The 256,386-nt window shown below is 41.3% G+C and overlaps 2 protein-coding genes across 6 annotated transcripts; one reads left to right on the forward strand and one right to left on the reverse strand.

Moving 5' to 3' along the window:
• The first annotated feature begins 107,538 nt into the window (after window positions 1–107,538).
• ANKH (ANKH inorganic pyrophosphate transport regulator) lies at window positions 107,539–211,006 on the forward strand. The gene is made up of 12 exons (XM_075084256.1): window positions 107,539–107,927; window positions 167,979–168,195; window positions 176,548–176,666; window positions 177,799–177,882; window positions 180,418–180,588; window positions 181,206–181,340; window positions 183,934–184,026; window positions 187,839–187,934; window positions 206,216–206,345; window positions 207,356–207,479; window positions 208,066–208,165; window positions 210,337–211,006. Exons 1-12 carry the CDS (start codon window positions 107,832–107,834, stop codon window positions 210,451–210,453), a joined length of 1,482 nt encoding a protein of 493 aa, XP_074940357.1. The 5' UTR covers window positions 107,539–107,831; the 3' UTR covers window positions 210,454–211,006.
• Window positions 211,007–228,355: 17,349 nt separating this feature from the next.
• On the reverse strand, window positions 228,356–242,899 carry OTULIN (OTU deubiquitinase with linear linkage specificity). 5 transcript variants are annotated; one of them, XM_075084254.1, is made up of 8 exons: window positions 242,812–242,899; window positions 241,150–241,472; window positions 237,310–237,383; window positions 236,406–236,500; window positions 234,984–235,127; window positions 232,641–232,766; window positions 231,326–231,595; window positions 228,356–230,029 (listed from the first exon to the last, which is right to left on the reverse strand). In XM_075084254.1, exons 2-8 carry the CDS (start codon window positions 241,452–241,454, stop codon window positions 229,835–229,837), a joined length of 1,209 nt encoding a protein of 402 aa, XP_074940355.1. In that variant the 5' UTR covers window positions 241,455–241,472; window positions 242,812–242,899; the 3' UTR covers window positions 228,356–229,834. The 5 variants fall into 5 exon arrangements, with proteins under 5 accessions (XP_074940355.1, XP_074940356.1, XP_074940351.1 ...); XM_075084255.1 differs by lacking the exon at window positions 242,812–242,899 and adding an exon at window positions 242,432–242,790 and having other exon boundaries at window positions 241,150–241,476; XM_075084250.1 differs by lacking the exon at window positions 242,812–242,899 and adding an exon at window positions 242,721–242,782.
• Between the last annotated feature and the right edge of the window lie 13,487 nt (window positions 242,900–256,386).

The raw sequence follows: 256,386 nt of genomic DNA on the forward strand, positions 1-256,386 counted from the left end.
GGAAAGAAATTCACAGCAAAAAGCACATGGCAAGAGAAGTCAGGGGATTGCTCAGCCTGCTTCATATTTTTAATTGGCTGCTTTAGCTGCAAAATCTCTCGTAACCCCAAGTCATGTGCTCATGTACGTTCACACACCCAAAACCCCTTCTGTGCCCAAGACCTGCAGCAACAGGTTATCTCCCTTCCCTTGCAACATGGGTCCAGAGGCAGACACCTCTTACAAAAATGACATGGGGCATAGGGCACCCACCAGCAGATGAAGGACTGAGCTCAGTTCCTCAAAATAGGGAAACTCAACACTTGTATTTGCAAAAAGAAGGCTCAGACCACTGGGTCACAGATAAAACTTGATATATCCTCTTGTGACAGTGCCACCAGATGTTAGAAAATCCAAGACACTCAGAATCAGGGTGACTGCAAGTGAGAAGGAGCTTGAATCTGAAAGCTCAGAGGTCAGGATAGGTTGAGGACATAGCCAGCGGGAGGCATAATTCAGGCCTCTCTGTAGAGAATGAACATCCTCACTGTCTTATGCTTACCCAGAGGAGTTTGCACCCTGTCCGCACCCTATCTTCTTTTGGGATGCAGGTGTTTTTAAAAGTTGAAACAAAAGCAATCACTGCTCTTGGGTAAGACTTTTGTTGCATACATCCCTCAGTGTTAAGCTGGGAATGCAACACAGTCTATCTGCCAAGAAGGGCAGGCTTGCCATGCTGGCCTTTTGCCAAGGATGCATTGTCACAGAGTCAGACAGCTTTAAGAGAAAAGTAATAATAATAGTAAAAAGAAGACAGATGGAAACTTGCTTGATCCGATCTTTACACTGTTGAGGTAATCCCTTCTCAAAACACAGATGCAACCAGGTATGCAGCTCACAATCTCAGTTTTCTTTTGTAGGTACCTAGATTTAGTGAGACCTGCTGCAGGCTTGAAAGGCACTTTTCATCCGGGCTGTGAAGCTGCTTTATGCAGCTACTGAAATAATCAGGGTGCAGTTCATCAAGCAAGTCTGGACTCTTTTTAAAAGCACACTAGTGTTTCAGGGCAGGAGCACAAAACAATGAAATGGAACTTCATAATGAATAAAGTCAATTTGTAACTTTAAGTCTAGACCGGCTACCAATCTCTATAGTATGATATACTCTAAAATAATTAAAAAACATTGCAATGCATTAAATCTTGCATTTGAGAGGTGACAAGCTGCTACATATAAGATGTCATCTGCTAAATTCTGTTGAAGGAAATAAAATCTATTCTATCAAATTTTTGATAGAGAAAGTGTTTTGGATATAGTAGAAAGCAAGAGAACCCCCATCTCAGGCCTGTGGAAGAAGTATGAAACCCTGACTTTAGACTTCATTACCAATAACTTATATTCCCAGTGTTCTGCAGGACACTGGAGGTGGATATAGATCTGTCATCAGTACCAGACTTAATGTTCAAAACCTTAAGAGTGAACACAAAAGCGTTTGGTATTGGTGACATAGTCCCTACTCTGAGTCGCACAATGAGGTGTCACCACAGAGCAGTGAGGAGCCCTCTAACCTCCCATGTTGTGGCTGCATCAGGATGTAGGCATCTTAACCTGCTGGCAAGCATCAACTAACTATCAGTGAATTTTAAAAAGTATTAATAAATGCCTTCTGACAACAGTCATTAAATCAAAACTGGGGCATTCACCATGAGCATGCTGCTCCCCAGTAACTGCCAAGTAGGCAGCTTTTCACAGTGTGTCACACTGAGGGTATCTAATGCAAGAGGGTGGAGTAGTTGACCTGAATCATTTACAATGGCTCAGCTGAGTTTATGGAGTAGGAGATGTAAGCACACATAAAACGAAGACCATACGCTTAAACAAAAAAATCCCTTCCGTTCTTTATTTTACAATCGCGTTGTATTTTACAGCCTTATTTAGATTTATGGATAGTCAATTCTATATTTATAACTATCATAAAAACTGAGAAGCTTATTGTTTTTGTAAACCTAACCTCAAATCTAAGCCAAGAAAAGTAAAACTAAAAGCTTTCTAAGAAAAGGAACGTTGTTCTTACACCAACAGAACAGATAGAAAAGTTAAATGTCTAAAATGAAATGGGCTTTGCTGGTGAAGGGAAAGTAGCATCATGCAAAGAGAAAACATGGTTCATAGTCAATTTTGCCACCTGACCTTCTGAGAGGCTTCTAAGCCCTTGGGCCCTTCCTTCAGCTCAGCCCGTTCTAAGGATACTAACCAAGGGACACAAGTAATTATGCTGACCTCCTTTCTCTCTCTTTATAGGAAAGACAATTTATCACTAGTAGCTATGACAACTTCAAGAACTTACACTCTTGGAAAACAGTCTGTTCTGTGGTTAAGCTGCGAGGCTTGGAAAAAGGGAAAGTGGATACTCTTGGTAATGCAAGTGCTGGACTGAATGGGAGGGCTTGGTTGAAAGGTAACAAACCACTTAGTAAACTTTCAGGTTATTTAGTGCAGCACATACGTCATGTTCAAGACAAAAAGAAAATTATGTTCCTTTTCCACTAGCTAGTACAGTGAGGCCATCCCAATAAACACTCCCTATATTTAACTTGACAAAAAGCTACATCAACTATCTCTTCTAGTATTCAATAGCTTAAAAAAAAAAAAAAAAAAAGAGTGTTAAAGCTATGTCAGTCCCACAATTAGAGTAGGATCCTGTTATGCGGGAAACAGCACTAATAGCCTCTCCCATAGATCATAAAGTTACTGCACTGAAGCCTACTCAGAATCCTTTGAAAGTCATAAGAAAACCCAGCAGAAAAGTCTGGGACAGACAGCAATTATTTACAGTAGCACAGAGACAGAAAGATTCCCTGAACAAGCAGCAAAGCAGATTTCTCAGTAAAACACAGCTACCAAAACAATCTATACTATGCAAACTGTAACTAAAATGTTAAATCTCTGAATTTTAGGGAAGGAATTTATAAACTTTTCTAAAGCCCTGAAATTCAAAACTTAGCTTGAAAGGTTTCCAAGAACTCTTTCTGTTTAGGCTATCTCTCTCTACTAAAACCATACATCATATATTCTAAACACTGTTACTGCATTGCAATGAAGCTGCTGCACGTTAGTGGCTTGGAAGGAGGTGACCACATCTCAGTCATTCTACTTTTCCCAAGAGAGACGGGGCTCATTTACCTTTATTACAGTCACACCACTTCCCAGATCCCAGAGCTAACACCACCTGGACTCTTCTTCTGACAGTATCCAGAGGGCTGACGATAGGGAGAACTGCCAGGACGTAGGGACTGTTAAAACTAGGAGATGCTGGAGTTTGAAACTGGAAGTTAAATGTTCAGGCAGGGCAGGAGTCTAAGCAAAGAGGTAGGATTTGGGGGAGAAAAGGAGGCAGGAAGAAAAACAATCAAACCAGCAGGTACAGGCAAAAGAGAAGGCAAGAGGAAGGAAGAAATGAAGATTCTGGGAAATTTTGACTACTGGTGACCATTTTAGTGGAGGAGGGCAATAAGACATCATCCCTTTCTGCTTCCAAGTTCTCCTCCATGTGTTGGCTGAAGGACATATTTAGGAAAATGCAAAGAAGGTTGCAGTGTACATGCCACTCCTGAGAACTTTTAGAACCCAAACCTAACCAAAATTGGAACAGCAGATCATCAGCCTAGACCTTTCCAAGAGTCAGAAGTCACTCAAGCTTTTTGTTTAAAGCTACACTAGTTTTCTTACAGCAACAGAGAAGAATTTACAGTGTAGAGTAACAGCAAAGGCCTCATACTAGCCAGACAGCTCACCAGGATGTTTCCATCTCCCACTATAGTTCATGTCAGAGCCCTGCAATATCTCTGGCTACAGACTGTAATAGTGATGGATGAGTTATGCAGCCAATACAGAAAATCAAAGTGCTCAGCTTGCCTTACTTCATCATTCCTGAGATATTTAGCATAGCTTTCCCCTCCTTCTCTTACAATTCACAGAAAGGCAGATGGCTACATTTTTCCATGCTTTGATGGAAGAAAAGGACCGTCAGCTGTTTGCCTTTATTTAATAGTCATTTCAAGAGTTTTTCAGCAAAGAGGGGAAAAAAAAAAGGACAAAAAGGCAAAGGAAAAAATCCCCCAACAAGTAAAACACTGCAATATTTCCAAGCCAGAAGGCACAATCTGATTAGGCCACTGAAATGATGGCATGGATTTCACTCTTACGAGTGGATCCTTTGACATATAAAGTTAGGTCAACCTTTCAGTAATTAGGTGACTGATAGTAGTGTTTATGCATCAAAGTTTGGATGCTAACCTCTCAACACTAGCGGGTTTTCTTGTGTTTTTGCTATGTAAGGAAGATCACTTCACTGCTTCTTTTGGCATTACTAAATGTGGTTTTGGGATGAGGAATGCAAAATGGACATTTTTTTAATCAGAAACATACTGCAGTAACTACATTACTATTTGGTATTTTTAAGCATTCTACTTAGTGACAAAGCAATCACCTATCAGTTGCCCATCTGCCTTGGAGCTCAGCAGAGCTCTGGTGTGAGTGTCATCCCATATTCCAGAAAGCTGTACGCAGCAGGAGCGGAAAGGCCAGAGGATTCACATCTCCAGTAAGCCAAGTCCCCAGTGGATCAAGGCCTATTCTTCTCCTTAAAGGATGAATGTACATATAAATCCCAGTGTTTCCATAAAACATTTATAGCTTTAGAACAGCAGAGCAAACATGGGCCAATTGCAGGGATTATTTTTGTGTTTGCCTTCTGCAGAAACATGAAATCTCAATCATTCTTCTTTTAGAAGAGCTTTTGCAGCATGCACATGTGCCTTGCCGAATTAGCAGTGGTACTGTCTGGAAAACATATGTAATTAAATTGATGTAGGGAAAGAAAAAAGACAGCCCATTGTCTGTTGCTCCCAAAAAACAACTCATGTATCTGAGAAACAGGAGCCAATGGATTCAGCCTTACTAAACGGAAGACAGAAAAAATAAAGATTAGCATAGGTTTGCACTGAATTTTCTGCCTTCCAAGGAGAAAATGCTGAGGGATTGTAAAGCCATAGAATGTTGTAACTCTTCCTGCTTTAAGGTAAACCATCACTTTAAAGCAGTGTGGAAATGCGTTGGGCTGTTTTATTTAACTTTGATATGGTTTTAAACTCCAAGAATAAAAGAATTGATGAAGCAAAACCAAAACAAGCATTCAATTAGTGGCATGAAGTAGCTAACTAGATTTGTCTCCTGGCTCTCTTTATAATTAATAGAGCAACAACCGAGACATGAGAATTTCAGATAGCATAGATCAACATCCATAGCTTCACTGAAGTCAGAGCTGTGCCAGCGTACACCAACTGGCTTAGACGGACAAAATGATTCATCAACTAAGTCTGTGCACTTCTTGCTCACAATTGTTTACTTATTACATCTTTCCCAGAATTACAGCTCATAGAAAACATGCTCCCTGGTAAGAACTAAGCAAAATAAACATGTACATTTACTGGTATTTTACAAGCATTTTGCCAAAAAGGTTAAGACGTTAGAATGGACTTTGCACCTGAATGGAATCTGAACAGCTTAACTAGGCACAATGAACAGAAAAACAATAATTTTCTTAGGCTTGAAACATTAAAGAAATGGGATGCTTAAGAAAGAACATCCTTCCCCAAAGCTTCATACACAAACCAGTTTCCTCATCTGTAGGGTTTAGAGTGAAAAAGTGGGACCTAAAATGGAACAGCCATCTTCCACTACTGCCTCTCAGGAAAATGGAGTTCTGTAAAATGTCTCAAGTTTTGGTAAATGTAATTTTATGGCATGTTTTGATGATAAGATTATTTTGCAGCTTCAAGAATTGAACACAGGCATCTCTGTCATGACTGACACACTTTGGAGGACTAATGCAGGAATTAACTTATGCCACCCAAAGGTCTACCATTAGAAAAATTATGCTTAAAAGACAGAAAATGAGTATTCAAAGGAGCAAAAGCAAACATTCCTTTATCCCTAAGCATGACAAGCTTACCTCCAAAGCATATTGGCCCCCACACAAAGCTTGTGCTTTTTACACAGCCTTTCACAAAAAGCACCCCATGAACCGAAACCCTGAAGAAGAGTGTTCTAAAGCTGATCTTTAAGAGAAGAAAGCACAAGCAAAAGGCTTATCATGTCTCAGCACTGGTTTAAGGATCAAGATCAATTTTTTCTTGCAAGAAATAGGATAACTAGCCATAAGATATGCACTTTAAAACCACACTTAGAATACCATGCATGGCCTTCCTGTTAAAAATATGAAAAAAAAAAATTAGTCTTCTATTCAAGGTTCAGTTTCTTACTAAAAGAAGAAAATTCCTCTACAACGAACTGTTCTCATTGAATATAGCATTGTATCTAATTAAAATTAGTATTTTTTTCACAGGATCGTAAAGAAATATTAACAGTCTAAAGTTTGCAGCAGCAGATTTGATGAGAAGAGGGGAAAATGTCTTTCAGCTTTATCATCTCTTTCTGCAAGTTTGATTTTACATTTAAAATTCTCCAAACTCTATCTTCTGTAGTTATCTAAACAGAACAACAAAATCCTGAGGCCAGTAAGTCCAGAAAAGAAGAAACAAGTATTTGGTGGACAAACATTTCCCCCCCCACCCCGAATAGGATTGTTATCACAGTATACCTCTTACTACTCTGAAGTGATTGACACATCAGGGGTTGAAATGGTACTTCTGAGAAAGAAAGGAGGAGTGTGGTCCATTCTACAAACACACCCAAGTTCTCTAGTATATATGTTTGATAGATTCATTTTATCTGAGAATTAATCATAAAACAATTTAACATACCTGTTCACCTGGTTTGTTTAAAACTGTTCTCTCCCAAATATACAGCCCACTTCATTTCCTTAAGCTGAAAAGAACAAAATAGCATTTAAGTGTAAACAAAGCTAAGTGTTTCTACTGAAATGCAATAAAATTTAGCCGTAATTTTTGAAAGGGAAGGTGCTTTAAACAAAAAGAGGGTAGTAACTCAAATCTCTAAAGGAAAACCAAGCTTTTCAGCTGACTGCAGTGAAAATTTAAACTAACTCCACAAGATGCCTGTTTTATTTTACTGCACAGGTGAAACAAAACCTAGACCATCTGTGCTAGAAAAGGATGAACAGGATTGAAAGCTGTGCTGGTTGAGATTTTAATTACTACAGATGGCCAAGAAAACAATACTTACATACAGTAGTTCTACAGAAACATGGAAAAGGGAAGTTTAGTGAGGGGGAAAAAAACCAAAAACAAACAAACCCTGTTTCATTTCTTCATACTTTCTTTGCTTCACTGGAGGTCACTGAATGGCCTTTTCTGAGCATTATGAGATCTGTATTTCTAGCAATTTTAAAGTCATAATTGGCATAATTTACACATCGTCAGTCAGCGTCCAAGGTATATTGGGCTCTTTTCTATACAGAGATTTTTCTCCCTGCCCTGCTTTTATGCTTGTACTTCATTGCTCTTCCACCCCCTCACTGCAGCTTTTCCCACTCTGCAAGTCCGGGACCCTGCACCCACGAGATCAGGGCACCTACCCACCGACAGGCATTGTGGATTCCCTGCAGGACCTGCAAGGAAAGGAAAGAGAGCAGCATTGTACTTTCATTTCCTCCTCAGTGGAACAGGAGCTGCTGGCCCAGCTCTCCTTGTTCTTTTTCACCACGGGCAAACCTAGTACCATGTTCATACATGTCTTTAGGCCAAACACCATGATCAGGAAATCACCTGATGTCAGTACCCAATCACATTTTTTTTTCCATTCCCCACTACCGGCCACTGCTGAAGGTTTTACTGGTGGTCAAACACTGGACATGATAACTGTGCATCACGCCTTGCTGGCTGTTGGTGTGGGCCCACTGCTGAGGCATCCATCACATGCAGAGTAGAGAGTGTCACCTTGAGAGGGAATTTCCCACTTGCAGTCTGTGAGGGGCTAAAGATAAAAGGGAACTAGAAACTTCCTTATTCTTAGAGAAGGCAACAAATTGACCTGCAGATATAATAGCTGCTTAGGACACACACACCAAAAAAAAAACAACCAACCAAAAGAAAACCCCAAATGAAATAGGAAGATTTTACTGGGATATCGGGGCTGCATTTGTATCCCAGGCACCAGTTTGTGAAACTGATACTGTATTTCAGACTCCACTTTGCATATAATTGTAAATATTTATCTTGCTATAATTAAAAAAAAAAAGTACTTTTTTTTTCCCCTGCTTGCTGCACAAGCAAACACACACCCATACTTCGAGTGACAGAACTGGCTATGCATACAGTGAGACAATGCGTGGATCTTTTATGCCTACCAGTATATCACAGCCTCATGAAGATCGGAAACAGCTCCCACTCAGCAATTTCCCTGCATGGTCCAGCGGCAACCCGCTCATCCTCACCTTCTTACCATGTTTATCAGAGCAAACAGCTAACTTTGTAATGGTAAAGCTGTTCTCCTGGAGAAAAAAAATTAACAAACCCAAATCCAAAACAAACAAACAAAAAAAACAAACCACCACCTTTTTCTCTCACATCTCTGCAAGATTTGAAAAAAAAAAAAAAATCCCAGCTCCTTCATTCCCTCCAGAAGATCATCAGAGGGGTCCAGAGAAAAAGCATACATTTCCGCACAAAGCTTAACTCACTCTCAGCCCAGTCCTCCCGTTCCTCCGCAGAGTGACTCCGACTTCTCCCTTTGCTCTCGGCTCTGCCACTGAGAGCCCTGCCCCATACCCAGTGTTGCCTATCCCTCCTTTTCACGTGGTCCATCTTGCCAGACACGCTGTGGGCAACAGCTGTTTGAGCGCTGCAAATGTGGTTCCCAGCTGTATCATATGTAGGCATGTGTTTCCCTTCACCCTGATCTGCCAAAATAGGGAGCAGGATGAGGACATTGGTGCTCTTTGTGTTTTTGCCTGTCTGTGCTGATCTGTGCAGCCAGCCATGTGCATGTGTACGTATGTGTGGCATATGGATATTTGTCTGTGTGTATGTGCCCACTGGGAATACATGCTCAGCCTCACTACTGAGCGGACCTGGGGGCTTGGAGCTGCAGCAGCCTCACCTCTATCAAGCTGCCACATTCAGAGTCCCCATAACAGTGCCCTCTCCTTTGCTTTTCAGAAGGTGTCAAAAGGCATTCCTGTGTTTCTTCCTTTTGGTAATTTGTATATGACCAATAGCAACAATACTCTGGAAAGCAGCTCCCATTGACTTGTCTTGAAGGGTTTCACAGCAGGTCATTGGGGCTGACACTCTTGTGGGACAGCCCTAGGAGGGTCCTCTACAGGGTGTCACCTTCCACTGGAGGGGTGCTTCCTCCAAGTCCTTAGTAGGGGTTCCAGCCTGCCTTTGGCCCCCGTGCTCCGGTAAGCTTGTGAAGCCTTTGATAGGTTGACAGGTCCTGGGATGGGCCTGGGAGTAGCTGGGGCAGGGTATTATTTGGGGTCCCCCACTGCCATTGTCTCTCTGTGCTCCTCTGTGTGCAGGCAGATGAGCTTTGTATCACAAAAACTAACAGTGATACCTATGAATTCCAGTCCTTGGAGGTGGTAGACAAAATGTCTTCAAGTCTTTCGAAGTGTGGCAGAACTTCTCGATCTCTCTGATGCTTAGAGGGTCATATATGGAAGTCTCTGCATCCTGAGTTTCAAAAGAGTAAATCTTACCTTTTATTATCCAAGCAAAGTTTTCATCGTTTGTTTTGTTACTGTCTGGGTTTGTTCCGACTGATGCCAAAACTAGTTTTTAGCTAAAGTAGTGCTCAGCACTGCTAAAGAATCCTGATGCTGAACAGCAACGTCTGCTCAGAGTCTCAGGCCTCTGAGGAAATTCTTGCAAAGGGAAAAAAAAAAAACAAACAACCCAGGTACACAGCCTAGCAGAGCCTTTAGTTTCTGTGAGATAGCTGTAGGGACCTGGGGCATATTTAAAGGGTTTCTGCTTTTTGGGAGCTTTAGCAGAGATGGATGGATTAGCTCTTGACTGCTCCTTCAGAAAAGTATTCTTTTTTTTTGTCTGTTGCCAGACAAGAAGAGAATTATTTGAACAGAAATTGTTTGAAAAAGAAAAATATACAGCAGGAACTAAAAGACTGCATGTTGTTTAAAGTCATATTTCTTTCTGTTATTTAGTTTTGTCTCCATCTTAAATGACAGTAGGAAAAAATTAAGTAAGAATGTCTCTATTCTCCAGGGCATTCTGTGCACTTCACAGATTTTTAACTGCTCTGCTTCCTAAAGTATTTCTGAAAATAAATAATTAAATAAATAAATCACACACGGTAAGGGAATCTTCTAAAACTTTTAAATAAAACTTATTTTGAAAGCAAATGGGTAAAAATGCCACAAATTTTGGACATATGCATTGGCTAGAATATTCTCCTTGCCCCACATTCATGCAGGTTAGGAAACAATCTCAATTATAAATGGTTTCAGAAAGTCATTATATTGCTTTTACAAAAGAACTCATGCTTCTGAACATCAGGGACAACAACAACAAAAAACAACCAGGCTGGCATTTCTGCTGGGCTTTCACCTCTTCCCCTCTCAGGACTTCCTTTGCACAAGCTCCAGGAGGTCAGCGCCTCTCCAAATCCAGAGACCCCTTTTCTGCATTTGGCTCCGTCTTTTGCCTAGACTGCAGAGATCCGTGTTTCTCTCTCCTTTTGCCTGTGCATTTTAATTCTCACACCCTCAATTTTGTTTTTCTTGCAAAACATGAGAAAAAACTTGCCTACCTACTTTGCTTTGCTCTTTAGGTCTTCCTTGAAACAGGAACTGAAGATCACAAAATGTTCCAGTGACTATTTCTCAGCCAGAAGCAAGGGATCCCAAGCTTTCATGAGAGGACATTACAGTTATGAACCATTCATGGTTCAAACTACAGGCTGCTCAAGCTCCCTGCACCACGTGTGGAAAACATGCTGCTCATCAAACCCTGTCCCCAGAGCCCTCCTGCTGCTTTGCCCCAAGCAGGACTCTGCCTGCACCGCTCCTGGCTCCAGCAAACTCTGGGCCCAGCTTCTTGCCGTGAGCAGGAGCCAGTCACCACAGCCCAACTGGTGGGAACTTGTGGCTTCTACTCCCAGGGCTGCAGTTAAGAACGAGGCGGGATCACACCCAGGAGGCTGCCTTCAGCTGCACCGTCTCTAAGCTGGCCATGAACCTTGGCAGCCACACCTCCCAGAGGGGGAAGGCCCTTACAACCCCTCACAGTGAGTGAGTTATAATGAGCACTACACATTAAGACTACCAGCGACAGAAGTCAGAGTACCTGGCTAAGGAACAGAACGATGGTTTTGGTCTCTGAGTATGAGCCATCCAGTTACTTCAACCTCCAAATCCCTGCCAGCATTCTGTGATCCAAAGACAGGCAACTAAGCAGCAAAGTAATCCTAATTAAAGTTAGGCTAGTGCCTCACAAGCTTCTTTTTATAACCCTTCCTTCAAAAGACAACAACAAATGGATCCTGCTGTTAAACAGCCTCTCACTTCCCCTACAACAGAAGGATCTTACAGAAACTTCGTTTGTACATTTCTCCATATCAGGTACTACAACTTCAAAGAAGTGAGTTTCCTCTCCCGTGGTACTAAAACCAGCTACTTCCAGGTTAACGTTATCTCTAAGGCATACTTGAAGGGAAAAGCAGTTACCTTTTCTAGTGACAAAGTAAAAGCATGGCAAGGCTAAGGCTGAATAATGAAGCCACCATGGTTTCCATTTCGTTCATTGATTACTTACCCAGAGGCTGCTTCTCTGGGATGTAATGATCTTTCATGCTAGCTCCAGCACATGAGATGGCATGTTGGACCGACATGAAACAGAGGAAGCATATTTTCCCACTCAAGTGTTTCAATATGGCAGTTAGGTTTGCCAAATCCAGTGCCTCCTTGTTGAAGGAACGTATAGCATGGGGTGGACAGTGGTGTGCTCCTTTGAGTATTCTGCACACTAATCTCTGTGGCAATAGCGACCAAGCTGGCGACTTAGTAATTTCTGAGCCTTCACCAGAACAAGGCATCTCTTAAAAAAACCAAACCAACCAACCAACACAACACAACACACAATGCAAACCCTCATTTCAGCCTCTGAAAGCCATTAGAAGATTAGAAGCATCTTCTTGACAAATATAACACTAATAGGGCGGTGAATAAACTTATCTCTCTACTGCATCTTCAAGTATGAACTCCTAGGCATAAGACAGTGGCTTCTGTCCTTCAAATTCAGAAGTCCTACATATCCTGGAATTCTGCCCACAAGTACAGGATTTTTAAAATTGCCACAGAAGTTACAGATTTGTTCTGTCAGTATCAGGATTTTCAGTCCTGAGTTAGCAAAGAAAGTTTCCTTCTGCAAGCTATTTCAAAGTAGAAAAGGCCAGCAGCAGAACAGATTAATGACAGTTTGAAAAGGGCCAACTGCAATGATGATGTTATTTTCATTAGAAAGTATGCTGCTATGGATGATTCTAAATCTAATGTACTTTAATACAGGTCAAATATAAATCAACAACACATCTGTACTCAGCCTCTCAAGACAATAAAATTAAGTGTATGTTTCACTCTAGCACTTTACCCTTTATCCCAGTTTAGAAAACAAGTGATAAAATACTTCTGACGTTGGAGCAGCCATTGCAATACTAGTCACAAAAATAAGCTTTCCACTACCAGTTTCTGCAGAGCAATACTGGCATCCAGTGGCCAGTTACGTAAATCCTTAGTGGCTGCATCCTGCAGAGATGGTTTATCTTTATGTGTGACATGAGAAGATGCATCTACAGTCTCAAATCAAATACAGTAGGACCATTTAGTTTCTCATAACTGCCTATCGACTCCAGTCTTCGATGATCAAAGATGGCTATCAAAAAGTTTTAAGAAAATCATTACATTAAGCCATACATTTTGTGCATGTTGTACAATCACAGGAGAAAATTTCCAGTGTTTCAAACACCAACGGGATTAGTTTGTGCTTTTGAGCTTTTTTTTGTTTTTTTGTCTTCACCTTTATCACTCCATCCAACAGTGGCTCTTTCCACAATTGCAACAACCAGCATTACACGTTCAACACTTTTTGCACCCTCCAGCTTAGATAAAATGAAGATGTACCCAAACAGAATTGTATTGTGTGGCACGTACATCACCTCATTTTTCATTAACAATCATGAGACTGAAAGAAGCAACAGAATGTTCTAGCTGCATGATTTAAGTACTCAAAAATTAGAAACCACAAGTTAGCCAAGCATCAACTGTTCCCTGAGGGAACACCATGGAAACAGAAGTTCAGTGACCAGACATTCCTTGTCAACTCTCTGTAAGCTACCCAGTCAAAACCAGTGCTCTGCAAAGCCAAGTGCCTGCATACTCATCAGCTGAATAACAGCACAACGTGTGAGCAACTACCGACATCCAAAGGTCAGCTCATAACTGATTTCTATAGCCAAAACAATATAAACTTATTTTGGTAGCTGAGGTCCCACTAGACCTGAGGAGGCTTTCTAGGATGACAACTTTAACTTCCCTGCTGTGAAAGCATGAAGGAGTGTAATACAAGAATAATATGAGTGGAGTTGGGCCTTAGATAAGCTGATGATACCAGATGGCCCAGCCCCTCCAAAAACATGTAGGTGACTTTATCCCATCCTAGGGCTCTAGGAGTGCACATTTTATTGTATCAGTACCTACACCCGCCTTTTAGTTAACGCTACATTCCACCTGTGAGGTAACCCAGCATCCCCAAGACTGAGAAGCCGTCACCTTCAGCTAGTTTTGAAGAGCTCAGAATGGATGCATCAGTGCCCGTCAGCACCCTGCCAACACGTACCCTCTTGTACTGCAACACCTGGGTTACCTGGGCTTTCCCTCCCTAGGGGATTTCTCATCACCACACAATCTTTGGCAACCAAGAGTCAATTATAATAATAAAAATAAAAGCAGCTTGACTGTATGAAAGCAGTACCAAGTTAAGAAATAAACACAGACAGGCCAAGCATTACGGGGCTACAGCAGAAATCAAACGCAGGGAGAAATCCCTGCCAAACTCCAGGCTAGGGCATACCCAGGGAACACAGACTTCTGGATTTAACAAAGGTGACAGGAATGCCCACAGAACGTAGGCGTGGTGAGCCACGTCTCCATCACAGGGACAGCTTCCCTTGGCAGCTCCCACCTATAAAAATCTTCTATAGAAGCTTTTTTAAATGAAAGCTTGCAAAAGCTGAACAAACAAGCAAATATTCATTTTTCTGTTTGTTAACACTTGCAGAATTTCAGTTTCACACTTCTCCCCCACACCCCACCAAAATTTAAAGACAAACACCCAACACAGAAGGAGTTTCAAAATATGTTAAGGAAAAAACTGTTACAAGAGTTTTGGCAATGTTTTCCCACATGTAATTGCTATATAGAGTACAGTGCATTTAAGGATTGATCTACTTTTCTGACCCAGAAACCAGTCACTGATGTGTATCTCTACATAAGGTGCAAGCACCAAAACAACACTGGTGACAGCAAAACTAAGTATCCTTGATGAATTCAACAGAATCATAGAATCATAGAATACCTCAGGTTGGAAGGACCTCATCAAGTCCAACAACCTGCTCCTCACAGGACTACCTAAAATTAAAGCACATGACTAAGAGCATCGTCCATCTTATTTGATGATATCAGTGCAAGTCAGGAGGACTCACAACAGAAGTCATGCTTTCTCAAACACGAGTGTGGGAGCTCAGCCAACAAGGCTGAGCAGTTTCTCAGAAAGCACAGAATACGTTTTTGTCGCAGGAGTCACAGCACAGTAACTGAAGTATTCCTGACATGTCTCAAAGGAAAATAGAAATACCTTAAAGCTTCCCAAGGAAGAGAAATAAAAACATTAGAAATACATGCTATACATAATGGTTAGACAAACAGCTTCTGACTATTATGGTCCTAAGCCGGCTCCTCTTGTCTTGGAATAAATACTTAATATAGCTCTGTGTTATTTGCATTGACTGCCTGACCCACAACCTCTGCTGTTAATTAAGCCAAGGAAACACACACCAGAAGAACAAAAGACAGAAGATTGTGTATGTTGCTGTTACCTGCCTTACAGAGGAACAGAGACACAGGCTCAGGTAGTTTTTCTGATAGCAGTGACAAGTACCATGCCAGATCTCACTACAAGCATGCAGCCAGTTGACTCCATTCAAGACAAGCACATCTCCTACCTTTTTTGCCCTAGCCTTGAAGAGTGTAAGCACATCATTACATACTTAATGCTTTCAGAAAGCCTTCCCAGCATGTGCTTTGGTAGCAGTAGTTTTGTAGCTTTGCTTCCCTGAAAACTTTACTTTTGGTGCAGAACACCTAAATCACATGCTGTAACATGATATACACCCTGCCTAAATTATCTTATTATTTGTCAATGAGCCACGCACAGCTCCTGCTGTCCTGAATTTACAAGCAGACTGACGTCACATTTTCAACTCATTATAATGTCATGGTACATTGATTCAGCCTGCTCCATGACACACTCTTAGCTTATCTTTGTTCACAGAAGTTAGAAATCGAAGAGATGAACTGGATCACTTGGCCCAGTTCAGGGCAGAATTACATTCTACAGTCACATATTCAGGAACAGGTTATTTTGGTTGTTCTTAAACAAAAACAAAAAAAAAAAAACACACAAAAACAAAAGCAAACCCAAACAACCAAAAAACAAACCCACCCCAGAACACTTTAAGCTGATCAGTAAAGTGCCTATAAACTTGTTATTTCTCCTAAATCAATATATCTTCTTAGCATAGTCACAAGGCTGACGAATACCAGCGTAATGGTCAGCTAGTGTGGCCACTTCCTTTCCAAGGAAGGACTTTAGTAAGCTGCAGTGACATAGCCTACAGCAACAAGTTGCTTGTGTTTTTCCTTCAATTGTTGGATCCCCCAACGTTTTATTAGTACGTTGCAGAAGCAAATCTGTCTGGAAGCCTTTCCAGTTCTCAAACTTTAATGCAAACATGATATGGCAGCCTCTATTAAAATCAGCTAGAGTTAAATGCAATTAGCCATCAACAAAGACTTGTTCAGTCCTCATGGCCGCTCTGTAGCATGCTTCAAGCATAATTTCCAAAATCACAGCTTTAAAACTTAACTTGACAACAACTACAGGGTCTCTTTGATCCTGTTCTGAATCCAAAGGCAGAGATAAATACAACTAGTATATGCTACTGAAATTTTATGGGATATCAAGTTGCAACAGTCACCCTTCTAAGCCAAACCAAGCTAAGCCACACTGTAACACTTTGGAACCGTGCTGCTCCTACTGCAACTGAAAATCTCCCTACATACGCTTATTCCAGGCAGGACAGTGCATGACATTTCCCCAGTGCACATTCTGCAGATACCACCCAGAACACCTCCGCTTTGACACTCAAGCCATACCACGCAGAAGAACACAGAGAAGTGTCTTATACATTCTTTGTCTGTTTCACACTTGCAATTGCAAAGGACCAAAACAGCTTTTAAGTGCTTGGTCAATTATTTAAATACTCTGTGCAACTACTGAGCAGTTTAAAAACAAACAAAACACACAAAGTGTTTGTAACTACTCATGTTGCCAGAGATCTGCTTTTCTGCTTTAATATTTTCACCCAGAAAGCCCTTCAGAGTTCGCCTTTTCTACTTTTGCAACACATCTCTTCCTTACAGGAATTGCAGTAATAGTTGCTCCATCTGCTGCCGTCCTTCAGCAGTGTAATGCTGGCAGAAGCTGACATAAATTTGTGCCAACAAGGAGGATCCTAAAACTTCTGAATTGGCACAATCATACTTTATGGTGACTCAATGAAAGGTCATAGTGATTGGAGGAAGAGGAATACTGTAAAAAGCTCAATGTCATACCTGTCTTAAAGAAGGGTATCAAAAGACTCTTGGGAGCCATAGGCCAGTCAAACCTCAGTCCCAAGAGGGTTATTGAATAAATCTTCCTGGAAGCCATTTCCAAGCACATGGAGAATAAAAAGATTATGAGGAAAAGCCAACATGGATCTAACAGGGGTAAATCATGCCTGACCAACCTGTTTGCCTTTCAGTAGGCAGCAACTGACTCCATGGACAAGGGGAGAGCAGTGAATGTCATGTAACTTGACTTTAGTATTGTCTTTAGTGTGGTCTGCCGCAGTAACCCTGGAGCTAGTTTGAGGAGATACGGACTCCATCAGCTAGCATCAGGGTGGTAGCTGGAAACCTGTGTGGACCACCCAGCTCAAAGGGTGAAAACTGGCAGCCATGTGGCAAGGACATCCCTTAAAGAATGATGGCCAGTAGTGCTTGATGTCATTATTAATGTCCTGGATGGAGGGAGGCAGAGTGCACTCTCAGCAAATAGGTGTAAGATACCAAACTGGGAGCAGTGAATACACTGGAGGAGGTTGCTCTTCAGAGGAACACGTACAACCTTGAAAACTGGGCTAGCAAGGAAGCTTGAGAAGCTCAACAACTGCAGGTGTCAAGCCCTGCACATGGGATGTAATAACCCCACACAGCAGTACAGACCAGGGGCTTATATGCTAGAAAGTAGCTCTGCAGAGAAAATCCGGGTGCACTGGTGGACAGCAAGTTAAAAAGGTTGCAGCAGAGGAAACCAACTACATAGTGTGATGTAGGACAGCAGGCTAATAGAATTAGATATTTCCTTCTATTTGCTAATTTTAAGGCCACATCTAGTGTAGCGTACCTAGTTTTGTCTTAAAAAAAAGAATTTGTGCATCCAGTTATGAAGAATTTAGACTGGTGCGCTGTCCATTTCTCCTTTTCAGATTTCATTTTCTTACTTTATTGTACTTAAAGAGATTAATCAAAGGGAAAGTAAACTCTTTCTATTCCCTAGAGTATACAAGAAATGAGGGAGAAAAAAAAAAAAGATACCTTTATTTCCTGGAATGTCATACCTGCCATGGTAGTTGGGGATCTTTTAAACAGCCATTATGAATTAGGAGCTTCCATCCCCCAGATACGTCAGCACAGATTTGTCACAAGTGTAGATAACAAAACATACTTTTAAAACCTGAGAAATATTTTTCACTTCATACAAATCTTTCCATTCCGCCTGGATAACGGTCCATATATACTCCCCCCTGCTTTCCAGCTGTGCTTCTACGGTTGCATTTTACTACAGGAAAATCAATCCTCATACAGCAATGTTTAAATAAGATAATTTGAACTTTTACTCATGCAAGGGTGGGTAGTTTCAAGGCTTGTTCCTTCAAGTCACTGCTTTTAGTTAGTCTAATGTTTTTCCTTTTACTAAAATATGTTTTTCAACAATCATTAACAGCCCATCTCAGTTCCATTTTGCAGAAGGAAGCCATTTGTTGAATTATTTATGATGAAAGTGAATGGCAATAAGTACTTTAAAAATAAAAATATGAAGGGCTGAAGAACCCTTCTCTAACAAAACCATAGAATTCCAATTTCCCTCCTCACTTCCCACAATAATTTTAAAGCAACTGCACAAGAGAACAAACAGTAAGCAACTTTTAAAATTAGTTTTTCGTATTACTGTCTATTGCTTTATGCAAGAACATTGTCCAACATTCACAATAAAGACATAAAATTAATATATCGCTTTCTATAGATTTTTCCCCTGCCTCCCAGGAACAGATTGGGCGAAACAAACACTATGGAGTTGCATTAGGTTCTTTTTTTGTTCAGCCTCCTCACTCCAATCACATGAGGTGGTTCAGTGATACAGATGTTAAAACTCTGGGAATAATTTAAACAGTTCTACACTGAGATGTCAAACTTCTTTAACAGAGAAGAAGGAGGAAGTGCAGAAAGGAAAACAAACGTTCCTGTGCTGGCCTTCACCTTCTCCTCAATAAGCTCTATTCCAACAGATGAATGGATTTAACCAAGCGCAGTAATCATTTGCTCCAGATGTTGTAAGTAGCAGTTTTGGTTTCTTGCGCTCTTCCAAAAAATGTAAATTAACATTTGAATTTCATGTAAGTCAGCTAATGGAATATGATCTCATTCCTAAAAGGTTTACAGTGATAGACCAATCAGTTTCTGCCATTGCACGATCAAAAAAGAACACTGTGAGCAAATTGCTACTAAAACAAATATACCTTTGAGCTGCTGAGATGTCAGAACCTCTTCATATATTCTCCAAAATGACACAAAAGATAAAAATTGAATTTTATTACTGTAAGCAACTTCCCTATTTCAAAATTCACCTTGCAGAATAAGAGATAAGAAACTTAAAAACAAGCCTGAAATACGTAGCAACCTCACATCACATCCCTAAACGCTCATTTAAGGTCTACCTTTTAAGTGATATCCAACTTTGCAGGATCCTTCTTTTCTTTCTCACCTTCAATGAAGATTTTATGACAGGCACATACACTAGCCCTATACAAAGCCATGAACATCTTTTCTCGACTGTGAGCTCATTGACTTCAGACAGGAAGCTGTGACAGTGGACAGGATACTCCTGCCCTGTTCTTGGTATCTTTCCATGGACTTTCCCCAAAAAGTCCTGCCAGTTCCACAGCTGCAGCAGTTGAGATCACAGTAATGAATAACTCATGTGCCACACACTGTAGCTAATGCACCACCATCTAATTTTTGTTGTTGTTAAAAAAATCATTTTTCTATATTGCTCAATACAAGATCTTTAGTCATCCAGATACTTCTGTACTCATAATACTAACTTTTTCAGCTACCTTCCTTACACTTGTAATACCTCTGCAGCAGAATTCACAGTAATGGGTATAGTAATTTTGCTTGGGAGTCTCAGTTGGTGCTGAATCAAGCTAGTTGTGCCAGAACAGATCATATAGTTCTATACATCTGCCCTTGTATCAAAGAGAGATAGATAAAGAATGTAAGAACAGATTTCCTACAGACATTGCTACCTGTCACCAGCAAGACAGCTGGTGCTTTCTTGCAGCACTTGTGTATTTCCTCTGTAGGCTTCCCAGCTTCCTGCTATGCGTATTCTTTTTTTTTCCAGCCAAGTTCTATATCATTTGATCATTTTCCACATGAAAACTGATTCTCAAAGGTTTTTTTCTGTTATGCCATGTGTTCAGGAGGCAGATTTGTCAGACGGACCTTCCTATTCTTAGCATTCTAAAAAGCTTTGATTCTGTGTTTATATGCAGTATGACATAGCCCTTTATTATGGCATCCCAACCAGACTGCCTTTTGAGACAAATCAGAGCTATGTGAAGACTTTCATGATGTTTTACATACTCAGTCTTCACAGAATTTAAAAGTTGAGTAGCAAGAGAGACCAGACACTGCAGAAAGCCAGAATATCTGAAAAGCCCAGGCACCTTTACTTCTGTCCCAGGCTCCAGGGCACTGGACTCCAGGTTCAGAATGCTTTACCTGTTTCAGTCCTCTGTCTGTTGGAGCAGGTTTTTAATCCTAGCTCAATTATCCTCAATCAGTGCCAGCCTACAAATGCACACACTTCTGCTTATGGTTCTTAGGTACGTGCAGATGCTCATAAATCATTAGACCGTGTTCCTGATATGAATGGTATCCTCTGCCTAGCCTGGAAAAACTGCTTCAGAGCAGAGAAGCACATGATCTTTCATGAACAGATAACACTGGACTTGGATGGACTTAAAAGCCCAAGAGAACATTCATTCCCTAGCATGCTACCTCTTCAAGATGGGAAACTATTTGCCTCTATTCATGAGGCAAATATTTCAAACCTATTTTGAAACCGGTAAAGTTATGAAAGCTCAATAAGGGTCTTAGAAATGATATGCAGCAAACCCAGCCTGTTCTGTAATCAAGACAGCATACATGAATGTATCCTTTCCTCCACCTTGAAATGTCAGGTTTTATTTAGATGGAATGTTTTCCAGGCTGTTCATTCCTAAACTCTATCCCAACTAAAACCATGACAGCAACTTACCAGTGCTATCAAATTAAAAGAGAATTAGTACAATAACATCTTTTTTAAAATACTGCCCATGCCTCCTTGAAAATGAACAGCAGACACTCCCAGGTGAAATCAAGTGGAAGTGGAGACGGAGGTGCTGGTCTCTTCTCCCTGGTGTCCTGTGACAGGACACAAGGGAATGGTTCAAAGCTGCACCAGGGAAGGTTCAGGCTTGATAGGAGGAAATATTTCTTTACTGAAGACGGTGGTCAAACACTGGAACGGGCTTCCTGGAAAGGTGGTTGCTGCCTCAAGCCTGTCAGTGTTTAGGAAACAGTTGGACAATGCCCTTAATGTGCTTTAACTTTCAGTCTGCCCTGAAGTGGTCAGGTGATTGTTGTATGTCTTCCAACTGAAATATTTTAAGTCATAAAAAAGTTCCTTAACAAAACCTTAATTTCCTATTATCTACTTTATCCTAGAAACATCCAATTAATGAATAATCACATTGGACTTTGATTAGACTATTCAAAGCATTATTCAAAGCAGTGACAGTTCTGGAATTAAGAGTATTTAACTGCCACAGTTGCTGCAACTGGGGTAGAGAAGCAGCTTTCCATGGAAAGCTTGATGGTGGAAGAGTAGGGCCCAGACTTTCAGATCTGCCTATAGTATTTCAAGATGTCAAATTAGGAATAAAAAGTTATGGCAAAAAGCTTTGCTATGCTTTAAAAAAATTTTAAATATATATCCATTATGTGAAGCATGCTGACCACACAGATTTGGATCAATATTACAGATGTATAACATGGTCTCAAGAACATACAGTCCTTGGCAGATACTGCAAAGGTTTATGCTTGGAGCTTAGGAAGCAAGTGGAGATCATGGCTTTTCAGGTACCCACTGCAGCACAGCCGCACATCTCCAGCTGTAGGGCAACGCTATGGCCTTCCTTCTCATACACTACTCTCGAAAGCTGTCAGGAGAGAAAAGAACTTGTCCTTCCTCCACATAAAACAGTTCTTAATTAGCATAAGAAGCTTTCAGATTTTTGCAAGTAACACTAGTAGTACAACAGCCTGAGCACAGGAAAATCAGGTATACAGTGAATTTGAGATTAGCATTTACTTCAGAGCAGGGGATTGTAGAAAAGTCCTAGAGAACCCTCATTTTTTATTTATGATTTTCAATTTGCATTTCAAAGGGATGGGTTTGGGTTTTTTTTTATTTCCAAAAAGGCTTTGATTACTAAACTTAATACTTGCACCATTTTAAACCTACCCATAAAGAAAGACTATGGATGTGGAATTCAAAACATTTCTGCATGATACTATACTGTAACAAACACAAAGTCAGTAGTTGCTACTTGCAGTTCAACTTTGATAACCTACAATCCTCACACATTCATCTTTCCAGTAAAATTGGTAAGTTTGAAATAGTTCCTTCCATCAGTACTTCTCACACCAGCACACCAAAAAGCAATTTTCACTCTATTCCAAAAATTTTGCACCAGCTTACTTAAACTGATGGTGCAGCCTAAGCCATACAGTTGCAGAACATACAAGCAAAAACAAATGGTAGGCCTCAGAAAAGCTGCTTCCTTTACTAAAGGTCAATGTAACTATGGCTGGTTGCTTTATCTGTCTTGTAATTCAACCCAGACTGAGAGACCTAAATGAGAAAAGAATAGCCAAGATCACTAGCCAACAGATAAGGGCAGGTTCACTCTCTACTTACTGTTGTTACAGGAATTTTTGTGCAATGCTGGCAAATAAGAGCAGCTCAAGATTTTGTCTCTGTCCGTCCCATTCCACAAGTTACGGCACTTCTAGCAAACCACATTTTGTTCTGCCTTTCACATTATTAGACCAAAACAGGAACTAATATGCAACACCCATATTATTGAGCTGAACAGCTTTCAAAATGCCACCAGGATGCACAGCAGCAAAAGAAATCAGGCTATTTGCTTTCAGTGAAGAGTGCCACCACCTCCCACAAGAGAATTTTAATTTTACCTCTTTGGAGTATGGTTTCCTTTTAAGAACATAATAATGTTATGCATAAAAGTAAATATCACATTACAAGTCCAGCTATGTAAAGCATACCCAGTCATATAAATTATGAAGCACCATAGCACTAAGTGTTTCCCTTTAAATAAATGACCTCAACTTGCGACTGGGACTGTAATTAATTTTTTCTCTTCCAACAGTTTGAAAAATTTATCCAGTGTCAGTCTCCCTCTGTGTAGCCTCAAACATAATTAGTGGAGCTCTTACTTTAATTAAAGTCTTTCCTAAGCCTTTTTTATTAGTATTTACCACACCCTGCCAGCTACTTGAATGTTGTGGAAAGCAGCTTTACATAGACTGGCAGGGTCTCCCCTCTTTTAGACCAGCAGAGTCAGTGGCAGATGCATGCCTTTCAGAACTCACAAGAAGTTCTCATACCCAAGATGTGGAAAAAAAGCTTTCCAGCATAAGGCTTGCAATTTTTTCCATATGCTGGCTTCAGAAAGAGCTTGCAAATAGTTCATCAGATTCAATAGGGGCACAGTTTTTGTCCAAGAAGGCTCTGCCAGTTAGGGGCACCACACGCTGCTACACTTACACAGCACTACTTGTACCCGTATATTGTCCCACCTCAGAGAAAGCATGTACTCAAAGAACCAAAGCCAAGCTATTTTTCAAGGCTTTTGTTGGCTTGTTTGTTTTTAAATGATAGCTGCAACTTTGTAAAGCTGCTACAGCAGCTGTTTGCCACATGGTGACTAATCGAGCACACCGTCATTAAAGCAGATCAGAGCTGGTAACTCAGAACAACCTTAACAACCGCTTATGGGTGCAACAGGCCTGATTACACACTTCTTTTCACAGAAAAGTTAAATAACAACTTTTCATTCTACATTATGTGCTGGTAGCCTGATCTCAGTTCACCATGCTCTAGGCAGAGGGTTGGACCAGGTGACCTCCAGAGATCCTTTTTAAGGCAAATAATTCTGTGTGGGAGAGAGAAGCTAAACCTATAATTTTATTATAAATTTTGTAACAAATTGTAAAACATTTGCCACAGGGGTGCTAACACATGGGCGAGAAAGCAATTGCCTGCTTTCAAACTCTTCTGGCATAGTATCTGCTGTAGGCTGAAGCTTTCAGGAGCACAGTTCAGGTCGATATACACAGCAGCAGGTGCATCTTGTGAGATAGACTTGAGAGATTTTTAACATGGTTACTTACACTAGAGTTTATAAGTTAGTTGCAGTCATACTGAGTTCAGTGTGGACTACATCAGCTCTTGTCGGATGACAGACTACAACAATGAACAGGAGCAAAGAGAACCCACTGTCTGCTAATGAAATCTAGTGAGCTTTTGTAGAGAGCAAGTAGATCATATTTCTGTTTAAAGACAGTCAGGTTTTAATATTCTGGGTTTACTTTTCACAGCATAGCATATCCCATCGGTTCTTCCACACAAATACAGAGAGGGATTTCTCTACACAGAATATCCTGGTTGCCAGCTTTCCTGCCCACAGAGTTGCACACTGCTGCTGGAGGCATGTTTGTAGGTAAACCGCTAAACTGGAAAAGAATTACAGGAAGAAGTTGTGGGAACACAGAAAGCTTACAGTTCCAAGTGGTTTCAGTGTTTTACGATGCAAGTTAGTATGTCTGCTCTCCCTCACTACTTTTTTTCTATTATCCAAACAGAGGAAGGCAAAAAAAGGTTTATGATTTTTCGTACTGATTACTTGATCAAAACAATGTTCTAGCAATGAAAAGCTGTCAAGATGTCAAACGCCTGCTTTTTATTAAGCAAACTATGATACAGAAAATAAGTAATTTCCTTTTCATTGGTTCTTGTCACAGACTAGAGGAAATTCTGTTCCACTGCTCAGCAGTCCTGAAGCATCTTCTATAGTTGGCTCAGCGGCTAAGAAATGCTTCAGGAAAGCCTTGATCAGGAGAGGCTGTCCTCCTAGACACGGTGTCAGCAGAGGCTCCTCCTGCAGCAATCCAATACCCCTACAGGTAGGACCCACTAGAGGATAACTGAGAGCAGGAACCTCTCATTATCCTGTCTAGATTTCTTCTGTAGTTACGTTTTTAAGCCTAATTTAACTCTAGGTCGTAACCCTTGTCCTACTGTCCTCCCACAACTTACACTCATGTTGTAGCACTAACACAACTCCATTTGCAGCAATGCTGACTTTAATTCCTATTTAAAAAAAAATAATATTCTTAAAGACAGTAATAATAAAATGGACCCACACAAAGCTCTTTTTACCACCTCAGGTCCCACATTTGGAAATCTATTGCAGCCTATAGATGTTTGCCTTCTACCTGGAAAGCTCAGATGCCTATTTTGAAGGCACTGAAGCATGGGTTTCAATGTAGGCTACCTACATTATCTTACACTACCAGTTTATTGCTATTGCACCTGAGCCAGCATAACTATGCTAAGATATCTCAATCATTGCACTGACAGAGCTTCAGTCCCTCTATCCCGTTAGTGCTCGGATATCTACTGATGGAAGTCCAGTGGGTGAGCAAATACGGAAAAAATGTAGCCAAAGTTGCGAGCAACAAATATCCTCAAGCTTTACAAATCATAATAGACAGAGATCAATAATCTTTTCCATTTTATGTCCTTGCAGCTGGCCAGCTGTCCCACAGATAATTTTTCACTTCTCAGAACAGGTGTAATTACTTGCTGCTGAAATGGTAACAGTGGGACAGGTGGCCTACTTGGTACTGCAAGTCAGCAGATGAGGAATTTTTTATTAACGTGCACCCTGTTTCGTTGTGAAACAAGAGACAACATTTCCTCTTCTGCTCTAATTCAGCTGCAGTCACAAGTGACTTGGCAGTAACAAGAACAAGCCATTGACCCTCCAGTTATCTTGACAAGCACTCAAAACAGCACCCTTGATACTGTAAAAGTTACTTCTGAAATGCAAATATGACATAAAAATTTGTCCTGACAGCAGAAGTTCAGTTTAGAGCATCTAACAAACTCTAATCTGGGAAGTTTATTTCTATGAAGGTTTCTTCCCTTCAGACACAAGGTTTTCAGAAATAGTTAAGATGACAGCTCTAAGACTCATCAAATATAGCAAAGTTTCTAAAAATAGGAAACAACACCTTCCTAAGAGCTAGAAATATGGTAGAATTTATTAAAAGACCAAAGTAAAGTGAGATTCCTGAATTACATGAGCACTTCAGATTCTTCTATTGGGAAAAGCTGACGTAGTATAGAAGAGTATAATAAATACAAAATGCATATGAGGAACATTTAGATACTACAGAAGTAGCATATTACCAGGTGAACAAAGGGACATAGAAAGGAAGAGAATCATGTTTGAAGAGGAGATAACATTAAATTTCAGATATATTTAGGCGCTGCTTGCTGGAACATCTCAAGTACTCACAGAATGCTGTAATAGCACTAGAACATTTAATTAGCTCTCTTCAAATCATTATAGTTCTGAAAAAGTAGAGAAAGTATAGAAATGACAATACTAGAAGAGAGATAAATTACAGATAGATCTTAACTCTGAGGTTTCCATTTAAATTTCAGTGAGCTCAGTCACTAAGCAATACAGAAGAAGACAGCCTGAATCCATTCCTTAGACTTGTGTCTATCCAAGGCACTTACTATCGTATTAACCTCACTCAGACGTGCTTATTAATCGGATGCCCTAGGTAAACAGCATCTGATCAGATAGAGCGTTTGAACCACCCACATGGAGCCTTCCACAGGAGACTGAGTCACAAAAATGATATAAGCAGAACAAAAGCTTCTTTGGATGAAAAGCAAAGAGCTGAACAAGACATTAGAGTCTTGCCACACCAATATTCAGCTTATGTTACTGTAGGAAGACTACGATGAAGGCAAAGCAGGGAAAAAATTTAAACATTCCTACATGGCAGGAAGACACTTGTCTACCATCAAATTCAGGAGAAGCAAGTTCATCAGCCAATTTCAGCTGTCAATAATATAAAACCAGACTGTGTGGTCTAACTCTGCAAATAGGAATTAAAAAAAAAAAAAAATCCCTTTTTAGGGAACTGGATCTATTTATTTGGCAAGAAAAACTACCTTTTCCTAGAGGTCCTGTGTTACAGCTGCACTTCCCAAGCCACCTCCACAGTGAGAAATCAAATCCTATATTAAGAAACATATATATACACTTGAATAATTAAAAAGTATACCACACCACGTGGAAGAGATTTTACCAGTTTAACAGGGCTGAGATTATTAGGGCAATTAATTACATGATGCTCCTGAGAGCAAAGAGATAAGACCTCAGCCTGCTAACCCATATATTTATTGTATAGATTCATTTTTCAGTATTGTAACACACCCCATCTGCAATATAACTCTACAGACAAAATTATTTTAGAACAATCAGTTGACTGATATGTGAGATGGTGCTTTAGCCTTAACAAGAATCTTAGCTCCTTAGCTCCTTTAAAGAGTTTGTCCCAAAAATATTTTCTCATGAGCAAATTAACTCTTTATTGGCTGTGCTTTATTTTCTCTTATTTTTAAGGTAGGGCTAGATCCTTGGACAGCAGTAGTCTTTAATCATTGGCAAGGAAAAGATTGTTAACAAGATTCAGAGGTATGCATCTGCAGCATAAAACAAACTAAGAATTGTGGCCAGGAACGCTTGGCAGCAAAACTGCTGAGACTATTAATTATAACTTTTGTTTTCATTGGCAGAAGCTACTAAAAAGTTAAAATATATGGTGCACTTTGATATCATGGGGAGCACAAGGAATGATGCCAACTTCAACTCAGTCCAGTCTAAAGTTATGCTTCAGAAGAAAGAAAAGCACTTACCCACAGATAATGCAGGGACTCCTTTTAGTTTAAGACTGATCATTGAAAAATTCAGTAGTATTACAAATTTAGGCTATCCAAACTGGAAGGTTAATATTGGTTTCCATCGGTTCTCCTTTCAAGTTTTAGTATTTTTCAAGGTTAAACCACTTCTAGATTTTCAGCCAAAAGTATCAAAACCCAGTGGCTTCAAGATGACTGCTTCTACTTTTCTACTGTATACTTTCTGAGGAATACTGGGGGCTAGAGGGGGCAATTGTTGTCACTTGTACATAATAAATACCTATTTTTTAAATATAACTTCTCAACTGTTCCCACCCATCATTATCACTACAGGGGTGTCTGTTGGAATAGAGAAAGGCTGAAAACAGAGGCTTTAACATTGCACAGGAAATTACCAGTATCTTCAGCCACTTTATGCAAGAAGTGCTTGTGTGCAGTATTATACAAACTGGCTACTGGATAAATGCCAGAAAACTAAGAAAAGGTGTGTGTGAATTGGAAGAGTGGGAGGGAAATGGAAAAGAAGGTGAGGTCTCCAACAGAGACAAAGAAGCCATCCTGTCAGCTGTGAAAACCCAATGCTAACCCCTCATGAAGATTTTTTTCCAGAGGCAGTTTGTTTTAAGTCACTGGCATTGCTAGAAAATTTCTTTCACTGTCCAAGCCTTTTCTATTTGGACCATTTTTACCATTTCACTCATTAGAGACCTTTAAAAAAAAAAACGTATGATATCCTGACTCCAACCCATATGACTGTCATCTATTTCCTCATCAAAAACACAAGGAAGCATTGGCTTCAGTAATTTGCCTCCAGTTATGTTTGAAGCCAACAAATATAGAATCTATGTTACAGAGAAAAGCACACCTCTCCTAATTTCACTTTGGGAATGTCAAATGCCAGTTCAAAATTCAACCAGTACCGTAAATTTTGGAAATGGCAGGTCAATTTTCTCCATCAGCACTGTGCCTAGGGGCCATGAGCAATATTAACAGAATCAAAAGCTGACTGAAGCTGATGCACTGAGCAGACACTTCTCTTGAGTCATGAGTGTTCATACACTAAGGCCAGAAAAGGCTGGCCCAATAAAATGCCAAACTATGGGACATAACGCTTACTCTAGAAAAATCCTGTCTTTCAGACAGACATCCAGTCTTGAATGGACAGGTCTGTCAGTATGGAAGTTACCACTACCCTTTCGTCGCTTTTTCCAAAGGTTAATTTCTTCCACTATTAAAGTCTTTTCAGTCTGCAGTAGTGTGGCTTTAGTTTCCAGTTGCTGCATCCTACCATATCTTTTTATACTATGAAAAGCAATTTATCAAGTACATGTATTTACTTTTTAGCTAGTAAGTCACCTTTAATTCCTTGTGGGAGCCTAAAAGCAACTGAAGCCTCCCAGGACTTCCACTGAATCGCGACGTCTGTTCAGACTGCCTCCACAGCACAGTAGGATGCAGCATCCCACCAGGCATTGTACATGTGGCAGCCAGAACATTGTGCAACCCCCTGCTCTCAGTTCCCTTCTTAAACATTCACGGGCTTTTACCAGATCCTCAGCATTCACCTGCTGATGATTGTCAGGATCAGACTCATTCCCCCCCACCCCCCAAAAAAACCCCAAACCCCACAAAAAAAGCCCAAACCAAACAAACAAAAAAAACCCTGAACAACAACAAAAAAACCCCAAACAAACAAAACCCTTCATGAAGGGCTGGAACTGACTGCAACTGCCACAATGCTGATATTCTGCTCTAAGAGGTATATGATGATCAGGAACTGCAGTACAAAAGAAAAATCCATAACCTCAATGTTATCACAGGTCAGAGGGCCAACCATAAGTTGCAATTACAGCAAGACAAGCCAGAAGTAAACCTCTAAGTGGATTTAAATGCAGCTGATTTTCTGTCATTTAAATTACTTTAGGAGGAAGTGTTACACCAAACCAAGAAGTTAGAGAAAATCACTACTTTCAAATGATTATGTTTTATCAGATTACCAAGATTTATCTTCACATTCCTGACAGTCTCTCTTCTATTGACTTCTTTTAACTCACATCAGATGCTACTGTTCTATCAAACTCTTGTTAAAGGTCACTGCCAGCCACCTTGCTGCTTTAAACACAACTGGTTACAGGCTATTTTCTTAATCCAGGAGTTGCATATGAGAATTCTATGGTGCAGCTGAGCAAGCCTGGATGAGGGGTGTTTCCAGACTGCTCGGGGGGGTGGGGGGTAATAGGGAGAAGAAAACCAGAAGGTGGGACTTCACTAACAAAGGGGCCTGTGGTACAGCTAAAAGGCAAGAAGCAAACAACCGAGAGGTGCCAAAAGACTTCTATGGACCTGGACAGAATTATGTAAAGTTTGCTGTAGCCCAGAAGGCACGGCAGCACTGCTGTCCCCAAACCAACAAGCAGGTGTCTAAGCAAGGAGCTATGCTCACAGCAGTGTCTATCACACTGAGGCATTTGGCTTTTTTTAAAGCATTAGGGCAAAATGCTCCATTTCCAACTCACACCAACAAGCTGTCTGCACCAGCCTACTGTGTGCCTCACTTTTTCCATTTCAACAGAAAAACGGGAGGTTGCCAGTTACCACAGAATATCCTTCTGTTCTCCCCTTCCCAAATACAAAATCAAAAGTCACCACTGAGCACTTCTGCTGTTTTTCTGCTGTATTAGCAACCCTACTGCTTTACCACTGCTGGTTTCTTCACTTTCAGATCGGTTAAAGAACTTTTTTCACAAAGCCAATAACTGTGCCTTTCTCCCTGCATGCTTTCTTTCCTCAGCTTTTCTATGACGGGACTTGGCAGATATCTTTGGAGATACCATACCAGTTTCTCTTTGCTGCAACATACTGGCCTCAATTTTTAGGCAAGCAAAATTCTTTCTTCCCAATAAAAAGGCCATCAGATACTCATAATAATCTCAGCATAGTGCATCCGTTATTCCTTTTTCTCCAGCTCCTGCACTGGATAAAGCATAGCTGTAAAACAATAGAAGAGCAGGATCTACAAATAGCATCCCTCAAATCTGATTGCAAACTGCTGTCATAACAGCTTTTCTCTTATTTTCAAGGAGAAATTGGAAGTCGTAAAGAGAGCAAGAAGGAGTGAGAGAATTGTACTAGTCTAAGTTCTGCACACCAAACAGTTTCCTATATACCATACTTTCATTCCCAGATTCACCAGTAATGCTCTCACTGACTGAAAGATTGCCCTATTTAGCTCTACGCACCGTACACACAACACTCCAGAGTGAATACACTGAGGAAAGTACACTTGCTAAGGGCAGAGTATACTAAATAGACACAGAGTATGGATAGAAAAAAAAAATCAGTTAAAATGTTATTTTATTTAAAAGAACGCATGAAACCATTTATAATATACCTTCTAGAGTGACTCTGGGGAATGCTCTGTGAGGGTGCAAGAAGGACTACAAATAAGCCTGAACTTCTCCAATCTGGTGGATGAAACTGATGCTTTGGAATGGTCATAGGTGGCACATTAAGAGAAGAGACAAAGATACCTAAAGCCAGGCTGAAACTGGGGGGGAGGCAGGGAAAGCTGCTGCTTTTCAATTTGACAATTAAGGGAAGGAGCATAAAAGGATTTCTTTTCATTGCCAACAGCAAAATAAAACAAAGGCAAGTCACACACTTGATAGAATCTCCAACATGTTGTTTACAGATTAAGCTACATCATTGCCCTGGTGACATCCTGGTTACTCATTTGTTTACCATCTAAGGCACTAGAAAGGTAACAAAGCAACTAAGGAACTTGCATCATGCCAAAAGCATGTCATAGACCTAAGAAGAGACATCAGAAGTAGAATCTGCATTAATCAGCTAAGCTGTGGGATACTTTGAAGCAATTAAAATGCATGCATGCAGACAATAGAATAAGCATGTAAACATTTGTTTCACCTTCTACCTAGATAAATTTTTGTGGAAGAAGCTCTTTTTGAAGCACATAACATTGCCAGACCTAAGTAGTGTCCTGCCTTATCAAAACTTCATCTTGCAAATGTTTAGAAGGCAAGACAGATTCACAACTGAGAACTATTATGTAATTTCCATTTCCATTTGCCAATGTAAAAACTCCACACTCTTTGGGGTATCAAACATCTTTGCTTAGCCATTGCAGAAGGAAAAAAAAACAGAAAGGGACAGACTTAGATGCTGTTACTATCAGCAAAATAGCGAACAAGTAGAGAATTTGGTCCCCTTTCCCTTCTAATTTTCCTTCTGAAATAACAATTTTAGAGATACTGTTATTTGTTACAGACCAGTGAAAACAAGTTTTCATCAAGCTAAGTAGCTGACAAAATCGCACTGACACAAAGATGAAGACAGCAGAAAGTTGTCAGAAACAGCAAGAGTGGAGCTACTCCATGAGGCAAACGAGTAGGGAGCACAGGCAGGGCAGCTTCATCAGTTAGGGCACAATCCTGGAGAGCCTGAGCTGGTGGAGCAAAGCCAGGGGCTGATAGCAAGTTCTACTCAAAGTTCCAGATGTGCTGAGGTGATGAACTAGGTTCAGGGTGTATCCAGGCAGTCTAGTCAGGGGTAGCAAGAGACAGGTTCTGAGACAAAGCTACAATGTAGGTCTGAGACCCATCCAGGAGACAAAGCTGGAGACAGTCTTGAGAACAGGCTTATAGGTACACCTACAACTCCTGGACCCATGGGCAGAGGGTGCACCTCTTGGTGCTCTCAGGGTCAAGACAGTAAGCACCTGCTGGCCACTGCGAAACACAACTAATCAATAATTTGTTCCTCTTTCTACTTTCATATGCGACACTGACATTCTTTATATGAGACCTCCTAGTGCCGGTAGCTACTGATGAACAACACACATGCTGATACACGACACCGAATATCCTGGAATAAACCAGCTATTCTTAAATGAGAAAATAACAAAGTTAATTACAAAGTGTTCATCCATTTGAGCAAGAATGTACTGCACTTGTAGTAAGAGTTGAAAATCCACTTGCCCAAGGCAATCTTTCACACATTTTTGTTCCGACTTCAAATTTTTGACACTGGAGCTTTAAAGAGAGGCCCTGACAAAGAAACCATGCAGCAAAACTGGCTTAAGTAGGGATTTATGTGGTGATGAGACCACACTTGCTGGGTTTCCTTGAGTATTTGACAATAATTCTCCTCCCCTTCTGGGCTTGGCACTCATGGGGTCCCTGCGGTGGGTCCAAAGAAACGGTCTCACACTGAGACCTCTAGTAGTTTACAATGAAAAAATGTCTTCAGCCTGGAGCCTGTCCAAAGATAACTGCATAGCCAGTAATATTTTATTTCCTTTATTCACTCTTGGAACTTCTGCATTAGGCTTTGGCAAGGTGACACCACAGTTAATTCTGCAAAATGCAGTCAAAAACTGCACTATTAAAAAAATTATGAACAGTTCACAGGTTGTGACTCTTGCACCCTGCAGTCATTAAAATACTTCGAAGTCACACCCCAGCACTGAGTGCCAACCGACCGAGATAACTATACAAACCCTTAGACTGAGGGCAGAAGAAAGGGATATTTAATTCAAAACTGAAGTCTAGTCACATTTATGAAATATGGACTGAACTGGATAAACAGAGTAGTTTGGTTTTTCATTTACTGGGCACATGCCTTATATTATGCTATTATAAAGGTACAATGTTATTTCTATAGAAAGGATACCAAATGAACCCAAACTGAGCACAGTATCACCTGACAACCATGTATTTGATTGCAAGTCAGTTAAAACATAACTTCTAGGCTATTTAAATTTTACTTGATCTAATAAGAGGTCTGAGCCTAACACATACCAGCGTTCACCAAGAAAGAAGTCATCTCCATTAGTCTTTCCCTTTAATACAAGGCTGATAGTTTGCGAAAAATCAACTCCTGTCTCATTAAGCACAGAAATAATATTGCCATCTTGTGGTAGTCGGTAGGCAACACAAAACTTGGCAGCTTTCCACCACATAAATTTCAAAAGTAGCATTTCAGTGAGGACAAAAAAACCCAACAGAAAAGCCCCAAACCAAACCCAAAAGGAGTTTGGACAGCAATTTTATTTCAGGGATACACTGAGGCAGACTTCAATGGATACCATAGGTATTCCTGGATATCAGAAATCTCAGTTTTATTGAACACATTAGAAGATACTTGAAAGGCATCTTAATTCTACATTCATGAGATTCCTTTCTCTCATTCCCCCAGACAGAAGACCAGGAAGGCTGTAAAATCTGACTCCACCTTAGTCGTTGCTGTTATCCACCTCAATTGTTTATTATTTAAGTCTGTGTCCTTAAAAGCAGCATCCTGAATTCCCTCTATGTGTTCCTTCCTGGGGTGATAATTGGACATGCTGGTACACCCTTCTCAGAGAAGGCACTTCAACAGCCCCATTTCTCAGTTCACAGGACAAAAAAAAAAAAATCAGCTCCCCTGGCTCGACTCTTTACCACCCCCCAGGAAGAATCTGTTGGTCTTATCAGATTGTCATAATTACAAAGAAACAAAATTATATGGTGGATATTTGGATTCCTATGGCCCTCAATGTCTGGGTAAGCAAGTTTCCTACAAGTGCAGCTCTAAACAAGCATTCATGAAAACAGACTGAACAGTACATCAACATTACTGAGTGGTCTGGATTATCAACTACACTCATATACAGCAATACATATGCTTACAATTACACATATAAAATCAACTATACATATTTATGACCAATATTCGTACCCTCTAAAATAAAAGGCAAACTCCAGTTGTGGTGATAATGGAAGTTATATAAATATGCAGTATATAATGTTAATTACAGAGTTGCCAAGTATGTGTACAATCAATGGTGAAGACTTGTTTATAGCTTGCTAAAGTTCTGTTTAAGGCAAGTTATGGACAGCAGTCATATGGCAACAATTGTGGTATCCAATTTTTAGATCACGTTATCGTTACTCTAAGGAAACAGTCTTCATTTTTACACTGCTTTTACCTCTTCACTATTGGGCTATTAAAACGTCAGCATTATTTCTTAGCAGTCTTTTCTCGCATCTTTTTTGGGAGATCTTTCTTAGGATATACTTGGAAGCATATTTGTGCCTCTTAAAAGAGACAGGCTTACGAGGTCTGTGACTTACAGAGAAACTAAACTTCCTGGGTTTGCATTCATACTAAAATGTTTCAGTAAAGAAGAAGCCACTTAAACACTTAAAAAGTCTTCTTGCAAGTCTTCCACTGTTAAAAACTATTTCTATGAAAGTCATGAATAAAAAAAACAAACCACAAAAACACCCCCATGAAACACCAATAACAACAAAAAAGACAAAAAGTAGTTAATTTGTTTTCTAAAATGAGTTGTAAGTCTTGCCTAAACTTCCTTGACCATTTGCTTTGTAGAATAAAGAAGTCCCTGCACTGATAGCTTTTCCAACATAGTAACACAAGTATTAAGACAACAGTTTCTATTCCAGTGCAAATTTGCAAAGAAAACCATCCTTCCACCTTTCAGATTTAAGGAGACTGCAGTTCTTACTCCTTAAGAAGAAATATTAGAGACACAGAAAAAAAATTACTGGTTTGGATACTTTAAAAAATAGACTTAATTAGCAGGCCACGTTCTTACTAATGACGTAGACTTCCAAGCCCTCATTGACTGGTAAAATTCTTGCTATTTCCTTTCATTTAGAAGGTGATTCAGAATGTCTTTTATTTTTACAACATGTTTTGTTAACAGGATATGAAATATGAGCACAATTCCAAAGTTAAATAGGCATAAACAGGTTGGAAGCGTACATCAGCAGGTCAGGAAGCAAAGGGTTCTTCAAAAGTCTTAGCCACAGTAGCTGTAGACACCAATTTAAGTCATAGACTACTACAGCTTTTTTTATTGAAGATTCATTTTCTTTGAATACCAAGTACTCCAAAGGCAAAACTAACATACAAAGCAATCTATAAAAGCAGGAAAGCTCACAACTAAATAGCACAGTAAAAGTTGATGTTTTTCTCATGTTTTTACTCTTTATAAAACTTAATAATTTTCCAGTCTAGCCAATCAGGCAAATAAATGTATTCAGAGATCTTTCCACCTCAACTTTGGTGGCACGACTATAACAAATTGGTTTTTTTTAAAAAAATTCCTTGGAAAAGTCTTCAACATCCTGTATCAGAATCCTCTATTACTAGTTTTTCCCAGAAGAATACATTCTAGTGCTTTGCTTTTCCTACCTATAGTAGTAAGCTGCGGTCCCTTAAAAGCAAGTGAGATTGAAGTAAGACTGAATGGTAGGTCCCATTTCTGCAACAAACCTCAGCTCTGAGACAGACATGAAAATTACATCTTGTCCTAATAAGGCATTCTCATTCCAGCTGTCAGAGATTTGAGCAAGTGTTAAGTAAACTGAAATATATATTTACTAGTTACTAGAGCTTTTCTTTACATTTTACCTTTTGATTTAATGTCTGCACCTGCTAGACACATTTGTTATAATATTCCAGAAAGGAATGTATAGAATAAACTACAAAACATTCTGAAAATATCCCCTTTGCTTGGAAATTTCCTCCTTTTTCCAGAGAGAGTGGGGGAAAAACCTAATGTGAAGCAGGATGGCTTTTTGGCACTATGAATTCTATTCATTATGAGCCAGCTGTACTTTACCAGCACCAGCTCACAAAGCAGATTCACCTACACTAACTCTGTAGGAATGAAAAGAAGGGAAGTAACCAAGAGACTTCTGATGCCATTTCAACATTGCCTTGGCAAGAGGACTCTGCTGGGCTAACATCTTCTGCTTCACAAATAGACTTAACCAAGAAAGTGTGAAATAAGGATGTCGCTGTTTTAGATAACCCACGAGAGGCGTTGCTGTCAACAGCACTTCACTCCCAACCTAACAGCTGGATTCTCCTCTCGGCACTGCAGACAGCCAGCTCTAAAAGGCAACATGACCAAGATGTAGGTGGAAAGTACATGAGTTAAGAACCTGAATGTGGCACCTGAGGCACATCAGGTTCTGTGCTTTCATAAGCAACTATGTTTTTGTTACAGCCTAAGAGTCTTATTGACATTATTACACTTTTCAGTTAAAGCATCTAGTTATTAGCAAAGGGCAAAAACTGGTCTGGTTTCCATTCTGAAGGGCCAGTACCCAATGCCAGTTAGATACAAGCCTGTGTCCCAAACTGCCTCATAGTTCACATCAGGATCTCAGATGGTTTTGGAGCACTCCTTCATTTAAAGCAACTGCCGCTCCTCCTCTTCTCAAACATCCTTACCAAAGGCCTGTACAGTCATGAGATCTGTTCCACAGTGTCTCAGTTATGCCAGTGATGTCCCAGTCTTGCATCCACATATAGAGCTCCTGCACCTCCTGCTGGTTTTCCCAGTTTGCTTGCACTCATGCAAATGCTTGGGGTTGGCCCCTTTTGACCATTTTTACTTTTTCGGGGGGCTTTCTCCTGCCAGCTTGCTCCGTGTACTTGCCACCCCGGGCTCTGTTCCTTCACTTATGTGCAAGCTGTTATCACCCCATATCTAGTTTAAAGTCCTTTTCACCAGGTTGTCAAAGCTGTAGGCAAAGGCAGTTTTATCTCATTTTTTTCAGATGGATCCCATCTGTCATTCCTGGAAAAAAAGACATACAGTCAAAAAAGCCAAAGCACCTTCTGCAACACAGGCCATACAGCCACTTCTTGATTTGCAAGAGGCATCCATTCCTGCCTGAGTCTTTCCCCTTCACCACTGGGACTGAGAACGATACAAACTGAGCTCTCACATCCTTCACTTTTACCTTTACCTCCAGAGCTCTATAGTCCCTCTTGATTTGTTCTAGGTCTCACTTGGTGGTGTCTTTGGTACCTTGCAGGCAGTCAATGAAGGGTAACAGTCTGAAGACCAGATGAAACTTAGCAGTCTTCTAAAACACCCTGGATCTGGGCCCCAGCAAGCTACAAACCTCCTGTGAGAGCCTGCCTGACTGGCAGTTGTGTTTTACTATCTCATGTAAGAATGAATCTCCAACCACTAATTCCCACTGCTTCCTCTTGGTAACAATGCTGTGCTTAGGCCCAGCTGGCTCTGACGTCTCCCTTAATGGTTTGTTCTCCTGCATTGGCTATTAGGGCACAGTACCAATTTTGTACATTCAGATCAAGAGAGAAGAATGAGCCTTTTTCCTGCTGCTAAAGCCAGAAGCTTCCAGCTTCCCCCTTCTCTGGAGTCTACGCACCACTCATTCAAGCAAAGTGCCTATCTGTACCTCCTTCCTTGTATTGTGTGGCTTGGGCGCTCACCTCTGCAAACCCTCCATGAAGACCCTGTCAGTCTCCTGTTTATCCTCCTTGATGGTGTGTGATTGGTTTATCTCCTCCCTCAGCTGTCAGCTAGCAACTCAGTGCCTCAAACACAGCACCTGTCCCACATTTCCCACAGGTTGAACAACCATCACCAGCAGCCCTGGCCCCAGCAAAGGGCCCCAGGAACTCCCTCCAGTCCCAGACCTGGAGACTGGCATCCTCCCGCTGGAGTCCCACCTGGTCAGGGCTGAGGGATTACAGGAATATATAAAATGATCCTATGGGAGAGAAACTGCCTAAGCGGAACCCCACAAATATTGAAATATCCTTTCTAGTGGTGTAGAAGGGATGAGAGAGCTCATATGGGTCTGCTCCTACTCCTGTTGAAAAGGAGTAGAAAAAGTTTTAACTATTTGACTTCTAAAAACAGTAGCCCTGGGCTGAATTTGAGCTCATCTGCATTACATAGGAGAGTACACAGAGACTTAAGTATTTCTGGCAGGATACCAGGTCAAGTGTTGTAAGAGTCAAAAGGAGACCTCAAAGGAACAAGCAGATTTTGATAAAAGAGCACAGGTGGAAATATGGTTTACAAAACTGAGATGCTGGTGGGTATTGGGATATCCTTAATACCAGAGTGTAAGGTTATCTACTATACTGTGGACTGATATACTTTAACTCTCTAAATTGAGCTATATTCTCACTTTTTCCCCAAGTGTAGAAGCCTACAGATACTTGTTCCTTCCTAATATACTCACTAGGAAGAGATGCCATCTCTCTCAGTGGGAATCTTGGAGTGCACAAGAAAGCAATTTTATACCGTCTGAAGCTGCTGCCTTTGCCAATGGCATTGTAGTATATGTGCCCAGATACCTTCGTCACCACTGCATCAATGAATCCTGCTCCACATTTACAGAGATAAATGTTTCTTTATATGTTTTGGTAGCTACAAAGAAGATGGAGACGCCCTTTTTACACAGAGTGCCATGGAGAGGACAAGGGGGAACGGACACAAGTTGCTCTTGGGGAAATTCCAATTGGACATGAGAGGGAAATTTTTCACAGTGAGGACAGTCAATCATTGGAATAATCTCCCCAGGGCAGTGGTTGACTCGGCCACGTTGGACACCTTTAAGAGTTGTCTGGACAGGGTGCTGGGCCATCTTGTCTAGGCTGTGCTCTTCCTAGAAAGGTTGGACTAGATCATCTCTGAGGTCTTTTCCAACGTGCGATTCTGTGATATATATACACACAGACAAACACAGAGTGTCTGAGACTGATTTTTCTTAATGTCACAAAGCACCTTCTTGCTCCTGAAACACAGGAGGGTTGTCTTCCTCACAAGACAAAAAAAAAAAAAAAAGAGAACTTAGAAAACATATAGCAACAAAAGTTGGATTTGTGATCTCATCTATACTGTACTGAAACCCAAAACTGGATGTTCCAACTCCATATCCCAGTCAAAGCCCTAGACCTGATCCCATTTTATGTGTCAGAAGCAGTTTAAGGTCATTAAGAACCCATTAACACTTCGGAAGTGAAGACAGCTTTGTGATTTAGTCTGTTCTGGTAACTGCATACATCTTTTCCTCCAAAAGATGAGTCATTGACCTGAGAGATGTAATACTTACAAAGATTAGACTATTTTACAGAACAACTACTGGATTAAGATTAACCCAATTTCAGCCACTAAACTACTTGATCAACAACAAAAAAAAGCTGTAGTCCTTAGTATCAGACTAACAAAAGAAACCCCACCGACATAAAAGGAAAAATTTGCATGCTTCAATAACAGATATATGTAGCTGTTTAAAGAAAAAACCCAAACCCTTGCTATCTTTTCCAGCCTAAATGATTCTATTTCTTCATATTGCAAACAAAAACCAAATATTAAGATGTCACTCATATATCCAGAGATGCTTTCATCAGTTTTCTCAAAAGGATTATAGACATGTAGAATTTTTTTCTTCCTATAAGGCAGTCTATTTCTGGTTTAGAGTGTTCCAAAAAGACATTAAGAACTTCATCAGCAAAACCAGCCATTTTGCCAAGAGGATGGCATGTACACAGAACTCTAGAGTTTTAAATCCCACCATGTGCCCACAAAAGAGGTTTCTTCATTATTCTGTCCACTCCTGTAGCATCTGCTAATACTTAACATAGTATTTCATTTCACTTCCAGTCTCAAAAAAAGCAGCAGCCAAGACACAAATCAAGAAAATATTCAACATTGTTAACTTCCCATTTAGTCAAGAGGGGTCCCCCTTAAAAAAAAAATAATCTCAGTAATTACTCTTGATAGGTAGAATTGTGAGTGCCCAAGTGGAATCATCATCCTCTGTGCTTGATGCCGCACCAGCAGAGTAAGGGCTCCTGCAGTACTCTGGCTTCCAAGGACCTAACTTTTAAATCTGCATGCCAAGCCAACAGTGGGGAAATAAACAGAGCAAATTATGTGAATACTAACTTAATTGCTGAGAGGTCCCAGAGATCTAAGCAGATGGAGAATAACAGCTCACAGGGGATAATTCATTCTGAACTGCACCGTAAGATTTGAAAAGGTTGTTTTTAATCGAACTTCATGGTTTATGCCCTAAAAAAATTGAAGGGTTGAAAATTAAAGAACTGTGGATGCTGCGGAGGCAGAAGCAACAGGGTAATTGTGGACAGAACAGGGAATTGTAAAGATTTCTCTGAAGTTCTCACTTATTGCCAAGCCTTACTGGTACAGCCCTAGCTTCTTTTCAGGAACACGATCATCACTGGAAGTGGTAACAAAGTTGTACTCTTCACAACTCCAATTACTCTCCTCTATTCAGTATCTAATTCAAAAACCAGATATCTTCTTCTATCCCAGTAGGAACTGTAAGTTCTTCTCCAAACCACATCTTCAACAAGAAGACACTCAAGCCAAAACCTTCTGTCCAGAACCATAGAAATTCCCTCCATTTAATTAAATTCCAACTCAGGAGATTCCAGTAGGATGTCTAGACAACCACTAGCAATTTAACTAAACAGCTTTCTCATAATTGCATTAGGAAAGTGCATGGCTTGCCGAGATGGCCTAATTATGTGTTAGAAGAGCTTTAAAATAAACTTTCCTAGAGGAAACATTTGGCATGGTTTGGTTTCACCTACCGGTCTGGTTACACATTCTGTCATTTTGCCACAAGTACCACAACAGAATGCACAGCTCCCCACAGTTAACTGCATTCAGGGTACAGATTTTTGTCTAGATGGTTTATACATAGGGCACTGGGGCTTAAAGACATAACAAGAAACAGGATGTTCAAAAAGCTAAAGAATCTATGATTCACAAGGAAATCTAACACACCAGAGAAGTTGCAAGTGCCAGGCAGCAGCATGTACTAATAAAAATTATTTGTTAGGGTTACCTTCTTTGTATATAGCTACTCAAAGTAGGTCAGGAAATAAGATTCATTTTTTTTATCAAATGAATTTGCCTAAAAAAAAATTTTAGTCCTTTAAATCTTCCCTCATTCAAAATATTTTTGTGGAAAGAGTGGAGCAAGTTGTTTCCAGTAACTGAAACCCAGAGTGTTTTCCAGTTGATAAAAATAAATAAATAGACACCCCAGCTGCCAATAACAAAGGAGAGAAACCAACCTCTGGCTTAAGTTCTGAGTTTTCATGGAAGCTTCTGTGGAGTTAGGAAACTTTTTCCATCCCCATCACCTCCCCTGTAATCAAACTGTGTGGAAAGTACACAGATAAAACACTTGCTTTCACATATAAAGCAAGTGTGCACGGTACACAGCAAGTAGTCACAGTTCATGTTTAAGTAAGGAACAAAAGTTTTCTCTGAATACTCCTGTATTTTGTCCAAATTTCTTGTAATTACTTTTGAACTCCCATACCACTCTGTTTACAGGTTTGATTTCCCAGTTCTTTCCTCATAGAGCAGAAGGTCTACATGAGCTCCTGCTGTCCTTTACACATTGAATTATCCTAACAGAGGAATATATTACAAGTATTCTAACACAGGAGCATTACCCTAATAAAGGAATACTATAGCAACCTCTCAGGTCTAGGACACCGTGCTTAGATTCCTCCCAAAGACCCTCTCAAAGTCGCTCACAGTGATGAGCACATGCTCCTTGCAGCCCCAATACTACAAAAAAATAGTTTCCTGGTCCAGACATACAAGCACTTGTAAACTTCTGTGGTCTGAACAATACTCAGTACATATTCCGCAATACCAGACAACTGGAGTTCCTTACTATGCTATAATCCACAGACTGCAGAGGTAAAGACAGAAAGCGTCTGGAAAAAAAGTTTAAAAAACTAAACACCACCACCCCACCAAAAAAGCCCCAAACAAACAGAAAACCTGTGATGTGATATACCAATATCCCATGTTTTTCTGATATTTACCTTTCCCATCAGGCAGGGCTTACAACCCTGAAATATCCAACAGACTCAACACTGACCATCATTTGGGCTTCCTTTACGTATGTAGTTCAACAAGCAGCAAAACTCTTCAATACTGATAAATTGCCAGCAAATAAATAAACAATCACCCTTAATATCCAGTAGCTTTAAAGCCGGTATCACTGGCTAAAGACAATGAGACAGTGTGTTAGTGCACACGGGGAGTACAGTAGTTTGGAGCACACTAAAACAGAACAGAATTTTATCTGTGCATTCAGCATGTAAAAGGTTGCCATCTCTAGAGTCACCTGTGAGCAGGTAAGTGTGTACATTTATACAAATATCTCCAAATCCAAACTGAAGTAGCTGAGCTCTGAAGCAAGTTTCAATATTGCAAACATACATATTTATGAAGATACAGAATAAATTTTCATCACATTTTTAAGTCTTAAGCCTACAGGGAATATTAGTGTCCGAAAGTCATCAGGTTATCACATAAACCAAAAGGGCACTAATTCAGCTGCAATTAGCTTTTTAACTCTACCTCCTTAAGATTACCATTCAGATAGTTAGCTAGCCAAAGTCACTTAAACCACTAATCATATAGAGGAACAGCCTGTGCACTTCTCTTTTCCAAACATCTGCTTTATGCCTGGCAGATGAAATATCTACACATATGTAAACTTTCAGACGTGGGGTCACCATGTAGGCCAAGATCATGAACTTAATTTTGTAGAAATAGATAATTGCAAGAATCTACTTCCCCATTCTGACAAACCTTAGCCAAGAGATATTCCTAAGCTATGTACTTCATAACCTCATTATTACCAGTTTTAATAGACAACATGCCTGTCAATCACAGCAAAAAGTCCTGTTGCCTAAATAATGACTCCCATCACTTGTCATATCCTTACTGCTGCTTAGTCTGACATAGGAATTTTATTGTCAGCAGTTTATCTAACACTACAAGTTTCTGTAGGTTTTGTTTTAGTACCACCTGCAATGTTCAGGAGGCTTGCAAAGGTTGGGCTCTATCCCTAGATGGGTTTCCTTTGTGATCTCTTTTGTCTTCTTTGAAAATTAAAATAATCCTTTCTCAACTCAACACCAAAGCAAAACAGCAGGAATATTTAAATCATTCTGTCACAGAGTTTGTAAATACAAAAGGTTGTACAAGGCACCAAGTACATAACCATTCTTTTTGCAGCTTTCATTAGGAGCAGCAATGATAGAGTATGAAAGTCAGTCATAGACTTAGTCATATGGTTCCCCCACAGTTCATGAGATAAAGGACAAAACCTAGTCAGGTTTTGTAAGACTAGGAACTGGGGTGGTGGTGGGGGGGGTGGGTTTGCAGACTAGGAACACTGTGAAGTTGGTTATCAGAAAACCCAAGCTAGTTCCCAGAAAACACTGATGTATCTAGAATTTTAAAGTAGGATCTGTGGAAAACCCAAACCCCAAAAAAAGCAATCCTGCAAACAAAATCTCAGACCTTAATTTTCCTTTGTGCCCCATGTATTGAAACTATGTTTCATTTCTTATGAAGACACAGCTGGGTAAATATTTTCTCTCTCTTCCTCTAAAAGTATACAGGGTTTGTATTCAGAAAGTGAAAAATAAAAATGCAATCTTGTCTGCGTAGAAAGTAATCATTTGTGAAAGTCAGCTTCCAGCTAGTCAGCTCCTTTCTGTACTCTGCAAATCAGAATGGAAAGGGAGAGGGATATTATGACATACACTAAAGGGAAATTGTGTAAGAAAAACCAAATGACCAGTAAAAGGTTATAAGGTAACAACAGGATAGGAGACAGGGTCAGGATTCTTCTCTCTAAACTCTTCTGTGGGCTATAAACCAGAGAAAAAGAAGAGGATGACTTCTACTGCTGCGCTCAACATACAACTGAACTCTTTTTCCTTCTTTTGTTAAAAAATACAGGAGAGAAAAAAAAAATCAGTGCCACAAGAAATGGTCCAGAGAACAATATTCAACAAGCATTTTTTTAGTTAGCCTTTGGATAACTTCAAGAAACAATTTATAAAATTATTAATGAGCCTCTGCCAGGGCTATGCAGTAATATAAAAAAAAAAAAATCAGATTGTGCTTCAAGTATTTTCTAACAATTATATGGACAAAGCCATGGGCAGAATGCTATGGCAGAGATTTTGAAGAGCAAAGGCAGAAGAACAGACCAGTAACGATGGCAGTAGGAAGTATTCTAAGCACAGAAAACTCGTACTTTGCCACATGCAACCATGGTGACCAGCAAGGGGTTAAAAATACTTGACAACCTAGCTATGAGATTCAAACAGTTGAAGGTTCCCACACAAAATAAATTCCTGGGAACTGCCTAGACGTCAGGTAACAAGATGAGTCCCAGTCACCTCTTGTGAGTGAATGTAAGGAATTCCTCTTAGCATAAAGGAAAGCCACTGGGGTTTTCTGCAATTGGTAACACAACGGCAATATTGCATTAATGCCCTTTTTCCTCTGAACCATGTGTTCAGATGCAAAAATCTTGCAATCGGTCTTCTCTTGGTTGCACACTGAAGTCAAACCCTGTGTCTGTTTATGAGGCACGAATATATATATAAGGCAGCGAGACGTGCCACTTATGTGACTTATCCAAAGTACTGCAAAATCTCTCAGGTTAACAAGTTTCAACTACAGAATGGAAAGAGCTAAAAAAAAAAAGGCACTTTTGAACTCTGTGCTGTCACCTCCTGATTAAAGTCAGATTTTACTGGCTACGAAAGGTTTGAACCATCTTCCATCTGAAGACAGAACTATCATTACACAGCTTGTGCTGAATACACAAGTAGACACTAATTTCTAATCTCAAGTCAGATTTGAGACCAAGAAAAACCCAAAACTGTTTGACTACACTGACAAATTCAGTAAAAACACAGTCTGAAATGACAGCCAACCAAAAATACACTGCAAGACCAAGTGCAGAAGTTCTCCATAGTCTGGTAGAAGTTTATACATGTTTTATGCATAGACCAGAGACAACCTACAACTCCTTACAAGCCATTGCTCCCTCCCTGGACACAGAAAGATTGTTCTTAGGAGGTTCCAATCCACAGAGTTTCTCCAGGGAGGAAAAGTTTGTGATCAACAAGTTACCAACACACTTCTTGTAACCAGTGAATGCAAGTTTCATTTGTATTGGGTTTGGGTTTTTTTTTTTTTGCCTAGCCATCTGTTGCCATGTTTATCACAAAAAACAGTAGTTTGACTTCAGTTCTGGAATGCCAAAGGCCAAGCTGGACATTGCTCAGTGTCATGGAAGATGCTTCACTGCTGCCAAGTAATTGTTCACAGCATCTGTCTCTGCAAGGCAACTACTACCCCTGCAAGTGGGCTAAGCCCTGCTGCTACAATCACGTTTAAAGCTAGCAAGTTATATCTTGCTTCAGCCTCTTTCCAGCCTCTGTATCTTAACCGTGAATTGGTGCGTCACATCCTGAAGTGGGGTTATGAAATCCATACAGGAGTCAACATCGACAGCAGGCTGCTCTCTCAAACCAGCCAGGTTTACACAGCACCACTGCCACGTATTCCCAAACTTGCATTTATAATGTTTCTACTTCGGTTAATTTTTTTAACCTTTGTCATAGCTTCTCCTGCTAGCCAGGATGAGTGCACAGGTCTGTCAGTCAGCCAAACTACTGTTCCCTTTGCTGGACTACTACTTGATATACACAACAACATCTTGCAGTACCTAAACTCTTTAAAATGGCATTGGGGGCACATGATATTCTAAAACACCCACCAGCATAGAAAAGATAGCCTGGTGGGATGTTCAGTTCTGTCCAGGATTCCCGCACCCACCCACACCATTACCAGCTGCAGCATTACCTTATAGTAGCCACAACATGAAGAGGCAGCCTGCACCTCCCCTTCCAAACATTACTGTAATTTTCCACAGTTTAAATTATTCTCAAGCAAATAAAAGAAAATGTCTCTGAAGTAAGGTCCCCTTTTTTTTTCAGGTGGTGGGGGAAGGCTTCCTCATCTGCATGAGGCAGCTCTGCTCATGAGGAGTCCTCTGGGGCTGCTCTAACCATCTGAGGACATCACCCTCAGGGCTTCCAACCCTCAGCAGCTCATGGAAGGTAGGCATGAACATCACACCAAGTCAAAAAGCTATACCAACAATCAGGGTCACTAAAGCACGATCCTGAAAGTCTCAAAACAATTGCAAGGTAAATCAAGATTCATACACAGTCCCATAATAGCATTAGACTTATGACAGCTTGTCATGGTTTCACCCCAGCCAGCAACTGAGCACCACACAGCTGCTCAATCACTCCTCCCCGGTGAGAGGGGGGAGAGAATCAAAAGGGTGAGGAAACTTGTGGGTTGAGATAAAGACAGTTTAATACGCAAAGCAAAAGCCACACATGCAAGCAAAGCAAAACAAGGAATTCATTCACTCCTTCCCATGGGCAGGCAGGTGTTCAGCCATCTCCAGGAAAGCAGGGCTCCATCACGCGTAACGGTTACTTGGGAAGGCAAACGCCGTAACTCTGAACGTCCCCCCCTTCCTTCTTCTTCCCCCAGCTGTATAGGCTGAACATGTGGTCATACGATGTGGGATATCCCTTTGGTCAGTTGAGGTCAGCTGTCACAGCTGTGTCCCCTCCCAGCTTCTTGTGCACCCCCAGCCTGCTCGCTGGTGGGGTGGGGTGAGGAGCAGGAAAGGCCTTGACTCTGTGTGAGCCCTGCTCAGCAATAATGAAAACATCCCTGTGTTATCAACACTTTCCAGCACAAATCCAAAACAGCCTCATACTACGGAAAATATTAAGTCTATCCCAGACAAAATCAGCACACAGATTTAACTTCTTAAGGGAACTTACATTATACCGTGGCCAATAAGAAGGGGGGGGAGGTTAGACCCTGTTTTGTTTCTTTAGGTTTTCCCATGGAAATCAGTTTCACCCTCCCTCCTGCCAAAATTGTGCGTACTTCCCCTGTAAGAAGGACTGCAGGCAAACGGCTTTACCAGAGCTCCTTCTGCAGTTTCTGTACTTGAGACAACATGGGTAACCATTATTCACGAAACCTACACAACTCATAGCACAGTCCCACTCTGTGCTGAGCACAAGCCACGTTCTGTCTCTTGTAGCAAAGAGAGGGGTTTTCTCTTGACCTCTCAAAACATGGTTCAAGTTATTGACAGACTGTTTATTTCTTTTGGAGAGGAAAAGCAGGATAAGGGGCTTGTTTAGCATGTCAGGAAGATTTAGTTTGGGGAGAATTACCAACAACATTGATATTTCTGCATTCAGTCGTTTCTCTAGACCTGTCTCTGGAAGAGCTGCAGCGCTATGCAAAAGCACCAGTCCAAGAGTTGACTAATTATCCCTTAAAAAGAAAAAAGAAATCCTTATATTAAAAAGAACAGCTGCAGGGTGACCCACTGGACACATCCTTCTCTCACAAAAACTGAACAAATAAATTCTCCCTTACTCTCATGGGGTTCCTACACCCAGACCTTCACTGAAGAGCCAAGAGGCAGAATTCAGCCACCTGTGCAAGGCTGCTGCAGGAAACACCGAACATGAGGAATGCAGACAGCAGTTTTATTAACATTTAGGTGACACCTAGTACGTGACACCACCCCCAACCCCACTTCTGCAATGGATTATATTCCAAGTAATAACCTACAGCTTGGCTCTTCCTGCATTCGTAACCTGTTGAAAACAGGACTTGCTCTGGTGAAGTACGTGTTCATCTGAACCACAGTCCTTGTGGGTCTCACTTATGTCACTTCAGCCTCAGTTCAACTGTGCCAGCCCACAGCTGTGTGCATGACAGTCCAGACTTTTTTCTCTCATTCTTCCTAATGTAAGATGCCCAGTTGCATAAACCAGGCAATATACCAAGCACTCCAGCTAAACCCTTTCATTACATTACTTGCCTGTGTCAGCCTCTGTGTAACAAAGCAACTCAGCCGGTTGCCAGGAACTAGACCTTAGGCACCTCAGTGTTTTCAAAATGGTAAAATGGGGCATATGTTCATAATTCTTACTACCAAAATAGCAACAAGTTGTACCACTGGAGACAACATCAGGTGGAAGGGAGGGAAATTATTGTTGTTTTCCTTGGAAAGCAAAAGGCACTAGCACTGCAACAGACATCTACATCTTCTCCCATCATTTTATCTGAAAAACCTTTAGCCACCTCCTGTGGTCTCTGTTGTTATCATTACACTCACTTTAATAGCACAGCCATAAATTTAAAGCAATCATCTGCATGACATCAGCACAGCTGTGCAGCTAGTCTAATTGCTCTGAGTGAAGTCATTCATCAGTTCCAAACCTGTCCTACAAGACACCATTTTCCCCTATAAGGTAACCCATCCAGTACTGAATTTATCTCCAGACTACAGCGTGTACCAGAGAAAATATAAAATTATTCCACTAAAACCATGCATCGGGCTGTTGTTAAAGACTGGGAAAGAAATAGGGCATTTTAGCTTATTCACATGGATAATAGCTCTTATTTGTGTGAGCCACAGGATGAACATTGACAAGAGCCAGGCATTGTGCCTTGTGTACGTGGAAACACCAGCTTTACTCCCTACCTGCAACTCCTTTGTCCGTGCTTTGTTCCTACTCCCTCTCAAGTGCTTTCACACAGCTCCCACCTACTTGCACAGCTGCCTATTGAGAAAACTTACACATTTCTATAAACATTGCTTATGCCTGTGATAGCTCATTACTCTGAACATACCTACTGAAGTGCATTTCAGACCTTTTTAAATAAAAAAGGAGGCTATAGCTACAGTGTCTTGAACTCATTATTGCCTCTTAAAATGACACACTGCTTTTATTTGCTTTACACTTGTTAAAATGCCTGAAGCAAAACTATCAATTCATGTTTTAACAAAAATTCCCTAATCTAAAGCAATTATGTACATGTATTTCAAAGCAAAAACTGAAATAATGAGATCAGAACAAAGGATTACTTCAGTTGTACTTACTTGGCATCATCTATGATTTATTCACATAACTAAGTTTTCGGTTCACATTATACTGAGGCTGGCAAAAAAGTACTGTTACATAAAATAAAAGCCTCATTATTTCAATGTAATGCATTACTGAGCAACTACTTTACTACATTAAGTAGCATTCCAATTACTGATTCTCTGTCCCTAAATAAATTCTACAGATTTTACAAGTGGCTCCAATGCAACTAAAGGCAAAATTACAGAGTAGATTAAGGTAAATCAGTATGTCAGCTGGTACAATGATCTTGTAATTTTTATGTTTAAACCGACAACCTTTTTGCTTTATCAGGAGACACTACACCACTGCAGAAGGAAATGCAACCACAGAAGAATCAGGTGGCTAAGTCCCTATTTAAAAAAAACAAAACAAAACAAAACACCAACACACAAAGCAACTGTTTTTAGAAATTCGACACATCTACTTGAATTGTTCTCCCAAGGCTCTGCAGCTCAGACATTTCTGAAAGAAAAATCTCCAACAAAAACAAAACTGTCAGTATAAAAAGAGCTTAGTTTGTAAAGTTTATGTCTAGACAGCCTTTTTCTGTAAAATATATTCTAAAAATAACTCTTGGATTTTAATGTATGAATGGCTGAATATAAACTATTACTGCTATCGGCACTGTCTTCCCACCCAAGCACAGCTTGTTCTACGTGCGCTTAGGGAACAATAGACTGAACGGACAGCTATAGCTCCTCCGCAAGTTGGCAAGCAGCCAGGATGTCTCCAGAAAGTCTAAAATAACTTTGCAAACCTGCGTTAGAAAAGATAGTGCTTCTGAGGAAAGCAACGATAATTCACATGCAGTCCATGCAAGAGCTCATAGCCATGTAAGTCTCCACACTACCAAATGCAAGCAGCAAGCAAGGCAGAGCAGCACAGCAGACAGACATGTTTTGTAATCCTTACTACATGGTTAATTTCCCCCTCTGTGCAATATTTTGCTCAGTCACCATGTCTGGGCTAAGAATAAAATGCCACCTAAAACGGGAAGGGTAGCATGCTGTCAGCAGACCCTTGTATCCCAAAGTTCCTCTTGAGGAGATGAGCTGCCTTGAAAATATCCCTTCCCCACCCCCGAAGGCATCTTGATCTAACAGGCAGTTGTCGGACATTTTTCATTAACATGAAACATACGCCAGTGTCCACACATGCAGTTTGCAATCCTTACTTTTGCAATGGAGTGAGCTACCTTTTATCTTTGACTATAAGCCAAAAGCATTTTGGTGTCCAAACCTGTCTTCAGGAAGAGGATTTCAGAAATGCTGGGATTAGAACTGAACCACAGGTCATACTTGGACAAGTAAAAGCATGAGTAGTTTCTCAGTGTTTGCTCATGAATAACCTTTACTAATGAGAGCAGTCCTACTGAACTGTGATGAACTAGTTATTGCAAATATGCATTGTATGGACCGAGAATTTGGTATCTCTATTTAGTAATCAAGAATTTACTTATATTTTCCTTACTTGAAAGAGTTTTCTTGTTGGTTGACTCAATAGCTCTAAAGATGTCAGGGCAGGACAAGGGAAAAAAAATCTAAATAAAAAACCAAAACACTACCAAAAAAAACACCACTCAAGAAATTCAGGCCTTGGAAAACACCTGGGTTGGCTTTCATTAAAAGTATTTTTTCACCTAGAAGAAAATTCCATCTTGGTAGGGTCCAAGCAGAATTTATACCCTTTTTTCTTTCTTTCTTTAATGTATGAGTTGGTACCCTAAGTAGTCTTGGGATAACACACTAAAGATTTATTAAAGTTCGCTGTCATTCTAAGGCAGAGAAAAAACAGTCTGACTTGAAACTTGAGATGCAAGTCAAATGTAACTCTTCGTTTAACATAATTCCATATGAAGGACTGCTATGGTACTGGTTTAGGTACGAACAGAGATTTCTAAAGAATCATGTATGAAGTACTTACCTACTGCTTATGCAGAGAGAGAGATCATCTGCAACAAACACTAATCTACAACTCCAGAACAACAAGATTTTGGAAGATAAGCTAAACCTTTAGCAGAAAAGTTAATATGAATAATTTGAATTTTTTTTAAAAAAAGCATTGAAGTCAATGCAACAGAATCTCTTGTCTTGAAGTTATTCTCCTTTTGCAGATTGCTGCCTAAGGAATACCTGGGGGCAGGATCAGCCATTGCCATAATTCCCTGCATGTTTATCACATGCATTCATCACCACCCTGGCTCTTTCACCGTTGTAAGAGGAGCAGTTGGGAGTTTAACTGGTGTCCAGATAGGTAGGCAGATAGTAATTACCTTTTAAAATGAGGGCTTTGGCAGTGTTGCACTGTGTAAACACTCCACATATTTCATTACCCTTGTGAACTGTTAAGCCAACTCCAGAATACTTTAGCTTCCCTAAAATTAGTTCTTGATATTTGATTGCTTTATTAGGTGTCTATTCTGCAGACACTCTGGACATTAATCTCCTGTAGTCAATGAATAACTGAAGTAATTTCAGGACTATTTTATACTTTGAGTTGAGGATGCAGTGTCTACACCTCTCTCAAGTGGTGACAAAAGACTGCCTCTAGGACACAAATTCACTTCTTTCAAGGGTTCTTCCTCACAAAAATACACTAAAAACGAAGAATATTTGCATGTTTCTTCCACTAATATCTTCCCCAGCCTTTCATCTAAAATTTTCTATATTAGCAACTTGATTGCCCACTACAGAAGCAGCAGATGCAGTCCACGTTCAGTTACTCATCTGATCCATGAAGATAAATTGCAGAAAGAGCTAGAAAATAAAGGTCTTCCAATACAGCATGAAGCATTCAGGAAGGAACAGCCATTATGTTTGAGGAAATGTCCATTTCAGCTTCTGAATTTGATATTCTGCTCACATCGGCATCTGCAAGTCTTCCAGTTTACCAGAATGGTTCTGTGCACATTGCCCTAAAATTATAAACCAACTTTGCATCCTGAACTCCAGACCTGATCACACATAAGACCCCTGCATCACCACTTTGCATCTGTTATATATTCAATAAAGAGCAAACTTATAAGCTATAGCAGCACTGGTAAAGCTCTTAGGCACATAACAACACCTCTGCGGTCATGAAACGCAGCCCGTCCTCACACCTACCATTCTCTCCACTACTTCAAAAAGGTCATTACACGCTTAGTAACAATCTGCCCAGCTGCCCAAGAGCTATGCTCCCCACAGGAGCTACAGCTAAGTGTCCTTGAGGTCACTACTGAACACCATTGCTATGAGTGTTGCTGCTTCCTCACCAGCACAGTCACTGAAACAGCAATAGCTCAGGGACTGTCTAGACTGATTGTCACAGATTCCCATCACATCTCTTTGATGAGCACATTTTCTCTAGGGCACAAGAATCTTTGCCATCTTAAAGTCTTTGAAGCCAGTTTAACATCCACTTAGAGAAATGAAAAGACTTATTTTAAACATTATGAATAGTAACTCTAGCCCACAGGTAGAACTTTGCACTACAATTAAAGATTTTATTTTTTTTAACTCTCCTCTTCAACAGAAAGAATAGCTCAGGAGGACAGTATATACCAAGACCATAATTTAAAAGCATATGAGAGAGGTGACATGCAATGGACCAATTTTGTTTTCTTTTTCTAAGTGAATTTTGATCATAACCCAGTAAGTATCTGAATTTTATGCACCTGGCAGCTCTTAAAGCTCCAGCTTGTGTTAAACCATCACCGTGCACATATCATAGTGATCTCTACCCGCTGCCCTCAACCACAAGACAAAAAAAACCTAGTCTTTTTCTGATCACAAAGTGTACAAAATTTGATCTGCATCCATGCAACAGAGCATTTGGAGTCAAAACACATATCAGCAGACAAATACAGCTTGTCCAGCAGAGCACGCCACAAGTCCCCTTGTAACTATCCTGGCTACTGGTGCATGAATGGGGTAGAAAAGAAACAGGACACAGCTCCTTGCCTGAATAAGACATCTGTGAGTGCAGAACAGCATCTTAAGCGGCAGTTCACAACAAAGCCTATTACATACGTGCACACACACATGCAGATTTTTTCAAGATTATGAATAAGCAAGATTTCTTAGAGGAATACTTGACTGTGAGTGGCAGAAAAGCACATGCTGTACACCACATTAGGATTTCTGCTAGCACCCTAAAAAACTTCACACGTTATCAGTCCTCAGCTGTGACCTGGGCCTAGCCTCATCATCCACTTCAGTAACTCAGATCTCTTCTGAATTCTGTGCGTAGAGGATATTTCAGAGTTCATATATCAGTATTCCAGCCCTGTAAGAAGTTTTTGTAAATCTGTTTGCACGCCATCTCCTCCCTTTGAAGGGAGACCACAGGAGCCAAGGAAAACACAGAAGAAATCACTCAGCTGCATACTGCAAAGCTTTGGTTCAAGTGTCTTAAACTGAACCTGTCCTGCAGAATGAAAGGTTTTATAACACCCCCCAGTTTCCAGTCACTGTAAAAGTTTCAATGAAATCAAAACAGCTGTCTGGTTTACCTTGGCTTTTGATGCCAGCTAGAGCCAAATTAAATCAGGCATATATTTAGTAAACTTTCCCACATAGTTTTGCTATGCATTTCAGTACATACTCAGCTGTTGCTGTAAGAAGGATTATATTTAAGAGCTTGCACTCACTTGGCTGCTACAAGTTTACGTAAGCCTGTTACAGCATCTGGGCAATTTCTTACAGCAAGCATGGCACACCATGTAGTTGTCTTTATGCTCAGTTTCTGCTCACATAATGACATCCATGATAACATATGAAGAAGAGTAATGCAAACAAGTTATTGCCTTCGTCCAGTATACACCTGATGCCACTGAATGCTCCAGCTACAAGCACATCAGGATACATTCCCCTCTGTAGTTAATGAGGCACTCACATCACACTCCTGAGTGGAAGTAGATGTGCAGGGTTAAACACTAGAGGGCAACAGATGCCCTTTAATAAGCTTAAGGGAGCCCTAAGATGGGTTTAACACTTAGTCCCTTCTTTTGGCAGCAATGTTATCCTTCCTTGATTGCAAGCCCTAGTTCAAATCTTGTGCAAAGGAGATGCATATTGTATCTGTAAACCAGGCTACATGAGTGCATATACATTCAATGAGTGCCAGCTGCTTTCCTTCCCGTTAACCTTTCTCCTACCACCATTCCTCCTTCCCATTAAAGGGTCATCCACATCTTTCAAAGACATAAATTTAATCTTTTCCATGTGGTGTGTAGTTGTTTATTGCTTTGCCATTATTTTGGAAAAGAAAGCTTCTGCAGCAGCTACTACCAACTTTAAAACGAAACACAACTGCTTGTATCAAACTGGACTTACTCTTCTGACCGAGTCTTAGGACTGCTTTCTAACACCTTACAATGGGCAGTCAACATGCCCATGTCTTACCACCAGACATCTCATCTACTGATAAAGTGACCCATCTTATCTTGCCCTGATCATAGAAGATCTCTGTTACCACATCAGTCACTTCATTAATTAAAGCAGCAGTGATTTATTTTTTGGTAGATACTGCAATTTACGATATTCATGTGGACATCGGAGTGCTACTATACGACGACATTTACTTTTCCTTTAAGAAGTCAGAAAATTTGCCCACTAATTCTACAAAAATAATTGCATAAAAGTCCAAAGACCTGTTTTCATGAGCCAGAAAATGTAATAAGCAAAGAGAAAGGGGGAAGGAAAATCATCATCTTTAACTACCCTATAGCATCCTTCTTGTATCTTCCCCCTTCTAACCCAGAATACTCTTAGTCAAAGTACAGGAAGACTTGCCCTTGAGATTAATCAGGGCTATGTAACTGAAGGCAGCTGTTTTCTACAGGTGCCCTTCCTTTTCTGGTGAAGTAAGAGGAGGGACGTGATGAAAAGGCAGTCTGCTGATCAAAGCACTTCAGTTTTGTGAAACAAAACCAAACCCACTGCTTCTGCTACCTGAGTTCCTGGTTAAATGTGGATGAGTAACAGCCAAGATTTTCAAAGACAATTGCTAATTGAATACATCAGATTTTCTCAAGTGGTTGGAGTCATTAAAAAGCTGATTGCCTACAATTGTGAGGAGAGATGACAGATCCTCTTTAAACATGGATATTTATAGCACTTCATGTACTCTTAAAAAAGAAAACCAAAAGAAATACGAAACAACCAAACAAAAAAAAAACCCTAGCCCCCTCACCTCCCAAAAACATTTAAAAAACCCAAACCCAAAACATACACCACCAAAAAAAAACCCAACCCCAACCGAATAACAAAAAAACAAACCAACCCCAAACAGGTTCTACTTGTTTTTTCCCCTACCAGAAAAAAAAATTAAATTGTGAGCACGTGTTTTGCCTCTCCTCTTGGCCTCATTGCCCACCTCCATTTGCCACCCAGCTTATCTACCTCAGAAGTGCTACAAAAAACCTATTTTAAAAACATGCAACAATCTGCTAAACTTCTAAAGAGCCATGGAAAAATTTAATTGGTTTAGACTAAGAAGATGGGTCATTTCAAACAAAATACAAAGTATTAGAGACTGTTCATTTAATGAACATTTGCCATTCAGTGAAGGGATGGAAGCAAGCATCTCAAGGAGGGTGGAGAACCATGCTATGATCTTATCAGCAAAGACTGCACATGACAGTGAGCAAAATTTTAAATTTGGTTGGTCTCAACTGCCTTATTATTTTGCCCTACAAATTCATTAAGGGTTTTTAGTGGTAATATGTATTTGCTGCTAAACATTATAGGAAAGGATGAAGCATTCATGAGGATCTTAATTCTAACAAAGTGTGCTCCATGATATAGCGAGGCTTGATACTAGCCCAGAAAAACACTTATAAGAGAAGCTAACTTCCTGTATTTTGGCATGACAGGCTTATACAACAGCAGTGACAGTCCTATTCTTGCTGGGATTCAGTCCCTACACAAAGAGCAGAGAGAAAGGCGCAGACTATGAGCAGTGCATAGGAGCAGCCAGCTACCAAAAAAGCTCTAGGATGTGGACCAGCTTGGTCCTTGAATGGTTCTCCTGGCACTGCAGATCAGCCCAGGTTGTAGTGCTTTATGTTACATCTGTTGCGTACAGGCTCCCTCACATACCACCCACCTCCCCCACACCACTCCCAACCCCTTTTTTCCTTCACCTCCTCTCAGGCTCGGGATAGAGGCCCGAGAGGGATATTTTGTAATTTCATTTTCCTCCTCCAGCTTCCCTAAGCCCTCTCACCCTTGTAGATCTTGAATGCAAGAGTTATTCTTAATTAACCTGATTGCACTAGAAGCCTCATGACAGAAGCAAAGATAACATAGCTATTCATGGAAAACTGTTGCTGTCCTGACCCAGCAGGCCAGGAGTTCTGCATGTTTTACACACGGCTTTAAGTTTTGTGATAAAGCTCATCCACACTCATAGGGGGGAGTGCAAAGAGACAATGGCAGTGGGGGACCCAAGATAATCTCCTGCCCCAGCTACCCCCAGGCTCATCCCAAGAGGGGACCATCAGCCCACCAAAGGCCTATCTCTGCAAGTCCCAGGAGATCCTCAGCCCCACTGCCCGGGCATTGACCCATCAAGAAGGGACAACAGGAGCACCTCTCCAGAGCATCTTTTGGACTCTGCCTAGGGGTATTGGGCACATTATGGGATACAAGGGAAGAGCATTCTGGGATTGTACAGGACTTACAGTAAGTTTTGTGTTTGGTTGGTTGGGGTTGGTTGTTGGTTTTTGTTTGGGGTTTTTTTGGGGGGGGGGGGATGAGGGGGTAGGCAGGGCAGGGGGAGAACAAGCCTAGAAAAATGGAGGGATAAGGGAACCAAAAGGGCCAATCACATGTCAGCTGGTGGCTTGTCAGGACACTTGTCTGGCCCTGTCCTGTACCTGACCAGCAGAGTCTGTCCTGTCTTCTCATTAAACTCTGTTTTCCTGAGGTGGGGCACTCTCTATTCTGGGTGTGTAGACATTTGGGGCTCCAGCTACCAACAACTGGCAGGAGTGTAGGTCTGCAAGTGAGCACGTGATAACTAGCAAATATCAAGCAGGACTTGCTGGTAAGTGAGCAAAGCACCCTGGAAGCCAATGTGCTGCCTGTCTCCAAGAGTGAGACCACTGGAGGAGCTGGCTACGGAAGGATCAGTGGGGTCCTAGCCAGCTGTTCACAAGCCTGTAGGTCCTGGTGGTCGATCAGAGAACTCCCTCATGTGCCTGCGTCTCTCTAATGACAAGACCATCGGGGCATAGCTGTCAGAAGGACCCAGGAGTCCTGGCAAGCTGTGCATGTGCAGAGGACTGGACCAGCAGCTGAACTGGGGCTGTGGGCTCATATGCCCAGGTGCCAGAAACCGGGGAGGCTGGGGTCCAGGGGCAGCTACCTGGTAATCCACATACCTAAGCCCAGCTGCTGGAGAGATCCACACTGTACATATGTATGTGCATATATAATTATATATATAATTATAATTAGTAATAATTAATGGTCATTATTGGCAGTAATTCTATACTTACTAGTAATTAGTATGTATTAATTTTATTGATATATCATATAATTAATTGTATATTACCATCAATATATTAATGGTGTGTGTATATATGTCGAGAGAGACAGACACATATAATTATGTACGTTTCACACTCTGACACCTTCATCTTGTCCAGCCAGAGAGAACAGGATGAGGCCATTGGTGGCATTTGTGTGCCTGCCCGCGCTGATCTGTGTGGTCAGCCAGGAATGCGTGTATTGTATACGTGCAGTGTGGTACATGTAGGGCATGTATGTGCATGTACACGCACCTACTGGGAATACACACTCAGCCCTACCACTGGTTGGAACCAGGAGCATGGACCTGCAGCAGCCTCCCCTCTGTTGGGCTACTGGACCCAACCCCCTGGCATACAGAATATATCTAGAATTCTCTATATATTCTAGATGTTCTTATAACCATCCACTCTGTAAAAATAGAGAGCCATGACATTACCTACAAGAGGTGCTTCTACTCCTGAAGTCACTGACCATTAGATAAATCCTAGCCTTTTCAGTGACTACACTAGACTAGACCCTCTTCTCTGTACCAACACCCACTATAGCTCACGTGTTCCATGAGGCTTGCTGGAAGACAACTGCTACAACCTAAGTTACTGGTATCTGTTGGAAAAAAAACCCCATTGATATCTGAAACTTGTGAAGTAACACACTTCTGATTAGCAACTAACCATATAGTCTATTTTGAAGGCTTTAGTCTCAACCACAAAGCATTGAAAATAAATACAGCCCTGCATTTTGTTACACAGGAGAGGAAGAAGCAGAAGCAATACTATACCTAAAAAAGTTTTGATTTTGATTAACTGTATCTCAGGCAAACCGATCAGCTAAGGTAAGTTATTAGAGAAACACATGTGCACACGCTTCCCAGAGAGCCTAACCCACATGGATGGCCACTATCAACAGCCTTATCAAGAAGGCTGCCTGAATGCATTGACTTCACTCTCAGCCGAGTGACCAACTACTGCTTGCTTAACCAACAGCAGCTTCTGCCTCCCACAGGAGCCCTGTGTCTGGGCTTCCCAGGAGGGTTTAAGATTCTGTATAGGACCATATTTCTTCCTGCACCCTTGCCAAGAGTGAAGACAGCCCTCAAAACTGTTTGACCAAAAGCAGAACAAAGTCTCATTAAGTTTTCAGACAAGCTTTCACACACACTACATTGCTTTTTCGTTAACATGAAAGCAGAAAAAGAATTTCTAACCTGCATGCCAGGAAACTAATAAAACTCCTCAGTTCCTTACCAATAATTACAGTAATACAAAACAACACACCAGCTACCCTAAAGACAGAGGTGAATTCTGACTGAGAAGCTTTTCAATATTTAAGAGAAGAAAATATTCCCTACTGATAAATTCTTACTTCCTAGGTGGCACATAGTGACCAAGGTAAGTACCAAAATTCACCAGCAAGATAGTAAAGAACCTCAAATCCAGTTTTCTTCCTTCCTATAATGTGGAAGAAACTAAGCAGCGGCAGCTCTGCTCATGCTTTGCTATTGTCACCTCCTCTCCAAGTGATGCAACTAGTTAAGCGTTTTCCAAGTCAGACACTACTTTACTTGTATCAAGATCCTGACAAATTAAAATACTCAGTAGCTTCTCAGAAATCCAATGAAAAATCAAGATACTTGATTGCCATTTTTTACTTTTCCACTCAGGGCCATAGTGAGAATACGTGCACTACAGCCACCTAATGGGTACCAGTCAGTCACCTGCATTTAATGGCTTCTCTTTCAAGAGACCTTTTGACCTGAACGCAGAGTCCCTTGCTGCTCAAGACAAACTCTGCCCTTACACACTACAGACAGTAGCCAGTTAAATTCACCAGTTGCCTTCTCTGGTAAGAAATATTCACTCTCCTGGATCTTTCATCCACTGGTCAGATTTCCTCTTACCTTTCATCAGGCTCAAGAAACAGAGATTAAAGTAAACTTTCTGCAACTATTGAAAGGCTTAATGAGGAGCAACAGAATGGAAAATTCTGTCACATGGAAAAAAAGAACAGCCCATAAAAAAAAACAACAACAAACCCCACCTTTAAACAGAAGAAAGTGTGATATTGTTTTTGCAGCAAAGAGATTTGGTTGTACTACAGACACTACGACCATTAGCTAGAGCTAGATCTCCTAGATACAGCTCCAAGACTCAAAAAAAGAACAAAAAGGATACTGTGAAACTGCCCCAGCCCAACTGATTCTCCAGAGGCGCAGGAAGAGAGTGTCAAGTGGCTGGTCTTGGTTTGTGTATTTTACATGTTAAATATTAGTTTTAACGAGTTCCTTTCCATCTCCATTCTCCTGTTAGCAGTTTCCCAAAGAGAGCTTTGAGGCCCATATGGATCAAATATGAGAAAATTAAGTTATAAGGCATTCAGAGGCAACCCTGCTCTTCCCAGGAGAGAGAAAGCAGTTGCAGGTCTGTGCTCTCAGGAAGAAATGTTATACAGGATGACAAAAATGAAACCCCCAATCTAAACCTGTGTGAAGCATCCAGCTGGAGTACAAAACAGGTTGCTTGCTTGAAGAAATCTACGTCTCTAAGGAATGTGAAAGACACTAAAGCCATGGTATAGACCTGTCTGAGTAAGAGTCATATGCCAAGTCAAGACTGTGTTTTGACTTGGAGGAAAAAAAGACAAAGCAGAAGAGCAGTGTGCCATGGAAGGCACCAATCAGCAGAGAGATCACTGCACCTCAGGCCAACACAGCCAAGCATTTTTTTTCTTGGGGGGGGGGGGGCACAGGGTGGGAGTGGGGGGTGGGGGAGCAGGTGGGTGGCAGGGGAAAGATGAGAGGAAAAACCTCACTTGGCTGATGAGGTGTCATCTCTCATCTCTGACTCAAGCTTCTCAGACCTAAGCTCACATAGACAAGTGACAGGCCCCTCTCCTCACTTTGCCATATCAGACCACCAGTACTATCCAGAATAAAAAGTATTAGGACAGTAGTAAGGAGCTAAATTTGATACATAACTCACGCCTTCAGTGCACAAGAAGAGAAAAATTACACACCTACCCTTCAAAACATTTACATATGCACATATTCAAGTCATATACCTATACATACATGTGTGCTTGTACATATGAATAGAACTACATGCAGACTCACCATCACATTATAGTGAATTTAATGAGAAGGCAGACAAACAAGTGGCCTTACCTTAAAAATGGAGATTGCCTCAGAAGTACTTAATTTAAGCCTGAGGACTTGCAATAGAGACCACTAACACCCAGTCAAGAGCACTGGCTACGTTAAAGTTTTGAGCCACTGGAAGAGCAGGTTTTAGCTCCTGGGAACACGCCAGGAAAAGATACGGCATGATACATTGCAAAAAGCATCGCACGTGACTGAACAGCTGCATTTTCCAGAAGTCACAGGATCTGTCCTTATCAAAATCCACAGGATCTGACTAGATGAGGTTTAGATCTCCCACATTTGAAATAGACAAATCCCAAAGGAGTTGAAGTTGTTGTAGCAAGTAGTTCGACTCTGGGTGTGCCTAGCGCTGGCTGCATTGCCCAAGATCTGTCCCTTGGGTTTCATTCCCAGAATGACTGCTTCAGTGCAGAGGCCCACCTCCTTCAACTTCTTACCTCCTTTCTCTTGCTCAGCTGAAAAGCACAATTACCTAGCCAGAAGGTAATTTTCTGAGCCCAGAAAAATCTATTTCCTCTGAACTCACCCAGAGTTTCATTCAGAGAGTGCAACACCATGGAGCAACATGCTCACACCTATGCAGGCTTAATCTGAGCACAGAATACAGTTGATGTAGACTGATTATTTTATGTAACTTCCCCCCCACACTTCATGATCTGTCACAAGGGTATCATTGTGCTTTGGTTAAAAGGGAAAACAATGCATGCTGATGGGAAGACTTTAAGGCTTAAAGGAACCAGACCAGGTAAATTTAGCCACCAGGCTGCTACCAAAGTAGCAACATTTTCACAGAAGTGGAAGAAAAGTGCAAGGTACTAGTGAAGAGGAACCAGGAATGATTAGCAGACCATTTTTGAAGTCACCTTCCTTCAGTTTTGGCAGGCTCTAATAGTTACAGGTCACCTTACCAGGAAGCACAGGCTACTCTGGCTTTTCTGGAGAAGGATCCTTTTTCTGACTGAAGGGGCACAGCTCCAGACTGAACGTATCCTAGGATAACAGTGGAAAAACTGAGGCAGGTGCTGGGCACAATAACTTCTTGCCCCTTTCTTGCACAATAACTTCTTACCCCTTTCTTGAACAGCTTAAACTAAAGTTATTTGGAAAAAAACCCCACAAAACTCAAAAAACCCAACCCCCCTCTTGCAGCCTATAACTTGCTATGGGAAATAAAAACCTCTCTTTGTAAGACTGGAGCTTTCCCAGCATGCATTTAAATCTTGAGGAACAGGGCCTAAACCCTTGAGTTGCAGAGACCCAGACAGGTATGCTGAGTCTGAACAGAGACCCAGCCCAAAGCCAAAACCCTCTAGGGCCCATACCATACCTAGCACCTAGTAGCAGGTGACAGACATACCTGCACTAGTGACAACTACATTATTTGTACAATGTTCCAGTACCCTATACCAATCCTTAAAGAGTTTCTATTAAAAATAGTAACAAAGTTTAAGTGTATTAGAGTCAGCCTATTGGCTTGCAAAACCTCTCCAGAAGCTTGGAAACCCCTCCGGAAAAATCAGTCATTTCACAACTGCAGCTTTGTATGTTCTCTAGTTTTTCAAAGATACTCAGAGGAGTATCAGGGTATTAGCTTAGAGTTTAATTAAGTTAATTCCATAAATAACAGTGAAGGATGCTTGTGTCTTAGAATAAAAGTGCTCATTTCTAAACTTTCTTTTCAGATAGGAAAGACAAAAGACAACGCCTGCCTAGGTGGCCAAGTAAGTTCTGTGGGTAGCACATCCTAATTCAACTCTGCAATGAAAAGAAAGAGGAGGTTAACACACATTTAGCTATATCTGTATTTCTGACAATAACAACCCTTCATTAGGGCTCAAAGATACTGACTCTTAAGTTAATTTCAAAGCCTGGCAGACAGAGAAATAAGATGCTAACTTCAGTCCTCCATGCCTTCCAAGCACAACAAATACACACAGCAAACAAACAAAAAACACAAATGTTATTCCACTGAATAGCCATATCATCCATTTTCATGGCAGAAATAAGTTTTAACTTGTATTATGTGTTTTGAAGTATGTGACATGCAAAATGCAAACAAAGTGTGGTGCTTATTTTGAAATTTTACATCTTAAAAGGTTGGTTATGACAGCAAAACTTTTCACCACTAACTCCATCATTCATTATGTGCAGTCACCGCAATCATAATTGCTGGGAGTTGTTTTTTAGGACTAACTAGCAGGCAAGCATATTTATTGGTGAAAAATAAGCTATTTCTGATACACAGTTATGACCAGAAAAACTCCAAATGGAAGATGAGCATCACCAGGTGGGAGGCTAGGGATACAGAATAGAAACAAGAAAACCAGCATTAAATTTATTCTTTTCGTTAACTACCAATACAAACTGTTTACAAGAAAACCTCATCATCTTTCTGTGTCTTTCCTCACTGTCACTGAATGTTGACCCGTATGCGCCCTCTCTTTCTTCCTCCATTCAGCTCCTACACTGCCAGCTTTATATCAGGCTGTCCAAGCGGCAGTATCAACAAGAAAAATACAGCAGCAGGGGTATTTTTCCACAAGAAGGACACAGGCAGTACCGAGGATGTACTGTTAGTCCTAACTCACAGTGGAGTAATGCTGCTTGTTAGCCAAGATCTCCTGGGGCCTGAGTACAACAGGTCTTCAAGATACACCAACGTATTCTTGCTTAATGGATGCTAGTGTACTCCAAAACGTATTTAACATCACAATTATTACCAGGATTTGCTAGACAGATGTAAAACTGGGACTGAATATCTGAGTCACCATAGCGGCTTACACCACAGTGTAAGTTCTTCCAGTGCACTAGGTTCAAAACAGTCTGAAAATGATGATGCCTTTGGTACATGTATCTCCCTTATGGCAGACAAACCGTATATTTGCTCCCACACATGTATACAGACAGGAAACTAAATATGCAATTACCCAATTTGCAAGTGTGACACATGTGCACACATCTTTGAGGACACACCCTTTCAAGCTCCATCCTGTATTTCCCCAAATTTAATTCAGTGCCTTTCCTCCCACAGACACCTATCCTGCTTGCCAAATAAAATTCTGGAAAAAAACAAGAAATGAGTAGCATTGGTCAGTCTAGCTGTTTATGAACCAAAATGTTTTTTACTCAATTAGTGCCTTATGTAGGTTCATTAAAAAAAATAAAAAGATGGCAACAGGAAGAGAAAATAAGTCAACCATTTTCTGGAAGTCAATTACTCAGAGAAGAAGAAAAAACCTGGAAAAGAGTATTTAAGGAGTGGAAAACAAATCCAGGGAAGCAGCCCATTCAACAATGCTGCTTTGCTTCTGCTTATTTTAGGCCATGTCAGTACTGCTGGAAGGTAGTAGAGTATGTTGTTTCCTAAGTCTTATCACTAATAAATGATAAAAAAATTAAAAACCAATACAAACAAGCTTCTCTTGATCATCTTCCAATCTATACAGCAAGACTAAAGGAGGAGGGAAGCTACCTGCAGACTAAAATTGCAGTATTAGTGACTACTATACCAGACTAGCAGATGCTTTAGCTTTAAGCTACTCTAGTGGCTGTCAGAGATAACAACTGAAAGAAATACCAGTATCAGGCATACAGAATAATATAACAGTTGCTGAAGTAACATCAAATTGAAAGAAGGGGTCTTCAATAAAGTGGCCAAGGGCTGGGGACCGAATGCAGACAATTAAAAGAAGGGAAGAAAAAGGCTAGGACTAAAGATAAACCAGTTAACTTTCAGAGGAGTATTAGTACAATATTAGGAAAAAAAAAATTTAAATTATCACCAATGCAAGATAATGAGAATTTAAGCTTTTTTTTTTCCTAAATAGGGATCATTACAAAGAGTAACTCTTTTCTTCCCACCACCTTGCCTAATATTGAGCTTTAAGAGACTTACATAGAACACTTCTGTGTAACCATCCCCTCTGAAAGCATGCAACAAGGCCAAGCCACAAGCACCCTTAGGCCAAGGTTACACAAGCCTGGATGTAGCTGGAGTCCACTCCCACCTCCCTGGGACTTTTACCTACAGGCAAGGACTAAATTACAGGGCTAGCTGCTGAAGTGCCCAGCTCTTACAAAACCTGGACCTCAGTGACACACATGTGCTGGTTCAAATAAGTATAAACAAAGGCTGAGGTCATGAGGGAGGGGACAAACGACACCGGGCTGAGTTTCTGCCCCAGCCAGGTTGCTGTACCCCTGCCTGGCTCCACACCGCGTGCCACAAGCACCTCCAGCAGGCAGGCACGCCCTGATCATCCCCTTACAGGAAATTCAGCAGCACTGAAGTGTTTTATTTCACTTGTATTTAGGAAGGGCATGCTAGGCCACTTCAGCTGAACAAGAAAGCTGAAATAGAGTATCCAGTAATTAATTAACCCTAACTTTACCTACAGAGGACTCATACCAAGACAAAAATGCTACTAAGAGAAAAATCAATCAAAAAGATCAAGCAAGTCTAAGCTAGCTCACAAGCCACCATGGACATTATTCTCTGCTGCTATAAGGGAACAATTCACAGTGCAAGAGCTAGACATTTATGTACGCATGCACCATGGGTTTAGGAATACAGAGGTGCTGTCCCAAGGTACCAGCTTACATCTTGAAGTGATCCTGCCAATGTCCAGCCTCAAACTCTACCTTCAGCCATCAAGCAACATGTTCTTTTTCAGATTATTATTATTATTATTCAGTTTTTGATACAGTCTTGGGAACAAAGACTGTAGAGTTGACAACTGCCTTCTAAAGGGAGACTAGACTACAGTGCAAGAGTAGGCTCTCTTTCGGAATGAAGGATCCCTTGCACTAGCACACCTTAGCAAGCAATGGCAATACAACACTAGATTCTGGCCTGCAGAGACAATTTCTGGAATATGAGAAAAACAGACATCAAACTTCCAGGACCTGCCTTCTAAAGAAGGCTCTAGGCTCCAGGACCTATGGGGTGCAGGTGCTTTAACCCCCAGACAGACCTCCCTGATGCTGAAACTCCAGAGAAAGGCAGGCATAACCCCCAGTGCAGCATTTCCTGCCACCTGCATCCTGGATATCACATGATCTTTAAAATCAGCTATCGAACCAACAACCTAAAGAATCCTCCGCCCCAAATAGCTATGATCACCTGTTGGAACCTGATAACTTTCTCTCAAGTTTTTGGATCTTCATATACACGTATGTAAGTAAACACAGTGAACATGAACTATGTAATTAACTTGTATTCTGTGCAGCTTTTATTTTTTTAATTTTACTGCTTATTATTCACCATGCAGACATCAATACAAATGAAGCAATAACTTCACCTGCGGAAGAGGAAGTGGGTTGTGATTTGCTACCAATACACATCCCTGCTATCAGACTACTAACAGGCACAAATATTTTTGCTGCTTACCCACAAAACAGGATTTTGGAGCATGTTGAGGACTAGCTGCTGCCTCAGAACCATGGCACCACAGGCTCCCCAGGGCCATCCCACAGCCCCAGCCATGGAGCAGGGCAGGCTGGGGGGCAGCCCTAGCTCTAGGCTTTAGGCACCTCCCTAGGGATGGGCCAAGGTTAGGCTGAGACACCCATCCACAGGTCAGGAACAACAGTGTCTATAGTCAGGCAGGAGTGTAACAGGCTCCTGCAGAGCAGCTCAGGCAGGACTGAGGGCTCAGGGCTGAACTGAAAAGGAGCTCCTGGGCCATGGGCAGAGGGTGGCCCCAGGTGAAGCTAGTCAAGTCCATTAGGATCTATTAGTGCCCCCAGGGACCCAGTAAGAACTGTTTGTATGAGGCAAAACAAGGCTTATGAATAGGGGAACCATAATGCTGCAGCCTGGGGCCTCTTTCAGAGGTTAAAAGCATGTAAAAGCACCTGACATAAATGCCATTTTTAAAGCTTCTTTTGAGCTTCTGGGAAAAAGTTAGTAAGAGTCTTTTCGTTGTCCTCTTCATGTGTTTTTCTCTCAAAGAAAAGGCCAAGCAGGTAACATTAAACTAATATGGAAATTTCTGTAGGAGGAGGATACATTTGTAACTAAATATGACCCTGGCTGGATACATTTCAAACACCTTGGTTTTCACTAGGTGGCATAAAGACTGGACAAGCACCTACTTTGCTTGTAGTTCTCATCAGCAACCTGTCTGTTCCTGAGAATTAACGCCTTTATGCTGAGCTTCAGGGCTTTACTGGGGAGGCTACAGAAGCCTCCTCCCAATTTCAGTAGTCTAAGCATACTTAGTAGTTCTCTTTCATCAAGATACTAAACCAAATCACTGGTTCTCCTTTTTGTCTATCAAATATATATTTAGCACCAGGTTTTTTTCAGCTATAAGAGGTTGACTAGCCTATACTTATCTTTTCAAAGAAAAGCCTCCTTCAGGCGGCTCAAAACCTGGAAGTTTAGGATATGCCAGAGGAAGACAGAAATCATAGCTTCTAAGTATTATGCCATGTTAGCCGTAAGGAGAAGAGAATCATTACAGTTATTTTGTACAGACCAGCTGGAAAGGCAGCAGCCACAGCACTTGCTACCACATGGTTATTTCAGGACTGCAGGTGCTTGGCTCTACCACCCTCAAGAAGCAGCTGCAAAAAAGAAGGGTCCCTAAGAAAGCATTTTCTTTCTCTTCCCAGGGAGAAAAACCTGTAATAGAGACTTAGGAGCAACCAGAAAGTTAGCTGTCACATTCTACAGAAAGATACTGTTTTCCCTAAACTTCAAAGGACTCTGGGTTTGTACTACACCAGAAACTGGACAGTACAGAGTCTGGCATTTTACACAGAAAGTGGTGAGGCAGGTTTTCTCTTAGAAAGGGTTAAAAAGCACTGACCCAGCCTAAAGACAGTGCACTAAAAGGCCCAGGTGATGTGAGGCTGGGGCTATAAAAAGCTGCAACCACGTGGTAGAAGGGTAAAGGAAAAATGTTTAAAAGCTTGTTTTTTCCTTTCCTGACTGCCACGGGTGATGGGAAGGGCAGTAAAGAAGTCTTCCCTGGGTTATAAAAGACTACTGTCTCACTTTGTTATGCAGAAAACAAAGGTATGGAGATACTGTGAGAAAACTTGAAACCAACTGTCTTATTAAAATGATGGGTTTGGTGGGTTATGGTGGTTCTAATGCTCCAGTGGAGTGGGAAAATGAAGGAAATAAAAGTAAAAAAAAAGGTAGCAATGGGTGTGTACTTCAGGTGCCCAAAAAGTGGGGAAGAGAGGAAGGGAGAGAAACCACTGGCAGCTTGACTAGAAGGCAATTCCCACCATATACCCCTCCTTGAAGGATGGTGCCACTACCCTAGCAGGATTAACTCTGTGATTAATCAACCTCCTCTTTGCTCTATGGTACTTTTTACTGAGACCAACAGAAAATTTGCCCTTCAAAGCTTAGGCCATGTTTGTGACAGCTCATTTGCACAAAAATGCAACCTCTACACTGGTTATTTCATTCACTGGATCACGTGAGGGTACAACAATGTTACTTACTGGGTTTGAAAATGACAATCCAGCTAGCAATCTAAATGTAAATAACAGTGGTTTATGACTTTGTTTTACCTGTGCTGGAATTTAGGTAGTTTTGCATAATAATATATAATATTGCAAAACTTGATTTTGTTAATTATAAAACGTTTTTCATACTCAGAGCTCATAAAAAATAACATGTTTCTATGACACAGTGTTTTCCACTTGCTCAAAATGGCAATGAAAAATGAGTTAAGCATTTTTTAAAGGGGAAAAAAAGAATAAAATACTAGCTCTATATTTATGGTACTTAACTGTGTGACCCAGATTCATTTCAACAGCAATTTAATTTATTTACTTTGATCTCACATGTCCCACACGCTATATAAGTACTCTGTGTCTCCTCTGTGACAGGACTGGAGTGTCTAATATCTTATCCTTTACTGAGGACGTGAAAATCTTCACTGAGTGTATTTGTGAAATATCTCCTTTACAGATATAACAGGTTCCTCTGGAAACAAAAATAATCTGACAAATTCCTTGACCATCTGATGAATACTGAGCCATACTTTATGTGCATTGGTTTTATCTTAATGCCAAGCTAAAAAGATTAGTTTGCCCTTGCGTTGCTGAGCCAGTGGGCTGTAGACTACATCTACTGCTGCAGTCTCTGAGAAAGAGTGCTTACACCAGTGTGCTGAGCTATGAAGCCAAATACCCACTGACATTTAAAATCACAGCTACTACTGAACATACCTAAGCTGCTGGGTAGAAGTCCAGTCTTCATATGTGTATGCCCTCGTACAGCAGGTTGTGTAAATCTAACTTAGAACCTCACCAAAAGCTTTTATTTCTTAGCGAGCCTGGCTACGCCTGTGAGACAAACAGGCTGCAGTCAAATATTTGAAGGTATTTTCTTGGCACATGAAAAAATGTGAGGTTTTTGAAGAACTTCTTAATTGAGACTCTCTGACTGTGTGGTTCTATGGGGTTCTGGTAAAGAAGTTGTGTGTATATATATATTTATGTCTAGATATACACACTCATACACAGAAGGGGGTGTACAGAAAAAGCAGAGACAGGCTATCTAGGTAATCCTAGGGGCACACTTGCATGCTTTGGCTGCTGCAAAGCAGCAGGTATTGCTTGGATCACTCAAAGAACAAAATAATGATCTGTACATCTGCTGTAATGACTTGGTTTGAAGGCTGCATTCCAAATAAAAAGGGAGCTGGCAGGGACAGATTACAGTGGATTATACCACTTGTTGCTTCTCCAGCAGGAAGCCAACTCAAAATACCTTGTACATCTGCTAACTCAACAGCAGATGTGCCAATCATTGGTTAGGTTTACTGGTGATTGCTCTTACCTGGGGTCTCTAATACATGTCACCTGCTTTAGGAAAGACCACCTGACAACACAAGGTTGAGGTGAAGAGGCCTCTCAGAAGGCAAGGACAGGCATATTGGCTAAACCTGGACCTGCCCCAGTGTCTGCTACTGACAGTGGTCAAAAGGCATGCACCTAGGGAAAAGTGTACAATGAGAGCGGGCAGGGAGCGATCCTTAACTGTAACGTGTGCTGTCTCCAGTGACTCTCAGCTCAGACACAACTCCTGAGCAACAGATTAATATTTAATAACAAAGGATAGAGTTTTCTTCCACACATTTTTCCAGTTTCCCCTTGAACCTATGCAAAATATCTAGGACAAATAACACCCCGTGGCAGGGATTTCTACTGCTTCACAAGCAGTTTTGAACCTGACTGCTGCCAGTTTCATCTAATGTCCTCTGTTTCTGCATCAGAGGGGCCACTAAGCAATCAAACCTCACTCACATTGTCCGCAACACTTGAAATATTACATGAGGTCTACTTCTCATAAGCTCTCTCCCTTCCAGCCTGAAGAGTTGAAGTCTATCAGATGACTTCTCGTACAGACGTTATTACATACCTCTGACCCTTTTTCCTTCAGTTTTATTATCTCTTTTGAGGTAGGCTTGGGGGTGGAGTAAGTGGAAAAGAGGAGTACAGGAGAAGAAATACCATAATGGTACACAATGTGCCAGATAGAGGTGTACTATGGATTTATGCAGTGGTCCAGTGCTGTCTGTCCTGGACTCTGACCATTACTGTACACTGAGCTGACAATAATACAGGTGACTATAACAAAGTCTATGTGCCGTCCCTCAGAACTATGGGAAGACAAACAGTGCTGTGTGTGCAGGATGGGAGTTGTTCCCTCCACCCACCCCTTGAGCACCACTTCATACCTGTCTACACAGAATTTCAACAGCTGTTCAGTGCCTTGAAGTTCTTCTGCAATTCTTTACAGTCTACTTCTGTTATTATGCCTTCAACACCATGGTATCAGCAGCAACACAGTTAAAAGGGTAGCTTTCCTGTAATGCTCGTACTGGCCAATAGTCTGGGTGTCAAACTACTTACTGTCAAGTATGCTCAACTCCAGGTATACACAAAAAGCCTAATTAAACAGTTCTGGTCTCCTGACCACTTCTAAGTTTTTAAGTACATTGAAGGACATGAAATGCTGCGCCCATTTCTGTTCAGGATGGAAATTGAGTGTTCCTACATAAATACAGCAACAAAGAGGCTTTGACTCAAGGGTTTCATTCCCTCTTCTTTCAGTAAAAAAGTAGACAACACTTTAGATGCTGACTAATTTTTGTCCCATCAAAACATCCCCTCTTGTATATGTCACAGAGATATGAATAGAGGCATACAAACAGTGATTGTTAATACATTAACTTCTCCAAGCTGAGTTTGTAAGCTTGGTGGTTTATGGTTATCAAATCACCACACAGTTGGTAAGTCCTGGTCCCGTCTGTCTTAGAAAGCCATGGAGCCAAGAAAACTGGATTTTTAAATCTCTATTTTCAACCAGTAATAAAAGATTATTAGTTTAAGATCCTAATGAATGTATGTATCCCCTGCAAATGCAAAGCTAACTTCCTACACAGTGGAGTCCTGCTGGGACAGAACCAGCCCTGGAAAGCACTTGAAACACATGCTGTGAAAACTCAAGAATTTTGACTTTCCATCACAGGGAGAAATTATATATAGTAGACATTCACTGTGAGTTAATGAACTGATTCAAGCTATCTAACCCTCACACAGGAAACATTTAGTTCTTGTATCTCAGTCTGACGTTAGCCTTCAGTTATGTCACAAGCCTTAAATCTGCAGGCAGTATTTTGACCTCTAGATAGTGATACCTCAACGACAGAAGTTTTAATTTTCACACACTGATTGTCTTGAAAACATTTTCTTAAGAAACTTGATGGTAATAGTCTCATGGACACTTCTTCTTCAGGTGTAAGACAGATGTATATCAACATCTCTAGATGTACTCCAGAGGGAATGACCTAATCTGTTGCAGTTAAGTAACAACAAATGTTATGACAATGGCACTGTCTTCCCATGTATTTTCTGAAAAGCATAGTATCATATAGTATCAAAGGCATCTTCATGCATACACTGACTATGCTTTTGACTCCTGCAAAAGTGCAACTGAAGTTGAGCACAGTATTAATGCTCTAGCATGGTCCATATTAAAAGGTGTTTGTAAAAATGGGGTATAATCAGTTGGGAAAGTCAACAATCACATTGTCGTTGCATCACTTATTAGCCAGTATGCTGTGGCTTTTACACCCTTGTTTTTTCCATTCTGCTGTAGGTTTGATCTTATTTCTCTGCATCACTGCAAAAACAAATGTCCAGCAAAGTTTCATTCAGATCTTGCTGAAAAAATACAACTGTTCTTTGTATGCAGGAAATAGGAGAAAATGGTGCTACCTACCTGAATCTAAACAACTGTAGCCATAGGTGACTGAGGTGACTTTATGGCCATGTGGCACACACTGGAGATGGTTATACAAGTGACTGTTAAATAAATTAACAGTGAGTCCTGGGGGTTTCAAACAGCAAATTTCCCAGCCTAAGGAAACAACACAAAACAGTATCTGAATGCCTGCGGACACCACACCAAGAACCATTGGAAAAATTTAACTCTTCTTCATATTACTTCTTTAAGATGTCAGATGTGAGGGAGTCAAAGTTACTCCCTTTGTCAGACATAAGGGAATAACCCAAAATCAGAACAGAAGGCAATAGCTTTCAACTGTATAACTGCATGATTTAAGTGGCAGTGCAGAAACCCCCGTTTCTTAGATCCTACCTGCACTGTCAGCCTCAGATATATTGAACTAAAGCAATTTCTCAGCATCATTATTCTGGCTAACCTAGAGAAGATCCTGCAATAGAAATATTGGCAGTAGTAACTGCTGTATAGTGATGACAGCTGACCTCACAGGACGAATCACTTCTGTCTTCCCAAGTGAGAGCGGCAGAGACGACACTTAGAATTTAATTCCACAGTACATGTTACTTCTAATATGCACGTCAAAGGTCACCTTGCCTAGAGAAATGTGGTGAAAATATGCATTCTCCTCTCTGCAACAGGACCAGTGCACATCACCTGTCCTCCAAATCAAAAGACAGATAAGCCAAGCACTGCCTTTCCTATTGCAGTCACCTTCAGAGATTCCTCCTCTCATGTCACAGTTATGCAGGCAGCTGCCTAAAGGATAAATCACTGCAGTCTGTTTGAGGACTGAGGGAAAAAGCACTGCTTCCTTATTTCCCTCAGTCTCAGCAACAAAAGGGCTGCTGCTGAGACTTTATCAATTATTTATGCAGCTGACATTTCTTCTGCTGCTCTTTATTCCCCAGATTCAAATACCCCTCTCTCTGGATGAAAATTCATCTTCAATTATTCATTCAACTGGGCAAAATTTTTCCCTTGCTCATTTAAGTTCTTTCTTTGTTGGACCTGAGCTGTTGGAACAGCTGCGATTTGTAGATTAGGTAATACTGAGTTTGGAAGTTAGCCAAGAGCTATAGGATGACGTGCAAAGTAAATCATCTAGACTTGGCAAGGAGGATGGAGTAAAGAATATTGCAATGACTGTCATGGGCTTTGCATCATATCATAATCATGCTGGCCTGATCCATGTGAATAGTGGCACTCACGACAACTGGATAAGTAGCACAGCTGAAGTACCTGTGCAGTTTGCAGATTCATAACATGCAGTGACCTCTGTATATCCATTGCAGCATATAAATCCCTGATAACCACACAAGCAACAAGTAAAACACCCAAATACCAGTCCGTTCCCTGTGCTGTCATCCCAGGCAACACATTTCGCTTGAATTCACTTTTTCATCTTCAGAAGAAATTTCTTATTTTGCTAAGAAATATAATTAAAACAAAATCAGCTTTTTTAGAACTAGCTCTACAAGCATGACCCCATTACATATGCAGGGTACTCTAAAGTACCACAGAAGCTAAAGAAAAGGAGGGAGAAGGTTTTTAGGTTAATTTTAAGCCCACAAAACTTCCACATCATCTCTGGAAATTTCTCTCTTTGAGTCTTTGAATTTTATACTGAGCCTTTTAAGGTGTTAAGGACTCAGAAACAGCATTTGTCCATCTTTTTAGAGGTTGTGCATGACATCTTTAATATAACAAAAGCACACATTTTTAAAAAATACTCAGAAAATAACTTCTCACTCTTCCTTTCTCATTCTTTGCAGCTTGAAAAATCTCGTTATTCATATAGAATCATTTTGTCTCCTATTGCCACTAGATAACACATTAAGACAACTAACCGTAGAACCTGAAAGTTCTAAAATGAGAGCGAAAAGCACAGAGAAGGCTAATTACTGTCATTATACAGACAGTTGTTGTGCAATGGCTAATTACGGAGATAACCATTGTGGCACCATGCCTAAGGCCGAATCAAGAATTTGGCTCCAAAAGTGTGGATTTTTTACATACAGTTTCTGAAATCTTAACATATAATATACAAGCAAGCCTTGTTTACATTGAAAACATAAAATGGAATCAATGTGGAAGTCTCACCATCTTTCTCAGAGTTTTTTTTAGTGGTAACTTCTCTCCTTAGTGGATAGAGAACAAAGCATATTTTTCTGTCTTCTGGTCCTCTCTGCATCATCATACTCTACTAAGAAGAAGTTGTTTTCCCATCAGACAACAACAGGATCCTATGGTAATGTACTAGAAGGACCTAAACCCTTGCTTATGATGATGAACTGTACCTCTACCTTAGATCCACTGCACTCTGTGAACAAGCATTTTCCAATGCTAAACACTTAGATAAATTGGCCAGATAACACATACTTGCTAGCAATACTCCGATGACACGCAGCTGTCTGTTGACAGAGCATTGCTACTACACCCAGTGATTCAGTATTTGGAGAAGACCAATTACAAGATGAGGGAAGGCTGGTTGAAACCAAAGCTGAGGTAGGTAAAAGTGTAGTCACTCCACAGCTCAGCAGCCTTATTTTAAAAGACCATCTGCAACTTCTGGCTGACAGTTGGAGCAGATCACTCTTCCTTTCTGACTTTGGGGGTATCTCCTGGGGAGAGGAAGGAGGGGGCCCGGGAGGAAGAAATGCTGGTTGTGTAGGAGACAAAAAGTCTCACATTCAGTCCTTTAAATAAATATCCGATGCAAACCTCATCCCCACTTCTTTGCTTTGTCTCTTCTAGAAGACTGCATGTAATAATTACAAATAAAGTAAAAAAAAACACCCACAGGGCAATGCACTGCACTTTCCGCCTCCACAAGGTGGGAGGAAAAAACATGACAGATGTTAGGTGGCCTTGTAGAAGGTGATGAACAGACTGTAGCAATGTTGAGAGGCATGCAATGGCACAGAATACAGGAGAACAAGGCAAATGAATTCTAATGCTCACTGAGTGGTGCAGATTCAAATAAAACTATTTCAATCATTAATTTTACAGCAAAGCAACATTAGCCAGAGATTAAACACAGAGGGACTTTCAGGTCAGTATCAATCTGTTGCAAAGAATGAATAAAGCCAAAACAGACATGTGTTTTAAATTTACATCTGTTAAATTACTTCTACTTCACGCAGGTTTGGTTCAAATAGACTTGTCTCTAGCCTGTATTCCAGAGAGTTTTTTAAGTTTCAAGGTATTATTAATATGGCTATACTTTAAAGTTACTTTTGTCATTAATATCCCATGTAACTAAAACTAGAAAAAGCCAATGCTTCTACAAAAGATTCAGTTGGAGCATGAGTACACATCAAATGCCACAGACTAAGTGTACAACTATTAGCCTTCATCCTCACATAGCTTAAAGAAGTACTAAAAACACTCCAAATGAAAGCAGACTCACTTCAAACACCAAAGCACAGCAAGCCTCTGTACATCTTGACAAGACTGATGCATTTTGCATCACTCTTTGAGTATAGATTAGACACTAGATTAGTCACTACTACTTGGAAATTTTTATAAAAGAGCTTTAAAGGCCTCGTTTATGTAACCAGTGTCTTTCACCCTCAGGCACTTTACCCAGTGGCACAGGTAAAACATCAGCAAAGCACAGTCCAACCTTATTTGATTACAGCAGCACTCAGCTTTTATAAATAAGGAAAGAGAAAAGACAGAAATAACTTACTCTAAACACTCAGTAAAACAGTGGGCATTCCTGAAATTGCCAGTGAAGGTGAAGGGCAGTGCATCTATTTAGTTTCCCTTGGTTTGCGATTCTGTCCTGTCTTCTTGCACAGAGGAAGCAGGAGCTCATGGACTAACTTCTTGGAGTTGCTGAGCCCAAGGCAGGCAAGAATAACAGCTCTGGGTGCTCAGTGTCTCGAGGAAACCATCCATTGAATTTTGAGACTTCCTCCACAGGCAGTCTCAAAGCATGTTGTACAACTGTTAGTACATCTTCCCCTCCCCATAGAGTCAGAGCCATGCCAGTCCTATTAGAGCTCAAGAGTAGCTACTTATTTCAAGCCTGCTACTTATGACAACTTCACAAGACCACGGTGATGTGAATTAGGAAGGTTCTCCCCCTTCTCCACTTTCCCTCTCCCAGTAATTCTTTCCTACAGAGAGAGAAGGGTGTTGGATGGAGCTAGCATGCCCATGAACTCTCACTGCAAGCGACACTTTAACTTCTGCATGCTCCAAAGATTACCAATGGACCTTTGGCATTCCATGTTGAGAAGAGAACACTTTGTATTAATTATATTGCCATCAATTAGCCATTGCTACGACTTCAGTGGATTTATGCTCAGGACCAATTTGTCTGTGAGGCCTTTCAGTGCTGTGGCTTCAGCTGCCCGTTAGAACAGCAGTCCCTTGGGAAAACCTCAAAAGACAGCCTCTTCTTCCTCTTTTAATTTCATTCTGCAAATTTAATTCCAGTTATTATGTGCATTGACAATAGCCTTTCTATGCTGTTTGTTTATAGAAAGTGACATCACTCCCTTTGAAAATACAGGAGGAGGAATCTGCGGAAATAAATGCACCATGGCAGGGGACCACTTTGGAGTAAGGCCCCTTCACACAGGGTGAGCAGCTGTACAGGGAGCTCGCTAAGGGACCGAGTCCTTTGCAACTGCAAACCACCAGCAGGAAGCAGCCTCTGTGTAAGGAAGTGATTAGGTATTTATATCCTTCACTGTGGCCTGTAAACAGAATTAGTGTGACTTGGACCAAGTTTTAATTACACAGGAGCTTAACGATCTAATCTGTTGTGGGAGGAGAGTGTGGGGAAAAAGAATGAAGGGTCAACAAAGTGCATCTGTCTGTTTTCTCTCCTCTCTTCAGAAATGGCATTCACAGATCTATTTTTATTGGGTTTTTCAAGGTGTTTTTTTCCCCCCTTAGCCTAAGGAATATTAGATTCATGACTGACTCTTGAAGCAGTGAAAAGCAAGGAGATGCCGGGTCACGCTTGTAAGTACAATGCCTTACCAGCATGTAGGTCACTAAGCTTAAAACACCAGCAACCTAATTTCTCAGCATCCATCCTCAAGCCTGCTAGGCAGGTCAGAAAATCCTCTCTGAATGGCACCTGCCTATGCTCTCTGAGCTGACAAAGTTACTCTGCTGCCTTGAACAACAGCACAACTTGAGGGTCTCAGTGAAGAATCAGCACTGATTCCATAACTGGCTGCTCTAATTAGAAATCTCGGTGAGAGTGGGTCAGTTCCTACCCGTCTGAAAGGAAACTAATCTCCTTCATGCTTAACTTCAGGATCTGTAATCAGATTTGCATTTGACTCCTTATTTTTCCCACAATCTCCCAAATTAGAATCTACTCTTGGCAAATTGTATTGAATATTACTGTTTCATTCCAGCTACCAAAAAAGCTCTCAAAACTATGCATGTTCAGTCTGTTGTTTTGTACCTTTTGATCCTTTCTGATTTTGCTTTGCATAAAAGGAGCACTCCTTGAAAATGTCCAACACTTAGCTTGCCTAGGAAGGCTCCTCAGCTCAGCTGTCGCAGCTAGAATGGCAGGGAAAGAAGAATGCTTGCACTATAGAACTCATGTTTTGCATTTCTAAATTCACTTACAGTCATAGATAAGGCCTTGGATGGTCTTCCTAGGCAAATGGAGGGTCAGTACAGGTTCAGATCTTACTAAAGCCTACTTGCAGGGATTTCATTAACCCCTGCCATTCATTTTTAGGCTGGAAATAAGTATAGAGAAGTGGCATGCATGCTATAGTAGGTAAACTCAGAGACTTCTGGTTTTAGTCACAAATACTTGTATTTCCCTTTTTTGTCTTTCAAGTGCTAATTGCTACACCAGCCTCCCAACATGACTCCAAACTGACAGAATACACATCACTATCATAAACAAAAAATAGGGCCACCAAATTAAAAAATGAGGGCCCTGGCATATACTACTTCCACCAATCCAGAAATGTTCTTATGCAAGTAGTTTGCAATCCCCTGGAAAAAAGGCAAAGGTGATCAACATCATTATTCCTCTAGTGATGCTGAAAAGCACCTTAACACTAAAGGTAGCCTGAAATGTGACTTTCAGACATTTCTTTTACATGTGGACCTAGTATTCAGTATATGCCTTCCGACAGAAAAGTACAGCACAGGAAATTGTGATTTACTGCTACCCTCTCCCTTCAGTGAAGCTCATTATGATTTTGTCTAACAAGACTCCCTACCAGCAGGAGTAAACCACTGCTTTGTCAGCTCAATTACCACTCACCTAACCAGAGCCCAATCCTAAAATCAATCAACTCTGTCCGCACAGAGACACCAAGATGGAGTCGTATTAATTTGCCCCACGGATGCTCAATCAGAGAAATCTCAAATTGGAACTGACTGACAGGCTCCTGCACTTGTCACCTGTGCTTGTGCTGAGCAGACACACAGTTAAGTATTTGCAAGCAATATGCAGAGCGCAGGTATGTAGGAGAGGCATTGATGCATAGTTTAGGTAAAGGTTACACAGATTTGAACAGCTGCAGATTACAAAGCAGCTATTTAAGCAATTAAGTGCTCCTCACCCTGTGCTGAGACTGCAGAACACAGCGTTGTGGTTCCTACACTGCTATTGAAATCCATTAACCAAAGGTTTGGTGTTCTTTTCAGAATGGCTGCTTCTAGTTTTCAGCTTAACCAGTAGTATCAGCCTATGTGGTTAAAGCAACCTCAAAACTGAAGTTACCTTTTTTAGTGTAAAAAGGTTGATAGAAGGCAGAATAAACCATTGACACTATCAAGCAGATAGTATTAAGTGGATAATTCTGTACTCTTGTTTAAGGGATGATCAGCTGGATTCAAGTGTCAAGTGAAGAAAAAACCGGGTTACCACACTTGAAATCCCAATCCAATACATCATCATCTGTGAGTCAGCTACCATAGAACCCATGTCTTGTTCAGTGTGATAAAGTTTGGTGCAGCAAAAAACGGTTTCTCTATGCCCAAAGATAAAACCACAAAATATCTAAAATGAATCAGAGAGGTTTATTCTGCAAGAAGCTATCTATCATTTTGAGCCAATCTTCTGCAGTTTGTCATTCTGACATAGACATCTACTGCAATTAAATTGGCTTTTCTTTAGGCTGTGCTGTTGATAAATATAATTTGTGAATATGCCAAGTACTGTTTCTGGAGATTCCAACCTCTTTACAAACAGTGACAGCAACTGAAGGGATCATCATCACTTATTCACTTAGAATAAATGCCACAGCAAGAAGTAAGTCATCCTTCTGTTTTTCAAGGAAAAGAAAGTCTTTAAAAAACACACGATTTATATGTTACATCCTTTTGTAAAGCAGAGACATACCTTCTTAAAGATGTTGTTATATATGTTTTCAAAGAAGCCACACAACAAACAGTGTTGTCAATTCCAAATGTCAAATGTTCTATTAACACCACAGCAAAAAAAAAAAGAATCCAAAACTGAAATTCTTCACTTCCTGACGAGCTCATGTAAGACCATGCATTGGCATATGTGTAGGGGTTATGCACTTTCTAACCCTGTTGTGCCTATCAATCACATGCATCAAGGACAGGGTTTTCAGAGTTTTCATTCTTACATGTAAAACTGCTAGTTCAAATCTGGAGGGCAATGCTTCAACACAAAGCAGTCAGCCATGTGTACATCTGGGATTTACTTTATTTCATGACTCCCATTCAACTTCAGTGAATGACGGTTTAAAATGTTGTAGTCATATGGTAAAACACTATGATGAGACAGCTGGAGAGCGACAAAATTGATTGCTTCATAACATGGACAGACTTTTTAAAACAGAAAATCCCAAGCTGAGTTATTTAACTCTGCAATAGTAAGCAGCTGTTGACCAATATTTCCAAACTATCAGTAAGGAGTCAGAATGAAGACTTGAACTAAGACATTTGTAAGGTTCTAGTCCTTCTTTCAAATGCAAACAACATGCATTGAAAATGTGTAAAACAAAACATATTTGTGTGTTCTGTGGCTTCTGGCTACAATACTTCTACATGCACCCACTTCACAGAACAGTGGTGTGGCTGGAACACAGTTTTACTTATTTAAATTAAATTTCAAATAGGAGGAGGGGAGAAAGGGTTTACTGAGCAGAAAACAGCATTTACGTACAAATAACTTTCTAAACATGCAAAGCTGTTCAAGAAGTTTAAAAAAATAGCAAAGTGATTCACTCAACCCCGAATGCTGAATAAGGAAGAAAAACCAAAGGCCACTTGAAGTGAGCATCTCTGTCATTTCCTGCTACAATTATGCTGTTTGCAAAGAAGTGGAAAACTCTGCAGTACATAATAAGAAGGGAGACTTAGAAACTGTGGCTATGCTTTCAGAATCCCCATCAGAATGATTTTAGGCAGCATTTTTAAAACAATAGAGATTAAATGTAGGCCAATGTAAAGATTAAATGTAGGCCAATGTAAAGATTACTTTTTTTTTTTTACTTCTTATCCTATGTAGGTGTTTTTCAGAATGAAATAATTTCTCTAGTTTCAAGAGTCTTGTCATGATACTTCAACAAAAAAACAATCATTGCTTTTCAGCAGAATGGGTCTGAGAACTTCAAGTACTTGACTTCTTTCCTTTACAGAAATATTCAACAAACTGAAACCTCACTCTCCTAAACTGTTTGCTCCAAACAACATGAAAGAAGTTACTTTATCTCTCTACTGAGCCCACCTGACGTGCTGGGCCAGGTGCCCAGACCCGACAGGAACAAAGGAAGGTGGCACAGAGTAAACACAAATCAGAGAAAGAGGGTAGCGCAAGAAGCAGGGCATCACCAGGAGCAGGACTCGATTCTGGAGAAGGAGCACTCAGTCAGATCATTCCAAGATAAAAGCCAGTAAAACATTAAGACACAAGCTACCATTAATCTATGCACTGTCAGTGCCACTGCACGATTCATCACATTGCATGGGATTCACAGGATCAGGGATGTTGCCCTGGACATGAAGTCTTTTATGCTGCAGGTTTTTTCCATTGCTTTTCCATTAAGTTGAGGGAGTTTTGGAAACTACAAGAGTCAAGTCAGGAGGACAGAAATCACCATGAGTACTACCCCTATAGCGTGGGTCTTTTGATGTCAACGGAACGGAACAGTATTTTCCAGGGAAGGAGTTCCAGACAGTTAGTCATTGGTGATAGTGCAGAATAACAGGCTAATTACAGCACTATTTCTGGACAGCAACTTTCCAGCTCCTTGTAGAACACTGTAATGAGAGAGCTGGCATCATTTTTAAGGTGCCCAAGGTGACAGAAGATAGCTGTTATGTGCTATCCCTACAAGCACAACAAATATAACACGGGCCTTGGAAATCTCAGTCAAGAAAGGAACAGAGTAAATTTCTGTTCAGAGGATAAATGGCAATATTATAATATTTTAAAGAGAGTTTAATGATTGTCAATCCATGTTCCCAGCATGAATCCCTGCATTTGACAACTATGCTTTTGAGAACTGCACAATATAAGGGAGAAAAAACAGTGAAGTTGGAAAAAAAATTAACGCAATATGCTTTGCAACTCATTGCCAAGTCCTCATCCAACTTGTAGTCAACTCGCTAAAAGTAATAAACCAGCAAAACTTCACAAATAAAAAAATAAATCATTGTATTTTAACACTTAGCAGCATGGAAAAGAGACCATTTTGACTTTCATTCAGTTAAAGAATTCAGGGACTTGTGCAGGTTCTCCATTAACCCCAAGGACATAAACTATCATACAAGATATGTACTAATGTACCTCATTGAATCAGAAACCTAACCCCTGAGAGGTTGTTAAGATTTGTTTCGCTCCGCAGGACTTGCCCAGCACCTCTTGCAAACCACTTTTTCCCACTCCACACTGCTTTTTTGTACTACTTTTCCACTGAGTGCTTACTCACAGGTTTCTATCAGTTCATGACTGTACGGCACGCTGAAGGTAGGGTGTAAATTGAAGTACGTGTGTATCAGTCAAACACCAATGTTATTTTGAACTCATTGTACAGCTATTACCACACAGGGATAAGCAGGCCAGCCAGCAAAAGATAAGAAAATGTCATGTGGGGTTTCATATAAAGCTTCAATTTCAAGCACAAAAAATCCATAAAACTGCTTGGCTCACATCTACAGAAATGTGAACCTGTTTACAGGAGGCTTTGACCTGACTCATGGAGATCATTTATCTACCAGTAAGCTCAGGTTTTTCCATTTCAGCTGCTCACAACTCAACTTGAAGCTTCTTATCAAGAGAAATAGGAGTTTCTCCCATTCCCTCTGTGACACATTTCAGCAGCAGCACAAAGCCACAGTTAATGTCTCAGTTTTAGAGAATAAAACACTCTCCCGTTCAGTCTTGCCAGGATATCTTCAGATATAGGAGTCAAGACTCTTCCTATCCTTCTTCCCACCAGCCCACTGTAAGGTGACAGCAATTCTTTTTCTTCTGCACACACCCCTCCTTCATGAATTTTAAGAGGTTCTTAAGAAACAAGAAGCATCCAAACTAAATACAAAGTTTACTCTTTGCTCTGCTGATGCTCTGCAGACTGTAGAATATGGCTTTCATAAATCACTTTCAACTCATAATGAAACATCTATACCTGTTTTTAATACTTGTGATGTTTCAGGATTTTGTTAGCAGCATGGCACAAAGAGACTTTAATGAAAATGCAGCACAAAGATCTGTAAAATTAAGCAGTTACTTGGTTTTGGAAGGAGGGGCTTTATTAAGAATTCAGTATACTAAAAGAAGAACAGTCTCTTATCTGTGCTATTTTTCATACACTGGTGGTGCCATTATGGAGGAAGGGACACCCAGGATAACAAAGGAAAAATGCAAAGCAATTCCCTTTAAATATTCTGGAGTGCATTACAGAATAGCCCCAGTCTGTCAGGGCCCTGAGTGCGCTAATACACCTTAAATAGCTGTGACCAGCCTCACCTGAGACTGCCTCCATACCCTTGGGCCCAGAAGCTCTATTTAAGCTCAGTCCTGGGCCTTCACTCTTTGCCTGGGCTATGGTAGAGGTGTGCTAGTCTCCATGGCTGAAACTTAATCTAAGCCCTCACCCACAGACCAGCTTCCTGGCTTGACCTCAGCGTAGCCTTATTGTTCTGGACCTTCTGGGTGATCACTGGACCTAATCCTAACCTTGACTTATGGATTGACTTCCTGGCTTGACCTTCAAACTGCCTCGACCTTCAAACTGCCTCATGGCCATGATACTCTCTTATGATCTGAACTCTTGGTAGGACTTAGTCACCATCTCCAGAGCTGTTCTGCTTGGCTGATGTGGGTACTGGAGGAAGGGCCCTGGCCAGTAAGGCCCCTGTCCTGCTAGTCCAGGGATCCCCCTTGGCTTCCAGCTCCCCATCCTTCAGAAAGCAGCCCTGATCTTAATGCAGTCTGTACAACATAGGATGATCAGTAGGTGCAAAGCTTACTTTTAGAAAGGCAATCAAAAGATCATTTCCTGCCAGAATACCCTCTTTTGGGAGACAAAAAGACAGGGGCTGGGAGGCCTTTGCCCACATATTTCCATTGTTTCTTCTGTTTTCTTCCCATGCCTAGACAGAATATTGTCAAGTTTAGCATTCCCCTGATTCATCACATGTCTAATCTTTGTGCATATTAAACATGTTTGTCTTGATTTTTTTTGAAGACAGCAACCATCTGAAATACTAAGTAAAATGAACTTTAGAAGCTGAAGCAGAAGATGCTGAAAGTCGCACTTATTCATGCTCAAATGCTGCTCATGAGAGTCATCCTGTTCATGCTCATAAATTCAACGCTCAAATCCTGGTTTAGTCAAAGACCATTTCCCACAGTACAATAAAGGTAACTTTCTATAGATTGCCTAGCACATCATTGGCTGACCCAGTCCCAGGATTAGATCTTTCTGCCCTGCACAAGGATTAAAACATATTCTTTTTACTAATCATTCTACGGGGAAAAAAGTCAACAGATGAGAATGACCCAGAATTTAACTTAGTTTGGAGAAGCTGAAGAAAACCAATAGGTATGCAGCTGTTTTTAGATGAAGCTATGGTAGTAGTTGCTTTTCACTTCTGTTCTTGTAAATTAGGGAGAGACGTCTCCCTCATGAGTGAAGAGGATAGCATCTTGAGAATGGAAATAAATGGAACTGGTATGCAAATAACAGTTTTTTCACTCTAAAGGAGAATTAGTGAACGATTCCATCCAAAACACTGAAGGAAGAGTTACTTCTACACCACTTCAAGGATCACTTGTTATAACCAGAAATAAGATTTTCATAATATGTCAGATCATCAGTCACTGTCTTACTAATACAACTATCAAAAGACCTTGACTTGTACAAAATGTCACTGTGGGAGTTTTATGTGAAGGACATAAATCTGAAAACTAGTTTAACCCTAAATTAAGGAAAACATATTTGTAAATTTAGAGTTATAATGGATTCCTGAAAAAGGAAACAATTATAATTTTTGGAAGTGCATTTCAGATTGCATTCAGGAAGTGGGCTGACTTGTGATGCAATCACATGAAAGTAACTCAGATTTTTTTAAATTGGTTTATGCCTTCCTAAGAGCAGATTGCAATGCCTACCTGTTTAGGGAGCTTATAGTGGGCCTTGTTAGACCACTTAAGGAAGTGCTTTCTCATTTGTGCATGGGATTTGGGCAAATGCAATTTATTGTTCACTGCAACTTTAAAACAAAGGCCTTCCTTTTTTTTTTTTTTTTTTTTTTTTGGGGGTGGGAACCACAAAAAAGCCAAAACCAAACAAAAACTTCTACCCAGATGACGTATGCTAAGACAGATCAGTTCACAACATACTTTAAACAACACTGCAATATAATGAACATTAATTTGCCCCAAAAAATGCTATTTGCAGCCAATCTACATACCAAACTATTAATTTTAAGGTAAAGAGACTTCATTTTTTAAAGCAGTTATGTAGATTGTTTTGCAAATATATTGCTTTTTAGATCTATGACCTCTATTTCTTTTTACCCTCAGGTTATGAAGCTTATTTCAGAAATAAAAAATGTTATTTTGTACAATCTTTCCTGCACTAATTTAAACTTTATTACACAATCTGATGAAGTCACAGTTCTGTTTTCCAAAAGGAGGCAGGAAAGACCTGACCACAGGAGAAAGAATCTTGGGATGTAAGGGGTACAGGGGCAACATAATTACCCATTACTTAAATACTGCAAGAAAAACAGGGGTAGCGAAGAGCATGATGAGTGAAAGAAACAAGGCTTCTGTTTACCGATGAAGGGGAGAGTCATCTTCTGTTTCTTGTGTAATCTGTCAAGTAAGAAATGTTTGATTTGGGCAAGAACCAACAGTAGAAGAAAAAATACCACTACTGATCAGTGTTAAATCACCTTTGAGACCTAGAATAAATTTAGAATGAGACTTCTTGCACAAAAATATCTGAAAACAAAGGACCATATGTCTCTAAACATCAAAACCCTGATGTTTTGTTCATCATACTGCCAAAGGAACTTAAAGTAATTAATCTGCAAGAAGCATATCTTTAGTACACATTTCTTAATCCAACTTATCCCTACTATAAACCTTGAGCTCCTGTTCAGGCTCTACTTTGATACCTGTAAGTTTTCTGCCTCCTTCCATTCTCCTATCACTTGATCCTGTTTTTTCATCCTGCTGCTGAAGTATCCTTTGATTTTCCTGGCTTGAAGCCACCATTTTCTAGATTCTAAACAGAGGCAAGTTTTGTCTAGTACTGTACAGCAAATAGCCATGCTACATAGCTAGTATGTTAGCCAACATATCTCCCTTTTAACGCTCTTTCCTCAGTTGCCAAAAGACTTAAGCTGCATCTGCTATATTGGGTTCTTCCTCAACCTGCATACTTTTGCAGTTTAGATTTAATCAGAATCAATTCTATCATTTCTGAGCAGCAGGAAGAGTATTTCATCCTGATTTAACAAGAAAAATAAAACTATTCCATTTTGAAAATCATACTCAGTGCTTTCCAGAAAAATTTTAGGTCTGCTGGGATGGTACTACAGTCAAAGGGGTAAAGGGAATGTACCTTTTACAGTCACTGTGAAATCCAGACAAAATGCAAGCCTTTGTGCTAGTCATAATCTATGTATTCAGAGCAGACTGCCTAACTGTAAAACTCCTATCTCCCCAAAGATTTTATCTGTACTATGTACAATGAACCTTTCACAGACATATCTAGTGATTCTACTTGTTCCCTGGAAATGGGAATGATGAGCAGTCAGAAGATGCAGTTGCAGGAAAAATCACGCTGAGGTTGAGTGTTCTTGCTTCAGGCAACTGAATGCTGGTGCTGGAAAAGGAAACAATGTGCCCTTCTCTGACACAGCCCCCATGGGATGCAGGACATTCATCCAAGATAGAAATTTCAAAAGTGTTAATTCCAGGCACTCACAGGAGACCCTGCAGTCTGGCTTAAAAATTCTCAGCATACACAGACAAATGGTGTAGAGAGGGACCCATGCTTTGAACATATCATATAGTATATATGGGCTCTTCAACTTTCAGGTTTTAGACATCTTAGACCAGGTATTCCATGTTAGTTACCAAAGAGCTTTGACTTTAATTTCTCTGTGTTTTGATTATCACCTTTAAATTTAGGGCATTGCCCTTTGCACATCTCATACAAGTATCTGTGAGAATTAGTGTTTGTGGAAGAGACACTGTTCAGAGTACACAATAGAGAAGCTCACAAAGATCCTGCCAACAGGTGTGGCACAGTCTGCTGTAAACAGGGTCTAGCATTATGAAGGGAATGGGAATAAGAGAACTTCAGGCAGCTATGCAACAGCTTCCCATGAGCCCTGAATTGCCCAGACACACCTCAACATCTCACTGTACACCCAAGACCCTCCTGTCTGCTAGTGGCCACTGGGAGACATAGCTGTCTCCCCTCGCCCCACCATGCCAGCTCTTCACTCAGGCCCCAGAGGAGCATGGGAGAGGCGATTGCAAAGTCTGCCAATGCACTCAGATATCGTGCAGGGTCATGACCCATAATTTGTCTGGCTATTGAAGAACTCCTTGCCTCAGCAAAGGATTTTTTTTGTTTTTTTTGGTGACTCACAGACTTTTTTCTGTGTGAAAAGTGTTTTATGGTGGACATAATGTATCAATGTTTATGAACAAAATATGTGATTCAGTCAATAATACAGGATAAATACACGTAATTTTCATTACTGCCTCAGACACAACAGTATTCAACCACTTTTGGGATCATAGCAGTCTTGGGAGGGCTGATCCTCAGTCTCACCTCAGAATGAAAAATAGGATGTAGTCATCTAATTTAAGACTGCATCGATGCACACAATCAAGAAACCAAACTAGAACTGTAGACAGAAATGCAAAAAGGCTGAACAGTCCCTACACCTCTATTCCTACCCCAATGACTTAAGTTACTGTAATGTTTCAACCAGTTTAACTGCCATACACTTTCACACAAAAAGTCACAGGGATCAGAGGAACCAAAAGTTACAAATAATAGATTGTGCTGGATGTTTTGACTTTATCATCACATAGACTCAAGACTATGAGGCTTCTCTTACTGATAAATCCCTCCTTTAATCCATGGGGCTCAATTTGATCAAATACAAAGCACTGCATTTTCAGTTTTAAACTCATGCTAGGCTGCGTTAACTTTCTCTGTCAGTGCTTGCCCCGGATAGGGACTCTCAAAGGAGCAGGACCCTGTCATTTCTCCTTTCCAGAACCGGCATGCCATAAGACCAACCAGAGGGAAACTCCTCAGTGTCAGGTCTATGGCCAGTGTAAGTCACAGAAAGAGCTCAGTCACTGCAAACTGCTCTGGGTGAATACCTTCCCAAGGGATGAAACTCTGGCCCAGAAAAGATAACAGGGGGGAACTTTATGAAGTGAAGCTCCAGATTCAATCATCTCAGTCTCCCCTTCAAGTAAGGAATCAGTTTCCTTTTGACAGAAGTCTCCAGCTTTGAGGACTGTCAGGTTGCTACCACAACCCAATCATCAGGTTAAAACCCAAACACACACCCTGTCCAGGTGGAATCACAAGAAAAAACTTTTCCCAGTGAACAACTTTCTCTAGCCAATGTTTTGGTGTACTTTTAGATAGAGTTAATATAAATTCTTTAGTACAGTTGCAAATGCAACACAACAAAATTCTCCAAGTAAAGAAAATAATAAACCAGCGCATGTTTCTAAAGCACAAAGAGACCAGTGTATTATGTTTCCACAGACTTTATGTGTATTAGTTTTAAAATTTTCCCTTCATACAGGAGATTCCAGTCCCACAGTCTTACCACTGCTGTTTGAACGGAAGCCCCAGTCTTACTCAGCATGAGCTGTTTTGTTGTGTTCAGAGGAATAAATCTAACAGGATAACATGCTCCTTGTAGAATCTAGTGACATTACTGTATATTAACATCCAGATTTACTTTATATTTTCAGTAAAATTACACATTTTCTTTCTGATTCATTAGACAATAAAATACAATGAAAATAGAGCTCCAGAATTAAGTAGCTTTTGTTGTATTTTTAAAATTATTATTCTAATATGAAATATACCACTTCTCTCTTCCTTTCCTACCAACTGCTTTGTTGTAGTTGTCATTTCTACAATGAAAAATCAAAGAATTTAAATTTTTTTTCATTATAAAGGACTATCAGACTTACAAGGTTTAAGACTGAAGGCCTTTCTTTTTAAGCCACTGGAAGGGTTCTGTCATGTTAGCCACATGCCTCAAGTCAGCAGTAGGGGGTTTGTAACATCTCCTCTTGCTGCTCTGTAAGCAAATATGGTTTCACTGCAGGCTAATGTAAAGAAGATAAAATAAGCTGTTGAGGGCTTAAGTCACCTTAAACCATAAAACTCAGGGTCTGATAGGGACTAGCCAGATAACAATATGCAAGGAAGAAACTATAGAACTACGGAATTAACTGTGGACCAGTTTTGGAAGCAAACGATAAATGATGGTACAGTCTACTCTTCAGCCTTTCTGCTGTGCCACGTGAAACGTTAGGTTTATATTTAAGCTACCTATCCATCTGCAAGGCAACCAAGAACAGCAGCCTAGAAACCAGCCTAGAATCCATCCTACTTCTAAATTACTTGTAAAGATGGCTATTTTGTGAAATTCTGTACCCAGAGGTACTCTGCTGTCCAGAAATCTCCACAGGGCCTAAGAGCAGTGTTTCTGGACAGCGTTTGCAAGGCATTCGAGCACACTGTTCCCTGTCTTGGGTAATAAAAGCCTTTCAATTTGATCAAGTTAGTTCTCTTACAGATGGAGACATTTATAATTTGTTATTGTTATTGTTAAAACAACTGAGGTTTTGAAGGCAGGAAAAACCCTTACGGAATGAGGTTTCTGAAACATGACCAAGCCAAAGCCACCAAAAATAAGTCTGGCCTGTCTGCAAAACAAAACTCTTTGTCTGTCTCAGTCCATTCCCTGTGTTGAAGCTATGCTTCTGGCAAGACAAACTCACCTTGCCACTTAATCACCAGAGGAAAAACAACCTAGCCAACCTCAGGTTGGTAGTTGAACCCCAAGTCTTAATATTCACACAACGGACTGGAAAACCTTAGAAGAATAAGGTTTCATTTCATTGTATTCCTCTTCAAAGAAATATACACAGAAGAAAGGATTTAGAAACAAGCTAAACAGCACAAACATGCACTGACTTCAGTGACTGTACTCCAGGTTTACGTCAGCAGAAGTGGAGGATATCATGTGACTGACTGACACTCTCCAGATGTCCTCAGGGGACCAGAATGCAAGAGAGCTTACTGAGATGGCTGTTCAAAAATTAGTGAAGGTTCAGACTGTTGTAGTTTCCTTCAAATAGTTAACAGCAACCTTTCTTGGAAATCTCTTTCCTCGGTAACTTCTGGCTAGAATCTCATCAACAAACTAATCTAACTGTATAATACAAAAATAATTATGTTAGGGGACCTCAGAGCAGCACCTGAAAGAAACTCTGAACACAAAACACTATTCCCTTTTTGTCTTACATCAAAACCATACAAAACAATGATTATAGGGAAACCATGATAAAGAGAAAAGGAAGAGATCTTGAGTTTTTCTGTGAAGGATCCCACACAGGATATTTACTCGGCCAGTTGATGACTATGGAGAGAGAATTCCAGACATGTGGGTCTCAGCTAGGAAAGCCTTCTCCTCCCCTACACACCCACACACATCCACTTTGTGCTACTCTTAAGCAAGCTCCAGGATGAAACAATAAGAATTATGGGTGAAATATTTGACATGAACATACACTCCTTGGCTTACACAGTGCTCTTGATGGGTTGTCTTGAGAGTAAATGTGTACCGTACAATTTTCCTTGAATAGAAGGAAATGCCAGACGTTTACACAGTCACCAAGTTACCACTGAGCTTTGGTGCCTCTGCTAAAGAGAGCTGTATATTTGATTCTCTTTGAAGAGGTTTCATTGTCAGAGGTCACAGGTTTTGAGCTTAAGGACACTGTGCATTAGTAACCATTAAGAACGTAACAGTTATCTAGCAGATGTTCTCAGATATACTGCCCTTATTTCTTCATCCAAGTGTTGGGAAGTACTGATATACTGTCATATATGAAGACTCCTTCATGGCCGTTTCATACTGATATACCAGCGTTGACTATGACTTTCTTGTACCCTTCATGGATACCAAATCTTCATATCAGGCTTCCTCCATTTTCTTCAAGCTAGCAACTTTGTTTGAACCAAAAAAATTAATCAGAACATAACTAAAGGCACTAAAACATTATAATGTCTATACTAATAAGAGAAAAGTAAGTATCTCCATGCTAGTCACAGCTGATAAAATCTATTTGCGTTCAAAGCATTAAGAAACCATGTGAGGTATACAGTTGTGGAAAAAGACATGACTGCAATAGTTTTTACTCTGTATTGAGCTTAAGCATCTTGTGAACCTAGTGGCCTTTCAGTTGAAAACATTCTGTTTATTCTTTCTGGTGTGAGAAGCCAACATACATAGCAATTCTCAAGTCATATGACCTTCAGGAGAATAAAGAGCTGATATTTGCACTTCATCATAAGTCAGGAAGGATGACTCCACTTCCTGATTGCTAAGTTTACTGTAAATCCCAAAAACTGACTTTCAAAAACGAAGTTCCAGGAGCCCAGGTCTTCCCGAAAATTTATCACAACGGAAAAACAAAGTACCTTACCCTTCTTCCACGCCTACATCGCAAAGGAAAATAATATTCTACCTACTGATCACAGAGCTCTACCAACTGCTCCAGCCACTCTATTGTTTTGGCCTGGATTGCTTTCCTTGCTGGCTTTTAGTCTTGGAGAAAATTCATCACTGAAAAAAATACCAAAAAAATATCTTTCACTGATTTTCAGAGAACATATTGCTTAGACCAATAGTAAGTTTAGACCCACTATTATAATTAAAAAGGGAAAAAAAACCCTTCTCAAATGCCAAGCTCAGGAAAGACTACTCTGACCCACCTGGTCCCCTGGTTATGCACCTTGTACAATTCTCCTTTCATTACTATTGCAAGCTATGGATCTCTTAGGTATGGAGCATGCATCCACAGGTACCAAGTGGCTGATTTTCTCACAGACTTGATAGGATGGATAGCATTCCTAACTATTTTTCATTTTTAAAAAAACGTTAAAGTAGAGCAACAAGAAAAAAATCACTTCCTCTGTTAGAAAATAATAAATTTAAAATACATGTTTTGCTTTTTCAGCTTAAACACTCCAATACTTTAAGGTCAATGTCTTCCAAAATTGCTGTTTCTAGCCACTGTGGGACAGAAAGTGAAGCACACGTGCTCAGTGCTTGCCTGTTTAATCTGCCCTAAGATTTCTGCACTCACATGCATCTTGTAATAGCCACGTATCAATCCAGAATTTGTCCCCAGTTGCAAGGCTGATGCTTCCTGAAGCTTGGCTGAAGCCACCCATCAATTCTGACTAAATAAGCAGCTAATTATAGCCATATGTTGATGAGTGACAGACCTGTAAAGGAAGATTTTTGTAAAACAATAAAATAAAATTAGTGGAGAAATAAATGCTTAACTTCACTGAGAAAGCTTTCACTTTAACTGAAAGCTGTTGACTCCGTATTTCAGTGCTGAACGTTAATGGCATGTGTAGATAGCAATCATAACCAAAGAAATTGACCTGCTAGGATCTACAAATGCATTTTTTTTAAAATAGTGAAACTACAAAACAAAATTTGCAGCTTGTTTTGGAAGAGCCCCGTTACTTCTTACTGAATCTTGATCTTCATGACGGTTACCTCACTGTCTCAGGAGAGGCAGGAGGACACAGTTGTACTGCATTTTGAAATTTACTGGTACAGAAACCACACTTGTCAAGACGGTAGCATCAGTCACCTAGATTTTAACCCCTGTCTGTCTGTTTCCTTCCTAAAGACTGTAGTTAGGCAGCAACACAAGGATTTCCTGTGTTTTAAAATTAGTATTTGCACAGTCTGATGGAAACGTAATGATGGGTCTTTGCTTCTGGTAATTGTGGGTTACACTGTCACAGCAGTTTTGCAAGGGACGAAGGCGGTGGGGGGTAAATGGGGAGGATGTGGCCGCCCCATTAAAAAACAAAGCGGTGGGAAGCTGTCCACTTGGCTGAGGATGCTTCCCAGAAGCAGTAACATGCTACTGACATTCACCATAGAGCCCAGTTTATTTCCCTCATGGAATTAACAGGTGTGCAGTGCCTTCCTCACCATCTCTCCCTTACAGTAAAGTAAGAACTTGCTGATTAAGAATAGAAATAGAATAAGAAATAGATTAAGAAATAGAAATAGAAACAAACAGAAAGGTGTGACTGCATCCTTAATGATTAACACAACTAGGCTCCCTTTTCTCCAGACAATCATCAGAGTGAAGCACGAACATCAAAAAGGTGATTCAGCCCCTCTCAGCCATATCTTGGAACTGCCTATTTCTCTCCATCATCTGAGGAGAAGGACAGAACCATTTTCATCTGAACACAGGCCTCTCAGTTAGAAGGACAGCAGCTGATCTACCGTGTTGACGCCACAGCCAGGACCTGGCTAGATTCTCTTCCCAATTGCTCTTAAACGTGAGTGCCAACGTGAGATATTTTGGCACAGATGCCTCCTGGAGCAGTGCTGTTTCAAAAACACTTCAATAATGCTGAAGTTTTCTGACCAGAATATTTGAAGGATCCTGAGAGAGCTAAGGACCTAACATTCAATGAATCCTCCTATTATGTTAGCATGGCACTTAGCTGCCTAGGTGTTTCCTGCCACCGGAATAAAGGGAAAGAATCTAAAACATACAAGACACCCATTTGACATTACCTGCTTCAACTTGATAGTATTTTGTCAAGGAATAACCTTTTTGGCTTGCAGTATCAAAGAGCCTTTGTTGGCAGCATACATAAAATCCAGATTTCACAACAGTAAAATGGCACATCTGATTTTAGCTGCAGATCAAAGCATAATACAAGTCTTCCACAACTCAGCTGATGATGATTAGTATAAGCTACTTTTCAGACTTCTAAAGAAAATGAACCAATTATCCTGTCCAAGCAGATTTGTACTCTACCCTCCATCTGTAAAGAAGGCACTTCTATATTTATTTTTATTTTGCTGAGAGATTAGTAACATACAGTGAAAACTTTATAATGCTACAACTCTTTTTATAATTACTGCCATGTATTTGCCACCTCTCACATTGTTGTCAAGAATTTCAATGAATGCTGTCTTTAGCCAGTATCTGGGGCAGAAAGTGAAAAATCACGGCTTCATTGGTGAGAATTTTCCTACAGACATTATTTATCTATCTATCTATCTATCTATCTATCTATCTATCTATCTATCTATCTATCTCGTTCCTTGAGCCAACAGCGTCTCTAGAAAGACGGCCCAAAGCACTGTGAATATGCAGGTGTTTGTCTTGAACCCCTTGTCAAACAGTTTGGCAGTTATGAAATGGATGGTAATCACATTGGTTTTGCTAGAAATTATATCTGGCAGATGGATAAGCGCCTTAACATCATTCACTGGTGTTGCTTCAGCCCAAATTTTACATGCAATTTCATAGGATTAGAGATAAGCACACTTCACTGACTGTTCTGAAGAACAGTTTTCCTCTGTACCATCACAAGTGACACATGAAATGATGGTCACTCTTGTGACGATCACAGTTCACAGTTCAGAGGTTTCCATTTGTTTGTGGCTTCACTACAAGAGCAGGAGACATTATTAAGTGAAGACAGCTGATAGACTCCTGAAACTTGCCAGCTTTGTCAAAATCTCCAAAAGCTTTAAATAGCACTTCTATTGTCAGCACTAACCAATAAAGCAAAATCAACCATAAAGCCTTAATATTCCTTTCCAAGAGTTCATTCCCATGTCTTCATAAAATCCACCAGCCAGAGCACAAATGATCTTTTTTTGAACACTTTTCACTTCCGGCAGGATATCACCATGGAGGTGAATTGCAAAATAAAATGTAACTAATTAACTTTGACAGAGCATTTATTTGATGAAGTATCATCTTGCAAAGCATGGAGTCAGTTACAGACACATGCTGCCAGACTGAAGAAAAGAAATCACTGTTATTCTGCTTAACTGCAAGGCTTCTCTAGCTCCCAGACACCTTCCGACGCAGTCTTATGGGATCCCAGCAGTGGTATCCCTATGCTCAAAGCATGCAGGCAGCAAATTCTTGTATCCTTCCTGCAGGCAGCAAATTCTTGTATCCTTCCTAGGTAAACCAGAAAATTGGTGTATTGATTAATAAGAACTGTTTCTGCTTAGAGTGTGGAAGTGTAAACAGGTTGGGTTAATCTGCAAAAGATTAAAAATAAGCATCACATTTAGATCTCTATTCAATTAATTGATATTCACAAAACATGTCCAGTGACTAGAAAATCTCAGATTATTTACCTTTGATAAAGTGGTGTCAAGGGGAGAGTCCTGTGCCAGGGCCCCTCCTGCAGGGTTGGCTCCCCAGACTCAGGGCCAGTGCAGCCGTGGGCTGTCCATCACTAATGAATGCATTACATTTCACACTGCTCCCAGAAAAATTAATATTTTCACTTATTCTGAGATGTGAAATAAGTAAATGACTCTCAATAGATGCCACGTTGTAACAAGGGATTTGCCAGATTACAACCCGGTGCCCATGCGCACAGTGGGCGACTCAGGGAAGGCTGCCCAGCCACCCGCTCCCACAGGGGTGGCCCCCCTGAAAAAGTTCTCAGGCAACCTAATATCCTTATGGGCAAATAAGAAACCTAAAATGCTGCTGCACAAACTGCAGCCAGCAGAGAAACATTATTTCTGACCAGCTGAAGCTCCCTGCGTGCAGGATGGACTGCGGGCTGAAATAAAACCGGAGGTGAAGTATGCGGCTGCACTCATCCACTCACCACCTGAATTTAGCTGCTTCAGTCCCTTCGCCATGTATCTGAGGTTATATTGCACATATCTGCGTTAAACCAGAGATGGGTATTGCATATTCTTCCCCAAATCCTGTACCTGTTTGCTCTGGAAGCATGACAGGCTTGCCCTGAGAAACAGCAGGTAACTGAACAGATGTATCCTCTTTGTACAGTACAAAATGGTTACAGACCTCACTCGGACCAAGTTTCCACTAACTCAGCAGTTTCAGGGGCCACGTTTGTGACCGTGAAGAAGGACTTCCATTCGCAGAAGCTAGGGAGGATTCTGCCTTGGGGGAACACCTCTGTGCCCTATCCACTGGACTCCTCTACCTTTAAACTAAAAATATTGCCTGCTTTACCAGAAAAGTGGCCAAAAAATGCAGTGCTTTCTGACACTTTGCCAGCAACAACGAGATGGAAGAAAAATTTGGAACAGCTTCAGCACTTGAAGGACAACTCCAGGTCAAATGTCCTCACGGCAGTTTTAACAGCCCATGGTGTTTTCCTGGTTGAATGAACAATCTCATGGACTAGAAGAACCACACCTCTTACGTTCACCCATATCCTGGAAAGATTACCATCTTTGGTCCAGACAGCCACAAGAGGTCTAGCCTCCAGTCATAGCAGGGGTTGCAACCAAAATTGGAAAATTACTACCAAGTGAAGCGGGAGAACAGCTATCACAGAATTTCCCATATGCTACATTAACAAGCTGAATTACAAACGTATTTATCCTTCAACAAAAGTTTGTCCTAGATGTGACACAAATTTAATAATGAAAAGAGAAGTTCATTTTAAAATAGTTTGTACCCGGTTATGCTGTAAAAACACTGACACAATCAAGGTAACTGCTGATCACAGCAGACTCAAACCTTAACTTAATGTTAATAAAGCAAAAGCATCCTTCAGGGGAAAACATGTAAATATCTTCACCTGTATTTTATCATTTAACAATTGAACAGAAACCAAAGTTAATCTGTGCTATTGCTTAAGTATCAACAGTACCAGAAGGATTCAATGTTATTCATATGCAATAATAAAAATCAAGTATCCTGGGTTTTATCTGTTTACTCATGCATTCCAGAGATGTCTAGGTGTAAATGAGAGATAATGAAATGTTAGGGACACATGCCAAGATTTGTTCAATAAATTGTGATAGGACTAGAACTGTCAGACCTATTGAAAAATACACAGAAAGATGTAGTCAAGTTTCACATGGATCATTAATAAAGACTCATGAAATCTGGCATCCCTGAATGACCTAACCAGTTCTGGATCCACATCTGGAAGAAGTGGGAATCTCATCATGTGGAGTGGTTTGGTACATGTTAGTAAACACTTCTATAAAAGCAAAACCAAGAATTTGCAGTCAGTTAATGGAAAAGTGGTTATCAGCTTCAACTGATTTGGTCTTGAAAAGGAAATCTTAAATACATGTTAGTTTTTTACAAAAATACTGCTTGATAGAATGACAAAATAAAGATCCATTTCTGAAGAATGATGCAGTTAGGGTGGTAAGGGGGCCTGTAAGAAGCAAAAACTCAGAAAATATATCTTGACTCTGTCTCTTCAGAGCACTTGTATACCTGTATCTCCAATTACCTCAGTGATAATGTGTTCTGTACATAAACAGTTCAGGATCAATCATCTTAAAAGTTTAATATTTGATCTGTCCTCAAAGGCAAGTTCCGCAATCAAGCAGCAAGTCTGTCTGAGAATTACCTATATATACACAAACACCAAAGCTTCATAATTATGGATTTTCCTCACAATAGCTAAACTAGCCTGCACTGAACCATATCATCAGCCAGAATCTGAAAGCAGATTCTGGACGTCAGACCACTATGAGCAAGAGATGAGCCCCAAATTTAACATTGCACATAGCTGCTTCTCATCAACCTAAAAGCTCAGCACAAGGCTACCGGAGGGATTTTCCTGTTACACTAGAGTTATCAAACATAGCAAGGAACTGCTGTTTCATAGTGCAGAACACCCCTTGCCCAATTTAGTCCTTATTTTTCATGCCCAGAAGAAATGCTCAAAGCCTAGAAAATCTATGCAAAAAGCACCAGAAGAAACACTCTGCTCAGCCTGCCTCCCACTGACGCCACAGAACCCACCAGCAGCAGGACACCAACACATGGTGATAGAGGAATCCCACAGCACTGCATTGCTAATTCACACACAGAGAAGCAACTGGACCATGGTAACTACTGAGTGAAAAATTAAAATGTTGCATGCATTATAAAAATGCATAATGAAATAAGATAAAAAGAGTGATTTTTCTATGCTAAAACTTACGAGTATAAAAACTAAGATACCCCCCAGTGGAAGCGAGCAGCAATTGCTGGCTTGTTGGTGACAAGTCTTAATTTGTCACAGAGACTTACTAGCAGCCGCACAATGATGTGATTGCTCTCATGCTACAAAAGCAATTATTTTTGCAAAAGACCAAATCACTTTACACTATGGAGCTGTATAAATAATTAAGATTCAACTAAATTTGTCAAAATATATAAGCACAGCACTCTACCATGTTAAAGACTGTGCTTTATTCACGCAGTTCCAGTTCAGTGCACGTAACAGAACCTCGTCACTTTGCCCAAAGGATACGTGAGCCCCCAGGAGCTCAACCCAGAGCTGGAAGACCACGTGGCAGGAACCTGGGGATGGCAAATTAGCTCACCGTATTTGTAACATCTTCCACAACCAAAGCCCTGAATTAAAAGAAATTGTTTGGGCAATTGGCATGCTGTGAATGAAACAATGCTTAACCTTAACAGGGAGATTAATCTTTAGGCAAACAGCACTGATTCTAACTTTGTATTCCCAGGGATTCATGTCAGCCAAACAATGCTCATGGGACTCCAGGTCTCCTCCTTCTTCCTCCCTCACACAGGCAAGACTAGGACAACTTGAACCACCCTCTTCTAGACTAGGCCTTGACAGCTCAAACTTTTTAATTCTGGTTGGAGGAGCTCTGATTCACAAAGTTGATGTCATATTGTGGCACTTTAAACAGCGACTGTGATGTGTTTTGGATGTGAGGGAGATTTGATTACCACTTTGGGATTTTATACATCAAATCAGTCTGTTCAAGACTGCCCCAAGCCTGAAGCAGTTCTTCTCCAAGTATTTATTTATTACTAGAAGGCTCTTTTCCAGAAAGGAAAGGAGAATTCGGTGATCAGCTGCTGAATATATTGGTGAATCTGGAGCTTGCCTACACCAAATTCCTGGTGGTTCATCACCAACTGAGACAACACACTTGTTGTTAGACAGTTTTAGTAAGGAATCAACCCAGCACATGATTTTTACTTTCAATAGTAACTGCTTTATTCCATTTTATTCCATTGGATATGACAAATCTTTCTTGTAATTTAATATAATAACAAGTTAATCTGAATTCCCATAGGCAGAAAAGACTGCCATAGCATTCTTTTTTCAGGCTTATCTTAGCACAATGTGGTTGAGCTAATAGAGCCTCATTCCACCTGCATGCAAGAAAGAATTCTTTGGCTACATCCAGATACAAATACACCTGGTTTAGACAATAAGTAGAAAACTGGAGTCTGAGGAGATTAGCAAACTGGTTGCACTGCACCCAAAAAATAAGCAAGCAACTGAAAAGTCTGATAACTTAACTCAAAATGTTCAGTTTTCCATGTCCTAGAAAGGATGTGAATTCTGTTAATGAAATCTCTGGAAGGGAAAGCAGGGGGATTTTGAGAGAATCCCACTCAAAATATTTCATGTCCACATAAAAATGACAGCCAGTACTGTGCCTAGCCTCTTCTGTCCCTTCATAATACTGTTTTGAAACTAGAGAAAAAATGACAGCAAAAATTTTGGGAGAAGGAAAAATGCCAATAGTTGTGTTATTCAGCATCCTTAGTGAAATAAAAGATTACTACACTCCTTTAACAGGCTTACAGGTGCTCTTCTGGATTTGAATGTAAGTGCAAGAAAGTACTTGCGATTTTTTCTAAACCTCGAACTCATCTTTATATGTGGGAATGCATTTGATCAAAATCACAAACCTTATCACTGAGAGATCTTCTGCTGAAATTTATTGGCTACAAGGCAATTCCAATATTAAAGGGTCATGCAAATTGAATTCTTTCATCTTTCCATCACTGCTTCCTTTTTGAGAGGACCTGACCATGCTGCCTTTTTGCATAGCTATAAATAGCATCAGAAGAGGAATTTTTGTATTGCTGGAGCTGAATTGCTTTTAGATTTTTACAATTTATTTTTCATCAATCCAACAACTGCCTTCATTTGGGTAGGCCAATATTGACTTTGTTTCTTTAACCAGGGAATGAAAATCGAACAGACTTCCTTCAATTATCCGGTGTCTACCCTTCCCTTATTATAAGAGACAAGCATCTTGCAGGGACAGAGAGAGATGATTTTTTTCAGGGGTTAGCATTTTGAAAAGTCATGTAAGATACTAATTAGGTTGTGAGAGCAGCTTACATTTTTCTGCCAATTACACAGGCTGGGGTTTTTTTTTTTCAAGAATCCAAAATATCCAGGCCTTGGAGGAAATATTTTCAACTTTCAGATCAAGCTCATCCTTCTCCTTTTAGTTCCTTGTAAGAGAAGACAATGATACAAGTTTATCTGTAAATAAAAAAAACAATAAAAGTCTGAGACCTTGGATAAGGACATAATCCACATGCAAATAACAGACTATACTTGGCTTTAAAGTTCTGCGTGTTCTCTAAATAGTTATGAAGTAACTAGGCAGATTACACTATCTGTCTGTTAACCAATTCTTCTTCTTTTCTTCTTCATTTAGGTTCAGCAGAAAAACTGGAATAAATCAGAAGGTGCAAAAGGGCCAGTTACAAATCTGGGATACACGTCCCCCCTGCCCAACCTGCACAAGTCATTCGTTTCTCTCTGTTTTGCCCATCTGTGAAATAGGGGCATATCTTGCCCTTGGTACTTCTGGTATTACAGCATACATCACGAGGACAGCTCAGATTTCTAAAGCACTTTGGGTCTGGAAGGCAGCAAGGGCAATCAAAGTATTCAGAAGTGTTTTTGTATAGTTTCATAAACTGGCTTCCCTGACATCTTAACATTTCCTTGTACCCTCTTGAAAAACTTCCTTACCATAAAAGTATGGAATGCTTATTCCTAAAAGCAAGTATTTCTTAAAAGCTCCCAGTGGGCATGAAGTAGTTAGGAACAAAATCTTATTTCTCTAAAATAAGCAAATTTCATCAAGTATTATAGTTAGATGGCCACACCGTAGCAATGCCTTAAGACATCAAAGAGCAGTACTGTATATTGTAAAGATAAAACCTACTACTACTTTTAAGTTCTAGAGTACTCAGGGAATACTGGCTTTAGGCATGCATATACTATAGTATTTTCAGTCATACAATACAAGCACTAATAAATAATGCTTATGCATTTGCATATTACTGTCTTTTCACAAGTACATTAGATTACTCATTACTTTACTATAGGTGCTCTACAGAGGCTATTTTTATGATTGCTGCAATAACACAGAAGCCCTATTTGGCAGGACACATATTTAAGATAGACTGACCCCCTTCTGAAGAAAACTGGAGAGGATGAAGTATTGCAAGCTCATAAATGCACATACCTGAAACATTTAAACGTAGTCTCAACAATTAACCTAATTACTGAGCTCAACATCATCAAAGGACATAGAATATGGGAGTTTGGAACACAAATTTACCACCACCTCCTACAAGTTTTAGTTAAATGGTGTTCAACTACACCAATAATCTCTGCAGACAGCTAAAGTCTAATATTGATTACTGTTTTAATGATACACAAAGCCATAAAGATCGACCTTTGCAACCTTACATTATTGGCAAGGTTGTGTGCTTATCACATTTCATGTATAGCACAGCAAGTGATATTACATGTAGATGTTTTAGTGGGAAGCAAACGGGCTGCAGAAAGTCCTAGTATGTCCTAATGCTTGGAGCAAATATGCCAAATGTACATTAAAAAAATGGACTCTGAATTCCAGGCAAATCAAAGTGTATTAAGCATATAAATGTATTTTAATTTATTAACTAGAATTAAGTTCTGGAAAGCATTTTAAATTGTTACTTGCATTTCTTTCAAGATGTTTGAATGCATATGTTATTAAATAAACTGCAATTTAGAACTGGGGATGGGGGGCAGATAATACCCTACACACAACACAAAAAAACCCCCTACCTTTAAAGACTTGATTTCTCCCTTGCTCAGGAAACACAACATTTGTGTATATTCGCTTTGATGATGAGAAAGCTTCTCTCCCTCTGATCATAAAACAATGCCGGAACCTCAGGCCTGATATGAGGACAATGCAACCTCCTCTGTAGTACACAAGGTTCATAAGCAGCGAAGTCCCTCAGGATTGCAGACACCACACTACAAGCACTTAAAAGACAGAAGTCTCCAGCTCGGGCAGAGCCTGGTCCAGTTGGCCTCCCGCAAAGCAGGAATCACATTTATGCAACTGAAAAAGGAGCTGTTGGGATTAAACTGCTAAGAAATGGCAACGTGTCGCCTTAGTGAGTGGGGCTGCAGTCGCGCATCACCACGCGTCCCCGCCAGCAGCCTGCAGCTTGAGACCAGCTGCTCCCTCCAGCTCCCTTGTTTCAGAGCTGCGGCAGTCACACGCCTCATCTCATCTCAGAAGAAGACACAGTTCAGAACTCGGAACACAAGCCCAAAAGACAAGTCACATTATTAATTCCAGGACCACAAATCATGCATACAGCTGGGATTACCCCAGGCCGTGTGCTTGAGTGAGAGGTGGAGCAGATGCCATTGTGAAGACAGGGAGGGTGAAGAGCCAACACTGCCGGATGCCCGGTGGCAGAAGGCATTTTCTGGACTGGTCCCCTACTGCAGGTGACCAGAGACAGCATTTTGTTCTCACCTGAAAAATGAGTCAGGCACTTTTGAATGACCCAGGTCTCGTCGTGCTGATGAAAACCAGCATCCTTTTTATCTTGGTCTATTAAGCATTAATAGGAAGCTTCTCCTGCTTCATCAGCTGGGAAAGAGTTTTGCCTGAAGCTGCCAGAGCAGTTGTGACAGCCAAAAAAGAAAGACGTGGCCGTCCTGCAGGGGCACCATCCTAATCGTCTAACTTGACAAGCCAGCTGCGGACAGAGCAGACTGGCCTTAGGCAGGGGACATAGGATGATTGTAAAGACCATTTTTATTCTTCACACAGAGCTAGAGCTAAATTGGAATTGGATTAGTTGGGCATTTATGTGACTGACAACCCCAATTACTTTAGCTATTTTCTGATCTTTCAGTTCATCTCTACCCATTCACAGAATAAAACATTATATAGATACAGACTTTTCCTGCAGCATTTCTATAGTCTTTCCAGTTATAGGCCGTAATAGCCTATAACACAGCCAAAGAACATAGTGCCCCCGATCATGAGGAGTAAGACAAGGAGAGTCCTACCGGCCCTTTGAGATGAAGGCTTTCTGCACAACTCAGTGATTGCAGTGACACAGGCTTAGTTTAAACCTAGGAAGATAAAATGTTGTGCATACAGCTCTCCTTTGCCTTGCAGAAGAAGAGGAGGCTGAATGCATGTTTTTCCTAGATACAGGCTTTCTGCAGAACTGGGGTCCCAAGGTAAGAAGGGAACCTTCAGGTTCAAGGACCGTCAACATTCCTAAAAACCAAGCTTTGTGCCTGGCCAGTCCCCTAAAAAAATTAGTGGGCAGATGACTTTTGCTTTTTATTCCTCAGTGCTAAATAGGAATGAGTATTTTTCCACTAAGTGCACAAGACCCACATTCTGAGCATTCCTGCAGTACGATTCAGTCATAGTTTGACAACATTTTCAAATGACAACCTTATTGTTTTAATTATTGTTGTATGAAGAGCTGGAAGTAGGCATCAGACTCAGTTCCAACTTAAAAAGTTATGTCTGCAAGAGGCGACTGTTGCAGGGGGAGGAGTAACTCAAGATAGAAGCAGAATATGACCGTGGAGGTGTGCTTCCAACTTTGCCAGATAACAGACAGGAAAAGGCAGTCGTCATTTGCTCTCTCCCAGCCCAAGGCCATTCAGAGACCAGAATTATTGGCCATCCTGTAGGCTTGGAAATGGAGTTTACCTGTCCTGTTATGGAATGACTGGCTCACAAATTTTGTTATCTACTAGCTGGAATTCCTTATACAATGACTGCTTCCCAATTCCTGACTATAAGAAAAAAAAATCTGGGTAGAAGATAAGGTTTGGAAGACAGCCAGTAGCTCACAAAAGCAGGGGTGACAGCTAAAGAGCCAGCTGGGAATGGAAAAACGAAGCACAGTGATTTAAAAAAAAACCAAAACAAGACCCATTTTCTTTAGTAGGTAATTAGCAGTAGCCTCAACAAGGAAATAGAGGTTATCTCTCTGAAGCAAAACAATACCACAGCAGGGTCCTCTCATGATTCCCATCGTGTAGTTGTGGTGAGGGGCCTGCTTTAAGTTCAGGAAAGGACTGGGGCTCTAGCACATGTTAAAGCTCAGGTGCTGATCTGCATGTTAGATTGCTGACTGCATGAGTAAAGCTAAAGTGCACTGCCCTGATACGATCTGCTACTGGGGACACCTTCAGACTTTGGCCCTGTTGCTTAAGCAGCAATTACAAGCACATTTTGCTACCAGGCACAAGGGAGTTTTCTGATACGTTTCATCATTTATACTGTAATATTCTGCAGAGGAACACATTACAGCACCGTACGTGACCCACATGGACTTCCATCTCCGGTGAGATGCCTCCATCCAAGGCACTCCTGGACCACATAATTTTTTCTATCAAAAGCAGAGAGATTATGTCTAATTATTTCCTGCTGTCCTCTCTGTGTCTTTTTACTTCCATTAAACAAACAGACAGTGTTTGGCATATGAGTAAGAAATGTAGTGTAACAGAAAATCTGCTAGAAAGGAAATTATTACTAATCACTGTTTTTTGCCCAAGACAGCTAAAATGACCTATTTCCTCAGCTCATCAGCTGAGCAAACTACTGACTTCAAGATGTGAGAAACCATTCTCGTTCTTTGGTTCCAAACACAATTTTGTTTCTGTAATGAATTCGAGGAGCAAATATGACCTGGCCTGAAAGAGAAGCACACAAGAACTACATTCATCCCAAAAAAGAAGACATGAATGGGAAGCAGACAGACAAACCTCAAACACAGCCTAACGGTTTATTAAATAAGTTTAACAATTTTAATATACGAGACTCAAGAGAGCATCGGTTAGATTAACAATTTCCCAGGATGTTCCAGGACACGTTATGAAGTAAAATTTAAACTACACTTAAAATAATACCGTACTATTTCTTTGGGCAGCAGGTAGATTAGAAGCTAATCAGAGCTCTCAAGCAACTGATCAGATGGAAATTAATTACATATGTAAGGGGTCTGATTCATTATCTGCCGGAGTTTAAAAGTATCAACTATGGTATGAACACCTAACAAACCCTCAAAAGGATATGCTCCTCCTATATTCCATTAAGCTACTCAGGTGTCTCAGTGTTTCCAGGACTGAACATAATCTTGTGACAAAGTAATTAATCATTTTGTATGCTTTTGATTTAGCACGGTGAGCCACACGCTCAGTGTCCAAATGTTTTGACTGAGGAAGCTTTAGTTTTGTGGTGGCTTGTTTTTGCCAGGAATGAGAGGAGGTAGTCCTCAAACATCAGCTCATCTGAAAATTTCAAACGGCGAGTTAAAATCATACATTTACAAGGGGCTTCGGGGCCTCCTTTTTACTTTTCTCTGACCCAAGAACAGCACTAAAGGTTTCTTTCCCCTGAAAAAAAAAAACAAACCAACCTCTAAACTGAAACAAAATAGGGACGTTTTACCAAGAAAATACATAAAAATACAGAGCTGTAAACAACATTCTTCCATAATTTCAGCTCTACATTGTTATCAGACCCATGCCAAGGAGGAATGACCTCACTCCCAATAAAATCTAGTCCTATCAGGAAGAAATTAGTTACTGGCAATACAGTTATTCGAAACCAAATACAGTCTCAGGAAGACAGAATTTAATACTGAATTAAAGCTTTTATATCTCCAGCCTTGTCTTCAAAAGTCAGGAGACTTGCTTGAAAGAAAGGGACCTACTACGCAGACCTACTACAACTTACACATAAGCATACACACAGGCTATGGGTAAATTGTCAGGTAATCCAGCTCGGTGCATGCGAACGAGTAAAGCAAGGCAGCGGGCGTAAGGCCCCTGAACTACAGAAGAGTTTACTTCATCCCAGCCTTAGTCTGGTTGGTCGGAGACCAAATGTTCCCCATCGCGGAGGCGATGGGAAGCTGTGCGATGCACCAACCACTGGTCCATCCGGAGACCAATCGATCTTCCTTAGGATGCTGAAGATTTGGTGCTGTTAATTCTGAGACACACTTAGGCCATCATGAACAGCTCCTGCTTCCCTCTTCTCAGTTTATTGTCCTCTCCTGCTTTGCACTGCTCCACACCATCATCCCCAGGACACCACCACGCCTGTGACATTTTAAGTGATCTGCAGGACGAAGGCAGGTTTGCACTCTCACAAGCGTTGGTGTTTGCCTCTGTGTGCTCACAAGGAAGGCTGTGCCAGACTGAGGGCTGCTGGTCATGGTGACAAAGGTGGCAAGGTGATGGTGACAAAGGTGGCAAGGTGATGGTGACACCACAAACTCCAGCCGCAGGAGGGAAAAAACCCTCAGGCGACAGCGGAGACCAACTTTGGCACCTCACCCCGGGAACCAGGGGCCGCCCCACTCCAACCCACCCCACAGCCTTCCATCTGCCTGGCAAGGATCCTCAGAGCTCACCTCCTGTCGACTCTCCCAAAATATGTGGAATGGCTCTTGGTTACAGGAACGTTTTAGCATAGGACACTCCGGGTGATGAAGGCTCTGCACTGCTCCTCCGCCGCCCACTGCTCCTCTGAGGATCGGACAGAGACATCCGACTCCTCACAGGGCTTCCACCTTCCCGAAATATCTGCCAACCCTCCTTGCAGGTGGCGAGGTGATGGTGACACCACAAACCTACACAGACGGGGGGGGGGGGGTGTGTGACACGGGACGGGACAGGGGACACGGGACCCCCACTGCGCCCCAGCGGCACCCAGCGGGGCGGGGGGTTCGGAGAGGCGCCCGGCCCGGCCGCTGCCCCTCGGCCCGGCCGCTGCCCCTCGCTCGGCCCCGCCGCCCCGGCCTCAGGAGGAGCCGCTCGGTGCCGCTCTTTCCCCCCCGGCCGCCGCCGCCGCCGCCGCCTCCGGCCCCTCTGCCGTGCCGAGCGTGTGTCAAACCCACGTGCTCCGGCAGCCCGCGCCGGGGAGCGGCGCCCAGCGGCCTGGCCCCGCACCGCCGCCCCTCGCCGAGCCGTGCAGGGACCTCCGCCGGCGGTGGTGGCGGTGGCCGGCCCCGCACGGCGGCCCCGCGGCCTGCGCCGGCCCCGCGGCGGCGGGGAGGAGGGCGGCGTTTCCCTGCGCGGCGCCGCAGCCGTCGCCCCGCCGCCGGCGAGCGTCAGGCGGGGGGGAGGCCCCGGCCCGGCCCTTCCCCTGGCCCCCGCGCCCCGAGGATGGCAGCGCTACCCGCACGAGTGGCTGGCGGCGGTGTCCCTCCTCTTTTTTTTTCCGGCGGCGGCGGCGGATCATTGTTGTGTGGGAGGAGGGCGGCGGGGATGGACTTGATCTCCCGGGTCTCCTGCTAAGGCGGCAGCACAGCGCGCCCCGCCGCCCAGCCAGCACCGCCGGGGCCGAGCCGCGCCGCGCCGGGCAGGGAGGGACCGGCCGCCCGCCCGCCCGCTCCCCCGGCTGCTTTATTTTTAGGGGGCTCTGCTGCTCCTCTCCCTCGCCCTTATTCCCCCCTCCCGCCCCCCCGCTCGCACACACGCACAGGGACACGCACGCACCCTCCTCCTTTGCCCTTTCATCCTTCCCCTCCGCCGCCCTCCCGCGCCGTCTCCTGCCGCGGCAGATGCGCCGGGGGTCACCGCGCAGCTGGGACTATGGTGAAATTTCCAGCGCTCACTAACTACTGGCCCCTGATCCGGTTCCTGGTCCCTCTCGGCATCACCAACATCGCCATCGACTTCGGGGAGCAGGTAAGGCAGCGCCTCCCCCGGGGGCGACCCTCGCCCTCCCCGCAGGGCCGTAGCGGCGGGGCTCGGCGCCGCCGCGGGGAAGGGAAGGAGAGGCGGGCCCTGCCCTGCCCTGCCGTGCCGGGCCGTGCCGGGCCGTCTTCCCCCGGCGCATCGCGGCGGGCGGGGACGGCGCCCCTGCGGCGTTGGGGCGGCCGGTGCCGCCGTGCGTGCCCCGGGAGCACGGGCTGCTCCGCACCCCGCTGGATGCGCGGGGAAGGACGGCGCCGTTTGGGTTAGGTTTTGTGTTTCTTCCCCCCACACACGCACCTCCCGCCGCCCCCCGCTTGTATTTTAGGATTATATAATCTGAAATTACACAACGCGTTTGCCAGGGGTTGGTTTGGGTTTATTCCCCCCGCTGACACGGCTGCTCAGGTGCAGCAGCCCCTAGCGCAGTGCAGCGCAGCTCGGCGGAGGAGCCAGCACGCCCGGAGGCGGCGGCGGCGGCGGCTCATCCCGGCGACCCGGCGGGCCGGAGCGAGGAGCGGGGAAGGGAGGCCGGGCTGCCGCCGCCCGCCCCCGCCGGCCGCGGCTCCCCGCCCCGCCGCCCTGCCGCAGCGGCGCCCCCCCACCCCGCCGCCGGCAGCCCCCGCCGCGGCATCCCGGGAGGAGGGCGGCAGCCCGGCGGGGGAGCCGCGCCGCATCCCCTCGGTGAGGGGGCGGCTGCCCGGCGGGGCTCCGTGCAGGTGAGCCTCCGGCTGCGCCCCCGTCCTCCGCCGGTGCTCTGTGAGGGGGGAGTCCGCGGTGATGGGCGCAGGGCAGGAGCCTGGGAAGATCGGGACACAGCAGGAGGAGCTGCTGCCACCGCGCTTCGGCCGTGACCGGAGCTGTGCGGTGCAGCCCAGCTGAAACTCCCTAGCGGTGTTGGTGACCTAAGGCTGTCCCCTCTCCTGGGCACTAAGAAGACGCCCCGGTGTCCCCCGACTTGCCATCAGGCTCCCTTACAGGCGCCCCGGCTGCTTCGTCCTCCTGATCCCTGCTTGCTGCCTTTACACTAAAAAACACGTTTTGTGCCTGACGTACCCGCTCCTCCTTTGCCCCAGCTTTGTGCGCAGGGTGCTTGCTTGCCACACCACTGTGGAGCCGGGAAATCTCTTCTCACTTGTTTTGGTATTTATGACAGGTGAGGCCCCGGTCTTGTGTCATGCTGCACTATATAGGGCCTATCATTACATTTTTGTGGGTCGTGTAGGACAGTATACATTAATAGCTACTCACGAGTGTCAGGCTGGGCAGCCACAGTAAGTATTGCATCTCAAATAGCTTTTATCCATGTCCTAAGTCACTCGGTTTTGCTGAGAAGCTCTTGTTTTCTAAGCAGAATAGGCACTTGCTCCCATGCTCCTTGAGCAAAGATACCAGAAAACTAGTGGGTACTTTCACTCACTTGTAAAGAAGAAAGTGAAAGGAAAAATATTTTGGTGGGAAAAAATAGCTAACATTAATCATATGTTTGTCATGGCTGTGTTAATTGCATTTTGCTTCCTAGTCCTTTAAATAAGCCGCGATGCTAAAAAATGCAATTCCATCCTTGTCTAACAACTACATACTTTCCTACTAAGCCAGTCTTCTATAAATCATACTCAGGAAGGAGAAAAAGGGAAAATGAAAGATAGAAATGACAAGGGAAGAGGTGATTTAAGTGCTAATAACTGTGCCACGTTATTAACATACAGCTAAGTTAAACTGAAAGCAGTTCACTCAGCAAACCGAGTATGACAGGTGCGTGTATACAGTTTGCTTCATACAAGGTCAGCTTGATTCAAAATCCATGTCAGCCCATAAAGAACATTCCCTTGACTTCAGTGTGCTTGGGACCAGGATTTTAAAAATAAGCAGGCAAGAGGTTACAATTTTGTAAGTGAGGGGTCTTCTGTCTGTCTGGGTACCAGTGATGCGGCAGGGATATTAACATGTGGCTGATACATGGAAGCACTTATCTAACCAACTTTGGCAGTGTTATGGACAAAATATCTCAGAAAATGTGTTTTATTTGATAGCCAAGTCATAGGATTGGCCCTCCAGGAGAGCTGGGGTTATCCTCTGTCTCAGATGGCAGCCCGGGGAGGTGCTTAATTGAAAAGGGAGAAATCTAGCGAGCAGGGAGACTCCTGCAGAAAACCCCAGCTCAGGAGCGGGAGCTCAAAAGGTGCTTTTTGTACCAGCCTAGTGGGAGACTTACCTACATGGAAATCAGGAAACTGAGGCCAGGAAACTCCAGGTCTGAAGAGATCCTCATACAAACAAAAGGACAGGGGTTTTATTTTCCTGTATACAATACATGAAGTTATTTATTATACTTGTAGGACATTACTGTTAGACTTGTGTGGCTGAAAATATACTGACTTGCTGAGCCCGTCACCTCTCCGCTTTCCAAAATTGTAATAATTTTAATGACAGGGCTGAATGGAAACAACATAGAAGAATGGGTGTGCTAACAGATAGCTCTGAAAAGGCTGCTGTACCTCCTTCTGTGAATGTATGCTGCAGATAAAAAAGTTTTTTAAGAATGATAGGGGAAGTAAAATTTGCATGAAGTAATGTTACCCGCTCTAGAAAATACTGTGAAAGAGACAGGAGAACTATAGGTCAGAAGTGAGAGGTGACTGTAAAAATTAGGGAGAGAATGGACCTTGCCTGATGAGGGAAGAAGAGGTGTTTAAGAAATGTTACAAGTCATAAACCCTTTGCATGTGCTGCATTCATACATTGCTCTCTCAAGTGTGGAGATATTGGGAAGCAGAATGTTCAAAGCCCTTCTTAAATAAAACCTAGTACTATTAAGTGCCTGAGGTTGAAAAGGGAGAAACAAAGAGATTCTCACTTTTGGGTTGTTTTTTTTTTTTTTTTTTGCCTTGAGAGGCTTTTCTGGTATTCAACAGCAGACATCACTGGGAAATTGCCAGATCCTCGGTGTGTGGCTGTCTGTATATTTCTTGCTACTTTAAGGGAAATGTACAGTAAGGCTAGAGGATATTTGCAGAACATAGGTTATGACTGTCACCCTTGCCCCATATGAGATGTTTTCTATGGCAAGTCTGTTTGGTTTGTAGGATGTCAAAAATGCTGGAGCAATGCTCACAAGAGCTAACCAGCTCATCTGCTGCAGTCACCTCCAGAACCACTACAGCCCATCAAGAGCCCCATGTTGACCTTTGGACCCTAATCTAATAACGCTTTAGGACAAGGCTATATTACAGAGTTACTCCAGTCTAGTGAGCTAACCTCATCTGTTCACCTCATAAAATCTTCTTAGACAAATATCTGATTGTTTTTTTCCCCCTACTAAAAAAGATAGTCCTGATGCATGACCGGGTAAATTAGCAGAAGTTTAGAGACATAAACCATTTCTAACCTACTTCAGTTATTTCCTTCTGCAACCTTGTGCAGGAATTGGAAAAACCAATTTCCCTTACAATTTATTTACAGTACCACATAGCTTTTATGAAATAAAATACTACATACCTTTCTTCTTAGAGTAAGGCCTTCAGGAAAATAGTCCCAAATATTTTGGCTGAATGTTCCTTCCCCACACAAATATGTGTGAGAGTGTGTGTGTGCGCGTGGGCATTTGTTTTCTCTAGGTATATGCACGCACACACGAATATATGCAACGGAGCATTTTCATCCCAAGAGCTTAACACTTACCACCAGAATAGAGATCCTCCCTTTCAGTCTGCTGGTGAGAACATTCAACCCTCAGCATCGTATCCTGAGATTCACAATAATGAGTGTTTTATTTAGAACTCAGCTGTTGGAGAGCAGCGTTTGCAGTAAAAACCCTGGCTCCTGTGAAAAAATGTTGCTGGATGTAGGTGCTTGGAAATAAATAAATAAGCTGCTCCTGTGTGATGGAGCACAACACAGCCTCAAACAGCTCACCCAGCAAATAATACCACTGTTACCCCGTGCGCTCAGAAATCCGTCGCTACCCACATCAATTTTCCATTTAACACAAGTTTCAGAGCTGCTCCACATGTATTGTGGTGGCCTGACTGGTAATGTACGGGCATCTTTGCATTAGCATTATTATAAAGGGGGGGAAGACTGAGGTGTGCATTAGTTCACTAACTCTCTCAGAAGTGCCGAATCAGCTCCAGGCAGCGTTAAATACAACTTGCAAATGTGGCTGGTAACTCTCTCTGCTGGGTGGCAAGGGCCAGGGAGAGAGCAACAGTTTGAACTCAGGGCCTGTCCACTGTAGTCCCTTAATTATCAAAGGGAGGACTAGGGTGGTTTTTTTTCTCCCCTTTCTAGCTATCATGTGGCCAGCCCCTGAATCATTAGTTTCAATTGCTGTCACTGGTTGTTGGTTGGGCAGTTTTATTTGCCGACATAACTGCTAGGTGTGCAGGCATAATGTTGTTCAGTGGCTTGCAGGTCCCTGGAAACTAAAACAGAGGAGGCAGAGCCCTGCTGCCCATTTCTCCTGGGGTCACTCGGGTGCTCCGGCCCTGCAGAGGTATTGCCATACATTGCGCACAGTGTAGTGGTTGGGGTCAAACAGGCGAGCCGTAAAGCAAGTGCTAAATGTTTTGGATTCCAAATTATTTTGCAATAATTGCTTGAAAAACAAACTGGTTTCTTCCTGTATTTGAATTTTGGTTTTGGTTAGGTTTTTTTTCTTTCCTTTCTTTAAAAAAAAAAAAGCATTGCCAGAAAAGGAGAACAAGTCATGAATAACGTTTCAAAAAGAATTAGTGAGCTTATCGTCTGTCCATGCCATTTGCAGACTTAGTAGGGGGTTAAACATTTTGATTAATGCTTTATGAAGCTGATTTTTGGGGTAAGTGTTATTGTCTGGACGTTCAGAACAAGCAATCGGAGAGTTCATATTCCCAGCTGTTCCCTGGGGATTTGGGCCAAGTTGCGTAACCTTTCCGTGGCACAGTTCCCTTGCCTTTGAAGTGTGCCTAGACGCCTACCTGTGTGTCACAGGGATATAATGAAAATTCATGTGTCAGAAGCACTCCGAGATGAAAGGTACTTGTACGAGTGCAAAGTACTCCTGTTATTGCTTTTGTGAGAGGTCAGGGATTTGTTTAAATCATGTAGGACTTTTGTACCATATATACAAGAAAACTAGCAAGGCCTTATAATTAGTGCAGACCATGACTGTATGTTATTACACAACCTCATTATTAGGTACACTGATGGAAGTGCCCTATTTGTTTTCAAGTAATGTGAACTATACAGCATTTTAAATTAAATTTAGTTGAAATTGTGTTAAAGAAGCAAACATCTACAGAGTATGCTATCAACGGATTTTGGGGTTTTTTGAGTTTCAGTGGTAATATTTTGAAGGAATTAATTTCTCCTGCAGGATTCACAAACCAAATAGTCAGGGAAGCGGCTAGGCAATATCAGTGAAATACATCTAACTTCCCTGTTCGGAGTGCGAAAATCCAAATGAGACCTAATACGAAGGATTGAAAACCGAACTGTATACACCCAAAGTAGTAGTTTTCAGGATTTGTACCTCAGTACTGACTCTAGAGACCTCCTTCTTCTGAGGAATGCAGCTTTACTTCCTTTTGCATGACAGCCTGAGCCTTAACTCCTGCATAGTCGCCTGCCAAGCACTGGGGCGTTTCAAGCCAGTGCTAAGGACTACACAGACAATTCTTGAGACTGCAGAAGTTATCAGTTAGGCTTATATGTCTACGTTAGTTGCAGTGGGCATTAGATACCAGGCATTACATTCACCAGGCATGCAGAGCATTTGCTGGAGTTTCACAGCTAGTAATGCATGCTGAGATCTGGGAAGCAGTCAAAGATCTCATAAAACATTTGCAGATAAAAGCCAAGTCTCAGCACTGTGTTAATGTTCTTAAAGGTAACAAAGACACATACCCCCAGCAGCTAAACCAATATATTTTTGCATTTTATAGCACATAAGGTACAAAATAAACAGGTTATGAAGAGCTGTGGGGCTATCACTACTGAAGATTTCAGATGATGCTAGAAATTATGAGAATGAACCTATGAAATTAGGAGTCCATCCCCGGCAGTGCTCCATGTTGCCATAATGTAAAATATATCATCTACAGCTAGGATCTGTGCTATGCCTAGTTTGTCAGTACCTCCACTGTTCTCATCCAACCCTCTCCTTCCTTCACAAACTCCTCCAGTTCCCTGCTTCCCACTCCCATTGCCTCCTACCCCCCATGGCTGTGTCAGCACGGTTGTACGGACTTCTCTGGACTTTCTTACACTTCACTGTTAAGAACTGGCAGGTTTTGTACTTGATGGTACCCATTAAGCATGTCTGAAGTAGTTGGCTAGCTATATAACTGCAGGGATAGCCTATTTCCAGGAAGGGGTGGAAGGAGGGAGGGAGAAGCAACCCCACGCAGCACCGATCAGCCACCTGTTTTTTTTATGAAGTGGTTTAATTCATCTCAGAACTGTGAGTTCAGGTGATATTTGTCCAGCAGATTGTTAGAAAAAAGAACTTTTCCGCCTCTGGGGTAGAAGCAATTCTCCCTACCAGAAGAGTAACCGATATGGTGGGAGACCAGGTTTTATTTACCACTTTGCTGAGCAGTCCTGAGTCCCTATGTCTATGGTGGAGGGCTCTCTCTGGAGGTACTCCAGTCATAACATCACTGGATATTCACTGCAAAAGGGTCACGTGGTAGCCAAGTACTTATGGTACTTATTTCGGACACAATGGTACGGGGTTCTTCTCCCTGTGCCGGTGGAAATCTAGTAGACTAAGACAGCATCAGGAAGGACAGATGAAAATACCCCTAGATTAATTTTAAAACATGGGTTCAAACCTGGAATTTTGAAAGGGGTTTGAACCACTGTATTCTGTGTCCTGGAGAGAAACTTGCAGAGTAAAACTTTGGGGTCTGAGCTGAACTGACCATTTGGTTTGTTTCAGGGGTTTTCCTTCTGTTGGTTGCATTTTCATGAAACCAGGAAACCTGATTTCTCTTTGTATTTGATTTGGTCTGAACTGATTTCTTGTTAATCCTCACTTATTTTGGTGCTGCATGGAGAACTTGGTTGTATACAAAGGCTTATATGACATGACCGATCCTAATGACTGTTTGAAGATAAGTGTCTTTTTATATCAAGATTCTAGCTATTAATTGACTTCCTATCTTGATCCTAGACAAGACATTTATCTCTCTCGTTGTGTGGATTTTGTCAGTTCTAAAATAGTGATTTGTTTCACAAGGCAGTTACAAAGTTTATTCCTTCATGTTTGTAAAACATGGATGTAAGTTGCTGTATAAATAGAAAATTTAAATATATCTGCCAGCTCATGCAGAAACCTCCGTGCATAAAACTGAGCAATTCCAAACAGATTTTGCTTTGTAGCTACTCTCAGAAATCTGCAATGTTTTTAAATAACATATAGATTACTGCTGAGCTCACTTCCAGTTTAAATGGCATATCAGAACATGTGTTTCTTTAAAAAAAAATTACGGAGAATTTGTAATGACCTTAGATTTTAACAAGCTATTGTAGCTTGTAACTAGCTGTTGGTACCTCATCCTATTTGTACTTGGAAACCTGTGGATTTTGGGGGAGAGGGAAACGGGAGTGTTAGCATGCAATTACATCACCAGATTATGCTTCCTTCTGCTTGCTTGATTTTCTACTGACATGATATTGCTGTAGCTATGGTTTTAGACACTGCCGCTGCCTTTTCAGATAACCATTAGCCAGAGAATTAAAAAAGAACCACTGTAAGAACAAGAGGCCTAAATGACCCATGAACTTCAGTGTCTGAAACTGCAAAGCTCTGCAGTTCTCCAACTTCTCTTTCCTCTGTGGAATTATTGCTTCTCTTTCAGATTTTCTGCAGAACTTTGCTACCCTGCTTTAGAGTTTGTCTGCATGTGCAGTTTTTCTTGAATAGTTCCTTTCTGATGTAGTGCAGAATAAAGTGCCTTCATGACTTCCATACTCTTTTCAAGAGCATTCTAGAAAAGGACAAAGGAAAAGTACTGGTGAGTTAAGAGCAGTTTGTTAAAAAATAAGTGCTGAAATGACATGAAATCTCAAGTGCCAATTTAATTATTTTCCCCAAGATGATGCAAAAAATTCACTGTTTCTGATGTGGCAGGAGAGTTACTGTCGAAGAAAGGGTAGTCATTGTTGCCCACCATGCTCGGTTTGCTTTACTGATGTAGTGGTCCAGCAAGAGTTCAGCTTTTAGCATGGGAAGTGAATAAACTGCAAGATGCAACTTACTTTCAAATGATTTGCTTCCCATAGCTTTTTTGCATCGCTGTTGGATCGCTAAGGCGATTGTTTCCAATCTTTTTCAATTTTCAGAGCCCGGAAAATTTTCTTGGGGAAATGCAGAAAAAATTGACATCCATACAAGCTGAAGAGCGTATCTGTGTTTACATTTATTGTTTGTTCCCTCTCTCCAACTCCCTGTAAATATTCCCTAAGGTACAGGGTTCTGTGGGGCTGAAAGCTCACCGTACCAAAGCACATGCTAGTACGTTTGCTGACAAATACGTATGAAAGACTTCTGGCAAGCAGACGGTCTGTCTTCTTGGCTTCTTACCTCTGCTTTGTCCTTAAATTAGTGAATGAAGTCAGATGCAGGCCATACCTGAGCTTTTGTGCGCTGGCTTTAGATCATTTTGGCTGCATGGCTTTGACCTACTCTGGCCGAAGAAAGTGTTGACACGTGCCAGCTGGGACTGGTGTTTTCCTTCATTGAGCCAGATGGCCAATGTGTGTAGGTATAAGGGGTGCAACCACACTGCACCCACTGTTCTTGCTGTGTTTTTTTTTAATGACGGTATTTGACATTTACTTCCCTAAAAGTGCAGGATTTATATATAGATATTATTAGACCCTTTTCCCTCTGCGCTTCCTGCTCACACTGTGTTACCCCTCTCTCATTCTGCTGCATATCGGTGACCTATATCTTACTCGTATAACCTCTCTGTCAGTGAGCAGCAGCTGCTGCTCCTGCAGCCGTGGCCAGCTGCGATCCACCTCCACCAGCTCCCTCCTCGCTGCGAAGACCTTCCTCGCTGCAGCATATCAACGGTGCTCCAAGAACTTGGCAGCCTTTGATCTCAAATCTGCCATCCTGCAGATGAAAGACACGCTCTTGCACAAGTCCTTCGTTACCACTTCCTCTGTCAGCGTCTTACCAGTTAAAAAGCGTTTAGCCCATTTGAGAACAAAACAAATAGCAGCATTACTGGCCAGGAAGACACTCCACATTTTCGGTTCTGGTGAGAGGGGAAAAAAAGTCAGTTACGTAAGAGGAAAGATTATAGAAATGAAGCATTTATACCTTGAGCAAAAAACGGAATTTGATAACTGTCTGCAGCTATATGAACTGGAGTGTTGTTGTGAAGGAGAGGAAACAATGTTAGCTAGATCACTGCCGTGGAGGAGAACGTGGCCAGGAGCAATGAGAGAGATTGGGGTGGTTAAACACAATTTATACTGGAAAGGTTTTCGGATGATTTTCCAAGTAAAAAGCAGGAATTGTTCCCTCTCACACATTACTTCCTTCTAAAATGTGTTGGCATGAAGAGTGCTGTGCTTTGGATGGCGTTAGGTGGTGGTAGCACTTTTCGTAGGCTCAAATTCAGTGAGTCACCAAAAGCAGACAGTGTTGTGATCAGTGTAGGGTGCTGTACGTGGTGGGTCAGACCTGAAGTCCATATCTTCTGGTGAGGTAGACAAGCAGCTTGGGAACTCTGTACTCCTCAAAAACAGTGCAGTCTCGAAGGGTAATATAGTTATGGGCCGTTAGCATGGCCTCTTCCAATTAAATTGTATGAACTAATGTAAAATATAAAAAAACGCAAGAGGTGCAGAATTGCTAGTATTAAACAGTTGTCTTATAGCCATCTGTTTTCCACATGACACCTACCAGGTTCAGTGTACAGAGAGCACTTGCTAGGAAGAGAAACCAGAGTTACCTAGCTAATAAAAGTATTGACTGTGAAACCTGTCTTGTTCATTTTAGAAGCGTAGGCTGTGGTCTCCCCAGCAGAGCTGAGCAGGAAAAGCCCAAATGATATGAGCTTATCGAAATATGAGGACCTTTCCAGTATGAGAGAAGTGGAGTGTTGAGATGTCCTCCGCATGGAAGTAAGGGGGATCTTAACTCTGCTTTTAAACTGGAGGCTTGCTGAGTTTTTTAAAAGGCTTAAAGGCATAGCTGCTGTGAGACAAGACCTGGCAAGCTCAGGGAGCATTTCAGGTCCTGCAGTGCCATAAAGTGCACACCCAGCCGTGCACCCTTACTGTCTTTACAGTTCTGTTCTGCAGATCCTTTGTTTTGCTTGGTTATCCCGTGGGTGCTGGAGGGGTTTAGTTATGCAGACATCCATGTATCTTTGCCACCAGGCAGGAGCCTGCAGAGCAGCTCCTCACCCTGATTGCTACCAGGATGCCTGTCCATTTCACCCTTGTCCTGTTACTAGTTTTTGTAACTTACTCCATCAGTTCATCTCACTTCCTCCCCAGCTGTAGCATTTTGGAGATGACTTTGAACACTAGGATTATTTGCAACCCCCAGTGAACGTGCCAGGCGACGTGCTTGGAAGGGCAGCTGGTTTCCCCCATTTGCACAGCCTATGGGCTGCCTCTCAGGCAATGGAGAATAAATCTTCCAATCTGAGTATCTGTATCATCCTCTCAATTACATTTTAATTTTTGCCCTCTCTTGCTCATAGTTTTTTGAAGCCCATCAAAATAACCCCAGTTGTCCTTGGTTTTGTACAGTCAGAGGGACATCTCTGGTCATTTTTGTCTGCACTTCAGTAGCACAAAACAACTGGTAATGTGGGGCTCCAAATTTAGTATGACAGCATTGTCAGCTTCCCCTGTGTTTATATGGGGGCATAACGATTTTGCAATCTTAAGCATTGGCTTTAAAAGGGAAAGGAAGTCTAAACTGCAAAACATTTTTCAGATCCTTAAGACGCCGAAGATAGTCATCCACAGAAAGCTTTCTGTTTGCCACAGGTAAATACAATTTTCAAGTACTTCTCTAATACAAAAGGTGCACAGATACACAAGCACATGTACATAGTGTGTTGTGAGCAGGAGTCTGCCTTTGTAGGAGAATTATACACTGAGTAGTGCTAAAGTACTGTCTTGATTACTTACTGGCGTATACACAAGGCAAAACGGTTAAGGAAATAAGGACAAGAGCTGTGCCTGGGACTACTTAAGTAATTGCACATGCACCTGATGTGTCCCTTATAGTTTGAGCTGTCTCTGGTGACATGCTGTTATGGTGGTTGCATGTGCAAATGCTAATTTATTTTTGAATCAATGATTTTTGTACATGGATCTCATCTTTTCAAAATACGACCTTGAGGGCACTCCTGATTACTGCACCACTGGTCTTTATATACTTGTGGGCAGTCATTTTGCTTCAGAGCTTTCTATTTCAAAGCATGAAAGCATGACGACCTTTCAGCATTCACCGTCTTGTTCTTATATGAGCTTTCTGAGATGCAGTCAACGGTCTACTGGTTAGGACATGCTCCAGCATTGTAATAGTCTTGAGAAGAGCTTTCTTCAGCAATGCCTTCTGGATCTAATATATAAGTACTGTGGGTTTTTTCTGCTAATACTGTGCAGAGGCCAATGTTTCTCTCTTTAATAAATTTATGAGAAATCACAGCAGGTAGCCTGCTTGACATTTTCTTATTGTAGGCTTGACCTGTTGGTGAGCTTTGTATCGCTGTCTGGAAAAGGCTTGTATAGTTGTGGGCTAGCTTTTCCAAATCACGGCATGCCTTTTTTGTCAGCTGCAAGCTCCTACCGCATTGTGGGTGGTTGCATCACTAAGGAGAAAATAGCTAGCAAAGGCACAATCATTGCCTCGGGACTTCGTCAAGGAAACCTCATGTTAAGTTGCATATTTGTGACTTGAGCTCCAGGGGTTTGGTCGTGCTTGCAGTAATCTGCAGATGTGGAGCCTGTTGTTATTCTGTGTGTATCTACTGATTTGAAAGGGGAAATGGGTAGTAAGAGAGAGAGGTTTAGATCAAGGGGGAAGCCGCCTGCAAGGAAAAAGCCTGACAATTTTGGCTTTGGAAGTACCAGCTCATCCCAGAAGTCCCAACATCCAGCAAATGCCTGTCTCAGGTCAGGAAAGCTTTTCACCGCACTGGAGAGGCTGAGATGCTTACAGACGAAGCAGCTGTGGGGCTGTAATTTCAACACTGAAATCTTGCTGAATAATGAACTAGATATTTTGTCCTCCCTCGTCCCACTGGAAGTCTAAAGTAGACAAAGGAGGCATGCCAGTGTAAATTTAGCTTAACGAAAAGGCAATCAGGTTCTGTATGACCAGCACTGAGAAGAATGTTAAAGCAATACTTGTCCAGCTGGTGATAAAGGACAACCTGTGCTGAACTGTAGAAATAAATGGAGGAACAAAAGTGACTCACTAATATCCTTGACCTTTTTTGAAGAGCAGATAAGAATAGTAGCAGCACCTGAAACCATTAGATATGAATACAGTGATTTCTAGATGAGTTTGCCTTGTCTCTTGAGAACACTGAGTATGGAGTGCTGTGGCAAGAAATAAGCAAATTGGCCGGACAGGGACGTGGTTATGTCTACGGTTGGGAGAGCAACGGGTATTTGACTTATTTATTTTCTACTCTTAACATGCATATAGCATTAGGGACCCTAAGCGGTTTCACTTTGCTGTTGACATGGTGTAGGGATGAGGGATGCACAGACAGCTTGGAACGGTTACAAAAAAGGATTAGTAGCTGTTTTGCAAGAGGTTATTATTGCAACTTCTGGGAGTTGGTTTCAAAGGCAGCTGCAAGCATGAGGATCTCTCATTTGCTCTCCGTAAAGAATAGCGCCTCTATAGTCTCATGACATTTAGCATCAAATGCCTCTACACTTTTCTTCTTTCTGTTTTGGCCAGATAAGATTCTATAACCTCAAATCTTCTGTGTATATCCCTTTGTTTTGTGACTCCTTTGTGAAAGAAAGAAAACACCCCATTGAGAAAGAGAGAAACAGGATATAAAAATAAGGATCTGCTCACAATTCAATCCTTTTTATTTTCCCTTCCACTGAATCCCTGCATGGCAGCGCACTGGTGCAGCACCGTAACCAACAGTCTGGTGTCTGCAGCCTCCCACACCAAACCCAAAAGGATTGGAAGTCATCAGTCTCACCTTTTTTGGCTCTTTGTTTATACCTTGTTACTTAAAACTGGGGATTTCTTGGTTTCAGGCCTGGGTTGGGGCCTCCAGCACGCTGCTGTGGTTTGTGCCCCTGGACAGCTCCTGACCCTCCTCCTTGCATCCTCCTTGTTATCCTGCCACCCATTTGCTGCTCTGTTTTTTCTCTGGAGTAGTCTGTAACCTTCAGATATCTGCTTCCCCTCTGTCCTGTCTACTTTTCCTTTTCTGTGTCTGTCCAGGGGCTGCCTCCAGAGCACATCCCGTTGCCGTTTGCAGGCAAGCAGCGCGCCGTAATCATGACAGCAAGGTTCCCACCGCCCACCTCCAGCAGATTCCTCTCTTGCAAGAGAATTGCTTAACTTGAAATCTTTTTCATGTTTGTGGGCTTTAAATTTAGGCCTGAGTTAAGCTCATGCACAGGTATTTATCTCATATGAGGCAGCCAGGCTTCAAGTGAAGAATGTGAGCTTTGTAAAGCTGCAAAACTTTATCTAGCTAGCAAAGGGTCCATGCTCTCCTCTTCGTGTTCCTCCAGACATGCAGTTGCAGTACCAGGGAATGAGCTGCCCAGCTATTTGTACTCCTCCTTTCACCTTCCACTGTGTCAGGGCCAGCTCTGGGTCAGTCTGGTTCACATAGTTTTTCTCTAGGAGCAGGCCTGTCACAGTGCTGGCGAGACATGCTGTGACTGCTCTGCTGCTGCAGATGACCTGTGGCTCCCTATCGTCCTCACTCCAGTGGCTTGTTTTGAATTTCTGCTCATGATGATGCTGTGGAAGAGAAACAGTGAAATTTTTCTTCCTGCGTATTGGTGTCTGATGGCACATGGTAAATGCCTGCTGTCCTCGCTGGTGGCTCATTTTAAGATGTTGCAAACGAAGGTCAGGGTGATTATTCTCTCACTAAGTCTTAAAGCCAATTTCTGGATCACAGACAAGAATAACATTGCCTGCATTCCTAACATGCCTGTTCATCCTGCCACAGAAGGCTTGTTGCTGTAGCTGACCAGTGATGTTTTCTTACCTGCAAGGTCAGAGATAAAGATGTTGGGACTGCTGAGAGAATCTAATCTCAGCAAAGCCTCTCTTGGATCAGAGAGTACTTCTGCTTTTTGGTGTATTCTTTCAAAGGCAGTCCTTTGAGGAAACTTGGGAGAAGCATGTCAAGCTCAGTCACTTTACATGGGTATGAATGCATTATGTGGAGCGGTTCAGGTGTTGTGAAGTAGGTGTTCAGCGTAGGCTTCAGACCGAAATGTAGCCATTGTGAATCTGTGCATCACTTGAGGGACTTTGGAGGTGTTTATAATCGTTCTTAACATTATAAATGTTTTTAAATGCTATGTATAATTTAGCTTCAGACATTTTCAGGTCATAACTAAACTACTAGGCTTGTTCCAAATCAGGGATGGATGGCATGAATAGCACTGTGTGAGTCAGACCCATCACACGTTCTAAATTAAACTTGTGCTGAGCCGATGCTGATCTTAAGACTTTTCGAAAATCTCCCCACCTTACAGAGGTTGATGATGATGAAAAAAATAAAGCAGAAGAGTGGAAGAGAGTAAGGAAGCAACAAGCCAACTGGTATAATGGAAAGAATCAAAACATGCAACTAGGAGAAAGAGTTTAGAATAAACAAGTTAGTGAAATAACAGCTTCAGTAGCTCTCAAGAGTTCAGACTGCAAATCCCTAAGTTTACCAAAGCAAGGCTGTCTCCTAATGAATACAAATGGGTGTTGTCCTACCTAGGCACTGCAAGCTGCCTGAAGGATTTCCACAAAGGGCTCTTGTTCTCTGGGGAAGAAAAGAAGAATATGAAATACATGAGGATGAGATAAAGATGAGAAGATTGACGAACTTGGAGAATTTATCTGATGACCTGTCTCCCAGTAGAGATAATACATGCCTCAAGTGAGATTTCACCTGGAATACTTTGCACAGTTCTGGCCATGCATACTTAAGGCAGGTCAATTCAAGCTTGTTCAAAAGGTTGGGCAAAACAAACCCCAATGATCGGTTTTCTCCATTTTTCAACCTATCTGAGAAGAAGAAACTGCAAGACTTTGGTGTCTATGTCCCACTAAAGATGGGTAGAGCATGAATAAGTTTGCTGTCTGTACGTAGATAAAGGAAGATGTTAGCCTGCCTGCAAATAAGAGCTTACTGGGTAGTAACATCTGACTGTAAACAGACTGTGTGTACAGTTAAGCTGGAAATGAAGGGGACTCCAGGCTACCAGAAGAATGAGGCTCTGGAAAGAGCAGGGGCAGGAAAGCTGTACTTTTAAGACTGAGTTAATGAAAGTCATGCTATTGCATGTGTGCCTGGAGCACAGCAAAGGACTGAAGCCTACACCCTTGGAAGTTGTTTCCATTGCCTGTGTGATGGGGAGAAAGAGAGAAAGCAGAACTTGCTACGGACAACTATTATTTTGTGTATATATATCCAGTATCCATATATACACAAAAAGGAATGGGAGTGCTTGAGTGAAGCTGCAAGAAAGCAGATGCCCTGGCTTCAGCTTATTTTGTCCATTGATTACCTAAAAGAACCTGCTATTGCTGTTTAAGCCCTGATTTTGAATGCTTTTCTCTTCCCATGGCAAATTTTTTCATCTCTCTGAATATGCAGTAGGACTGTCTCTGCTTCTTTTTTTTTTTTTTTTTTTAAAGTATTGCTTACTTGAGACCTCCGTAAACCCCGCTAGCTGTTCTCTCAGAGGAACAGCAGTTCATTGGGATGCATGATTCGCGGAAACATGAGGTGTGCCCTCGGCCATGGAGGCAGGGTGGCTGCTTCTGCAGGGCTGACATTGCTGCTGCTGCTGCTGCTGGCACTAGCAAACAAATGAAGCTCTGTTCATTTTCTGCTCTAGCAGAATGGGCGGGGGGCGGGGGACAGGACAGAAGAGGGATGAGCTTGGGGATGGAGGTTGCTCAGTCGAATGAGGAAAACATAATAGAAGAGAACATATATTCAGGTTCATGAAGAAGTGCTTTCAATGATAACATGTTAAACAAAATTCGGAAGGATTTGGCAATCCCCTTTTATTGCTGTTCACAGGACAGCTTATCTGCTCATTTTTTCTGTTTCTGCATGCTAATGATAAATCAAAGCCAAGCATCAGTGTTTGCTTTGTTGTTGCCATTGACCCTGATTTAGGACAATCTCAAAACATGAAATACCTTCCCAGTTTTCTCATTGCTTATGACTTCTCCCAGCATTCCAAATAGCAGGCTGGTGTTGTGATTTGAAAATCCTTTTAAACATTGCTGTTGTAGAGTATTCTTAGTAAAAAACAAGAGTGCAAAAAGTACGCTGGAGAGGGAAACATCCAGACTGTGCTGAGAGCACCGGGAGAGAAATGCTTAACTCCTGTTGGCTACTTTGGTCTGTATATTTCCATCCATTTAAATTAGGCTGCTTTGGTCCTCCTGAAAGCAAAGCAACCATTATTACAGTAATAAGATATTGAAAGAAAAAATGTATCACAAGTTTTATAAGACGCAGTACCTTTCAGAAATGTGGCATTTTAGAAGTGCGGGCATGAAATCTGTTGGCCTCTGCATAAATGCAGTGACTAAGAAGACATATTGGTGTTGCTCTAGTTAATTAAAAATGTGATTTTAAAGTGTTTTCATGATGTGACTGGAACAATGCATCCTGTAAGGAGAGCAAATGCTGAAACGTGAGAGGCTTACTTCTGCATCTGAGAGATTAAGCATTTTCATCTGGCTGAGTCGAGGTTGAGGGAAAAGGGAGTTTCATTTGACTCGGGGGGCTTCTGTATTCTCTTTAGTTACACCATGTATGTGCGAGTGTCCCAGCACTGACTGAGCAAGGTCTAGTTACTCTGCTGACAGCAGATGGAAGCAAACAGCCAGACTGTCAGGTGTGTTGACCTGCTTTGACTTGCGGCCATCATCTGGCCCTACTCCTTGTTCAGCTGTGCCGAGGGGGAACCACCAGTGAGAGGGGCAGGCAAAAGGTTTGTCTCACTCTGCCCACTGCTGTATGTTGAGAGGTGAATCCTCCCACCACCCTTCTTCTCAAGGACTTGTTTGCAATCCCATGCGTTTATTGCTGTGAAGGACCATTTGTTTGGTGGTTCAGGCCACAGAACCTGGCCCATGTACAAGGGGGCTAGGTGTGCGTAGCAAGGAGAGGACTCCTGTCCCCTGATTGCATTGGGATTAATTACTGTTGGCACTTAAAAGATTTTTTGCAAAGTAGGCATTGTTGTCTCCAGCCATCCCCATCCTTGGGTGCCTCAAGAGCAAGCAGGATTTCTCACAGTGTGCTCGGCTGTGAGGACTCTCTCCCACGGGCAGAAGTACCTGCATCCAGCTGCATTCAGCTTGTGTCCACATAAGACATGAAGGCTGCTGACCATTATATTCTTTTTAATCAGGGCAGAATTCATTCTTCCCCAAACAAAGTGTCAGATCTGTTTATACTTGCATCCTGGACTCAGAAAGGTTGAAATCTTTCTGCAGTGTAGCTATTCCCTCTTATCTCTGATGATCTTTCTTCATTGCTAGACTAATGCATAGGGAAATGGGTGCAAATTTGGCGTTTCTCTGAATAAGTTCCCTCCTTGAAGAGTCATTACGCTCTCCGTAGCCCCATGTAGGTAGCAATGTCCTTAGAAAGTAGAAAACTGATTTTTGTTCTTCCCCAGTCTTTTTAGAAGCCTGATCTTTTTCATTCACTGTTGGTAGTGAATTAGAAATTTGCTGTATCATTGTTAACTAAGCAGAATAAAGACAGTCTGGAAATAGAAATTGCTGCAGCCTGTGCAGAGAGATGTCAACCATGGCTCAAAGTTGTTATGAAACTGTGAAGTCATCAGAAATAATCCTCACTGGGAATGTGAATATCAGGCACAATGGTGGGTTTCCAAACTGAAAATAGAGACACAGAAGTCTGGGAAAAAGAAAACAGAGGAATATCACATGGCATAAAAGCAGCTCCAGTTCTTTTTGGCTCACTGGAAGATTTTGTCTGTCTGTGATATCTGATAGCCACAGAAATGATACCTGAAGATCCATGACCAATAAGCGCACTCCTAATCCAAGATGGTCTGTAGAGTTTCCATATGCTCGGTGGGAACTTTCTGCACATTAACATTGAAGCCATGCAAAAACATGACCCTTGAAACTGAACAGGAGGAGGAGATTTGGGAAGGATAACTTATCTTGTTAATGACACCGAAGGATAAGACACTCAGGAGAAATCAAATAGCATCAGCGGTAAAGGTCCTGTTACCACTCTCAAGGATGAAAAGGAAAGCCTTTAAGAAAAAGAGGCAATAAATTTGCTTTCCAACTCCTTTATCACCCATTACATAAAAAGCCTGAGGGAATGAGATCTTACAATTGGAAAGAGTCTTAATGGCCCAAAAATCAGCCCAGATCTTGGAACAAAAGCTATAGTCATCACATTGCTTTCCAGACAAAGAACTTATTATGTGAAAAGCAGAATAAAACTCAAGAGCCTGGGATATGCCAATAAGCAAATCTCCCTTTACTTGGACAATAAAGGAAAAGATCAGGAGAGAGGGACAAATACAAGGCTTCAAACAGCAGTCTGTTAACCCATCACACCAATGTGGATTTAAGATGAAGGTCCACCAGTTTTTCACCTACAGGGAATGAAACCGCCTGTGCCCTTGCAGTTTCTCTTGTTATATCAAAGGTGGTGGGCTCTAACAATTCCACAGCTTCTGTACGAAGTTAGTGCTGTCGTAAAAGTGGGGAGTATGTGCTTCTTCACATAGCACAATTCAGCTTCTTTTGCTACCAGTAATGTAAGAGCTGAAATCACTGCTGAGTGCTTATTGCATGTTAGTGGTGTTTCTGAAGAGAGAGGGAAGAATAGAGAAGCTAGTAGTTGAAACACTTGTTATTTTATTACTTTCTCAAAAATACCTTTGTTTTGTACTAACTATCACGAGGACTTGTTTGCCATGGACTGAGAAGTCAGCAATGAAAGAGAAGGTAGCTGGCACTCATCATTGACAGAAAGAGACAGCAGCAATGTGTGAAAAGGCATCTTTACTTAGTAACTATTACCAGATAATCCTAATGAGGCTGCAGGATGTCAATTGTAGAAAGCAGTAGTCAAATCTCACAGATTTTAATGAAGTTAACAAAATGAGGCAAAGGATGTTCTTCCTTTTTACTGCTCCAATAGCCTGGTCTTTATTTGTAACGGAAGGGTACTTCTGTGAAGAAATCATTATCATTATAGTAAGATGCAGGACTCCCAGAAGAGATGAGGAAACCAGTGCATCTGCCTTCACTGGGTACCCGAGGAGTGTTGTCTGCGATGCCTCCATTGGAAGTCATTTTTGCCCACTGGCGGACCCGGACAGCGGCTGCTGGGAAGAGCAAGCTCAGACCTGAACAAGCAAAATGCTGATTTTCACTCTACAGAAGTGTGAGATGTTTTCTGGGAATAAAGCTCAGATAAAGCTGATCCCTCATAATGTAAATTCCATGAAAATGGAATTTAAGGCAGTGATTCAGGCAAGTGTGTAGTTTCTATTTGAAACTCTAAATTGAGGACTACTGTATGTGAGTAGTTCTATTTTCCACAATTTTCTACACAATGTTTATATTACTTACGGAAGAGCAACAAAACATACAGCCGACTATACACATTCTTCACAGTTAAACAGAGGAGGAAGGCTAGCTAGGGCCATGAAACAGGCTGCTCTGAAGCTACAGCTAATACATTGCAGTGTTCTTTTTTCAAGATGAATAAAGAACCAATGTTTCAATTTTGTATTGTCACAATTATATTTTTAAAACTAATATCAGAAATAAAAAACAGCATTAATCTAGACAAATTCACTAACAGGTAGTGAGCAAATCACAGAGCTCAAAATCAGAAAGGCCGTAAAACAGTTGTGGAGAACAGAAAGCATCAGTTGCGATATTATGTTTCAGAAAATAGATCAATGAGAAACATTGCAGATGATGAGACGATAAAATCCTGCGCAAATATACAGTCCTACTGAAAAAAAAAAAAGATAAAATCCTCACAGTGAAATTCAAGTGTCTTACTTGATTCATCTACATTTAGGAAGTCTGTGTTTCAGTCTTTTCCTTTTACTGTAGAATTTCAGTATCTATTAAGTAGTGAAAATGCAGACTTATAGCTACTAAAGCAAAGCTTAATGTAAAAATGAAGCGTGCTTATGCAGAGGAAGGGATTTTTTCTTTATGATATCTTGGCTTACTTACTGTGTCTGTTTCCAGAGAATTTAGACTCTGAAGACAGGACAGTTTCTGTCTTTAAGTAGGCATTGCTATAGTTCAGTTACAGTATTCTGTATTTTAATGCCATGTTTCATTATCGATCACCTAGACTGTAGTTTCTTAGTATCTGAACACCTGGGATCTTCTATTTAAAAAGAACTACAGAAAGTACTAATTGTTTTCTTCCAATGTTCTTTCTAGTTCATATGACACTGTAGCTGTAATCCTTTATTTGCTGTTACAACGGGAGTCAAAAAAGATTATTTCCACCAGAAACCTGAAGACCCACCTTTTCCATGGAGTTCATTGTTTCTAAAGTTTGCACTTCGCCTGCTTGCAAACATCTGCCTCCAATTTCTATGCAGATGCTCTTGATCACATGTATCTGAGTCATGCTGCTTCTGGGAACATATGTAATGAATTCTCTAAATATCAAGCTGACCTGGTGTTATACTGAACGGCCACCTATTCACTGCTTCCTTTACTGGGGTATCACTGATCTCAGTGCTGCTGCTATAGTCTCAGCTTTGGTGTCAGCACTGGAGTAATTCATAGCCCTGCAGTCAGTATCATTTAGGATGAAGAATGAATAAAACGCATGTCTCGGAGAACCTCACAGTCTTAAGAAAATTCCCTCTCTTCCGCAAAAAACATCCCACCCCCCCGGCCCCAGATCTCAGGATTTCTTACTCAGACGGCACCTAAGTTTCTTTCCTTCCCTTCCCCAGCCAACACTGGGAACCACAGAGGGATGCTTACACTGCTGACACTCTTGCTCTCACCTGGGTCCTGAAGCTGTCTCTGGCATCTTCAGCATGTGTGTGCAGCAAACCAAGCCACAGCTTAGATCATCTGTGAACTGGGGAGCAGTGACAAACAGAAGAGAACTTAGTGACAGCACAGTCCCCTAGAGCTACACCCTTGTAGAAGCAAGCTCATTAGTCTTAAAACTAATTTCTGCTTAAATAATTAGTTCAATTGTTAGGTCATCAGCTGAGGAATTAAAAGTTAGGGACAGGAGTACTATAAACAAATGAAATGGTGCCTATAATTCAGTGTTGAACGTTTGTCTCAGTTAAGAAGTCTACTTTCAGATTTTTCTTCACTGTTAGTGATTGTCACCATTTCACCTGCTCTGTCTAATACGTGGAGTTATGTGATGCAAGTCACTTGCTACTTTGCTCAGTTTCTTCCTCCCTGTTCAATGAATACTTACCTGATCTAAAAATAGATGCGAGTTAGTATGTAAATACTGTCCTTGGGCTGCAGGCTGCTAGGTAAAAGCAAGTTCAGCCAATCACTGTGCATATGTGATAAAATGAAATCTGTGCATTGATTTTTTCCTGCTTTGAACTTCAGGCCATTTTGTATTTCTGGCTGCTGCTAGCAGAATGAGGCTGTATCTGACAACAGGAGTAGAGTTTAAAAGGCAGAAAATACATAAGATATTTGGAGTGAGCCCAAGGAGATTAGTCTTGCTTCTTCCGTTTTCCCCTTAAATTTCACTTTATGGTTTATGAAAGCCAGTCTCATGCTCTTCACTGAAACAGTGAGAACTGCCCTTTGCCAAAATTCAAGTCGGTGTTTTTGCATTGAAGAAACAAAGTGAGTTGAGAAAATGTGCCACCTAGAAAACAGATCTCCTGCTGTGGATGCAACAGTTCAGTAGCAGGCACTTGGTCCTGACCATCCTCTGGTGGGCAGGGGCCATGGAGCCTCCCACGGAGCCTGGGAGCTGTGCCTCCAATGCTGTGGAGATCACTACGGGTCTGGCATACCAAACCTGGTACAGTAAGGTAGCTGTGAAACCATCCATCATCCAGCACCTGGTGGTACTGTTGAGGGACTATCAGACTAAAGAGAAAACTAATCAAGTAATAAGTGAAGTTAAAATGCCTCCCTTCCCCCTTTCCCTATGACACCAAAAAAAGAAAGACAGGTGTTTGCACTGCTGAGGCTGACCGCGGCAGAAAAGCATGGTGTTGCACCATTGCCGTTTCTGTGCTTTCCTCATGGGGAGCATGAGTGCTGAAGTGGAGAAAGGATTTATTGCTTGTGGTTCTTTGGGGACAGCGCAACTTGTGAGCTGCGTTTCGGAGATTATCAACTCTGTGTAAGCACCTTTATTGTACAGCAAGCTCCATTTTGTTTGTAAGCCCAGTCTCTCCTTCTGCTACCTTAATTACCTCCACAGTCCACATTTGGATGCAGCTGCAAGCAGTGATGTCGCAAGGGTGTCCACAGACGGTCACTAAACCTCAATGACCCTTGGTTATCAGTAAGAACTTATCTGGCTGCCATTTTCAAGAGAAGAGGAGTTGCAGAAGTCAAACCTGTGTCAGTGAAGGTCCCTGAATACTTTAAAGGCCCCCAAATTCCCTAGTAAACAACGATCAAAAGGAAAAATTTCCAAAGCTGGGAAATGCAAACAGCAATTTTTGTTTTGTCTAATTCTGTTTATTTCTTGTGCAACTGTAACAGAAACTTTTGCAAAAGCTCCGTGCTGTGTCTCAGCCATACCTGCTCCTACAGTTACAAACCATGAACTGGCAAATGCATAGAAAATGGAAAGCCTAGTGCTTCAACAAATGAGGATGATTGTGCATGTGTGTGTGTATGTGGAGTTGGATGGGGATAGGAGTAGCTCTGACAGGACACTTGGACTATGGAGTTCTACTCTCTTATATGTTAACAGACTGAATTTTGTGAAAGAAATATGTCTCAGGGCTACTGGGAGAGGGGAAAAGCTTCAGGCCTAGAGCTACCCTAGGCTAAGGGTAAATAAAGATATACAGGTCCACATCCAAACGCAGTTTTTTGGTGAGCTTAAAACTCTGGAAACTTTATAAGTCTGTACCATTTTCTAATAAAAAATTTTAATACACTAAAGTTGACTGGACAAACATGAGCTCTGGGGTAGCAGCAAGCAGATCCAAATTTGAAACCCTGTTTGTTCATTTGTTCTCTCTCTCACAGGCTAATGTTATCAGCGATGGCTGATACTTCAGACTCAGATTTTAGGTTAGTATTTGTTAATATGTAAACCTACATGTTCAAATAACAAGTCATTCTCAGCAGTTAGCAAACTAAGTATGGCATGACTTACACAGGGTTAACATCACTTAAAGATGATCTCCTCTACTCCCCCTTGTGAAATTTCATTTCAGGAGATAGAGACGTTATCTACAGTATTTATTCCATTTTACCTTAATTCCTGTTTCATCTTGAGTTAAGCTGATTTTCATAAGACCCTGGTTTGTCTTCGTCTGTTTGGACAACCTACAGCTGTATTAGTGCCTGCCAGGCAAGGTTATGCAATTTTACATATTGTCTTAGGGCTCTGAAAACTCAGTCATTCAGCACAAATGTAAGAGCTTCAGCTCCAAGAATCTGGAAGCTTTCTCATTAGTGAGGTGTTTTGATTCCTGCCTCAAAGCCACCAGCAGTTTTGATACCATTGGGCATCTCTACTCAAGTGAGGATAAACACTTGCCATCATAGAAATACAGCAATATTCAGCTAGAACCTCCTAATATTGTCAAGAAAGTCTAACCTGATGAATTATGTGACATTTATCCCTTTAAGTATCAAGTCCCTCCTGCCCCATGACTCCTTCTGGAGTGTTTTTTCCTGCCTTTCTCATGGACAGTTTCCTTTTGCCTCACCTATTTCTTGACAATTTTGTCTCTTCCTTCAGAAGAACTTGTGTATTTTCCATTTACAATCAGGAGAAAGCTCCCTCTTCCATGCTACCCCTTCACTTCCTATTCCATAGTAGCTAAATTTGTAGACCTTGTTGTCATATGCCACATCCCCATCTGAAGCTCTGAGTGAGGAAGACAGGAAAAGTGATAAAGAAGGACTATGGTCCTTGCCTTGCTGGGGTGAGCCATACATTATTATTCTTTTTAGAGGACACCAAGTTCTTATTATTGATACTTTAAGGGAATGTGCATAGAAGTGGTCACGTGACTAGCACACTTGGAAGTATACACTGGGTTAAGAGTGGCTTCCTAGTCCTACCAAATATTGTGTACCTCTTCAGTGATTTGAACGAACAGTGGATTAGGCAAATATGTTGAGTTGCATAACAGAACAAGGCAAAGACAAAGATCTTTTGCTTGTATGATTGCCAAACTGATTGTGAGTGACAGCACAAGTCTTAAACATGCAGACTTTATCATTTGTAAACATGGATGTTTTACAGTTAACTTTTTCACTTCTGTGGTAGTTTGGAAAGGCATGGGAATAGCTTTACTCAGTGCGTTTTGTATGTAGAAAAAGAGGAAAGCAAGGTTCATAATTTCACAATGCAGGAATAAGCATTCTCTGCAGTCTTAATCTTTTTTGTTGTTGTTGTTGTTGTCATTTAAAAACACTTATGAAGCCAATTTTCTCTCTTTTACCCCAGCTAATAACCAACCCACTGCTGATTTTAGCAGCAGCCATGAAGTGAAAATGATACATAAATACTTCTAAAAGGAGAATTAAAGCCATCAAGTCTACAACTTTCTCCACACAATGCAATAACCACAAACTTCACAAATTATTTAGATTTTTCATATATTAATATAAAAACAGAATGCCAAAATGCATCATGTGCTTGAGCAGTGTCTTACAAGTAGTCTGTAATGCTGTCATGGTCAGTGTCAGTCTGGTCCTGGCACACAATGCGTTATGAACAGATGCTTGTAGTGCTGCACTGGCTTCAAAACAGCTTTGTGCATGCCTGAGAGATTATTTCATGGTCAGGCTTCAGTACCAATCAAGTGTGGTTGAATGTGGCTCAGAGGTAGAATAGCAAAGGGCACCAAGCGTGGTTTACAGATCCAGTCTCAGGTGAGCGCATTCTTGTGTCACAGCCCAGGATGCCAAAATGCATATTTTGTCCAACATGATCTGGAGCGAGTTTTATTAAAGTCACCTTTCCTTTTTCCATGCAGCCATTCCCATGGTACTTCCTACTCATCTGTGCTTCTGTTCACCTTCCTTCAGCACCTTCACCTACCTCCGATTTTCCTGATGGCCCTTGGGTATCAACTATTTGACAAGCTGCTGGTCTGTCAGTGCTCTGAACTGCTTATTTGCAAGAACTGACTTGTCTATGTCTTCAGTTCATGAATAAACTCTTGAATACACTACTGACATCCGTTTCATTTCAGTGAAATTGATTTCATAATCTACAGTGACTACTCCCTGGCAAAGCTTAAAGCCTATGATTTCCTCTTACCTATTTCTTTCCTTTAGTCTGTATTGCAGTTCACTGCTTTTTACTGCATAACCTGTTCCTTGTTAGTCTCCTTCCCAACCTTTGTTTATTCATTTTCTGTTTTATTGTAACCATCTGTTATCTCGGACTCCTCTTTTAACATTTTCCTTTGTAATTGTACCTGTTTTCACTGGTTTTCTTACTGGTACTGCCTGATGACTGTGCATCTGACCTCTCAGCCTGCTATGCAAGAAACACAGCGTCTGCTCATTTAAATCTATGCCGATACTGTATTTATTACCCCCTCTAAACAACAAATTCTTTCCTCAAAACAAATATTGTCAAAGGAATCATAGAATCATAGAGTCATTTAGGTTGAAAAGACCTTTAAGATCATCAAGGCCATCCGTTAACCTAGCACTGCCAAGTCCACCACTAAACAGGTCCCTAGGCACCACATCTACATGTCTTTTAAATAAGTCCAAGGATGGTGACTCAACCACTTCCCTGGGCAGCCTGTTCCAATGCCTGACAACCCTTTCAGTGAAGAAGTTTTTCCTAACACCCAATCTAAACCTCCCCTGGAGCAGTTTGAGGCCATTTCCTCTTGTCCTATCATTTGTTACTTGGGAGAAGAGACCAACACCCGCCTCGCTATAACCTCCTTTCAGGTAGTTGTAGAGAGTGATAAGGTATCCCCTAAGCCTCTTCTGCTCCAGGCTAAACAGCCCCAGTTCCCTCAGCCGCTCCTCATAAGACCTGCTCTCCAGGCCCTTCACCAGCTTCGTTGCCCTTCTCTGGACAAGCTGCAGCAGCTCAACGTCCCTCTGTACTGAGGGGCCCAAAACTGAACACCTGTATTCGAGGTGCGGCCTCACCAGTGCGGAGTACAGGGTGACAGTCACTTCCCTACTCCTGCTGGCCACACTATTCCTGATAAAACCCGGGTGCTGTTGGCCTTCTTGGCCACCTGAGCACACTGCTGGCTCATGTTCAGCCAGCTGTCGACCAGCACCCTCAGGTCTTTCTTCACCAGGCAGCTTTCCAGCCACTCTTCCCCAAGCCCACAGCATTGCATGGGGTTGTTGTGACCCAAGTGCAGGACCCAACACTGAGCCTCACTGAACCTCATACAACTGTCCTTGGCCCATCGATCCAGCCTGCCCAGGTCCCTCTGTAGAGCCTTCCTACCCTCAGGCAGACCAAGACTCATGCCCAAGGTGGTGTCATCTGCAAACTTACTGGGGGTGCACTCGATCCCCTCATCCAGATCATTGATAAAGATACTAAACAGAACTGGCCCCAAAACTGAGCCCTGGGGAACACCGCTTGTGATCAGCCGCCAACTGGATTTAACTCCATTCACTACAACTCTCTGGTTTTGGCCATCCAGCCAGTTTTTTACCCAGCAAAGACAAAACCTGTCCAAGCCATGACCAGCCAGTTTCTCCAGTAGAATGCTGTGGGAAATGGTGTCAAAAGCTTTACTGAAGTCTACGTAGACAACATCCACAGCCTTTCCCTCATCCACTAAGCAGGTCACCTTGTCATAGAAGGAGATCAAGTTAGTTAAGCAGGATCTGCCTTTTATGAAGCCATGCTGACTGGGCCTCATCCCCTGGTTGTCCTGTATGTGCCGCATGATGGTACTCAGGATGATCTCCTCCATAACCTTCCCTGGCACTGAGGTCAGGCGGACAGGCCTGTAGTTGGTGGGCATCACGTTTGCTAACCTCCAGTCAGCTGGGACAGGACTGCTGATAAAGGATGGAAAGTGGCTTGGGGAGCACTTCCACCAGTTCCTTCAGTACTCTCGGGTGGATCTCATCCAGCCCCACAGACTTGTATCTGTCTAAGTGGTGTAGCATGTCACTAACCATTTCCCCTTGGATTATGGGGGCTCCATTCTGCTCCCTGTCCCTGTCTTCCAGCTGAGTGTGACAGTCGATAGAAAGAACACATCCAAATGAACGTATGTTATTTTGCAGCGTGTCCCATATATCATTCAGATACTTTTTGGCATATGCAAAAACTGCCCAGGACGTATGGCTCTACTACCTTGTCTGCTGTCCAGCTGACTGCCTCTCTAGTCCCACTGGCTATTCTTCCCCTAGCGACAGTGTTTGTGTTGACATTGCAATGGCAGTGCCTGGTAACAGGATCCCATATTTACATGTACAGCAGTACATGGCTCTTGCCCTGGCCCTGGTCTAGGAGTAGGGTCTCTTGCTCCATACACTGTATCTCTGCAATTATTTATATGATTGATAAAGAGAGTCAAAACCTTGTTGGAAACAGGGTCAGCAGGTGTTGATTTGAATTTTGTTACGTTAATTCTGTTCCCAAGTTTCTTTTCATCAGTAAAAAAACATTCACTCTACTAGTCTGGGTAGAATTCATGGGGATAATCAGCAATTACAAGCAGATCATGATTACTAATTCGCTGCAGCATTCCTGGAACATACTGTTTCCATTCCTGGATTGTTACATTGGCATTTAAATTATTGAAGCTGCATAATAACAAGTCATAAATTCCCCCTGGAGGACCTGAAACATTCTGAAATTTCAATTAATTAAAATACGTCAAAAAGATTTAAAAAAAAATAATTTGAAGAATTACCATAGGAGCATGCAACCATGCTAATAGGTTAACTACATATCCACTCAATTTAGGAAAAGATTAGCAAATTTGTGACACCTTTGAGAGCATTTTTTACTTCTTCATTCAGATATGTATTTACGTAGGCTTCTCAAGCCAAATTCAGTCCTCTTGAGTTACTATTTTTAAGGAGTGCATTAGGATTGATTTAGTGCAAGTTCTTTACACCATAGGTCTGCAATGTGTTTTTCCAGTCTTGCTCTTTTACCCCCATACACATGACTTGGTTTGGACCAAAACTGATTACAGGGTCTGTGTTACGGTGTTTCGTCTCAGACCGCTTCCTTCCCTCCTCTGAGTAGGCTGGGTTGTTGTGCTTGGCTGCCTCTTGCACAGGCTGAGAGGTGCAGAGGGCCAGCATCTCCCCCCAGTTTCATACTGGTGGTGCCAGGGGAGGCAGCCCCCTGTAGCCCACAGCCTGAGAGGGTGTGAGCACCATGCATGCTTCTGATTATTTTTTCCACCTGAATTTAGGATTATTGCGATCGCTTTTTCTGCAAATGCAGAAGCCGCTCCAGAAGAAAACAAACAAGTTCACTCAGTGATAGAGAACCTGGTCCAGTATTGATTGAAGCCAAAGAAATGTTTCCGTTGACTTAAGCGGAGACTGGGTTGCAAGACGAGGAATGCCAGGGAGGCTGACATGGCGGATGCTGTGTCAGGCAGCTGGTTGCCTTCAGCCATGAGGCCAGCAAGGCCAGCCTGCTAGTGGGCAACCAGCACTGGGGTTTTTAATTTGCATTTTAAAGAAAAGAGCAATGGTTGTTCATAAACCATATTGCAATTTGCCAGAAAAGCTACTGAGCAAGATGTGACATTTATTTCACTGTGAGGTTTCTCATCACATGCTGTCCTGATAAGGTACACAGCAAAACATCCACCAATAAAGACCTTGCTCTTGGCACACAGAGACTGTGAGATAGCTCTTCTTCCCTTGGGACCTGGCTTATTTTTAAGTTTATTCCTGTCAGGTAGTTCCTTGTCCTGAACTTTCTGGACTACTTATCCATGCAGTATTTTTAGCTTGCATGCCTTCTGCTCCTCCCATGGGAAATCATTTAAGATTTACACTGGGAGCTGAAGGGGGAGACGAGTAAAAGTAATGGTGGACAACTTGGTGGGATGGTTCTGGCTGTTGAATGACAAGATGCACCTGAGGCGAGAAGCCAGCGTTTTAGGAGAGACCAGAATGAGCCTGGTACTCCTGCCTGCTGAAGAACAACCCACCACACCTGGGTTCAACAGCACGGCAATAAGGAGAATGTTGGAAAAGCGATAAATACCTCAACTGGCATTAGCTGAGGGATTTAGGCTGCCTGCTGCTGCTGCGAGCCCATAGCAGCTGGGTGCCTCATTCTCTGGAGGGTTTTTGGAATAAAACCTCTCTCTCCTAATTGCACTGAGGAAAAACAGCAACTGGAGTGTCAACTCAAGTATATGTTAAAATACAGATCAATTAGTGCGATTTGTTTGATGTCAATTTATTAATTTTTATATGTATATCCTAGAAATTATTTGGTTGGCCACCTCAGAAAGTATCTGAAGATTTAGAGATGTAAGAGTGTGACTTATTGTCATTTTTACTGAAAAAATTAACCCTGCAAATGCTAAATGCTCTGGGCTTGTCATTTTTCTTGTCACCATTGTTTTTAAGCAGATCAGTGTTCCATATATAGGTTTTCTTATTTCAGATACCTTCACAGAAGACAAATTACTTCCCATAAACTTAGGTGCATATTCTGTGTATAGGACTCTTACCTCAAAGCACACCTCAAATATCAGTAAATATCCTGTGAGGTAGGTTAGTAGTGTTTCAAATGGTATGAATAAGGAGTAAATTTCTGTTATTAACACCGGGGCAGCCTCTAGTTGTCCATCACTGTCCTCTTGGTTGTCCATCTAGTCTAGCAGCTCCTTCTGACAGTTGCTAACATTTGTTAGAAGCTGGTGCTGAGGGATGTTTGTGTCCACTGGGGAGGTTTTGTCTGTCTTCGGCAGTGGCACTGCAGTGGACAATGGGGGCTCACATGCCCCCATATTGACTAGGAGGATGATCCTATTTGTGTATAAGCTCTCATACTGCTTAGCATCAATTTCCTTTTATTATGTAAAATATATTAAAAATATATTTTTAGGATTCAGATTTTATGAACTCCAGTTTCTTTAAACTTGTATTATGCAGAGGCTTGCACAGACATTTTTCTTCGTAGACTGCACTCAGTTATCTTTCCTCATGAAGGTGCCTTATTCCTCCTGCCAGGGTGCAAAGCCCCCTATCGTCCGAAAATCACAGCTTTTGCGCATAGAAATCTGATATCCAAATCCACATAGTGAAGGTCAGCATGGGGCGTTCTTTATTTCAGTACTACTATTGCATTTTCCACGGTGTGGAAAGTATGTATTTCTACATACTTAAATTCTCAATGCATATTGCAAAGTCATTGTTATAATGAAGGTCATGTAAGTCCATGGCTGGACAAGGAAAAGGACTCACTTTCTTCACTTCAGACCACATCCCTAAAAACTCTGGACCATGTTTTCTCTCTGTTAAAAGCTCATCCTTCAGCAAGATACTGTCACTTGCTGATCTTTCTTTTTAATAGTCTTTGCTTCTCCCTGCTGCTGACTGAATGTACACATCCCTACAAATAGGCATGTCTGTCTATTACACCTATATTATCTGTGGGCCTTTATTTGAGACTTCTGTTTTTCTCAGCAGTGAAAGAGCTACGGAGTCCTTTACCAATTAAAATAGTATTTAAAATAAATTTAAGAGAAGCAGATGTCACTTTCTGGTGGAGAACAGTCCTTAGATACAGAGCTCTTCTTTTGCACATGGGGCCTAATTCAGTTTATATGATGGCTCCCCTTGCAATATTTGGGATTTGGATCAGTAACCTGGGGACACATTGTGCAAAAGCTTTTAGTTGTGACAACACCACTAGCATCTTACTCTGTGCCTTTCATATAACATTATGCTTCTAAGCCATTGCGGTGGATGCAGAAATGATTTAAGATGCTTGGCTGAAAGGTTCATCTCTTTCCTCCAGGACAGCTATGCCACGGTTGTTGGCATTTATATTCTCTCCTCCTTTGTCATGTACCTAATAACAAGGCTTAGTTAGCCAGCAGCCATGATCTGACTGCACAGAAATGCTGGACCAGGGAAAATTGATTCTTACCTCCGCTATTGTCAAAGGATGTTCCTGTTAAGCTAGGTGTAATGTAATAAATTACAGCAGTAGCTATTCCTAGGTGGAGCTACCTTTAGGTATAAACTCCACAGTCTGAGCAGTTTGCATGGAAGGTGCTGTTGTTTTTTTCCATTATAGTTTGGATTTCAGCTGCTGGTGCAGGCGGATCAATTTTGGCTCTTGGTTTTCTTTTTTTTTTTTCTTGCTGTGTCACTGCACTGCTCTCTGTTTTTCAGACATCGTGCCAAACTCATAATTAATCCAGTGTCAGAGGACAGCAGTAAGAATTACCAACAAGGGAGACTAAAGCAAGGTACTGTTTGCGAATACTGGTAGCAAAGGAAGGAAATTCACTTTTTCTCCCACTGCAGTCTAGGAAGTCTCCTGGGTGAATTATTCATGCCATTTCCCCCCCAGCTGTATTAGAAAAGGTATAGCAACCTCACATCCTTGACTGAGAGTTGCTTTCTTCCTGTAGCCTTCCACACACACTCCAAGGGATGGCTTCTTAGGAATGACCCTTTTCTAATATTGTGGCCTACTTTCATGCAGCTCAGTCCCTGCAACTGCAACATAACTCTGACAGAATAATCACCCATAATAAATGTAGCTCCATTTTTACTGTTACTGGCATGGACAGCATTCGCCGCTTTTGCTCCCCGTCCCCCCCGCTCCCCCCTTCAGAAGGAAGGCAAAGGATAAAGACCAGCTGGGAAGACTCTCACAATGTCATGTCATTTTTCTAATTAGCCCCCAGGATCCTTCCAGGAGTCTCCACAGGGCTGAGCCTAATCAAAGGCTGGAAATGCAGTAGGGAAGCAGTGCGTTCATTCAGAGAGTACACTGCTGGTACTTCTTTCAAGTCCTTTTAAGTATCCTTTTAAGTCCCTTTCAAGTCTTATTGCTCTTTTAACCTCTCTGTTTTCCTGCTACTATCAAGGAGCAAAGGAATAGCAAGTCTCAGCAGTTTCTTCAGAAATTGCAATACCAAGTGGGAAAGACTGAGAAGTAACAGGACTTAGAAAGAATATCATCCTTCAGCCCAAGGATGAAATATCTGCCTATTCAGTTTTAGAAGCAAACTCCAAAATGACAAGCCAAGTCACCAGCAAGTACCATATATTCAGATTCAAGCTGCATCTTCTGAAGTATACATGTTCAGTGTAATGCCAGTGGTATGTTATACTTGGGTCACTTTGTACAATTTTAATTAAATATTTTTGAACAGCAATAAAGGGAGAAAAGTCTCTTATTCTGAAAAAAATACAGTAAGATTAGGGCTCAGGAATGGCACATAAAATTAAAGACAAGAATCCTATGTGGACATTAATAGTAATAGTATTAAATTCATCAGTGCTTGTATGTAATAAGCCAGTATTGGTCAGCACAGTGAACATCTCTTAATGGAAGTCAGCACAGATTGGTCTTAAGAGAACAACCAGAAAGGAGCAGGCACCGTGAATTATTTTTTGAGAAGTCATTTATATGAATAAGATCATGTATGTCCTTCTGGGCCCACTAGTGTAACTTAGTGAGACTTTTCAATTGTGATAAGAAGAGAGATTTAATAGCAACTTCTTTTGTATTTTATCTCAAGAAAAAAGTTACTAAAATGGAGCTCTATCCTCCTACAAAACCAATCTGGGTCATTTCTCAGCATGCACTGAAAGCAAAATATGACAGAGCTGTCAGTCAAGGAGCACAACCTCTTCAAAAGCAGGCACCACTTGCCAAACTTCAGCAGGAAAGAGTGAAGCTCATAAGCATCTAAGCAAGAAGGTACCCAGTTTTGTGAAGAACCACCCGTAGATGGTTCTCATGCCAGTTGAGTCATGAATTCAGAAAGAAATCTGGTCTTTCTTTTAAAATGAAGTGAAAACTTTAGGCATTCTAACTAAAAAAAAAAGCTAAGCTAAAAGTCACTTCAGTTCCTTTCAGCAGTAGAGGCTCAGTGTCCATTCTCTGATCTACTCTCTTCTCTACAAGCAATTTTCCTACTTTGGTTTCCATCCCTCTTGCTTGATTTGTACTTTGTGACTTGGCAGAGGGAAGGTATAGGACAGAAGATTTTTTAACAGCAGTCCTCTCTGACTTCCCACTTTTGTAGTACTCTATTTTCTGAATTTAAGAGGGCTGATGAGAACTTCGAAAGAAAGGAGGCACCAGCATGTGCCACAGCTCTTCGCAGAAAATCAAGTTGGTTTTGCAGAAGACGTGAGTGTGCTTAGGTAATCTTTACCTAGAGGCTGTCATCTTTTTATCATTATGATCCTTATAAAATAGCTTGCTGGCATTATGTATTTATTAAATTCATTTGTTGTTTCACTTTCTCTGAGGGTCTGCAGCCCAGTGGAAGGATGTGACATAAGTCTTTGCTCTTCCAGAGCTTTCCTCTTCCCAGGAAAGTCACCAGCTCTTCTGCAATAGGAGCCAAGTTTCCTTCAGAAACAGTAGCAATTCAGTTCCATATTTTCCCCACAGTTCGCTGCATCACAAATTTGCATGCTGGTACTTAATTTCTTTCTCCTTGCCTATAACCTCACTCCCATCTCTGCTAGCCGTTTCTGTTAGTATGATGCTCTGGTGTGTAGCTAGTGCCAGCTCCCTGTTCTATACTGTTAGCTTGTTGCAGGAGCCCTGTTTAAGGTGTCATCTTGCATAAGATGCAGTTTTTATGCTGCTGAAAGACAGATTTGGTGTTACTACAGTTACAGTTTTAAATGTGAGAATTCCCTAAAGAAATTCTGACTTTATTATTATATAGTCCTCCTGTGCGTTTTCACAAAGACTGTACGCTGTATGCTTTCAGGCTTTTTGTAGATAAACTGGAATCAGCAAAGCCACATATGCTTTCAATGCAACAGAAAGTTGTTGACAATATTTTTCTTTTTTTATCAAAAAAAAGGCCCAAACCCAAGTTTTGGCAGGCGCAGCAAGAGAGTTTTTTAAATTACCATTTGGGGGCATCCTGCCATCTTTCTCAGTGTACGCTGCTTTCCTGTTTATGCCCTTCACTCCCCCAGAACCGACATCAGGGAAAAAAAGGCTACAACTAATTTCAAGCCAGCCTATGGAGAAAGGTGGGAGATTGAAAGTAGTTTCATCGTAAATAGACATGTCCTGTTTAAAAATAAATAATTTCTCTCAGCAAAGCCTTTTCAGCTAGCTGAGCTTCCAGAGAGCGTTAAGGGCTATGACAAGTTGGCATTGCTGCTGTGGTATCATAGCAACTCCAGCAAATCAAGACGGCGCCCTCCAACAATGAATCATTCATTTAGAAACCATATCTCCTCTTTCCCTTACTTGTGAAAGATTTATTCCTTTCAGGAGGAAAATTTATACCCACCATACAGACGTGGGCTGCACAATACCTGGTGGAGCGTGTACAATAGCTTTGGAGGGATTGCTCAGGGCACTGCTTTCCGCCAAGGCAGTAGTTTTAAAGAATTCTGAAAAAGGCAGCACTGGTAGCTGTTTGGATAGCTGCCACTTCCCAAAGCTGCTCCCCTTCAACCTCTGCATTTTACCTGTCTCACCGAAGGGAATTAGCAGTACATCATTACATCCTTCAGTTTGACTTCTTCTGGTAAGGTAGGTAAATCACCTAGCGAGCCAGCAGCAGACAGTAAATATACTGCCAAATTAGTTATTAATGATCTCCTTCTAACAAGCATCTAAGCTATAAGCAGGGGAAAAAAAGAGCAGTAATTATTTTATTACTAGGAAATCCCAGCTGAGCAAATTGCTAAGAAACACATCAAAAGAGGCAACTTAGAACACACTAAGTCAGATTTCCTAAACACTGCTAGACACCTTTGAAATCAATTAGACAGCTGAGGACCTCCATAAGAAGCCATCCGAATGAGAAGCCTGTGAAGAAGAAAAGTGCCTTTCCAGACCCATGTCCAGTCGATGGAGTTAATAACAGCATCAGAGCACATGCTTTGTTTTCCATTTGATGTGCAGATTAAAAGAGAGGACTTGCCTTAGGACAAGTAAGACAATTCTGTCAAATACAAATACAGAAGTGAAATGTCTTTGCACAGTAAGAGGGTATAAAGTTATTCTAGCAGTGGAGTTCAGCCCTTTAGGGAAGTGATATGGTGAAGTAACTTGATTAAATTAATAAATACAGGGATATGTCATACTTAGGCTTATTGACAAGAAAGTAAACAATAACAAAATTGCTTGGGCATTCACTGTAATAAAATTTTATTACATGTGGCATTTCCTAAAATGCTAATTCTTGAATTTTGTGATTCTGCCAACTGTTCAGCTTTTGAAAGTGGACAGCACTCCAGATTCAAAAATTGAAAACATGCACTTCAACGGGTTAAAAAACCACAGACTAATTTTTTAAGCTAGTCAACAGATATTTTTTTATCAGCTGTAGTGTTTTTCTAATTGCTTCAGTGCCTCTAAAGCACTAAGGCTGGTATGTTTTGTTTTTTTACTTTTAACTGAGGTATGGCAAGTTTTTAGGTAACGCTGTTAGGAAGAATTTACTCGATTTGAAAGAGAAAGTGAAAGAAAACTTGGCAAAACCATTTCCTCCATGCATGGCTGAGCCTGTCAATTAAAAAACCCTCCTTTCCCCTCTCCCTGCCTACAGTTTTCTTACCAGAGCTGCGCAGGAGAACAACGATGAGTGACTAAAAGGCTAGTTTCATTGGCAAGTACCCTGTCTTTTTCGTTGGGCACAGAATGCCTGATAATTCAGTTAAGGTACTTTACACGGAAGGGATTGATATCTGCTTCATCACAGTGTGCTAAACTTTAAACACAGCAACTATTTGTGCTTTGTTTAAACTATGCAGTCGTGGAGAAACAAAATGAGCTCAGTCGTTCATTGCTGGCTTAAGGAAGCATAAGGTTGTCTGTTAAACTTCACTGTAGAACAGGATAGTAGACAAGTGACATGAGGTTTTTTGAAAAAGCACATGGAGATATCTTTGAAAGCTATAGTGTCCCAGTTTCTTTATCTGAGGGCTTTTTGTTCCTATTTCAAGGTAAGGGAAATAATGCTGAAAAAGCCATGATCGGGGTTGAACCTATAAATACTTTAAATATAGCCATTGAAAAGGACATGTGACGCACACAAAACTATCCTGATACATCTCTGATTATAGGATCATCACTGTCACAAACCTAAACTTCAGTCAGTGCATTTCAGCCCTTAGTTTATTTTCTCTCCTTTCCATCGTCAGAAAAGACTGGGAACAGTATTTTCAGTTACGATGTCTTCATTAAAAAAAAAATATGTGCAGTGGTGCTAAGCAGTGTTCAAATATCGAGGAGGTGCTGCCTATCCTAACAGGTCTAATCCAGTTCCTTCGAGTTACGTGGTGTATGTGCATCATTATTTTCTGTTCACCACCCTGAAAAAAGCTACTAGCTTTCTAGGGAACTGCTCGTATCCTCACTCTGGCAAATAAGGAAGAGAGGTTTGAGAGGCTAACCTCTAACAGAAAGGTCTGTAAACGTATGACCGTTCACTAGGGAAGGAGGCAAACCACCTCATTTTCCATCTCAGATCTGCTCAAATTGTTCAGTTGAGTTTCAGCCTTAGTTAAACAAAACTTCAGAGCAGTGGTTTGAGCCCCGCTGTTGGGTTTGGCTCCCAGATTAGGACTTTGAAAGTGTTGTTAGAATCCATAATATAATTATGTTTGTGAGTTTTTACTTAAATGTAGATGGGTTATTTCTTTTTTTTTAACTAATGTCATCCTTTGCCTCTTGGCTATTAGTGCATTACAGTGCCACCTCTGAACAGAAGACAAGCAACACTGAACTTCTCTAGCCAAAGGGGGAAGCAATTTCTTTAGAACCCATGTGACCACTTAGATCATTATACTGTCTTCACTTAGAAGACGTGAATACTCTTTTCTCTCTATCAGAGATCTTTTAAAGCTATTTAGGCTTTACATCTCTGGGGAATAGAGTGGTAGGTTTTCATTCATCCTCTGCCAAATTGGCCGTATCAAAATTTCAGGTCTGCATTTGAAGGCATGCCTCCCCTGTGCCCATGAAAAACTGAAGACACTTTCATAGGTTAAATGAAATCTTAGTCTTGATGACCTTTTCCTTGTTATAGGAGATTGTTTTTTTGGACTATGGCCTCTGGCCTTCAAGTGTAGTATCAGATTTTTCCACTCGTGTGCTGTGAGTACTTAGTCATCAGGAAGTACACTGCCAGACAAATCATAGCTCTGCCTTTCCTGTTGTCACTTTTTAGTACCATTCTTTGAACTATTCATGAGCTGATGAGTTTTTCGGCAGTGAATGCAGGGAAATAAAGTTCATGATTCCCCAGTGAACTGCTCACTGCTCATCATATTTCTTCAAAGGATTGAAAAAATGGAGGAGATATGTACTCAGTTTTTAATTACTCAAAAGATGTTCAAGTTTGCTTCTCCTTCCTCCAGACATTTACAGGATGTTTATCCTCACTTTAGCAGTCATTCGCTCTCTCAGACATGCAGATGGACACCACTCCCAAAGGGGCAAAGTGAATAAACATTGGTTCATTGACTGGCCTGTGGTAGGAAGAAGAGAAAACTGTAAGAAATCTTTCCATCTAGGTCTATTTGGCAAGAAGAAAAAGGAAAAAAATACGGGAGTTGCTATCTTCAGGAATTCAAGCCTTCTGCCCTGGAGTATATTAAATTTAGAAAACATATTAACGTACCGCAAAACCCACAGGACACATTTCAATTGACTCCACCTAGATTTTGGTGGCAAAACATCCTGGCCACATAAACCAATGGAGCATTTTCTGTGGAAAGGTTGGCCTCAGCTGTTATTACTCACAAGTCAAAACAGAAAGATTTATTTCATTTTCCATTTCACTTCTCCTCCATCTTATAACCTCAGGAGGAGTGCTTCCTTCTCTTTCAATTTATCCAGATGCAGATACCTATAGAAAGTAGAAGGCAGTGAAGAATCCTCCCTGAAGCTTCTTCCTGCTGTGTTCTTCATACAGAAGCTTGGAAGAGATTTCTGAAGTCAGAGAGGGCACTTGGGATTCACCTCTGAATCCCCTGCAGCTGCTCCAGAAAACAAAAGCAGCTGCTTTTATGATAGAGCATTTTGGCTAAGTTTGTCCCACTATATAAATTGTCTAGGAGTAATACTTCAGAGCGGGTAAATGTATTGGAAGGGTCTGTGGTTTAAGGTGGGGAAGCTCTGTAGCCCCTGAAGATGAAGTGTCATGCAAACAAAAGAAAGTCAAGCAAAACTGAATAATGGAAAAAAAAAAAAAAAAAAGGAGGTGGGGATGGTGTTAAGGGAAAAAAGTATTTCTTTCCAGTGGACTGAGGTACCAAACTAACCTAATTTTTTAGTTCCTAGACTAAAGAGTGGTTTTGAACAAACCTCAAACCATTTTGGGGCACGGCAGCTAGCTCCTATACCTAGCTGGTGTAGGTCTCACGCTTTTCCCAATTTGTACCTGCTTAAAGTCTTTCTGAGATTTAAGCAGGGGAAGAAGGACACAGATCCTGTCACGCTCTTACTAAAATAAACTGCAGAGCCTGCACCCTTCCAAGCCTGAGCACCTTATTGAACACAGATTTCTTATGATATTTCACTTCTAAAAAATACAAGAAGTCCTTAATGAAATTTCTCATTATCTTGGCTTGCAGTGCATATACAGTTATCTGCATTATAACTTTTAATATATATTCATCTCTTCTGTTTGCACATGTAGTCAAGTAAAAACAGTGATGCTGATAAAATATTGGCTTAACTGATGCTAAAGAAGATAACTTGAGGCAAGGCTAATAAAAGCTGAAGCCAGCATGATTAAAAAAAAAGGAGGGGATATCTGCAAGTATAACAGTATTGAATGGTGCTGGCAGGCTGGTGTTCCGTGTATGCAGTGTGGAGAGAAAGAGGAGCCAGGTGCTTTGGGGCTGAGAGCACAGGAAAGTCGGGGGCGATGTGGTTGTGATCCATCCCTCCCTTACAGGCTTCTTTTGAAAGACTCTTAGTTTTCCCTTTTACTTGTTGAAGAGAAAGAGGAATCAGGGAGGCAAACCAAGAAGAAACTGGAACAATAGTGTGGGGTGACAGGCAGAAAAAAGCAGGACTATCGACCCTCCCCCTCGCCCCCCCCCAACAACCTTCCCCTACGTAACAGAGCTGTTGCACACACACCGGGCTTCCAGCAGCACTGAAACATGCTGCCTCAGAGGCTGGCCCAGCTGTTTTGTGTTAGAAAACAGCTGGAGAAGGGGGGGAAAAGACCTCTGGGACAGGACCTGGAGCACCTAAGTCAGAGCCCTCTGCTGAAGTTGTCCTTGGGAGCATCTCCTGCAAAAGGAAGCAAGGCCCCCTCTGTTGAGGGGGGCTTTTAGGCCAGTTTTCTCATCCTCATGCTGCATGTTGTACTGAAAGAAGGGGTGAAATCAGATGAGTGATCCAAGCAACATCAGTTCCTGTGGAAATAATTAAGAACTAAGATGCAGGCACCCCTTTGGTTCTCCAGGTCATGTTTCCCTGCGTTCAAGTGCACAAGTTATATATTGCTGACAGGAATTACGCCACATACCTTTTTGCCCTTGTTACCTCTGGAGGAAAAACAGTTTTCTGTTTCAGTGATTAGAGGGCCGCCTTCTAAACTACAGCCAAAATGTATCCAGGTCCTGTTTATACCCATTTATTCTAATGCCAGCACCATCTTCTGAATTAAATGGCTCCTCTTCCCTGTTTTTTCCATCATGGTTGTGTTGAAACAGAGCAGCCTCTCAGCCTTCCCTTTGCTATGGAAAACAAACTCTTCTGGTTTCCTCTTACTTGATCAGGTTTCCTGTACCCCTGGATCAGCTTAGGAACCGTCCACTGAACTGGGATGCTCTGAAAGCCTCCTTGATCCAGTGCAGAGTTATTCCTGCTGTCGTCTTAACAAGGCCTTAAAACAGCAAAAATATTTCTTAGTTTCTACCAGAAATGCCTCACCAGACCCATTCTCCAATTGCTTTTGCCTTTTTCCATGGCTGCATCACACTGCCGGTCAGTCATTTGGCAACGTGTTAATACACCCAGTCTAACTGAGGAGTTCCTGGCTCATGGCAGAAATTCTTGTTATTAGTCCCCAGTATTTGGCTTGGCATTTTCTACTTTTTTTCATCCCATTTTTATTACACAAATCTCAAAGTCATCTGTGCTGTTGGTGCTTACTAGATTTGCATCCTTAGCATATGTAATCTGCATATTCACAGTCTTTGTGAGGTGGTGAATGAAAATTAATGAAAATGCTGAAGAGCATCAGCTACATCTTCAGGAGCCCCACAAGTAAATTCCTTTGAGGCCAGTGCGTTTCCATTCAGCATTACTGATTGCATTTCTATTTGAGCTAGCCCTGTAAGCATTTCAGAGGTCCTCTTCTAATCCATGTAATTATTCAGTCTGATGAATCCTCTCCTATGTGATACCATATCAGATGCTGTTACCTAATCAGATTGTACAAACACCAGCATGGCAAATTAATTAAACCCCCTGCAATTTCATGCACTGGTTCTTTCAAAGGTTTGCAGTGTAGACTGTCTAGCTGTTGTCGTCTGGACCCTGCATTAAGCTTACTGAGTATAGCTTCAATCCTCAGCTTTGCCTGTGTTCAGCATCACTGTATTTGCCAAAAATACAGTGGTGAGATATTATTTCAGTTTTGGAATGATGTTTATTATAGTTTGAACCATTTCAATTAATAATAAGAGGAGGAGAATATTCTACCTCATTGGTTGTTCTCTGAAGCATTCATCATTACTTTTTCTCCCACGTAAGCACTGCTTGAAGATTTCCTCCTTTTTTTGTGTTTTCACTGCTGCAGTACGAAAGCTTGGTTGTTTACTTGATGTGGGCAAAGTATGTAACGTGGTCAGAATGCACTGGAGTACCAGCGCCAGCAGTACTCCCACAGACCTTTGCAAAGGCGTGTTCAGCAGACTGGGAATTTTTGTGAGCTGAAACCAGCAGTCCTGCTTCCCACTGACTTGGTAGCATTCCACCATGAGATCCACCATCGCCTCAAAAATAAAATGAGCATGTACAGCCAAATAGGCTTGTGAAAAGAGCATTTGCGATAGGCATGCAGCTTTGTTTCCCCCAGTTGACTTCAGGGTCTCTTCTGTTGTTATTGCTGGTGGTAGAGACGCAGAGGTAGAGATGTCTGCAGCAGTGGAAAAGGGAAAGATAATGACTCACTGCCAAAGCCGTACCTTGCAAGTACTTTTTGTTCTGAAGCCTTCAGGTGTCTTCCTCCGTAAGCCTAGTAAGCCGTTTCTCATGGCATCTTCCAAACCTGTCCTCTCCCTCCATTCCACAGCTACCAGTGCAGGTACAACTGCCTGTATGTTTCTGTATGGTTTGCTGCCTCCCTGCTTGCAACAGGTTGCTTTCTTATCGCAGGCCTACTGGTAAGCGTGCTGAATTCATGTTGCTGAGCATCCCAAAGAACTCATTGACTTGTTACCAAATCAATAAACCCTAGTGCCCAAAAATGACATAAATGACATGACATACATAATGTCGTGAAGCATAAGGACGTAGACTATATGTATGGCTTCAAAATGGAATAACCATTCCTGCACAGACCTGGATTTCGCTTTCCTCTTTGAAAATCTATTTATTCCAAACTACTTTGTCCTGATGGGAAATCATAATCCTCTATGGCATGACATAATGCTGGCACTGAAATAACTAACAAATGTATGATGTTGTTAACATCAGGTTCTCTAGGAGCAGGAAAAAGAAAAAAACTTCTGGTTAAAGGCAAATTATCGAAATGCCCTCTAGTAGCAATATAACTAAGGTATTTTTGTCTAGGTCCACTGTAGGCTTGCTTTGCAGTTTATTGATTTGCTGAAGGCAAACAACCCAGCCTGGAATCAGAAAGTTGGAAAGCCCCTTGGTTGGGGTTTCCAGAGTCACAGGGACAGTGGCACGCTCACCAGCCTCCGCTCACAGCCGCCTGACATAGCTGTGGCACCTTGGCTTGCTTCACACAGCATACAGTCATACGGTATAAAGCCTTTTTGAGTTCATGGGTGCTTTAAGCCTTTTTGGCTCTTCCAATCTCCAGAGAAGAATGGTAATCGTAATCTGAACCAGTATTTGAATAAATAAATACATAGATAAATGGCATTTATACAATTCTTTCATCATAGCACAGTGTAAACTGTGAAATACTCAAAATAAACATTGCTCTGAAATGTAAACTTGCCTGGAAGATTACAGCACCTTTGTGAACAGCCCTCAAATAACCAGCATAGAAATTTAGGACAGAAAGCAAAGGCTATTACTTACCTGGAACTTTTAGGTGAACAAGACTGTTTCACCTAACATCTTTAAAAGAAACCTGTCCAATTCATACAAAACAAGACGTGTGACTTTTGTCATGGTCACAGGTAGCAGGGCTGAGAGTCAATAGCACCCTTGGAAAGAAATTTGGAATATTAAAAGCAATATTAAATTCAACAGAGCCAAGCTTAGCATCGCCACTTCATGTAGAACTGTACCATTCCTTCTTTCCATTGCTGATATAATTTCATCTGCTTAAGTTTGTGAGGCCAGCTGAACAACATGACGGGGAGGTCTTAATACTCATTGCATCCTTCCATGTATTCTGGTAGGATACCTGGAGAAGCAAAAACACTCAAAGTAAGTTATTCCTCAAAGAAAAAACACTTTTTGGTTGCACTGAGTGCAGAGGCTACTGGATCAGGTCCTACCACTTGCATAAAATAGCATTTTAAGTACATTTACTTACCATTCACAAAACATGTGTTTGAAAAAAGAAGCTTATATTTCAGGTTATCGTACTACCGATAGGAACCCGATCTCAAGAAATCCTTGTGGCTATTATGAAATTCTAACCAAAAATTATAATGGCCTTTTTCAAAGGCCTGTAATTTTTTTCCCTTTGCTTTTTACTTTATAGCCCTTGTTTCTTTCCCAGAGATGCTTCTGACAACATGGCTTGATATTTAATGCAGCTCTGTTGATTCCTCCAGAACCTTCCTGCCCATCAGGTGGCACCTGTCCTTGTGCTGGCTGCAAAGGCGAGTGCTTTCCCAGTGCAGGCAGCAAGGATAGTCCTGGCTGAGTGACCGCCCTATTGCTTCCCGTTCCCGAGAAATTACTGCTGGCTGCAGTAAGTCAGCAGACTGGGGTGTACCTTCCTGCTCCCTCAACCTCACTGCTAGTTTGAATTAAAGGCCGTCACTCCACCAGGTCTGTTAGGAGGGTTCCTCTGTCACTGAAACATCTCGTGCAGGGCTGGGACGTGGTCTAGGCGGAGTGTTTGTGTTGCGAGCCTCATTACACAAGCATGAAAAGTGTGCCAGTTCATCCTGCTACAGCCCTCTGGGATTTAGCAGAAAACTTTGGGTTTTACCGTCATTGGCAGTGCAGCCATTGGTGCTGTAGATCTTTCTCCAGAATTCTGAGAGCAGAGGGGGAGCACAGATGTGCTAGCCCAAACTGGGGCTCAAAAGTTGATCCCCAAATTGGAGGTCAAATAAATACCATGACTGAAAGAGGTTTGAACTATTTTTCCAATTTTTTCCAATGCTGTTCAGGTTTCCAGATACGCATGCAACAGAGCTTCAGAGTAGAATTGTCTTTTAATTTTACAATGCCTATAATTCAAGGCTCTTCTGTTATAAATCCCCCCAGTTTGAGGGAGAAAAGGCTTAATCCACTAGATACCACTGTGACAAGCATCTGCTTCCTAAAAGGCATCTTTATTAAAAGGAATCAAGATAGTCTCCTGGGGAAAAGATGTCACGAAAGCTCTGTAATAAAAAGAAATACCTTATTTTTCTTAAAGCCTTTTGATCAACAGCAGCAGCTTTGTTACTGGCTGCAAAAAAGAATTTATAGTATTTGACTATGTAATTGAGTGGGCCTGTCTTTTGTTCAGAGTGGAATAAGTCATATAGCTAAAAAAAGAAATTAAATTCTTCACCCAGATTTTAGCTGTATTTGTTTAAAAGATTGTTAATTGAGTTACAGAATTGTTGCAGCTGAATTCCTACTACAAAATAAGATTTTGGCACTCTTGCCTGGAGTTGACAAATCGGTCCCACTGGTAGCTTAAATTCGCAGTGACAGCAACAATTCTCCTCCTCTGTAACCTCAACAAAGGATTTTCCCCAATATCAAACACTAAAATGAGGTTGAAACATAAAGTCAGGTCTTCCAAAAAGAGAACAAAGAAGTAGTAAGGGAGTTGCCTCATAGACAGTGCAATAAGCATTTTTATATATATATATATATTTCCTCTACTTCTAAGTTTATGAAAAGACAGTCCTTTTCTTATGTTTAGGGCAATTTGACCTTGCCCCATGGCAGGGCAGGAGGCAATCTGCAGTGCTTTTAAAGCTGGTTCAGCTGTCTGTGATGAGACACGAGATGTAAGAACAGCTGGAGCCCATGAGGGTCCAGCTTGGCAGGCCAGTGGGGTCCATACCTGCCCCACACCTGAGCAAGAGCTGCCAGGGATGCAGCTGAGGAGGCAGAGGGTGAGAGGAGGAAAGCATGAAGGAGGTCTAAAGCATCTGAGGGCAGGCAGTGGTGAGAAGCTGTTTTCTGTGACACCAGCTACTGCTCTTTGGTAAAGTGCACGATGTCCTGAAGAAAGCTGAATCTGTTGCTGTTAGATCAACCCGCAAGGGACAAACCCATTCGGGTTTGTACGTTACTAGCAACAGGCATAGGGGTATATTTTCCTGGGGATTGGGCTCTTAACTCCTCACTACCATGACAACTGCCCTATGCTGTCGTCATGCTACGGTAACCAATTTCGGGAAATTCACTGCCTGCAGTAAATTTGGGGCGACCCAAGGGTAAGGCTTTGTTTGGATCATCTAACCTTCAGGTTAGGCTATTCAAGTGAGGTGTCATGGCACCTGCTTTCACTTCGCTTCTGTCACAGTCATGTTTTTGACTCTTTGGGGCAAAGAGTTTCAAACAGAGAGTTTAGAAATTATATGTGCTGTGCACTATTGCTGAAGTCTTTAAATACCTGGAGTAGAGAACTATGCTTTTACGGGCCTAGTAAGGTGGTTTTCAAAATTTGTCTCTTTAGAGTCACCACTTCCAAATGGCAGTGCTTTGGAGGATGACCCGCAATACTCCTACAGCTCTTAGACTGCAGTTCCTGAGCTAGAACACTCGCATTCTGGCAGAATATAACCTGGTTTTAGTTTAAGTTATAAATTTCCCTTTGAGACCTGTGACTAGTATGAACAAATTTCTTCTTCTAGCCTGCTCAGAACAAACATATTAGATTGTCAGCAGGAACATGACCAGAGTGAAAGTGATTAAAACCATCACATGGCATTATCTCAAATAATTTTTTTTTTTCAAGCATACCTTCCAGCTTTTGTCTGCTGCAAAATATTTCAGATGCTTGCTCCCACTACCACTCTAGAAGGTCTGTTCCAGGACCTCATTTCCCTGATGTCCCAAAGAATTTATTTGTCAAGACCAGCATAGATTAATTTGTTCCTGACCTGCACCTGGAGGCTCAGAAGTCTTTGTGCCTCCCTGGCACGCACTTCCCAGAAGTGTTCCACAGTGGCTGCGGATGTCGTCATTTCAGTTTTTCTACCACACAAGTCAAAAAACAGAGTTCTCTGAAGATGACTGTGTGCCGTTGGCTGCATGCATGCTTCTGCAATGTTTATATTCTAGTATTACACACCACTCCTACAAGACCTTTGGTATTGTATTTACCCCAAGATGGTATGCCCATTGCAGTCCAAGATGGTAGCCTTAGCACCATCACATTTCAGAAACTGTTTTGGGAGGATTTAACACTTTTTCCCAGCTGCCCTGCAAGCCTGAACAAAGAAAACCCAGCAGCCTCTAAGGGCCAGAGTTTTGCCAGCGCAGATGCTGGAGTCCATGGGAATGTGATGATGACCAGAGCATCCACTGCTTTCTATCAGTCCCTCACATCATGCTTTAAAAATGAAGTATCCACTGTGGTTATTGTTTTAGGTAGAGAAACAGTGCTTCTAAGTAAACAGATGAATGAGGATGGAATATGTGTGCAAGGTACACGGGCAGAGGGTTTTAAGCCCCATTGTTAAGCCCCAAGGACAAAGCCAGTAGAGTTTCTTTTGCTACACTTTTCTGAGGACCTGCAAACACAGCGTAAGCTGTTTACACCCACATATTCAGAAACTGGAGCTGAGCAGAAATGTGTCCTTTGTTTCCTGCTTTATTGCTAAGCCCTACCAGAATTGTCGGTGCAGCCAGACAGAATGCAGGCAGTTTGGGTCTGTGATCATATAAATATACCATGTTTGGGTTTGTGTCCCCCTCTGCAAGTTTTCAAGCTTTGTTAAGACAAAATACAGCTAGTTACAGAGACCATCAACTTGTCCATGGTAATGTTGGTCCTTTTGTTATCTTTTTTTCTTCTTTTTTTTTTCAGCCTTGTACCTTGTATTGTATTTTATCCTCTAGCATTGAAGATTTCAGCAAAGGATAAATTTTAATCCATTGTTCTTGTAGACAGTGTAGTGAAGAATTCACTGAGTAAAACTACCTTATAGTCCGTACTACGCTATCAAAGCAAGCCAGCTCAATTTATCAATCCCCGCAACGGCAATAGTGTGACACTCGGCTCTCTCCCCCTTGGTAAGGATCTTGGCAGGATGCCCATCCGAAGCCAATTTTGTATTTGATATTACAGCAGCTCAGAGATAAATTTTAGCTGTGCTGAATTAATGTTTTACATCCTGCGCACTTCCTTGCACATCAGCAAGAGGACAAAAACCCACATATGGAGAAGTTAGAAAAGAGATTGTATCTCCTCTGACGTTATGGAAATAGGGCGTTAAATGACTGAGAAAGCAGAACAAGACTGGTCTAGGGGTAAGGGGACTCTGGAAACCTCCGCACAATGTAAAGTAGTAGTGTGAAAGAATGGTAGATAGTCTACCTTCATTGCATTTCTTACCAATTTTGAAATCCAGGAATAAGGAAATCTATTATTTAAAACCAGTGACTCAGAGAGAACCTGCTAGGCAAAATTACCTGTTGCACTATGATGTTTCAACATCAGTTTCACTTGAGCTTCTGGGAATCTGTCAGTGTTTTTGCTGAACTTAATAAGTCAGGGCCTTGTGCTTGTATAAAACAAATGAAAATGAGCTAATATGTTTTAACTATGCAATTCAAGTTGAGGAGTTAGAGGGTGTGGGTTAGCAGAAAAATGTTCATTGCTTTTGAAAGAATCACTTTTAATAAGAAGGGATCATTGTATCAGGCCATAAGGAAAGCAAGAATGAGAAAGGATGCCAGTAAAGACAGTTTTAAGCTTGGAGATAAGTTTGGTGTAGGCATAAGGCTAAGAGACCATTGAGCTTATATATCAAATGTCTTATGATGGCAGGTGCTCTGTTGCTGAAGGTGGCTGTACAGATACTGTTAGACAGCAGAAGCCATTTAAGGATTACTGTGACACCATGTACAGTTCCTCAGTAGTGGAGGAACCCATCCACTGCATCTCTGATCACCTCTTCAGCTGAAAGAGATTTTTAAAAATATTTTTTTTTAAATTTGGATTTTGTGAACCCAGGGTAGACATCTCTGAAATTAGATTAGGTATCAAATTATACCACACATTTGGCATAATGAAGAACACCCACAAAGTCTCTTCTGGCTGCACTTCTGGTTGAGACTCACCCCTGGCAGACACATAGAAATAAAAGCTACAGGGCTTGCTACAACTCCATGGGTGTTTCCAATTCTCTTCTTCCCCTAGGAGAAGGCTGCCTAGATACTGCTTAAGGAATTCTTAGTAGAAGTATTAGCCAAGGATTTGGTGAAGATGTAACAGGATTCATTATTGCCAGGCACTTAGAGGTTTCTCCAGCGAACCCCTGGCTTTAGGGTTTGTCTGTCCCAGTATATTCAGAAACAATGCTTTTTTGTCTCCTTCTGTAACTTATGTGTTCCCAGGAGGTACAGAGGAAGAGCTTGAAACATCGATACATTTTCCAGTTCTCATCTTTATTATTGAATCCAGTAATGACAGGGTGTATCTAGTCTGACTGCATTTCAGATCAGTTGGTATTTTACCTGTATTTCCATTACCATGGAAAGCCATTTGTTGTAAGAGCAGCAACTGGGCTCCCAGCTGCCATGAGATCCCACAAGCAACAGTAATCAGGTTCTCCCATGGCCTCCTGCTCTTCCAGGTCAGAGAGGCTATTTTCAGCTTTGCTTGTGTAGAAGTATTACTGTGCTTCCCCATGTGACAGGTAGGGGGTTTCAAAAAGAGTGCATGATTTCAAGAGAAACTTATTAGTTATCTGTGCTCCATACACCCACTGCCTGGAAAAACCCATGTGCAGTAATTTAATTGTGAGTTGACTTGTTGACTTTATGTCATTGGATACCAAGAGAACCAGTAGAGTTATTTTTAAAAGGAAATGTTAGCAAGTCCTGTCAACACCACCTGCAAGAACGAGGAGAGGAGTTCGAGGTTCTCAAAACTTAGGCTGGGGGCATAGAAGACTGGATTTTTTGAGAGAAAAAAATTCCTTTGGAGAAAGTCTACCCATTCTCTGTTCTGTCTTTCTCGACTCCCACGTCTTTACCATCCAGTTCCCATTTATTTTAAACAGGTACATTAGATCAAAATCTAGGGCAGAATTACCCGTTTAGTGAGACTGTTGCTTTCTGCAGGTATTGGAGTATTGGAAAGTGCTGTAATAACTGGAAGTGCTTCAAAGCGTGTTTTGCAATAAAGTCACCAACCCTAGAGATAGGAAATCACTACCACTATCCACAGTTTGCTTCCAGTTTGACTGAATAACTTTAATCTCATCCTAATAAAGCTGGTACAAAGAATAAGAATGGAAGGGAAAGAAAAACAGGTACAAATGAAAGGTTTTCTTACCAATGTTATGGACTTTGTTTACAATGGGTGTTTCCAGCAGTAGAAACACGGAGTTTGTATTTAGGCTGGTGATCTGGGTGCCCTCTATTTGTCACTCCTAAGCAATTAAGACATGAGCTAATCTGGCAGCTCTACACTTGCAGTCACAGGCACTCACACCTAACAAACTCTGCTTTGTGTAGCCCACACTGTGCTTTGCCGAGCCAGCAGCATGCTGGAGGGAACAGCTGCTTAATGACGGACCTTAACCAGCCATGCTCCCTGCTCCTGGCACAACAGCTGATGAAAATCACAGACCTCAAATACGTTCTGCTCAGCTGAAGTTGGGCAAAGCCCTGGAACATAAGTAACAAGTCTGTGCTGTGCCACATAGGGAGGTAAATGCTTTAAGAGTAAGCTAATGGACAGCAGATAATTGCATAGTGCACTAAGTACACATAAAGGTAGGGCTGTATTACATGTTCAGAAACAGCTGGGCAAGCTCCTACTTCTCGAGACAGGCACAGAAGTCTTATTTGATGGCTATGTGTATTTTTTGTAATTATAGTGGCTTTGACATGTACTTTGTAGATTGTTCTTTGTTTTGTTTGGGTTTTGGTTTGGTTTTTTTTGACATAATGCAGTACTGAGGAGGATGAAAGACCAAACTGCAATTATTTGCCTTTCTTCTTCCTAAGCCCAGCCATATTACAAGTCAAGAATTTTGTGCATTTGCTCAGCAGGGTCTTTACCTCTCCTGTCTGCAGTGAGAGAGAGAGAACATTTACCCAAGCTGAATGAAGAAAACCTGCAGACACTTGTCTCAGTTTGCTTTAGCCTCTCATCATGTACAACTAATGCTCATTAAATGGCAGAGACTCAGTCGCTTTACATAGTTTGCCTAGCAGACATGGGTGATGACACTTTCAGGGAGCTCTGAATGACTATGGGAGCTCCACTGACAACAGAGGGGCTGCAGTTTGCAAGTTACACTTATATTGGTCTGCTCCTGGCTACTGATGAATTTCAACAACACTGGGGGAGGGAGGGAGACGCACAAAGGTAGCCCCCCATAATTTTGACATTTTCAACTTTGAGTAACTAACTTGTACTTTAGTCACATCTGAAAGTGATTTAAAGAAAAAAATTATTTTTGCAGAGTGAGTGTCTTCCCTTAGAGCCCCATTATCTGAAACTCTTTTGGTCCCATGCTGCACATTGTCACTGAGGCTGAACTTCACCATCTTCTGCAATCAAAACAGCCTGGACATCTACCACTGAACTGTCTCAAAGGCTTATTTCCCAAAGGGTTCAGCTGCTGATTTAACAGAAGGTTCCCCTTGCAGGACATCCATCTTAGAAGGCTTCCACTTCTTCGTTACACCAAACCCCAGAATACCTGTTTGCATGGCCATACACCAGCGAAGGAGCCCACCCCTCCCAGCTGACTACCAGTTCTGACTGTGACAAAATGAGTGACTCTGAACAATAGCAGCAGTAGGGTAATATCAAGTGCAGCCAAGAAGTGGTAGGATAGTACGTGTGATGATACTAAAATATTTTGCTGTGGTATTGACAGCCTCGAATTTGATTGTTGGCTCTTGCAGAGTTTGCTGGGTATAATTATTACCTCCCTTAAATTCCATGTGGAAAGAAAATTGAGAGGAAATGCCAATTATTAATCTTCCAAGTAGGAGGACATGGGATCTTCATCACTAAAAAAGAGTGGGAAGTGTACAGAAATAAGAGAGCTGAAGCAATAAAAGCAAATTTTACAGATCTGGCCTCCAGGGTACTTTCCGGAAGAGCCAGGATAGGAGAATATTCCACTTCATAATTCCTGAGAGAAAGAAGTCTTTGCAGGCTACTGCATCTTCAGTCCATGGAAAGAGAAATGCTTTCCTTTTTGCTTGAGCTAATGATACAGGTGGCGTTTCCTTGTCTCCTGGTACCTTAAGGACTTGAACCTATGCAGTCTCTGCTGTGTGGTGCTTGACCTTCACTGCTCTAAGCTTAATGGCCAGGAGCACACTCAGCACAAATGAAACATAGACAAGATTTCTGTGCAGTTAAAAGTAGTTTAACAAGTTCCACTGAACCTGTGCAACTCAGAGTTTGCAGGTGCTTGGACAAGTTTTGGTCTGTTTTAAAGGCACTTTTGATAGCCTCTGCCAAATTTCAGAAATTTTCACCAAATTCTGCATGCATTAAGATTTTTTAAATGTGAAAAGTTTAAGGAAAATGGTTAAAAATCCACAAAGCCAGGGACAAACCTTACTCTTTTTTTTCCTTTTTTTCTTTTCTTTTCTTTTTTTTCTTTCCTTACTCTTGCAATTGGCAAAAGTATATTTGCAGGTATGTTAAAGCATTTGCTTGTTTTGGGGTTAGGTTTTTTTTGTTTGGTTGTTTGGGTTTTTTAAATTGGGGTCTTTGCCTGGACTGATTTTTTTTTAAGGGGAAAAATGGACTTGCATTAGATAGAGGATCTTGTAAGTGGGAGTGTCAGGTAATCTTATGTGAAAAAGTACCTCGTAAGAGAACTACTTACCGTATGCAAAACAATGAGGGAACAAAAGCCTAGCTTCATATGTAATCCATGAACTGAGAAATAAAAAAGAAATGGATACAGCATTAAATTACTGAAAAATACTGTCTTACTGTACTGTAAATTATATCTATGAAAATGCGAACAACAGCAGAACAGGAAGGGTTAAAATTGGAACGCAAGTGGAGCTGAATAATTCCTTGCCATGAGGTGAAAATTTATGTGAGTTATTGTCAAGGACAAGAGCTTTGGTGAAAGAGAGCATCAAGGAGGAGTGGTACAAAGCGATGAAGCCAAAGAGCCTTTGGGAAAGGAAGGGGAAATGTGGGAAATGGACATTTGGGCCAATGCTAGATGCGTGCCCTTTGCTGGCAGGACAGTGTGTTTTAATGTGCAAAGGAGATGGCCATGCATCTTCAGATGCCAACTCTGTTTACACGTTAAGGTTCAGAGTGAGGGTGGCCTCTCAGGGTAGCCACCCAGGGAAGCCACGGGGTCTCCTCCACAACATCTCGCAGACGTTCAGCCCAGGGCAGTGCTTTAAGCAGGCCCCCAAAGGCCCCTTCGAACCCGAACCTGTCTGTGCACTTTGGAGCCTAGTGAGAAGGTGTGATCATGGAGAAAGTGGCGATCTCCATTTCAGGGTAAGAGAGACACAAGGGGTATTTCAGCAGAGACTGAGTTAGTGCTGATAAAAAGGCAGTTTGCCAGAGTTTTGAGAGACTGACAGGTATGGCACCTGTCTAGATTAAATTTGCTGTGTGCATACAAACAAGTCCTATAACAGTCCTCACAGAAATTTGATTTATAAACATGAGAAAATGTGATTTTATGAAATATGCAACTGATAGTAAATCAGCTTACTTTTTACTTTGGAGGTATAATGTGAGGAAGAGAACATTGTTTCTGTGAGAAATTAAAAGAAGGAGCACTGCTGCAGGTACTGTATCATTTGTGATTAAGGCAAATATTCTTTGTGTGTCAGTAGCTATGATATGCATTTGTATCCTCCCCAGTGTTTTCTAGCACTTAAAAGTAATCAAAATGGAATTTGGTGAAGAAACGATAGCTATTCCACAAGGCATTTTGAAGACACAGGGAGATGACCTTCTCCTAGTTTTATATGTCTCAATTTATGGCTCAATTTTATTTGTCTATATTCATAGACCTAGAAACTGAAATAGCTTTTGAAAGAAAATGAGTCTCTGGCATCCATGGGAAGAAGATCTGAAGACAAATAACCTCAGCCTGGAGTTAGCCATATTTCTGTAACATAAACAGAAATGTTTCTCACCTTTGTGTTGAGAAAATTCAGGAAAACCTGAATGAAAAGCTCACATGCTGCTTTGAGAGCAAAGCATTTCCTTGCGAGTTTCACTTTAAATACATTTTGGACAATTGGTTAGCATCAGTCAGAGAATACCAGGGAAGTCATCATGCAGGGAAATAACTCTGACATGTTGATTTTGCTTCTGTCGTGTGCCCTGACAAGCACTGCTTGGCTAAAAAAGTCCAGGAAAGTTAATGGTTATGGTCTCACCTCAGGGGATGGGTTTCTCCACAGCTGTCAGTGGAAATGGCAGTGGTTTAGGTCTCCCTCATACAGGTGTCAGCCATCCCCATTCATTAGATGCTACCAGGGGAATATGTCCTGAAGGGGTTCCCACCATCATGGCTCATAGTTCTCTTGGCTTCAGGATCACTGTTCTCCACGTCCCGCGGGGAGGCAACCATCTGCAGCAACTGATTCACCCCTCCAAGATTGCTCCCTGTGTAAATATTCTGTCACTTTGTCAAATGTAGTTTTGAATGAGGCACATTTTAGCTTCACTGAGTCTGGTTTCTTTCCTGTGGTCCTGCGCCGTTATGTTCTGCAGTCTCTTGTGGTTTTTGTATTATTCTCTGCCTTGTTTTGCCGGTGGTTGTTCATGAATGTACATACAGGCAGTAGGTGCCCTAGGGTAGTGTGCCGTAGGTACTCTTCCAGCTCCCCGACACGCCCTCTGTTGCATTAGTTCTTGCAACGGGAAGGACTTCCCGTTTTCACTGACTTCACTGTTGTCACTGCTGTCCTAGTTATTCTTACACATTCTGGCTGTGCCTGTTAAAAGGTGCTGTTCCTTGATGTATCACAGGTCAAGTGAAAACTGCAAGTGCTCAAAAAATATGCCATTTTGGATTTAGAGTCTTTATTATTTAAACTTCTCCCAGGACACACTTTCATACAGCCTTGACATTGCATTGTGAGTAGATAGTGTCAACAAGTAAAATGGAGAGCCTGATCGTGGTCACAGAGTAGTAGGCATTTCAGAGAAGAGTAGGAATCGTGCGAAAGTGTTCATTGCTGCTCAGGAAGGCGAATGGGGAAAAAATTGTTACTGACTGCATTTCAGTCTTCATGGCTTGGTTTTGTTTCACAAGGCATATTGGCTTTCTTCTAGGCCATGTTCTCCTAATTAAGAAGACAGACTAAACTTCATTGAAATTTTGGTACACTAACATTTTTTTTAAGATAAAGCTGTGACACCTGCCCTGCGTTTACAGTTTCTTTTGAATGTGGAAGCAGCAAGAGCAGAAGAACTTCAGCTCTCATTTTTAGGGCAGTCCTAATGCTCTTCAGACGATACCACAGAAGTGTCTAGGTACCCCCCTGTCAGGATGGGTATCTCGTCTTCCTTCAGACGTAGGGGTCAGGGCTGCCATCTCTTGCTGGGGACTGGGATTATTTCAGTGGGTTGAACTGATGTCAACACTTGAAGTGCTGTGGACAGGGGTGAGTAGCTGTTCTCTTAGGGCCAGCTTTAGTCAGGGAGCTGGGGGGAGCTCAAGTATTTGATAGTGGGCTAATAGGAATTGACCTCAGATGGCATTTCAGTCGTCTAACACATGATCTACAACAGATGCTGACCCAAAGTTAGAGACACTGAAATAGGGTAAAAGTGTTGCAAAACAAAACAAAAGAAAAAAAAACCAAACATCAAAAAAAAAGCCCAAAACAATGAACACTCCTCCTTCATCATTTTCAAGCTACAAGGTCAGACTCCCTCTACCCTTTCAGGGCTTTCTCTTCATACACTATGTTTGGACAATCTTCTTGAGCCAGAATAAATGTGCGCGTGCTATTTTTACCCCATTTTCTCCCACTTCTATGTCTTCATCCAAGGAAGTCTTACACAGAGCACTAGCTATTTCCCTCAAATTGCCTGCCAGTGGCTCTGGTTCCTGCCTTTACAAAAAACCCAGCCAGAAGCAGAGATGCAGATGGGATAACACTCAGGTAGCACCGACACAGTGGTCTGATTATGCCATGCATATAGAGCATCAGATCTGTCAGGTGTCCTTCTGGCAGTGCAGTTAATGACAGGGGGAGGCAGAACAGCCAGAGCCAGCTGGAACATTTGATGCTGAAGATTTCAGTGTGACAGGATTTAGTAAATGAAAACTCAGCCAACAATCGTCAGGAGAGAGATTATTTGACACAGGAGAGAGACTGTCCCCTACGTCAGCTTGCTCTTTAACTGGATACTTTGGTGCTCTTCCATTTTCTTAGGGGAGGACAGGTAGTAAGAAAGATGAAGGGGGAGGGGGAACATCTTACAAATGTTTGCTGAACCGAACGTACATTTGGCCAGGTTATTGCCAAATTGAGCAGGGTTTTGATGTCACCCTTAGGTAGATAACTAGCTGGAACAGACTTGAAAACAGCTCAGGCAGAATCCCAGCTTCAAACTGAAGAAGCCATAGGAACACGCCAGCTTGCACTAGGTCACAGTCTGCTTTCCCAGGATAAGCAAAATTGAGGACTGACAAGAATTACATTTCTTGGATTTTACTTGCTCTTATTTGAAATACATGCACTGATCAAGTATTGACTGCATAGCCAATAGTTAACTTCGGATGAAGTAGAAAACAAGCCCTTCTAGTTAAGACTATTGAATTTCGATGCAGTATGTAGGTAATAAAACATTTCTAAAAGCAGAAGAAAACATATACAATGGGTATGGCTTTCTCAGTGGTTTGGGTTTTTTTTATGCTTTTATATGTCTAATCCAATGAAAAATAAAACATCAGTCATCCAGTAGTCTGTGGGAGGGGAGGATCATGTGAGAAATGATCAGACTCTATAGAACCAGCGTAAGAGATGGACATAGAATTTTTGGCAACAGAGTTGTGTAGCTATATATTGGAACCAAACCTTTTCTGCCAACATTAGAGAATAGTGCTGAAAGCTCATACAAAATTGGACAAGCTAGACCATTGACATTTTTCTCACAGTTGTTGCTTTTTATAAAATCACTGCCTTTGCATGCAGAAGTTTGTTGGATTCATGCATTATGCATGTCCTAGAAATTTGATAGAGGTCTCGTATGTTCCTTCTAAGGGGATAAAGCCAGCTGCACTACCCAACTCTAAAGATGTGGTTACTGGCTTGAAATGTCATTAAGTGTATTATTTGGTATTCCCCTGGCTTGAATCTTTTGGATGGGAATTTAAAAATGCTGGCCCTCTCTGATTTTAGTGAACATTGGAGACAGCGTGCGATTATTCATTAAAAAAATGCTCAAGGGGTTGTTACCAGGTCCTATAGTAAAGATTTCATCTTTCTAGTGCTAACATAATGTGTTATAGAAGACATTGCATAGAAGTAGTGGTAAATCTTTGTGCCTGCCTTTTTGAGAAGTGTTTTAGGAATATGACTTGATTTAACTAACATGTTCATGTCCCTACCAGATCATGCTCAGCCTGGAAGTATTGTGTGCTTTTTTCTGTTATTTCTAAAGGAAGAGTCAGCAATGCCAGTGGCTTTGTTTCAGTCACGTTTGATGAATAGCGATTTACTGTGACATTTTCACCTACTACCGTATTAGGCTAGCTGTTTATTAAAAACTCAGGAGAAGGTGCCACCACCAATAGTCTTTCTTCCAGCATCTGGATTTCCTAGTTCTCCCTTCAATTTGGTGTGAATAAGCCAGCTGAAAGTCAGATGGCATCTGAAATATGTATGATCAAGCTAACTTCTCATATTGTCATTATTATTATTACAACCTAGTTCTGTGTGATTTTGTTGACAAGCTACACAAATCTTTTGTGTGTGAAGCAAACGTGGAATACAGACCCTATTGATTAAGTTTTGTTATTAATCTTTGTTCACACAAAAAAATGTACAAAACATAAATAAATGGAGACCTTGTCCTGGTTTTCTACCTTTATGAGAGATTTAATTGGAAATCTGACAGGAAATTAGACTGGGAGATTGCCAATTGCATGGCTGGCATGCCATGAAAGATCAGGTGCATGTGTCTTTCACTGGGATTTCTTGTGGATTTGAGGATATGAAATATGACATCGGTAGCTTCAGTAGCAAAAAATATTCTAAGGTACATGGGGTAGAAAAGCTACACAAGTTCTCATATAGTGTGTGGAAGTTGAGGATGAAGAACCTTTTGCATTGTCATCTTAAAGTGAAAAAGGAAAAAGAAAGGTACAGAAGCTAAACAATCTGTACACAGCCCTATTGACTGTTCAGTTCCTAAGGATCTTTCCAAAGAAGCATTTAGGAGGATTGCTTTTGCAGAGCTAGCCGCTGGAGTATTTCATCATGTCAGCCAACCATTCCACAGGAGTATAAATTAATGGCAACATACCTCTTACAAAAGTCCCTTTCGGATTTTGCCAGTTTACCTTACCTGGTACACAGTGTGTCTCTGGGGAAAATTACTCAGAAGTATCTACTTGGCTGTCATTTCTTCATACAAAAGAGATCAGAGTTCAGTCTGTAAAACCAGAGAGGGAGAGAAAGGGGAGTACTTGAGTCTCTCTGTCTGTCCTACTTAGGTGGAAAACTTAGTTACCCCAGGGCCAAAGTCACACGGAGCTAGTTTCACTGACTTGAGTACTGTGCTTGGCAAAGATTTGTCTACCTGCAGAGGGATCATAGTGCTGTGCCTCTTGACAGATTGTAATTTCTTAAAGCCACGTTTATCTTAGAGACCTTGTCAGAAGTGGATTACCATTCTCCACAGACTTTGGTATTCAGTAGTTGTCCAAACCACTTGTGCTTAGAAAACTGCTGGAAATTATTCAGCTATTTACATGTGATGAGAAGCTTTTAAACCAGGCTACCTGAAATTGGTTAGCTGTTTCTCTTTAAATTGAAGCTGCCAGAAATATTTCATCATTAACAAAAGAAAAGACGGGAGAAAAGCCATGATCAAGGAACCCTCTCTATAGCATAATCTAAGGCTATTTGCCTATTACTGGCAACAGCAACAAGAAGATTCAGCATCTTTAGGAAGTTTATATTAAAAGATTGTAACTCTGTATACACCTTGATATCTATTACAACATCATCATAAACATCATTACAAAAGACAGCTAAACTTGACTATTCATTTCAGAGGCCACAGTCTTTTCCACAAATTGTTAGAGTACAGTTTTATGCACCCACCAGCAGTTATGGCATCTGCAGATTAAATATAATTTGAACTCTTATCAATGCAATAGATGGAATTATCTGTACCCCAGAAAAGGCTGCATAAAGCAGCTGCAGGTATTCCATATCTAACACGTCGTGTTTTCAGGAAGGGACAAACTGGAGCAAGACAGATGAAAACCTTTGGAGCCTCAGGTGTTCAGGTCAGAGCACATTGCAAGAGAGAAATTCTCCATCAAGGATGGAGAAGTTGTCATTTTTTACAGCTTTTTCCTATGTTGACAGTGCAGCTTTAGTTTCAAAAATTTAGCTCATCTCACAGAGTGGAAAAGAACAATAGGAAAAATGCTCATTTGCTATGGGGATGCAGTTTCTTTTGAAGTCAGTGGGAGTTGCTTGCTTATATGGTCTTTAGAAGGGGAAAAAAAAGTCAGAAGACTGCAACAAAAAAGACTATGCTGAGATTTGAAATGGAAGGACTTCACCATGATTACCTGATGATACTCTGCTTTGTTGTTCATTCAGAAGAAATGGTATTAGGTCTGCCATGTAAGTGGATGGACTGAGATTTGGAGGGTGGCTTGGTGAGATCTTCCTGGTTGGCCTCATTGCCACGGCCCTGTCAGCACACGTCAGCTATAACCCATAGGAACCAAATACTTGTGAAAAGAAGTCGTATTTCATCCTTCATGCTTTTTGAATCTAATCTTCTTTTAACAGTTTGCTGGGTGTACCAGATGATTGATGCTGTCACACTGCAGATAAAATTTATCATTCTGTCATTTTTATTCAGTATTTTAGAAGCATCGTGGTGCAAGTGGGAATCTGAAGCAATGTTACACATTTTTTCTATGGATCACCTTAGTTATAAAAATAATCCATCTAATTCACAGTGATTCATTGGCAGACATTTCCTAAATACAGACCTAGAATGAATTAGTTGGTTAGTTGAACCTGAATGGGTCTTGAAATACCTGTGCTGTATCTCTTTTTGAATATTCTACAAGGAGATATAAATGAATATAGGACCAGAACCTTGTGAAATACATGAAAAAGAACAGTTATGTTTAGTCACATGCATATTTGGCATAGTTTCGTAGTAAACATCATAGGATTGTATCAGCTATTCACAACAATTACATGGAATGTAGTGAAAAGCTCATTACACTGAAAAAAAGTTTGAGCTCCTGAAATTTCAGCCTATGATAATGTCAGAGTTTTTACCTGTAAAGATGGCCTGCAAGGACTATGCTTTTCTCAGTTCAGGGCCAAGGCCTCAAAGCAGCATTTAAATGGTCGTGTATCATCCATGATTATTGGCAGGTCATGAAATTACTCTAAAAAGGAAAGAGATTGACTTCTGGTGTAGCAGGAGTTCTAATATGTACTTCAGAAATAGATGTTTACCTTATCCTCAAGTCTACTTGAATTGAATTTACTGTCCATATGAAATTATGAAGTTGCCTGTATCACAAATCACAAGTTACTGCTGCTGAAACCAGAGAAATAAGGTCCAACTCAGGGTGAAAACAATGAGAGCTGAACTTGCTTGTTCCTTCAGAAACCAGCTGCAGAAGGCTGTTTTTGGTACACTTCCACATGTGCTACAATATTTGCTCTTTCTGTGTTTCAACAGGCCTTGAATAGGGGCATCGCTGCTGTCAAGGAAGATGCTGTGGAAATGCTGGCCAGCTATGGGCTGGCATACTCCCTGATGAAGTTCTTCACGGGTCCGATGAGTGACTTCAAAAATGTAGGTCTGGTGTTCGTGAACAGCAAGCGGGACAGAACCAAAGCAGTTCTGTGCATGGTTGTGGCTGGTGCTGTAGCTGCTGTATTTCATACCTTAATAGGTAAGGTAATTTCATGTCTAATTAATATGTCTTTTCATTTGTTTCATTTGCCTGTTCTTCAGGCTGATTAATCTGTAGGCTTAAGATTTCATTTATAAGTGCAACAGGAGATGCAAAAGAGATTAAATCTCTTGGGCTGGTATCATGCCCATCCACGCAATTTTTGTGACTTTTTAAACAGGTTGTTAAGTGGCAGATTGCACCCCCACAGTCCTCTCCTGCCTGGCAGCAAAACATGCTGCTGATCTCTTTCAGGTGTGTGAGCAAGACTTTGGTTGACAGGTTGCATGAAGCTGATAGCTCAGTCTTACTGTTAGGTATTGATGATCAGCTAGCAGTATCTGCCTGAATGGGTTTAGCAGAACTTCAGTTGCGCTTAGTAGGGCTGTCTGTCAGAACTTGGTGACATTGGCAGTGTACTCCCTCTGTACCTGTTCTTTTGCAGCTTATCTCACACTACAAAACTCTAAGCAAGTAGATACCAGCATCCTCATTAAAATATCAGGTATTACTCTCTACTAGTGCTAGTCATCATCCACTTCTGTTGAATAATTAATCTGTAAGAGAAGTAGTAGTTACTAAGAGCACTTTTTGCCAAACTGAGACCAGCTTCTGAGTGTACTCTGAAACAAAGAAAATGCACAAGCAGATATGAACTGAACATAGAAACTAAGACAGCCACAGGATTTGCCAGTTTCTGAGAGCCTGGAGAAATGGGATATCGACCCAACTATCAGCCACAGCAGTAAAAACCCATGTGACCTGGAAGACTTTCACTTCATCCTCCCCAAGAACTGCACCAGATTCTCTGCACCTTCTGGCTCATTCTGCAGAGCCGAAACCTCTGGACCTTAGCAGCGAGGAACAGGAGATGCTGGAGGAAGAAGCAGAGAGTGCATTGCATTCAACAGGTAAAATCCTAAAAGCTGGGAGCTCTAAGGGGTGGTAGGAGGGAGGTAATGCAACAGCCTGTGGAAGCATGTTTTGGTTGACAGGCAGTAGGGTTGAGCTGGATGACCAGCAGTAGGGGGCCATTGCATTGGTGAAAGATGGGAAATGCAAGTGTGATGGCAGTATCAAGAATTGCCATGAAATTATAGAGTGGCCTGGAAGTGAGACACCATTCATTATCAGGCTGTTAGTACCTCAAGAGCAGCACATGCTGCTGATCAGCTTAGAATAGAAATAGAATAGAATAGAATAGAATAGAATAGAATAGAATAGAATAGAATAGAATAGAATAGAATAGGACTATTTCAGTTCCTGCCCAAGTAGGTAGAAGAGCCATCTGCTAAATATGAATGTCCCCTGCTCTTATCCTTTAACAGGCTGCCAGCTATTTTCACCAGCTTTATGTGCCTCCCAAGCACTCCGGTATGTTTGACCATCACATCTCTTATTCCACCACTGATACAGCAGCCCTGTGCTGTTTCCCTTTACTCCATGTAATGACCATAATAAATGCTTAAAGTAACGGCTCACTAGCCATGGCAACTCTGTGCCAGGGATAAGCTTTTGCTAATTTTATAAGCTGAATCTACGCATTCAAGTTAATATAATTCACTGGTATTGATTGGTCACTTCCTCAGTATGTTTACAGTTGAGGCTGCTTTACTGAGTCAGTGTTATAATCTTTGGGATAATTGTACATTTGGCTTGGAATATTTCTTCAGCCCCCAGAGCTGCTCTTCTAGTTGCTCACTTGTTTTCCTGCCAGTGCTGGTCAAAGTTTTTGGCTTTGCCAGCTGGATAAAGAAATATTTTCTATTCATCCAACATTTTATTGTAATCTATGATAGATTTTAAGAACATTTAAAGTGTAACTATCAAATTTCCAGGTGAAAGACATGGATTTTCCAAGTGGAACTTCTTATTGAAGGGGCAACCTGTGGAAAACATGCCAAATGATAAGTTTCTTACCTTTGCCTGGAAGTAGAGACCTGCTGAGTTCAGAACGTCTGAAATGCCCTCTCTACAGATATTGGGAAAAAAAGAAAAAAGAAGGCTGTACTTACCATGCTTTAAAGTCCTGAACTAAAGGGCTTCACACAATCTTTGAGCTGCTTATGGTGGCAGACTGCAAAATATTTTTTAGTATTTTAACTTGTCTATGCCTGAAAATATGCAAAGGCCACAGCAGAGACTGGCAGAGCGCCCAAGAAAATGGAGTTAGTCAGATTCTAGCACCAATTGCCTGGGTGATGTTGCCAAGTTTTATGTTCCAAGTTTCCTTTGAACTTGTTTCAAATCCTGATTATTCTTCTCTGACCCACAGATGCACAGCCTGCCTAGCAGGAGGAAGAGAAGGAGTCCAGTGACAGACAGGCAGCCTCCTAGGACCTGCAACTACTCACCAGCAGCTGCAAGCCTATCACAGGCTGTCTATAGGAGACACAAATACAGGTTACTGATGCTCAGCAAATGAAAAAGAGAAACAAACAGCACTCGGACTGAATTTCTTCCACATGCCATGTGTATGGGGCTAAGGAAGATGACATGACTGTCTGCCTCTGCCATGGACTGTTGAAGCCCAGGAAGGAACAGGGAACAAAAAGCCCAATGAAATAAGGAGGAGTACTGAAAATCAGAAGGAAGAAAACAAGTGGTGGCAGAAACAAGTGACCACAGTGAATCACCACATTTCCAACTGCGATAGAGACTATTTGCAGTCTGCACACACAGATTCTCACAAACAGCAGCCTCTACTTATTTAAAATATCAAAACAGACCGTTTCACACAACTGACTCATGCTTCATTGCTTCAGCACCAGCTCCCCACTACTGCTTCCCCACTGGGCTAACACAGTCCTCTGTGGGAGTGACTGGCTGAGCCAAACCACTCAAACTCACAGTTGCAAGCTCTGGGTCCATAAGTCATCACCCCACCACATTCCCATGAAAGTCCTCACCAACAGTTCCTATCACTCCCCTGTACAGGTAGCAGTAAGAACCAAGAAACAAGTTGTCCTTGACCAAAGGAATTTGAAGCCATATTCTCGTCCCACTATAATGCTGCTGCAAACTTTGGTCAGTATAGTATTCTGGATTTGCTGTTTCAGTTGTGACCTGGGAATAGAATATAGTATGGTGCCTTCCTTCCCTTGTGCTGTTTTGGGGACAGCTACTGCCAGCAGTTAGGGTTTACTGGTGGGAAGTGCGCTGTGTAGCCAGGGTCTAAAATGTCTCAGTATTTCAGAGATTGGCTTTTGGCAGAAATATTCAGCTGTTAGAGAAGCAATTCAGGAGACTAAACCTGTCTGTGCATATTTTTGACCTCTTACTAAACTGCCAGCTTGACAGAGGAGAGAAATAATTTATATAGCATTATGCTACCATAATGCATTTCATGGTGTTGCTGGTAAGTCCCCCGTACTAAGTGGGTCCTTTTAATGCCAGCGTCGTGAAAGACATGCACATTTTCTTGGCAATAAAACAGCATTGTTCAGCCTTTCACTAGTTTACTGAGAAATAGTACACTGAGAAAGTTTATTTCCTTTTGCATATTAATATTACTTTCTGCAGCTCTCTGAGGTTCTGTAAATGACAAGGCAGAAGCTACTTTGGGGAAGTACCCTCTTTGCTTAAGTAGACATTCTTAACTGGTGCCCATTTCACCTGATTAAAAACTAAATGATAGAGCATTTGACATCACCAGGAAAAAAAGGTTGGAACTTTAGTAACCAGGCAAACCTGCAGAAGACTGGATAGTCAAGACATGGAAGTGATTTGTTTTGTGCCAATTTATTACTGACAGGCTAGCGGGCACGGGCCACTCCCTGCACAGATTACACAGGGGAAAGCTTCAGCAGTTGCTAGTGGTTCCACTGATTCTTTTGAACTTCCCATATGTGCGGTCACTGGATGTACGTGAAAGATCTGCGTAAGAAATGAGACAGAGGTTTAATCCCACCACTTGCAGTGTAACACTACTGAAATTTTCTAGAGACTAGGGGTTACAGAGTGGCTTATGACAACCAGAGCTATTTTTTCAGTCAGTCTTGTTCTGATGTGCCCACTATACTGGTTCATACTAAACGTTTTGCTCTGGGAAATGATGATAGCACAGGAATACAAATCAGAATATAATCCAGGCTTGCTTTTTTTTTTTGGTTTCTGAAAGATGATAAAATGTTATTCAGTAAAAATGCATTCTACTTCAGCATCTTCAGATGGCCATTGCTAAAGCAGTAATATGCTTCCAGCTGTCCAAACCCTCCCCCCGCCACAGGGACGGTTTCTTATCAGCAGGGTACTCGGGGCAAAGGAAGAAGGAAGAAAGCCTATAACCAAAGCATTTGTGGATTTAGGATAGCAATGATTGGGTTTTAATTGAAACAGGCTAATATTGAGACTTACGAGATTTTAGCCTGTCCAGAGATATTTCATAGACCAATGGTCATTGATAGATTTGGGAAAATCAACTAATGCAATTTTGGTACTAGAGCTGAGCCCAGAAGTAGATGACTGCAGTAATCAGTCAGCATTGAGGTGCTTCTAAACTGTTTTGTTTTTTTTTTTTTAATTCATTTATTACTATGAGCAAAGAAATCACAAAGCCTAAAACGCTCTGTTCATCTGGGCTTTCACAAGGGGGACACAGGCTTTTGTTTCTGCTTTAAGTCAGGATAATCAAAGATGTAAATAAATCTATGTACCCTGTGCCATCTCCAAATGAAGATTTGCCATTCAGGTCTGGGGTTTGGTGGTTGTTTTTTTTTCAGATTGGCATTTACCTATCTGCCCAAATCATTTAGCTGAACAAACTCCTGACCAGTACCAGTTTTGGCCGTGGGAGCCATTTTTCTGACATGCAGGAATAGATTTTTACTTCTCAAGTCTCCAAGTTTGGCAGCAAAGTATGAAAATGGAATGCATCTAAAAAGAACACGCTTTAACACAAAAACACTTCTGGATTTTTTTTTTCCTCCGGTAAAGCTAATATTGACATATGTAGCTCTGTGTCTGGAAGTAAATAGTATCACTTCCTATGAGGGTTTTTTTTCTGTTTTCATTATGATGTAAGTATAACATGCTGGGTAGTAGGCAGCTCCAAAATGACTATGGTACAGCTAATTGTTTGAGGCTGCTGGCATCACTAAGAGTGTGTTCAGTTGTTTTAAGAATGTTTGAAGTTAATGTGGTAGTAATTGGCTTGTTAGAGAAATCAGTGTAGGGAAGAGGAGATCCAATCAGGTATGCAGTTTTCAGTGACATTTTTAAGCTTCTGGGTCTTAAAACTCAACTGGAAAAGCCAAAAGTAAGAATTCCTGCCTAAATTCTGTAGCAAAACTAATCCATAGAAATATCAAAATAAATGAGGTATTAGAGGAGAGCAAACAGGCAGCTTGTCTCAGAGTTGGACTGCTCTGTTTTGGTTGAAATGATGCAAGGAATGGGAAGAGCCATCTGCTTTAGATTCATGTAATACTCTTCAGCTCTGTTGTCTGTGTTATTAATTTTGTACCATGCTTCATAATAATTTTGTAAGGTTGGCCAAGGTTAAGTTCAAATTGCATCAGCACTTGCTTTATTCACAGCTCAGAGACACATGCCTGTATATTTGTCAGTAAATCTCAGCTTGCGGAGTCCTTCTTTCCAAGGATGGAAACATTCGTGGACATCAGCAAAAGTGGTTGTGTGCTTTCACTGACATGCGGAGTAGCTGACAATTTTAAAACTAGCTTTTCAGCTTAGCCATTACGATTTTAAAATCAAAATCACATTAAAAAGTGCAGTTAGACTTTTTTCTTGGATGGGGGAGAATGAAGAGGATCTTAAAGCTTACAGAGCACAGTGCTAATATCCCTAGACATCTTAAAAATGTGATGCTGTGGGCTGTGGTGGTGTAAGTCCCTTGAGAGTGCCCTGCCAATAAACTACAACCCTGTGGTGAACTGTCTGTTCCTAGAAGTGAGAGTAGTTCAGCCTCTGACCCTTCTGATTCTGTGAATATTTCTGTGATAGTAAACTTACAAAAAAAAAAAAAAATTAAACATCTCAATGGCTTTTAGAACCAAAAAAGTTACTTATTACTCATTTAGAAGTCTCATCTGAAGTAGGTGAAGCCCAGCGGGTGAAGTGCATGGAGAGCACAGAGGGTGACTTCTGTGGCGTGCTGTCTGCCCAGCACTGCACTGCTGGTGGAAGCCCCTCCGCAGAAGCAGGTTCCTCAGCACCTGGACTCTGATTCTGTCAGTCCCCATGTAGGGAACAAGGCTGGTATGTCTCCTGCAGCAGTTTTTAAGTTTTTATGCAGCAGAACTGTAAAGCAAATTCAATGGAACTTTAGAGGCAGATCAATGAATCTGACCCTCAGAGGTGGCTTGCCTCACATGCCTTCCAAACTTCTCCTTCATTCAAATACGTCGATTCAGAAACATCCATGTACTGTCCTGCCATAAAAGCAGCTTTCCACAAGGACTTAGCATGCAAAAATCTGTGCATAGCAGAGAGTTTTCAAAATACTGAGCAAAAATTGGTGTGTGGGTATGTGGGTATTCATGCAAAAATAAAAAGAGGCTGTACTTGCTGCGCGACTGGACCGCAACAAGCACACGAACACTTAAAGAATGAAACTGGCCTCCCTGAACTGAGGAAAGGTTGGAGTCCTGGTTTAAAGTTCTTCCCTAACCGCCTTCAATAGGATACAAGGCTGGGAGTGCCTCAGGGTGGATGGCTAAGCAACTTGGGGATTACTGGGTGAACAGGGAGACTGCAAATCTAACGATCATAGCTCAGATGAAAGACATATAGGTAGGGACCAGCATGGGGAAAGGGAGATTTTTTAACATTTTAGCATCTTTTGGGTAGTTCTGGTTATCTGGAATGAGGCTCGTGCCTGTTCCCAGTGCTGTCATACCACCTCCTTCTATTTTATTACCTTGTTTACACTGTCTTGTTTGGACTGAAAAAGTCTTTTCAGTCCTGTTAACCATTTAACTGCTGTATCCCTAAGCCATCACAAAACAATGATGACTTAAACTCCTTTGTAATTGCTTCCAAACAAGTTACGAGAGAGAGTTTTAGGCTAAAAAGATTGAACTGGACAACTAGTGTTAGCATTTCTTAATCCAATTATGTGACCTGCGTGCATGAAAAGGATAATTTTCCTGAAATATCCTATATGAAGGTCTGTACAATGATAATGCAGTTGCTATAAATGGAAAACAGGATAGATGTTCACATTTGAAATAATTATCTTAGAAAAGACACAAACGGAAGAGAACTGAGGTAAGATTCTGCCATTACTTGTGTTGGGAGGTTGACTTTACAACCCAATCATTCTTTTAACAGCTATTGCAGGTGTATAGAGGAAACTAAGTAATAATATGCAGGTCTAGACCATAGTTTATAAAAGGTTAAAAACTATTTGGATTATTTAACTCTGCATATTATGTAAGTCCCCATAGTTCAGGCACTCCAGTCATAGCTAGGTCTTCATTATTCCTGGGCATGGGGGGACTCTGGAGTTATTAAAACAGGTAGATAACATGGGTACTAACAGGGGTGTAAGCAGTTCTTTAGAGAGCTATGTGGTGAGTCCCTGCGTCCATGCTGTCTTCAACCCAACACCTTGGGAAGAGAGACCTGGCAAGAGGCTTGTTGCCCAACACTAAAAATTCTTGTCTTGGGGTGAAACAGGACAGTGAAATAACATACTGGCGATCAGAAGTGGCAACCCCCGATTTCCAGAGGTCTCCTTTTCTGACTTGTGGCTCCTGAGATGACAGCCCTAGATAAGGAAGGAAACTAAGGCTGGTCGAGGCTGCCCAGGGACTGTACAGTGAAGAGCGCGGTGCCCTGACAGGTCCCAGCAGAGGTGATCATTAGGCAGAGCGAGGGAGAGGCATAATGAGTGTGATTTGTTGCATGCCTTCACAGTTCGTAGTATCCTTTTACAGCTTTGGGCAGGTTTACAGGTAATGTCGTGAGAATGCAGTTACAACAGATGGTTTCAGCATTTATGAGGTACTACATCCATGAAATACATAATGCCTGGTGAAAACAGCTTTTCTAACAAAGAGCCGTGAGTTAATGAAAGAGCAGTAGATTTTCTGGAGTACTAGTGTGTTCATTTAGCGAACAGATGTGGCACTTACTTTACCCATCTCCCAGTGCAGCCATTTGTTATCACTCCTCTGCCAAAGGTTACTTGAAAAAGAACCATGAGAGCACTCCTCAGTCATAAACAGCAACTGGTGAGGCTGTAATATCCTGAAGCCCCTGCAGCTGGTTGCTAAGTGGATGCACGTCTCAGCTCCTAGGCATCACAGTCTTTCAGGTACTTTGAATATCTCACCCACAGTCCATATGTAACCTTTATTATTCATTCCTATTTTTGTGTCTCTACAGCATATAGTGATTTGGGGTATTACATTATTAATAAGCTGCACCATGTGGATGAATCAGTGGGAAGTAAAACTCGGAGGGCCTTCCTTTATCTTGCTGCCTTCCCTTTTATGGATGCCATGGTGAGTGCCTGATTCAGAACTGAATTTTCATATTCTTTTTTTTTTATTATTTTGGTGACATTAGTTCACAAAGTCTGTTACCTGATGGGAAACTGGAGGTGTGCAGAAGGAAGGTGTGTCTTTTGCAAGCAGTAGCTCTGGATATACTGGGACGCATCATCTTCTGCTACGTGGAAAAAGTATATGGGTGGACTTTGAACATCCAGAGATCATGACAAATGTGAAAAATCTCAGCTGCCTTGTTAGAGCGACTGTATGTGCATGCTGGAAAGCACTGGTCATCTTGTGATGAGCTGCGCTGGTTGTCTGTATGTGTCCCCTCTAGTGAAAGAGTTGGATTTGCAATGCATTCCCAGATCACATTCAGAGCTGACAAGGAATAAGCTTGATATTTTCTCAAAGCAAGTTTGTTGAAAAGATATTTTTTAACCATCAATTTTTGCAAGCACAGCTAAGTCCAGTATATCTCAAATGCTTGGGCAAGAGAGCCACACATGGGGTGGACTGCAGCTTCCCAGATCACCAGGCTTACTGCTTGTGGCCTGCACAACATACAAATATGGCAGCTCTCTTTAATGCCTCTACTTCTGTGTAAAACTGGAAAGGGGTGACCTTCTCATGCCCTACCTCCACCTCTTTCTTTACCGCTTTGTCTGCTTGAAGTAGTAGCTGACAATAGAAAGAAGTTGGATCATTAAGTTTTCTTTTCCAGACAGGACTCAGTATAACTCAGTAGGCCAGTGAATATTACGCTTCAGAGGTGCATCCATCTAGTGAATGAGAAGAAACATTTTTTCCCTTGGATTATTTAGTATGATAATCCAACCTGTGCAGCATCTGTTTTATGAAGAAGGGGCAGTTTCTTAATAGATCCACTCAGAGATTTCTATACAGTCTATAACATTGTTCCAATTCTCCCTGTCAGCCCTGGCAATGAGGAACTGAATGCGGCAGTGCTTTCTCTGCCTTACTGGCTTAACGATTTCCCGGGTTCACACTAGGTACTACTGGTGGAAAAGAGCTTTATAAGTTGTTTGTGTACAATGTAACAACCAGAAGATAGCATTCTGGGACCTGAAATCATTCACAAATATCAGAATCACTTCCCAAACTCTCCTCTGCCTTTTTTCAGGCATGGACCCATGCTGGGATTCTGCTGAAACACAAGTACAGTTTCCTAGTGGGATGTGCCTCCATCTCAGATGTCATAGCTCAGGTAATGAGTCCTCTTAGCAGGGACTGTTTCCATTGTGTTACAGACTAGATGCTTTCCTAAGCAGGAACTCTCTTGCACAGAGACTGCCTTCTCTCTCTACCGTGAACAACACACCAGAGGAACTAATCTTGTGTGCTGTTCTCTGGCTGTTTCCCTATCATGTAGATGCTGTTTGATGACAGTTGTGGTTCAGGCTGGTGTCACTTGACTGGATCAAGTCAGTCCCAAACCAATGTCAGGTGAAGGGAACCAGGATTGTTTGGGCCATGTCTTCCAGTACCTTCACAACCCTGTTTTAGAATGGCTGAGAAATAAGTTATATATACATGTGTATATCTGGCAAAAGGAAAGGTCAGAAAAAGAGACTGATGGCTGCTACCAATCCTGAGGCTGACAGAGTGCTTTGAAAGAGACTTCTCTACCCCCTGTGCATTCTCCCCTACGCTTCACACAGTTGCACTGAAATCCCAAGGGGGGCTTGTACGTGGGGAAGTGAAGGCTTGATTCTCCAGTTCACCTGTCAGTTTTGTACATGCTGTCTAATCCAGTGAAGTGCAGTAGTGTAAGCCGTCTTCTGAGTGCCAGTATAGCACTGTTCTTGTTACATGTCCAAGAGGTGAGGGCTCAGAACTGCAGCAGAGGGGATCTGTGGTGATAGCCCCTGGGTGATGCAGAGAAGACCAAATGTTGTTTGAACTTTGATTTGTGAGGGAGGTGTTAACTATACTGTTGCTTTGTACTAGACACACTTGAAAAACAACATTCATACCTGTTGCTGATGGCCAGCGCTGTAGCATTTAAGAACCAATATACAGCCCTCTTTTAAAAACATATATAAAAATATTACGAAATGCAGAGTCCCAGTACCTGTAAAACAATTGCTGTACTGCCCTATTACCAGCTGAATGGTGTAATGACTGCGTAAGAGAGAGGATAATAATAGTACAACATCAAAGGTAATATGAAGTCAACAGCACTTAGTTCAATTTTCCATAGCATTTTCCTCCCACTAAATATGAGCAAATCATAAACCATGTTAAACCATTCAGTCAGCTGCTATTCTATGTTTGGCAGGTCTGCCCCTCTACAGTACTGCACTAAATCCATAAAGATAATACCAATGACTGTAAATTACCTTAACCCTCAGGATCTGCTCTTGTTCTAATGTGACCTACAAGGTTTGCTGACCCTAGATGCATGTCAGGCCATATACAGCTAAATACAGAAACAAATTCTTATTGTGGCCGTGGTACATGTGCCTTTTCCACAGTGGTTGGTGAGTGGGGTGCCAGGGTTGTGAAGAATAGGGCACCTGTCATCTCTCAACAAAATATTGCACAGAGCAAGAGCAAATCTGGAAGACAAAAAGTTGTGACTCTCCATACCCCAGAACTCTCTACACCTATATCTGCTCCCTACACAAGCAATAGGTGCACAGGCAGTAGCTAATTCTCCTTGGGTAACTTCATATACACATTTTTTGTCACAGACCGCTTCTGTTTACTGAAAATCAATTTTTTTGTGGGGTTCAAAAGAGCAGTTTTGCAAACCCTTATAAATAGCATGACCTGACTAATAAACATTTGCACAGTGTGTTTTTTCTTAACTATTTCTTGAGCTCTAGCAATGAAGGAGAGAACCTGACCCTGAACAATGTGTTTTATGTGTTTTGTATTTCTTGTAAGTCACTTGAATGCCAGCATGTCCAGGCAGGGTTGTCCTTGATTATGCTGTTCACAGCACCAAACACAGTGGGCTTTCCAGTTGTGCCCTCCATACAGAGATATTTGGAATTTAACAGGCATGCCTTCAGCTTTGTACTTAACAGAGTGAATAATATCATATTAATAAATTCCTTTGCATTTTCTGGACTGAGCATTTAATCTTATGAGACTGAATTATGAGCTGTTCATTAGCCCAAAAGTTTCCATTTCATTTATATCAGCGTGGCACTCAGATAGCTGAAGAGAGAATGATGAAATAATGAAATTTCACTCCAAAAAGTAGAAAATCAGGATGACATAAGACTTCCTGCTTCTAAATGCTGAAGTGAATACTTTAAAGCATCTGGCTTTTTAATTGCCACTGTTCCCCTGCCCCCCGCCAAAATAAGCCCCAAACAGTAGGGCTTATAAGCTGACCGTAGAAGCATGTCTGCAGCCTTGGTGTGTATTGGAACAGCACATTCTCCTGGGAAGGGTGGCACTCAGCCGCATGCTTGCTGCCAGACCTTGCCAGACTTTCATGCTAACATTCTCCTATTTATGGCTCCTAGCCTGACACCTGCCCATACCTTCAAGTACTATTGCATAGAGCTTCTGTATGATGTTAACTCTTGCTCTTCTCATTTGTATGACCAAATGCAGGGAGGGTCCTGACTAAACTTGCAAATGCCACAAGCTGGAAGTCGGATACATACTGTTGTCACACATGGTTGTTGGTTCAGATGGACTAGCTTGGAGTAAGACAGGAGATAGGCTGGCCTTAAAGAAACACACAGACGAATTGCTAATCATTTCTTTGTTTGCCCTGCAGGTTGTTTTTGTAGCCATTTTGCTTCACAGTCACTTGGAGTGCAGGGAGCCTCTCTTGATCCCAATCTTGTCCTTATATATGGGAGCACTTGTCCGATGTACCACGTTATGCCTCGGATACTACAGGAATATACATGATGTCATTCCTGACAGAAGTGGGCCTGAAATGGGAGTATGTCTTAATATTTTGCACTTTTCCAGATTCAATAATTTTAAACTTGCTTTTTCTGTTATAATACTGTATTAAACTGCTGTGCATGAATGGCCCTCTCTCTCCATCCTGCAGGAAAAAACATTTTCACTTAAAGAGGCATGGTAGAAACTATTCCAGCAACAGGGCACATGAAGCAATGCTTCCTGTGGTATGGATGTGCTGTCTGCTGAGCACCTCTGTACTGAGCTCTGTACTGAGCTGTAAGACAGTACAGCATGAACTAAGTGGACACCTTATTTCACAGGGAAGAAGGTCTCAGGTCTCAAAATTCCTCTTTTTCCTCGAATGTCATATTGGTTTTATCATATCTGTGTCTGATAGCCAGCACAAATTATGCAGATAGATAATTTATGCATTATTTATTGAGATCCATGACACAGCTTCTTTTGAATCAGTATTACTAACATGAATAAAAGAATTTTAGGGTCCTTATATTGAAAACTATTGAAATGAATGTACCAAACTGGCAATGGGTGGGAAAAGCAAAAATCCTTTCTCTGTGCTTTTGGTTCAGTTCTGCATGGTTTTTTCCAAATAAACTTCTTTTTTTAATTATTTTTTCCTATGTGTTGCAGGGAGAGGCTACAATAAGGAAGATGCTGAGTTTCTGGTGGCCTTTGGCATTAATTTTGGCTACTCAGCGAATAAGTAGGCCTATTGTCAACCTTTTTGTCTCCCGGGACCTGGGTGGCAGTTCTGCAGCCACAGAGGTAAGAAAGTCAGTGCAAATGATCATTTACATGGACATGCCTCTGTGTTTCCCTTCTCAGCCGTGCTGACAAGAAAAAAATTGTCTTAAGTACATTTCAGTTTAGTGCTCCTTTTATCCTTGACAAGAAGACTACTTGAACTCTTACATAAGCGTTTCTGCCAGGCCTAGTGGGACCTCACCTTCAACAAGACCAGTAGAATTTTTTCACTAAACAGCTCCTGCACCACAGGTTTTCTTGCTCTACATATAGGCACATATTCTCTGGAGCATTCAGATCCCAGAGATCCTAGGACAGCCATCAGAATCCCATGTTCCACTCTTTCCTGTCATGTATATTTATGGCTGTGCAAACTGATGTGAAACTACTGTTAGCAGTCAGTGGAGCACACAGAATAGTGTAGAGATGTAAGGAGGCACATAAAAAAAAATCTGTGTCCTGGTTGGGATGTGAAATGCACCCTGTTTCTCTTGAGGAATTTCAGATTACTCCAATAGTCTCCTACAGCTGATGGGAGCTGGACTTCTGATGGTAATGCACAGCCTTCACCAGTGCTCACCATAAGTATACCTATTCTGTGAAGAAGTCTGGGGCACCTTTGCTGCCAGTTTTGGTGGGAGGATGTCTAGATCCATGTAGGCATTAGCAGATTTCTCATGTTTTTTCTATAGAAAAAACAAAGCTGTAAGATACTAAATGGAAAGGAAAATCAGCTGATGCCTAAAAAATGTTCTTTCAGCACTGCTGATTTGTCATACATGGTACTGTGTATTTCACTCTCTCAGGAGCCACCAATGACTGCAAATGAACAGCTGTGCAGAGAGAATTTAGGAAACGGAATGCTTTCACATGTGTAAATCAGGGATCAGTTTATGTGTTATAGCAGTCTCAGTACAAAGGGAGCCAGAGCGGGTTAGCAGAGATCAGTTTTGCATTACTTGGTGACTTTTGATTTTAGATGCGTAACATTTCATGGCTAGCCAATTGCATTTTGTTGCTATTAGGATGACTCCAAATACATGTCATAGCTGGCGGTTTGCTGGCCTTTTTACACGAAGAGTAATAGTCACATTTCAGCTTTCTCTGATTTCTGAAATAATTGGCTCTAAAAAGGGAGGTGCTGGCAACACAGAGAACACCAGTGTCTGGAGCATCAGTATAGATAGGAGTTTTATAGATCCCCTGTTCAATATCAGCAAGTTTCAGTGTGGGCAGCATGTCCCTGTGACGGGCTAGGCTGTAGCATCTTCATGAGGACGGCAAGTCCACTTGCATTGACCAACTCCCACTACTTCTGTTTGGAGTGCCAGCACAGTTATGGTGATTGGGGTACCTTTTTTGGCATTGGCTTTGATGGGGACTTTTTCATCTGTCAAATACGGGTTCGAGACATTTAGGAAAGCTTTCATGCACATATTTTGGGATCCCACCAGTTGAGAAGAAATACTGGAAGAAAAGTGGGATCTAGCATACAAAATGTGGCAGTGAAATATTGTTTTCTTTAAGAGTTACTGTGTCTTTGCAACCTTTTTGGACTTCATCGTGAAAATAAGCAAAATATCTTCTATATTCCTGATTTGATTTAACCTAGTTAGGTTTCATACAGATGGAAATTCTGCTGAAAATACAATAATGAGGAGTGGGGGGGGTACAATTAAAAAGGGTGCTGTCTTAAAATTCCAATTTGTTTTCTTTGAACCAATTACTTTTTCAAGGTACATTAAACATGATTAAAGCTATTATTAGCAGGGAAGAATCTATCTGCTCTCTTCCTCTCTGTGGCTATCACTACTTGCCCCCCTCTTTTTAAATAGGGCAGGGAACAAATTGGCTTGCTACATGGTCCTGTGTTTGTATAGATCTTTTAACCAAGCAAGGACAGCAAATACATTTATAATGGGAAAATGGGCTCAGATAGACAAGAAAATGTACATCAAAAGTTTAGGAGTGAAACCATAGTTAAAAAAAGGTCATTCTTAACGCTGCCATTGCCAGATGTAAAATTAATCTGAATTTAAGTGGTTTTAGTTGATGAGCGTTGAAGAGGGGAGAAGGGTTTATTTGTCTCGTGCCTCCTGCCCCAGAGGCATCAGTTTGATGTCCGAAGTCAGTCAGCCACTGAGGCCTACTGTTTTGTAGTCTGTCTGTCGTACTTAAAACTGTTTTACATATGATTAACCAAGTATAATGTATATAAATTAAAATTATGACATCTGATCCAAAGCTACCGTGTGAACTGTAACGCATTAAGCTGCTGGGGTATCTGTAGGTAAAATAACTCAGGAGCAATGTGGGGGGGAGGTATTTGGCTGGCTAAGGGGCACACACCAGCTCAAGCTAACTATTATCCCAAAGTATCAGAGCAATGGTGAAACAACAAAGCTGAGTAACATAGCTTCATGGCACAAAAGATTTCATAAGCTTAAAACGCTGGGCCACTCTGATCTGCCTGAAACAAAGAGCTTCCAGTCACCTGCCTGGTTTCTCACTGTGTCAAGGTCAGTGTGGTGATATTGGTGGCAAATGGCACCCTATGTTGGTTTAAGTGTCCTGTTCAAAGATTTGAAGTTCATGTTCCCCTGTTTTTTCATAGGCGGTGGCAATTCTGACAGCTACGTATCCTGTGGGGCATATGCCGTATGGCTGGCTGACAGAGATCAGAGCAGTATATCCTGCATTTGACAAGGTGAGTGCCCATGTTAGGGGTGTAATAAATACCTTTTGTGTGGTTTCACACACGTGGTCCTCTGTGTTACAACATCGTAATTTAGGGACGGCTTCAGTGATGTCAGAGGAATTTCTGCCAGACAAATATGAAGAAAGTTAGTTCATGGCTCCATAATCAAGTGTAACAGATTCTTCAAAAAATAAACAACCACAGATTAAATAGAGCTGTATTAATGACCATCTATTGCCTTGCTTCTCTTTATTTTGCTTTTGATGCCTGTTGTTCCTTGTCCCACTGATAAGGTTTTCTTAAAATCTTAGTTGAAATGAATGTGGTTTTGGTGGCTTCAAGCTGCTGTTCGATTTATGATTTTGACCTTAGATATGTGTTACAAGGTATTAAGCTACCTTTTTAATAGATAGCTGCTGTATTTTTAAGGATTAAAATAAGTCCTTACTTACTCACTATGATGTAGCTACTTAGCCAATGAAGTGATTTCTCAAAAAGTGTCCATCAGTGAGTGCACAAGCTCACGTCTCTGTTCCAGATCCTGTGGTATCTCTCAAATGGGTTTGGGTTCATTTGCTTCCGTTAATATTTAGCAAAGGTTGTTTCACAGACTGACAGTAACACAGATGACATACGTTATTTTAGTAGTACTGACTTAGCTGACCAAGGCTACGAAGATATTTGTTGGCAATACATGTAATTACGTAAGAATGCAAGGACTGCTCCTGGAACTGAGCACAGAGTAGATATATAACCAAAATTAATTTGTTTAGACTTTTTTTGCTCTGTTTTAGAGCTGGTACTCACTGGCCCATATGTTGTGCGAAGAACAGTCAAGTCCTGTGACGCCCTAACTCAAATGCTAGATCCTCTCCTTCCCTTTATTAACCAATTAGTAACTGAACTTTCTGGTTCCAAATACTGATGAAAGAAAATGTTTGATTGCTCAGGGACCAATCAAACTTACTTAACTGAAGCAAGCCCTGTTTGATATGATCCATCATATTTCTAAGGAAAATTTAAAAACAAAACAGAGAAAAGTCAAATCAGTCATAACTTCTTAACCCGCCTGTGTACAGCTAAATTGACCTGTCAGATAAAATACAACATGCAGGCTTTCTCAGAGGTCATGCTGCTGAAAAGGAACTGCAGATGCAAATCCAATGAACTGCAAGATGAAAGTGGTTTGGGACAGGAAACATAGGGGCTGCTAACCTCATCTGTTACAAGCCACAATCAAACGCACAAGCAAAATTAACAGCAATTAAGACTGCTGAATTCAGGTCTCATTTAGCTGGTGGAAGATGTGCTGACAACTTTAGTGGTGACAGGATTAGACCATGATTTGTATGTGTGTTTATTTCAGTTACAAGACTTCTCACACAGCTCTTGTGGAACAAATGTGAGGAAGAAAAAGCTAGTGTAAGGCACAGATAGGTACAGTTCATCTAACTGCCAAAAAAGTATATAATGGGGATTTTAGTTGCATGTTTTAAGAGCAGTTTGGCATAAAATGTGCTAAGTGAGGTAGCAGCAGTCTAAAGGCTATCTCATCCTGGCATCCATGTGTGCAAATGCCTCCACTGTACCTTGCAGACAATAAATACCGAACCAGAAACCCACAGTGGGTTGTTTTTAGATTGCTGTGCAAATTGCTTTGCCCTTGGTCACATAATATTCACGTCACCGTGCCTTTCAAAAGCTTTATTTCCTTAAGCTAAGGCTTTCTCAGAAGAGTCCGGATGGAAGCAGTTTTTATTTCCGGACCCTGTAAAGCCTCCATTGTGGTTTTCAGATGCTGACCAGTTTGCATGCATGCAAACTTCTATTTTCTTTTGTCAGTTACTCAGAAAGCTGGCAATGCTGATGGCCATCAGAAGAACACTGCATTGCCTTAACTGACTGGTGGGATTTGCCCCTCTTCAGTGGCTGTACTGGAGAAGTCAGATTCTTGTCTTCACAGGAAGGGAAATTGTTACTTCTATTCACGTTTGTGAGAGAGATGCAGGGTCCTGCTTCAGACTTTATGAGACTCTGTCCAGAGCAACCCCGTGGCCTAGCAGTTACACTCAGGTTAAAGTTTACTACTGATTTTCTGAAAGAAGACAGGCATATCCTGGTTCTGTGCTCTGCTGTTTTATATGGTGATAATGCCATTACTCTTAATGGACTGTGCTGTCAGATTCAGAGCAACAACACCAACTATGAGAGGACTTGTGAATGCTATTTGTCTGATTAATAGGTGGATACTCTTTTTTGCTCCATAATCTGCATAGTGTTTTGATCCAAGAACTGAATAGTGTGCAAGAGAGAGATAGGAATAAAGAGTACCTGGTCAAGAGTTAGAGCAAAGGGCGGAGCAGAGCACAGGCAGAGTTAGCAGCAGTGAGGTGGGAACAAACGGGAGCCCTTTTTCTTTGTTGCCCTGTTGAATGACTGGATTTGGGTGTGCTTTCCTTCCTCTCTGTTATTTTAGCCGTGTTAGAAAGTTGAACTATGCAGCAGAGTTCATTTAAACACTGGTGAGCAATTTAAGCAAGGCCTATCCTCACATAAATAAAACATAACAGTAACAGAATATTTATTCAGAAACACAAGAAATAAGAACAGATACGTGAAAAAAAGTGTTTACAGAGAGTTTTCGTAACCTGTTCCCAAAAAGGTCGGATGTGGGAGTGGCTTTCTGCTTTAGGGTCTGGGTTGTCTACATGCGTCTTCATGCACCCAAACTTCCAAGCAGGTGTTTAGGCAGGAGCATGGGGCTGTCCAGGTGCTATCACTGCACTGATCAGGGCAAAAGCTTTAAATTGCAAAATTCCATCAACTACTTAGAAGTGTGTGAAATGGTGTACCTTTCACAGAGCTCATGTTCGGTTTGTCCACTCTCAAGATGTGTTTGCCTAAGTTCCTGTTTCCCTTACAAGTAATTTCAATAAAGCAGGCTGACAGTGTGACAGATACTGCTGTTCTACCTGAGTTACATCAAGGATGGATGTTGTACTACATCTCATGGTACAGGTTTTATCAGCATGGGCACATACTTGTGTATCTCAAACAGCCCCAGGGTAAATGCAACAGATGACCCAACAGCCTACTGCTACGGGGCTCCTAGTGGTGCCCTGCTTTTGATATCCCATCCACTCCTTTCACAGACCATTTAATTTGTTTTTATGTGTTCCCTGAGGGCAATTTTAAATCTTCAGCTTCATTTGCTATATTAGACGTTTGGAAGAGGGCTTTTGTTGTTGTTTTAAATAAAACTTTGCTGCCGTGAGTACAGAGCCCATGTTCAAGCTAGAACATCTAATAGTCCTAATTATGTTCTGTTCATTAAACTGCATTAACGGAGCCAGCTGTTCCAGGAGCTTTGTTTATATTACCTACTTGTCTAACTGGATCAGTAAGGGTGCTTGCATTGGCGTATGGATTCGGTACCGCTCTGTGGTAAAAAGGAATGGAATCCTATTTTTCCTGCAAAAATATGCTACAAACTTTAAGGTAAAAAAAATCACGTGGATGGAGTTTCCTTAGAAAGAGCCTAGCACCCTTTTTCAAAGCTGAATTTGTGAAATAGGACTTCTTAGAAAAGTAGGGAGATTACTCAGCTCTCAGTGATCATAGGAGCAGTTGCTGTCAGTTTAAGTGGAAAAATATTCAGTGGTGGTACAAAGTACTCAGAAAGCTCTAGGTTAAAAAGCAAACGAGCAAAGACAGACATGCATGTGCACAGAACGTCAGGCCCAACACATGACTCTGATGGCATCAGCCTCCCACTAGTCTGGAGCCAAGCTAATACTCATTATCTCTTTCTCTCACCCTAGAATAACCCCAGCAATAAATTGGTGAACACCAACAGCACCGTCACAGCAACACACATCAAGAAGTTCACTTTTGTTTGCATGGCATTGTCATTAACGGTAAGAAACTTTTGTTCAACGCTCTGGCTTTCATCTCAACCAGAAAATTATCTCGTCTACCTAACACTAGAAGCACTAGCAGTTCAAGAAAGGTGGGTTGTCTTTTCTTATGAAGGTCTGTTGCTTTTACCTGGAGCAGAGAGTGTGATCATAGTACCAGACTACTAAGAAAATCAGCTATCATTAACTCAGGCTAGAGTTATTCTATTTAATTCTTCTTACTACTTTTTATTTCAAGTCAGCCTCCACAGGCAAAGAGATACCAGAGATCTGCTTTTCTTTTTTCTCTTTTCTCTTTTTTTTCTTTAATGAACAAAACTTCTGGTAGTCAGTGCATCAGGAAAATGAAGAAACGCATTTGTCTCATGTGCAGAGGGATGGGATTGAATCTTTTGACACCCCAGGCAGGTTTTCTCTTTCTACCCTGTGTCACATACCTTCCGGGGGTAGCTGGCTGCTTTGTAACTGTCTTCTCCCCACGTTCACAAATTTGCTGTTGGGTAACGGAGGGCTGACATATTTTCTCTCTCCCCTTCTTTTTAGTGTAGAGCCTTTTGACTGAGTCATACATGGCCTATGCATGAAGCAAAGCTAATTTACATCAAAGGAAACCTTCCACTACATAAGTCTGCAATGTTTGTAACTATCCCCACCACTTTGTCACAGTCAGAGAAAGTGGGATACGGTACTCTCTGTCCTAGTTCACAGTTGTAAATGAAGCAACTCGATCTAGACTAGATGAATTAGGAGATTTCTTGTGCTCTTTGTTTCATATAGTTTTTCCCTAAACAGCTACAACTGGCCACTATCAAAGATGGGATTGCATGAGCCAATGTGGCATCTCTTCTGTCTATTAATTTCCTAGATTTAAGACTGAGCTCTTTTCATGGCTTAGAGGAGGGCAGCTCTTGCTCTAACTTGTATTTCCTACAGCATGTAGGAAATTAGCCACTGAATTGGCCATTGTCTGGAAACTTTCCACAGCTCTCATGTTATCTACCATCACACACCTTGAGGTTTTCTTTTGTGTGCTGTGCCAAGCCAAGGTTATGTTCTCTACAGCTGGAGCCTCCCTGGAAGAATGACAGCGTTGTTAGAGACCCACAAAGGGGAAAGCTTTCCTCGTTATAAATTGTTCTGAGAATACTATTTTGGTCTCAAAGCTTTCTCTGAACTGATTATTTTCTTAACCCTTCTGGTCATTTATCAGCTTACTCAAGTTCTGATAGATCATGACTGTCCCAAATTACCATCACCATCCTCTGCAGAGTGATTTTTAATTACTGCAATAGCCATTTGTTTTGTAACTTTACAGGATGTTTTTGCAAAAGTTCTCCATAGTACTTTCAAGGGCAGTTCTTTCATAAGCTCATCATGAGAGATTTGTCTGCACTGAAATAGCAGAAACACTTTTGAGGTTCGTAGCTTTTCCTGTCCTGTTTCTATTTTTGCCTACTTGTGACAGATTCCTAGGATTGCTTGTCAACAGACAGAGCGGAAAACCAGACACATGAGCTCTAAAGACTCAGTTTGGCTCGAGGGCCTGAGCCTGCAAATGCTTCAGCACACAAGTTCAGTAGATGTTGGTATGACTCAAGTTACTATGTGCCACAGGTTCTGAGGAACTGGACCTCAAATTTGCCTCTGTTGCAGCCAGGTCAGGTGGCCATTTTAGCTGAGTTCCCACAGCCATCGGTGATGGCTGTGTTGTTCTGGAGGGGCTCTACTGCAGCGAATGGCAGTCAGACTAGCGGCGTCACTGTTGGTAACAGCTTGTTCTTCAGAGGGAAAGTGGGAAATAAGCTCCCAGGCTGACCAAGAGATCAAAACAAGTCAGTTACTTAGACATGCTATGTGAATGCTTTTTTCAGTGGACGTTCTATAGAAGGATTCCAGAAGATGGAAAGATAAAGGAAGTCCATTAACCACTGGAAAAAACAACAGTGAAACTTTTAGTTTGAGCAATAACCGTGCAGGAAAGTACCCTCCCACTGTGAAACCCTGGGAAACCTCCCAGTCACTGTTTCATAGAGTTAGAGGAAAAATGTCCTACCTTCTTCCACAGACATGCCCGCACAAGAAGTACTGTAAACCTACTACTACAGCAGAAGCACTTCTTCACCCTTTTTGACAGTGGCAGTATTGGGTCAGAGTAAAAACAAAAACTAAAAAAAGCATAGTTCTGTTATAATCATAAATTTGTTTTTATTTTAAATCATCATGGGATCTGAAAGGCTGTACTTGAGCCTTCCTAGACTGACTGGGCAACATGTAAACGTGTTCTGCCGAGAGTCATTGTAAGTACTGTCTCATGGCCTTGAAGTACCAGCCTGGTATTAAAGCTGCTTCCTCAAAAAATGGGAATTGGTTGTATTGCTCAGTGAAAAAATTGTAGACAAGCTGCAAGGCTGTAAATAGAAGCCATTAGACTCCCAATATGTAAGAGAGCTGATGTGATTAGTCATGTTGATGTGGTTTTGGTTGTAAGCAAGCAGTGACTCCTTCCAACAGCTCTGTTTTGTGGCTATGTAGCTGAATGTCAGATTTATATAGCAGAGGGGAGGGGCTCAGCTGAAGAATTTTGCCGATACGATTAAGGGACTGGTTCTGATTTTAGAAAATAAGGCATGCTTGGTAATTTACTGTCAGCTTAAAGAGAACGCATAATGCTGCTTGCCATTATTTGTTACTTCATTGCCATTAGGCACTTCAGAAAAAAAATGCTTCTTTCTATATAAGTAGAGATACTGCTCCAAATACTAGTCTTGCTACCATTGCCAGATAAGGCTGTTGAAGAACTTAACATTTTGGTTCAATGTTAGACCTGTTTAGATGACCCTACAATTCAGCCCTGAGATCATTGCACAGTTGTAAACTAAGTGAAGACACAGACTCCCAAGAAAGAAAACTGGTGCATTTGTAGCACACATCCCTTTGGTTGTGGGATGTGTTAGCCTCGCTATAGTGCAGAAATCCCAAAATAATTTGTCCGGGTGCTAAATTACTGCATTTCTCCATTGCAGCAAAGGTTTGCTCTGTCAGGGGAGAGCATTCCCTCACTCATGAGCTGTGTGGAAAGGGGCAGGCTGTGCAAGGAGTGAGCTACTCAAGGGAACCCTGCCTTACCCAGCAGGAGTAACAGCAAATAGGCTGCGCTTCAGCAAGGGTTTTTCTTAGAACAGTGACAGCGTCTCTGAGCTTGGACACCGCAGTGCAGAATTTAGGGGTTTTCCAAGGCAGCCTGTAGGGCACAGCTACTGCCAAATTACCTTTTTCTTTTCCTTTCCTTTCCTTTCCTTTCCTTTCCTTTCCTTTCCTTTCCTTTCCTTTCCTTTCCTTTCCTTTCCTTTCCTTTCCTTTCCTTTCCTTTCCTTTCCTTTCCTTTCCTTTCCTTTCCTTTCCTTTCCTTTCCTTTCCTTTCCTTTCCTTTCCTTTCCTTTCCTTTCCTTTCCTTTTCTTTCCTTTTCTTTCCTTTCTTCCTTCCTTCCTGTCTTTCTTTTTCTTCCATTCTTCCTTTCTTTCGTCTCCATTTCCCAGTTGAGCTCTTCCTTAAGTCTGTGATGACACAGAAGTTGCAGTCAGTTAAGATCCTTTTCCCTGGCTAATGTTAGCTGCTGGCAGCCACACAATTAGCATTTGGTCATCTGCCTCTGAGCTGCAAGGCTCTCCAGGCTGATTTCATGTTAGTTAGTGCGTGCCGTATGGCAGCGATGAGCAGAGGTCTCCGTCGGGAGGGCAGAAGCTCCTTCTCTGTACCTGCTGCTGCCCACTCCACGGGGCGGTCACAGCCATGCCCTGATGCACCCGTCTGTGTTCACAGCCTGCGCAAGTCGGTGAAGTTGCGCGCCCCGAGTTGAAAGCAAGCCATCGATTGTGCAAGCAGCGCTAAGGAAAGTGGGACTTTTAACTCTGAGGGGACTGGGAGTGGTGGTATCTGTTCATGTCTCCAAGTCAGCTTGGAAGGCAAGTGATGTGTTACTTAACAAGAGCTGGGAGCACCCTCGTTTAAGCCGCTGCCATTGGGGTAAGAGCTCAGCCCGCTCTAAGTGGCTGAAGCAAGATCACTGCATGAGGAGCATAGAAGATGGTGATTAGAGAAAGCAATTTCTCAGAGGCCACTGTGAAAGCTCTCTAGCTCACCAGCACTCAAAATGACCCAGAATGGTCTGTATTTGTTTGTTTATACAAGGGAAGGAGCAATCGGTTCTTAGAGCGGTAGTTAGTGAACTGTGCTATTCAGCTCAGCTTCCTCTTCAAGCAGCCTCAGCTGGAGCAGACCACGGTGCTTTAGGAATACATTTCCAAACACCAGCACCTGCTAGCTGCATGGTTCCTGTTAACTAAAGTGTCAGCAAGACATGTGGCCAGCTGTATCTTCATATTCTTGAGTGCTTTATGTGTTACAACAGGCTTTCCCTTACCAATAAGACAGGCTCAAGGTGCCAAGGGTGACATGCTGTGCGCACCATGCCACGTTCAGCCGTCTGTCACCAAGTTAATGTACAGCAGGGGAGCTGCACAGTACTCCTCAGTTTTAGTGTGTGTTCTATTAGAAACAGCTCAAAGCTCTTTCCAGCTTTAAGTGTAACAGCACCAGTACTATTATAAAAGGAATTTCAATGCTGCTTTGCTGTTTTTTTAAATTAACACGTAGTTACAGATAAATGGGGAAAGTAGCACTTCTCATGAATAAACAGGCTAATTAAGGGGAGAAGCTAATTATGTAGAATGCTATTTTTTGTTTAATTAGCGGACACCGCTTAAGAAACAAAATCCAGATGTTCAAGTTTGCCCTGTGATTTTCCATTCCTTTCTATTCCCAAAGGAGACTGAAAGATAGAGTGGAGGGTAAGCTTTCACATTTACACTCATGTATGAGTGCGTGGCTCATGCAAGGCTTACAAAGTTCAGATTCACTTGTTACAAGCCACAGAAAAACTACTAAAAACTGTAAATCCCTTTATTAAAAATAAAAAAAAATTTTAAAGCCATGAAATTTCAACTGAAGTGAAGGCACAGGCACTTAAACTGAACTAATTGATCTGCATCAGTTGTGTTGTGGTAATCAAATTCAAATGCCAAGTAACCTGCATTACATTTAAATCTCAGTGAAAGTTTAAATCTCATGTACTCAGGAGCGAACAGCTGGTCAGTTTACCGGCTTATATATTTGGGCCCGAGAATTGAATACGTGTGTGTGTCAGTACCTGTCAAAATGTCACCTGCTTTACAGTCAGGTCTGCCCATAAATCAGGAGTCTAATGATAGCTTTAAAATGTTTCTAATACTTAAAGTATTACTTTCTATATTATATATTAGGCCATTTTTTATATTCTATAATGAAATATTAAATTTTTTGTAAATAGAATGTAGTATTTAGATTCGTACCTGAACTTACTCTTTTGACAGTGGAAAAAATGTGTCTTGATTTCTAAGGGTTCCTGCCGGTGAGCAACTGTCTGTTTCTTTCATTTGCGGGAGGTTATCAGCCCCTTAGGAAGAGCAGCATGCAGGCATTGTGTCAGCTCTCCAGTGCTTACATCTTGTACCACAGCAGCGTAAGCTACCATCAGTTGGCAGTTATATTCATCTTGTATGCATACAGTGCATGTAATTATAAATATGTATCTGATAAGTATAGAATTATATGCAGAATGCCATTATATATAAAGGGGGGAATATATTGTATTTTAACGATCAGAAGTTTTAAGCAGCAGCATTTAGCATGTTCGCCTGGAAACCATAGGCTCTTTAACTGATTTTGCAAGACGCTATAGAGGAATCTCATCACAGTCTTAAAACAGCAGAGAGGGCTCCAGAGTCACAGGGTTTCTTCTGCTGTGAATTGTCCCTGTGATGGGACAATCCAGTTTCAGCCCGAAGAAGGGAGGAGGAAAGTCTCTGTCCCATTTGGTGACTGTTTACTGCAAGCCATCCCATCATTTGCCTGATCTCCTGTCATCATCTGCTTGGTTATCTTCTATAATTAATTGTCAAGCGCCTGAGAGATAAGAAAAGAACCCTGATCAAGAACAAGGAAGCCAGTGCAGCAGGGAAAATTCCCAGTATGAAAGAACTGCAGTACAGAATACAGGACTTGGTAGTTGCTGCTTTCTACTTAATTCTGTAAGAGCTAGAGCCAGTCCCTGTGGAGGAGAAGCAGCAGAGTTTCATTCAGGCTGAGAAGCCTCGTCTATTTAAAGGGCAGCTCCAGATGCCCAAGCTTTTGTGCTCTGCTTTGGATTTGGTTATGCCAAACTAGGAACTGCCAGGTGGCTACTGCTTGCCGACTGTCCTGTCCCGTTGATCAGCAAGGCTTCACCGGCCAGTGGAACGTAGGCATTGGCAGATAAAACTAGGGCCCACATGAGGGAAGACAGAACATTCATACCAACTCGGTATATTATTTATATAGCATTGATTTATTGATGTATTCCCACTCTGATGCTATGCATCTACCAAACATTATTTTTTTACTCAATAGTTGTTTAATTTCCAGGTGAACTCAGCAAAACGTTCATTTTCCACGTGACAAAATATCCTGAGTAAAGCTTTTGCATATGTAAGACATTGATGTATTTGATGTTTTCAGCTACGCTGTCCTGCTAAGCAGTGAGGCATAAAGCAATCGTTGGTAAAGGGCAGAAGTTAAAGAATTCTTTGCGCCTCCGCAGCAAGATTTACTACTGTCCTATTAGGCTTCCTTAGCTTCCATCCAGGGTAATATGAATTAGGCTTGCATATTGAGAAATGCCAAGGAACATGTTCCTGTTTCACTGATGAAACCTTCTGAAGGCAGGAGTGTCAATAGCATGATATAACTGCATGGCAGTTCCATGCAGCAGGCATCTCTTGCTGCGTGTGAGCTGGTTGGTTTCTGGAGTCCCACTCCCACGCAGGCTGACATTTAGCCACTGTGAATGCACCCTCACCTTCATGCACTTCAGCATTTTAGCATTTAGAGTGAGAAGGTTCCCGTGTACACACTTGATTAAGTTTGGTAAAGACCAACCTAGAGTAGAGCAAAGTGATTTGCAAATTCTGACCAATGCAAGAGACTATCAGGGCTTTTACTCCATTATTCCTCCTTCACTCTTACTTAAAAGACCTTTGCCCAAGTATCTGCTGCCTCATCTCTGTGGTTTCAAGTGATTCAGGTGCTGGAAGAGGGAACAAGAAAAGCAAGGGGTGCTGTTTCTATTTCCTTGTGACTATGCCACGGTTCTCTGTGTATTGAGACAGGGTTGCTACCCGAGAAAATAACCTGGTTATTACAACTCTTACAGCTTTGATAGCTATATACATTCCAGGCTGCTGATGCTGGTTCTTAGTTCACAAGCTGAAGAAAGCGTTTTGAGAACAAAGTGGTGATTTCTGAGGTCCTTAATTTAGGCGTTCCTCTCTGTGCTTTACAGCTAACCTTCATGCAAAGCTGAAACCTTCCCAGTTCCCCATCTCAACTCTTACCAAATGACTGATAGCAGACATTCAGAAGATGGCCCACCAGGGCCAAGCTGGGAACTGGGGAAAGAGGGTGGGATGTGGGGTTTGTGTGTGTGAAATATGAGAATATTTAATGCTAAAGAGAGAGCCAAAGATGTAGCCTTTGTGCAGTGACAGTGCAGGAGAGCCCAGCAGCTGGACAAGTAGTTACATATGGACTGATGTTAACAAAGCCTCATTTTTTCATGAATTTATGACTCATGGTCGAGGGAATAGCATCAGGGTCTGAAAAGGAGAAGCTGTACTTTAACTTCCTTGGCCTTTCAGATACTCCACATCTTTCCTGCAAAGGGGAATGCAGTATGACATCCAGTTACAAGCCTCATTAATCTTTTCTATCTTGAGGATTTGACTACTGCAGCATTTCTGCCTTACTAGAGGAAAGAACTTAGCCACACCATGGAAAACAGGATTCATCATGATGATTTCTTTCACTTTAACAATGAAACCTGTGAGTTTATCAGTGTTCATGTGCCCAAACTATAACATTGCACAGGCAAAGTTACTCTGTAGAAATCAAAGATTTGAATTCTGGGTCAAAAAGGTAACACGGCTTCTGATGGCAATAATGCTTTTCAGTTTTTGAGGTGCTAGTGTTTTAACAAACATGACCAGGGACGTGAGCTGGAGTTTTGCAGCATTCCAGCACATCAGTTACCAGCCACTGCATTAGAATTTATTAATGGAAGATTACTTAAGAGGCAACTTTCTTAAAGTGGCTAGTGCTATACATAGGGCATATACTTAACTAGGGCAAGCCTGTGTTGTTTTCTAAAGCTGACCAAGGTTATATGGTTTTTGTGTGTTTTTTTGTTTGTTTTTTAAGGAAGTTAAGTCTGGATATGGGACTTTAGAGTTTGAATAATAATTGAAATTTTTCAATGCATCACACAATATCAAATCATAGATTCATACTGCCTATCCTCATTCCCCTTCCAGCAAATTTAAAGCAATCATGCTTTTTAGTACATTGTCCAGTTCACCCAGATTCAAGCAGTAGTTCATCCTACCGTGTCCAAGGTCATGCTTACAGCTCCCCTCAACAGGAGATTTTCCCTGAATATCTCCTTTCCTGCTTGTGAGAATTATTAATTCCCCCCGTGTAGTGCTGAAGAGCTTCAGGCTCAGAGTAGCTACTGCAGTGTATCCCTCCATTCCTGGTATTTGTTGCTTGCTTTCAGAAATAACTTTTTGTAATGAAGAAGAACTTAGGCATGGCTAGCAATTGGCTTTAAGAACCAGTACAAACGGCTTTTTCTTCAGAACCAAAGTAGTATACGGCATTATTTAGCTTTCCATGTAGTTTTTCTTCCCAAGTTTAAAGATGAATGAAGGGAAACATGCATAGAAACCATGCTTTGCTGGCACTGTATATATACCTGTGACATTCAGTGTCACAGGTCAAAAAGCAGCCAAAAGTTTAAGCCATTGCAGAGGCCACTGGATTTGTGTTCAAGGTTCATTCATTTTTTTTGTATCTTTTATTGGCTCTCTTTATTTTACAACTCTGTATTGCTTTATTATCAAAGGTTACAGCTGGGCTTTATTAGATTCATGGGATTAGATTCATGGGATAATAGGACTGAGAGGCAGGAAGAAATGTCACAGTGAGGAACTGGTCCGTCTCAGCGGACACAACGCCAGCTGCTTACAGTGTCAGTATCTGGAATTCCCTGAGTGACTGAGTTCAGTGTCATTATCTGTCGTGAGTATACAAAGAAAGAAAATTAAAAAAGAGGGACAAAGTTCCCCCACATTCCTCAATCTTATTTCATGAATGGCTTCATTATAGCCTCATTGTATCAAGGAGATTTCACAAGTCCTATCTAGGATATTCACATTCAGAAAAACAGCATTAACTTTTCAGACTAAATCCCCATTCTTTATTCTTTCTGTCATACATTATAAGGGTGCCAAGGACAGCTATTAGAATAATACCACCCATCCAGAGGATGAGTTTGTTTTCACTGCTTTGATTTTGCCCGTCTCTGTATTCCCAGATGTTTTTTTTATATTCAGGCTGCTGACAGAAAAAAAATAACAATTGGAAAATGACATATTGGCAGACAATCGCTCTAGAAGCTTTTTACCTTTTCAAGGTCAGGTTTAGTTCACACTTCAGTAAAAATTATTTCAGACATGAGTGGAAGTATTCCTGCCTGCTCAGGAAGATGCTGGACCACCAGAGGCTGACTTTATAAAACCCTCATGATGGCCGTGTCCCATCAATGGTACTGCACTGAGCCTTTGTCCTGGAACAAAGGATTTCTGTTTGCTCCAGTGAGGTGGAGATTGATGTCTCCTTCATGATTGTTTAGGTTTCATACAAAGGGTCTATTCTGCATAAGTGGCTGGAGCAAGCAGAAGAGGAAGGGTCAAAAATTGTCACTGCAGCATGTTTCTGCTGAAACTCTGTCATCACAATAGGAAGCAGCAAGGGCTGCAGAAAACTCAGGACACAAGAAAATGGCTAAGTTGTGAAGTCAACAGTTGTCACAGAGAGCCTAGGAATCTGCCAGCTTTGATTTATTCAAGCTTTTTTAAAGTGAGGCTGTACTCAGTAAAATACCCTGCTTTCTGTAAAAAATAAAGCAGCATAATTCAATGGGGAGATACAATGACTATCTTAAACAATTTAGTGACCCTACCCAGCCTGAAAAATACCACCTAAGTATTTTCAGCAGTGGTTGGTGAGAAGGCAGATGTGGCATCATGTTAATGGTATCAGAGAGTCAGTGTATTGTGCAGCTGCTGGACCTACCTTTATTTCCGAAGAATGTCGTGCTGCGTCACTCTGAACTGTAAGGAAAGCTGGGGGAGGCATGGGGAGACTTAGATCTGTAGAAACCAATTATTTCAGATGTGAAGTTAGGGAGTTTTCCTGCAGGCAGGCTCTGGTTCCTTTTGCTCCCCCTGCTGCTTGACAAATTCTATGACAGCTGTTTTCAGCTTTCTGCCACCCTTTGCAGAACACAAGGTTCAGAGAAATCTATGCTGACTTGCGTGCGCCTGAGGGATAACTGCTATAAGAGAATGCCCTTGTGATTCAAGTCATCGGCATTATGATAAACTGCTTTCAGGTATGACTGTGGTCTGACATTCCTACGGCACACAGATCCAGGGCTTTTTGCTTCATAGGATCACAGGATTGTTCATGTTGGAAGGGCTCAGAGCAGGGTCAGCTGTGAGGTCAGGGCAGGTTCCCTGGGGCTTTGGCCAGTCTGGTCTTGAAAACCACACATCCCACTCAAGAAATGGACCCGCTTTCTACCCGTTTCAGAATTACAGGGCATGTGAGCCCATCACGATATCTCAACAGAGCATCAGACTATGGGAACCTTCAATGCCTCCATTTAGGCGGATGATTTTTTTTTTCCGTAAGAGTTGTATATTAAAAACTCCTCAAAACTGCCAAAACTGGGGTGGCTGTGCAAAGACTGCTGTCTGACATGGTTTATAGCAAAGGTAGCGTAGGATTCTACAGGTCCATTCTGGAGCAGGCCAGGCTGTGGTATAAGCAGCTTCCATAGCAAGCCAGAGATGCTGGCCTCTGCTGTCATACCATGCCCAGCAATTCCTCCACAGCTTCCAAAGAACTTTATGATTGTTTATAGCAGCATGCTTTAAAAAAAAAACCAACTAACAAAAAAAAAACCTGAGTCATTAAAGATGTCATGGTTTAACCCCAGTGGGCAACTAAGCACCACACAGCCACTCAGTCACTCCCTGCCCCCAGTAGGATGAGGGGAAGAGGATTGGAAGGGTAAAAGTGAGAAAACTCATGGATTGAGATAAGAACAGTTTAGTAATTGAAATAAAATAAGTTGTAACGAAAAGGAAAATTACAGAGATAAAAGACAAGTGATGCAAGTGAAAACAATTGCTCACCACCGACCAACCAATGCCCAGCCAGTCCCTGAGCAGCATCCACTGGCCAACCTTCCCCCTAGTTTACTGCTGAGCATGACACCACGTGGTATGGAATATCCCTTGGGTCAGTTGGGGTCAGCTGTCCCAGCTGTGTCCCCTCCCAGCTTCTTGTGCACCCCCAGCCTGCTCGCTGGTGGGGTGGGGTGAGCAGCAGGAAAGGCCTTGACTCTGTGTGAGCCCTGCTCAGCAGTAACTAAAACATCCCTGTGTCATCCACACCGTTTCCAGCACAAATCCAAAACAGCCCCATACTAGCTACTATGAAAAAATTAACTCTACCCCAGCCAAAACCAACACAAAAGGCAACCAGTTTCTCACTTGATTATTTTAATCTTAAACTCACATGTGATTACCTATCAATGGAGAATAACGTCTATCATAAAACAGACTTTGATTTTTTGGTGCACGATAAAACACAAAATGCCTTATTTGTGTCAGTTGTTGAGTGGTTGGATCTTGTTCCTTCATAAGAACCCTGTTGAACATTTTCCATGTTGTTCAACTATTTGAGAGACTGCATAGTGGCACGAGTGCTCCAGGAGGTATTAGGGATTTGTATTCTGTTGCACAGCTATATTCAACATGGAAATACACTCCAACTGTGGTCTGAGAAGGGGTGTAATTGATAGCCATTTTTGTAGTTTCAGGACAGTTAATTGTTAACAGCAGTTAACAATTCAAAACTCTCGTTACTTCTACTCTTCATAAAAACACAGAAGTGCAGTTTCTTTGAACATTAAGTTGCTAGAGTAAGTTTTTGAGTGACAAGCCCCTGTACTACAGAGTAATTTAGAAAACTAAATTTTCAAGGTCAGTGAAGGTATGGATTTGGAATAGCCATAAGAACACCACTAAAAGATTCAACAAAATATTTTTTTTCTCAACATCTTGCAAAATAAGGTGTTGAACAGAGGAGTCAAATTCAGGTTTTTGCACTGATGCAGGTTAGAACAAGATATTCTTTTGACTTACAAACATATCTGCGAGATCAGCTCATCTGGTAAGTGTGATACAAGCTCTGAAAGGAGACACAATTATGGAAGTTCTGCTTATGTGAGAAAGAGCGAAGCCATGGAGATGTTTGGTATATCAGGAGATGAGACCACGTAAGACTCAGGGACACTTCAAAAGGCAAAATCATATTACTTGTATTCTTCGATATGAATAGAAGTTATAAACTTCACTGATGCTATCCCAAAGATCAGAGGTGCAATCCAAAGCTGAGATGTGTAATAAGGCATGAAGTAGATTTCCTCTGCCCTCCCTGGGCGCCATGTAGCATAGGGCATAGGGAGGTCATGAGCAAGGCATGGGTTAAATTAGTTAAGATGCAATCCTCGATACATACACAGAACAATATTTTGAGAGTAAAACACCTCTTGGACAGGCATACTTTTGCAAATACAGCAAGTCCAACAAATGATAGGAAACATCTGCTGAGAGCTGTTTTGGAGGAAAAAAATATGAACTGCATTTCATCATAGAATAACCTTTAGCAGATTTAACAGCACCCTTCCCCACGGTAAAATCTGTTACCCCGTCTCATTCCAGGCTGGTATGTGTCTAACCTATTTTTTAAAACACCTGTTTTGGATTCCATAGCTTCTTTCTGAGGAACATAGAGCCATATCTTGTCTTTGTCATCAGGCAGTGTTTCTTCTAACTGGAGACTGCACTGAAGTCTAGAAATGCTGTATTGTTGTTCATAGCTCACTGGAATACTCTTTTGTGCCTCATATTTATCAATGAATGTCCCAAAAGACAGGCAGCTTTCTACAAGTGCCTAAAAGCAAATCAGTCTAGCACCCTGCAGATTACTGTACACATGACAATACCCTTTGTTAGCATAATGTATTATAATGCATTATGTAGTGGGTCTCTGAGGTTTCGTAATCCCTGTCAGCAACCAGAATAAATGGAAATAGCTTCCAGGAGATGCAGAGGCTATGAAAAGACTGTTAGTTTTCAAGAACTACTAGCATTCGAACTCACACGTGCACCATCCGAAACAAAATCTCATGAACAGTCAAATGCATGAAGTGTGCTAAGTAAAGAGATTAAAGAGAAGTGGGATTAACCACTACCAGTTTGATACTTTCCCTGCCAAAACAAAGATTTGGTGCATTCTGTCAGGCTGGTTGATGGCAAAAGTTTTTGACCTGCAACCATTTAATAGGCCTAGGCACTGAATTTGCTAGCTGAGAATAGCAAGGTTCCACACGAACGTAAGCACACCTACTTACAGAGAGCGTCTAAGCCACAAGTGAGACTTTTTTTACTTTAATGCGCAACTAGATTGGGAAAAAAACCCACAACCCACTCATATTAGATATTCTGTATGCACGAGATAATGCTGCATGGGATGAAGGTGCCTCACAGTTACCGAACACCTGAAGCCCTAGCAGCCAGCAGCTCAGACCATGAAGCCAAGGAAGGGCATCTCTTACTCTGCACTTGCCCTGCTCCGTGCGCCCTTTCCTTGCACAACCCCTGGTGACCTTTAGCAGGGTACTTTATCTAGCTGGAGCTTTGATCTGATCTAGTACAGCTGTACTGATTTTCTTATGCCGCTGTAAATTACTGACATATTTTTAAAAGTCTTTCAAATTCTACTGCTGTAGATCAATTAAAGACTTGTTACCCAATAGCACAACCCTTCAGACCAGTTCAAATGATTAACACTTTCAGAAATACTAAGGCTACTGTTGTTTTTACAGAGATAACACCATAATAAATACTACTGTCTGTAGTCGGCTCTGCATATTCTCTGTAGTGTTCCGCTCTCCTGTTTATATCTTGCTTCCTTTTCCTGTGTTTTTGAAATGTTCATCACTGCTCAGCCGAAGTTCTATTTAAATGATCAAAGGCTTTAACAAAACTATCCTTTAATATCATGCTGTGCTCATACCATAAGATAACAGAAAATCAAGTCAATTCTGTTGCTGGAATTCCACATCAAAATCCTTACTCCCAAAGCATTAAAATGCTTCCACCTCAGCAGAGGTGCCAAGGTCAGTATTCATTACTGTATATAGCCATTGAAGCCAACTGCAATTGCAACCTGAAGCTGCAGCGTCATTATGCATGCGTGTTGTTGCTAGCCTATGCTGAAGCATTTACTGTTTCATCTTCACCTCTTGATCGGATTAAATAAAGGTATAACTGTAACTCTACCCAGGCTATTTATTCTATTTTTAACCTGGCAGACACATGCAGAAAGACATAAGGAGGAGAGGGAAACAGTGTTTAACCAGAAGAAAGATAGGAGAGATGCTAAGGCATACTATAGGTAAATCTATTTCCAAAAATCTTTCCGGATCTGAGCCCGAGGAATTTACCACTGCTTACTCCAGTAGATCCCATCCCTAACTGTGTGTGCCATCCTCTTGTGTTTCACTGGACTATTTGCATCATTTAATCTGTTACCATCTTCTCCGGTCTCCTTTCTGATCAGTCTTCGCCCTTTGCCGAAGTAATCACAAACATACAGACCACTCAGCATTACAGAAAGCTAAGACTTCATCCTATTTTTAATATACCTCATCTGTAATAAAATCAGTAGCCAAACTACCTTCCCTCATTTGCATGTTTAGCGTTGCTCTTTTCCTGAAGCAGAGCCTGATTTTTTCCACTATATTTTGAATTTGTCTTTGAAATAACATGGAAACTTCCCAAGTTGCAAGTACTCTAGAAGTTAAATAGCAGAGGACTTGCATGATGCAAAACATTAATTTCTTTTCCTGAAGCTTTGTCCCCTGCAGGCAAACAAAAATATCTGCTCATAAGATGACAGAGAGAAATCACTTTGCAGAACGAAAGTAGCTATCAATATCACATCCAAAAGATAGAAACATGCTGAGACATAAATAGAAAGTCCTTCTGCTACCATGCCTCACCTCCTCAAACTGCTTATTCTTGAGTTTAGCAGTCACTGCTGTCTTTACCCACCAGCTGCTATATAAGACATGCTCTTAGAAGCCATTTATCAGCACTGACTTTGCTGATCAGGGGGGTGGGGAAGGCTGCAGTTTGCAACAGTTGAGGAGGAATGACTGCATACCACCTGGGTATAAGTCATTACCTCTGATTTGCAAACTGACCTTCCTCCCGTAGGAGCTGGATGGAGATTAAGTCTGTTCTAAGGCCAGAAACAATCTTTAACTTCAGAGAGGCTGAGGACAATCCTTTTGTTCACTTATTTGCTTGCCTGTCTAATCATGTTGGAATATTCTTTCAAGCAGCTGTTGAAGAAGGAAAGACGGCTCTATTTGCCTTTTGCTAGCAGTGGTCAGACTCCGCTGTTGGCATAAACGTATGGAACCTTGCAGCAGCAGTAACTGTACTGCGCAGTAGGATGCTCATGGTGTTGTGCGGTACAAGCAGCGTAAAGGTCTCTGCTTTCATGAAAACAGCAAATTGTAATTGAAGAGTGGGCATCTTTGCATCTCATTTTATTTATTGGACTTTGAAGAAAGGTTTGACAAAATATTCCCTGTATGGTTGCTTTACAGGTCATTTGCAGTAAGACTACAAAAACTGCAGTCTGCCTAATGGCGTCTGCAACAATGAAAGAATTCACCCTTGTCACTGTACAGTTACTTTTTAACAACTGGATTCTCAGCCATACAACATTCTCTTCTATAGATTGTCCCCTCTGCTTCAGTTGTACCCTGTACAAGTAGTTTGGCAGCGAGAGAGAAGTGCTGGCTAAACTAGAAAAACCTCCTTGCTCACTTCATTTGTCTTCTGCTCTTACCTTCCTCCACTTATCTCCGTATAGGTGGTGGAGATACACCACAAGACAGCATCAAGTTAGTCAAGTAAAGCATTCAGTTGTGAAAAATAAATAGTAGTTCCTACCCTAAGAAGTGAAGACAACTGAAGATGCGCCTTTTTGCAGGGAAGTTCAGCACGTAGGCTGTCAGAATGTGAGACCTCCCGCAGGCCATTCAGTCACGGACCTGGGGAAGCTTCTGCAGTCTGGATACTCATAGGCTAAACAGAAAGGACAATCTCTGGCACACAACCAAAGAATGAGAGCTGTCTTGGAGGTGGTAGGACTTCAAAGACTAGCTTTAAAAGTCATCTGAGTATGTTGGGATGTGGCAACTGGATAATAAGAGCTAGATACTATGATGCTAGCTTGTAGGGTAAATTACAGAGGAGTGGTTATAAAGTCTTACAGAGCCATCAAATTGTACAGCCAGTGCACATAATTTACCTGGTATACTGGTTTGTAACCTGACAGAGGAGTGCCAGAGCATTTAAGGTCCCAAGTTTTACCCCGTTCAGTGAGCTTGCTTCCTTAACATCTGCTTTACTGCAAGAATAACAGGGAGAAATCACTTTTTGAATCACAATACCAGCTTAAATGACAAAGTAGTTATACTTGAAAGGATGTCTGGTACCCCTTCTTACAGGAAAAGTCCTGTGAGGGCTGTCAGCACCTTTCTTCAGTGAGTGCCTTGAACCAAAGCTGGACCTTCCAGCTGCCAAGAGCCTCAGCCCGGACTGAAGCCCTGCCTGAGGACTGACCGAAAAATTAAGCAGCATGTACTACCACTGTACCATTTGGTGCAGGTTTTTTATGGAAGTTTTCCTTTCATGTACAGACTAAACAGCACACTCTTTAAAATAAAAAAACTCGGGATTTGTGGCCTGAGGGCACCGTGTCTGCAGGACTGTGCTGAACACCTTTTGCCTTGGTATCAGTCATATTACATACCAACAGTACTAGTATCAGCAGTGTGTTTAAACCCCTCATCTTAGATTTAGGTCAGATCTCTGGGTCTTGGAGTACTTCACATCTTTAGTTATTAAAACATTTGATAATCTGTAGAAATATGGGTGCCTTAACCAGAGCAAGTACTGTAAAAATCAGGTTTCTTACTGTTGTAATAATTAGTCCATTCAAGTACAACCATTTGCAGGGACCATAAAAATTCTTTCTATATGCATCCGTCTTGGTATGTGAGGAACACAAAGAGTAGGAATTGCTTCTGAAGTTAACATGCATCTTTTACTTGTGTACTCTCTGTATTTGCATGCAAGCTGAGTATAAATATACTGTGTGCACATTAGATCTTACTGCATCTAAATATTTTAAAATGTCTTTCAGTTGTTGCAAAACAGTGCTTCAAATATGTTTCTCAAAGTAAAGGAAATTAATTCAGACTGTGTTTATGAAACTTTGCTTGTGATTGTTTCTTTTTCAATATTTTTGATTGATTTGAGAGAAATGAGAATCTGTTTACCACTCTTAATTGTCAAGAAAATTGGTCGTCACTTTTGGAGCGTTCAGCATCCTCAGTTTAAATCAAAGTCAAGAACTGTTAGTGGTTAGAGTGGCTCTCTGAAGAACCTTTTAAAACCTTCCCTCCAATTTTGTCTTGATTACAGTCAGACTGAACTGTAACGTTTGAATCATTAGAATCAAAGCTCAGACGACAAATAATTCTGTTAGGTTTGCATGCATTTGTGTGGTGCTTTTTTTTACTGATTGCTTGAGTCAGGGCTGTTGCTTAACATGTAAGTTTTGTTATTTTCTTTCATCAGTCTATGCGCAAAGAGGCAGAAACACAGGAGAATGGTTAAATAAAGTGATTAAAGTTAATCATAAAATACGCCTGCCTTAGTGATGATTAAAACCTTAATCATTGCATGCTACAGACCCCTGAACATTTTAGAAAAGCAAACATATTTTTATTACTTTGTATCCATCCTCTTCTTTCATTTAATACCAAAAATACCCATCAGTAGAGTAAACAAATGTTTTAGACCAGGAGGGCCTATCTTTTGTCGTGCTTCCCTTCTGAAAAACAAACACTTCTTAATTTTGTTCTTCCTAGCTCTGTTTTGTGATGTTTTGGACGCCAAACGTGTCAGAGAAGATTTTAGTTGACATAATTGGAGTAGACTTCGCTTTTGCAGAGCTGTGTGTTGTTCCTTTGCGCATCTTCTCCTTCTTCCCAGTTCCAGGTAAAAAGAAGAAAATAAAAACTCTGTAACCTCAAAACCAAACCAACTTTGTGGTGTGGTCATAGAGTCTGGCATGGCTGAACATGGAGTGGCTAAAAGCATGCCTAGCATAAGTAACAGGGGTTTTGTTGGAAGTTGGTGTAGACCAAGACGATTTACATCAGTAGTCAAGATACAAAGGTTGCAGTAAGAGCAGTCTGTCATTAGGCAGATTTCTGACTGTCAAAAATCTGAATTCTGTCTACTGTAGCTGACTAGGAACACACGCATGAATGGCAGTAGCAGTACTTGCATGCCAAGACTGAAATTAACTGTTTGGAATAGCATCTAGGACAGCTCCACAGCAGCATCACCTCCATTACTCTCCCCTTCTGCTGCCAAACTCAGTGGCACGTTCAGATATCATCAGAGGATAAGCAATATAGAATAAAAGTTAATGCCCGTATCCAAGAGAGAGGCAAGCTTGACAGCAGTAATCGAAATGTTTCCCCTCAAAAAAATTCTGACTTCTGTAATGAAATGCTACATCCTGTGGTGTTTTCTGCTTATATGACAAGACAGTTTTGTAATAAACACCAAATATAAGAATAGGAATATGTAGGTACCATTTTTTGTGACTAGCTGTCACACTATATACCACAAGGGAGCTAGAGGGAGAATTTTCCTTGGTATGATTTCTGTTTAGAGAAGGGATATTCTTTCAATGAAGAAAACAGAATGGGCCATCTAGTAAACTGGTTTTAAGAGAACAGCTCTCAGGAAGGCTTGCTGTCTGTAACTGGCACTTCGTTTTCTCAAAAAACAGTATATTAAAGCAATTTGGACACAAGATCTACTTCATTTCTAGTAGGGCTTCCCAGTGTGCAAAGTTATCAGAAACAAGTTTCACCATCATCAGTTCTGAACAGTGCTCTCTGCATGAAAAGGCTTCATATGGGATGACTGATATTTTTTTATTACTCTCACCTCCCTTTCTTCCCATCCCCTCCCCTCCCCCGGTTTATGAACAGTGACGGTCAGAGCGCACTTGACTGGCTGGCTGATGACTCTAAAGAAGACATTTGTGCTGGCACCCAGCTCAGTGCTGCGGATTATCGTCCTCATCACCAGTCTCATTGTGCTGCCTTACATGGGGTAAATCATCCTCCTTGCCACAGAGCTGATGGGTTTGCTTTCCTCTTCATTGCTATTTCCTGTCACTTAAAAGCTGTATTTGGGTAGCTCAGAACATAAATACACCATAATATAAAGCCTAAGTAGTGTCAATACCTGGAAAAGAAACATATAGAAATTCACAAGTGTGACTTTGCTCTAGGCAAGCATGACGGTGATGTCCCTTTTGAAAAAATAGCCAAATATCAGAGAGGCAAACATGTATCCTACGGGGAATTTATTTTATTTCCATTCCATTAAATGCCCTGTTAAGAAAGCTAATGGAAGAATATCTTGTTTATAAGATAAATAATCTGTTCTACAGCACCCTGTACAAGACATTAAATTCTTAGTCCATAATTTGATTCAGAAAGTGTTTCTTTTAAACAATGAAGCCATAAAAAACCCCAAAAGTCCTTTAAAATACCAATTATTCTTTTACCAGTGTATTTTGTCTTTGAAGGAAATATTTCTAACAACAGATTGATTCTATGTGCCAGTGGAAGTATAATTACGAACCATGCATTCTCACACAACCATGACTACTTTCTTTTTATGCCACCCACAGAGTTCATGGAGCCACTCTTGGAGTAGGATCCCTTCTAGCTGGTTTTATAGGAGAATCCACCATGGTTGCAATAGCAGCCTGTTACGTCTATCGGAAACAGGTAAGAATTAGGCTCTGTGAGATCTGGTAAAAGCAGTTGATGAATATAGTGGATTTTAGTTCAGATTAAGAGTATGCTTTTGAAATATAACTCCCCAGCATCCCCACTTACTGAGTTTAGTTTGCTTCCCCATGCGGTCTCAAGAGAGTGCTACTTGGGAATTCTTCAGGTTGAAATAAAACCAAAAGGTGCCCTCCAGCTGCTAGTGGGCATTCAGGCCATGGGACATGCTGGTCTGAAGTAAACCTCCTGCTCCTCAGAACATGGATATCATGTCATTACTACCACCTGTTTTGCACTCTAGATCTGCTAGTATAGTACAACGTAGCTTCTTTATGTAGACATAAGAACTACTTACCGAAGGTTATTATATGTATATGTGTATGCTTTTATTTCTTTATAAAACCAGCTCTGCTGAAAATGGACAAAAAGTACAGTCGCTTTTTTTTTTTTTTTTGCCATCTGAAGAAGCGGCTTAGAACAAGGTATACTCCTGCAGCAGTAGAGGATAAGAACTTACAAGTACTTAAACAGGCAATGATTTCTCGTAGGCATACTTTTACGTATTTCACACACTACAATCCTGCATGTATGGAGTGGTAGCAGTACACGGATTTTAAAGAATATTCCACTAAATGAAGTCAAACACAGGATGAATATTGGCTAGGTGACTGGGTACATTGCAGTACCTGCATGTTGCGCCCTTCCAGTTATGTGTTCAAGGCACTGTGTAGGCACCAGGCCCAGCCCCAGGCAGAGATGGCATGGTGAGTGCATCATTCCATGGTGCAGACGGACTTCACGGGTGGGAACAGAAAACATCATCTATGCATTTACTGTTTTTTTTTTTAATTAGACTTCTTACTAAAGGCCAAGTGAAGATGCCCACCACTTCTGTTTTTAGCAAAAGAATACGGAAGGTAGAATATCTAAAAGCCTTATGTTGGCACAAACTGAAACAAGTTTTGATACGTGTTACCTGTGCGGGCCATGGGAGTAGACCAAGCCGTACAAGGGTCATAAGAAAACAGACCTTGACCTCTGTCATGATTAGTCTGTCATGTTTTTCTTGAGTACCAAAAAGGAAAGCCTGTAGACACTGAAATGGCTGTTCTTGGCCTGTGGTTTCAGAACATATATCTGTTTGGACTAATCTCATCACTTAGTTGTTACAGGAATAGCTCGTAGAGTGTTTCTGGCCAGGAACATGGTGCTTAATTTTTTGCAGTGATGAGTGTAGGTAGTAGTAATAACTGTGCCAACCTAATTTATTTCCTTACCAGAATTAGTATGTAGCTGACTACATTGGCTCAACAGTCAACGTGACAGTAGCAGAGCCAACCGGTAGCTGTATACACCAACTTGTTTGGTGGCGTTTGAGAGCTGCAAATCAAGTGTTGCGTAGACACCTCTACAATTTTGAAACTCTGATATGCCCAGCTCAGCTGAATCAATAATACCTGTGGGGGATTTTTTGTCAGCTGTACAAATGTTTTCTGTAAAACTAGTCAGCCTGCTGAGAAACAGATAATAAGGAACAGATGCTTCAACTTGTTTTGTAGTGGGGCTGAATGCTTCTTAGCTTTACTAATCCAGGACATCCTGGATGAATCATAGGACTCCTGAATGCCCTCCTGCTCCTGCTAGCCAGAAATATTCTAATATTACTTGGCCTTGATGGGGTGGAGGCTCACAGTGGGTCAGCAATACCAAGAAAAGCCAGAATGCTCGCATCTTGTAAAATTCCTAAAGTTTGACATTCGAGAAATTATGTTGCCACCTCTGTCCTCCCTCCCTAGAGCAGCTTATCTTCTTTCATATTTTGTTTGCTTTTCTTTTTTTTTTATAAAAAGTCTGTAGTGTAAAAGATTCCAGATGCTCTTTTCCCTCCAGTCATGCTGAAGCCTGTTTTGGATGTTGCTTAGCGTAAGGAACGCCTTTTTTATTGCATTTGTGTTAGAAAGGGGAAAGCTGAGCCCCAGGAAGGTTATGGAAACCTTCTAAGTTAAGACAAACTGACTAGAGACAAGCCATGAATGTGGCACAAATATTCTAGTTCTTAATAACATACTAAAAAAATAAATTATTCTCACCTTCCCAGTGCCCAAAGCTTGTAGGACTCCGTTCATGCAAAATTACTGATAGGTTTCCAAATGCTTGTTTCAATCTAGAAGAAGAAGCGGAATGAGAATGAAGCAGCTACAGAAGGTGAAGACTCTGCAATGACCAACATGCCTCACACAGAGGAGATGACAGACATCGTAGAGATGAGAGAAGAGAATGAATAATAAATGGGATGCAATTGTTCTCTGCAGGGACGATTGGAGTGACACTTCAGCATCTTGTCGTCTCTCATACTTTTTTGTTTGTTCATTTTTATTTTTGTAATAAAGAGGCCTTGATTTAAAAGGTTTCAGATAAATTCTCTAGCATACTGAGTATGCTCTCACTGATGAGGGACCTAAAAAGAGGTCTTTGCTTTTTTTTTTTTCCTTCAATTGAATTTGTTTTCTCACTCCATGCAAACATGAAAGATACAATTGCATCACTGTAGAGTCTTCCTTACTTATGTATCCACCTTCTCTGGACAATCCATATTTGTCAACCAAAGCCCTGCTTTCTCTGCATGTGTGTGTGTGCGCGCATGCCCTTGCACGCTCGCACACGCACACGCGCCACTGGCTCAATGCTACTGCCATAACCCTACTCCCTCCCCTCTTCCCTTTTCCTTCCTTTTCTTTATGAGAAATGTTAAGGAAAAGAAGTTTGGAATACAGAGCTTTATTTTACTTGCTTGAAAATTACTTTGCTACATAAACTAATATACTATGGTGAACTATATCTTTTTGTTTGGCCTCATCACTAGAGCTTGTACTGCACCGGGTACAAAACCGGGAGGAACGTGTAAGCCTCCACATACAAAGTGGAGAAAACCAGGTTCCTCTCTCCTGTTAAAAGTGTGTGGATACACACAGGTACATAAAGAGAGACATACATATATATATATATTTATATATGCAGACGATAAATAAAACACAGACAGGACAAGAACTCTATTTAGCTTTCATTCCGTCAGAAAGATAGTAAACTTTTGAAAAATGTAAGCGTTTCATTCAGAATTTTCTTGAGTTGTTAAGCCCCACCTTACGTACAATTTTCTTTAGAAAAAAAAAAACCCACATGCACTTTCCTCTTGTGAAGAGGGTGACAGCAACTGATAGGCCTTGACTGTATCTGAATTTAAAAAAAAATAAATATTGACAAGCTTTACCAAAGTTCTTGTCCACTGATTTAACTTTAATTTTTAAAGGTTGATTTGCTCTATATACTTATTTCTGGTGCCTATATATTAAAAAAAAAAATCAGAAAGTGTATGCAGGATACCATGGTATATTGCATTACTACACAGAGCTCCATGAAATTTTTTATATCGAGATGTACACATACTCACACACACGTGCGTATATGTATATATACTTTTTTATATATATATATATACACACACACGTATGTTTTACTATAGTATATTTACCTATGCAGTAGATAAAATCCATACAGTGAAGCTCAAGTACTGATGATCCTCCAAGTCATTAATTAGGGACTTTGATCATATGTTAGTGCTCAAGGCAAGAGTTGCGTGGCAGTGGGGAGCTGCTCACGACCGTCAGCCAGTGCTGTACTTGGAGAAGGTGGCAGGCACTGTGTGGTTGTGGGTGAAGTGGACCTTAAATAACAGGGCGTGAGGTTGGATGGGTGACTTGTATCAGATGGAAATAAAGCCTATATAAGAGGTGACTGAACCAGAGAGGGTTTGGGAGCCACCAAGGATGGCTGCAGCAGTAGCGTGTATTTTTGTGCTCTTCTGTGCTTGGCTGCGGGGCAGCATTTGTTACCGGTTTGTAGTAGCTTGGATTCTTTCACATTTAATCATGCCAGAGTCTGGAAAATGTTATCCTCCATGCTATATCCATAAATCAGTTAATTTAAACCTTATTTAGTAAAAGTATATTTTTCTAAGTTGTGGAAATGATTATTTAATGGTGGACAAATTCCGTTTCTAGATTTATTTGCCAGGTAGTCCCAGCACTCAGAGAACTGATCAAAACTAAACATTACTTTAAATGTTATATCAATATATGTGTATGTAGACATACACGTGTATAAATATATATATTGTATATTATGTACATTTATTTTAAGCTACAATACATTTCCTATTTTTCCAAGTTCAGCTAAAAATGTCTCTAAAAAACTACAGAGTTGGCTAGCAACCAGTTATGGCCATCATGAAAGGCATTGTATCAATGAACTTTACATTTTATGGTAAACATTTGTACCAATTTGTTACATGTACAAATGCAATACGAAAAAATCATAGAAATTATTGTGTTGAATGACAGATTTGCAAAATCAGTTCATGATTAATGAGCAGTGGCACTGGGACGGTAAGACCAAATGCAGTAACCACACATTTTCTGTGCCGCCACAAGGTTGTTCTCCTTGTTTCTGACAATAGTTTAAAAAGATTTTAAAAAACCCACAAACCTCAGACAAATGAACTTTGTGCCGTATGTCAACTGTACACATCCATGAATACAGGCTCTCAAACAGTCATGTGTATATAGACTGTTACAGGTCACGGTGGCCATTTGAGGTCTTCTCTATTCATGTAGTTTTGGTTTCTCCAGTATGTTTGTGTCCAAGCCCACAAGATAAGGCTTTTCAGGAACTGTAGAGAAAACAAGAAAATATTTTTGTGTAATATTTCTTTTGGTACGTGACTAAAATTGAAGCAGCAGTATTTTTGAAGAATTTCGAGCGTTACCAATGTAGGTTTCAAGGTAATAACCTTTTCAATTGGTGGGTAATACTTAATAGTCCCTTACTTCGCAAGATACCAGATGAGCGCAGGAGTGGTGGGATTTGGGCAAGAACTCGAGCAGTGACGTAAGGACGCATGCACTGCATCCCTTCCGCTTCCTGCGGGTTGCATATTTCTTTACGTTACGCTGCGGGATTAACAAAACGCGCTGCCGTTCCTGCAGCGAGCGAGTCCAAACCAGCCGTGGCGCGGGCCGGGGTAGTCGCTGCGTGGGCCGGCTGGCTGCTCAGTGGGGAGGCAGGCGCACCCGCGGAGCGCCCCGTCCCAGGCAGCCTCTGGCTCTGCTTCTGGGTAGCGCTGTCAGGTGCTCCAGCCACCGCCTGAAACCTCACTGCTCCAACGCCCTGCCAGTGGCAGGTTCAGCTGGGCTGGCACAGCAGCCGGTCTGACGGGCGACAGGCTGGGAGAGGGCGGCCGTCCTCCTCAGCTGAAGGCCCAGTCAGAACATTACTGGGTCCAGTGTCTATCAGGCAGGTGCTGGTGCATGCCCTGTCCTCCGTCTCTTCCTTCCCAAAGGACTCGTCTGAGTTCCAGTAAAATAGCTTAGCTGTCTCTTTTATGTTACTGCTTATGAAATTGCTATCGATCTCTCTGATAAATGTTTTCCAAGAGAAACCCATCAGGTTTCTGCTTCGGAGAGCCACAGTGCAGCCATCTCAGTGAATTCACACGGAGGTTTGGCCTTTCCAGACTTCCTTGAGAATTAGTGAATTATACGATCCAAGTTACAATAAAAAGAGGAACAAAATTCATTTACATCCTACATCTTAAATTTCAGAGTGTGGGAGAAGAGCTCACACAGTGGGAAATAAGAGCCGAACACCGATAAGCTGTGGATGATTGTTCCTCGGCTTTTAATACATATGTAAAATTGTGTTAACTTGAGTTTTCCTTTTGCAGACTTTAGAGGAAACATCGGGGATTTTTTTTTTCCCCTCACTGCCCTGAGCATGTTTACCAAGCAGTGGACTTGATGGAAAAGGCTCTGCATTTCCCAGCCAGTGCTTGAGGGCATTTGGGCGCAGCAGCGGGTTCCCAGGCGTGGGGCAGCCCCGCTCCCCGTCCCCCTCGCACAGCCATTCCAGGCAGGAGCGCTCAGTTGCCTGCTTGTTAGATAGAACTACCCTGAGTGAGAGGATTGGGTGAGTAACAGAGAAGTCTTTTGTTTTCTACTCATTTTGCTGCAAAATATTTCCTTTGAGTGGGAGAGATTTATATCTGGCTCTTGCTCGGTGTTTCGCCGAATCTGCAGCCAGAGAGGGAGCAGACCAAGACAGAGGGCGAGCTGATGAATGCGGCTGATTCAGGGCAGGCCACGATGTGTGAACAGAAACCTTTTGAAGGCGAGAGCGCCTTCTTTTGTGGGATGGCGCCGCGTGCTTAAAAAGAAGGGAGAAAGGATGCTTTCAGGCCTGGGCACTCAGTCACTGGGCATAGTTTTCCATCGGGCTGCAAGGTGGCAACGGGAATGGGACGTCCTGTGGCTCCGGCATCCTGGCCCCGACGCCAGCGTCCTTGGCAAGACGCAGGGCAGTGCAGGGGATGGGGAGGCGGCAGTGTCAGTTCCATCTCTCACTGAGGTTTTGTGGTTGTGGCATGATCAGCACGGATTTGAGCGCAGCTGGGTCTTACCTGAGCATAGCTGCAGTAGCCATTAGTGTATTGGAAAGCCATGCACATATATGTGGGTGTGTATATGAGAGTGTGTTGCACAGGCATTTTTATTATGGCCTTTATACAGTTCATTGGAACAATCATTCAAGTCTAAACATGATCTTAATGTAGGACTAAGCTGTTTAAAAACCCTGCATTTTAAAGCTACATAAAAGAGATAATAAAACACCCTTTCAGCAGACTTACCAGTAAGCTAAAGCATGGTTTAGATCAGTAAGCTGGAACGGGAGAGAAAGAGGACATGTTGAAAAGCGTATGGGTATTGTATATCCATCGTAAAGCCAACAGCGTGACATGGGAGTGAGTGAATGGGAGGGCAGAAAACACCAGGGCTGTGGCTGCTGCCATTTCCCTGTCAGCTGCCTCAGGGAGGGACTGAAGGGTGAGGAGCAATGTGTCCGTACGACACCACTTCTGAGTATTTTGGCTTCTGAGTGGAGGAGCATGAAACATCTTAGAAGATTATGCAAGCAGAAATAAACCAACATGCAGGTTTTATAACATGCAAAGAGGAAGCACTACATAGCTTGCTGTTACTGAGTAACTGGCAGGACTGCATTGGGGAAGTATCACGTAAGCGGTACTTAGACAAAATTATCACAATTTTGGTATCAAATTGGCATTTCCCAAATACCAGCTTAACCATAAAATAATCATGCTTGCTTTTTTACTGGAATTCAAGTGCAGAATACTGTGGTTTTTTTAAAGGGTGCAAGCTCCTGCAGCAGGGGGTGCAGTGCAGAGCAGGCTGCGGGGGGTTTGTGGCAGAGCACTGGTGGTAAAAGGAGCTCTCAGTTTATTCTGCGTCCTGCAACATGCTGTACTCAATTGCAGCCTGACAGCATGATGGAACGAGGCAGAACTGTCAGCTTAGCAGCAAACTTGGTCCAAGCGTGGTCCCGACCTGCAGCAGCCCTGTAGAACAGCAGGAGGGCATGGGGTGCCGGGAGAGCCCTGGCTCTCCATGTGGGTTTGGACAGGTCACGTAGATTTGCTTTGGAGAGAAAGCCAAGTGCAGTTGTCAGTGCATAGATGCACTCCTCAGCAAAACCATTGCCAGACTTCTCAGTAATTGGCACCTTCTGAACAAAAAGGCCAAAGACAAAATATGGGGGCAGAGAGATAGAGCTCGGCTTGGAGCTCATACTCACACAGAAGGGCATCTTGGCTGCAGCTTGTGCAAGTTAATTGTATGATTAGAGAGCAAGCTTCATTCTCAGCATTTCACAATCAAGATATCCACTCTATGTCAGTAAAACAGAAGACTTGTGGTATATTTTTAGGTGCTCTTTTGTCTTTGTAACCCTGAGGGGAAAGTTTTCCTTGATATTACAAAGCCTGTCACTGCTCAAATCAATTCATTAGTTTTACCTCATCATTATTTTCTGTCATTCCTAGTTCAGTGTCTTCAGATGTTTCCTTATTTACTTCTGAAGGCTCCTGCTAGGCTTATTTTGTCTGTTGCCATTTTGAGAAGGAAAATGTAATCGCCATGCTGACTGAATGTCAAGTAATGCCGTGATTAAAAAGTAGCTTACAAAAAAACTCTTCTTTGACAGACTGTTTTTTACTTTTCATTTGCTAAGCTGAAAAGGAGAGTCAAGAAGTAGAAGGAATTGGGGGGTGTCTTTATTTAAAATCAAGAATTAAAGGAATTAATTCAAGTTCATTACTCAACTCCAACCACACTGTGACTTTCTAATGGTCCATAAGACCACAGCCCAAACTTGCTGCATCCCCAGGGCAGCACTGGGAAACACAAGACGTCATATATTTCACAACTAGATGTATAACTTAATGAGTTGGAGAGCCTGATTAACAGAGACAATCACTAAGCTTAAAATTCAGCTGGACATGAGCAGCCTGATCCAATGTCTAAGGTGGCCCTGCTTTAAGCGGGGTGGGGCGGGGGAGTTGCACTAGATAAGACGGCTGCCAGCTGTCCCCTTCTGACCTAAATCGTTCTCTGATTCCTTCAGGAACCTGGAGATGTCCCTTCATCTTAAGGGACTTGAGACTGCTTGCCTTTTTTAGGCTTTCAGTTCAGGGTTGAGAGACAGGGCCTACTAGGGCTCTACAGTGTAGATATCTGAGCAAAAATCTGAGCCGCACAGATTATTTTGCTGATGACAAAACTTTCATATTGCAGAGCCAGCTGTAAAGTACCCTCCCACCCTCTGGGAGCCCACAAGGAGGGCAAAGCAAAAATAAGCTATTGTATCTGCAGATGAAATATTTGAGTACTGTACCGCACTTTTCCAATTAACTCTCTGAGCAAAAAAATGCCTGAAACCCCAAGCAATTGCAGCTATTACCTGCTTCCTCCTATCTCTCATGGGCATTATTCAGCATTTTTAAAAAAAAGCTACTCTTTCTGATAACTACCCTTTGTAATCAATGTAATACAATGTAAATACGTTTATGTAATAAAACAGCTTGGCCTATCTACAAACAAGAACATATAAAACCCCTCTTAGGAAAGGATGTATTTTAAAATTGGAACAACAGCTTTATCCATAATTCAGCAAAAACACAACAGAAAAGCAAAGAAAAAATTGCAGAATTGGAAAAAAAAATTTTTAATTGCATTAACTTTTAATAAGAACACTGGCTGGGTGGAAAGTAAAATATATGTACACATGCAGAAAACAGCAGAGCCTGGAACTAACATGCATTGCTCAACTTTGTAGTTTGCTCTCCAAAGCAGCACTAATGTAACTCTGCTTGTGTGTCCTATTATGATAAACAAAAAGTCCCTCCTAAGCTATAATGAAACAATTGGAAGGCTACAGGCAATAAGTTCACTGGTTACTTAGATCAGCTGATTTTGTCCACAGAGTTTGCAAGCACCACAAAATTGCAAAAGCAAAACCTCAAAAAAAGTTCAAGGTGCATATGCATTTTTGGAGATGCCACACCCTTACTTATTACCATCAACAAGCTTTTTAAAAGAAATCTATTCACTTTTTAAATAATGTAGTTCAAAGTGCACTTCACTTACTTTAGGTTTAATAAAAATCTACCTGCAATATCTTGTCTATTTTTAAAAAGAAAACGCACAACATGCGGAATTCAACCTGTGTTTTTAAACTGGGCAGAAACCCTTAGCACCATCATAAAGGCAATCAAGCTTAGCTCATGTCAGGTTTTGATCTTTCAGAACATTGCTCCCACTGCTCCATTATGTTAGATCAGCTTTTGGTGTTGCTGCCTCCACCTGTATCTCTTGAAGCCAGGAGCTTCTGGAGAGCTTCTGGTAAGAGACACCGGCACGGCTGGAGGACCCCGGAGCTCATCTGCTGAGAGGGAGGGTGGCTTGAGGCAGGAAGCACAGAGCTTCTGTAGAAAGATGCAGTTTGATGGCTTGTCACTCCACCGACGGGCATGAGCTGGTGGCAGCGATGCTCCCCACAGCTGGCTCTTCAGAGGGGGAGTAAAAAAATAGATGTTGCCCATTGTTGGTGAAGTTGGGATTGCAGGCAGTGCTGGAGCCCCCTACGCTGCTCGTGTTATTTGTTCTGCAACACTGGCAGAGCACAGGCCACAGAAGTCCAAACAGGAGACCAAGGACTCGAGTCCATGTGGCAGAATGGCTGAAACTTGTTTACTGTGCTGGGGCAGCACAGCCTAGCAGTGTTCCCAAGCTTTGAGAAATGATTGCTTCATCTATCCTGGGCAGAAAGCTACTAGGAGTGCCCGAGGAGGCGCACATGTGAGCAAGTGAGAGTGGAGTAGTGAGCGTGTGTATGTGGAAAGACAGACACAAATGAATGAGTTGAAGTGTCTTTTGCAAGCACCCCACACTGCACTACCCTACAAAGGCGGTGCTGGTGGGCGGAGAGAACTGTAATCCCTTCATTTATCATATTTAGTGAAAGGCTTAGTGAAAGGCTCACTGGCCTTTAAAGGTTATCAGGCAGTATTACTAGATACTAGTTACTAGATAAAGGCAAACTTTATAATGCTAGGAGCACAAAAGACAGCAAACTTTGCCACACCTTTTGCAATGGAGAAAGAAGCTTCACACATCCTGCGCCCTTCATCTTTGCATACCTGAGCAGGGCCAGCCACAAGGTCACTCTAGAAACTACAAAGATTGAGCAAAACCTAAAGGGTAGAGCAGAAGATGAGGGCTACTTTGTCTTCACAGCAAGTAATCATCATGAAGGAAAACAGAGTAGAGGTAAACTCCAGGAAGTCTCTCAAAGGAGATGCAGTTTCTGTGCAGTTCTGCAGCAGAAAATCTGTGCAGTTTCTGCACAGAGGTTCACAACAGCTTTGACCACACCATGTGAGGTCAGACTGCACCATTTGTAGAGTAACACTACAAGGATAGCAGGTTCTCCAATCTCAGAGAGGTGCTATAAAGTTTCACTAATGCTGGTGAAAAATGCTTGGATACTACAGGGAACAGCGCCACAGAGATGCCTAAAAATACTGAATTCATATTTGCATATTTTAATTGTGCCTTTGGGTTCTCTAAAATTGACTTGGTTTTAGTTTCATGGAAATATTTTCAAAATTGGGAGCGGGGACTAGTGTCTGGAAGTAGCATCCTAAAAAAGGGCAGCCCAAAGTCTGAAGATTCTTGCTCAGGGAAGAGGGGAAAGGATGCCTGGGGCCTTGTCTTTTCCCAACCTGACCCTCTGACCATGGCGTATTCTGCAAGAAATCTTTCCATGTTCTCAGCGGGCCTACAAGGCTGAAAGAGGCAAGAGCAGTAGCACTTTACGGCATGCTGCAGTTGCATTCGGATTGAGGTCAATTATCTAAACGCCTTTCTGTAGAGAAAAAACACTCATTTTTTTCAGTTTATTTATGTAATTTGAAGGTAAATCTGGGAACTAGGCAAATGTATATTTCACCTGAGATGTATCACTTGTTTCTCATTTCTTTCAGAATATCTTTCAGTATCAGATTCAGATTCTTTCTTTCAGGATAAAGCTGTCTTTATGCAAAGCAGTGTGCCTAATAACCATCCTCAACTATTTAAACAAGTCAATTTTGCAAGGACTGTAGCTGTCCAGCCAGAGCACCATTTGGGACTACAGTACAGGGATCCTATATTTTAAATGAAATGTTACCTCATGCATAATTTTGTCATACTTGTAGAATTCCAGTTGATTCCTCTCAAAATAAATGTTGCTTTCTGTAATTTGTACACACTCTAAAGCTACTGGTTTGGTTTTTTAATGAACATTTTGCTTTGCTTTAAACATGTAGGTTTTCTTTAAACTCTAAAGAAACCAATGAAGGTTAAAACTTGTACATTTTTAAAATGACTGCTAAGGTCAAAAATATAAAAGTACATGTTGCATTAAAACTGAGTGTTGTTTATGTATTTAACAGAGATGTTTGTTTTTGCATTGTTAAACAGAATGACCTATGCTTTCTTTGGGGGGGGGGGGGGGGAATCTGTGCTCCAATATTGTCCAATAGCTTTCATATTCTAATTAAGTAAAGTTCTAACAGTTTGCATATGATTTGTGATTCTGATTGCTTCTGCTTTATTAATTCTGATAATATGACATGGTCTAAAGTGCTCGTCTCATTTGGAACAAGCAAAATATGCCTCCTAGTGAGAAATAAATCCAATGTGCAAATTATTTCTGAATTACGAGCATGACGCTTCCAACTGCAAGGTCTTACCTTGAAGTTAATGAAATCCAAGGGTATCTATAAAACAATGCAAGACAAGCTCTTTATTTCTACAAAGCCTCCAAGTGTTGCTGATACGGAAATATCATGGTCAGAATACTTTTTCCACACCAAATCTAAAACTTTTATCATTCCTGTTAAATAGACACTTAGTACTTAAAAGGAGAGCATTATTCTCACCAGGCCAGGGCAAACTCAAAATGTCCTGAGAAGATGCTTCATCCATCTGGCAAGCCACCAAAGTTGTTCTTGCAAAGCTGTGAAAACATTCCTTAACCAAAAATGTTTAGTGTTTGATTTTGAACAACATGTCCCTTGGGTACTCCCAAATCTGAGTCACCCAGAGCCAGCGAGAAGGCTGACTATGGGACCACAGCCCAAAGTGTCTCTCCTGATGCAACACTTGAGCAGCAACTGTTTTTAAAAAGGTGTTGGAGAGGTACAGTGGTAGGGCTTTGCTCATACCTGTGGCTGACCCCCTGAGACTCTGCTGCATCAGCTGGCCTACAGCAGAGATCCAGATAGTGCTCTCAGAGAGAAGTCCAGCTTCTCCAGCACACAAAATGACTGCCTCAAATACTGTTTTCTATTTTCAACTTTAGGCAGCCTGCAGTCTCCAGCATCCTGTATCCCTAAAGCCTGGCCTGCCTTAGGGTCCCCCACACCTTGTCAGGCCTTCAGTTCCTTCCTTCTCATCCTGTCTCCGCTCCCTGGGGCTCACTGACCACCCTCTCATCCCCCTCCCCATAGTGCAGGAGTCCATGGTCCCCCCAGCCTCCGTGGGGTGCACCCCATCTTCCCTGTGACAGGGCTGGGAACAGCAGCTCTGCTTCCCCTGGCCCTCGGTCTGGGGCAGAGCAAGGGGCCTGTGGAGACCCCTGAACTGGCCATGGCTTTCACAATGTCCAGCTCCCCCTTCCTGCTCTCCAACCATAGACTGCTGTCCCACAGCCGGAGAAAGATCAGCTCATGTCTGGTCATGTTCCTGCCCGAGACCAGGAACGCCGAGTGAGGCCAAGAATATAATTAAGGCATCTAAATCAGCAAATGATAACTCCCCAGCTGCTCACAGGCGTGCACTCTTTAGCTGCTGGTGCCTGCCGCTGCCTTCCCATGGCCCCTTGCAAAGAGCGTGGCCTGACCTTGTCCAGCTCTCCCTGACAAGAGCATTGGCCTGGCAGGGGGCCGTGACAAAAAGAAAAAAAAATCAAAAAGGAAAAATAAGGGCTCAGAAAAAGATGCTGCCTTTGTGCATGCTGCTCACGAGGGCGGGGGCAAGTGAACAAACATCCCCACAGCTTAGAAGGCCAGAGCCTGTTTGAAAACAGATATGACGATTACTGCCATGCTGCTTCATTTTGGGCACATTGAGCAAGGCCAAAAAGCGTAAACAGAGTCACATGAGGCAAGTTTGACTTTCTCAAACTAAGCTTTATCTTTCAAGGACCACATAAGCTTTATTTCTCCCTCCCTAAGCAAGAAAGGGTCGGAGCGTAAGCAGGTAAAAAGTAAGACATGCAGTATGATGGCAAATAGCGTTATTAACTCACCTTCTTTGCTTGCAGTCTTGAAAGTCTCCACTCTCTCCCTGCTTCCCTCCTCCTATCCCATCAGCAGACCCTCGTCTGACTGTTCCACCATCAGTAATGAGGACAATTACCTCTTTCCTCGATGAGGTATACTGAAATATAATCCAGTTTATCTCCCCAGAGGGCACATGTAAGACCTCAGACAAGAGAGTTCTCAACCACAGACAGAAACCCTCCTACTCACAGACAGTACTGCACAGCATTTGCTTTTGTATCTAATAATTAATAATAACGGGGGGGGTGGGTGGGAGAACACAGCTCTGCTGGAGGTCTATAGTGTACGCGTTGCTGGAGGAAGATCTGCTCTGCACCCAGGAACAGCAAAGGGCTCGTTACCACAAACAGGTGAAGAATTCCAAAACTAACGGAGGTGCAGCACAAAGAGAGCAAAAGCACCACCATCACCTTTTAGCTGGGCTTGTCTGAAACAGCACATCTGAGGGAGGTGTCGGACAACCATGGTGAACACTCTCCCATTCCCTGTGACATGGCAGAGACACCTGCAGGGAGGAAAACTGAAGCCTGGGAGTGGCTGCTGAGGAAGATACTACCCAGAAGAAAGTCAAGCAGTTACAAACTCTCTAGACAGGCTGTTCTGTAGCTGTGTGAAAAAAGTGAGCCTTCTTCCTCTATGTGACTTAAAACCTAGGCCAAAAGGTTAAACCAGTTAAACCTGCCTAAGAGGAGCAGCATCTTTCTGTGTCTCATAAGCAGAGGAGTGTTTTCCCAGCGGAGGAGCCAGTGCTCCCAAACCTACAGCCAAAACAGATCGCTCTGTGCCAAGCGCACCCACCTCAAGCAGGTAGTTAATTCCTACACCACCCAGTGCAGCATTTCTTTGAAGAACCAGGTGCATCAGTGGCAAACCCCACCAATGACAACATAGCCCCCGCAGTGTAACAGGGCTGCCTTCACAGCCACAGCTCTTACCCCTTTCATCTCAGTTCCGCAAAGGATATTTCACACCATTATTTCCTTTGAATTTTCCATAAGGAAGTCTGAGAAACACATCAGAATGGAGCACCCATGGGGTGGGGGTGATGGGGGATGTAGTAACCCCTGGACTTTTCATCTGGGTGTCTTACAAGCTGGGTGATTGTGGAAGCCATAACAGGTTTGCTTTAAACAGCCCTAAGTATTGCTCCAACTTTTTTTTTTTTTTAAATAATGTTTCCAATCACCTACTACCTTTAAAAAGGACATCAGGTATTTTGGTTAATTAAAAGAGGTTTTTTGTTTGTAGCACAGTTTGATGAGACAAACCCCAGCATGTCTGAGCGAGGAAAGAGCCCTGCAGAGGGCTCATCAATAAATGAACACCATGGAACCACCTGATAGTCTAAAAGTAATGTTAATATTAGACCCTAAAAGCTAGCACATAAGCAGCATGCACCAGCTCCCTGCGGTAATACCTGCAGGAGATGTTGGAGGCTGGTGATGCTCCAGCTGGGTGTTTTCTGGGGACTTTTTTAGGGGGCCTGGATAGGAGATGATAGTCTGAGGCACAGAGCAGGAGACAGCCTGGCCTGCCTCTGTGCAAGTGCTATTTAATGCAAGGGAAATAACCCTGAAGTTTGGGTTTTTTCTTATTGTTTTAGTTGTAACAATCCCCTTCCCTCTCTCTTTTCATCCCTATTAGCCAAGCAGCTCCACGATGACCCCACAAAAGAAATTTTATTATTGGTTATTCTGCCCTCCTCAACAATATAAATTCAGAAGACAAGCTCAGGTGAGGGAACAGAAACTGCTGTTAACTCCTGCTTGCTGTCCTGCTGAAAGGAACACAGTCCTCCAAAATGCAAGTGCTCTCTCAATGCAGTTCGTTACATCCTGGCGCAGAAAACAAACTTTGGCAACAAGAGATGAACCTGCTGTAAAAGTGGCATGAAGGAGGCTCTCACCCAAGCAGTTACTTTCAGCTCTGCAGAACCACTCTTTGAGCAAAACACCCAGATCTGCTGTAAAACAAAGGCCAAATACTTAACACAATACTTAAAGAATCCACTCAAAGAAGGGGACTTTAGAAAGCATTTGAAACAGCCACTGTTTTCTCATGTCCCATAAACCTGCAGGCTGTACATCTTCCTCACTCAATGTAATTTATCATTTCCCTTAACCCTTCATGCTTAAAAAAAAATCTTATGATGCAGAAAACATTCAGAAACCGAAGAAGAGCAGCAGACCAGCAAGTGCTCCACTTCTAAAGATAACCTGTAAGAGTTACATCCATTAGTCTATGGATGCAGTGTGTTACACTGAATACATTCCTCTCAGCTAGAAATAATTTTTTTCACCTCAGCAATTCAGGAACAACAGTATAGGCAGTAACAGGATTATCATCATGTTTATTCTGTTTTTGTAAGGACTTTAAATCTTTGTAACACATCTATGGCTAGAACTAATTTTTTTGTTCTATGTAATAAAGCCAGTAAAAATAAAATATGCTCTGCACACCTGAAAATGTGGTTAGAAACTAGTAGATTTATACGTTTTTGGAGGTATTTGATTTGCTCTTGGACAATTTGAGAATTCAACCTCACCACTTCTCAACATACATTATTCTTGACACTTTATAGCTTTACGCTTGTGTAAAGAGTACGCTATCCTAGAAACACTGCTCAGAATCACACAGCAAGTCTCAGCTAAGCCTCTGATTCTTACAGGAATTAGTCTGGCTGTGAGGACTCAAATGTCTCAATACTTTAACTGAAGGTTTGGATGAATACAGAAACAAAACCAGATACTGCAGAAACCAAAGAGAGGGCTTGCTACAAATATCTAGCCTACTACCAGATTCTTATTCAAGATATAAATAAACTATTTGATATTAAAAAAGATAAAGATGAAATAAAAAAATCCCAAGTCTCTTACCACTTCATTTCACAGCGTTCCATACGTCTTCAAAACATTTCACCTCTCTATGCACTATCACTTTTAACTACTATATCCCTTCACACAAGTCTATAAAAGTAAGTTGGTGCTGCTAAAGCAAGATCTTTTGAGACCACTGGATGAGAAGGAAAAGCATTTCGGTCATACTATCCTTACTAAGTATGACACGTATTTATGCATGGTAAATGCATGTTGTGTTTGCTGGGTACCAAGGTGAAGTGACCAGTCAGCAGATCCCTTCGCTGCAACTTCCAGAGGAAGGTCTCCAGGTGGCCTCAGCTGGGGTTGGGGACAGCCCAGACTGTCCCCCGTGCTCTCCCCTGGCCTGCACCGACACCTGCCGGCAAGTGCCGCCCCGCTCCCCGGGGCCATGGAGTGCCCGGGTGCCTCTGCAAAGCTGCTTCAACACCCAGAGTACATACCCGGGATCAGCTGTAGACTATGACGTGAGTATTTCCAGGGAACGTTCTGTGAAATACAAGACTGTTTGGGAAGGATGATACTAATTTCATTATTATTATAGCAGCTTTTTTTTTCTTCTTAAATAAAAGATGGGTGGGTGCACAACATATCTAACAGGGACAGTGTCTAAATTCTCTCCCATCCCAGCAAGCCACAAACACCTGCAGAACTTTTCCAGTTCTGGAAAAGTAAGAGGGGGAAAAAAATAAATGTACCTCCCATATTCAGCCAACATAACAACATTGCTTGTATGAAGTGGGGCTTTCTATTTTAATAAAAAAAAGATAAATTGTTGGGCTGACTGGGCTTGCTGGTCAGACTGAAAGCTTGCTGCTGAAGAGTGTGCAGGGGCTACCTGCTACAGTCCCTGCAGCAGCTGTCTGCTGCAATAGCTCAAAGGAAATACATCACATCACAGACCCAGTGGGCAGGTGTCTAAAAAATTAACCCCAAACCCCACAATTCCAAAAAGGGGCAAACTGGGGAAACAATCCTCTGGAAGATGCAGCTGGTGACCACGTTCGATGTACCACTCCTTCCTCAGCGTGCCACAGTACTCATACGACGGCCCTGATAAAACAATTTTTAGTCAGTACTGACTAATTCTTCAATGGCTCAGCACATCTCAGGGTGGTTTTCTGGCATCCCACCGACCTGAAGTTGTGAACAGAAGTAAGACCAACGCATCAGCGCCCATGCAGATAATGAATGTTCTGAGGAAAAGGGACAAGAGTGCCACCTTTCTTGAGAGGCCTCTACCATGCTAAGCCTTCCCTATTTCACTTTTAACTCTGTGGAATTAACATTTCCTTTCCCTTTCTCAGAGGTTGAAGTTCTCCTCCTCAAGAAATTTATAAATGGAAATATTCATTGAATCTGTCTGGCTTGAAGCACATTAGTCGATGTCATAGCACAGTTATTCATCTAGCAGCAAGCTTCCAGAGCACGCTGCCTGTCATCTTCCACTGTTACCAAAAAAGGGAGCATTCATAAAGTACATTTGGCCATCTTCAAACATTCTCAGTCCTATCCTGCCAGCTAGCGTACTGGGAGAACAAATGGCAATTAAGTCCAGACGACAACAAAATGCAGGGGCTGCACAACCAACACTATTAAATATTAGGGACATGAGAACACGAGTCGAGCCCTACACTCGATACACAACGCAAGAGCTCCCTCTTCCCGCTTCCTTTAACACCTAAACTGGGGTATGTGACTGTGCCCACCATTCTGGTGAGATACAAGTTCCCACCTCACCCTTCACCCTCCTTCACTAGTTATCAGATGACAGGGCTGTCGCTATCACACAAAAATAAACGTGGCCAAGCTTGGGTCAAGCTTTGACTCAGCTATCTGAATGAAGTTACACTCGTGAACCAAACACACCTGCACCTCCCTGGGGCAGCCAGGCTCTGGGGTGGGCTCCCACAGGACACCATCAGGCTGGTTCCTGGGAGCCTTTCTCAGCCTGAGCTTTGCTTCTGTGCCTGCTGCAGCTCCAGCTCAGCTCCCTGCCCACAGCCAGCTATTCCCACGTGGTACAACGCAATTTTCTTCCCCTCCTTCCAGCCCAGCAAGATCACCTGCACCTGTTTCCCTTCAAAGAACTTCTGCTGTACACTTCCACTGACAGAAAGGAAGCTGGAGGATAAGCATCCATTAACTTTGTAACATCCTTCTTACTAGGAGACCGAAGAAGGGGAAAAGAAAAGGTTTGTGGAGACCACAACCGTGTTCGGTGAAAAAGACGTACTTAAATGCTTTTTCAAAGGCAATCAGATAGCCCAAGTCAAAGCACTAGGATAGAAGGCAGGATGTTTCCATTTAATACCTGGAAGTATGCTAAAACGGTCCTGAAGAACACAATGAATGTGCGCCTCCTTCTCCAAAAAGCATAAAGGGCAGATGTAGCGATAAAAGGTGGGCCTAAATTGGTTGAAGTATTTTTTTGTACAAAAAGCACGCTAACTACAACAGTCAGAGGGAACTATCCCATCTATACTAACTCCTAGGAGCTCACATATTACAGTAGTACAAATCTGGGCTGTACCTAACAAAGTATGCCAGGTATTGAGTAATGCACCTGCTTCCTTTAGTATGTTGAAGAACAGCAGCTACTATAAACTTATTCACATATAAGGCTCACAGACATCAGGGCAGGGGGTAGAATTGATTCGACCTGTATTCCTCCTCCCTTTCCACCCCTCACTTCCACTTCATTTAATTTATTGCCTCTTTCAGTTTATTCTGTAGAATACGGGGAGGGGACCCAACAGCAAAGCAGTTTTTACCCACTGTGTAAGTATAGATGAAAAATTGTCAGCTGTCAATTTCATATTTAAAATAAGTTAAATCAGTACAGTGCACACCACAGTACAGGCTCATTTCTCATCTCCAAAATACGTTTGGAACATACAAAGCAACAGTTTTTCTACTGTTTGTTACTCAACTTCTGCATATACGAAAAACATGTGACTGCAGGTGTCCACATACCTCATGCTCAGGGCAGCACAGAAGCCACTTACGTGACGTGTCTGCATACCTGATGGCTGCAGACTCAGCCCTTAAATAGCCTCTGCTTTAGAGGCTGTGTCACGCATTTAGAGCCACTGCTCCAAACCTAAGACAAAGAAGTCTTTTGCAAAGAGGTGTTAAACTGATTATTTTTAATCTCAAGAATAGTTGATTAAAATTAAAATTAATCTCAAGAATATACGACAATAAGAAGACATCAAGATTTAAATAATCTCAGTTATGTAAATCATAACTACAACTTTTCTACCAGAGTTTGGTGACTTGCAAAAGCTAATTTATTTTTCTTTCCCCTTCAGCATTACTTAGATAACATTAATTCAGGGAAACTTTTTTTTTTGCCATCCACCTGCAAGCAGCAAGCCGATAGTTACTTGTTTTACGTACATTAAGATGCTTGGCAGCTTTCAAGAAATAACTAACTTGGAACAAGGATTTAAAAATTAAAAACTCAAACATATAAATCTAGAGAGAAAACAGGGCATAGAACAAGAAACAGAATACTGCCAAATGAAGTGGTTTATTTTTATTCTCTTGTAACTCCCAGAAATTTTCAGTAACTGATCAAACTAGTTGCTTTAAAAGGCAAAGACAATGTGATAAATATAACACTCTGTACATGATGGACCTCAGTGAGATTTATCTTAATGGATCTTAAAACACATTTTAGAACACACAGTTAGAATACACATTCTCATTGTGTAATTACCTTTCACAATAAAAGTTAACAAATTCGTTTTAAGTAGAACAGGAGAATTTGAAGTTTTGCATGCCAGAAGTTCTGCATGTCATTTCCTCCAGAATATTTGATCCCTTTTCTGTAAGAAGGCCTCTAGGAGAAGCCAAGTGACCTGTGTACGACCAGCACGTCATTTAAATCAACCTTCGCTCTCTTGTTCCGAGAATCATCTCTAGGGCATATTTCCACTTTAAGCTAAAGGTGAAGCTTTTATTTAATTATTTAAATTAATTTAATTATTTTTAAGGTATGTCAGCACTCCCAGCATCCAATATATTCTGTATTCCTTCAGTTTAAAGCATAATGAATAACTCTAAGCAGAAACAGAACCGCCCACATACTCCTCCCAAGGGTGGAGGAGTTGCACCAGAAGTTTACTTCCGTCTACCTCACTCTGGCAAATTAAAATCCTGACCTTCTCCACAGCAGCTACCAGCGAGGGTTAATATTACAGGAACAGTACTATGAACAGACATGAAAGTTGGTGGGCATGTGGTTACCTGATCAAGTGATCATAACTGAAGAGGGAATTCTGTGTAGATTTTGAATTGGTGACCTACTAACAAACAACTTTTATACTCCCTTATTATCAAGCCTCTTTGCCATGATCCTCTCAAGGGATTGAAAGCGGAAGAGCTCTTCATTTTCAGTGTACCAGACTGGCTTCTAAATAAGAGATATTCATGTTGGAAAAAACCCCAAAGCATTAGAAAACTTTAAATAACATCTCTCTTATAGCATAAACCACCACAAGCATTAAATTCCAACTGCAAAAGAATTACATTGCTTCCCAAGACCCAGGATTTGAACAAATTACTTCTAAGCAGCATTACAAGTATCAGTCAGGACACTGCCAGCTTACTTTTCTAGAAATTTCAATTCATCATTATCCCATTATTTCAGGGAGCAGAAGTTCAGAGCATTTCTTACCACAAAGGCTCACCTATCTTCTTTTAAGAAGTAAATCTACACTTTTTGCATTCCTACTCAGAGTAAGCCCTTCAAAAAAAGGACTGGAGAAGTTTCCTGGTTTGTTTTTTAATAGGCAACAAAAGCCATACTTGCAAAATGTTCACCCTTTAAGCTAGTACCTATTTTGATATCTTACTTCAGATGTAAACTTCTGAAACATGGTTTTCAAGTTGTAGATTCAATAATGCAGATTTCATCACCATCCTGTTTCAAAATAGCACTGGAAACCTGAATATACAGCACAGGTTTGTCTGCCAAAAATCATCTGTTTACAGCATAGTCTCTTGGCACATTCTGACTGGAATATTATAATGTCTGTCATCTTCAGTTATGAGAGTCACCACAGGCCAGTCCTCCTCTGGGTCATTGGGATAAAGCGTGATGAATTCATCAGTACTATATTTATACAGTCGATACACTTGGATGGTATACTGCAGAGCATAAGCAAGGAGAAACATTTCCACCTACATTGGAAAAAAGCAGAAACATGATGTGTAAAATTAAACACCCCTTTTACAAGTTACTTCTCATAAAAATACTAAACTAATACCTATCAGATGCCATTTTTCAAAGAAAAAATATGGAGTAGATGAGAATGCATATACACGAGCGTCTCTAGTTCAATATCTTGATCACTCAAACCCTCCTTAATTTGCTGCACAAATACCTCTAAGATACCGCACCTTTAAATTGGAGCTCTTCAGACCCAACAGTGGCAGAGTAGGATATTAGTCCTAAAGAAAAGCTACTTCGTACAGAGAATCCCACTTCCCTGCTGCCACAAACAGGTAGGAAAGATTCTCTTGTATCAGTATTCATCCCGTTAAGTCACTAAACCAGACAAGAATGGGTTCGGGCAACGTCCTTTCCATCCTGAATGAAAAGCAGATGGAAAGTCCTTACAAAGCCTGTTGATACCAGAAGGAATCCACAGAAAGAAGCTGGAAAGTCTTCCACCCCGTCTACGACGGTGGTGAACCTATCCTGTTCTCAATTATAATTTACAAATAGTATCATGGAAATAAACCTAGTCAGCACAAAAATAGGCAACATTACTTATTGACTAAACCAGGCAGCAAAAAGATCACCAATGAATCAGCTAATTTAACAGTCACAGCAACCTGGCTCATCTGTACTAGCGTAATCAGCTGTTTAAGCCAATAAACAAAAAAATAAACCAAAACATAGTATTTCCATGTTTCTAACATCTATAATGAAGTCAAATTTAAATGCAGTACCACGCTTGTAACATGTTCATGGCATTTTTTTAAATGGATGTTTCTAAAATTCTTTCAGACTATTCGGCTCATTAACCACATGTTGTTTTGGGGCTTTTTTGTAATATGCGTATCATTTCTGCAACATCTAAGTCAGTAACCGTCACCGGTTTATCAGAATTCACCAAATACATGTACTGCACATGATCTTCTCTTCATAATTTGAGTATTAGCTTTTATCATTGTATTTTTTAAAAAGCTAACAATTAAGAGACTAATACAAATGTTACTATTAATGGAACACCATACTTCTAAAGAATGCCACCTAAGTGTCAGTTGCCAGACAAAAATCAATGTTTCAAAGGCAGGCCTTTGCAAACTCTCACTACAAGCAAGTGGTTCTACTATATGTTTCCCCAACAAAAGACCAGACCCTACACCATTAAATTCAGCCAGACAACAAAAGCTGGGTGGTTTCTTAAAGCACTTGAACCAAAACCTCCACCACAGGAAAACAACACTGTAAGAACAATCTCTCCTTACTTGTTCAAGGCCTCCACTGTGCCCAATATGATTCAAGTGATTACGCATTAACTGACAAGGGTTGCTAGATGTGTCCCGTGCAAACAGTAGCCATGAGAAGACAGGAACTCTCCTTCCATTCTTATCATCGTTATATAATTCAATGGCAGTGCTAAGCATCAAAAATTTCAGTGCTTCATAGAGACTATACTCCTCCTCTTCGTTTTTAAACAATTTATCACAAGCTTCTTGTTTCTCAATAGGACCCTTGATTTCACTTATATTCTTCCACTGTAAAACAGTAACACACACAACATGAATCAATAGTCATCACCATGGAAGAGCTGTAAAAAGCCACTTGTGAATTGTCAGATGTTCAGAATAGGTGCTCAGAATTTAATTTATGAAGGGGTTTGTCACTTTTTAAAAACACTTGAGAATATTTCCAGAGCTGTAGTCGTATCAAGGTCAAGTTGAGTTAGTCTGATTTTCCTTAAATTAGTCCTTAAGCAAAGCAAAAGAGGAGGATGTTGGAAACTGTTGCAAAGTGGCAAAACAAATATTGTCATGGGACAATAAGCAATAAGGTAACAACTTTGTCTCCTGTATCATAAATCCTACATCCTTCACATTCTTGACATTTCGGTTACTCAGAATGTGTATTTCATTCCTGCCCTCAGAAACTGCTTGAATTCAGCCTTGAAAATAATTCTTAAAAGCCTTAAAAACAAAATGAAAAGCCACCAACACAAAAAGAGAGTATGCACACACAGTTAAGACAGGAACAATTGAAGAGATTTTAAATAGGTTCCGGAATTTCAAGAGGGGGGAGGATGGGGCTAAGTAATACAATACTAACACTGAAAGGGCACCATCATTTTACTGTTAACGTTAACCTAAAATAAAAACATAGAAAAAGGGAAGAAAAACTACTCCTTTGAAACCACTTTGATATTTTTCTGGGGTTTTTCCTTTCTATGACCTGTTCACGGTAGCAGCAGCATTTATCCATAGTATACATCACTCTTTCAAATAAATACAAGAAATAGAGGAAATGTTAATTAAGGTAATAACATTCATTTTGTCATTGAAACCTTTCTAATAGTTTTCTGCTAAGCTGCTTACAAATTAATTCCAGCATCAGGCTAATGCAAGCAGTCAAAGACCAGAAAACTCCCAGATCTGAACAGACATTCTTTCCTTGATTTTGCAGTATACATACAGAAAAGTGCCTCTCACTAGTGAAACCATCCTCGCGCTAAATCCACCCCATTCAAAAACTGTCATCATTTTTCTTATTTGCAAGTGACCAAGAATAAACAAATACTTTTCCAACCTTTTTCCTTAGAAGTATTAAATATTCTTTAATTTCATCACTTATTTCTCCCATCTTCTTGCCCAGTTTCTGTTTTAGCTGCCACTGCTTGATCCAGTCATATTTGCTCATCAAGTTTTCAGGAAGCTGGAAGATGAGAGAAGAGAAGGCAGCTTAAGTCAAAAATCTTCAAAGGAAAAGCCACCGTTTACACATTATTATTTTATCAATTTTATTTGTTGCTGTTTATAACATTTTGCAACTTAAAACCATCCCCCATGTGTTCTTCTGAACAGATGTCATACCAAGATGACCATAATTGAACACAACTGGCTCTTTTATAATCCTTGCTGGATAACAGTCGGAATACTGGTCTATTACTATTTCCAGATCTAACCAACACATAAGTCCTGGAAAAATTCATCACCCTCAGTTACTCATGGCTTTTTTTTTTTTTTTAATTGTAACTAAGGGGAAAAAAAACAACTGCCAGCAGGAGGTGACAGTCACTGTGTTTAGAAGTGCCCCTGAACCAACTGGAGAGAAGGTTAAAGATGTGATGACATCCACCAGATAAGCCAGAAGTCTTGGTGAAGTGCAAACTATTTTGTCCAGAACACACAAACTGTGTTTTCTTTTCAGGGAACATAACTAAAACACTATGGGACAGGTTTATTGTAAAGAAGAAGAAAACCTGGGGATTAGCTGATGCATCAGATCATACTGTCGCCTTAGAATGGCCTCTTTTACTGCTCACATGCAACACCTGCGCAGTCAAGAGCTTTTACACTGCTCTTGAAGGACATCCTGGCAGTTGCATACCCAGTTTGTTTACCCTCATTTATTAACCCATTTTACTGCTAGAACTGGAAGAGTAACTTGTGTCTCACAATGATTTAAATACTTGTCTAGAGCAGCACATATACCATCAGCCATTACCAGCCAGTTTTCATTTTATCAGGACTCCAAATTAGTAATATATTCTCTTTAATGGCAACCGAGTACTTGGCAGATACACAGAGACCTTCCCTCACACCCCAGCCTGGCATTCTATGGTAATGGAACATATGGAATTAAATAATCAAAGATTATTTGCCAGTAACTTCTACAGCCAGAAACATTTCTCTCACATGCCCTCTGCTTCATGCATTACCAGTTTATAATTTCCATCAGTTCATTTTATAGTTGTACACCTTTTTTTAAAAAAATAATTACCATATGACACATTTTCCTCTATAAATCAGTATGAAAAAGACAGGTGAACATCATTAAAAACTGCCAAGTACACCATTTTTAAAGTTTGCATGTTCTTTAAAGGACCACTGGGGAATTGTCTTCTATTGTTTGATAACGTGGAGATGGTTGTCAGTTGGGAGAATTCTTTTTATAAAAAGGAAATATTTTTACAATGTACTGCTGCAGTAAGAAACATTTCATAGAAACATTTTTATCAGCAATTACAAGAACATATCAGCAGTTTAGTTAACAATGAAAGTGACCACAATGAGACATTTTAATATGGTCTCTAAAGTTATACAGAGGGATAACAAGAGCAGCATGATTCTACCTGGACCGCTAGGCTACAACTCAGAGTCTGTATCAGATGTCCATCATTTACATTTCCAGCAGCGACCTGGACAAGTGGAACCTTACTCCTCTGAGGTGGGCCACTTTTGTACCGGCAGCTTCTTCCATAGTCACTGATATCACCAATTGGGCTTTGTTGACACAAGACAATTTCTGGATTATTTTTCTTCTACTCTAAGACACCTTGCTTCGCTTATCCATCAATGCTCTAGAAGAACTGTTCTTCATGTCAGGCTGGAGCGGCTCTTACGCTTATTTTAAGTAACGTTTAAGGCATGGGTAATACACACATTCTAAAAAGCCTACAGCATCCAACTGGTTAACCCACTTTCTAGAGAAACTGTATATGGCACACACAAGAATACAGTATGAAAATTTTGAAAAGCTGGGGTTTTATTTCAAATGTGCTGATAATAAGTTGTCTACGGGTTTTTTTTGTTATTACCAGCTGTCTTGTGGGAAACCACTTACTGCTGTTATTACATGCAGTAATAACAAACCAAGAGAGCAAGATGAAGACAGACATGTTACATTACAGTCAGCACTATAGTAACATTTACGCATTATAAACTGGAAACTAAGGGGACCTGGACTTAATTCCAAGTTGAAAGAATCACTGTCAGTCTACAACAAAACTGAACACTATGACTTCTCAATCCAAGGGATATTGAGAAGTGAGCATATATATGGCATAATAGAGAAATGAGATAATAAAATTATCCAATAGGTTAGAACCAACATTCTTCTACTTCCAGAGGATTGGAGTTTGACACGTACCATAGTAAAATCCTCACTCTGCAGCCAGCTTGGTAACTGGGTGGCTTGGCTTAGTGCCTGGAACAGAGTTGCTCTGAGTGCACAATAGTTATCACCTCGTACTCTCCTTATAGATGCAAACTTCTGAGCAACTGCTTCATACCCCTAGAAAAACACAAGATCCAAGTAACATGAAAGCATTAATAAAACATTTTAGGGTCATGGACAGGTATCATAAAAGATATTGAAATATTAGCATCCAAATGCTAATGCTATTAAATAATAATTTCATCCACTAACCATTTTGGAAGTCCAAATGCTTTTATGTCACAAATTATGCTCTGGGAGGAAAAAAAAAAAAAAAACAAAAACCCACAAAACACTTAGTTCTGCTGAACAGCAAACAAGAAACCGAAGAAATCTAAGTAGATAATTGGTTGTAGTGTTTATTTGATGACAGTGCAGAAGTATTGTTGAAATGCGGGTACCTAACCCACTGAAGTTTCAAAAAAAAAATCCGAACATACATACACACACAAGACTACAAATCTGAAAATATATCATGCTTACAAGAAGTTTCAGCAATAGTTTATTCCATTTACCCAGTGTGTCACATGTAGTTTGTTTTTGCCTCAGGGAAAATTTGTGTTTGCACTGAAGTATCTTGACACATGCCTCAGCACATTTGTCCCCTCCCTGCTGTTCCCATACACACACTTTTAGCAGAAGCAGCAATGTTGAAATGTAACTTCTGAAACTCAGTATGTCTCTTCAGCTAGCCTAGCAAAATTCAGCGCTCTGCACATCTGTATTTCTCCTACTAATGTCTTGAAGGTGACACATGGATCTTTTGATACGGGAAGTATTTTTTAGGTTTACACATACACACCACTAAATTTTCAAATTGTGTTAAAAAAAAACCACAACAAAAAAACCCCTAACCAACCTTAGGCTTTGTTTTCTACCATTCTAGCTCAAGATTAATATAAGAAAACTAGTCCAAAACCTACAAAAAATACGAATTCAGAAAAAAATTATGAAAAACTGAGCCTCTTCATTAAAGTTCCCCATCTTAAAAATCATACAAACCACCAACTTCAGTCATTTGCCCTCCGCCAAAAAGTTTGGTTATCTGCTCTGATGTTTCAACAGCCCACAAAGTTATCTTTTTATGGTAATAAACCAAATTTAAGACTTCATTGAAAACACTAATGAACAGTATTAATGAAAATCCTACACTATCAACAAGTAGCCTTACTAAAAAACACATTTTGAAAAAGTATGAATGAAACCATCGTCCAGTTGTCAGCCACTTGTACGACTGCACACGGCACAACACTGCTATTGCTCTTTGTGTTTTAAAGATTTTTCCCATAGGAAATCACCTACTAAACACACAAATGAAAATAAAAACCCCAACAAAATTAAAAATAGAATCAATACCTTTCTCATTCTTTTTGCTACTGGTGTATTTCCTCTCCATTCTTTTCTGCAATACTCCATGATGTCTATTTCAGGTGCAACACTTAGTTTGTATTCTGTCAAAAAAGAATACATAACATTACACTAAGAAGTGTAAAACAGAACAACATAGAAAAAGCACTGTATTTCTAAACATACTCTATCACTTTAGAATAACATAGGTGCCAAAGGAGATTGGCAGCACAAGCTATTGCTACAAAATAATTACTAATATCAGAGGGGGAAAAAAAACCCCAGCTTGCTCTGAAAATGACAAGTGAACAAAAAATAAGGTAGACCAACAGAACAGAGAACACACTGCTCCTCTCTTCTGAAAAATATTAATCAGCAAGGAGTAGAAATTAATAAAGTACTCTTCATTTCCTCAGCAATCAGAGAAATACTTGGCGAAAGTTTCTCTCCTTCTTTCAGTGGCCAGACTACAAGGAAGATAGATAATAGATCTTTCTGAATGAGCCAGAAACAATGGTAGAAAGAAGAAATTCACTTTTCTCTCGAAATCCCAACAGCCTTCATTCCAAAAGAGATAGTAATAAGGTTATCAATGGATCCCAGCACCAGATACTGCTATGATGACTATGATCAGTAATATTCAAGCACAACATTTCTAACATGGGCTGTGACTGCCTTCCAAAGGATTCTCTTGTACAGTAACTGGAGAGACACAGGGTAAAAATAGGCTAAAACCAACTAGTTTTCCACAAATGGATCTGTTAGTGAATTAAGCTGTACAATGTACGCAGTCATTATAAGCAACTTCAACTGCACACAGAGGCATCTGTGCACAAAAATCCTTGGAAAGGAGGGTGTCAAATAGTGCTACAATGAGTTGTAATACTGTATTTGAAACAAAGTTCAAACATACCTGAAAAGCTTCTCACACAAAGTAATATTTTTTCTCTCTCTATTTCTTCTGCATCACGGTACATGTCCTCCTCACTGCAGGAAAGATCAACACACAACACATAGTTCATGTAACAGCACAAATCTTATAGTAATTTACCTTTTCCCCTGTTTACAACTACATGCAAGTACTTAAGTCTTTCTTCAAGTATTTTTTCAACTTGATTCGCTTTCCATCTTACACATTTTCATAAAACCAACATGAGTTTGCAAAAATCTTCAAGAAAACCCTCTTGACTGTTCCCCTCCCTTATTTATGACACCTACATTGGTAATGAATCACTGCCTGAATTTCGCTTCTGCTGCTTGTACGGAGACTAGAGCGCTACACTCCCTTTGTATTTGTAAATTTTTACAGGATAAATTTGCAAAAGATACGAGCCAAAAATGCCTATTTGCTGACTATACGAATACTACAACCTATGCATGCAACTAAGAACACATTACTCAGAGCTTTGTATCTACGCTCCGCTGGGGCTGAGCAACCTGCCTAGTAATGAGCAGAATACGTGACAGAATACCATGATGAAAAAAAACAGTAGTCAGCTACCTGCAGCTGGTTTGAATGTCACAAACTCAGAGAAAACAAACTGCAAGTATGATCCAAACTGCAGCATACAGGCTAACTGAAATCCAGACAAACATTTCTCCCTCAAGCAATATGGTATGCTGTTTTAAGAGTCAAATCTCTCCATCTCAGCCCATATGCAGGCATTCTAAACTCACGTTATGACCATGGGTGAGGAAATGATGGCCTAAAAAAATATTGGTTTTATGCATAGCCTAGCATTACCAAGATGAAATCTTGAAGCTAGGGTGTGAACATAACTGTTGAGAACAGAGGTCCATACAGTGTTCGAAAAACAGGATTATAAATTGTATGTTCCTTCAAACATGATTCTGAGTGGTATTCATCATATAATTACATCCAGCAAATAAACTTTAAAAGTCACAGTTTCACAGGTAAAATACTTCAATAAAACCATACATCACCAAACATATTAGTAAATCATTTAGGCTTACCACTAAAACAAGGTTACATTGATAGTTTGTATTTTGAAGAAAGTACATGTGCAGAAAAAAAAAAAGTAAGGTTATTGCCCACTACTGTTAGTAGCTTCTAATCTACTACGCAAAAAAGCCCAAACCCAAACCACAGTGTGCTTGCAAAAGACCAGGAAGAAATTAAGGCAGTGGCCCTGCCCCACCTTAACGCTACTAAGAGAGGACAAGCAGTTAGGAAGACTGAAAGAAAGGGTTTAATGGAGGCATCTTGTAGATTACTCTCATTAATCTTGAAAGAATACACTGGTAAATTATGGCTCTATTTCTTCTTTATATCCAACCCAGCTTACTTAAAAGGTAACATCCCTCGTCCATTTGCATATATTTCCCTTGAGAACAACAAAAAAATATTTAAAGACAAATATAGGTTAATAGCAGGAAACTCTCATCTACTGTGCAGTCATATGAAACTACAGCTCAGCTTTTACTCAAGTTTCAAACCTTTAACTTTCAAACTAGGTTGCCTATGTGCTCAAATAGCTGCTTCAAATCTGATTCATAACAATACTACATAATTAGTAATTAAAAAGAGAAACTAAAGATGCAATAGATATTAAACACAGTACTCCATAAAAACAGTACTGGCTGCTAAGAAAATAAGAAAGAAGAAAAAAATAACAGAAATACATATCCCAAGTCCTTGTCCTTGTTACAGCATGGCACTGGACAAACCCTAATTTCCATGCATAATCTTATTTCTTAGCAGATATTAAGGTCCATTAAGGTTTGTGAAGGATTTAAAGAATACTTAATAACATTGAAAATACTATGAAAAACCCCCAAACAATTCAGTGTCTGACAGCAGCAATCTCTAGCCTACCATATGATAAGCAAACTATTTAAAATACAGAGCAACAACCTCCCCTTCTGAGCATGAACAAACCTGCTTTTGCAAGGGAGCCTGTGGGAGAGGGCAGGGTGGGGGGATGCCTGATTTTAGGGTACATCCTCGAACATGTTTAGGTTATAATGTGCAAACAGAAAAAGTGCTCAAATTAGTAAACTAGTGAGGTCACTGAAAAAAGAAGTTTGGTGAAGAGTAAGCAGCATCATGTTCCTTCTGCAGATATTACCCCATCTTCTTTCTGGGAGTTGGCAAAATAGAACCCACAGTTGCAGAACCTGACAGATTAACACCCAGCATAACAAAGTACTGCAATTTGACTGAGTTGTTTTGAAATCAAGGTAGCTAAGAGCTACAATCCACCTGTACTCTCATTTCAGAGTTGAGGTGCACCTTAACATTGTTCTAGCATAGCAACGGGTAAGTAAACCTGTGGAAGCTAAAGCATTTCCCCATTAATCTTCATGTTAATATTTGACAATAGAGTGAAAATGAAATAACAGATGGAAAAGAATAATTAAATTAAAACACACATGTAAAAAAAAAAATACTGCATAGCGTTGTGTGTAAACACTTAAATCATTGAACTAGTAAATGTGATTCTGCTGAACTAAAGATACCAAGGGAAAAAAAAAACCCAGGATGTCAGATTCACTTAGAGTATCCTGGACTTTGTATTTTAAAAACAAACAACAAAAACCCACACACAAAAAAACCTCCCACACCACGAAAAAAAAACCCTAAACCCCAACCTGCTAAGATGAGAGCAAGCAAAACTAAGCTGGAGGGAAGGGAAAGGACTATGGGCAAAAATATAGTTTTATACTAATAGACTTGCACAACTAGAACTCCCAGTATTGAAGATACCATATAAAAGCAAAAGCAGTACTTAAAGTTTTCCGCTTATTATCATGAACAGAATTGTGTGTGTGTCAGATTAAAAACTTACTGCTATTAATAGTTCACATAAAGGCATATTAGATGAAATAGAACTAGTATGACAAATAGCAGCTAATATAAAAATTCAGACATCCTTATGTACAAACTACACTTAATACATATTTATATGAATCTGCATATTTATGTCAACTGTGTTAATATTAAAAATCACACTTTAACATATTAAGATTGTGCTTAAATTAAGAGTAATTTAAGCATGAAATAAGATTTTAAAAGCATCCTTGAAAAAAATGTACTTATATTTAGTGACTTTTTCACTAAGTCAGCACTTACTGCAGATTTTGGATGTTGTCTAAAATAGTCCCCTGACTATCTATAGAAAGAGGATTCATCAGAAGTCACTTCCTTCTCTTACTTTATTAGGGTAGTCTTCAAAGACATAAAGGCACTCTTCATGTGCATTAATTTTCTTTTCAGAAGTCTGGAATATGCTTTTTTAAAACCTTCATATTTGTATAAGAATATTTGGTATCTGGAGGAAGATAAAGACTTCTACTGTCAAACCTGAATAACACAACTAAACTTTTACTTCAGCCTATAGCAGGAGGTTTATAAAAAACAAAAAAGTTTCAAGTGTTCAGATTAAAAAAAAGCCTTCTATGACTGTCAGCACTACACCTAACAAAGTGTTCATGAGGTTAAAACCAAGCTACCAGAATATCTGCCTTCAATTCTTGGTTTCCCATGCTCTGCATCGTACCCTTAAGAGCTTAATGTTACATCAGTTATTCCCTTAGATGGGGAAAGACCACCACTAATAGAGTGTAAAAATAAGCAATTTACCTAAAGGGTGTTTAAGATTTGACATTTAGACCTATTTCACCAAGACACTAACCATGTATGAAATTTTGCCAAGAATATCACCTTCATGAACTGAAAGTACCCCTCCCTTTCTATAGAAAAGCTGTTAATATATATTAAAAAAGTCCTCACCTGTCTTCAGATGACTCCACTGTTGAACAATTACTAGGCACAGCCAGATATAGTTCACAATTTCCAGATGCATCCTGATCTGTCACAAGTGATTTAATCATATCTGCCTCCTTGGGTCTCCCAGTACTTCTGCACACATAGTCTTTTCTTATTTCCGATGTAGATCGCTCTTTCGGGTCAGCAGCTGAACAAGGCTCATTAGAAGGAACACCAGCTTCCTTTTCATGTTTCATCAACTCTATGGTAACGCTCTCTTTTTCCTGTGTCTGTTCTGCACCCACAGAAAGGCTGGCTGGTTCCGTCATCCACCCTTGAAAATTATCCTGGCTTTGAAGAACATAAAAATATATGAAGAGTATCTTCCATAGAAGAACAAAAGCACATACTTTAAGAAAATTACATTTCAATAGTTATGTTATATGCTAGGAATTCAGAGGATACTTAAGTTATTCAAAAGCAGGAACAAAATCCAGAATAGTTTGGTAAGACAACACAGCACCCAAGCTATTTTCAAACTCACCTCCTCAGCAAGCCAATTTTACTTCCTCTGGGCCTAACCTGTGCCCACACTAGATCACAACCCACGCTAGAATTAGTGCCCTGACTGAACACTTGCTCTTTTCAAGGGGTGTTATCACCTAAAAAACTGAAGCTTAACAGAAGTCCCAACAAAACACGTTTCACTCCTGCAAGAGGAGGATTTTTACAGACCCAGACAGCGCTCAGTGAAACTTCCTATCCCACCAGGATTATTGCTTAATGCAAAAATTTCTGATCTTTGTTTCTTCCAGTGTGATGCCCCTGTGTTACTAAGACAGGACTCTTCACAATCAGTTCCAGAAAGTTCTCCAAAGGCTTAGGATGTCCCCATATAGCAAGTTTTCAGGGATGTTTATCTTAAATTGATACATACCCCTCCCAGAAAATCACAGGGTGCTCTGCAGTTGCCACATTCACGCTCTGGATAATTCTTACTGTTGCTACTCGGGCTGATCACCTCAGAAGTGATGACCTTAATACTGGCTACGTACACCTTAAGGCCATACAACACGTTTCGACCCTGCGGTTGAAGCCTCCCCCCCGCCGCCAGCCCTCCTCCCTCCCCCAGGAGTCACCCTCCCGCGCCGCTCCAGCCCCGCCGCGGGCCACACCCCACCACAGAGCCAGGCTCGGGGCGCTCAAGGCTCCGCATCTCGCGTCCCGGTCACGCCGGCCCGCTCCCTCTCCGCGGGGCCAAGCACCACCGGCCCCACCACACGGCGCGGGGCAGCCCGGCCCTCACCTTTCCGGCATCCTCCGTTCTGCAGGACCGCGGGACCCACACCCGTCGCCGCCGCCGCCGCCGCCGCCCGCCGCCGCGCTCCGCCCAGGGCAGCCGGCCGCCCCCGCCCCGGCTGCCGGCTGGCCCGGACCGTGGGGGGCAGGCAGGGCACCGCCGCCGCCGCCCCCCGCCCGCCCCTCGCCGCTCATGCGCAGGGACCGGCTACAACGGCTGCCGGCGCGCGCCCGGCGCCACCATGGCGGCAGCAACGGCGGCCGCGGCCCCACGCGAGCGCCCACCCAGCCCTTACGCGCCTCGGCGGCCGCTTCCGCGCCGCCAGGGCCGCCGGCATCCTCCGCTCGCGCGTCAGCACGCCGGAAATAGCGTTTGTACGTACGTACGTGCCCGCCCGCCTGCCTGCCTGCCCTTTCTGACTCCCGGCTGTCGTCATGCGAAAAGCGCCGAGACACAGCGACTGGGCGTGGCGGACGTTAGATTTCGACGCATGCGCGTTGGTGGCGGAGGGAGGGGGAAGATGGCGGTGGGGAGGTAGGCGGCCCGGCGCCCAGTGCCTGGCGGCGACCGCCACCCTCGCCCAAGCCGTCGCGGTCGCCCGAGAGCGGCGGCGGGTGCGGGGCCTGGCGCGAGGCCGCCGAGTCGGGCCTGGGGGGGGGCCGACGGAGGCCGCGCGGCACTGGGGGCGGTGCAGGCCTGGGGCGGCATCGTGCGTGCAGAAGTGTCACCTGCCAATGCGGGCCCCCCCTCTGAAGTCATCCTCCGCCGGCAGCGCGGGTGTTTGTTCCGCGTTCTGGGTTTGGGTTGGTGTTTGGGGTAGGTTGGTTGGTTGGTTTTTTTAAAGAGCCAGCTTCCAGTGAAGTGCAAAATCAAGACCTGAATTTACATAAAATAAAAGGAGTTAAATGAAAATCCCCGAGCTTGGAGGCAACAGTGTGTTCTCTTAAATACAGGAGAGGGTGGAAGGGGAGCTGCTCTGCAGTTGTCAGGTGGTCCATACACATACACTTGTGAGGAAGCCCAGTGCTGTAGCGTTGCGTGTGTATGTGGCAACCACCGTACAGAGCTTGTCAGAGGCTGGCAGTCTGCTCCAGGAGCAAAAACTACACCAAATTCTGATGCAGCTTTATTAAACTCCAGGCGGGATAGAAACCTTTCAGAGTGACGTTACTCAAGAGTTAAGCATGTCCAATACTATTAAAAAATGGAATACTGAAAACAGGAAAAAGGAGGAAAGCTGTATTGTGGTAGAAAAAAGCCCACTGAAGTCTGAGCATTTTGGAGGGTGTTCATCATGAAATTCAGCTTGAAAAAGGAAAAGTACTTGTCTTCTTTCTGGAATTTCCCTTATAAGAATACGCTTTGAGTAATATGAGTAATGCAAAGATTGGGGAAAAATAACTATAAATATGTTGACAGTAAAGGAATTAAAACTTTTTTTAAAAAAAATAAAGTAACAGTCTAGGGAGTACATTTTTAAGGTGGAGGTTGGGTAGTAAAGCCTATAAAATGTTAGTGTCATTGATAAGTAATTTGCATCATGAAACTTTTAGGTTGCATAAAGCTGATGGACATTTTTATAAGCAAGTTTTTTCTGTTTCTTTTATCCTTGAGACCCAAGGAAGTATCATCACAAATGTTTGGGGAAAAAAAAATGCATTACCTAAATTTTTTTTCTATCGCTACTCTTCTTGTGGTTAAAATTGTGTTGGACTGCTCTTGGCACTGGCACCTCCTTTGAAAAAATTTCTTTGTTTGAACAACTGACCAACTGGTTTGTCTCAAAATGCGTTCATTTCACATTGGCCATTTCAGAATTACTCCTGTTCAGTGAGTCCACTTGAAATACCCAGCTGTTTCCCGTGTTCCCATAACAGAATAATTTGGATTCGGTAGCATTTAAGAACCATTACAGTTGCCTGGTTTTTTAAGATCTGGTTCTTTTTTTTTTTAGTTTCTTAGTTACCCACGTTTGCCATTCCATCAGCAACTTTATGGGAGGCACATGTTAGCTGGCCATTTCGCAACTCTTCAGAGAACTGCAGGGCAGGAGAATTCCATAGGCGAAGTTGCAAGCTAGACCTAATTCTTTATGATGAGCAAAATGGTGTATTACAAAATGACAGGGCAAAATACATTAACTGTACCTGAGTTATGGGATTAAATTCGCAGGTTCTGTGCTTGCTTTATTTGGAACAGTTTCCTTGTAACAGAAAGTTCCTAAACAGCAAATTATGTTTCCTTTCTGAAGAATTCTTAAATGAAAACCTTGCTATGATGTCATATGTCAGGCTGCATTACAGTAATGCTTGCCATGTGAACTTGAAAAAATAGGTGCAGTCTTTTCCATTGAGTATTTTTCTGCTTACAGATGGGGCTTATGTCAATCACATGACTAAATTTTTTTTCTCTTCATCACAAAAAACCAAAGCTAAATACCCAAAGTAATGATGTTCTTAATAAAACTTTGTGTTTGCATTAACTGAAAGTATTCCAGATGTCATCGGCTGAATAAATTCAGCAGAAAAGCCTACTCTTTTCACCCAATGCTCCCGCCACAAGAACAACTGGGAAAAGTTCATAACCATCAAATTAGATGTGTTCTGTAGTTGAATTGATAAAGGTAAATCAAGAGAATATTCATCAGTTCAGCCTTTGTGTAAACTACCTCTAAAAATGAGGATTCTCTCTGCCTCAGGTAAACAATACATTTCAAGCATGTGTGAAACATATTTTCTTAGCAAGGGGTATTTTGGGGTTTAATGTTGGTATATAGTATCTGGAAATAACTGAAAGTTCCGTGACACATTTCACAAGATCAAGTGTGGCAAAAGATTTGTGTATTAGTCATTGCCTTCCAGGTTGCACAAATTTGAAGATTAGTTTTAGCTTGCAAATAAAAAATATAAAAAACAGGGACTGAATGCAGCAGCTGCCGAAGAGCATGTAACAACACTAAGTAATTTAATGTAAAGGAAAAAAAACAGGTATAGTGAAAGTGCAGTAAGAATTTATACAGAATATATCTAGAATACTGTAGATTAAACAAAGCAAAACACCTTTTTGGTTATTTTTCAAGTATTACCAAGTTCAAAAGACAGAAGAACGTGAGCATAAAGTCCTAAAGTTTGCCTTCCAAAGACTGTGGAAGTGCTGAACTGTTTTTTTAATGAGATGATGCATTTTTAAACAGATCCCTCAAAACAAACAGACCCTCTTGTGATTTGTATAGTCAGTTCCATATTCTAATAGGTATGTGTAATAAAAAAAAAATTAGTCTCATTTGCTCAAAGTATGTAGCTTCTGAGCAACAAGGTTTATGTAAACAATTAAGTGCATTAGATAGAACAAAAATGTAGCGTTTACTTTTTTTTTGCACACAGCTGCTTCCAGTATTTTGCATTGAGTTTTGAGAATGTTAGTCATAATTACATTAATGTGGAGCTTGGGCCACACATGGTCACTCATGTCCGTGCACAATTCTATATTTTCCAATAGAGGACAGTTGCCTTTTGCAAAATCTTGAGAGCAGAGGTAGCATCTTTCTTTTGGGTACTGGCAAATAATAAATATATGTGCACAAATTAAAAATATACTGAAATTACAGATGCTAAGAAGAATGATCACAGGATTCTGTTGCATTTCTGAAGTTAGTTTGAAAGAACAGTATCAAGATATTCCAAAAAAAGTATCTGAATATTAAGATCAAGCAAGACAGATGTAGCTGTACTGAAAAAAATGGAGCAGCTGTTTACTTCTGTTGAAGATATCAAAACAGTCATGTTACTCTTTAAGTTTGTGGGTTGGTTTTGGTTTGTTGGTTTTTTTTTGAGAATGGAGCTTAAGCAAAATTTAGACCTGTAAACCCAAGGTCTATGTATTATTCCCAAAACACCTAAACTTTTATTTTCCAAGCTTCCATCTACAAAGTAGGCAGATAACTAAGCATTGCTGAAGTCTACAGTAAAAACACAAAGCCATGCCTCTTCATGATCTGTTAGTAGCTCAGACTATGTCCCTTTGAAATCCAATTCTCCTGTTGCCATAATTTCCAATGGGAAGGCTGTCCGGCTCCTGTATGTGTGGGAGAGGTGAGATTCGGCCTCCTAGCTCAAAACAAAATGGAGATTTCGATTCTCAACCCCGGTTTACCAAGGTCAACCCCAAAATCATGTAAACATGAATGAAGATGATCATGGAGCACTACTTGTAGTGTAATGCAACTCTTTGTTGTCAGAATAACTCGTAGTTTTGCAAGAACACATCTCTGGCACGCTGGTTCAACCTGGAGTGAGTTCAGCAGGTTTTACTTATTCCTGTAACTCTCCCATATCCTTTTCTAAGTGTAGGGCACAACCGTTCAACTTTATAGTTACTAATAAAAGCATATATCCCAATATAGATTAAAAAAAACCCAACCAACCAACCAACCAAAAAAACCCCAGTAGATACCAAAACTGCAGAAAATATTGCAGCTTAACTTTTGGCCAAAGTGCTTATAATTCCTTAACTATTTTTCCCACAGGCTCAGAGTGTGAGAGGATTGCAAAGCACACAGTGAAGAAGCAGCAGCAGTGTGTGCTGTTTTGGGGTTCTGATTTCCTCAACTCAGGAGACTTAAGAATCTTTGCAAAGCAAAACCTTTGTATCTGGAAGACTCTGAAGGAGTTACATGCGTATAGAGTGATAAAATGCATCAGCGTTCATTGCGTACAGCTTTGTATAGGAAACTGGACCATGATTCCTGACTAATGGACATGTTATTCTCTTCTAAAAGACTTTGCTCTCTTTTGTTATTAGTGTTTATGAGGAGGAAGAGGAGTGTTCAGGGTTGCTTGGAATGTTCAGTCTTTTTTAATGTAAGTTTACAAGTTTTAATATAAGTTTTCGAGTAAGAACTTCTTACATACAGTTTCATTTGGATTAATTCTTTACTCATTTTTAGCTGAAGCAACTTCATCATCCTTTAAAAGGTTCATGAAAATATACAACAAAGACAGCGTAACACAGGAGATCATATTTTGTAGGTCTGAAATATTTCTGTATGTGGTATTTTCTGGTAAAGGATGCTAGCAACTGAGATTTTGATACAAAAAGAACCCCTTGAACACCATGAAAAAATATTTTTGACTGGTTTTACCTTATTTAATGCATTTTGGTGCTTGCCAGCAGTTGTTAACCTTCTTTGCTACACTAATTACAACATACTACTTGAAAATTGCTCCAAAGTTTTCAGGAGTATGACTAGAAACCTTTGGGTGATCAGTTTTGCTTGTGACTATAGGGGAATACCATTCAGAAGAAAATAGATGGGGAAAACCCACCAGTAAAAGTCAAATGGGCAATACAATATCCGTTATATGTTTCTGTAATTACATATTAACTTGTGTGTCGGTCTTTTTCCCTCTAGCATCCCTGAATTTGTTAAGAGGTTTTGGAGATGTATTCTTAGAAGGATATATCTCTTGCCTTGTACATAAAGACAGGTATAGATACATGCTGCTTCCACTTTAATGATTTTCAGTTTCATGTTTTACCAAGAGAGCTCTAAATTGGCATGCTGCTCGCTGTCAAGCAAAGGCAGTTCCAGCATGCTATGTTCCTTTTTTAAATGACTGAGAAAAATATGTAGCTTGTGGCTTTGGTGCAGCGAGTGGGTTTTTTCAGTCCCCTGAATAGAAAATGACGCATGTGTAAATCACATCAATATAGGCTGTACATCACTGGTAAAAATTATGGCTGTTTGCAAATTAAAAAACTGTCACTATTTTTCATGGTGCGCCTGTCTAAACAATTAAAATAACCAGTCTTCACAAAAAGAAAAAACAAAGGCACCCTTACAAATCTGCTTCATGCTTTTTCTGAACAAGCTTAGTTTGCACATTTGAAAAATGCATGAAGATTAAGATGAATAAATAGATTGTCTATGCCTTTGATAAAAATATTTATTAACAGGAGTTACAGAATGATTACATGATACTAGTTACAGTAGCTAATTTTTTTCATTATTAAACAAAGAGCAGCTATGTCTCCTTATTGGAAAATATATATAGAAGAATTTTTTTTAGAGTGCTCTCAGTAAATCAACATTCTTGTCAAGTAGTACGTCAGAGTAAGCCAGCGATAATTCCTACTAACTGTTGCCCAGACCAAGAACACTCTTAGTGGCTCAACTAATTAACTAAACCTCCCTGAACAATTTGTACATTTCATGCCTTTTTTCCTTTCCAGTTTCCACATTTTAAAAAAAGGAGAGGAAATAGAGGTCTGCAGAAACCAAATAATATTACTAAATGCAAAACTCCAGCAGTTTTGTGAGACAGAAATTTAAGAAACATACACATGCAGGTTGCCCCATCTTCTCCACCCATAGTATCAAATATGTATTTCCTGTATTGATTGCTTGAATATTCTGTTTTCTTTCAGCTGACAGAGAAAGTTTAGTTATAGTTACTGCTCCAGATCTTACAGTAAAGCTGAAAAAGATGAATGCATTTTTATTATACTGTAAAGAAGAAAACAACTGGGTCTTGTTTTCATAAGATAGCAGAAAAAGTAGCATTTTGGTTGTGTAAAACAGCATGGTTGCTGCTGCTAAAACTGACTCTGTTAGTGTGAATGAATTCATTGCTATCAGTAACTTCTGAAGTGACCTGAACCCAGTTGTGAAACAGCGGGTGACCTAGATTACATGATGAAGGGGAGTACCTGGCCTATGAGCTACACAACAACTTCCGGCCTGCAACATCAGGCTGTTTTTTTCAGGAAAAAATTTCTACTAGTAGGGTTTTCTGGGACAGGCCTTAGTTGAGAAGCACACAGTTGATGGCAGGGCCACCAGCTTCTCCTTTGAAATGCTGTGACCTCTTCTTTAGTGAGGAAGACCATGAATCTGCCTGACCACCTGAGAGTAATAAGGTAGGTGAAAGACCAACATCAAGAAGCAAAACCACCATATGGAGTTGCCAGGAGAATTGATCAAGAGGAAGTCAAGCAGTGAGTTCTAACATGCTGCCTGGGGAGTTTGACATGTCTGTATCCATCACATTGCTAGGTTATGGGATAAAAGCTCATCTGTACACCCACCAAGGAGCATGGAGAGACCACCCTCATCAGGTGTACAGATGGCAAACCTGGAAGCCTGGCTTAAGATCTAATGAGAGGTGTCTTCTAGTCAGAGGTACTTTGTGATGTGGTGTGCCATTAAGGTCAAGACATCAAGAGAAGCATGCATTCAGTTGGGTTACTGAAATAATAAAACATCCCAGAGAACTCTAAGAGTCTGCAAGCTCCAACATAAAAATTGTATTTTAATATCAAAAATCAATAAACTATGTGGCTTTTATTACTGCACTCAAATTCATGAGTCCCCTTTACTGTTTTCTAAAAGAAAAAAAAGTGGTATTTTACTCTAATGAGTCAACAAATCAGCCTTAAGATCTTTTTCAGTTCATTAATCAAATGAACTAGATCCATTCATTTGGAACAAATCCCTCTCAGCTGATGTTCATAAGTCTACCTAATCAACAAGCCTTTGGAGTTGCTTAGATGTGGTTGCCCTTGCAAATACCTGCTTGAAACGAGGAATATATTTGTGCCTGCTCTGCAACTACTTTCCAGGTGACCAGCTCCCTCAGACTCCCACTTGTTGATGCCAGCTCCTGTCTTCTGCATTTGGTTCTTGCTCCCTGACAAGACACAGCTCTCCATTTCTGGCTTGACTTTGCCTCAGCTTTCCTCAGTGAGGAAGACTAGAGCCACTGAAGCCCTTGTCCATTACCCCTCTCCAACTGTGGTACTAGAATTGGTTTCATGGGTGGTATAACCCTATTTCTTCTCAGAGTGCAGCTGGCAGTACAACCCTGGCTTCCACCAAGAAGTAGACCGTAAGTCTCAGCTACAGCATCAACTCTTCACTGTGCTTCTGTTCTTAAACCTTCTCAATACATACAGAAAATTTTCAATTAAAAAAAAAAAGTCTCTTCTGGAGGAGGGCTGAACTGATCCATAAGATATGCTAAACTAAAATAGAGATCCCTAAAACAGAGATTCTTTGGTAGTTTGTAACAGGAGGATTAAATCTCTGGGCAGCAGCTCACTTCCTTACAAAAAAAAAAAAAAAAAAAGAAAAAAAAGTGAGGAATAGCAAAGAAAGAGGTCTACCAGAAACACAAAAAATCCTATTTTACAGTAGGGAATAATGACATCCACAGCCAAAGTAAACAAATAAAACAGAACAATCTCAGCAGCGGGGGGGTGGGGGCGGACCAAACAAACCCAAAATCCAGTAAAACCAAACAGTCAGAACAGGAACCTCTTATTGCTGGATTCTTTCCAAACCATCTCCACAGGCAGTGTAGAAAAGAGAAAGAAAGTGAAATAAGACCAGTTTAATGTTTAGCATTACTGAAAGAGACAGCAAAGGGAAAGGGACAGCGAGAATAATCTTAAAGAAAAGTGGTTGTATATTTTACCTCACATGCCTTTAATATATCTCTTTATAGCTAATAGTTCCTTCAAAATTCTGACAGATTAACTTTTTTTATTCTTTATTTAATTGTTTTTTTGAGGTTATGGATTTCTTTACTGGAGACCTCATGTGGAAACTTACATGCATTTAGGTTGTAAATGACTTGCCACTGTTGTAAAAGAGTAATTACCTATACTTAATGTTTCCCAAATGCCTTCCTGTATTAGGACACGTAACAGTAGCTGCTGTTTCAAATACAAGAAGACTCAAAAATATGTCCAATTAATTTCTTACTTGATGCTAGAATAGTTTGCTTTTAAAAGACTGTTTAACAAACTTTAATGCTACAGCTGAACTGTAGCGCACAAACAGCTAGCTGATGACTTTGGTATTTGCATCTGTCTCCCACCTGGAGTAATACCGTCTACTTTTGCACTTCCTACTCAAGTCAGCTGAATACAATTTGGCATCCCGTTCAAACAACCAAAAAAATTGTACATATTTTTCACATTACTGAGTATAAAAAAGAGGCTTTTTTTACCTTGTTTTCTTCTATGCTTTTGCTTCTGTATAGGCTTTCGGCTGCTTCCATTGTTTTGACCCAGAGTCAATCCAATACAAAGCTGAGTTGTGTATATTGTTCACTCACTGCTTTGCCTTGCTGGTAAATCCTGAGACTTGTCTAACATCTTCCCTGTCTTCACTTTCCTCTCCCTGTCATGTTTTGCTATGGCGGAGGTGTTGGGGTAAATCCCTCTGGCAGCATGGTTTATTCCACTATTGCTGCGAAATTCTTGAGAGGAAAATGAACAGGGAAGACAGAGAAGTCAACTTATTACAGCCACCCAAATCAAATGTCAGACATACGCATTCAAATGAGAAGGAGTACGCAGAGCAAAGCTGTTGCTGAATAACGTGGCTTTGGCAAGGCTCCCTGTAGCATAAGACCCTGCTAAAAGGTAAACTTTCTGACTGCAGCTCAGTGCCACTTAGTTTTCCACATTTCAGCGAACTTACAGAGGACCAACATGCTATTTTAAAGCTCCGGAGCTCTGAACATTTGAAGTCCCATAAAGCAAGCGGGGGGGACTACCTTTGGGGAGACTTGAGGTCGTTTGGAAATTAGTTGCCCTGGATTAAATTAATACAGGTGAATTCATCTGGCAGGAGTTATGTCCCAGCCTCAATCCAGCAGAAACCAACAGCAAAGTTATGAGTCATTTTAATGATACCAGATGACTGCCAAGGACCATAGGCAGTGACCGCAATTGCGTTTCAATCATTTGGGGAGTGTTTGCAGGGCTAACATGGAATTAAATTCTAAAGTATCATTGTTATCACCTTCTGTCACTGGTCATCTCCTCCTGCATTATTTGTGTAATTTAGTGGATAAACTGTTCTTCAGTGTGGCAATTTGGTAATATCAGGATATGCAGGTGTCTCTGCCCTTATTTTAAAAAGAAGACATGACCATTGTCTGAATTTACTTTTGGCCTTAAATTTCTTGTTCATGATCCCTCTCACTGGGGTTAGAAGACTAAGGATTGCTGTTCTTCAGTGACTAACTAAAAATAGTTTGATGGGTGGGGAAAAAACTATTCTGATTCAAAACAATCTTTGATACATGAATGAGAAGGTTGTCGACTTGGAACGTAGGTTTGGACAGGATCTTCACTCTAGCTTACATAGACACAATAGACCAAATAACATACTGGTTTTTATTAGATAACACAGTAACTCCTATGGAATAATAGTAGCAAATTGCATTCTAAATGGATTTTGGAGGTAATATGGTAGAATCCAAATATATTAAGAAATTGAACTGCTCTTTTAAAAGACAATTTATTTTGGGTGTTTAAAATTCATCTATGGTGATTATCTTGTCAGAAAAAACTGAACAGAGTCTGTAATTTCAAGAGTTCAAGTCACATGCTTTAATTTTAGAAGTGCTTTTCTTCACACTTCTCATTGCATGCATGGACCTGAATGAGCCACAGGTACCTTTAGTCCATCCATTCCTGAGCCTCTCATGGTGTCCAGACTGGCTCTGAATAAAGGGGGAGGCGGTCGGGTGGTGAAGAGCACAGGGATGTCATCTCAGAGATCTTCCAGTTATTGACAAATACCACTTCTTCAAGAGATCGTTTACACTGACAGAGAGTGGGTGGTTCCCAGCCACACCAGGTTTTCAGCCCTATTGGAGCGTCCCAGCATCAAAGGAGAGCACTGCTTGGAGGATGACTTGCCCAACAGCAATGGCAGAGAGTTTTGCAAAGGGGCAACAATGCTCCAGGTACACTTGGTTTTAGATTGAGACATTAAGCCCTTTTGAAACACATGTTCAAAACAGCTCTGGATGCTCAAATTGGGTTTTAAAGCCATGTGCCATCCAAACTTGGGTTTATATAGCAGAGAGGAAACAAGAGCAAAAAATTCAAGACTTCACTAAAGCCATGAAACTGAACAAAATGCAAATTAACAGACTCTTACTGACTGAAAAAAAAAAAAGGGAAGTCACTGACACGCAATTTTTAAGCATTTATTTACCCGCTTTCCTTTTTTTTTGTGTGTTCTTTGAATTTAAATGGCATCTGTTTCACTTTTATGTTTTCAGAGTGGAACTGCATTCCTTCCTACCACAGCTAAAATTTCATAAAGTGCAAAGGGAAAAAGAAACTAAGCTAAGGGCTCACCAGGGTTGTCTGTTTAAGAGAGATAATGAATATACCTCATGCAATATGACCAGCAAGTTAGGTGGTACACCTCTGTCTAAGGAGAAGATAGGCTAATGCACATAGTATTCTGCTTCTTTCGTACAGGGTGTGGTGAAGTTGTTGTTCAAGTGGACTTCTACTGTCCAGTCGTATCAGTAAAATGATATTTTAGCTAGCTCCATGTTGAAAAATCAAGCCTATTGAAGGGGTATATTAAATCTGAGACATTTCAGTGAAGTTGGTAACAAAAGAAAAAGAGGCAAGGGTGGAAGATGACTTCTGAACAGACTAAATGTTGTGATAAAAATTTGCTCAGGAGCAGTCTGGGAACAAGGGAAGAGGTAACCACGTTTCTGGGTGCTTGAGAATTTTATAATATGCTGAGGTTTTCCATCCATAGTTTTACCTTAAAATAAATGATTGAGAAGACTGGAAATTAAATTTTGAACCTACATATAGGTAGACAAAGTGTGAATGTTACCAGTATAAACAAGGAGTAATAAAATGCAATGATGCTTTAAAATGCAACCTGACATTGTGAAAAACAACTTTCTGCTGCTGCATTTATACAACTAGGTACTAATATTAATACTAATATTAAATATATTAATATTATTAATTAATTAATTAATTAATATTAATACTAATATTAGTAGTGCTAATACTAATAAATGCTCAGGAACTATCTGGTATATATGGAGACATAGAAAATAACAGGAATAAAACAGGAATAAAGAACTTAACCTGTTAGGTGAAATTCCTCAATATTGTTTTGTCTGTTTTTTTTTCATATAGTTTACTATGGCAGTGAATATCAGTGTTTAAATTCATGTCAGGTTTTTAGCTTGAATTTCTCTCTATTTTCTCTGGGAGGCAGCCTGGCCATTCACGATTAAAGTAAAGATTATCTCCCTTTTTTGTATGTAAATATCTTCCAGTTAAGAGTAATTTCTTGCATTTAACTGCCTAGTACACAACCTTTGCATCTGCTCAGGGTAAACCTCTTCCCTTTCCTGTTTTTTTTTGTGGTTTCTTTCTAATTTTGCAGAGGAAAAGACGGGGAGATCCTTAGATGAGCAAAATTAAAGCACTTTGAGCCTTTGGTGTCTGAATTGCCACAAGGCAGAAGAAAATGGGGGATGTATTCCAAGTAAGTTTAAAATTTCTCTGTAATCCTTTGCTCAGGACAAGAATTATTCTGTAAACACAAGCATGTCCTTCCACTAGAGTCCAAACTGGTCCTGTAACTGAAATGCAGTGTACTAATTTTATTTACTCCTCTCACTACCAACGACTACTTCTGAAGAGAACAAAAGGGGATGAAAAAAACCCCACAAGTGGTACAAATTCCCATCAGCTCTACTATTTCTTGTTTACATGTTTGATGCATGTTTGGAGCTGGTACTACTAAAATTGAAGTTTGCCTTACCACTCCAGCTAGGTTCACAACATTTTCACTGATGATAGACTGAGAATCACAGAACCGCAGAATCACAGAATGGTAGGGTTGGAAGGGACCGCTGGAGACCATCTTGTCCAACCCCCCTGCTTGAGCAGGCACACCCAGAGCAGGGGGCACAGGAACGTGTCCAGGCGGGTTTTGAATGTCTCCAGGGAAGGAGAATCCACAGCCTCCCTGGGCAGCCTGTGCCCCTGCTCTGGCACCCTCACAGAAGCTCTAGAAGTGAAAGATTCATGTTGTGCACTCTCCTGGAAAGGAAAATGGAGTGTTCTTGCCATTCCATATGTAATGTAGAGTGAACACAGAACATTGGTGGCCTCAAACAATAATCAGGGGAAGCTGCTTGCATGATACCATTTGTGGGGATGGATTTAGCCCATCAGAGTCTTCTGCAGTGAGGGGCTGATCTGAGATTTCTGGCTCAGAAAGGGGGGTGGGGTGGGGGGGCCAGTCTATCTAAGAAGCGAGTTTTCTGGAAACTCATCACAGTAGAAGACAAGACATATGATTTATGTTTTCATTTTATGGAGCTGGTTATCCTATTCTGAGGAAGGTGGTAAATGAATCTTAGCATTGTCTTTAAAGGAGGAATTTTCTTCCAATTATGTCATCAAAATATCAGGTGAGCAGAAATGATCAAAAGTAAAGGAGATGATACCCTGAGAAATACCTTCAGGTCCTTTACATGAAGTATACTGCAGCTTCTGCATCCTGTTCTGCTCCAATGGATCTGTGGAATATCTGAACAAAGATGTAGTTTGCAGTCACAATTTACAGTGGGCAATGGAAGGCACTTGTCCCTAATTTGACATTTTCTGCAGGCCTTGCTATTCTCCACATAAAACCAAAATGTTCCATACTTCTATCTGAAACATCTGTGATTTTTTTGTGGATTTTTCCAATGACAGGATTCTGGGCTCATCATTCTCACATAGAATATAATAAATGTTTTAGCATATATATCTACCTAACAAAGAGCTGCTGAGCCCTCGCCTATCTGTGGTTTCAGGTTTGGATGTTGCTATGAGTTGCACATTTTACGGGGAGAAGAGATGCACCTATCACACACAACTAATAAGGAAACGTTGCCTATAAGACAGGTTTAATTTCAAAGCTGTTGGGTTGTTGGGATAAGGTACATCAAACAAAAGAAATTAAACAGAAGGAAAAGACTTCACACAAGCAGAGAACAAGCCTCAAAGAATCTGTGAGTCATTGCTTACAGAAGGTGTAAAGGAAAGTCCACTCCAGTCCAGCCAGCTTGCTGAGAGGAACTTAGGAGGCCTGGTGGTGTTGGGTTGACGGCTGGACTTGA

Source organism: Phalacrocorax aristotelis, chromosome 2, assembly GCF_949628215.1.
Source record: "Phalacrocorax aristotelis chromosome 2, bGulAri2.1, whole genome shotgun sequence".
Lineage (NCBI taxonomy): Eukaryota > Metazoa > Chordata > Aves > Suliformes > Phalacrocoracidae > Phalacrocorax > Phalacrocorax aristotelis.

Bases quoted from the DNA above. Each gene is read 5' to 3' on its own strand.
- ANKH (XM_075084256.1), top strand. From the start codon at position 107,832: ATGGTGAAATTTCCAGCGCTCACTAACTACTGGCCCCTGATCCGGTTC. The intron at 176,667-177,798 runs GTGAGTGCCTGA...GCCTTTTTTCAG, and splicing joins TCCCTTTTATGGATGCCATG to GCATGGACCCATGCTGGGAT. The intron at 181,341-183,933 runs GTAAGAAAGTCA...GTTTTTTCATAG, and splicing joins GCAGTTCTGCAGCCACAGAG to GCGGTGGCAATTCTGACAGC.
- OTULIN (XM_075084255.1), bottom strand. From the start codon at position 242,619: ATGAGCGGCGAGGGGCGGGCGGGGGGCGGCGGCGGCGGTGCCCTGCCT. The intron at 236,501-237,309 runs GTATGTTTGAAC...CTTTTTTGACAG, and splicing joins TTGTGTGAGAAGCTTTTCAG to AATACAAACTAAGTGTTGCA. The intron at 232,767-234,983 runs GTACGTGTCAAA...CTCATCTTCCAG, and splicing joins AGAGTGAGGATTTTACTATG to CTTCCTGAAAACTTGATGAG.